Source organism: Podarcis pityusensis (genome assembly GCF_964106645.2).
Source record: "Podarcis pityusensis genome assembly, chromosome: 5".
NCBI classification, from domain to species: domain Eukaryota; kingdom Metazoa; phylum Chordata; class Lepidosauria; order Squamata; family Lacertidae; genus Podarcis; species Podarcis pityusensis.
The window spans coordinates 96,588,075-96,876,432 of NC_138032.1; the positions used below are offsets into that span (position 1 = coordinate 96,588,075).

The 288,358-nt window shown below is 42.9% G+C and overlaps 1 protein-coding gene and 2 long non-coding RNA genes across 14 annotated transcripts; 1 reads left to right on the top strand and 2 right to left on the bottom strand.

Moving 5' to 3' along the window:
• Positions 1-11,140: 11,140 nt before the first annotated feature.
• SHISAL1 (shisa like 1) lies at positions 11,141-192,032 on the bottom strand (the record flags this gene model as incomplete). Of its 11 annotated transcripts, none has more annotated exons than XM_081005756.1 (9): positions 90,562-90,762; positions 86,615-86,783; positions 83,734-83,814; positions 61,605-61,696; positions 54,505-54,607; positions 50,769-50,982; positions 40,515-40,814; positions 33,089-33,118; positions 28,236-29,753 (listed from the first exon to the last, which is right to left on the bottom strand). In XM_081005756.1, exons 5-9 carry the CDS (start codon positions 54,569-54,571, stop codon positions 29,738-29,740), a joined length of 627 nt encoding a protein of 208 aa, XP_080861882.1. In that variant the 5' UTR covers positions 54,572-54,607; positions 61,605-61,696; positions 83,734-83,814; positions 86,615-86,783; positions 90,562-90,762. The 11 variants fall into 11 exon arrangements, with proteins under 11 accessions (XP_080861875.1, XP_080861882.1, XP_080861878.1 ...); XM_081005752.1 differs by having other exon boundaries at positions 54,505-54,604; positions 90,562-90,761; XM_081005753.1 differs by lacking the exons at positions 83,734-83,814; positions 86,615-86,783; positions 90,562-90,762 and adding exons at positions 109,646-109,787; positions 191,420-192,032 and having other exon boundaries at positions 54,505-54,604.
• A 34,975-nt stretch (positions 192,033-227,007) lies between these two features.
• On the bottom strand, positions 227,008-239,248 carry LOC308477312. Its single transcript, XR_013986475.1, has 3 exons — positions 239,174-239,248; positions 228,725-228,872; positions 227,008-227,343 (listed from the first exon to the last, which is right to left on the bottom strand). It is a non-coding gene; the product is annotated as an uncharacterized lncRNA (long non-coding RNA).
• Positions 239,249-239,364: 116 nt separating this feature from the next.
• On the top strand, positions 239,365-254,964 carry LOC308477293. Of its 2 annotated transcripts, none has more exons than XR_013986454.1 (3): positions 239,365-239,420; positions 240,798-240,930; positions 254,790-254,964. It is a non-coding gene; the product is annotated as an uncharacterized lncRNA (long non-coding RNA). The 2 variants fall into 2 exon arrangements; XR_013986455.1 differs by having other exon boundaries at positions 239,380-239,420; positions 240,761-240,930.
• The last annotated feature ends 33,394 nt before the right edge of the window (positions 254,965-288,358 follow it).

Below are 288,358 nucleotides of genomic sequence, written 5' to 3' on the forward strand. Positions count from 1 at the left end.
CCTGGACACGGATTTAACCTGTGCCTCCATGGACAGCTGTGAGTCCAGAATGACTCCCAGGCTGCACACCTGGTCCTTCAGGGGCACAGTTACCCCATTCAGGACCAGGGAATCCTCCACACCTGCCCGCCTCCTGTCTCCCAGAAACAGTACTTCTGTCTTGTCAGGATTCAACCTCAAGTTGTAGTTTCACTGCCTTTATGAGTTATTGAAGGACATGTAAGGTCACTTAATAAACAACATCTTAGTTTTCCTCACCGTTAGATGAAACAGCAAAGAGAGTCTTGAGGCAACGCAAACGCTGGCAGATTTATTGTGGCACACACTTTTGAGGTCTAGATTCTTCTTCATTGAGATGCATGAAGACGTGTCCGGGGTTGTCAGGTACATATCATCAATTGATTTGTATGCTGCCTTTCCACAGCCAAAACTATGCTCAATGAGGCTACAACATGAAAAGATTTACATAATTGCAAATTTAACAAAAGTAGGCATATTGTAAGCAATATGGGCAAAAACGAGCAAAACGCCTGGAAGGCGAGGGCAGATGTGGGCTTGGGATATTTTTAGGCAGGGCTCAAATGTATACCAGGTATGACTATATAATGGGTGATCTGATACGACTTTCTTCACTTTTGCAGTACCAGTAGTGGGAAAGAAATTCATGGCCTTGATTAAGGTAAGAATAGTCAGATTAACTGATAAACTCTAGTTTAAATAAATTCTGATAGATGTTAGGAAATATTTGTTTGCTGCTTTGTTGTTCATACTCTTAGGACAGGAGCACAGGAGCCTCAATAAATATGCAAACATTCCCTTAAAATATTAAAATTTGCATTTGCTAATTATCCCTGAGGCTCCACTTTTATGCACACCTAACAGGGAGCAAGTCCCATTGAAAACTTATTTTTTTAGTAAATGTTGAGTTGTGCTTTGGAGCTTTAGTTGGTCAGACGCAACTGAGATGTGGCATCTTATGAGATACTAGTAATCCGCTTTGAACTGAGTTTTCAGTCACAGTAACATTTATCATGGAGAAAGAACAATTAATTATCAAATGTTGTGATAGTGCTAATTAATGTGCAGGAGTATTTAGCCTTGCCCTTCTGCCTTCCTGAGGCGGCTCTTTCTGTAGATTTCCTTTGATCTGTTGCCTTTCCCCAAAAAAACATTTTTAAAGCCATTTTTGCTTCTTTTTCTGATTACTGATATGCAGAATGCCAGGGTAATAAAGGCCTCTGCAGGGTGATAAAGAGAGAGCTCACCCACTCAGGTCCAGAAAGATACTGGGGAAAACACCCACCATCTGGAAAGATAAATTGGATTTTCTGAATATAGAGTGGAGTTGGAATCAAAGAGCTTTTTCTTATGTGAATTTATATTCCTGGAGAAAACCAACCACTTGCCTGCTTTTCAGTTGATTTGGGTGAACTTTTGCCAAGTATTATCATTCTGGGTCTGTGAAGAAAAACCTTCCAAGCAGTGGGCAGAAAAGAACTGATAAACTTCACCCCACTTTCCCCACTTATGGTCCTGTTTACAATACCAGGGAAGATTCTGGAGCAGATCATTAAGCAAACAGTCTGTGAGCACCTAGAAAGGAATGCTGTGATCACCAATAGTCAGCATGGATTTCTGAAAAATAAGTCATGTCAGACTAACCTGATCTCGTTTTTTGACAGAATTACAAGCCTGGTAGATGAAGGGAACGCAGTGGATGTAGCCTACCTTGATTTCAGCAAGGCATTTGACAAGGTGCCCCATGATATTCTTGTAAAGAAGCTGGTAAAATGCGGTCTTGACTATGCTACCACTCAGTGGATTTGTAACTGGCTGACTGACCAAACCCAAAGGGTGCTCATCAATGGTTCCTCTTCATCCTGGAGAAGAGTGACTAGTGGGGTGCCACAGGGTTCTGTCTTGGGTCCGGTCTTATTCAACATCTTTATCAACGACTTGGATGATGGACTCAAGGGCATCCTGATCAAATTTGCAGATGACACCAAACTGGGAGGGGTGGCTAACACCCCAGAGGACAGGATCACACTTCAAAACGACCTTGACAGATTAGAGAACTGGGCCAAAACAAACAAGATGAATTTTAACAGGGAGAAATGTAAAGTATTGCACTTGGGCAAAAAAAATGAGAGGCACAAATACAAGATGGGTGACACCTGGCTTGAGAGCAGTACATGTGAAAAGGATCTAGGAGTCTTGGTTGACCACAAACTTGACATGAGCCAACAGTGTGACGCGGCAGCTAAAAAAGCCAATGCAATTCTGGGCTGCATCAATAGGAGTATAGCATCTAGATCAAGGGAAGTAATAGTGCCACTGTATTCTGCTCTGGTCAGACCTCACCTGGAGTACTGTGTCCAGTTCTGGGCACCACAGTTCAAGAAGGACACTGACAAACTGGAACGTGTCCAGAGGAGGGCAACCAAAATGGTCAAAGGCCTGGAAACGATGCCTTGTGAGGAACGGCTAAGGGAGCTGGGCATGTTTAGCCTGGAGAAGAGGAGGTTAAGGGGTGATATGATAGCCATGTTCAAATATATAAAAGGATGTCACATAGAGGAGGGAGAAAGGTTGTTTTCTGCTGCTCCAGAGAAGCGGACACGGAGCAATGGATCCAAACTACAAGAAAGAAGATTCCACCTAAACATTAGGAAGAACTTCCTGACAGTAAGAGCTGTTCGACAGTGGAATTTGCTGCCAAGGAGTGTGGTGGAGTCTCCTTCTTTGGAGGTCTTTAAGCAGAGGCTTGACAACCATATGTCAGGAGTGCTCTGATGGTGTTTCCTGCTTGGCAGGGGGTTGGACTCGATGGCCCTTGTGGTCTCTTCCAACTCTAGGATTCTATGATTCTATTCTATGATTCTAGGATCATAAAACCAAACAAGTGAGTAGTCAACAAAGTAGGCTGTTTGGTGTAATATTTATTATTATACTTGGGGGAAGTATATTGTAAGCAGATACGCTTGCAGCTCATTTTCAGTGGCATTTGGGAAATGTTTAACAAAACTTTACACATGAGTATAGCAGGCATGGGGAACCTATGACTCCCTAAATGTTGCTGGACCCCAGTTGTCATCAGTCGCAGCCTCCAGGACCAACGGTCAGGGATGATGGGACCTATAATTCTCAGCATTTGGAGGACCACAGGTTCCCTGGACTATAGACTTTGGGCGCAGTCCTGCTTTTCTTCAACTGAAAAATCTGGGAGAGACTGTGTATTCTGTTGTCAATTTCACAAGCTAAATTGCAGTAGTGGAACATTTGCCAAATTTTGAATTTGTTTCAGATCTTTTAATCACATGGATCTAAAATGTTTCCCTTTTGGCTTGATTGTGACCCCTAGACAGTTAAATCCATATCTCTCTTTCCTTTGCTAAACAACACTGTGTCTTGCGAGCAATCCAGGTTCGTCCCATAAAAAAGATTAGTGAAGTGGACAATAAGTCCCACGCATGGCATGTTGGAACACTGAGCTCAACATTTTGGGTGATCTTTGCCCCTTCTTGAAAGGCAAAGGAATGTGAGCTGGTGTGGTGGTGATGATTTATAGGGGGGAAATGTGAGTCTCTGAAAGCTAAGAGCAACATTAAGAAAGAGATAAAAAGACTTAAATCTGGGACACACATGTCTACTGGGATAAGGGAAATAGTTCTGCTAGCCTTTGCTTTTCATGAAAAGATGTCATGGAGGCTGGTTCAAGCATAGCGATTTGGGTACAGTGGTGCCCCGCAAGACGAATGCCTCGCAAGACGGAAAACCTGCTAGACGAAAGGGTTTTCCGTTTTTCAATGCGCTTCGCAGGACGAATTTCCCTATGGGCTTGCTTCGCAAAACGAAAATGTCTTGCGAGTCTTGAGATTTTTTTTCGCTCCCCCCCCCTTTTTCTAAGCTGCTAAGCCTTTAATAGCCTTTTAGCAGCTAAGCCGCTAAGCCTTTAATAGCCGCTAAACCGCTAATAGCGCTAATCCGCTAAGCCGCTAATAGGGTTGCTTCGCAAGACGAAAAAACCGCTAGACGAAGATACTCGCGGAACGGATTAATTTCGTCTTGCGAGGCACCACTGTATATGCACACGCACCCATGCTCTGTATCTGAGGTAACATGTGGTGCCAGTGCTGTGTATACAAATAGATCTACACATAACTGTACATATTTATGCCAGATTCATATAGTTCTTCCCAGGGCCATCTTAAGCATATCTAGTGCCGTGGTACAAAGATCCCTCCGGCACCCCCCCCCCCGTTTCCCATAGTTGTCGACCTTTCCCCAAGCCTCTGCAGGGATTGCTCTCCTTCCATGGAGGCTTGGGAAGGAAGCTGCACGCCTGCCAGTCATATGGTTGATAGGGCACAGCTGGCGGGCGTTCAGGGAAAGGGGAGGCCACCGGCAAAGCTGCGCAGCTCCCCCACTAGCTGGGGAGCCCCTGAGAGGCCAGAGCCCTGGCGCAACAGGCCAGTAACCCCAATGGGAAAGACGGCTTTGGTTCTTCCATACTAGGAAAGGAGAGGCCAGGTCACACAAATTGGGTGTTTGTACATAGACATAGGGCCATGTACAAGCCACATTTCCACTTTCCTGAGCCTAGAAAGCATGGATCCAAGTGCCTTTCCTCTTGATCTGCACTTTCTAGGCAGGCGTCAGAGCCATTTCCCCCTTGCCCCGCTTGTTTCCCATGGAAAACCCATTCTTTAGTGCTAAATTGGAGCGAATGTCAATCTGGAGAAAACTTGAATGGCAGTTTGCTCCAATTGAGAGCTAAAGTGTGGTTTTCCTTGGGGGGCGGGGAGAGCAGAGGGACAAGAGGAAGGTGTGGATAAGCCCATAGTCACAGGCATCACATACATTGTATATTCTTAACACTTTCTCAACATAATTTCATCAGTAATTTTATGCATAATTTTATTATTTCTTTGTTTAATTCATATCCTGCCCTTCCATGGGAACCCAGGGCAGCAAACAACAAGTGACGAAACAGTAAAAAAACAACAAACCCTAAATAATTTTGTCACTTCCAAACTCTGTCACCTCCCTGCTTATCCTTGACTCTACAGGATTTATGAGTAAGTTAAAAAGTATCAGCTCCACTACAGATCTTTGGTGCACCCTGCTGCTTTCACTGAGAGAAGAACTGTGCATTTATTCCCGCTTGCTGCTCTTTAACCAGCTACCTGCCCTCATATGCCATGACATAAGAGACTTAGGAGCCCCTCTTGAGAGACTTTGCAAAAGCTTTTTGGGAGTCTGCGTATACAATGTCTACTGGATCACTTCTAGCTACGTGTTAGCTGACTCTCTCAAAAACTCCCCCAAATTGGCAAGGCTTTGCAGAAGCCATGCTGATTCTTCCTCAAAGTATGGGTGCTCTGGCTGCTCCCAGAATGGCTTTTTCGTTCAGATCCTGGTGGGCAATATAGTGCCTTCAAGATATTGTTAGACTCCAACTCCCATTACCACATGGGAGGATGATGGGAGTTGTAGTCCCACAAATATCTGGAGGGCAAAGTGGTTAATGCTTAATTAACTGTCTTTAATTATGCTTTCCACTAGTTTTCCTGTAACTATCATTAGGGGGCCCTGTAATTTCCTAGCTTTCCCATGGATTTTTGTTTTTTGTTAGTTTGCATCCTTATCTAAGAATTTTAGCCTCTGGGGGTGAATTGCTGACTTTTGTCAAATTAGGAGCAACAGAATGACATGCAAGTGGGCTCCATAGTGGCTCTAGGCAGTTATAAGTGGAAAATACATCATCAATTGGTTTTTCTTCCCCACTTTCAGGCCTGCCCAGATTGCGGATTGCCCCCTCCCAAACTGAATGCAGTGCACCAGCCATTTATAGCAGCCCAGCAGGGGACTGAAGGGGACTGATAGATTTTCTATTTTTGCATCCTGCTGGGAACCTCAAAAACACAGGCAAAATATGTAGTTGGCGAGCTTTGGTGTGTCACAAGTTGTGCAAGTTTAAACTAGTGACTGATTCAGCATTTCCAGATTTGCTAAAGAAAAGAAACTATGTGTTCATTCTTCTGAATTCATCTGCAGCTTTCTGCATTTGGGAACCTCTCGTGTGTGTGTGTGTGTGTTTTTACTTGTAGCTCATAGTATTTCCAACTGAGACATTGTGAAGGCTGTGTCAAATAATCAGACGCACAAGTGAAATACATATTCCTTCTGCAGTAACTGCCACAGAGGCTGAGGAACTTACTATTGATGGGCTGAAAGTACACTACAGGTTGTAAAAACTACAAGTTAAGGAAATTTCCTCTGATTATTGCTTTCATATATGCCAAAAGTATCAGTTCCATTAATATTATGAACTTTGGGTTTCTCACTGTACTTAGAAATTAATTCATTTACAATGTAGCAGTGAAGAAATTCTTTACACTTATGGATATTACTTTCATAATTAATTTAATGTAATATCTGTAGGTTGGAGATTCAGAGAAGAAGTGCAGACTGAGATAGGGATACTTTGGGTAGAATGTGGATTCTACCACTTCTTGCAGCTCACAAAAGACTTCTCATTCTGTCTATTTAGGAGAACCACTGCATTTTTTTACCTGATTCTCTGACTGACTGAAAAGAAGCATGGGTATAACTTGCTCCCTGCTTCTCTCTCTCTCTCTCTCTCTCTCTCTCTCTCTCTCTCTCTCTCCAGTTTTCTATCCACTGAAAACAAAGCTGGTGTTTTGAGAAGGAGAGAGCGAAACCTTCATGAACCTATTTGGCTGCTGGCTGTCTCTCTCAGGGGATCTGATAATAAGGGGATTCCTGATTGGAAAGGCTTAAGCTGTTTGCCTCTTCTGATGGTTATATAATGGTAAAGAAAATATCTGAAAATGTTGTAAGTCTCCAGAGATCTCTCCTTCTGAAAGACATGATCCCTGAATCAGCACCATCCCTGGAACTTCTCTCTGCTTGGGGAAAAGGCGAGTGTGCAATGTTTCTGCACATCAGCTCTCTTAGATTAAGCAAAATGATGCAGCAATAGTCACTTTTCTCAAAACTATAGCAAGATAGCACAAGAAGCCAAATTTCCTCTTCCCCTTCACATTGTTCTTTGTTAGCATAATTCTCTATTTTGTGATGGTAAAATAAATCCCTCAAGCTCAAGGGAGCAGTTTGTGTCTAGATCACAATACATGTAGCATCTCTCTATACAATCCATCCAAGGTAAAATGGTTCTGTTCAGCAACCCCCTGCTGATATTTTTTATTCCAGAGAAATGGGTTTGTCTTTGTTCAGCTGTGTCTCACTCAGCTTGTCAGAAAAAGAAATCATATCCACTGCATCTTCCATGTGGCTCCCCCCCCCCCATTTCTAAAAAGGTTTTCTCTCTCCTCCTCTTTCTCCTATCCGAAGTTTGAAAATATTTTCCTCTTCAGAGTCTGTTTCTGGCAGCTCCCAGCCTGCTTCCCCAGCATTTGAAATCTGCAGAAGAGCACAAGGCCACCTCCACCTCACCTTTCATCCTGCCTCCTGCAGCTCTTTCTTCTCCCACTGCACATCAACAGGTGCCCTTGTAATTAAAGGACTGAAATCAAAGCAGGGAGCAAAACCACCTTCTTTTCTACTCCTGGACTTTGTAATAGTCCATCTTTGGCATCAGTTTACCACTACAAATTCCATCCACACAACTCCAGGGGTTGGGTTATTGCCCTCTATATGTTGTTGCTCAGAGTACCAACTGCTTTCTCTCTGTGGAATATGGCTGCGTGAGGTTGGGTTTATATGAACTTGGAACATAGGGTGAAATTGTTCCTGGACTGTATTGCAGGTGAGGGATCAGACAGCTGGACGCTTCAGCATAATTTCCTCTACATAGAAAGTTAGGAGATAGAGAAATAATTCTGGTCTAGTCTTCTCCCTGACATGCTAGTTTTCTATTTATATGGATTTTTTTTGGGGGGGGGGTCATATGTGGAGCATTAACACATACAATACCTTACCCGCAGTGTGAAGTGGTACAGTCCATTTACAACATGATGTACTGCTTCTTTAGTAGCTCACTGGCTCCTTAATCTGAAATAGTCATGTCTTCCCACTGGTTCTGGATCTATGACTCCAGGCATGATTATAGCCACACCAAGGGTCAGCAAGAATCATATCTTTGAATAGGCATGTTATTGCATGGATTAGTGAAACTCATTTTCTTGAGGGATTTTGAAGACTAGAAAGACTGTATTGTGTTGAAAATGATGGCATGTATGACAATCTTCCCCATGGATCAATCTGTTTCACAGCTCTCTAGTTACCTTTGATCATTTCAAAAGGTAGAGACACACCCACATTCTTCAAGATCTTTGATTTTGAGCCCTTGGAACACTCTCCTGTGTTGCGCTTAGTTCTTAGGAAAGATTGTCAAGTGGACAAAAGGCCAGAAACTGGTCAAAGTCAAGCCCTGCTCTGATGTCACTGTGTTAGCCCTGTGCTCCACCATATGCAGGGAATATTAAGTTGGGCTGTGATTGATGTTAAACACTGTAGGAAGTAAGGGCATTCTTCAGCCATGTGATTCATTTTTTGCTTGATTTGAGTTCCTGATGCTCTCTTGCAGGAGTTTCACCTACTTCTGTTCAGCTATAGATGCTTTGTCACAAGAGCCATTTCTCCAGTGAGGGTTAATTGTTGCTGATTAAATATCAATACTGTATTCTTAATCTTAATATGTGATGCTAGGTAAAAAATTATTTTTATTTCCCCTGTATTTCTAATGTTTGAAACCCCTAAGTTTGTTATGCTAAATTCTTTAACGATGACTCTTTACCAAAAACTAACATAGTTATTATGGCCATGGTCACCTCATCTGATGCATGATGTCCATACTAAAATTGGCATGTATGTAGAACACCGGTCCTGAAACATATACATTGGCTCCGAGTATGTTTCTGCGCATAATTCAATGTGTTGGTGCTGACCTTTAAAGCCCTAAATGGCTTCCGCCCAGTATATTTGAAGGAGTGTCTCCACCCCCATTGCTCAGTCCAGACACTGAGGTCCTCCTCTGAGGGTCTTCTGGCGGTTCCCTCACTGCAAGAAGTGAGGTTACAGGGAACCAGGCAGAGGGTCTTCTCAGTATTGGCACCCTCCCTGTAGAACAACCTCCTGTCAGATGTCAAGGAGATAAAGAACTATCTGACTTTTACAAGACATCTGAAGGCAGCCCTGTATAGGTAAGTTTTTAATGTTTGGTGTGTTACTGTGTTTAATTTGTTGGAAGCCTCGCAGAGTGGCTGGGGCAACCTGAGTCAGATGGGTGGCAAGCAAGCAAGCAAACATGATACTGATTCTCAGATAATGGTATCGCTCCGAGTAACGCCCCACCCCTCCATCTCCATTCTACATCACTCCTGCACCGGCTGATCTGTGCTTTCTGCCTCTGAGCTTTCTGTTCTATTACTCTTAATGCGCACTGGGTCCTGGGAGAAGGGGATGGTGGTGAGGAATGCTTTCCAAAGACACTGAGTGTCAGCTGTCTCTCCCCTGGTGCTTATTCTTCCTTCTGCTCTCCCAATATTTTCCAGCTTCTCCCCTCTGCAGCCTCTGAACTATGACCTTCTGCAAACCACTGTTCTAAATCTATACTGTTCTCCTCTTCCTGGGAAGGTTCAGAAAGGGGGGAGGCGATCCACACCATTCCTCTTCAGTACAGTCCCTGACACTTGTATGGCTTTGAGAAGTTCATGGAGGATAGGTTTGTTATGCTTTTACTCCCATGGCTATGGACAAAGGCACTGAATGATCTGTGAATGAGTACCAGATGTTTGGGACAAACATCGGAGGACAGTCATCTCCATCAATCGCTGCTTGTGAGCACCTGGATGCATCTGGCCGGTTGCTGTTTGGAACAGAGTGCTGGACTTGGTTGGGTAGGAACATAAAAGGCAGCATAGAAGGTGGGCAGGTGTCTTTCCAACCAAAGCTGGAGATGGCAGGATTAAACCTGGGACCCTCTTCATGCAAAGCAGATGCTGTACCACCGAGCTGTGACCTTTCTGAGGTTTCTTCTGGTCCAACCAAACAGCAAAATCTTAGACCTTTTAAACAAGGATATCTCTATTCAAATCAAGTATCCATTTGATGTCTGCAAGAATCCCCCTGGCGTTTGGTCTCTTCAGAGATTTAAAAAACTTTTATTTCTGAAGACAGAGGTTGCTGTCTCTAGTTGCTATGTTTTGCTCTAGGGATGAAAACCAGGATGATTTTTCCTCCACTCAAGAACTCCTCAGAGACTGCTTGCTGCTGCTTTTCAGTAACACCATGAGATGTTTGCTAGATCTTGGCACTTAGCTGTTGACTCATTGGTTCAAACCAATGCAGTTATTTAAGGCGGCGATGATGCATTTTTTAAAAAATAAATAAAATCTGATTAAGAATAACTTTTGATTTAGAGTTCTCTCCCCCCCTTTAGTTACATTATTTTTAAACTGAAGGGTTTATTTCAAAGCACCTGTGAGGGGCTCACATGGTGGAATTGCTTCCCTGTGGGAAAAAAGCAAACCTCTCTGAACCCAGGAAACTAGCCTATGAAGCAGAAGACAATGTGAAATCTCTTCTCTGCACAGTTTTCTCTGCACAGGAGTTTAAATACTAGATATGGAAAAACAATCCTTCAACATAAGCGCTGGAGCCCAGTTTTACTTCCTCATTTGTTTGTATGACATCTCATGGATGCCAATGGAATATATATCTCCAGCATGTGACCATTAGCACTTAGAAGTGCACCTAAGGCCCCTTTATTCAAAGCACCAGTCCTTAATGGTGTATAGTATTGATATTGATTATGCAAGAGGTTTTTTATTCTCTTGCTTATCATTAAACTTGATCAGATCTTTCTGGCTTTTCTTTTTTTTTTTACATATTAGAGGGAGGGAGGGAGGCAATTAGTTTACAATCTACACTTCAGCTGTTCAGTTTTCAAAACATTTCCCTTGGAATCGGTGAGTTAGAGTCAGTGAATAAATCAACAATTACAGCTTTGAATTTTTAAACATGGAATAACAAGAGGATTCTAACTAACTAGGTATCTCCATGGAGTAGATCTACTGAAATGTGAACCACAAACACGTGCCAGGAAGTGGATCTATTGTAGCTGTCCTCTGAAATTTGGATTTCGAGTCCCATGTTACATTGGAGCTTTTGATATATTTTTTTATTGATGGTTACTCTGAAACATTACAAATAGCAAATGATGTGGGATGATGATCCACTTATGGAACTACAACACTGAATTTAAGGCCAGGTTAACTGTTAGTCTCAGTCAGATCCAACATTCAGCTAAAATAAAGAGCTTTTTTGTTTTATTATCACTGAACATTGGCAAACTGTTCTATTACAATATGGTTTTTATCAACATATGCAAATATTTTAGGCAATATGAAAATCTCAACCAGTTAGTATCTATCAAATATCAATCTATTCCTTATGGAGGGTCAGAAAACACATTTCATTTACAACGTTCACAAACTAGAAGCATAAAACTGCTCATTAGAAACACACAATTCCCAAAGGGAAATAAACCCTTTACAAAATACAGTGAGTCACACAAACCATTATCTAATACAAATTCCTTCAGAAACACAAGCTTTTTACAAAGATCTCTGTGACAATTTCAACATCACAATGAAAGTAGATATTTTTTATAAAAAACAAAACAAAACAAAACTCCATGTACAGTTTAGGATTAGTTTGGAAGAAATCCAGATGAATGAATATGTACAGAAAGAAACTTGGTTCAATGTAATCTGTCAGGTAAATTATATTTGCTGAAAACACTGCTTAAATTGAAATGTAATATTGCCTGGTGAATGAAATCTTAATCTTTTTCTCTCTTTATAGTCTGATTAGGCTTCATTCTTATATCTGTGTGAACTCATACTATAAAAAAAACATTTAAAATATGCACCCAGGCAATTCCAATTCTGTGACCTGCACAAATTATACAATCTCCTGAATACTTTATATCATTTATTCCATTTCACATACTGGGTTATGGTTTTCCTAGACCTGGGATGTGGTAATAACCTTGGCAGAGTCCTGAAGCCCACCACCTCAAACAGTCTTATTCAGCCAATCCTCTGGCTTCTGAGATTTCAGCAGTTATAACCCGTGTGTTGTCAAGCATCTCTTCTCAGCCATAAGTGTCCTCGACCCCGACCACAGTTGCCAACGATGTGCAGTGGGGGCAAGGAAATTCACTACATGAAGTGCCTGATCCACGCAGCACAATATGGCTGGGGAGGTAGGAGGCTTGTGAAATTTGGCACAGGGGGACAATCCCAGTGGAGAATGGTTTTAACCCAGTGTATAGAAGCTTGGAGTGGCATTTTCTGTGTTTTACTCTCTTAGTGGTTCCATTCTAATGCTGATCCAAATGAAAAGTGGTGACTTGGGAGTTTATTGGAGAAAATATGTTGCTTAACAAGGATAGTTCAGAGACCCAGTTTAAGTCAGCAGTACACTTTCACTGTGGTAGCTCATTGCAGCCTTATTAAGAACTGGCTGAACATGTCCTTGGATGTGAGAGAGGATGCACATCTGCATCTAAGGCTACTGTGCTCATGTGGGACCAGTTGCCGGCAACTGCAGCTACACAGCCTGCTAGAGCAAAGTACAGCCAACTACTTTGCTCAGTTTGACGTGTTCCAAGAGAATGAATACAAGAAGACTGCTTTGGAGTGGGCAACACCTAAATCAATTCAAAAAGAGAGTATGTTCTAACTTAAATTAAACCTGAATTCTGAAGAAGCATTAACTGACAAATGGTAACTTTGTGCCCATCAATGCCATCAGAATTTGCATCCCGACAACACTGTACAGTCATACCTCGGGATAAATATGCTTCAGGTTGAACGCTTTCGGGTTGCGCTCCACGGTGACCTGGAAGTAACGGAGCGTGTTACTTCTGGGTTTCGCCTCTCGTGCATGTGCAGACGGTCAAAATGACGTCATGCACGTGCACGGAAGCGGCGAAATGCGACCCGCGCACGTGCGTCTTGCGTTCCGTTCGGGATGCGAATGGGGCTCCGGAACAGATCCCGTTCACATCTCGAGATACCACTGTATTGTATCCCACCAGAGGCTTGATAGACCCTATGTTTTGGTGTCTGGGTCTACAAATGTGGGGTCAAGAGGGAATTATCGATAATACATGACTGAATTTGTCATGGTAGATTGTGTGTAGCTGAGGGCTGCCCTTCTGTATAGCAATGAGATGCTATGCTGTGTTAATACTATGCACGTTGTGACAGATCCATTGAAAGGCTAAGCGGCTGCTGTGGTTCTGAAGACTGCAGAACTGCTCCTTCCCTCAGAATCCGAGGGCAAAGAACAGCAGGGTACCTGACCTTCTAACATAACCTTTGCCAACCTTCTGCCCTCTGGGTGTTTTGGACCACAACTCCCATCACCTGTCACTTCTGCATGACAAAATCCCCTCTTCTACCCATCAGTTAAAGGTATACATGTTTATTCTCCTCTGCACAGGATTATAGAGGGTAGACAGGATTTCTGATGGGATGAGAAGTGGAAGAAGTAGGTTTGCTCCAAAACCAGAGGTATATCATCTTCACAGCAAAGAAGATAAACAGAATATCAAGGCAAACCTGGGCACAGAATTCCCCCCCCCCCAGTAGATTTTGCTCTTGACTACACAATGCTGCATATCCGAATGCTTAAAATATTAATGCCTTTTTGAGAGAGTATTTTCCATTCTTATCCCTTCAGATGTATTGGGGGAAACCCTTTCTACAAAACAGAAAGCTCAGAGGCAGTGGTGATTTGAAGACCTTTGTCAACTCTATCCATCGGAACGCTACATCGATGGCTGTGGAAATAAAACATCCAGTCTGAAAGCCTGTACCAAGGACCTGCAAACTCAGGCCCCCTTAAGAGTTGGCTGACTGTGAAGGGAACATGGCTCATGTCTGAGCTGCTACATGTCTAGGGCAACAGCAGACGTGGTGCCCCTAGGAAAGCTGGAGGAACTGTGCTCTCTTCCTGTATCATATGCTTCCCTAGGAGACGTCCTGTCAAGAGAAAAACAGGAACCAGCTCACTCTTTGATGTTCTTGCTGTATTTGGAAGAGGCCCCCATGGTGCTCGGGTTGGACTAGTTGAGCAATTGACAGCATACACTGCATGTATAAGGTTCTGGGTTCAATCCCTGTACTGCAGTGATTGGCTGAGCTGCCTGAATACTGGGTTGGCAGAAAGGCATTGGAAATGTGGAACAGATGTAATATGGGCCATAGCTATGGGGAAGTGAGACTTCAGGATGGGGCTTGCAGAGGGAGTGGTCTAGGGGAATGGCAGAAGGAGGTGCTTACGAGCAGAAAGAGGCAGAGAGGAACAGTCAACGTGGCTAGGAGCAGCAGAGGTGAGGAATCAGAAATTGACTGGAAATAATCAGCCAAATCTTGGGCTGCTAGCCTCTGGTCTCCAGTTAAAGGCTGTTGGGTAGCTAAGCTGGATATGCTCTTGCATGGAGCTTGATAGGCCTACCAAATAGACCACTATTCTGATGAAGCATAAGGCAGTTTTCTAAATATTGTATCCTGGACTAACCAATATTACAAAGATAATGTTTGTGGACTTTTCCAGTTGTGTGCACAATCGCTGGTTATGCAACCTCCTCCTTCTGTCCACTATATTTCTGCAGGTAAACAACCAATATTTCCCTCCCAAATATAAAAGCACAAAGTGAAATGCTTTCCTTTTGACAAGGCATCTCCAGAGAAGACCTAATAATAATAATTGAGCAAAGAGAGAGTGTTTTCCTGATACTGAATTGTCAACTAGCAACAGTGTGTGCTTTGCTGTACGTTAAGTCATGGTGCCTAATGGAGTTTTGTAAGAATGACCTATAAAACATTGCCATAGCTTCACATTATATCCCCTTCCATTAAACACGCAAGATGCTTCAGAATGCACAATATCTGACCATTGCCACACTCCTTAGCAAGAGCATCTCGGCTGTCCTGGTTTGGAAGGCTGTCATCAAGTTTCTGAGGGGGAGGTAATTCCTAAGGCCAGTTAAAGGGCAAATAGTACCTTAAAAACAAAGGAATTGGACTATGAACCTCATTTATCAGAGGGCAACAACTATTTTATTGCTTTAAATTATTACAAGTGGTGCTATTTGTCTTAGATTCTCTTCCCCCCACTTGGGGTCAAGAAGGAAGAGGTTGTGCCTTCCCCTTAATTCCTCATCTGAACAGGCAATAGAGGCCACTTGGTGTGCTCAGGAACATGACATTGATGCTTGACATCTTGTCATGGAGAAAAATGGTAAGATTACATAATCTAAAACAACTGCTGTCCTTTCTTCTGGCTCCGAAAAAGGGCTCATGTGGGGGGGGGGGATAAGAGAAAATAATTCAAACTGAACTATATCTACCATATTGTGACAACACTCACTAGAGAACTTTGGAAAAAAGCCGCATTCATTATTTTGACGCTTAAGAGTCGGCTCAAATACCAATTTAATGGATGGGGGAGGCAAATAAAGCATATCTACCAAAGGTTCATACTGTAGTCTATGCCTATTCTCAGCTTGGATTTCCACTACAGCAACTTGTTTTTCACTTCAATAAGCATCCCCCGCAATAGCTTTGTCTCTCCCCAATAAGCAAAGTTCTTCACAGGTATTGCTTGCATGCCATTTTCTCACAGCCATTTCTCCTTATCACCCACTTGACACAGTGACGGTTCTCTCCAGGCAAGTAGACTACACGCCATCTCTTGGTTGGGCCATTTTCCTTCATCATTCACTCAGATTTCTTCCCCCTTCCGGGACTGAAGTTGCTGCTCTTCTTGGATATAATCTTACCTCTCCCATCTTGAGGCACATCAAAATATTTTTCTGGAAAATATATACATATATAGCAAACACATCATTGCCAGAATAATTTACATCCAAAATGCTTAAGAGAAAAAACAGAACAAAACCCAAAACTCATATTTTTTTCAAAGCATATTTCAAAATGTATGTTTTCCACATGCCTAGACACACTAACAAAATTGAATTCTGGAACTACAGTTCCCATTACTGAATGAATGTCAGTATACCTATTGTGCTCCTGCCTGTGCAAATTGTAGTTGATATACTGACATGCACTCAGCCATAAAGTTAATTACACCAGAACTCTACTGTTTGTACAGCTGTACAGGCACAGATCACCATGATCTTAATAAACTTATGCTTGCTGCCTGCTGGGAATGCAAAAATGGTGGGTAGCACACGGCTCTTGGATTTTGTTCAGCTTGGTGCCTAACAAGATCTGCAAGTCACAACTATTGTCACCTGAAAGTGACACTTTATGACATTTTGGTAACATTAACAGCTGTTTATATTATCCTCTTGGTGAGGAAACATTTGCTGAATTATTTCAGCACTTCCCAGTGCTGAAAATCTGAGGACAAATAAATGGTGCTACATCCTCTGAAGGTGCAGTTCTATCCATATTTACATGGAAACAAAGCACATTAAACTCAGCAGGTATTACTTCTGCATAAATACACAGAGGATTGGGCTGCAGCAGACAGAGCCTTAGCATGGGGCATTTACCTCCCCTGTTCTACTTGTTCTCGCAACACCCCACCCAAGTAAAATGTTTAAGTAGCAATAAACTCAGCCAGACAAAAGGTACTAGGGATGTAGCAAAACGACAATAACACATTCAGCTTAATTCATATTGCAAAACTAAGTAAATATTTATTGCAAAAAGCAAACACAATAAAACAAATTGAAAATAAAACATAACAGACGGTTCTCCCAAAATTCAGATTTAGTATGAGACAGAACTGAAGCAGCTACCCAGTTTGTGTTCTCATACAGTATGCATTGTAAAGGTAAAGGTAAAGGTAAAGGGACCCCTGACCATTAGGTCTAATCGTGACCGACTCTTGGGTTGTGGTGCTCATCTCGCTTTATTGGCCAAGGGAGCCAGCGTACAGCTTCTGGGTCATGTGGCCAGCAGGACTAAGCCGCTTCTGGCGAACCAGAGCAGCGCACGGAAACACCCACCAGAGCGGTACCTATTTATCTACTTGCACTTTTGACATGCTTTCGAACTGCTAGGTTGGCAGGAGCTGGGACCGAGCAACGGGAGCTCACCCCCGTCGCGGGGATTCGAACCGCCGACCTTCTGATCAGCAAGTCCTAGGTTCTGTGGTTTAACCCACAGCGCCATTGTACTGTACTGTACAGTAATTGATGTTGCTGTGAAATCCCGAGTCCCAGTGGCCAGCTTTCAGCACTATATCGTGGACAGCTCCATGGCTCTTCAGGCCTGTCCAGCTAAAGATGACCTCTGACTAAAGACTGTTAAGGGGGAGGAGAGCCATTGTGTTGTGCCAGTAGGGTTCCAATTGCCACTCGACCATGAATGTCACTGGGTGAGCCTGGGCCAGTCACTATCTCTCAACCTAATCTACCTTGTAGCAAGGATAAAATCAAGGGAATAACTATGTGTCCTGTCTTGTAAACTGCACCCCTTCCAAACAGCTCATGGGCATAAAGGTTGCCAGCTCCTGTTCTAACATAATGACATTTTAGAAGGTGAGATAGGGAGCAAAATAATTGTTTTCTTCACCTGAAATACAAAACCAGAGGACAAACGTCTGCTACAGATTGAAAATATGAAAGTGTAGCAAGATTGAAGGGAAATGAAATGGGAAATGAATACTAGGAGAACTAGTAAATCCAGGAAGCTTATCATTTGTCTGAAGTCATTACAGTTTGGAAATAAGAGCTGCCCCCCCCCCAATTTCTTAGACAGTATAGGCTGGCAATGAGTTTAGCATTCTGTTGACAGGGAAAGTGTTTTGCTGTAGAAATATAAATGATTTTATAGGACCTATCAATCACGTCCCCTCAATGTGGGAAAAATTATTCAGGTCCCATCAAAATGATTGGCTTTTGGGAGTGAGGATCAGGCACGGGCTCAGGCACCCTGAAGAAGCAGGCAGAGTTTACGATGGGGGTGAGCAGACGCCTTGCTTGTCGGATCTACTTGGTTTTTTTACTGGAACCAAAAGACCTACCAAACAGAGCCAGGTGCAAAAGGCAATTGAAAAGCAGGGTGACTCTGACCATAATCTGAACTTCACAGTTTCTTTTCTTAGTACCAGAATGAAGCTGAGCCCACAATGTTCTCACACACTCACTGGCTAATCCAAGATGTCTTCAACTCAGCACCCTAATTTGATGGTGTGTGTGTGTTCTCTTCTGCTACTGCAATTGTTAACCACAGGTGATTTGAAACCCTGGCCAATCTAAGAAGAGCCAGACGGATCAGAGTAATGACCAGCATCCCATTCTCGCAGGTGCCTATGGCAAGCCCCAAAGCAGGACCCAAGCGCAGCTGCACTCTCCTCTTTTAAGGCCTTCCAGGGTGGTGGGCATCACTGCCTCTTGTCGGAGCAGATTACACAGTTTTAACTATGTGATGTGTAAAGAAGTACTTTCTTCTGGATGTCCTAACATTTCAGCTTCGCTGGATGTCCCTGAGTTCTGGCGTTATCTCTATCCACTTTCTCCACACATGCATAGTTTTATACTCATCCAGCATAGCTCCTCTTACCCCTCTGACTCACTACAAGTGCAGCTCTGTGGTGGTGAAAAAAGTCAACAAATGGTTTTCTAGACTGGCCTTCAAAGCATGTTTCCCTGGCCTTGCTAACCATGAAGAATGGGGTCCTGGTCTTGAATATTCACCATATATTCCTGATGTATCATCCTGACAATGGTCGAAACCTAGCTAATGTTAGGCACCAAAGAGTCCTGTGTAAACCAGTGGAACAAATTAGTCACAACCAACGTGGCTCTCATTGGCTTTAATGAGATACATGGTGCAATCCCCAACACGCTTCCTCAAGAGCAAGAACCATTGCATTCTGTAGAGCTTACTAGTGCCTACTAACTATGCTTAGGAATGCAACAATTGTCATGACTAACTTCAGCTGAACTGGAGCCCATATACTTATTCTAAGAGCTTTCTTGAACACTGATTACGCTTGACTCTTCAATAAGACAGATATACACACTGGGAACACAGTGGCCATCATGTTAGCTTGATGAAAGGAACTGGACGTTCTGTGTTGCTTTTCCATATTTCACTCATAATGAATCCCACAGCATGTGCGATGTGGTTTAATGTGCCATGTTTTCCCCATATCACTGGCTGCCAGGGACAGAGAGATGCAAAGCATGGTGACATCACACACTGCTTTACTTGGTGTGCACAGCATGAGGATGAGAGAGCAAAGGGACACTCAATATTTAGTTCCGTCCTCAATGGCAAATTCTACTAGTGGGAAATTTTGCAAGCTTGTTGTTCATAATGCTTTTACAGCAATGAATTTTGGTGCAAATAATGGCTTGAACTATTCTAATGATAGAAATAATGTTGAGTCAGCAAGATGACTGCAGTGACTCCTCCTGTTATCACAACCGCTGGGGGAAGTGCCTCCAGGAAGTTTCTGAGCATTTCACAAATTGCAACATGCTTAAAAGCTGATCAATGTAATCAACCTATCATTTGCATTCATTTTTGACCCTTGGTTCAGCCCGAGAGAAAGCAGAGCTTGTTTTGGGCTCGGCCAGTAAAGCGAGATGAGCGCGCAACCCCAGAGTCGTCCGCAACTGGACCTAACGGTCAGGGGTCCCTTTACCTTTACCAAATTATTATGGGCCCCTGTTGCTTTCTCTGGTGGCCTATGTGCAAATCCAGAAGGCCAAGAGATCACACAACCACAGTTTGAAGTGGGAAAAGGATGCAGTTCTACATAGAGCATCAGCTTTGCATGCAGAAGGAATGAGATTCAATACCGGCATCTTCAGATTGGGCTGGGAATGTGTCCTGCCTGAATCTCTGGAAGGCTGCTGCCAGCGAGTGTGGCCTACCATCAGCTGGATGGCCCAATGGTTTGACTCTGTATAAACCTGTGCCTGGATTGTATCACATCAAATTACAGGTATGCGCTTACTTGACTGTATTAACCCCCACAAACCTTACACGTTGAAAATGAACATGTTAGAGAGGTCTAGACTAGAGCCCTTGACCCCAATGTCTAGCTTTTATAAGGAGAATTTATTATTATTAGTACGGAGGGGCATTCATTGATGCGAACATGCAGTGGAAGGTGGTGCAGCCCAGAAAGATTTCTAATCTAAGTGAGGCATAAGTCTTTGATGTGACAGGATGTCAGCTCTTGATGCAAATAATGTGTTGGCATCGTGTTTAGTAAATAGAGTTTTCTGTCATAGGAGACCTCGGGATGTTATTAAACTAAAACAAATTAAGAACAAATAATTATCCACTGGTCCTGCTTAGCAATGAAGATTATTACAGATTTTCAAAATGTGTTCATCAAAAAGAACCTGTTAAAACAGGTGTTCTTTTAGCATTTTTGGAGTGCTTTTATGCCAGATTTTGAGTTCGCACTGAGAAACCAATTAAACCAGAACAGAGTGTGCTCACAAAATACTAGAGGCTTTAAGAGAGCATGCTGTCAAGCATGGGTGTGCAAAAAAGCCTTCTTTTGGACTCTTACCTGGTATGCTCATTAAGGCAGGCAGGTATCAAAACCAGGCTTAAATGTTAGTCAAGGAAAACTACCGCCAGCTACCCCAGCGGTTTCACTTGACACTGCTTCTCTATCAAACCTACAATTCCTTCAAATGCACTGTGTGAAATTGTATACACCGACGGCAAACTCATTTTCTGAGTGCCTACCCTTATGTAGCCAAACCAGTACCAATCACACACAAGACAGTAGGAGGCGTCTTGGTGGCCTGCCAGTTTGAAGAAGTATAATCCCCCCCCCCCCAAAAAAACAGCCTCTAAACTGCATGCTCAGTGGGCATGGAAAACTGAAGGACTGTTGCGGGGGCAGGGGGGGAGGGATGAAATGGAGGGGCTGGAAAGCTGCAAAGGAGCAAATCCCACTTGTAATAGTCCATCTTCAGTGTTCTTCAACCTTGGGTCCCCAGATGTTCTTGTCCCCATTGTCCCCAGCTAGTTTAGCCAATGATCAGGGATGATGGGAGCTGTGGTCCAATAATATCTGAGGACCCAAAGTTGAAGAATACTGGCATTTTTTTTTATCATAATGTTATTTACAAATGTTAGCTTTTCTAACTCTGAATTTTGGAACAAACTGCCTAGTTGAACAGTTCTCAGATTGGAGAACTGGCCCAAACTGAGGGACTTTGTTTATATAATGGATGCAGCACCTTCATGACTATTGTGGGCTAGTTGTAAATAATCCTGAAAAAAGAGCCAGAGAAATTATAATAAAAATAATAAAATAGTAATCAAAACCCGTAGCCAAACTTATTCCATCAGAATCATGTCCAAAACATCTCTACTTCTATTCCAAGGTACTGTTCCAACCAACACAAGCATGACAGTATGCAAGTATGAGGCCTTCACTGTATATTATTTACAGTGATTTAACCAACTTTTGTTGGCTGTGACTGATAACCACCCATGTGAATAAGGCTGAAGGTAGGAAAAAGCTGAAGCTGGAAAGGAGCAATCATCAATGATATTTACAGCATCATCAATGTACATGATGCTTTGTAAAATAATCTGGGGGGATGGATGGACCCAGACGGGTTTCTGCCTTTAGAATCCAACTTTCAGCACAAATGAAGGGGAAGAAATGAAAACAATATTTTCAAATGCATATATAAAGCCATCAGTGTTCAGGTCTTTTCCAAATCTTAAGGGGAACTCACACACCTGCCAGCATAGCCAAAGGTTAGGGATGATGGGGCCGGCTGGCTGAGGGGAGCAGCGCAACCACACTCTTCAGAAGCAGAGTCTTCACAAGATGAGGAGGCTGCCTGTCTGTTTCACTTGCATTTACAAATTTAAATTGAGCGACCATCAGCTTCTGCTTCACCTTTTCAAATGCAACGTGAAGCTGAAATTAACCAATCTAGTCATCTTTGAAGAGCCTTTTGAGAGCAAAGTACAGAATGACTAATGTTCCCCTTTTGAAATTCTGTTGTTGCAGCCTGCTTTAGAAGATTGCTGGGCTGATTTCCAGATTTGCTATCAAATTAAAACAACCAAACAAAACACAAGGCAACTGCTTTTAAACGGTTGCCAGATTTTTTGTAGCAGAACATCAGATGTTCAGGTGCATCAGAAAATGTGAGGGAGGTGGAGAGACACAGGTCAAATTACACCTGGGGATAAAATGTGTCTTTGAATTCCATGAATTGGATTCCCTTTCTTTCCATTGCTCTCTGCCTCTCTGTGCTTCTGTCTCTGTCTTTCTCGCTCTCATAAACAGAATCTTCCACCCACACCCTGTGGATTTTGACTGGGGCAGATAGGAGGGTTTAACCCTTTCCCCTGTGCTGTTTTTCTGCTGCAAATTGCCTCTCTCCAGTCCCCCCACCCCACTAATAGCAGCTTTAGGAGGGAAAAAACAGCTGCATTGGGTGTTTTCAGTACGAAAACGATACAGAGGAAAAGAATTTCACCATTCCTTCCCCGTGCAGCTGCTTTTAGTTTAAATGAAATGAAGGAGAACAGAGGTGTACTTATGCGCTTTTGCGCCCTTGGCAAGGCACTGTATCGGTGCCTCTGAAGCTGTGAAAAAGTTTGCTTATCATCGCCTTTCACATGCCACCAATGAGTTCCTCCATGACCATCAGGGTTGGGTCTGCTGTGCACTGCCTCTCCACTCCCCCTCCGTTGGGCCATCCATCCTTCCTTTGCTCCCCACTCCCTTTTGCTCCTCCTGCAATTCTTTCCCACTCTCTCAGTCTTTCTTCCCGCCAAGCTTGCTGGATGCCCGGCTCACACTTCTAATAGCACTGTTGGCTATTCAGTGTAGTATACTATCAAAATAATTTTATTTATTTACAAAATATGGATAGATATCTTTTCAAAATGAGAGCAAGAACATCAAATGATACCGAAGACAATCCTAGTTGTGTTTTCCAATGTATTTCTTAGCAATAAAATATTTGGTTTGGTATGAGCAAATTTCTATTCTGCAAATGTGGCCCAGAGGAAAAAAGTTTGAAAACCACTGCATTGGGCAAATTGGGATGACTGCCTGGTGGTGGGGCAGCTTGCTTGCCTTGCTAGCCCATCAAACCCAGCAGCTTTTGTGGGGCTCTCCAAAATGCTCACTCCATCCCCATGCCTTGCTCTGAGGGGGGGGGGAGGGGCGGCTTCCTAAGAGTGAAGCATTCTGGGTGAGGCGCCCTCGGGGTCTGTGCTGCTGTTGTTTTGCCACAGCAGCTAGAAAGTCTTTAAAAATAGTTGAAAAGTTTTAAGTGTATAAAGTAACCTGAAACATTTTATTTAAACGATAATTTCTAGCTGCAGTGGCAAAGGCACTTTTCTGGGCCCTGCCCACACAGTGAGGGGGTGGTGGTGGTTGGGTGGCAACTGCCCTCCCAAGGCCGGTGTGTCTGCTGCTTACCTGAGAGGACGACTTCCTTCCAAATAAAGTTCAGGATCTGATTATTAGCCTTGCATAGTCTGAGTACATGAGCTCTTATAAATGGGAAAAGAGAACCTGTAATTGGCTAACATGCAACTGCCATCGTTTGAGCAATTGAATTTAGGGCTGCAATTGACTGGATTGCATGGGGAAAATAACAGACAGATCATTCTTGTCTACTGACAGGGCTGTGTGGTTGGGTGCCATCATTCCAGAAGAGGACAGAGAAAATACAGAATTTAGTTTTCAGAATGTGTCAGCTTTCAATGAGAAAAAAATGCAAGTTTCAAGCATTTACCTTGTGGTAAAGATATGACTGAAAACGTATGCTCGACAGCTAGAGACTTGGAAAGGGATGGTGGTTGGCAAGGAGGGCTTTCCAAAGACTTATCACTTCCCAAAGACTTAGCAAATTCAGAAAGAAATACTTAAAATAGTAACATTTCCAGTGTCAATTATTCAAAAGAAGAGTCATACAACTGTGTTTCATTTGTGAAATATATTACAAGCTACAGTATTCAGGTTCTCTTGACAAAGAACTTCTGCTTCCACAGAACCCTAAATAGAGGCCATAATTTATATAAGCCCCAGTCTGTGTTTGCAGATGGTTATGCTCAGAGTGGATCTTTCTGATCAGATGTTTTTGTAGGGATGGAAAGGAATCTTTCTGCCCAATGTGGGGCTTGAACCCACAATGCTCCCATGTAAGGGGCTGTTGGTGGGGGGGGGGTGGAGGTGGGGGGGGGATGAGAGTCCCGCTAAATACACCATAAGACCCAGTTCCTTGTGCAAGAAATGCCACACAGCTGATCACAAGCATCACTTTTTTAATTCATGCCCCAAATTTCTAGCCCAGTTTTCTACCAGGTACACAAGATGGCTTACAGTTAAAAACAAAACAATGTACAATACTATATAAAACATCAATTAGAACACAAATCATGGTCAAAGAAGTAAAAACAAAATACAGGCAACTCCTCATTTATGCATGTTCAAAGCATGTGCGCATTGCCACAAACCCAGAAGTGGCATGAAAAGGAGCAAAAATGGCCCTAAAAAGCATGAAAACAGCAAAAATGGTGCAAAAACAATCCCGGGAGCCTACTGAGCCGTTGAGGCCTGTGGAGAGTTTGGAGGGAGCGATTCTGGTGGAGTTGGGTGAATTTTGGGGTTTTTTAAAAGGGCTTTCCAAGGGTTTCCAGTGTTTTAGAGAGTGTTTGCCAGCTTTTTCAATGGTGTTCCCAATATACACAATTTCACTTAAATGCGCAGTGCCTCAGAACGTACTCCCTGAATAAATGGGGAATTGCCTGTAAAAATAAATAAAACAACGGTGGCAGCACAGACTCATATTGAAAGCAATGTTCTTAACAAGCCGCCTTCATAAATGAGTCCTTTGTGAAACAAAATCTCCTCTTTTGCCCCATCCTCCAGCAATGGAGCCAGGTAGGCTTCTCCTGAGAAGAATGATTCCCCCCCCCCCCCAATTGCTATCACTTAGCTAACAGTGCAATCCTATCCATGTCACTCCTCAAGTAAGTCAGCTGAGTCCAGTGAGGCTTACTTCGGGGAAAGTGGTATAGGATTGATAGTCCCTATCAGTTGGACAGAATGCAAGGGGGAGGTTGGGATGCCTTTGGGGAGAGGCAATTTCTTTTGCTGGTGGTATCACTGCAAGAAAGGAACCCTAAAGTACAGGAAGGTGATGTGCCTGTGGCTGCAATATGGTCTGTGGTAACCAGGAGAACTCTTTATGTTGAAAGTGGATTGGATTATTGTCCACTTTCTAGTGCTTTTGGTATCCTAAAGGGCTGCACAATTATATTATCAAGCATGTGAATTATTATTCCAATTTCACAGATGGGGACCTGGGAGCCAAAACAATGGTTTGTCCCAAGTTATCACCAAACAACTCTGGATTGAGTTGAGATTTGAAAATAGATCTTTCATAGGTTCAAGATCAACATTCCATTCAGTAGCCTCACAAGATTAATGTAGAATCATTTCTGGCCTTTCCATTTCATGGTTGCTTCTGTATATGCCCATAGTGCTTTTGAATGAGAACGAAAGCAGAATAAGCAAGCAGTGACGTATTTTTGCACCGATTTTTCTGACACTTGCTATTAGACAGTGATTGCAAAACAGGTTTCTATTCCCATCTCCTTCAATATAACCTGGAAATCTGATCCATATGCCTTTCTTTCTTTCACAAAAATCATTTTTAATTAAGCCATCCAGAGTGCTTTGGGGTAATGTCACCAATGCAAATGAACACAACAGACTGAGAGTAAAAATAAATTAAACTGTCACCTCAGAAGATGGGAACCAATTTGTAATCATAATCAGAGAACTGATTAGCCTCAGGTTAATAATAGGATTTCTGCAAAACTATAAACCTCTGATGTGCTCTTCAGTCTCTGTTGTGAACACCCAAATCCAAGTTGCCAGAATTATGTATGATTGACACAAGCTGAGATCAGGACTGATGACAGCGATAAAAAAAAGTAATAATAATCATGTATCCAGGCAAAGGGGCTACTGGCTTGGAGCTCTACAGCACCATTTACACCCCCTTTCAGGATATTTTGACTGGCTATATATTGCTTATGTATTTAATGGAGACAGTATTGCTTTCTTCCTATGTATCACCTTGCAAAACCTACAATGCTGTCTCCTTTTAAGTCAAATCTTCAGGACGTCTAAGCTCTGTACTTTCAGGTTTGCTGGCCGGCAGCTCACTGAAGCCTCCAGCTTGAAATATATGCTGTTTCCAGACCTGTTACCTGAGATCCTGTTAAACTGAAAATGCCAGGGATTGGACCCGAGATCTTTTGCATGCAAAACATCTTCTCTCCCACTTCAGCAATGGACCCTGCCAGGCAAGACTCGGATTAGGCTGCCTCCTGTGAGAGGAACTGAGGCAGGTGACATGGCCAACTCAGGAAGTCTGCCTGCCAGATTCTCCTTAAGTCCCTCTCCTCAGTCTGTCCTTCTCTCCAAACGGTAAAAGTTTCTTAGAGGCCAGGAAGGGTGAGCTGGTGGTGGGTCCCAGTTGGACTCCCCCCCCCCCATTTCTTCACCCCAAACTGAATAAAATGCTGCTAATGCATCAATACTGCAGTGTCTTCTCCCAACTGGGATCAAGAGTCGTAAACTTCCATACGGTAAATCCCTGGTGGAAAATGACACTGGCATTTTCCCGCTGGGGATGTAGTTGAACCCCCACGGTCCCAGGTGGTGAATGAAATGGTAGCTTAAGAAGAGGAACCGTGTGCTGCTTCCCTGCCAGACACCCAAGGAAAGCTTTTTCCCCTGGGGGAGGAAGGACTGGGCACTCCAAGTATTCTCTGGAACTTCTGCCTTCTGCCTTGAGAGGTTTCAGTGTTTGATTGGGCTACTCAGTGAGGGGTCCCATTCAGTTTTTGAGTAAGCAGCCTTCTGCCTGCCCATCCTTAATTTGGATTCACCTGAGCCTTTGAACATCCACAGACTCCACTGAAAAAACATTTTGTCTCAGCTGATATTCAAAGAGATTGTATTTCTGCTTGAGGTGTTAGGTGGGCTCATTCTGGCACGCAATAAGTTGCGTTTGTGCCTCTTATGGCCACAATGAAGTTCTTACTGCATGGGTCATACTCTGATCACATGCATGGTGGCACTTGTGAATATTGATGACAAAGAACTTAAACCAGGCATAGGCGAACTCGGCCCTCCTGCTGTTTTGGGACTACAACTCCCATCATCCCCAGCTAACTGGTCCAGTGGTCAGGGATGATGGGAATTGTAGTCCCAAAGCAGCTGGAGGGCCAAGTTTGGCCATGCCTGGCTTAAACCAAAACCAAATGAACATTGATAGCATTTTTAAAGAAAAAGAAGAGGAAACAATTCACAGGGGCACAAATGATCAAAAGAACTGATGATATTCATATCATGAATCCCCCCCCCCCCATATGCACATGAAGAGAGACATAGACTGTAGCCCAATTTATGGGTATTCTGGGAACAACAGGTTGAAAGGGGTAAGGTGTCATTTGATAATCTTTTAATGTTTACCTTATCTAACTCAACACTTTTTTAAGATTAATGAGCCATCTTAGCAGAAGGAACTGCTGCTGTTCTTCTCCACGGAGCAAACAAACACAAAGTAACAAAACAAAAAGAACATTTCAAATTTATTTATGTGCAATGTGGGTAAAATGAGCATATGGGTATTACAGAATTCTCTCTATTTTTATCGGTGTGGGGCCAGATTGTTTGCCTCCCCAGCTCCTCCCTAACAAAAAGTAAAATGTGCGAAAGATTTCTTGAAATAGCAGACTTTGTGAACTGGCCAGCTTCCTCCTCCTTCTCCATCTTACCGAAAGCAGAACTCATCAAGAGGAATCTGCCAGTACACACGTATGCTGGGCAGCCTCTAGCCCCCATTTGCAATACCTCATTTGCTCTGTCAGCATTTGCTTTATCCTGAAAGCTCCTGGGGAAAGCAGAGCAGCAAACAAGGCCCTGTAAATAGAAAGTTGTACTCAGGACCCCTCTAGGCATCCTTTTTATGGCACATTCATAATGATTTTGTGCTCATTATGCTCTCCAGGGCAGTCTCACGTGATCCTGGTTTCAATACTTTTGCAATTGCAAAAGTTAAAGGGGTAGTCACTGGGGCTGGCCGATATCTGATTTTCAGCATCACAATATATCACCAGCCAAGTATCACGATATCACATCACGATAGCTAAGGCGGCAGAGGACCTTGCCTCCCCGCGGCACTGGAGGGTCTTAAAATGTAAGGAAGTAGTAGATTTAATAAAAATATTAAATAAACTTCCATATAATACATTTAATATATTTTCAACTAATTTAAGAGTAGTTTAAGTGATTTACTAGTCAAGTTGCTTCTGCTTCCCCACTCAAGAGGTCTAAATGGAATCTGTGCATGCACAAGCCCCACTGTGTTCAACTAAACTTACTTCTACTTTCCTGGGAGTAAGCCTCATTGAATCCAGTAGGGCTTGCTTGTGAGTAGATACGCATTTGCTTGCACTGCTTACCAAAGAACATCCTCCCCATCATTCTCACATAGTACCCAACCTCCCATTTCAGCCATAAGGCAGCCAGCTAAGTCCTCTCTCCTCCATCTCCCCCCCCCAGAAGCCCCCCCCCCCAGCCCTCATCCCACCAAACTCTCCCTTTTTATCAAAGGGAAGGAGGGAGGGCAAGCAAGCAAAAAGGTAGTCTCCTTTAAATATTTTTTTAAAAAACCTTTCTGAAATGGAGGAAAGCTATTTAGGGGGAACCAACAACATAAACACCACCAGAAAATAAAAACAAAAACTCTTTTTTTCACCAGCGGGGTGAGGAAAGAAAGAAGAGCTTAGAAGAGCTTTCCAGTTCTTTACTTCTTCACTTTGCGCTGGATCTTGATTGTCTAGCCATGGGGGGGGGGGGGTGTCCCTCCTGGATTGTTAGGATCTGCATAATTAGATGATGATGAAGCTGAAAGAGTTTCCTGGTTTGTGTGAGGGCTTATCATCATTTCTTATTGGTTAGGAGGGAAAAGGGAGAGAGCAAGCAAAGCTGGAGACACCAGTGCCTGCAAATTACCTGTAAATTATTCTGAGCTACCCCCAGGGAAGCTGTTAAGTCTCCACCTCCTTTTGTTCATGGTGTTATTTCAATACTGGTATTCAACGGTGGTATGGCGATTTATTGCACCTCTCTAGTAGTCACACTGCTTCGTTTTCAGTCCCAAAACTTCCTGCTGAAACTGCACAACTTTTATACCACAAATGTTCTGGTTTAATTTTTGTCCTCTTTTGTTCTACCATAGCCACTCAGGACTGCAATAACATAGTAGCATTGGGGATTCATCACAGAAAAGTATAACAAAATAAATCTACCACCAACGCTCTATTATTGTGTTAAGAAAACGTGGCAGTGAACATCCACAATGAAACACCTGTTGGAGGTGCCTGTAGACTTTTCAGTTAAAATGCTAGCCAATTAGAGTCTCCCAAATGGGTACATTTCTGGCTTAATTCTCTTCAATAAATAATCTCCCCTTAGATTTCAACAGCTGGTAAGGTTTGTTGAGCTCATGATCTTGCCGATCACCCGGGAAACCACCATGGAGCAGAGCAAAAGAGCTGCCTCTTATTCAGTCATGGATCCCACACTGGTGCCAAGTGTGACGGCGTTTTGTGAATATTGTGGATGCATATCTAACAGAATCTCGATTCAGATCACACAACACTCAGATGGTTTCCAGACTAAAGAGAAAGAAATTCTGTAATTAGTGAGTGAATTTACTTACTGCTAGAATCATGGTGCTGCATCAAAGTCAAAGTTATGGTTGCTGAACTTAATTAGCCTTCCCTCTTCTTCCATAAAACTCTGTCTGCTAGAGAGCAGCCAAGAATGTATGACAGATCCCAGACTCCTCTGGCTGTAATAATATTTTGACTATACATAGACATCTTTTCTGCAAACAAATAACTAAAGTGGGCTGCCACAACCAAAAAGCTTCAACAATTTCAAACACCTTTGCTTTTCCATATATTGCTTTAGGAGAGGAAAAGTAAGAGAAGCTTGTCAATGCTTTTAAAGCAACTATTTCATATTTACAGAGGATGGAATGGAAGACTAACCAGGTGTTTCCATAACTGAGACTTAAAGTGCCTCTTGCTTCAATTGAGTTGTAATGTGAATAGAATCCACATCACCAGAGAATCATTCACGTTACAAATGCCTGCCTTCCACATTTACAGCAATCAGATATTAAAATAAATAGGACAAGAGAGGCTCAAAGGTGCTTTCATGTGTGAAAATGCTGTTAGACTTTCAAGGACATGGCCTGACACAAGAAAGAAACGAGGCTGTGCAAATTAAGTCACAACAGCATGCGTGTAGGAAATTATTTTACTAGAATGATTCCAACAGTTTCTGACCTAATCTGACATTTGGGCAACTGGTTACATTCATCAGGGGCATCAGCTAAGCAGAGCCATCATGTAACAAATTGCCCTATTCACCTGACATGAGCTACCAATGAGATGGAGGGCCTGATTAATGGGCTGTTGGCCTGATTAATCTGGTAAGTCCCACATTATGGGGTGTGTATGTGTATGAGTGACTGATGCTCACACACAGGGAAATGTGTAGTCCAGGACATAGGGTGCAATCCTAACCCTGACCGGCAGTGATGGGAATTGATGGAGTGGCACAGCCAACACCACACCCACAGCCTTGCCACATGCTGGCCAGCGTGGAAGGTGGAGGCAGGAAAGAAATGTTCCTACACCACCACCAGCTCCCAAACTGGTGCAGATCAGGCCCAGTGCTGTCACCTGCCCTCTTTGGAGGGCATCCTCTGACTACTGCTGGTGGGGACGACACCAATGGTAGCTTCCACCCACCTGCCCTTTTGGTGGGTACATGGGGTGCTCCTCATCATTGGGCTTCCCTGATGGTGGAGCTACCCTGATGGCAGAGTCTGGTGGAGACTGGCAGTGCTGGGTGGAGGACCTCCTCTGCTCCATCCAACGCCACCCACTCCAGTGGACTGGAGGTTTGGATTGCTCTACCCATTGCTAAAGTTCCACAGGTGGCACACACTCTGAGAAAGGAATGGAAAAGTTCCCCTTTGACTCATTTTCTGTGGATGTGCCAGCCTGGTGGTGGTGGGAAATAGCATGGCCACCTGCTCTTGAAATGGAAATTTAAGCTCTCACATTCTGCTGACAGCATGGGAGCTGCTGCTTGCCATACTTTTGGAATAACCCGGACTGGCCCAAGAGATATTGATGCCTGGGGCAAAGGACATTTGGCACGCCTTCCTATTCCATGCACAAAAGCTGACTGGACCAGCAGCTGACTCTTACTTCAGCACCAGACGGCACCCTTCGTTGCATTTGAGGGCAGCTGGCATCTTGGGAGGTGAAGAGTAGGTCATGTGGTACACACAGCCTGGTCTGCCAACACCCATTTTCTCATGGACTGAATCTGCTGTGGGGAAGAGGCAAACCTCTCACATCGTCTGGGGCTTTCTGTGTCACCCCAGCACTGCAGGGCCCCCTACACGGCAGGCATCTTATAAGAACAGTCTCTTAAGGGGGATCTCAAAAACCTTTTGTGCCATGGCAAGGAAGCCGGCAGCTCAAAGGAAAATAAAATCCCATTACTGTAAAACCCCCATTACGGTACTCATGGAGATTTAGCATGCTTTTACAATTCCAGCAATGATTTCGAGGAAATCTGTAAGTTCTTTTAATCCGAGTATGGAAAGAACTGCTGCGGTGCCATGCCCTGAAAACTGTAGTCAGTGATGAATGAGCTGTTTTTAATATTTGCACAGAGAAGGTTTTATTGCTGTTGAGACTAACCAGAGCAGATCCATAATCAGAGACTATGTAAAGTAGTAAGACTGAAAAAACTAAAAGCACTGACCTTTGAAATGGTTGAGCATGGAGAATGATTTGTTTATACAATAAGTTGGTCATAGGTTTGTGACATGGCATGGTTCAGATTCCCCAGAATATTTTGCAATCAGTGCCTGCCACTAGTTAAGTATGAATTCAGTTCTTCCCCAAATCAGACTACAGTGGCACCTCTAGTTATGAACTTAATTTGTTCGGGAGGTCCATTCTTAACCTGAAACTGTTCTTAACTAGAAGCGTGCTTTCATTAATGGGGCCTCTTGCTGCTGCTGCGCCACCGGCACACGATTTCCGTTCTCATCCTGGGGCAAAGTTCTCAACTCAAGGTAATGCTTCCAGGTTAGTGGAGTTTGTAACCTGAGGCGTTTGTAACTTGAGGTACCACTGTATAAGCTGACAAGTATAATACAGAAGTACTGATTTTTCAACTTAGAAGTAGCATCTCCTCTTGAAATAATTTGTCGCCCAACACACTATACCAGACTTTAGCTTAGCAAGACTGCATGAGCCTATAAGCCTCTGAAGAGGAGCCCACGGCTGCTTTCCTCTTCCCTGGTCCTTTGGTTCAGGAGCAATGCAGGAAATGCCATTATTGTCCTTAACTAGGGTCAAAATCCAGCCCAGCACTTTGCAGTCGTGTTGGTTTCAATGGGAAAATGAACCATGTGTTTAAATATCAGCCACTGAAATAATTATAAGTAAAAAGTGCTTAATCATGGCTCAATCATGCCTTGCGACATGTTCAAGGAAAAAAGAAAACTCTTGCTTCTGTGAGACATTTTTACTCTACTAAAGTCAACGAGAACCTGAGCAATGGCATCAATGGGGTGAACAGAAACTCTGTGCCTGATTTTTTTTATTTTATAAAGGTTACTGAAACTTGCCATGTCTAACAGCACAATTTAAACAGTGTCTTCTCAGAAGGGAGTCCTAATGAATTCAATGGGGCTTAGTTCCTGGTAAGTGGGGTTAGGACTGCAGCGCTACTAGGAGGGGAGAACAAGAGGGTCACATGAAGGCAATGTCAATCCTTTGAACTGCCAGGGATTTTTAGAGGGAAAAGGGAAGAGCTGGGAGAGGAAACATGGGACAAGCCAGGTTTTGGGGGTGGGGTGTTGTCCCACCACAGTTGTGATTACAACTGTTTCAACTGTGTGGGATACACTCACCTGATCCTAACATAGGATCCCCGTTTAATGCTTCAGAAGGCAAATAAGAACAAAAACAGAAAAATGATGGTTAACAATGTAACAGCATGCATTTCTACTTATACAAATGTTCTCTTAAAGACTAATAAGAAAACATCACGCTTGAGACAAAGGTTTGAAAATAACCCCCTCACTCCCTGCCGCTGCCACCCTGCACTCTCAACTACCAAGATGGGAATAACTGAGAGCCTATTTTGCTTTGACTTGGTATGGAGCAAGGGGGGGGGGCTTTTGTGTCTAAGGACTGCAGTCCCTTGTGGGCAACCTTTTGGAGGTTGGGGCAGCGATGAGCAAGGCCAGAGCAAAACCTGGGGTGGTCAAGGGCAAAAGTCACCTCTCTGCCCTGTATTAAGGGGACAAAAACAAACCCCTGTGTTCCAATACAGAATAATCTGCTCCAATACAGCTGCAACACGTGGCTAATAAATTTAGTAAATATAATATTGTTCGTGGTTAGAATTGTCATCCAAACTTTACAAGTCATCAACTTCAAAATATATATCAGTCCATAGCCAAGAAGTAGTCAGCTAGTCAGCGTAATGAATTGCTGGGAGGGAACACCACGTCGCAGGCAGGATGTCCGGATTGAATCTACTGTTTCGAAGGTGAATCTTTGTCAGCTGATGATGAAATTAAACATGTTACATACAATGAATGACAACAATAATTATTTGGTATGTATTCCTCATTTATTATTTATTCATTATTTACATGCAGCTTGCTCAGTATTATTTTTGTTGTCATTCATTGTATGTAACATATTTAATGTCATCATCAGCTGACAAAGATTCACCTTCGAAACAGTTGATTCAGTCTAGACATACAGTTCTGTTTGTTTGCTGGTTGCTACTGAATTCTTTACGCTGGAACACCCACCACCACAATACTTTTGGACATCATCCATTGAAGGGCATTGAATACATTTACTACATTTATTGCCACGTGTTGGGCAGAGAGCCCAAGCACACACCCTGCTTTGGTGCCTCTGCCTGGCAGGAATGTATCCTTGAACATAATGCCCCTTGCTTGCCTGGATGGTGAGATGTGTGTGCGTGGAAACCTCTGGCTTCCGTGTGGCTGCAATACAGCCTTACTATCCAAAAGGTGAGAGTCATATTTATTGCCCCGTCCACTTTGGTCTCTGGCCTTGCCCACCATGGGGACAAGGCAAGTGGAAGGTTCCCCATAAGCAAATGCAGCCCTTGGACTGAAAAGGGGTCCCTACCCCTGCCCTGCCCAGGCCGTAGAGTGGTACCTCGCAAGACGAATGCCTCGCAAGACAAAAAACTCGCTAGACGAAAGGGTTTTTTGAGCTGCTTCGCCAGACGATTTTCCCTATGGGCTTGCTTCGCAAGACGGAAACGTCTTGCAAGTTTGTTTCCTTTTTCTTAACACCGTTAATACAGTTGCGACTTGACTTCGAGGAGCAACTCATAGAACGCGGTGTGGTAGCCTTTTTTGAGGTTTTTAAAGACTTTGGTGATTTTTGAAGCTTTTCCAAAACTTTCCCGACACCGTGCTTCGCAAGACGAAAAAAATCACAAGACGACAAAACTTGCGGAACGAATTAATTTTGTCTTGCGAGGCACCACTGTATCTGAATAGAAACCATTTCAAAAGAAATAACCAGTGCTTTTTTTATGGGGTGACGCTGGGGTATGCATACCCCTAAACATTTTGTGAATCTAAGTCTGGCCTCATTGAGTGGCAGGATTTCAATATGAGTAGGAAAATGAGAGTACCCCTACACACCTTTTTTTAAACAACAAAAAAAAAGCACTGGCAATAACAAACATTTGCCTCGAGTGAAATTGCAACGAAAAAGCAAGCTCTCTCTCTCTCTCTCTCCAGTATTCAAGATGTGGACAGATTGCAGCGTTCTGAACACATGCTTAATTTTTAAACCTTCCAGCATTGACACAAAATAGCTACCGGTAAGTTGCAACGGAAAACTAAAACTATGGTTTGCTCCGGTTCAAACCAAGACAGCAGGCGTTTCTTCCCCATCACAAGTAAGTGAGTGAGTGAGTGTAGGGAGGGCTTGCACATTACAAAGGCTGCTGAGCATCTTTGTGCAGTTCCCTGAAGAATGTCTGCCAGTGAGGGCTAGAGGGAACAGAGTCAGGGCTCCCGCCCCCAGGACGGACGGGCAGCTTTTCAATTTTTCAGGAAAATCACATTTTCTCTGCTGGCCTCTGGTGGTTCCAGGCACCGAGAATCAAACTATTAGTCACACTTAGGCCCCAGTGAAATCGATGTGAAGAGTTAGTTATGTCTAATTAACTCCCATTGATTTCAATTGGGATGAATGCAAGCCAATGCATTTTGTGTTCTCAAAGTAATAAAATAAGTTTAGGTCTACTACAAAACAAAATGTTGCATAGATTTATTCATTTGCTTTAAAATTCATAAGCCAGTTTTTGACCTTCAAGGACATCCAAAAGTGTTGTAAAATCAAATTAAAACAACAACAACAAACAGCATAAAGTGATAGAACATAAAGGAGACTGCATTCTCAATCGGACTGCACCAATGCCTAATAGCTCTTATTTTTGAAATGCTTCTTCATATTTTTGCAAAATCAGCTTCCTTACAACTGACACTCATAGGTTATAGTCCTGTCGCTTGGAACAAAAGGAAACTAGTTTGCTGCATCCTATGCATCACAGTTCTCCAGGTATTTGAAGACCACATTCATGTATCCCCTCACCTCTATTCCAGATTGCATCTCACTTATTTTGCCCCATAAGACTAAAAAAAAACAAGCTGGTCTCTCAATGCACATCCCCAGTTGAAGTTCTGTTTTTTGGCACTATGTGGTGACTTGATGACACACTATTGGCTGATTCACACGTTACAGAGAGGAAGAACTTTAAAAAGTAGCCTGATGGAGTGGAACTCATCCATTTCACCAAACAAAATATCCCAAAGACCCAGCAGCTGCTCCTAGGGTTGAGGGCCCATTACTCAGTGGGAGAGTGCATGATAGGCTCAACACTTTGTCATTAAAGGGATTTCCAGAAGCAGAGCTTAGAAAGAACTTTGCCTGAGGCCACAGAGAGATACTGGCAGTCAAAACAGGCTGTACTGGACTAGAAGAGCCAATGGCATGGCTCAGTATATGGCTGCTTCATGTGTCCATATGCACATGCCCCGCTTTCTGCAGAAGTTATCGTGAGAAGCTCAGTCCTCAAACAGAAAGAGAAGTCAATTAAACCATAAACAAGTACATCGTGCAACACTTCAGAACTTCATGTGAAGCACACAGCCACATCTTGTGGAAACTGTAATGACACATAATGAGGAAAACAGAGGCAGATTTCAGACGTGTGGGCTGAAAAGTTCTTACACAGGTTGGGTCACACTTCATTAATCTAACATTTTTCAGTTCAACAGCAAGATTCAAATTGCCTTCTTTGTTTTCCAGATAGGCAGCTCTAGTCCCTAGATATAGTAAATTGAATTTATTATGGTCCTAGAGCAGACTCACATGTCCCTAGATATAGATTCTGAACATTTGCAAAGTTAGGGCAATTTGGACCTGGAGTTTCCATTTAGGCCACTGTAAGAACAAGAGCTATTGATCTATTTCAGATTGGCTCTGGTTTAGAGCAAACACAACAGAGCATCTCAGAACAAAGGGTTCTATTTAGATTCTCTTCTAATCAAAATGAAAATGAAAATAAGCTTATTGAAATTGCATGAAATTAGAAAGGGGTGATTTCCCCCAGGCATGAACTGGAACAGCTTGGAAAACATGCCAAGCTCCTCTCCCCCAAAGCAGAAATAATGCAATGTATTTTATGATCTGTTCCAACATCTAACATCGCCCATCACTCTTTTGCTTTACCCAGGCCAGAACCATCCAATCCCCTTCTCCCTATAAACTCAACTGACTGGGCCATGCAAGTCTAGCAGGAGTGGGATCAGGGAATTCAGCTTAGAGGAAGCAGGCAGGTTCCTGGAGTGAAGACTGCAGCTGCAGGACTTGGCCATGCTGCTGTCATGCTACGCAGGGCGAAGATATAGTTCGTGTTGTGGTTTGTCTCTCCCAAACACACAACAAGCAGTAGAGCAGGAACAAAGCTGGTTATAGCTCATCATTTGTCTGGCATTGTCTGAGGTGACTTTGATGAGGCAAAGAAAACAAACTACACTTAAACCATAGTTAGGGACTGTCTGGATTCACACGTAACAAGATTCAACCATTGTCAAGATCAGTAAGCCAACAACAAACCATGGCTTGTTTTTTCCAACAAACTATACTTAATAAACCATAGTTGCAGTACTAGGATGGGTTCGCATGTAACACTAAACTGTGGTTTATTAATTAAGGTTTATGCAAATCATGGTTTAATGTTATGTGTCCATCAGAACCAGTGTATTGTGGTCAATAAGCCCCTTAGGTTCTTCATTATTTCTGTGGTAAATCATAGAATCACAAAATTGCAGAGTTGGAAGGGACCACAAGTAGCAACTAGTCCAACCCTCTGACATGCAGGAATCTTTTGCCTATCATGGGGCTCAAAGCCACGAGCCAGAGATTAAGATTCCCATGCTCTACTCCTTGAGGTTTCCCAGCTACACTATCAAGTATCCACTCCCTTACTGTAAGCTTCATGTACAGGTTCCCCAATTTTATTTTGAATAAATATTGGAAAAGCTCCCTCTTTCTCTGTCTTTCACTATTCTCTCGCACCTCCTTCTCCAGAAGCCCATGCATTTCCCTCAATAGTCCATGCAAAGGCTGCACAGAATAATCTTAATTTGCAGTAGCATCTTCCACACCACCATTTCCTGTGAATTCTTTCCTTGTGCTCCAAGTTCAAACTTTGGAGAATTCTTCTGATATCAAGTGGCTCATTTCTGCATATCTCATGGGTGACTGAAGCCACTCGTAAATCCAACGGAAACTTTGTCTATGCAGCCTACGCTTGGAGCAGACTCCCTCTGTTGTCTCCATGACTCATTCCTTTCATTGTTTCGAACACTATAGCAATTCACAGTTCAGATCAACATACGTTTCTGGAAATAACCATATGTCAGGCAGAATTATTCACACGTGCAGCATATGTACCAAGGATTGCTGTGTGTTAGACATACCTATCCATACCAAATACACAGCTTTCACACTGGGAGCAGAAGTAATGCATATCTGCATTTTCTTGTACCCTGTAACTTATACTCTATGGCCATGTTTCCCAAACTTGGGTCTTCAGCTGTTTTTGGACTACAACTCCCACCATCCCTAGCTAGCAGGACCAGCGGTCAGGGATGATGGAAACTGTAGTCCAAAAACAGCTATAGACCCAAGTTTGGGAAACACTGCTCTATAGCATATTTTTATTAGAATAATTGTTGCAATGCTGCAGTTTGCAGGAGAAAGCAGAAAACTATATGTAAAGAAATGGGGGGGGGGGAAGTGAGCTATACTTCACCACTAGGGGTCCCCCTACTCCCTTGTCTAATTTCTGCAGAGAACAAACTTTGCAAGTTTCCCTCTCCACTTTGATAATGAGTAGGATGAGGAATAATGAACTTAGGCTCATTAGCTGGCAAGGAATGAGAACTCTGCCAAACTGTGATAGAATGGGTTGTCTTCATTACAAGATGGTGGGGGTGGGGAAACAGAAAAGAAAAAGCCGGGAAGCAGATTTCTGCATAGCCATCCTGGAAAGCAGCGCCTCATATAATTACAATCCTCATTCCTTCCAACACTTGAAAACCACAAAGCCACTTAAAATATTACTTATTTTCATGGGCTGGTGTATTTAGTAGCTCTCGCTCATGCACTCCTCATTAAAACAGTGCAATCATAAAACTTTTAATTGGGGAAGTCACAAATGTAACCAGACCTCTTTTATAGGAATGACCCATGGCCTCTCTCTAGTGTGGAACATCACATTTCAACTTGTATGACTATGATGTGCTTTAGAAGCTGGAAATCTCTACTCACAAAGTAGAAATGCAGGGCTTAGCAATTGAAAATATACAAAAGCTGGTTCTTCCTTGCTACTCACTACAAAAACCACTTCTATTAACTAATTCTGGTACAATCAGCAAAAGAGGGAACCCCAGACCAAGTGAACAAAGTTTCATAGAAAAATGCATCACATGTGATGCACATCACATCACATTAACACGTACACGTCTCAGACAAAACATATGACAGTGGGGTAACTATCAACATTATTTCAAGCTAGATAATCATTTAAAAGGTATGAAATGAAAGTCATACTATAGGAAGAAGCTCCAGCTACTAGAGACTTTATACTATTTTGGAATATATGGATAGGATTTCCCAAGAGATTTCTCTGAGCCTTTAACACGTCCAAGTCAATTAGACAGAATACCCCAATTATCTTGGATTTTGCAAAGCACTGAAAGAACTATTTTTTTCTTGCCGGCTGAGCCCAGAAGTAGCAGAACTGGGTTGCCATAGCCCTTTGCAGGGCTATTTTTCAGAGGGAACTCACAGGAACTTAGTTCCAGCCCCTCTCAGGTGGGCACCATTGCCATTCTGATAGAACGAGGGAGGTGTTCATGGTGAGTTCCAGCACCTCCTTTTCTAGAAATATATCACTGACCCTTTGATAGAGACACAGAATATTTGACGAATCTTTACCATAGTTGGAATGCAATTCATATGTTAAGATGGCAGTTCATATATTAAAAGTTACTGGGTTTGATAAGCTCATGCAGCAGAGCTCTACCTTGTTGTACAAACATTGCTGGCCAGACCAAGGTTTCAGGATGACAGCCATATCTCCCTTTTATCACCAATAAGGAATACTGCCAGCATGGGTCTCACATGACCCAGTCAGGTTGCTCCATGTTTTTTCACCATGGGATTGATGGCTCAAGTCACAGCCTTGGTGCATCCACGGCCCATAAGGTGAGGTGCAACCTTGAACTCCGTCTCCTGCCATGTGTATGAAAAGGGACCTATGCATGCAGAATAAATGATGGGTATTCCATGACTGCATGTGAGATAACAGCAAACAGATAACGTGGAATGGAATAGGTAGCTATGTGCCTGGCTTTGCCCTCCAGTTTTTACAGATTCTTCATGTATCCGTGTGGACACTTAGAGCTCACAAGCCAGCACAGAATGGGGAATCATTCAATAATAGTATTTCTCATCTGAAATGGTACAGTCACCTCCATCCCAGGACTCTACTGCTTGTTCCTGATGCATCCACAGATCTGGCTTAGTTCAGGCGATGATGGTGGGCTTATATTCTCTATATTGTACAGGCATCGAAAGTATTAACAAAATCACCCTGCTCTCCTTCTCATGAATGATACACTTGATAGCTGCCAACTGAAAACATTACAGTACAAAAAGAGGGTTAAAAAAATAGGCACCATAGCCTTCAAAACTTACCAGGCAGTTGAACTGGGAAAAGACATCAGTGGCGGATTTAAAGCTTCTGCTTTTAATGCATGTGCTGCCTGCAGTGTTTGAGGCGTAGGCTGAGTCGGAGCCTGTACTTGTCTTGGGTCCTGAGCAGGTTTAATCCACCGGCTTGCTTCCGGTTTCATCCATTTCCCCTCGATTCCCCATCTTGCCAGGTACAGTTTGCAAATATCGTAGTTCATTGAGGAGTAATACAAAAGGTCCAGTACCAGCAAAACCACAACAAAAAACCCATAGATCCAGACGCCTAACAATGCACTGTAATTACTGCAAAAAGAGACAAAACAAAGGTTAATAATGAGCCATGACTATTTGCCACTCCAGTCAGCCACTTAATATTTTAAAATGCATACAGGTATTTTCTGTCTACCAGAATGTTATGTTTATACCTCTCTCTCCCTTTAAAAAGCTCAAAGCTGCTTACACGGGGACTCCCAATGTTCACACAGTGCTACCTATTTTCTTTACATAGTCTAAGTACAGTGGTACCTTGGTTTACAACCATAATCCGTTCCGGAGGTCCGTTTGTCAACCAAAACAGACTGTAACCCAAGGTGCGCTTTCGCCAATGGGGCCTCCAAAAAAAATTTCTTCGTAATCTAAAAATAAAAAAAATATGAGTTGTAATCCAAAAAAAGTTTGCAAACCGGGACATGCACTTCCGGGTTTGACGTGTTTGTAATCCAAAACGTATGCAAACCAGACTGTTTGCAAACCAAGGTACCACTGTACCAGATTGTGGCTCAAAGTCACTCCAAGACATGGCTGCTTCTAAAAGCCAAATTATAAACTCAACAGGTTTTTGCTGGACTGTAACCAACTTCAGTCTGCAGGTTGGGAAGTTGTGTGTTGAAATGCTGCCCCCCACTTAAAAACAGCCATTTCCATTGAAGACTACAGAAAACACGGGTGGCAGGGAAAACTTTTTCCTTGACACCTAATTTGCACTGGTTTGTTTTTTAAAATTTTGGTTGATTTTATTATTTTTGAGACATTCAAGCATGCAACTGCTCAGTTCTGTAAGAACCGCAACACATGATTCTGCTGATTGTGTGGTTCAGTTCTAAGAATAACACGGATAGCGCTGAATTACTCCTTCTGGTCTTGCTTTCAAGTTGCAGAGGCCTCCATAAACACTAATTTAAGGGATTGCTTCCAAAACCCAATGTTGAAAGTGTCCCTCAGTGGGTGTTAATGAAAAGGATATAAAGTGTGTTGTGTGTCTGGTTGGGGCTGGAGCCAGTATACTTTTCTGGAAACTAAGTATTTTTATTCCATAGTTCTGTGTTGGTCAAATACCTCCACCCAACTCATTGCATTATGCCATTCTGCTCCCAGCCCGGTTCATTTCTATGCTGCCCAAGATCCTTTGCTGTTCAGGATGTCACACAAATTACATTTGGGTGCCACAAATTACCATTGGAATTAAACAACGAGAGGAAAGCATTTTATATGTAAATTTTATTACTCCAGTAAGTAGGAAAATTAAAGGACAAGAAAAACCTCTTTGAGCAAATTTTCTACTTTAACCAGACCTTTAAATGATTTCATCTCTTTCAAATACAATGGTTCAATTCTCACCTAGCAAGCTGCACAGCACTGGTCCTGTTTCAGAACAGAATGAGGCCATGTCAACATAAAGTAGGTTTTAGCCTGAAGTGGTTTATTATACATGCTTTACACTGCAAAGAATACATTTCAGCTGATATTTGCTTGTCAAAGTCTACTCTTTGATTATATAGAAAAGAGAAAGGAATTGGAGAAACCCCCAGGGTCTGTTGAGCCATAAAATGATGGTTAAGCAGGGCATGTCCAGCTTCACAGCTGATGAGTCAGGAGACAGAAGTACCAGTTAATGCTCTGGGCTCTGCTGTGGGACATGAGTGTTACAGCATTTTAAGCTGCCTGCTGGAGAAATACTTATCTGGATTAGAACAAGGAAGAGGTTAAGACAAAGATTAGGGGGGAAAATGTCTTTGACAAGTTGTGGAAATAAATATTTATCACCATGGTAACTTTATCACTTCTTGTAACAGAAAACTTCCATAAGATGTCACAGAGCTGGCATCAAATCCCACAACATTCAGCAAAGATACATCCAGATGTTAATGGAACATGCTGAAAACGTGGGGAGAAAGTCGCAAATTATGTTTTGGTGGAGGTGTGAAAAGATTATGAGGTTTTCAAAAGTTATTGCAGATATACAAGAAATAATTGGATACTACATTCAAATGAACTCTAGTTCATATCTTAAAGAAGATGTGAAACCAAAATATCCAAATTTAGTTGGAGTTTTGTTAACTGCTACCAAACTATTGATAGAACCTAAATGGTATGCTTCTGTAAGTCCAACAGAATAAGTATGGTTTAATCAAATTTGGGTTTTTGGCACCATGACAAAATTGATGGTGGGGCAGGTAGACAAAAAATAATAATGAAAAAACCTGGAAATTTATGGTTCATTCTTATCAAGCACATGAAAATAGAACATTAATTAGAACTATTTAAGGCTTTTTCACTGCTGTCTTAACCGACTAATTAATTTGCAACATAGAACTTCTAAATACATGATACAGGTTTCTAGCACTGTATTTTATATTTGCACTGCATTACATTAAAGCTACATTTTAGTGGATGATGATATAAACCGTAATTTTAGTGAATATTGGAATATGTGATTTGTCAGCCATAGAATAAGTTTGCTATAAATTATAAAATTTTGAACAAGAAAAAAGCAAGAAGAAGAGGAGGAGGAGGAGTAGTTTGGATTTGATATCCAGCTTTATCACTACCTGAAGGAGTCTCAAAGCGACTAACAATCTCCTTTCCCTTTCCCACAACAAACACTCTGTGAGGTGAGTGGGGCTGAGAGACTTCAAAGAAGTGTGACTGGCCCAAGGTCACCCAGCAGCTGCAGGTGGAGGAGCTCTTAACCACTACACCACACTGGCTCTCAAAAAAAGGGTGTGTGTGGAGCAAACATATCTGGTGGGATTTCAAAGACTAACAGGCTTATTACGGCACAAACATAGCTACCCCTCTAAAGAAGTTAGGCCAGTAGTTCACAGACACTGTGCTAAATGCAACCACCAAAATAATGTTGCTTTTCACTGGGAACAGTTACATGCTTACACTGCTAAAAAGAGCAAAAGAAATTTTAAAAAAGCTATTAGTGATGGAAGAAAAATGACTGAACTGATAGCGATGCTGATGAAATCACTCTTTTTTGGACTCATGAGACATTGTTATTCAGAAAAAACAAGAAAAAACACAGTGCTATCAAGGGGAAGCCACTCACGAAACTTCTGCACAGGGAACCAATGTGGATCCCAAGTGTTTAGGAAGAAGGACAGGCAGGCCCCCTCTCGGACAAGAGGTTTTATTCCTTCCTTACCTTGCTAAAAGTCATGGCACTTGACAGCCTAACAAGAATTCAATGGCACAAATATTAGCACCTCTTTAGATCAGCATCATCTGTTTACCCATACACATACTTTTTAAGGCACTCATTTTTGTTCATTAAAAATCATTTAGTGAAAAATGAATAGTGTTTTAAAATGGCAGCTTATTAAATTGGCCGTATGTGGGATCTCCATCTGTTCCTTTAAAATAACATCTGCTTCCAACAAGCTAAAAATGAAAAGCCAGACATAACCGTGCCCCCCCCCCAAAATGTTTTGTTTAAATCCTAAGGCAAAGTGGATATACTTGTTCCTTATTCCATTAAGCACTGTCTTTTAGTACGATCTGGCAGGTCAAGTAATGGAGTGATCATCAGACACCACTTTATTGTACTATCACAGCACTAAAGTGAAATTCTTCTGAGCACTGGGGCCTGTAAAGTCTGCCCAGGGTGAAAAGGGGTTTGGCGAGTTAGGAAATGGGTCTCTGTGGACTTATTGGGCCCCCTGCGCTAAAGCCTCTTAGTTTTCATCTGTCATAGCTCCCACTGATTTCTGACTGCAATAAAAAGGCTTCCATCCTTGACCTTATCCTGAAGTTCCCAGTGGCTGTGGAGGGACTTGACCTCTGCCTCAACTGCTTCACAAAATGCACGGATAGGGGAAATGTACTCCCTCTCAGTGCTGTTGCAAATTCATTACACACCATGTATAGGGGTACACCTCAGTTCCAGTAATACTGAATATGCTGTTTATTAAAACAAGAAAATAAAAAGTGATGCCTTGTTTCCAATGAGGGAGTAAGACAGGGCTCAGGCAGCTTAATATTTTAAATGGCACAGCTGAGCGAGAGAGAGAAAGTCACAATATGCCAAAGTGCAAAGCTCGCAAGGAATTCAGATGAATAATTCATCAAAGTTTCATAGCATTAATTCATAAAAGATCTTTAAAGCAAAATAAAATGTTAAAAAAAGGCAGGAAGTGGAATGAATTCAATTTGCTGCTAAGGTGCTTTGATGGTCACTACTCACATTAGATTCTAAGAATGTGCATGTAGTAATGAATTTATCACCGCATGAAACTTATGAACTAGGGAAAGGCTTCTTCTCATATTTAAAAGGTAGGAAAGATCTAGTGCAATACAATCAAAGCAGGATGTCAGCCATGATGTTGCAAATCAGCTAAGGGAATTCACCTGCAATAACTTCTCTAGCTAGATTCATGTGACCAAACCACCAGGGTGTGACCATGTCAAAGTTAAAGTGCCTTTAAGCCACACTTAAAAGAGAATTAAGCATTTGTGTCTGTGATAGGGAAGCCCTGCAACACCCAATAAATGGCAGGAGACTTTATACTAGTAGTTAATTGCTCCCTGTTACCAGCACAACTTACTTGGGCTGGCTGCTTTCTACTCAGGAGGCAAATTCAGAACAGCAATTCAGAAAGGCAGTCTTGGTTCCTCCAATGGAAACAAATGCTTATCCTTTCACACACTAAAATAAATCCTTTTGGGATTATATGGCACTGAAGTGTGTCTTAATTAAGCCTTCTCTGGAAAGTGCCACTAATAGAATCATAGAATTGCAGAGCTGGAAGGGACCATGAGGGTTATCTAGTCCAACCCCATGCAATTCAGGAATCTTTTGCCCAACATGGGGCTCGTATCCACAGCCCTGAGATTAAGAGTCACATGCCTCCCTTCTTTTTCCAGCAGTGTTTCCAGCAATGTATGAGGAAATCAGGTGATATCACCATTTCCTTAACCTTTCTTACAATAAAATGGTGCTTATTCCCTAATAAATATCTTTAGCATCGGGACGGCAGAAGAAAACTTGTTTTATTCCTGTAGTCAGGATAGTGCTATGATTTAAGTAAGTTCTTAAACTGCACGTGCTCAGAGCATCTGTTCCTAAAAACACAAAGCCAAGGTTGACAAACAGTTTTTTCTTTGTTCTTAGCTCTAACGTATCAGGGATGCTGAAGCAGTTGCAGTGCGTGGAATGGCAGTGGAAGACACAAATGGGGTCTTCCCATCCAAAGCCACTCCAGGACTGTTAAGTCCAGGGTCTAAAATTACCACTAGCTACACTGCCTGCTTTAAAGCCTTCTCCTCCTGCCTGACGAGAAGGACAAGCCTAGATGCCTAGGGCATAGCAATTACTGTGGATGTTTAGCTGGAACACCTGAGGTATAAATTATGCTTAATGAAGCACAGACAGTTTGATCTAACAGCAAAAGGACCTCTTCCTTCAGTTCAGTTTAGAATGAAGTTAATTACAGTTGGAAAATAAGCTAGCAGTGATAATGCACATCATGTCTGCAATAATTAAAAAAAGTTAGAATGTATTATTGGATTAAGACTGAGCAGCATTTGCAGAGCCAAAACTTTTTGGTGCAGCGGATAACATGTTCTCTGAAACTCTCTCCAAAAACTTTGCATTTTCACACCATTTTGCTCCTGCTTTCCTACCCCACCTCCTTGCAGATTTAGTGCATTTAAAAATGAATTAAAAGATGGGTCCACTGACCGTGTGATACAAACAATGAGGAGTCATGAAGCCAGCTGGGTGATGTCATGGCAGCATGCAGACAATCAGATTTAGCCACAAGACAATACCTTGAAACCAAATTGTCCCTGCCCTCCCTCTGCATAAAAGTACTACTTCTAACAAAAATATACAAATATGCAATGTAGAATTAACACGCACACAGCCTCATTTCAGCTCAGCCCTAGAATATACAACACACAGAGACAGCCTATGCGATGCCCTGCAGATGTTGTGGGCTACAACTCCCATTTGCCCATGAAGATGGGAGTTGGCTCCCTCCAGATGTTTTGAACATGTTGGCTACCTCTGCTTCAGCACTTCACTTTCTCTTGGTCACACGGACAACAAGAGGTTCTGCCAAGGGAAACTTGTGCATTGGTGCCATAAAGGTTTTATGAGAAGAGTTGGGGAATCTCCGGCCTGTGGACTTAATTATGGCCAAGCCACACTCATCTTCCCCACACCTGATGCCCTATGTGATTCCAGGTGTGGAGCAGGTAAAGACTGCAAGCACAGCCAACAAGCTGGTCAGCAGGGCTAGCAGAAAGCACCGTGTCTTTGTCCACAGGTTTAGATTTCAAACTGCATGCATGAAACATTGTGTTGTCAGGTGATTGACCTTTCCCACCTGTCAAATTTGGTATCTAGAGGGTGGTGTAGATAAGGATGTGGCCCTGCCCACCAGGTCTAGATCCTGCTTCCTGTCCAAAGGTAACCTCAGAAGCTCTGTTGTGTGCTCTCTGTAAGACAAATGCCCTACTGGAACAGTTAAATGAGAAGACGGATTTGATGACTAATGCGGTCAGAACTTTTGAACAGGCAGTGGGAAATTATATGGAGCCCACCCAGGAACTAAATCAGGAGTGTGCCCCGACAGAACAGATGAGAGAAGAGGACGTTGCTGAATCTTGGGCCCCAGAGATGGAGGGAGCTGTGGCCCTGCAGGAACATGAGCTTTTGGATTTGACAAATGAACTTGGAAAAAGCCAGATTTGGAAAGATAAAGTTTGGACTGGTTTGGAAATGGGGGGTTGGATTGACCCCCCCATGCAGGGATATTTGGACTTTCCGAGTCTGGCAATGGGCCGTGAGATGTTTGGAGCTGTGGGGGCTCTTAATTTTGGAGGGATTCTGAAACATGTTCTTAAATACCACATGGAGTTTAGTCTGGACTATGGAAAAGGGGCTGATTTGTTGAAAAGGGTCAAAAACATTACCAAGCTGGAGTTCCCACGAGTGAAAGGAAAATATGAAGAAGAGCTGCGGAAGGGACATGGAAGAGACTTAAGGGCCTTGGATATAAGGTTACCAGGTTAATGCGCTAGATCAATGGGATAAAAAGGACTGACAAAACCCGGGACCAGGAGGAAGGGACACTGGATGAAGATTGGATTGTTTTTACTTCTTTTTTTATTATTAGGATTGTTTTATAAAATTGATGAATGTTAGAAAAATGTTGAAATGAAATTATTTGGCTCTAGCTAAAATGTTTAAAGAATTAAGTAAGAATATTATGGTTATGAGAAGTTGGTAAAAATAAGATTTAAGTTTTAAGGTTTTCTATAAGATAAGATGAAAATAGATTAAGGTAATGTAATGACAGAATATTATGAATTATGGAAAGGATTTGCTGCGATAATTATTAACTAGGATACAAAAAAGGGGAGGAGGAGGAGGTCAAAGAAAGAAGGCAATGAAAGTTGAGGATTTGAGAATGATGGATTTATTTTTTCTTTTTCTTTTTCTGCTTTGTCTTTTTTTTGTAATTCTAAAAAATCTTCAATAAATATCATTTAAAAACAAAAAACAAAAAAAAACAAAGGTAACCTCAGCCATTAAACAAAGGGCCCCCTCTTTCCCTCTCAAATTAAGATGGGGGTGACTGAGATCTCACCAGCGCTGCCCTTTGCAGTGCACTCAAGTTCCATATAAGCAAAGTTTTTTTTCAAAAATGGGGAGGGAAAGGGGCATAACCACACCCTTGGTGACAGTCACATTCTCTAGGCAGGCAGGCAAGCAGGCAAGGAAAGCTCTCACCAATATAGACATTATATTTTAAAAGCAGAGTGATGATTCCATCATTTAGAGATGGGGCTTTTGATGCCATTCCCTCCTCCCACCCCCTCTCCTGGGGGGCGAAGCTGCCATTAGGAAAACAACAACGGAGAGGAATTCAGGATTTCAGCATAGTTGTGATTGGGAGACAGTGTATCCACACTGACCTCCCCTCCCCGGAAAAAGGAGGAGTTCATGTTGTTTCTAACTCAGGTCTTGTTTAATGGAAAATGTATTATTATTTTTTAAGCAACAAGTTTTTAAGCATTAAAAATTGACACCCTAATGCAATACATAGTACAGTTATCACATCCGTGCTGCAAATTAGGGAGCTAAATAGGTAAAGGTAAAGGTACCCCTGCCCGTACGGGCCAGTCGTGTCCGACTCTAGGGTTGCATGCTCATCTCGCTCAAGAGGCCGGGAGCCGGCGCTGTCCGAAGACACTTCTGGGTCACGTGGCCAGCATGACGAAGCTGCATATGGTGAGCCAGCACCAGCGCAGCCACGGAAACGCCGTTTACCTTCCCGCTAGAAAGCAGTACCTATTTATCTACTTGCACTTAGGGGTGCTTTCGAACTGCTAGGTGGGCAGGAGCTGGGGCCAAAAGATGGGAGCTCACCCCGCCGCGGGGATTCAAACCGCCGACCTTCTGATCAGCAAGTCCTAGGCGCTGAGGTTTTACCCACAGTGCCACCCGCGTCCCTACCAGGGAGCTAAATACAAATGGCTTAAAGACAACCCTGCAGTGTAGTCCACTGCTGGTATTGTAAACTGGAGATGCAGCTGAGGCTGAAAGGGCGATTGTCAACAAAAGCTTCATGGTGAGAACACCCCCCTTTTTCTACGAAAAAACACTGGCAACACCAACAACTCTGAGTAGTAGCGGCCTTTCCCAGTCTTGCTACCCAAGAAAACCTGAGCTGTGCCTCGTCTTTCTTTTTTTTAAAAAAAAGGCACACCATGTTTCCTCCACTGACACATGCTTTTCTGGGATTTGAACAGAGAACCTCTTGTCATCAAAGTAAGCACCGTGTCTCACTGCACTTGAAATACCATGATCACACGGACACAAGAGGTCAAGCAGATTGAAGCCTTCAGCTGATTCATACAGCCTTCAGACATCTATCACTTGCCAGTTAAGAGGACTTTTCAACTGGTTTTGCCAGACAACTCCTGGTCCAGTTCTAATGCTGGTCCTGCTTTTCAAGTGAGGTGAAATGGAGAGCATTCGGGCTGCTTCCAGTTATTTAGTGGCAAGGGGAAAACAATTTGTACATGCTCAGTGGCACCAGGACCTGAGTTTGAATACAACATGTGTAATGTGAACAAGACTTCGGTCTCAGCGCCTCCTTTCCTTTTCCTCCTCTGGCACAGCCTTCACTTCCACTTTAAACCAACCACACAGATCATCATTTTGCCTGAACTGGGACAAATTCTGCTTTAATTTAACTATGGCTTGTTGAAAGGAGCCAAGTTGAAAATGGAAGTGGATTCTCCCAATCTTTTTCCTTGCAGCTGTGCCAGAGGAAGAAAGGGGAGGGGCAAAATAGTTTGGATGAAATGACAATCTGTGGTTAGTTAAAAATAGAAGCAGACACTTCCAAGCTCCTCATCATCGCTGTGCTGGAGAAGCAGAGGGGAGACAGAGCGAGCCAGCTCTCGTATGCAAAGTGCGATTTCCAGTCCAGGCCACTATTACTACTTCATCTTGCCCTTGGCACTAAAAAGAAGATTTGGGGCGTTCTGGCTCAAATGCAAACTTGCTTTCAAAATTTGTCTAATATTTCCTTTTGATCTTGATACTTCTTCAAAAAGTATTCTTAGAAAGGCATTTTTCAAAAATAAAGAGAGTTATGGGATCGAGGCAATAAAACAGGCCACAGAGTTAAAATTAAGATATAAAAAGGGATTCTGGGGGCAGATTACACTCCACAGACACACAATCAAATGCGCCTTGCTGTTTAAGTGCAAGTGATTGCAAGTAATTAATATGCAAATCATGCACAAATTTAAAATAACAACTAGTCCTGTGAAACATTTGTGCTGTCCAGAAAGGCCATTTCCCTCTCCAGTGTTCTTCTCATCTTTGTCAACTTTTTTTTGAGTTATGGAAACACATTTCTGTTTTCTGCAGATGCAGTACAATTTTGATTACATCAGGATACATTTTGGGGAGAGGGGGAAGAGGGAAAGTACCCCAGCTTATTTACTTACTTGTGCATATATCCATCTGCATTCCCTGTTAGGTTCATCTGCATAACAGTCTGAAACTCCGTCTCATTACAGCAGTATTTAAACACGGTGTTGTTATGGTGACAGCAAAAGATGTACGATTTATTGTCAGAAAGACGTGGACAGTGGAATCCAAAATGGGAGCGGCCTTTGTAGTCTGTATATGGCTCACAGACTCGAAAATGTGTGGACAGAGCTGTAAGGCAAATAGCAATTTTCTTTCTAACTCAAATTGCAAAAGAAAAACAATAGATTCTGCAATATAAAAACTATTCACCGATTCAGCAGATGCTTGATGTATGCTTGTTACAAAGTCACAATTTAGTTAAATGTTAAGGAACGAATAAATTGAAGGCTGAACTTCCGTAGTTAGGATATAATCCAAACAAAGGTTAAACTCTTTGACATGCCATTGATTTTTCATGTGAGAGATATAGCCCTATACTTTCTTTTCCCTTTGAAATCCATGGGACAAAGTGGTTAACTCTGGTGGAATCATACCCTTAAATAACTCCAGTACATTGATTTCCATACGTTTACTTTATGATTTAGTTGGATAGCCCACATTGTGTATGGCTAATGGTCTTACGTAAAAAGCAAAATGTACGTCAGTGATATTCCAGAAATCAAAACAATCCTTAATTTACTTGGAACCCCAGGATTAGTCCCTGCAGTTAGAAATTGCTTTTTAAAATCACAGCATACCAAGGTTGCTCCAGATGACCTGTTTATGGAACATTTATCCTGGTTTCTTTGCACCATGTTTGTGGGGAAGTTGTATGATGTTGCGTCAAACAATTGTCACCCCACACCTTCCAGTGTATTTCTCTACCACTTTCCATTTAACAAAAAGGCCGATTTTTAAGGGTGAAGCAGGTTACTTGTATAAGATAAAACTCCACTATTGAAGGTCCTGGGGACCTGTCTTTTTTTTCACCTGGCCACCTCATTTCAGGTATACATCAAAGACGGAATGCACGTGTTTTGACCTCACAAGACCTAACTATTTATAGATGGAAATTAACTGCTGATTCACAATGTCGTTTTTGACCTTGGGTACAAAAGTCAAGTGATCCTGGCAAAAGATGCACACCACGCAATCAGTTGAGAATGGAACGCTCACACTTGGATGGGAAGGTTTCTCTGCAACATATTCAGAAAATGAAAATTTGGAAAGGACCAGGCTCTGCTCCTCTCTGCGTGGTATGGCAAAGCCCAGCCATGGAAACAGGAATGAACTTTTCAGAGAGGCTGATTCTATACATATTTTGCTATTAAACTCCAGCACTTCTTGTACTCTAGTTTGAAATATAGCTCAAAGTAAGCTCTAAATAGCTTTGCATGTGGTAACAATTAAAAATAAAACAAAGAAAGAAACAGGAAATATGACTACTGCATGCAACAAGAAAAAAGATATATGAAATATGAACAGGATACTGCTAGCAGTGCTTTAAAAACACACAAAGCAATTCAGCCCCCAACCTGACATGCTGGAGGGGATTTGGATGGAGGGAACCTGCCCTTCTTTCCAGCCATGCCTGGCTATAGCAGCTTCTACCGGCAGGGAAGGTCTGCCATCAACAGGAGAGCTCTGACAGTGAGGAGTGCCCCATTGTGCCTGCCCAAACTGTGGGTGAAACTGTACGCCCCTTGCAGTTGTTGTTGTTTAGTCGTCTTAGCCGTGTCCGACTCTCCGTGACCCCATGAACCAGTGCATGCCTTGGAAACTCTCACTTTCAAACAAGGCATCTGAAGGGAGGAAGGGAGATAGGGATGACCCTGCTGCCATCATCTAACAGCAACAGGTTCGATCTGGGTCTCCTCACTGTACCAGCCTAGGAGTTGATGCAATGAAGGGGCATTTCTCCTTTCCCTACTGCCCAGTTTCTGCCCTAGTTGGTGTGAGCACTGGGGTTGTAGATGCTGCACTGGCTATGCCACTCCATCAACTCCTGCTGGTGCTGGCCAGGTGTTAGGACTGCATCCTAAATTAGTAAAAACATTGGGCAACACAACGTACAATTTTACTTTGCTACGAAGAGAACACGAGGGGAGGAGAATGCAGATTTCATTGCAAAAGTAAAGACTAATGGCTAACAGGGGCCAAATATTTGCTGTGCTCATATAACAGATGGCATCATTAGATTCCTATAAAGCAGTTTCCAAACTATTAGAAAAAGGACAGATGCAAAATATCACTATTTTCCAGACCTCAGATAAGATTTGTAAAATAAAAAAAAATATGAACATCCAATGGCATCCCCCCCCCGCCCCCCTTAGCTCAGGCAGATTTCATTTGACAGTTAGTCTTCTTCTGAAAAGAAAGAAGTAGAACATTTTTGGAAAAGTAATTCCAGTCTTTTATATCTCCATCAAAAGAACAATCGTTTTCTACTGCTGTGGTTCTACAGAAAACTGGATTAATATTAAGTGGATGGGAGAGAACACGACTACACAATGGTCAGCACTGCTGCTGTAGATGGTGGAGTAGTCACCACCCCAGATGAGGAGCTGTAGGCCTATGTTGTCCTACTATTTCACTGAGAACGGCTGTAACTGCTCTGAACAGTCTCAGCAGCCCTGGAAGACAGGGCATTAGAAGTGGGCAGCAGTTTCTGAGCGCCAGAGATGGCTTTGCTTGTTGTGCTACTGATACAGGAGAGGGTAGGGTTACATGCTTGTGCAGTTGGTGCCTGTTGTTAGTTGGGTCCAAATTAATTAGTTACTTGGTTAATTTGTAGCTCAGATATTCTAAGAAGTTGGATTTAACATCAGAAGTCCTCATTATAAATATGTATTTTTTAAACTCTTCCAGAAAGGAATATTAGCAGACCTGGGTTTGACCCCTGTCATTCTCAACCTGCTCCAGATTTCCTCAGAACCACTGCTACAACTTCTCATGGAGTGATGGGGTTGGAAAAGAAGTTCTACCCGTCATCTTTATTCTTCCCATGCCCACTCAAGGACCGTACTCTGCAAATGACACCACAGCCAACAGGATAGAGACCATATTTGCTTTAAGTACCATCAGGTTATATAGAACTATGATGTCAAATGGCAAAGGGAAGAACTTAAGGAAGAAAAGATAGGCAGGTGATGAAATTAACCGGCTGACTTACCTAGGTTTCTATGTTGGAAATGCTATAAACAGTTCATTGGTAGAATTGCATAGTTTCACAGACCACTTGACTGCTCACTTTTGGGCTATGTCAAAATACTAAACATAAAATGCATACAAAACAAAACTCTATTTTAGATTGAGGAAGGAAGATCTGCGGGTATATTCTGTGCCAATACACATCTGGACACAAATTAGATTCCCCAGCACATCTGGTGCTTATCTGGATGAGACTAAACTTAATGACACTTTTCCATTCGCATTCATGACCAAGTGAAATAAGTCTGACTATAGTATAGCTTGACTGGTGTACAAAAATAGCAGGCTATATTTAACAAAATCCTACTGAATTTTAGTTCTTCTGAATCCTGCTTAATAAACCACTGAAATTAATGAATGTAAGTAAGTCGTATCCATTAACTTCAGTGGGTCTACTCTGAGTTGAATACCACTGAACACTACCCAATATTTAGCAGATATCCTTATCTCTGCAAAACTCTTGGACTGATTCTTTAAGGTGTTTCTGCTGCAGAAAACTAAATGGAAGCATTCTTCTAGAATTTAAAAAGAAACCCAAGCCAAATAAAATACAAGGCTTACCTGCTGGCAAAAGCAAGGAGAAAACAACCATCAGCGTATTTAAGGATTGTAGACCACAACTTGTCATCGTTTTGTTTTCATCAATCCGTTTGAGAATTACCTGCTTAACAAAATGATATTTCAGAGTTAAGTGGCATCAGTGATTTGCATGTGTGCATTCATTTAACTTAAAAAAATGTTTTTAATGCTTTCTTCAAACTGTAATGCATGATGAGACCCCAAGGCACAATTCTGCAACAACTTTCACACATGTAAGGTTTGCACACTTAAATGCTACTGAACATGCTCAGCTGCTATGTATAAATTTGATAGGGAATCTTTAAAGAGCACATTCAGGAACAGCAAGGTGGAACAGAAGTATATCCATGGCCCAGTATACCTAAAGAGCATCTCCACCCCCATCATTCAGCCTGGACACTGAGGTCAAGCTCCGAGGGTCTTCTGGCAGTTCCCTCACTGCGAGAAGTGAGGTTAAAGCAGAGGGCCTTCTCGGTAGTGGCACCTGCCCTGTGGAACGCCCTCCCATCAGATGTCAAGGAAATAAACAACTATTTGACTTTTAGAAGACATCTGAAGGCAGCCCTGTATTGGGAAGTTTTTAATGTTTGATGTTTTAGTGTGTTTTGATATATGCTTTGAGCCACCCAGAGTGGCTGGGGAAGGTATAAATTGCCAGATTGGCAAGGTATAAATATAATATATATTTGTTATTATCATTATCATCATGCTGTTGGCAATGATCCCAGTTAGAATATATTAGGTCAGACCATAGCCTCCTCTATCTGCACTGTGGTCTGCAGTAGTGTGTTCAGATAATTCCCAATTGTTGGTGCAGACAACTTCATGGTCCCAGTTATCTCATCTTGTTGGGAACCAACCTAGGCATTTCAGGCTACAAGTGGTCAGGTAAAAATGTGTTTCCTTTGATTCCTGGCCAATCGGTGGTGCTAGCTGCCAGGAAGAAGGCACACATCAACTGGGCAATGCAGCAAAGATATCATCTTGATTTGCATACTATGCAAATAAGGCTGCCCAGACTTGGGCAACCGGCTATGTTAATATAGGAAGCTTCCTTATGCAGAGTCAGACCATTGGGTCCTGCTAATTCAGTGTTGTTTACCCTGACTGGCAACAGCTCTTTGGGGTTTCAGACACGAGTTTTCCAAGCTGTACCTGAAGATTCTGGGGACTCAACTTTCTGGGAACTTTCTGCCTGTAGAGCAGATGCTTTACAACTGAGCTACAACCTTCTCCCCATTTCTCTGTTTCATTTGAGCTTCTTCTTTTTCCATTCCATTCTCTTATCTTAGTACTTCCCAGCCTTCTCTTTCCTGCCTTTTCTTTTCCAGATTTTTAATTTTCACAGAACTTCCACCTCCCTCTCTGTCCCTTTCTCTTTCTTCACACCACAGCAAGTCCAAACATTTTGCTCCTCACAGGCTCCAAAAGATGTTGGACTGGCTCCTTGGGATTCAAACTGTTTCCATCCCTCACCATGACATATAATGAAATTAAATGTATACACCAAAACATAAAATTGGACATTTAGTACTCTGAAAATGAAGGGGGTGGGGGAAGCTGCCTTTGTTCTCTTGTTCCTCCCTTAATAACAAAAATTAAACCCCAAACATCCTTTCTATCTCCCTGAACCCAGCACATATTGAAACTTTGGATTATAACCTTAGTGGACCTTTTGTTTTTTGCTCCTGCTGTACAGCAGCCTATCCATTAACAATATTGAATTTATTATTATAATAAAACTAAATATTTATATAATGCATTTCAAGTAAATGGCTGTTAGTTCAGTAATTCCCACAAATGTTTTGCAAGGTATGTAGGTTAGTACATATTGGGGGGTGGGGTGGGGGTGGGTTATAACGGAGAAAATAGCAGCTGGCTCAGTTTGCAGCCAAGGCCAGATTTGAAACTTTGGACCCCCCAGCAGGAGCAGACTTTGGTAATATGGCACCCTGAGTAAGGACAAAATTTGGCACCCCCTCCTAAATATTTCTTATTTTCACAATAATTCCTTTTGGTGCAGTTGCTTTGTTAGGAATCTTCTCAGTAGGTACCTGTAGTATTATCATTAATAATAATAATAATAATAATAATAATAATAATAATAATATGCACCCCCTTGACTCAGCACCCTGTGTGGGGTGAACCACCCACACCACCCAAATTCTGGCACTGCTCCCAGTTCTAACCCCACATTACCCCCAGGAATACCAATGGACTAGGTCAGGGACATCCAACTCCCAAGAGACTGTGATCTACTCACAGAATGAAAAACTGGCAGCGATATACCCCTTTTCAGGGGGGGGGGGTTCAGGTTTGAACTTTTTTACAGGGGAAAACTCGCTCACAGAAAGATCGCTTAAGGAAACAGTCAGCATCACAACAAAACCTCTGTCTTCCGTCCTAGCGTTCATGTGCGAATGGAGGACGAGGCGAGGGGTGGGACTGGATGCTCATTTGCAACCGCAAAGGAAAAGGAGCCAGTGATCAACCGCGATCTACCAAAACCTCTTGGGGATCAACCAGTTGATCCCAATTGACCAGTTGGACATTCTTGGACTCGGTGACCAAGAGGCAGATTAGGAGTGCACACTTGCAGCCAGCCACGAAACTCATGGGCCGACCTTGGACCAGCCACTGACTCTCAGCCTTTCAGGGCAGCTGCCCGAATAAAGCAGGGAAGAGAAAGCCATGTTTGACACTTTAAAGCTCCTTGGAGGAAAAGATGGGGTATACATGTGGCAACATCATCCAAACCCTTCAGAGAATAATGGGAATTTGTTGTGGCAAATAGCTCTGCCTTGTGGCATGCCAGGACAGGTGGGGAGGTGGGGACAGGAGGGAAATGCTGCTCCCTCTGTGGACATTTGGGTGTGAAGAAAAAAGTAGGCATTGCAGATTAGGGGGCAGGCCAAATTTGAACTGAGTTAGAAATAACCTCATCCTGGAGGGAAACAGCTCAGCCTATTTCTGAACTCATTCAAGGTAGTGGGGCTGCGCACTTCTAATTGCTCCAGCTCTCTCAGGTGCTTTCAATAACCCCAAGTCATTCTCTTGCCTATTAAAATGATTTACACCAATCCGACAACCTTTATGAGTAAAATATGAATCTTTGAAGCTATGACTCTAGGCTCCTAGCAGGAACGCCTGTCATTGCCATTATTACTGGAGATTTCATTACAGCCATTAAGAACTTTATATATATATATATATATATATATATATATATATATATATATAGTTGAGGGTTGAGGGTAGGATGTAAATCACTTTAAAATCTGTTTATATGCAGATTGTGTAACTTATAATATTGCCAGAGGGATCATTTGCAAAGGTCGTGAAACTCTCAGATGAATTTGGCCAGATCTCTGGGTACAAAATTCATTTCCAAACATCAGAATGGTTGGGGTATCATATGCAGAAGAATCTTAAGTATGACATTGCCAAAGACATCTAATTCCATGGAAGAAAATCTCAGCTAGATACGTTGGGATTTGGATAACTCAGGAGTTTAATGACTCTAACCTGATGAAAGGAGACAAAGGGTAAAAGAGGATCTGTCCAGTCTGGAAAATTCAACACTTTCTCGGAAAGGAAGAAACTCAGTTATTAAAATAAGCATAGTACAATGTATTTCGTTTCTATTGTTAAAAGTCTCCTTAGACTGAATGACTAATTGATTAATCCAGAATTATATCTAACATACTTCATCAGCAATTAAAAATAGGTGGCTGGGATTCCTGAATATCAAACAATATTATAACACGGCCATGCTTGGGCACCTAAAATATGGGTTAAAAAAATGATCTATCAGCAGATGTTTTCCTGCTACTGGCAAAAGCCTGGGTTTATCACCACTCACTACAATTTACTACAATGCTGAATGTGATAAGAAAGTCTTATTGGGTGACATGAAGCTTTAAGGAGAGACATGGAATGCTCAAATTAGGATAATAATAAAGGAAGGATTGGTAAAGATCTTTTATCAGGTGAAATGGGATCCTGGGTCAAGAGCAGCTGCTCTTTCTTCAATATTTCCAAATGGGCATATTACAAATAGATTACTAAGGCTTCACATTTCATTAAGGAATCACACAAGTTTTGAAATATTAATTTCAACTGCTAACCAACTGCATAGCGCATAACGCCTGATTTATAAAATAATAGCAAATTTAGGACCATCTGGAAACTATTGAGTGAAATAGGAATTTGATATGTATCACTGGATAAATGCACATGGTTTGGGAATCTCAAAGAAACATTTCTACAATATTAGATAGGTGGTATTTGATACCAGCCAGAATAAACAAGATCTGTCCAAGGCTTAGTGGTCAGGGCTGGAGATGCAAGGCACCTGGAACAAATACATTTCATATTATATGGGCTTGTCTATAGATTAAGACATTTTGAGAAACTGCACTGACAGAAATAAAATATTATGGGTCAAGATCTCCCCAGAGCTCCTGTTGCAACGTAGATTTGCCATCTTAAGTGTACAGTATTAAATGATGATTTTGAACTGATAGTTCATGTACAGGTTGAGGCTAAAATGGCAATATACCAAAATTGAGAAAATACTCTTTCGCTTTCTACTGATTTATAGTTGATCAGCAGTTGGGATATGGCTTCTTTGATGAAATTGGTAACTATTACCAGGGTAAGAAGAGGTAGGCAGCAAAATAATACGTTTCTGAAAAATGAATTCTGTTTGTTCTTTATTGGAACAACAAAGTACAAGATTTGATCAATATAAATCCATATTATTTTTTGTGGGAAAGGGTATGAAAGTATATAGCACCACACAGTTGGTTTCCACTTGAATTTTCAGTGTTACACAACTTTGTTTTGTTTCAGTATTATAGAACTTGGCTTGTAGCCTTTAAGCCACGCAGAATGTGATGGCTATTAGAACAAATAGGAACATCAATCAGTCATCGGTTTCGGCTGTTGAGGCTGAAGAACACTGGAATAAAAAATCCCTATTAGCTAGTTTGTGTTAGCTGTCTGTGGAAGCACAGGTACAACTCCAGTTACATAAGTTCGGCCTCCTTGTTAGCTACATCTATGAACAAGCAGCCATGATTAAAAGACAGCATGAATACACCAGGGAACCGAATGAACAAGAGGCAAACTTTTAGTCCAGTTCCTAAAGAACAAAATGGAATGCCATTTATTCATGTTATGGTGAGAAAATGACTAGCGTGTGGGTCAATGCTCACCCCCTTTTTCCTTCCATCATTCATTATAGGCGTATTAGGATCTACGGTATGTACAATCTATACTTGGCTTTCCGACTAAACACCTGTATTGAAGGGGAGGGGGGCATGTGCTTTGCACAGTTAGCTCTGCCTGCATCCCTAGTGTGTTCCTTTGCAGATATTCTAACGTGCTTTGGCACGTATTGAACTCTGTGTTTACTCAGGAACTAGAAACTGCATGGCCAGGAATTTATTGTCACTAAAATCTGATTTGCCCATTTTCTCTGGACTGATTTTTTTGGGTGGAAAACAGCAGGAAGGAAAGGGGTTTAAAGAAACCCCCATTAGTGCACTGGCGGAGGAAAGGGGGGGCAGGGGGAGCGCACCGCCCCGGCACCATTGGGGAGGGGGGTACCATCGCGGCCACTCCCTGACACCCCCCCACCACGCCCCCGCGGGCAGCACACCACACCCCCAGGATGGACACCACACCCCCACAGGTGGCATGCCACGCCCCCAGGGCACACGCCATGCCACGCCCCTGGGATGTGCGCCAGCCACACCCCCTCCTGCTCTCCACCCCCAGTGCTGGAGCATGCAGCTTTGCCACTGCATTAATGTATCCTTCCTAGACGCATCCTGAGGAAAGAATCACAAAAGTCCATGTAAGGGTAGTCTGAGCATAAAAAATAGAAGGGTGTGTGTGCGCCCATGTGCACACATATACACAAATTTATGCACTGAGGTGTACACTTGATGCATCTGGCTAAATGAGTTTTGGGGTATGAAAGCTTCTCTGCATTGAACTTTGTTAAGTGTTTAAGATACCACCATCTTTTTTTCCTTTTTTCTAAACCTGATTGTCAAGATTCATTGGTATATTCCAAGTAGTGGATAGTTTTTCAGATATCTGCTACATTTCAGACATTCATTTAAAAAAGTCATTCATCAGAAAATGATAGGGCAGAAAGTCACCCAAATTTGATGTTTACCAAGCATCTTAAAATTTTTAGGAGGGCACAAGGAACTGCCAGAAGATTCTGATATTTATTAGTAAATCTGAAGCCTGAGTGCTCTTGGTAAATGATTGAATTTCGTCATCATTTATATTGGCTCGTTTGTAAATGTTATTTTTAAAAAGTCTTATGACACCATTTCTCATATTTACTGTTACTTTTCAAAACCATTTTTGTTTTCTTTGAAAACATCAGTCATGTCATGCATTTACAATATCATGTTCCAGGGTACAGGGATTTGTCTTGTAAAATCAACAGCATATATAAAAATCATGTGCAGCATTGTTGAAGAAAACATTTCTGATTATCTACAAACAACATAATTTTGGAATATGACCGAAAAGTATTCATATAAACATGTTCATATACCATGTTCATATCAAGTTACTCTTCAGATAACAAACTTGTCTAAATTGACCAGCAACCATTTAAATTTAAAATCTTCTGACTAGACTTCTAGAAAACTCTGAAACGAACAAAGAAATCTATCCCTTGGTGAATTGTATTAATTACAGAATATAGTGCACATTAGGCCAAACTGAAGACAATCTGTATACACAGACAATCATTTGTTGACCTATTTAATTTTTTTACCAGTCGGACCTATTAAAAAATTTACTGGTGAAATAATAGTAATAATAATAACAATAGTAATAATAATAAAATATTATTTGGGTTGCCCCAGCCACTCTGGGTGGCTTCCAACCTAATAAAAGCACAACGAAAAAACAAACATTAAAAACTTCCTGATATATTATTCTATGAGCATAGTTTGAAATCTAAGCTGAGTAAATGTGTGTCTAGCAGGAAAAGAAGTTAATTCCTACAGAAATGCAGCCTTTTTATAGATGATTTAATTTTAACGTACCAAACTGAGGACTCAGAATTCTTCATATATTCAAAGTCCATCTTGGCATCTTCAGTAAAAATTACATCGCAGATTTTTGGGTCAAAAATGTCCTGAGATGAAATAAAAGGAAAACAATGAATAACTCAACAGCAAATGGTTAATGGCCATCTCATCCTTTGCTTTTTCCTGTAAGACCAATTGCAGTCATCAACAGTCGTCAACAGTTTTACCACACCTATCAGCCAATCACCCACTCCCACCACCTTTCTGAGTAATACCTCTCCCCACCCTCTCACTATATATAAAGGTCTGGTGACTTCTGTTTCAGTGTATCTGAAGAAGTGTGCATGCACACAAAAGCTCATACCAAGAACAAACTTAGTTTGTCTCTTAGATGCTACTGGACAATTTTTGTGTTAGTTGTTGGTCCCTGATTTTAATTTTTGTAGCTATTTTGTAGATAGATAGATAACCACTTTGATATTTCTTACGATATGGTGGTATACAGTGGTACCTCGGGTTACAGACGCTTCAGGTTACAGACTCTGCTAACCCAGAAATAATACTTTGGGTTAAGAACTTTGCTTCAGGATGATAACAGAAGTCGCGTGACGGCGTGGCGGCCCCATTAGCTGAAGTGGTACCTCAGGTTAAGAACAGTTTCAGGTTAAGAACGGACCTCCATAACAAATTTAATTCTTAACTGAGGTACCACTGTATAGAATTTTTTTATATAAATAAACATACATCTGCAGGTCTAAAAAACACAGTTCTGCTAAATATTGCTCTGACATCACAAAGTTGTTCTGCTAGGAAGTTCCAAGTACAGTGGATGCTCGGGTTGCGAACGTGATCCGTGCGGGAAGCATGTTCATAACCCGCTGCATCTGTGCACGCGCGGGTTGCAATTCTGTGCATGTGCAAAGCATGATTTAGTGCTTCTGCACATACGCTGAAACCCGGAACTAACCTGTTCCGGTACTTCCGGGTTTGGTGTGGTGCTCAACCCGAAATCGCACAACCCGAAACATCTGTAACCCGAGGTATGACTGTACAAAGGAGTGGCAAGGGGAATAGCTAAGGCACTGTAGGGAATAGGAGACATTTGGCCAGCTGAGAGTGGGAGCTGGACAAGCAAATGCAATGGGGAGATATGGGGGCAAGGCCATGGTGGGCTTTGAGGTTAAACAGTAAAGTGTGTTGGGATCTGGGAGCAAACAGAAAACCAATGTAGTTGTTTAAGGAAAGGGTGCCACATGATCAAAGTGATAGGAGAGATTCAACATTTTGGGACCTGTGTGCTCAGTATAGGCATGAGGGCCAAAGTAAGGCAACCAAAGACAACCAGAGAGGAGGACGGGAGAGTTTTATTTTTGCCAACTATTACTACGGCATTTATTTCTAAAGCACAACAAATCTATTAGTGTATGGGTTTAATGGGGGACACCCCATGACCAGAGCAACAAGAGAGCTTATTGGCTTTGGCAGCAAAGTTTACTGCAGAGAAAACAAGTAATATGGCTGAAGATTCTCATTAAACTGTTTTCCCCAAAATTAATAAACTTTTTTCTTAAATTTATCATCCAATTGATATTCATCTGTGACATTTTATAATTAGTCAGTTATCTGGCAGCTTTTTTATGGTAACCTTAAACATGAAAATATTCACTCCTTACTGCTGACTGAAAGATTCAGTCTGAAAATGTACACAAGATGGAGTGTGTGACCTTGAGATCATATCTCTTCATCTTTCCTTTCAGATCACAGAATGATCATAAGGTCTATATATTCATAGCCCGTGATATCATTCATTAGTTTAATGAAATGCTTACTAGTACAGTGTATATATAAGTGTTTCAGGCATTGCCACCAGAGACAAACCAGGTGTACTGGGAGGTAATCACCTGGAGTTTTCTTTTTTTAATGTACTTTCAGGTAGGAAATAGAATGTAAGTGATGCTCAAACAGAATATTATTTGCAAATTCATGTACAGTATATCAAGTGTTCTGAACCGTTTGAACTGCTCAACGTGCCTGATAGGGGTCTGCTTGGAAGCCTTGGTTCCTAATGGTGACTGTGTTAAGGCCAATTCATGCCACACTTTTCTAAAACAAAATTGCTCCAAGTGGCACACAATCTGCCAGGTGGGTGACATTATAAAAACAACAGGAAGGAAAACTGATACTGTTTTCTAAAAGAAGATGAAGAAGCAGTTGCATTCAAAGTTAGTAAGCTAAAAGGTCCTAAGCAGATGGCAGAATGCAGACTGACAGGTGGCCCGGTCTATTCTCCATTGACTCATGAAGCGAAATACGTCAAAGTGTAGAAGGGATCCTTTTCAAACTAGGCAGTACTTCTACAGAAGAACGACTGAAGGAGGCTATTCCTCAGAATAGGTACCGTCTAGTTTGGAAATAATCCTCTCCACACACCCTGACATAGTCACTTTATGAGCTGATGGAGAATACACAGCAAAAACATGAGAGGTGCGGGATCAAGTGGAAAAAATCACCAACACAACTAAAACCAGATACTATAGTATTAAATTACATGGAGTAGCATAGAATGGAGCCACAACGAAAAGAGAAAACCACACCATTCCTGTAATGTTAGAATTGAGCCTTAATGAAGATAAATGACTTTGCTCAGGCATAAATCTAAATTGCTGAAGGAATGAGCCTGGGGGAGTCTTGAACTTGCTCGGCCCCCCCCTTCCCAGTCTGCCGCTGCCACAGGCGTGAAGAGTAGACTGGATATTTTTCGCTTCCATTTTCAGCTAACTGTGGTGACTTGTTTTGTCTGAACTGAAAACTCTGGTTAGTGTCAGTGGCGTAGAGTGGGGGGTGCAGGGGGGGCCGGCCGCACCAGGCGCAACATCTGGGGGGGGCGCACTCGCACTCGCAGCTCTCTGCCCCTAGGGCAGAGGGGGCGCAAATTACTTGCCTTGCCCCGGGTGCTGACAACCCACGCTACGCCACTGGTTAGTGTTTCTATTTCACAACCTGAAGTTGGCTCATTTCCTGAAACCAGGGATGGGGAGCCAAATGGAGCCCTCCAACCCTGAGAATTCTCCCTACGCCACACGCTTCCCTGGCCCTGCTCCATGTTCTTGCAGGGCCTGGATGTACCCTCCAAGTGTGATAAGGCCTCTGGATTGACTATGTGGAGGAGAGACAGATGTGGGTGTAGAAAAGTCTGACTTTTACGCAGCTGGAATGTAGCCTCTCTCTGATTGGCTACCTAGACAGACGGGGTGGGCGGAACCAGCCCTTTGGGAAGGAGAATAAAAGGAGCCGTTTCAGAGAGAGGATTCTGATGGGGAGATGGTTTAAGAGAGAGCAGGAGGGAGAGAAAGAGAGTTGGTCCTGGTCTGTGTGTGTAACATCCACCCAGGGAAAAATATCTACAGCTAGAGAAAGGAGTCTCTGAGCTTACATAGGAAGACGGTGTTGAGTGTCTTGGGAGAGCATTCAGACAGGAGTTAACCGGAGGGCTGAGATGGAGCCAGGAGAAGGAGAAGCTGTGAGGAGACGGTCTCCTTGGGTCTCCTTCCAGTCAGGAGGGGAGAGATCTTCCCAGTGGCGTAGCGTGGGGGGTGCAGGGGGGGCCGGCCGCACTGGGCGCAACATCTGGGGGTTAGGGTTAGGGGGCGCAAATCCACGGGTTAGGGGGCACAAATTACTTGCTGACAACCCACGCTACGCCACTGGATCTTCCAGAAAGAAAAGACTCCCAAACCAGGAAAAAAGGGGTGCGTGGGGATCCCCTGAGTCTGTTAGACTGCCAGAGGTATCTCAGGAGTATGGGAAAGGAGTATCTCAAAGGCTGGGAAACGGAAAGAACCAAAGTATTAAGCTGTAACACCTACACAACAACTAAGTTAAGGAACTGAAGTGAAAGAAGTGGAAATAAACTGAGCATTTACCATCTAGTCTAGAAACCTGTAACATCTAACTGAGGAGTAATAACTGAATTAAAGCAGCTGACATTTAAAAGAAGCTGTGCATTTATTACCTTGTTTAAAAGCCAGTATCATCCACAAGATTAAGTATAATTATTAATAAGTTAACAGTTTCCTGAAAGAACATTATCTCCTGACACTTCGTTCTGTAAAATAAAACTTTCTTTATTGGTTCAACTCCTGCCTGAGTCTTCAAGGATATAAGTTTACCCTCACACATGGTGGCTATATTTAGAGCATACGTAGGTGGGATCTGCCACAATTGGTAGCCAGAGCAATGGGATCTGCTACACATGCCAATAAAATCTACTTTGGAGAATATTACAGCTCATCCAGTCAATAGACAATAAGACATACATGAACAACAACCTTGGCTGTAAATCAAGTATGAGTTATGTTCATCACGACATAGCTTGAATTGAAATGTTTCATCTATGAAAACAGACACAGCTGTATTCTCTGCCACATTTGCCAGATCATTTGCAGCTGAGTTTGTTATAGCCCTCGGCCTTTTCTTACGTCATCGTTTTTCAATACTGTCACCACCGGATTAGAATTAATGGCATGATATTAATACTGGCCCATGTAAACAGATCACAGCAGTAGTGAAACAGGCATGTGGCCACAGTACCAGGAGCAATGCAAGGCATCTGTCCATTCCCAATACAGTGGTACCTCAGGTTACAGACTCCGCTAACCCAGACATAGTACCTCGGGTTAAGAACTTTACCTCAGGATGAGAACAGAAATCGTGCTCCAGCGGTGCGGCAGCAGCAGGAGGCTCCATTAGCTGAAGTGGTACCTCAGGTTAAGAACAGTTTCAGGTTAAGAACAGACCTCCGGAATGAATTAAGTTAGTAACCAGAGGTACCACTGTTTTGTGGGGTCCTGCCACAGCTCACATTATATACAAGGCTGTGTTTAAATATTAACTCCCAAATTTGGTATCCCCTCCAAACCGATGTCAAAGTTTTGTGCTAGGTAATACATTAAAATCACCAAAGGTCTCACATATCTTAATGATTATAGAAATGAATATTATTAAATAGCAAAATTATAAAATGCTTCTAGAAAAGGATAACTACATCTAGAAAACTGTGCATGGCTTACATCTAGGCATTAACATGAAATGCGTTGGAAAGCCAAACTGTTACCCAAGCCATCCAAGGTCCAAGGTGCCAGCCTGGATTCAGATGAAGTGGTTGGACCAAGTTAGCAAAAATCTAGCATACTCGTAAGGTCAAATTTCAAGGTGCTATCTTGCCTCCCCAAATCCCTCCACTGCTCCCCTGAACCACCAATCTCTGCCCCTCCCCACCCAGTTTCACCACTTAGCTTTAGATTATGAATATTTGAGAACCCCAAGCTGCCTTCTCCCCAAATGGCACTGCTCACCTTCCAAATATCTTACATGTAGGGAGAGTTCTGCTCTCCAATATCACCAGAGAGCTAGAGGGCGTTTCCAACCCTTTCCAGGAAAAAGCTGGCAAACTGTGCACTCCATTCTAATGCAACCCACTTTGCTCCATATTCCTAAAGACTCCTCAAAATGGAAAAGGAACAGTCTTTGCTGCTGCAAGAAGTAGCAGCTACTGGTGAATCAGCCCTGCCTAAGGGTTTGCTGTTCCTAGCCTTGAAGATGGTTCAAGAATCCATGCAGGCCAAGGAGCGCTCCAGGTGGACACCCCAACCGGCCAGATAACCTCCTTGCTAGGCTTTGTGTGTGGCAACCCTGACTTACATGCATAGCAGGCAAAGTTTTGGCTTCAATTAATAAGCTCCTAGCTTGACTTCAATTTCCCACCTCCGATTCCAGAACAAAAAACTAATTACTGCATGCCACCAGGGGAGCAGACACTACGAATTAAAACCTGCATCCTTTTGTCAAGCAAGACAAGGCAGAAGTTCCATGTAATGACAGATTAGAACTTTCCAACAGAACCTAAAACTATACAAAGGGGAAAGTTGGTGAGGAGGGGAACGGGCTCTCTCAAAGTTGACAGGCAAAAGGGGGAAATGCAGGGAGGGAATAAAGAGAACGCTGGTGACAGAAGGTTGAATGAGCTCGTACAAACCCCTCACATTTTTTGGACTTTAGACTCTTTTGCCTGCCCAAGCAGCAATGTTACCCAGTTCATGCCCAGTTCCCAATGAATTATTAATTCACTGGAATTAAATCATAATTCAATGAATGAATTATGTCACTAATAATGAAGTGTTTATAAACAGTTTGGGTCAAACATATCATCCTGCCTGCACCTTAAGATGTGCTCCACAGGTTCTTCTGATGCGCCCACCCTCTTGGTCAGTTAAGGTGGGTAGTCATGAGTGGGAAGACCCATGGCTATGGAACTCCCATGTTCTCTCTGGTTCTGGAAAAGAATTGGAACCTAGAATGGGAGGCTGGTAGAAGAAAGGAAAGCTCCCTTTCTGTGTGGGACAAGGGTTGAGAACTACCCTTTGAGAGAGACTGTGTTCTCTTTTCCCTTTCCCTTTCCCTTTCTCTCTCTGTTTTGGTTTTTATTCAGATTAGTCTCTTTTATCTTATTGTATTATGAAAAAGCTTTAACAAAATCATATTTTAAAAAAGAGAAAAAATGTAATGTTAAGTTTTTATAACGTTTTAAATTTTGTGCTATTTTGTCTTCTGTTTTGAATATAAGCCATTTTGGATGGAGGAGCCAAAATATTTTAAATAAAATAAATGCAAATAAATAAAGATGAGTCTCACTTGAACAAGGTGTATCAGCTTGAAAGAGGAAAAACAACAGGATTTGGAATGGTTTTTGTAAACTACTAAAGCTCTGACTTTGAAGGAAAATAAATTGACAGAGCTATCATAAGTTAGGAGAGATCTTCAGTTATGAGTGAGGTCCAGCTCCAAGACTCCCAGGATAGCCACAAAGAAGCTGTTATCTGCTAACGGTTTTTATATTACTATTGCTGTTGCCTTTATGAAAAGTGGCAGAATGTCTGCATCAACTTCTCTGTCTTAAAACCTTATTACAAGGGACCACTTCAAATGAAAACTCTTATGAACTGTGCTCCGACAAAGACATAAGGCTGAATGACTTTTGGAGAGCTAATAAACTCCTTTACAAGGAAGTCAAGAAGTAATCCAAACTGGAACATCTGCAATTTTCTTTTTTCCCCTTGCCACATCCTCTTGACAATTATAGAACACAACAATTCTTGCTCCCCAAAGAACAAAACAGCTGAGAACATACAGGCAAGAACTACTGATGCACAAAAAAGATTTCCCTTACTGGATATTTGCTGCTCACTGCATGAATGGAACAGGGTCATTCAGAAATCCAGGCAGTGCTCATTGCTCATGAAAACAGCCAGAGCCTCTAGCTCAAGCAGACTGACTAAGCTCTGAATATGTATTCATCTGTGAATTAGCCAACATGGGATATTATTATTCCTAAAAATAGTCAATATCAACGTGGAAACTCAAGTGGCAGGAAGGTCATGCCAACCAATATGTGAAACATAATTTTAACCTTCCTTTCTTCTTGACTGCCAAATTATGTAGTTTCTAAAATTCAGGGTATATGGCTGAAAGTCAGTGAATATTTCTAATGCAAGGTGATCAAGACAGTGCCTGTAGCAAAGCACATTTATGGAACTACCAACACCATAGGATATTCAGGAGAAAGTGTAACATTTTTAATGTTTTAATAGTATGTTATATCTTGCCAATTTTATGCATTGCACTTATAGCCAGATCATTATAGCAGCTTACATGCAGCTCTCAAGCTATCGCCCACCTGGGCCTTGACCTGCTCAGCTTTAAAAGTCATGAACTCTTGAACCATTCTCTAAGACAAGTTTCTTACTACAGGGCAGAACTTTCCAAGCTTTTCATGTTGGTGACACATTTGTAGACATTCACCATTGAGCCCATTTCCCAACTACATTTGCTGAATTATGCAGAACAGGATGTTTTCTCTTAATATTTCAATACTAAATGAACATCAAGAAGAACTTGCAACCCCCGGCCACTTTCCCCAACAGCCAGTTATACAAGCAAGGTATTCAGAAGGGTCTGCCAAAAGCACTGTTTGGAAGCAGAAAAAGATACAGCCCTGGTTAGTTCCTCCCTGGAAGCTAGAGCTGCCAGTCACAAGACAACCTCCATAGTCTTCCTTTTCCACTGTTGTTGTTTTTTAATGAAGAGCTTGGAGGTGAAATGTTAACTATTTCTAAACAGACAGACTGAAACCAGCTCTCTGAATGTTCGAAGTCTTCTGAAGAGCAGAAACTTTTGGAGCAGCCTGGTTTCAGGGAAGCCCTGCTTTGCATTGGACAGACTCCAAATCATTCTGAAGCAGCCCACATAGATTCTGGATTCGGGCATTGTCTGAAGTGGAGACACGTGCCTATTGGGCCATTTGAATTAAACATTTTGCTCCCAACGTGAAATTAAGTTTCTCATCAGGTACAGAATGTGCAAAATTAAGGGGAATGTATTTCTTGGTACTGCATAGCTTACATTTTGATACTGTTACAGCCAGCAGCATTACATATAGTGGTGCTTCTGAACAAAAACCCTACATATACCGTAATCTGTGATGTGAATTTACCATGCTGCTCTTCAATATCAAACACAATATTGGCTTTCTCTCTTTCATAAACCACACCACAATATAAACATACTGCAAAGCCATCGCAAAAATGTCAGCACACATGTGAAAAGCGCAATAAATTCTAACCTCTAGAGAATGACTTTCTTTACAAAAGAGAATAAGAGAGTTAATGAAAACTTGGGTTGGTTTTTTTTTAAAACACACACACACACACACACACACACGTAGCTCAGCAGCACTACGACAAGAAATGTACCAAGCACAAGACTGCTGATTTGGAGGTCTAAAAGGAGGGACAAGCAAATCCTGGGGCCTCTGCTTTGGGAATATTCTGAAAAGTGGATCAATATGCTAGACGTCTGAAAATGTAATTCGGACTCAATCTCAACTGGGCTCCTATGAATCAGCATATGCTTACTACTTTTAGTGTTTGACGTTTCACTGTGTTTTTTATATTCTGTTGGGAGGCACCCAGAGTGGCTGGGGCAAGCCAGTCAGATGGGTGGGTTATAAGTAATAAATTGGTGTTGTGGTGGTGAGGGAAATTCCTGCCTCAGGGAACAAAAGGGTGGAACTTCCAGGGAACTCCTGAAGAGCTGAGAGTGTCTACTAGCAGTTCCTAATACAGTGGTACCTTGGGTTAAGAACTTAATTTGTTCTGGAGGTCCGTTCTTAACCTGGAAACTGTTCTTAACCTGAGGTACCACTTTAGCTAATGGGGCCTCCCGCTGCCGCTGCACCACTGGCACATGATTTCTATTCTCATCCTGAAGCAAAGTTCTTAACCTGAGGTATTATTTCTGGGTTAGCGGAGTCTGTAACCTGAAGCGACTGTAACCTGAAGCGTCTGTAACCTGAGGTACCACTCTAAGGTTAATTGCTATGCTAGATTGCAAAATCTCAGTCTAGGACACCAAATTGTTTGGTTAACACCACATGGTAGCAGCACAACCTGACTTTAAAAAGGGAGGTGGGGAGCAAGAGATACTACATTCCACCAAGAACAGCAAAGGTACACTATGCAAGAGTGTTAGAAGGCAACAATTAGATCTCTACAGCAGCAGCTCTCATTTCAATTTCTTACACTCAGTGCACACACAAAGTGGCACAAGACCCTGCAATTGCATTCAGACCATGAATGGAAGCCTTCCTGGTTATGGTCACCACCAAGTAATCATGTAAAGATTCCTAAAAATGTTCACCCAGCTATTCAACACGGAGGAAAAGTTATTCCCCACCCTCTTAAAGGTTAGCGCTACAGTGGAGACTGGCTTCAACATCAAAAGCCTGGGTAAATAAAAATGGCTTAGCCTGGCACCTAAAACCTGACAATGGTGGCACAAGGCGTGTTTCACAGACAGGGAGCTACCACTGAAAAGCTCATTCTTATGCAGCCAACCTCCCCCACTCCCCTGGCACACAGAGAAGGTCCTTCGATGAAGACGGCAGGGTCAGGGCTGGTTCATGTCAGAAGTGGTGGTCCTTCAGGTACTGAGATCCTGAGTCACATGTATTATTATTTTTATATAATAAAATATACGTTGAGCCTTGATGAGGTTGTTATACTGCAGGTCCTTGAGACACAAGACCCTGCTGTGCTACTTAGACTGCAAACAGCCTTAACACAGTTATCATATTTCTATACTACATTACAGTCAGCATCAAATACTCCTCATTTACACACATGTGACATAACTGTAGCCCATTTGGCCTTAATATTAGATTAATCAAGTGATTTTTATAATTGTAGGAAGGTTAAATATTGTGGCAAACCACAAAAGAGGGGGGAATGTCATTATTATTTATTAATCATTAAATTTGCATACCACCCTTGATCTGAAGTTCTCATGGTGGTTTGTAGCATAAATAACATCAATTGATTGAAACGCAGAGGTAGAAAGTTAACAAGAAAAGGAACAGAAACAGCCAAGCTGCTGATGAATATGTTTCAGCCATGAAAAGGGAACAAATAATGAAATCAAGTGCAATAAAAGCCTTAATGCAAAACACACACATAGAGGCTTAATTCAAGCCGAATGACTGCATTAGTATAAAGAAAGATTATTTTTCAAATTTAGGCTGCAGGAGAAGGGTTGCAGCTGATTACTTTCAGTCATTCTTCAGCGCTCTTGCATTACTAATGACATGTAAGACAGACTGAAAGAAAGTCATCATTTCTCAGATGACCAGAAGTTTGTTGCAAGAACAGAAATGATACCATAATACATATACCCTTCCTTATATACTGGGTCAGAGCACAGAAAGAACCAAGCAGTTTAGACCTATTTCAACTTGTTTTGTGCAATGGCCTTTCCTTGCTCTGATACATAACAGCACAAAGGATCAACGCGGGGTTCTTTCAAAGGTGGTCTCATACCAGTCTTGGTATTGCTCTCCCTCCCTCCTTCTCAAATTCACAGATAACTAGCAGTAGTCCACTCAATAAACTCCCCGGGCAAACCTTCATCAGTCATGATAAATAACGATTGGGCAGACTGAGGATGAACAATCCCAAGCACATCTGTCTGCCTCGTCTAGTGTCAATAGCTGAAGTTCATCGGATGTAGCAAGATTAAGAGGGTCTGGACCACTGAGGATTTGGTATCCCAATTTAGCACCCCAAATCAGTACGGTTGTAAGGAATTTTACCTACAAAGCACTTCCTAAAATGGCCACAGTATTTTTCCAATTTGGGGGCAGGGGAGTCAAAAACCCAAAACTATGAGGATAAGGCTAAAGCAGTTATTTCACCACTCAGAGAGCTCTGCTGAAGGAAAAGCCTGCATGGCCAAGATGATGATGCAGGGGAATAATCTCTGCCACCACTGACATAGGCCTTCAATCACACTCTGTGTCATGTTTGGTCAAACTCATTACAGGGCTTCTTCCACTTGCCCTCTGGCCCTCGTTCCCAGACCTGCCTTACCAGTCAAGCCTAACATACCGAGAAGGAATTTTCACTCAGCCGCAAAAGGTAGGAGCTTCTGTGTCTACACCCAAATTGTCTTCTGTAGAGACTCAGCCCACTAATCACCCCCAACTGAATATAGCAGACCCACTGCATGGTATGCCAATAAAATGAATTTCTACAATTTACCCCAAGCTATCTTGCGGGGGTCTTGTGTGAGGGAAACTTCAATTCAGGGGTGTCAGGCAGGAGTTGAGCAAACAGGAAAACTTTTATTTACAAAAAGAGGTTGGTGAAACAAAGTTGGGTCAGGAGATGCGTTCTTTCAGTAGAAGTTAACTTATTACTTAAACTAAATATAAAGATGTCAAAGCTTTTTTTAAACTTCACTTGCTAAAAATCAGCCAGTATGCTTCAGGTAGATGTCCAGGTTTCTAGAATAGGTGGTAAAATGCTTAACTTGGTTTCTGTTACTTCACTCTCATTCCTTTACTTAGTTGTGTCAGGTGTGACAGTTAAATACTTTGGACACAGCACAGCTTCCTTCACAGCTTAATACTTTGGTTCATGAGCGAGGGGCACTTTCCATCAGTTACCCACTCTCTTAACAACCCCACTCCTGAGGTATTCGAATCAGTATAACAGACCCAGGGAGTCTGTCTTCCCACAGGTTCTCCCTCTCCTGGCTCAGACTCAGCCCTCCAGGTAACTCTGGTCTGTCCACCTTCCCTAGACACTCAGCCTGGTCTTCCTATCTAAGCTGCAAGGCTTTTTCCTCTTTCTATAGTCTCCTCAGAGCAGATGTTCAATTCAAATCAGAACCAATTCTCCCTCAGACAGACCCTATCCTAATCCCTATCTCTCATCTCAAATCAAGCCCTATCTCCCCAACTAAACCCTATCCTAATCCCTATCTAAAAACTGCCTCAGAAACTGCTACTTTTATTCCACCTCCTGAAACTCCCCCCCCCCAAACAATCCTCTAAGGCCCAGCATGTAGATCAATCAACCTGCAGAGGTAATCCATCCTAATACATCCACTACCCTTGTGGAAATGAGGAGAAACATTTTTTTAAAAAAAGATCTCTTGCACCAAAAGCATTCCAGGTGTTCATCAAAAGATTTCAGGGTGGTGTACAAAACAAACTAATCCGCTTAACATATAAATTGAACTTAAAACCAACCAACAAACACACAAGATACAAATAAAAAGCCCCAAACTGCAGGGGGTGGGGGGACAGAATAGGCATGGCTTCTCACAAAGCTTTTAGAGTTATTTGACAACAAGCATATAGACAGACAACATGAACTTCCAACTTCCAAAAAACTTTTGATAAAATAACTCTGTATTTTAAAAAATCTTAAACTTAGTAGTCATGGGATATGACAAGATGTTAAACTATGAAATTTACTCTTACAGGAAGCATTGATGGGCACCAATTTGGATGGCTTTAGAAGAGGTTTAGGCACATTCATGTTGGCTAATAATGATGATGATGATGATATGATGATAATAATAATCATCATCATCATAATGCTGTCAATGGCTGCTAGCCACAAGGACTATGTTCCACCTGCAGAGTGAGAGGCAGTTTGCCTTAGAATACCATTTGCTGGGAATTAGAAGTGTAAGAGTGCTGCTATACTCAGGTAGGCATCTGGCTGAGCACTGTGAAAGCAGGATACTGGACTACCTGAGTCTTTGGTCTGATGCGGCAGGACAAAGTTTCAAAAAGCAGCGAAAATCCAAAATGCCTTGGTCAATTCCAGACATGCCTCCATGAAGGAGCAAGTTTCAAAAGGTCAGGGCAGCAACACAGAAAAGGCCTGCTATTAAGAGGGTGCTTGGAGCAGGGCTTCTGCAGAAGCTTGGAAGACACAAGACAGGCTGGTATGAGAAGACACACTTCCCTCGGGTATTTGGGCCCCAAGCCATCTAGAGCTTTAATTGTCAAGCACTGGCACCTAAAGCTGTGCTCAGAATCAAACAGGCAGACAAAACAGATCTTTCAAAAGAGGTATAATATCAAGTCAAGCTATATCCATCAAAATTATAGCAGCTGAACTTTCCACCCACTGGAGCAGCCCCACAAAAAACATATTACAGTAATCCAACTGAGAGAGGTTAACCAGAGCATGCATCAATGTCGGAACAGTCACACCTGGCTAAAGGCACTCCAGGCCACTAAGACTATTTGGGTCTCAAATGACATTGCTGGATCAAGGAATTGTTCTGTCCTAGGCAGAATGCAAGGGCTGGGTTCTAACCAAAATGGCAACATGTGCCAACCACAGAATCCAGAAAGGGTCACAAACCACTAATCCTGCTTCAGTATCTTGTAGCAAAGTCAATCAAGCTGAGATCAGGTTTCAGCAGTGTCAGAGCCAGCCATCACAAATGGCGCAGTTTAGCATAAAATAAAGACACAGAGAGCCAGCAATATTTTCAGGATGGTATGAGCAGCTCCTTTTCGAACTTCTCTTCTCTCCCGTAACTTTTATTATCCTTTGTTCTCTCCTCTCACATGGCCGTTTGCCAATGTCTCACATTACCTACATCCGGTCATGGCTTTAACCCACCCACAAACCATATAAGGTTATACTGCCCAGAGGGGGAACATAACTCCATATAAGGCTATGCACTTAATACACTACAAGGCACGGACATGCAGATCACCGAGGTCAGCGAGGCACCAGGTGGCGCTACAAGCCTTTTCCATGACTTAATGGCTCCCACACAGCAGAGTAAGGTCAAACAAGCCAAGGCTGGACTTCAGTGAGTATGGTCAGACAAAGCCAAGATCAGATCCTACTGAGGTCAACCAAGCCAAGCAAAGGTCAAAAGACCCAGACAAGCAGAGTTGGGCAAAACAGTGCCCTGGATAGCTCCAAGTGACCTGCCAGTCGGAGAAACCAGAAGAGTATTACCCACAAGCACTGAGCTGCATGTAGACCTCCAGGTGCGATTTCTCTGAGCCACTAGCCCCATCCCTAACAAGTGGAACCTCTACCGTGAAAGAGACCCAGCCTGTTTTAGGTGCAGCTGACTTTGGCCATGTGGGAGAGACCAGCGTTTAGCTGTGAATTCTGAGAGGGAGTCTGAGAAAGCCAATGTGAACTCTTCAGGCTGGAGAAGCACGGGCATCTATTGCTGGAACTCCAAAGAAGGCAGGGACATCAGAGACTAATCTGCTTTCTGACCAAAGTTATCCTCTCCATGGTCTTTTCCCACATTAATGGAGAGTTGGAAACTGTGTTATGAAAGGAGTACCCTGAAAATGTATAGCTGCTCTTTTGGGAGAACAGAGTAGGAGGAACTTCAATTTCATAGACCCAGAAACCGACTACTTCCACCTTCAAGTATTCAGCTTCAGTTAATAAGCTCTTAGGCAGTCCATTGTTGACTGTAGGCAGTCCATCAGGGAGTCTAGACACTGATTTCAGCATCAGTGGAGTCTCATCTGGCTTAGATGATAGCAAAAAATAGAGTTGAGTGTCATCATTTGGTAACACCTTACTCCAGATTCTTGAATGCAGTAGAGTTGTTTGCAATTTGAGCAGAAGCCCCCACTCCTACAAAAAAGACTCACTGCTGGCTTCATAGGAAAGGTTCAGCAGGTTTTTGTTCAGTACAAAAACCACCTATCCAGTGGCACCTTTGTTGAACTAGACATGCATTCATATGACTGGCAGCAAAATGAGCCAAAAAGCACTGTGGGTGATGATCCAGCTCAGATAACAACCATACAGAGCACCTGCTTGCACACCCAATGCCTGATTGAGGTATGGAGAGGGATGCAGAATTCTGCTTTTACACAGGTATGGCCTTAGCTGGATTGGACTGGATAGCCTAATACGGGGGGGTTGGGGTTGGGGAGGGGGGTGAGCATCTGTAGCTCCTTCCAACACAAATGCTGAACACACTGTGCGGAAGGGAGCAAGGGGCCACAGAATTCTGTGGCTGTATGGTGTCCCTGTTGTTGTTGCCAATAGCGATATCACATTTAGATTAAAAACATCAATAACATTTACACTGTAAAAAGGGATTATAGCAAATCAGATACAACAGATGGCTTTCTTGATTGCATTTGCTTTGTTTCTAATAACCAGGCAATTTAATTTAGGCAGCATCTAACCTGTCTCTGGCTTTCATACAGATTTAAAAACCAACACTGACTCAGTGTTTCCAACACAAGATAGAACTTGTTGGACAGAGTCACAGCAAGGCAATTTGGAAATACTTTCATCTTTAAAATTTAATCAGAAGTGTGTAATCTTCTACGTAAAGATCACAGAAAATTTGTTACACAACATTACAGAGTGAAGTGGTAGCCTCCCATAGCGGTTCTTTATTTTAATAAAAGTTTGTGGGAAATTACATGCAATTGCATGCAATTTGCAATTCAGCACTAGAATTTGTTCTTGATTTTGCCTAAGGCCTCAGCAAATTGCCAGAGGAATTTGAAAGACAAAAGGATGGGGTGGGGTTTTTTTTGTTTTTTAGAAGTGGAAGTTAGCAGAGAAAGATGAGAGGCAGTAGGAAATTCAGATTTAATACCTTCCTGAATATTTTTGGAAAGCACTGGAAATGAAGAGACTAATTGCTGAAAAATGACTAGAAAAACATTTCTACATTGCAGTAATGATGTTACATTTGCCTTAAAGAGCCATCTCACATGTTACACTGGAGTGCAGCCAGGGGACAGTTGCCAATCTAACTTCTAAACTATCCTTTCTCCACCTTGGGTCCCCTGATATTGTTGGCAGGGGCAACAAAGCAGCTGGCAATATTAGATGAGCCATTATTAAAAATTCAATGTCATAAACTCCCATCATCCCTAACTAGCAGGACCAGTGGTCAGGGGTGATGAGAGTTGTAGTCCAACATCTGGAGACCCAAAATTGAGAAAGGCTGCAGTCTCAATAAAGTCACGTACATCATACACATTTCCAAACAGGGTGTTTGCACGCTTGCACATTTTAGGCATACAACGACATTTTAAGGAGCTAACTTATGAAGCAGCCCAAAGCGAATAAGCAAGTGACCTTGCCACACAGGCAAGCAAGGTTTGGACTAATAAAGAATTCTGTTCTCCTAGAACAAGCGGAGCTATTTATTTCTGCTCATCTTCCATCCCCTTTAGCAGCTAATTTTCTCTAGGGGCTGGTAGGGGGAGGAGTAGGGAAAATTAGGTGTTAAAGGAGAGGGAAGATAAGCGGGAATAAACAACTCTGACTGCCTCTGGAAAAGCTTTCAGAATTCTCAGTGGAGTCTGGCTTGCACACGGCTATTTTGGATGAGATGAGAGTAATGTGGAGCCAGACTCTGATACGTTCAGTCAAGACGACCCTATTTATCACTCATCAGAAAAGCAGAAAGACTAAATAATAGCAACTGCTCCATCTCGTAACAGGTTTGTACAATGATGGAGGTGTGCGCAAGAGAGAAAGAGATTTGGAGTTTTTATATTTTTTTATGAAAAGTCTGCAGATGGCAATTCAGCAGACTCCTATACCTCTGTTTTAATGATATATAATAGTTTGGGGCATGACCTACACTCTTGCTGTGTTGATAAGAGCAAGGCCATCTGAAAGAGCCCTGGGATAACCTCAGCTATACCAGGAAACCCAACTCCTCCAGGGTCTGATTATTCACTTCATTTATTGCATTGCTATAGGGACGCGGGTGGCGCTGTGGGTTAAACCACAGAGCCTAGGATTTGCCGATCAGAAGGTTGGCGGTTCGAATCCCCACGACGGGGTGAGCACCCGTTGCTCGGTTCCTGCTCCTGCCCACCTAGCAGTTTGAAAGCACGTCAAAGTGCAAGTAGATAAATAGGTACCGCTCCGACGGGAAGGTAAACGGCATTTCCGTGCGCTGCTCTGGTTCGCCAGAAGCTGCTTAGTCATGCTGGCCACATGACCTGGAAGCTGTACGCCGGCTCCCTCGGCCAATAAAGCGAGATGAGCGCCGCAACCCCAGAGTCGGTCACGACTGGACCTCATGGTCAGGGGTCTCTTTACCTATTGCATTGCTATCCCACCTTTTCTCCAAAGAGCTCAAGGTGGGGAACATGGCTCTCTTCCTCCCCATTTCATCCTCACAGCAACCCTGTGAGGTAGGCTAGGCTGCGAGACGGACAGGGCCCAAGGTCACTCAAGGACTTTCATAGCTCTCACGCTACATCAACCCAACCAGCCCCTGCGATCATCGTTTGATCTTCATGTGCCCCCTCCATGAGAGGTCGGGAGTGTGGCAGCATGAGAACGGGCCTTTTCTGTGCTGGCTCCCCACTTGTGGAAGGCTCCCCCCAGGGAGGCTCACTTGGCACCTTTTCTTCCTGGCCTTGGCTAATTAAACAATCTAGTTCTTAACCCGAGATACTACTTCCGGGTTAGCGGAGTCTGTAACCTGAAGCGTCTGTAACCTGAAGAGTCTGTAACCCGAGGTACCACTGTACTATGGTGTGTACCGTATTTTTCGCTCTATAAGACGCACCAGACCACAAGACGCACCTAGTTTTTGGAGGAGGAAAACAAGAAAAAATATATTCTGAATCTCAGAAGCCAGAACAGCAAGAGGGATCGCTACGCAGTGAAAGCAGCAATTCCTCTTGCTGTTCTGGCTTCTGGGATAGCTGCGCAGCCTGCATTCGCTCCGTAAGACGCACACACATTTCCCCTTACTTTTTAGGAGGGAAAAAGTGAGTCTTATAGAGGAAAAGATACGGTATTTTTCCTTTTCTATATTGCAAACTGTTTTGTGATTCTTGGATGAAGGGTGGTATAGAAATTTAATAAATAATATTTTTAAAAATAGCTGAGCAGCAATATGAGCATCCCAGTCTGAAACTCTAACCACACCCCACACTGGCACAGCTATGACACCCAGGAAGTGGCAGAACCAGAACTTCCAGCAGCATTGGCCATCTTTGCAGGCAAACTTGAGAGCCCTTTCCAGTGAATTCATTAGGACAATTATGAGTGTACGCTCTTATAAATAAACATATTTTGTTTACTCTTTGCACAGTTCTTTTATCAACTGTTAAATTGGAGAATGCTGATGAAAAAGAATTGTTTGAGTGGGCTTTGCTTGTGATAAGGCAGGGGATTTGATGAATAATCAGGATTTTCCCCCTCCCTTTTAAATTATGGTTTATTTCATGCACCCACCACCTTGATTGAAATGTATTGAACCTGTTTAAAATATTTTTTTTATATATAAAAAAGCTTGGAAAGCATTGTTTATTTATATGCCACCCTTCAATAATCAAATATTTCTGAGTGCTTTACAAATAAATCAATAAATTATAGAATAAAATGCACAGCAAGCGTAACTATTTTTTAACATAAAGACACCTAACAGCTAAAAGCAATGTAACATAGCAGAGATAAAATTAAGAGTTAGAAGGCCTGAGAACAGGTCTTCCTTCACGTGGTGAGCCTTCCTGGAGTGCCTTCTGAAGAGACCTCGCGGAGGGTGTACAAGGATGATCTCTGTGAGCAGAAAAAGCTCACCAATCATCACTTGAACATTTGGCTTCCCCTCCCCTATTGCAATTTTTTTTGGGGGGGGGCATTTATTCTTCCTCCAAAAGGGGGTAGAAGGAAAGCAAATGCAGTAAGGCAGGGATACCCAATTGGATACCCTCCAGAGATTGTTGGGCTCCCCCTCTCAAGAGACCCAACCTTCATGCTAAAGGTCAGGGATCCGAGATAGCTGCTCTATACCGCGCCAAGCCATTAGTCCACCTAGCCCGGCACTGACTACATTAACTGGCAGCAGATCTCAAGTATTTCTGGCAAGGGTCCTACCAGCCCTATCTGGCGATGCCAGGGACTAAACCTGGAACCTTCTGCTTAAGAAGCAGATGTTGTACCACTTGCATGTTTCTCCTCTTTCCTGGGCCAGAGAAGGCTGGAGGCAATCGTTTTAGATTTCAAACCAAATTCTGATCCTGTTGACTTCTGGCATTTTTAAACTATGGTTTGAGAACAAGCCAGGATCTGAAGCCACGGTTTGATGCTGGATCGTTCTCACTAGCTTTGGTTGAAACAGGCGATAGGGCTCAGAGTTCAGATGTCATGGTGAACCATGGTGAGTTTTTTAAAGTGGAAGCTTTCAATCTCCTCCTTTGATGTGGGGAGAGTCAGAGTGTTTGAGCCTGAGGTTCTTATATACGGAGGTAAGCCATAGTTTCCTGTTTGAAATGGGCCAATGCAAGATGCTAGCAAAGATCAGCACTTTATTAGAAACTTGCATAATCCTGTACAGATTCATTGCATTTTGGATCTCATTTGAAAGGATGAATGAGCTTTGAGGGAAGATTACAGAATGCCCCCAAGGCATTTTTGAAGTAATACATTATGTTTGTGGTATTGACAGTTCTAGTTCAGTTGGACAAATGGGTCTTTCCTCTTGCAACACCAGCAAAAAAAGAAAGGAAAGGAAAAAGATTTAGTGGGGAGAGAAGGGAGAGGGGCGGGAACTACTCTGCTTCTCAAGAGTGTTGCAGGTGCCAGTGCCAAATACTTGCTGCACAGTGTATGGTCATTTCCCAAAGCTAGTTTATAACACAAGGTTTTTTAAAAAAGAATTACATCACACTGGAAACAGAAATATTTAGATATGCCATCTCCTGCTATAAATGAGAGGCTCACTGCAGATAATCTGAATGGAACACAGTTTGGAAAGTCTGCCTTAGAGACTGTGTTTGCATAAGACTTATACAAAACCAGCAAAAGCTCCTGATGTGACACATAATGAGAAAGGTAAAGGAACCCCTGACAGTTAAGTCCAGTCACAAACAACTCTGGGGTTGCGGTGCTCATCTCGCTTTACTGGCCAAGGGAGACGGCGTTTGTCTGCTCCACAGACAGTTTTTCCGGGTCATGTGGCCAGCACGACTAAGCTGCTTCTGGCGAAACCAGAGCAGCGCATGGAAACGCCGTTTACGTTCCCGCTGGAGAGGTACCTATTTATCTACTTGCACTTTGATGTGCTTTCGAACTGCTAGGTTGGCAGGAGCAGGGACTGAAAAACAGGAGCTCACCCCGTCGCGGGGATTCGAACTGCCGACCTTTTGATTGGCAAGCCGAAGGCTCGGTGGTTTAGACCACAGCGCCACCCGTGTCCCTATAATGGGAAACTATTCACCTAAAAATGTCTATATGCCAAGGGTGCTATTAAGGAAATAATGAAAGAAGCAGCTTCTAAGCCAGGTGCACATGAAAAGTGTGTTTTATTTGGCCCAGCACCTTTTTAGGAAAGAATGGAGCACTATGAAAAATGAAATTCTATATATGCATCTGAATAATTTCAGTGAAAGAACTTTAAAAAACAACAACAACCTACACACCTCAAATCATTGTGATTCTCAACAGCAAGAAACCTATAGAATGGAACAAACTTCAAAGAAAAAAATAGTATTAACAAGAACATTCAAAACATTTACATCCAGAATTTGGTCCTTCTATTTGCAGTAGTGTTTACGCCCCGGTAAATGTGCATACGATTGCAACCTAAGCTAGAATGTACAGGGCAATCCTAAACATGTCTACTCAGAAGGCAGAATTCAATGGCACTTACTCTTGCGTAAGTGGGGTTAGGATTGCAGCCTTTGCTCTGTGTTTGTGTCATTTGTAAACCATTTTTAGATTACATTTGTTACATAATATGGGTTTCTTTCATCCCTAAAATTATTCAAGTGGACATTTGTAAAAGAGTAGTGCTCCTGATGGAGAAGAGTCTTTGGGTCCTAATGAACTCCAGATTCCTAGAGTACTTTGGAGGACAAGACTTTTTGTCAGTTGTGTACATCGTGCCTTCTCTCTTGCAGGCTGCTGCGAAAACACAGAAAGAGCTAGAAAAAGAGATGCTATGCCTAAATTCCCCATCAAATCTTTCCTTAATTAGCATACATTTTCCCAGGAAAAGCCAGCTGAGATGTTCACAGGCTCCAGGTGTTAATTTATTACCCATCCCTCTGGCCCCTGGCCATGCCCAGGGCTTCACTCACTACTTAATTAGCTAATGAAACTTTCCTGCCAGCTGACCAAAGCACACCTGGGGCTTAAGGTGGGGACATCACATAACAGAAAGGTGTGCAAATGAATAAGGTGGCATGGCCAACCAACAACCCCCTCCCCTGCTAAACAACCACAGACACACCACACTAGCAGGATTTAAAGCATTTTTCTTCCAGGCTTTGCAAGAAGGAAGATTTTTTCTTTTGCTCCTACCTGAAAGCCAAATATCTTTTGTAATGTAAATTAACATTTTAATTGCTTTTATATCGGAATGCAATTATGTTCTGAAAAGTAATTCTGTGCAAACAACAAGCCTTTATGCTCACTTGTCTAATGATTTCATTAGCAAATTTGTTCCATTTAGAAATCCAAAAGATATATTTTCTTCAGTGCCATTACTTTAGCTTCACTAAAGCCTGCAACTCTCAAGCCACTCAAGGACAATAAACTTAGACTGTTTTGGAGTGGAAAGAGGTTGACTGCTGGACAAACCACAAACATTTTATATTCATGCAAAGTGGTTGTCTAAGAGCATTTTCACAGATCACTTGCAAATGTATGAATGTTCTATGAACATGCATGACCAAAAGCAGAAGGGAGTACTTTTAAAAACCGATTTTAAATACAAGCCAAGGTAGAGTTTGCATGAGACTCACCTATGTCATGCCATAATCCCTTCCCGCAATAAGGCAATGAAACTTTCATAGTCCAGCTTCACACATGAAACTACAGCATGGCTACGATCAGAAAGACAACAACAAACCATGGCTTATTTTTCCAAGAAAGATGCTGGGCCAGGTCTGCATATACTGCTAAATCATTTATGAATGAAGATTTTCTTAAATAAACGAAAGAAAACCATGGTATAATGTTACATCTGAATCAGGCCATTTACCAGAAGAGAAATGGGTGGGACTGGGGGGAGGGGTCTTCAGAGCCACAATACACCATCAACAACAAAGGTGTGTGGGCAGGCAAGCCATGAAATCTGTTCAGCAGCAAGGAACTTTTTTGAACTTAGATGGATATTTAGTTTAACTTGCATCTGTCCTCCAATTATTGCAACTATAATCACAGACTCAAGGGGTCCAAAAGAGATTTGCACGTGAAAGTGCTAGAAATGAGTTGTCAAGTACACCAATCTCAGTTCACTATGCATCCACTCAGTCCCATTCTGAACTCTCCACTGTGGTTTGGTAAGCCATGCTGCAGAAATTCAAGCCTCACAGTTCACCCCGGGAACTGACATATCCTTCACTGCATGTTTGCATGAACTTGAGTTTACTGGAAGAGTAATTTCCAAACCCAAGGCCTACTGCTCTCATTTATTAATAGGGATGAGGAAGGAATACCGTAACTTTAATGTAGACCCAACTGATCCTATCTGGGCAGATCATGACTAGGATCGGATAGGAGTTCTGAATCCACAGTCAAGTGGATTTCCTTATGATGGAGTATCAGGGCTGCACTTTTGTTTCTAAATTTCCTTTTTAAAACCTTCAGGGAAGTCTTCTAGCTACCCAGGTGGTTTCTTGAAGCCATGTGTTTTGAACAGAGCAGAGGAGCAAGTCACCCCAGAAGCAATGGGACTTGGCGATGTTCTGCAACTGTCAGAGGAAACTGTACAGCAAAAACACAGCTGCCTCCATGTAAACACTGGATCCACATGGAAATGGGATGGAGCAGACTTAGTCCCACCCCCTTGTAGAACCAGACTGGACATGAATGGTTTTTACACTTAAGTACATTGGGTTACTACATTTTCCTCCTCCTCCTCCTCCTCCTCCTCCTCCTCCTCCTCCTCCTCCTCCTCTGTGTTTAACATCAGCGTGATATCAAAATCAAATGTGTAAAGCTTTTCCTGGCAGAGAGATTTGTAGAGGAAACTTACACCCACAGAATGCATGTGCATCAAGCTTCTATGATAAAGCCACAGCAGCAACATCAGGAAAGGAAAAGGCAACCCTAATTTCTACCTCATTATACATTTAGCTGTCAGTGATACCCTAGGTGTTATACAGAACATGGAAGGCAGGATCACTGAAGATAAGCTGCCAGTCATGAAAACTAAACAGAACCCCACCCTGTTCATTTTAAGCCTAAAAGCCAACTGCAGGCAATGGCCATCCCTCTTCATGAGCTGCTGGTGGCCTTCCAGAGGCAGGTGGCTGACCTCTGCTGGAAAGATTAATCTTGGCTGATCCAGCAAGGCTATTCTTAAGCCAGTGTGGCGTAGTGGAAGGATGTCAGACGGACCTGGAAGACCATGGGACCTACTCAGCCACAAAGTTCAATGGGTAATCTTGGGTCAGTCGCCTTCTCTCAGTCTAACCTTCCTCACAGTCTTGGTGCGAGGGTGAAATGGGGAAGCAGGGTGGGAGAGAAACCATGTGAGCCACTTGGGCTGCTTTGGAGGAAAGGGAAATAGAAACAAAACAAATAAATAAGTTTTTCTGCTGAGAATCTAGAGCCTATTCTAACTAGGCCTTCCATGTCAGAATGGACACTGAGAGAAGATGCTTGTCTGAATCCCCACCAGGAATTGAGAGATACAAGCAAATGCGTTCTTTTCCTTGGCTGCAAATCCACCCTGTTCCACACATCCACTCTGTTGCTCAACTCACAAATTCACTCTGTCATTCAACTGCAAAATAAAAAAAAATTCCTTCCAGTAGCACCTTAGAGACCAACTAAGTTTGTTATTGGTATGAGCTTTCGTGTGCATGCACAATTCTTCAGAGACACACTGCAAAGTCGGGCAAAAATCAAAGGTGTCCATTTAAGTGCTTTAATAGCATTCGGGTCTCCCCACGCCCAATTCAGTTAACCTGCATTGCCACCATCTATAAGTGATGTTTTGCCCAATTATCTGATGTCCTCCTCTCCTTTCTGCTAGTGCTGGAGAAGCCCCTTCCCCACCCTGCCTAGCCCAAATAGTGCCCCACAGTGCCCTCCAGGTAGACTCAGGTGCAAATTCATAGGTGTCCTAGTCTACCCCTTCACTTTCACCATCCCTACTCCAAGGTGCACACCAGAGCAAATGGCAAACAGACAAGAAGTTTTTCAATCTCTCTTCTCAACTTTGTGCAAGATCACTAAACAGCCAAACACATCTTCATTTCACCCACACAGATTGAAATGTATGCACAGTGCTGGCAAGCTCACCCTCACCTTTCTTCTCTCTACACAAGTGGAAGGAAAAAAAGATACACAGGAGGTGTGTCAGAGACAGGAAGGGACATTTGCTTTTAAGCAGGATAATAATGGTCCCCCATTCTTCTGTGCAACTATGAATACTGAGCCTAGCCAGAATGATAACCAGAACAATCTTAGGGGTCACATCGTCATGGAAACAAGTTTCCACTAATGAGCTCTCCAAGAAACCAGTGATTAAAAACAGCAAACATTGACTCATAACACAAATGTACAAGGAGCAGTCAAAAAAAATGTTTTAAACATTGCAAACAAGCATGCTAACCTTTCCCCTAGAATAATAATAATAATAATAATAATAATAATAATAATACAGCGACATACCTGGCTCACTTCCTTCTTTTTTAGTTTCTTCAGCTGCATGCTCTCCCCACACCCAAGAATGAGGCAGGTAAGCTGACACCAGAAGTTTCCTAGGACAGCTGAAAAACCGATGTCCAGAAATACAGAACAAATCTTCTCTAGCGCCTTGTTTTCTAGTCAGTGGTTCTTTCTAACAGAAGAAGAGAAAAGAGACACTCCTTGTCTATTTCTGATTGTGGCAATGCTGCCAAAATCTGTTTTAGGACCAAAACAGGCAAAATGTGGCGAAATACATACTCTGTTCTCCTTGACATTTTCTTCCCTGTTTTAAACTTAGGCCACTTCCAGATTGTTGCCAGTTTGCAAGTGGGATGCAATCATATTGAGGTTGTGTAATTAAAGTAGATTTGTTAACTCTTGCACAACAAACCTACTTCTAAAAAGGGACAGGAATTTTTTGCAGTAAGGAAAGCAAAGGGAAATCCTCTGGAAAGTGTGGTATAGCAATTGTTTGATACAACACCGTATAACCTTGCTGCAAACACATCAGAATAAATGCTCAATAGGCAGATCTGGAAGCAATGCCCTGGAGGAAGAAAACAGGTGGAGAAAAACTCTCTTTTATCAGATGTTCAATTCTTCTGCCACACTTTTCAATCATCCCACTGAAGTTACTATTAGCCTCACAGTAGAAAACACGCTGTTTTATGCCGCAGAGTTAACAGGAGCTTGAAGGTAGATTGCGGTCAAGGCATGGAAACAAGGGTTGAACTCTCCGTATCCCTACTCTAATCAAATAGTGTAGCCCTCACAACTCACAAACAAAAACCTCCACCAAATCTAATCAGAGGCAACAACAAAGACAGATCTGGTTCCATAAACACTGAAATAAAAAAAATTTCAAATCCAAGTGGTGGAGAGGTGAAGCCACCAAGAAATTTTACCTCCAACAATGAGCCAGCAAATTTGCTGTCTCAGTTTTGAATGCACTGCAGTCTGCAAGGTTAAGTGAGGTATATTCCACAGAGTCCTCCAGGAGGGAGAGAGAGACTGGTATCTGGTAGCAATATCCCAGTTAAGAAAGCTGGCTAGAGGACCACAGCATGGCAACCATCAGGTAGAGAGAATCCTGGAATTGGAATCTTCAAAAACCCGCTGAGTCGGAAGCATGAACAGAAGTATAATCCTATGCATGTTTAATCTGACTCAAGTCTCACTATGCTCAATGTGGTTTACTTCATGATCATCGTATTTTGGAAGGCAGTCTGGGTAGCCATGATATTTCAGCCTAACCTTCTCCACTGAGAGTGAAGGTTACCCATCTTCCTGTTCTCATATATGACTCACCTCCCTATACAGCTGTGAATCCAATTAGATGTGATGTGGCACCTTAGAAGAATCTTTTTCCTTGGATGGGGGGAGTCCTGTGAGGTCAGGACCATTTGTGTCAGAGCTGCAGTGCATAGGAAAGGGGTACACCCTCCCCTATACAACACTGCCCTGATCCAAGTCGTCCCCCCATCCAAGTCCCCCCACAAAAAACCCTATTAGCCATGGAAGGGAATATTAAGGGATTTATGATGCCAGGGTGCTGAATCTGGATCTCCCCCATCTTGTCTACTTTTTGAACTCCTTTTCCCATCTCTTATATACTGTTTCTCTTCCACCTCTCCACCACCACTTCCCCTGAAAGCCAGAGGTGCTTTCTTAGAGAAAACAAATACATGAAATGATTAAAATACAATGTTCCACGATCTTTCTACTCAACAAACCAGGGGAAATTGTTTGATTGGGATTAAACAACAAACAAAACACCTCAGCCATCTCTCTCAGAAGTGTTGTATTATTTTATAAACAGAGAGAAGCCAGTGCGTATATATAATGGAGAGTTATATTGATGTCAACTAGTGATCAGGAAAACCAAGAGATTGATCTGGCTTCCAAAACATCACAGCACCACCTCACTGTAAAAACATCATTTCCTCCAGCCTTCACCAACCCTGGCATAATTTGGACTACAGCTTCTACCAGTCTCAGCTCCCACATTTGTGAGGTCTGAAACACCTGCAGGGTACCAGGCTGGCAAAGCCCCATCTACCTGATATTACCCTGGCAGAAGGCCACAGTGCCCAAGCTCCCAGGATCCTTCCTAGCCTTTTTACTTCAAAGGAAAGGCAGGCAGGCAGGCAGGCAGGCAGGGCGTTATCCAACTGCCCAGCTAAGAGGTGAACCAATGAGCACAAAGGCAAACCTTGCCATTTGCAGCCATGATCCCCAAATCCTCCTCTCTTCCTCAGTTGCACTGGGGACATTTATTTCCAATCTTTACTTTGAAGCGCATTCAAGATGCACAGATGTTTCGCACAATTCAAATAACTTCAACACCCAATGCCCAGCTTTCCTCCCCCTGTGGCCGCAGCTGGGGCTGATGGGAGTTGTAGGGCAAGCCATCTGGGAGGCCACAGGGGGAGGATGACTGCTGCTTGTGTCTGGGTTCAGGCTGTTGTACCCTGCCCCACAAACCGCCTGCCCAAACAAAATTTCTGACTAAGGACAGGGGTGTCCCAAGATATTTTGGTACCCGAGGTGGAAACCAAAACGGCACCACCCTCCCTGCCAGGAAAGAAGGGGTGACTGAAGATCTACATCAGGAACAAGCATAAAATAAAGATCTACATGGTGATCCTCTGGCCCTGTGGATCCTGCCTCCTGAAGCAGTTGTTCCACCTTACCTAATGGGCAGGCAGGCCCTGCCTTAGGGGCAGCCCAGTTTCCAAAGAGGTTGCCACCCTCGCAATCCCCTTTTCGCCCGCTAGTCCATCTGCGCGCCCTCTCCGTCCTCCGACTTCTGCCCCGCGCCCCGCCACGCAAAACCGAGTGGGCCGCCTTCTGGCCAGCGAAACTTCGCCCTCGCCTCGAACAGCATCGAAGCGAAGCCGCGCAAGCGCTAAGCGGCCCACGGAACCTCCTCGATCCTGGACGGGGGGACCGGAGCCGGCCTGGTCTCAAGGGGGATCCCGCGCTCCTCTCGGGTACAACCTGCTTCGGGTGGAGCCTGGGGCGCTCGCTTCCCGCCTCGGAAACCCGAAGCCCCGTCTCCCCAGCAAGGGTTGGCGCACGCATAGGAACGCACGGGACCTGCGCAGAGGATCTCCCTGCGCCCGGGGCGCGCGCGCTTGGTGTGTTCTTGTTGTTTTTAAAAAAAGACGCGCGAGCGATCCAGAACCGGAGGCCAGAAAGAGGCAAGCCTTCCTTGCGCGGAGTTAAGTTGGATTCAGTTGCTTCCGTTTGCCAACCAAAGCAGCAAACTCACCGGGAACCGGAGCGTGGTCAAGGGACGTAGAGCCACGCAAAACCAGAATCGCGCCGTGGGCGCCCGTTTGGGGAACGTTTGCATTGGATTACCGCGCACCTGAACAGGTGACGCTTGGAAGACCCCCACCGCCCGCCGCGCTGCTGATGGTACAGGAATAACGGACTCGTTTCCAGCCTGATCCTTCCTTGGAAGCGAGTCCCATCGAGGTCAATCCTCGGAGGAGACGGCACCGCTCTGCGCGCTTGCCCCGGAGCGAGTCCATTCGGGTCTCAAGCCAGACTTTACATCCGAGTAAACCCGCCCAAGTGCGCCGAGAAGTAAAAGGTATGTCTACGATCGCTAGCTTCGGAGGAAGAGGGCTCCTGGGGAGAGCTGCGCTCTCGACGGGGCATCGGAGCCCCCGGCGCCCGGAGCAGCTCGGTTACCGCGCGGCTCCCTCTGCGCCCCCCGCCTCCGCGCCCGAGGGTGGGACGGCAGCGCCCGAAGTTGGCCGCGTGGCTGGGCAGCGCCGAGGCTCCGGAGAGCGGAGCCCCCTTTGCAGAAGCGACTCGATCGGCTCCTTTTGCTCGGAAGCGAGCTCCGGAGAGCAGCTTCCCGGGGACGGGGAGGAAGAGAGGAGGGAGCCGGGGTCGCGAAGGGGCGCCTCACTCACCTGCCAGGCGAGCAGCTCCCCGCGGGGAAAGGGCTGGAGGCGAGAGCGCCATCGCCCGGGGCAGCGCCGGGCGCCCTCCTTGCTGGCTTGCCGCTTCCCGGGGCGCGGATCAGGGAGCGCCCCACATCCTGGCCGGGCGAAGGCTGCGCTTCTTGCCCGCTCCTCCGCCGGGCTGGGCTCCGGCTCCGGGGAGGGAGGGAGGGAGGGAGGGAGGGAGGAGGGCGGCGGCGAAGAGCGGGCGGGCGGGCGGGCGGGCTCGCTGGCGCCTGCTCGCAGGTCGACCCCGCCGGCGCGCTTAAGAAGCGGCGGAGGGGGCGCAGCCGCGCCGCGCGCCCTGCGCAGGGCTGGCGAGGCACGAGCAGCTCCTCCCCGGCAGGGTCGGCGGGGCGAGGTCGGAAGGAGCTGAACTCAACGGGGCGCCAAGCAGCCGGCGGCGTCACGGGGGGGGGGGGGAAATCCTCCCGGCGGAACCCCGCGCGATCCGGGGTTGGATCGGGCTGCGCTCCCAGCCTGTTTACTCGCGAGCAAGCCCCACTGCCTTCGATGGGACGCGCCGTCTACTAGCAAGCAATGCTTCTTCTAGATAGTAAGTCCCACCGAACTCATGTTGGGCTTTCCAGTAGCCTCTGGTTTTCTGGGCTATTGCAAAAGCCCTGCAGTCACACACTCATTGCCAAGCAGGTGTGCGTCGAAATTTGCTGTTTCATAGAATCCTCTCCTAGGCAAAAGAGCACTGAAGAGAGAGAGAAAGGCTACAGTCAAAGCACCAAGGGATTCAGTGGCGTAGCGTGGGCTACCTCTGCCCGGGGCGGCACAGAGGGATTCCATTGCATTGGCTGAAGTTCTGGGCATCTTCACTTCAAAATTTGAAAGCAATGGAGCCAGAGCAGATGGTTTGTGTTAAAGAACTTAGTAAAATTCTGAGGGAACCAGTGAATTCCAAAGGCCATTGGGTAGCTTTTGCTTTCCTTGTGTCTCTTAGGCTACATCTGATTACTTTCTTGAAAACAGTTCTCATAAGACATGATGTCACACTTCAGATAGATGGATGGATAGACAGACAGATATACATAAATTATATTGCCTGTTTTATGGCCTGGTTTGCAAAGTTAATTATAATTGTACTTGCCAAAGAAACAATATGGAGGCCAACTGAAACAGGAAGACAGGACGTGAGTTTCCATGTGGGTTTTGAAAAACGGATAAGCTCTTAGTTCACTTAATTACAACAACAATGGTTCCAGACACTTTACAGTGTCATAGCAAGCCTTGACATGGGGTGTCATTCTCTTCCCCCTCCCCCTAATATTACCCTGGTTGTTGTTGTTTTTTTAAAAATGGCTAATGGTAAATATTTCAGATGAAGTCATTCCTTTTAAAAGAATGTTTTTAAAATTTTTACTAAATCACCAGGATAAATCCCATTTTAGAAGCCTTACATTTACAGCATAGAACTCTTGTTTTCAAGACTTGTTTCCCTTGCTGTATATCCCCCCCCCCCATTTCCTCCAAGGAGCTCAAGGCAGCATATATGGGGGGGGGGGAGAACCTGTGACCCTCAAGATGGCTGAACTACAACTCTCTTCCTCTTCCTCTTTGTCCACTGGCCATGCTGGCTGGCGCTGATGGGAGGTGTAGTTCAGCAACACCTGGAGGGCCACCACTGGCATACTCCCATTATATTCTTGCAACAGTCTTCTGAACAAGGTTTGCCTGACAAAGAGTGACTGAGTTTCATGGCTGAGTAGGTACCTGAAGTTGGCACTTCCCTGTCCTTGCACTCTAAGTTTGGCTTTGATTTTGCATATGGATGGCATTGTATTGAGAAGTTGGTAAGGATAAGATTTAAGTTTTAAGTTTCAATGTTTTTTTTATCGAAATATAAGATCAAAATAGTTTAAGGTAATGTAAGATAAGATCAAAATAGTTTAAGGTAATGTAATGACAGAATATTATGAAATATGGAAAGGATTTGCTGTGATAATTAACAACTAGGATACAAAAAAAGGGAGGAGGAGGAGGTCAAAGAAAGAAGGTAATGACAGTTGAGGATTTGAGAATAATGGATTTGTTTTTAAATGTTTTTAAATGTTTGCGGTGTATTTTTGTTTTTTTCTGTTCTTTCTTATTTTGAATTTGTATTTGTATTGTTGGAAGTGGTTTGTTTTTCTCTTTTTCTACTTTGTTTTTTTTGTAACTTTAAAATCCCCCCCCCCAATAAATATCATTTTAAAATATATATATATATTGGCATCCTTATATGGCTTTGTATGTCATGGCCTAGGTGTTCAAATTAAAGAAGGGCAGGGAGAAGCCTACCTCCTTCTCAAATCACAAGCACCCTGTCAGAAGGAGCAGGAGATTCAGGGAGGCATCTGAGGCTGCCCCTACTTTGAGCTTAATTGTTCTCTCTTTACCACCTTCCCTTACCAGGTTACAGGACTATCTTCCGCTTCCCCGTGGCTGGTGTCATTTGTTTTGGTGAATCTATTTGATTCTTTTTTCAAAAAAAATGTTGTCAGCTGCTTAGATGATTCTTGTTGAAAAGTGGGATGGCAATCAAATAAGTTGTAGTAATACTGTAGTTTGCACAGAACTCCTTACAAACTCTGATCCCCCATTAAAAGTTAATGCAGGAAAAGTGGTAGCTTTTTCTTTTGTTTTCTTTTTAGGACCAATGAAATATCACAAAGTAGCCTGGAAGCTTTTTTGTTCGTTAGAAATTTGCTTCAGGCCAGATGTTAAGGCAAAATTTAAAAAAGTGTAAGGGGGATCAGAGCAGAAGATGGTACACTCCAGGAGTGCTTTTCAAACATGCAGTCTTCAGAAAGTCGTGTCATCTGCTGTGGAACCCCCAGGTTCTTACCCTGGGACTCTAGCAAATTCAGATCATGTGGGGCTCAGGGTATCACCATTGTCCTGTATAAAGTGAGAATTTGCCCAGGAAGGAACCCCAAACCCCTGTATCTCCATAAGGCAGAACAGGGAGTGTAAGCGTGCTGAATAATCTGTCTTTCTGAAAAGCTTTCCTAGCATTATCAGTTTTCTCATTTAACCCTTATGCAAGCTTCTGAGGAACCCTTCTGAGGGTTTCCCCTAGAACATAAAAAGCCATGTTTCTAAGGGAAGTAATACCTGTTGCAGGACGAGTCACATTCTTGCCTGTATCAACCTGGCTGAGAGAAAACAAATTGCTAATCAAGGCTACGTTACTATGGTAGAGGAGGAGAGCCCGGATTTTTGTCTGTGGCACCATATGACCAAACAGGCCTCAATTAGTGAAGCGAACCTAGCAAATGTGAAAAGCATTTGTTCTGAGGATACGGCAAAGACGCGTCCTCTGAATAGCATCTCCTAGGAGCAGAATGACGCAGGCAGCAGTTTCTGGTGTCAACGCTGCCCGCCAGCAGCCTTTGCTTAGGGGCAGGTTAATATAAAACGAAGCGAAATTGCAGCAAGCTACGCTGAGTCCATAGGCTAGGGTGGGGTATAAATGTTACCAGATAATTTGTAGTTTTATCCACCTAAGCCCAAACATTGTTACTGCAAACAGAAACACTAGGGCAGATGGGAATAAATATCAGTCCTGTTTAATAAAAGAGGCAGGAGAGCATCATATGAGAGGTAAATGCCACAAGGGCATTTAAGTTGCCAGTTAATCAGAAAAAAAGAACCTGAACTGCTCTGTGCTTAACAGCAGCTTGAAGTATGGAAGTTAATAGGTAAAGCGCTGGTGATAAACATTTTCACCTGCCAATATCTACACAGGTGCAGGGCCCAGTAAAAAAAGTTGGCAACCTTAGGAATATTTAAAGATCTCAGTTTAAATGCCTATTTCATGCAAGACCTGGAAATAGATAATTAGAAAGGACACAGAAAAATAGAAAAGGTTTTTTTTTTTTTGTATAATCAAGATTCTTGTTACCTGATACCTTCCTGTTGCAATGAAACATGAATGAAGACAAAAATGCAGAATGGATCCTGCTCTCTTCCTCACAACTGCTCTCACTATGTGCTAGGATGCTCTGAGAAGCTGTGTCTAATTTTTCACCCTTACATCACAGTTGGCACAAGACAGGATACTACCTGAGGTGACCGGAACCACTGCTCTTCCTCTCCTCTTTCAAGAGTTTTACTGCTGCTAATGCAGCAGAAATTTGGACACGCTATTTGTCTCCCCCTCCTCTCTGCCTTGTTGTGTGAAAGGGGGTCCTTCCTTAGAAAAAGGCGTTTGGGGCACGCTGCCCCAGGAGAGTGTCTGTGCCACTGCTTTTTCATGGTGGCTAGAAATGACCCTTTACATTTAGGGTGTGTGTGTGTGTGTGTGTGTGTGTGTGTGTGTGTACACACACACCTCCCTCTCAGCAGCCTCATTTGCAATACATGGCTAAAAACACTTGCCCACCTTTTATAATAATAATAATAATAATATTTATTACGGCCATAGGCCCATACATTGCCCACCTTTTCATTTTTAGTTACTTATTTTCAGTATTTGTTTTGGCTTTCAGTGGGGTTTCAAGTTGGCTACAGAATAGAATCACAGAATTGTAGAGTTGGACGGGACCACAAGGATCATCTGTGCAGTGCAGGAATCTCTTACCCAGCATGGGAGCAGCGGCTGAGACCCAGGTCAGGGAGGAGGAGGCTGCGGAGGAAGCCGAGCTGGGATTGCTGTGGGCGGAGCAGTGGCGCCTCCAGTTGGCGCTCCTGGCACTGGCTCTGCCAACAGCAGGGGGCCATGGCCGGCAGGCAACAGCGGGGTGTGCAAGGGCAGCCCCCAGCTCTCCCAGCGCGGGTGCCTGCCACCCCTGTTTCTCACCACTGCCACCCATGTACAGCCCAGCCCAGCCGGGGGGGGGGGGGAGTGCCATCACCGCCCACTGAGGAGAGAGGAAGAGGATGGTGGGAAAGCACCGCCGAGGGGGAAATGCCCCCCAGCATGCGCCTCCACCCCAGCTGCTCAGTTCACGGGGGGGGGGGACGACGACGATGCAACACTTGCCCCACCCTGGGTGCCAGCATCCCACACAACACCACTGCATTGGCAGCAGCCAGAAAGGAGGAAGAACAGCCAGGATTTTCTCTCTAGGAACCCACAAGTTTGCTCTTTTTGTGCGAAGCCTTGGCTTGGGGTTACGTGTTTGCTGGGTCAGAAAGTGACCAATAAGCATTTATCGAGAAATGCATGTTCTGTTTATCCTTCTCCAAACATGGGGAATCTCTGTAGGCACTTTGGGAGAACATATGATGATTCATTCTATTACCCTGGTGGGGAATGGTGCTACATCTAAATGAGGCTGGCTCTGCTTAATAATGTAATCTGCTGTATTCAAAAGCATAAAGCCAGCCCTGCAAACCATTAGTTCCCCCTCTGCTTTGCAATGGCCAGCTGCTGAAAGCAGAGCAGAGAATCCAGAAAAGTGTTCTGTGTAACTACTAATTCCCACTGCTTACAGATAGATGACCCACCCATGGGCTTTTACTGCTCAACACTTGTGAACCAATAAAGGAACATAAATTCCAAATGAACTGTTATTCAGTACTACTAATTCACAGCAAATGTCAATTAACAGAAATCCCTCTAAGAAGCTTTTACCAGCCTCCTGCTGGTTTTCAAGCTATTAGCAGGCCGTTTACACATTGTTATCTCTTTCTTTCTCTCATTCAAAAAACCACATGTGCAGCTGTGATCCTAAGCATGTTCACTCAGCAGTAAGTGTCCCTGAAATTAATAACACTTATGCTTTCACAAGGAACGCGGGTGGCGCTGTGGTGTAAGCCACAGAGCCTAGGGCTTGCCATTCGGAAGGTCGGCAGTTCAAATCCCTGCGACGGGGTGAGCTCCCATTGCTCCCAACTCCTGCCAACCTAGCAGTTCAAAAGCACATCAAGTGCAAGTAGATAAATAGGTACTGCTCTGGCGGGAAGGTAAACGGCGTTTCCGTGCGCTGCTCTGGTTTGCCAAAAGCGGCTTAGTCATGCTGGCCACATGACCCAGAAGCTGTCTGAGGACAAACACTGGCTCCCTTGGCTTTTAGAGCGAGATGAGAGCGCAGCCCCAGAGTTGTCTGCAACTGGACCTAACAGTCGGTACCTTTACCTTTTCCTTTTATGCTTTCACAAATGTGTCTAGCATTGCAGCCTCCAAAATTAACAAATCTTAGCTAACATAACGTAAAATGCTGTATGCTCAAGTTATCTTCATATCAGCTAGCCAGCCCTGAAGAGACATATTTTGTAGTATTTTATGACGACTAGATTTTTTCTCTCTCTTGGAAAGTGTAGAAGCACTGAAAAGGCATGACTGTCAGAACTGTAGACATTGTGCTACATTAGAGAATTCAGTGCTAAGAAACACAGAATTGTGGTTTTTTGCAGAATATGAGCAACTCTGTACAAGAATATGAACAACTCTGTAGAATGGATATATAAAATGAATATGTACCATCAACTTTGAACAAGCAGCTCCATCTTTCATTTTTATGAGTTTAAAACACTATGATAGCATGCCTGCACTTCATTGTTTTGTGGTGCAAATAGAGCTAATAGAGCGTTTCCGTGCACTGCTCTGGTTCGCCAGAAGCGGCTTAGTCATTTTGGCCACATGACCCGGAGGCTGTACGCTGGCTGCCTTGGCCAATAAAGTGAGATGAGTGCCGCAACCCCAGAGTCGTCCCTTTACCTTTTACATATTGTCAAAGAAAAAGAGTAAATCCTATTAAAACCTCTTTCCTTCTGAAGGTGTCATCCTCATACAGAATCATAGCATTGTAGAGCTGGAAGGGACCTGGAGATAAGAACTCCATCATCAATTAGCAGGACACTGAGAATGGAAAACAGGAGGAATCTCCTTGCAATTCTAATAGGAAATGAGTGTTCAGTTTATTTTGTCCCCAAATGGGGACAAAGCCATTGAGTTTTAAATGCATTGCTCTTGCCATCCATGGACAAGAGCTTTGCACAGCAAACCTTAGAAACAGTCCATCTGAAGAGTCACTCAAAAGAACTTTAATCCATACCCCAGGCTCATACATTACTATATGTATATAAAAAATATAGTTCCAGGTGATAGCAGATATTCTATAATTTCAATGCCTACTCTTGCCTGTTCCTTTTTGGAAGCCCCTGCTTCCATTCCTGCTTCCCTTCTGCTTGTCCTGTCCTTATCAGGGGTCACAACTGATCTGTCAGTGGAACTCCTGAATTCCAGAATGTTTGTGACAGGTAAATAACCCAGCTAACCAGTGCCAGCCGTTCTTTGAGAGAGGAGGTTCCCACCATGTAAACCACACATAGACAAGGTGTACGAAAGATGCAACGAGTTCAGAAGCACCACTGTCTGCAGTGAATTAAGGGCCAAACTGCTGACTGTGCATGAAGAGAAGCCCAAACTCAGGTGGTTTGGACAGGGCGCCCACCACAGGGCCTTGAAGGAATGCCAGCAAAGGCATTCCAATAATAAAAAAGTCAAGGAAATGACTGAGAGGCCAAGCCTTGTAGCTGAAAGCCAGACTACACATATCAGTTTCAAGGAGAAACAGCAGTTCTCTCTAGGCGGATATCTAAAAGATGGCCACAGCCCAGCACATTTGGCACAGTTCACGGCTGCAGCCTTTGAGGGCAGCTGTGACTTCTGCAAGAGATTATCTGCCCAAGGCAAGTGGTGGGTCTTTGCTGGAGAGGGTGATGACTGAAGTAATTTATGTTTTTGGCATGGTGAAAAATAAGTGGAGAAAAGAGGTAGCGCTTTCTGGATGTGCAAAACAACAACCTGTAATCGGGCTCCATTTCTATAACTGCCTCTTTGCAGGCAACACACATGGTAAAAAGTAAGGATGTCATAATTTGCCAACCACAGTGTGAATTTTACAGCTGGTAGTATACAGTCTGGAGCTTCCATGAAATCTGGGTGTATCTTTACTCCCTTCTCCAACTACAGGTCATTTATTGACAGGGGGAGGAATGCTGCCGAGGGCCCTGTAGCTCTGAGGATCACAGATGGAATGAATCTATAACACATTGGCTGACTTCCAGCTACTGGTTCTTAGCATCTGTCTGTCTCAAGAGACAATGGAGTGCACCTCCAGCAGCACCAAAGTGACCTCCCTGGAGCACAAGCTTGGGCAGGGTGTATGGAGGTCCTGGGCTGCCCAGACAATAAGACCCCCCTTCTCAGCCTGGCTGATGGGGTCCAAAGGAAAACAGAGCAAGACGTTTGGCACCAGCTTGGCTGCAGGCATATAGAAAGCCATCCAGCCACCTTCGGGATTCCACTCCAGATTTGTGAAATGTTTACTCCTTAGTCTTTTCTTCTCCTGAAGATATCACGCAGGGCAACAGAGGTTTGGGATCAGAGTTTTCCATCTCCTAGATTGGCATCCTTCCCAGGTTGATATATACCATGGCTTTATACCACTGTCAGAAGTAGTGCAAAGCAGATGGTGTATGTTTTGGAAATCATAGCTCACCCAAAATTGTATTAGAATAGGTGGAGAGATAGTGAAGTATAGTAAAGACAACCAAGTCAACCGTGAGATAAAGCATAATATTGTGAGTCTGGGGTGGGAAACTGTGTGCCCCCTCTAATCCCTGCATCTAATTTTTGGAATAGCCAGGCTAGCCTGGTAAAGTCATAGCCTGGGTGTTTAACAGGGGAAAAGGAAAGAGGCTCCACCTCAGGCTCAGGTTGCAAATATGCGTAGATAAACCACGTATCCTAAAGACACCACAGTCTCCACTGTGTCTCATTCCAAAAGGAAACACGGAGCCTGAGTAAGTGCCTGGAAACAATGGAATCTCACATCACTCAGAGATTGGGGTGGCGTGCAAAAGTTAAACATCCCTAATTTCTTAGACAAATTAAATTGATAGGGAGCAATTAAACATCTCACTCTCCTGATTGTTCCATCAGCACAAGCATTTCTGCTTGATAGATGGCATGGTGCCCCCCCTCCCCTCACTTTTCTGGGGCATCCTCTGACCTGCCAGGTTGGAATTGGGGGTGCAAGGGAGGGTGAAAACCTCATTGTGCTAGTGGGAGCCCATGAGGTGGCTTTGCCAAGCTGAATTTATTTATACTACAGTTGTACCTTGGTTCTCGAATGTAATCCGTTCCGGAAGTCTGTTCGACTCCCAAAACCGTTCAAAAACCAAGGTGTAGCTTCCAATTGGCTGCAGGAGCTTCTTCCACTCAGTGGAATGTCCGGTGTTCGTCGGACATTCGGCTTCTGAAAAACATTCAAAAACCAGAACACTTACTCCTAGGTTTTTGGCATCCGGGAGCCAAAATCGAACCAAGGGGTTCGAGAACCAAGGTATGACTGTATTTATTTACACACCTGGCTCTTCTTTTCTGTAATATGTGACAGTATTAGTCAGGGCGTCTGCTTGGGCAGTAATTCCTGATGTGAAAATATGGCTATTCTGAACATAAGAGGCTGTTATGGAGGGAAAGGCCACTGATTCATATAGCCTAATATTCTCTCCTCTGATTTCTCAGCTCTGTTACCTGAAATCCTTTAAGATGGGGACCGTGCTACAAACCACATAAAAAACATTCTCCCTGTCTTTATGGGTTTTCTCTGAGTGGGAGTGTCGCAAATAAGAACAAGGGTCCACATTTCATCTGTGAAATGTAGGGTGCAATTTAGTAGCATAAAATGCTTGTGTGCATGTGTGTGTACTACAGAAAATGATCATACCACTTCTCGGGGGAGCGGAACAATCACACACCTGCTGCCTGTGATGCTTCTTGTCTCTCTACTAGGGAGACTGAGAGACATGTCAGTCCACTGATTCAGGATGGGGGTTGAGAGCAAACATGGCATGATGAAGCCTCGTGAAGTCCTTCAGTTGCAGCTGTGTGGAGCTCGTCTCATGCGAAACCAAGAATTTGATTCTTTATTTTCAGGGAAGAGGAATGGACTTTCCGTCTTTAATCAGTGAAGGTTTTATTTTGATGCTGCTATAAATAAACAAGATTTCCCTTAATCTGATGTGTAATTCATTCAAATAATCTCTTGGTTGGGGCTTCACATTAATCCCTTTTATGGAGGAGGGTTGGGGGTATGTAGAAAGAGGCAGGGCAGGAAGAGAGAGGTTACGCAAAGCCAAAATACTAATCCATGCCACGATGTTTTCTTCTGTAGGTGACTGCATGATAATAAAGACTAGTGTTTCTTTCCCCTTCAAAATTTAATTGAAAGGATTCCTTGCAGTTGATTCCTAAATGATAATAAGAGGATAGTGCTTTTTGTAGAAGAAACATGCTGAGTAAGAAAATCTTGTGTCACCAAGGGATTTCTCCACTGTAGAGCAATAAACTTCCCAAAGCTGGGTCAAGCGGTTTTTGAACCCAGAGTTTGAAGCAAGTTCTGCAGTTGCTTATGTTTATTCAGTCTCCATGGATCCCATCAGCACAAAGTAGACCAAAAACAAATGACAAAAAACAACAACCCTGATGTAAACAGATCTCTTTCCCACAATGTTTTTCAGCCGGACAGATTTATTCTTGTGTTAGGGCTTCACGTAAACCAAATCCTTTTAACTGCTTATGGCAGTGACTTATAAAAATCCCTTGTGCATTCATGAGAAATTAAAACTTGGATACAATACTGTGGCTTCCTAATTCACCACTAGGGAAGCATCCTGGGTAGGGGGCAGAATTTCCTTAATGAAGTATTTTTCTTACAGGTTTGAGTATCAGTTACTCAGTTTGAGGGGGGGGGCAGTACAAAACACAGGGTTTGTGGTACAAAACCATGCAAAATTATTGCAAAAGTTTGGCAGCAGTTTGGAGTGAATAAGACAATGTTTGATATTTGGGTGTTAACTACAAACACCAGTTTGATGTATCAATTACTCAGTTTGGGGAGTGGTATAAAACGTGGGGTTTGAGGTACAATGAAATATAATGAATTGGGAAAAAATGCTGAAACCAGGAGCTTTTCTTTTAGGTATTTTAGGTCCAGAGATCCCGAAGGACCAGACGAAATTATTCACATATGCAACCACGGCTGCACGGATGCTGTTAGCTGAGAGATGGAAAGATGGCACAACTCTGACCAAGGAAGAGTGGCCGATAAAACTGATGAACTATGCAGGGATGTCAAAACTTACAGGAAGAATTAGAAACCAGGAAGAGACCGACTTTAATAACGAATGGAGAAAGTTTATAATTTATTTTAAAAATCACTGTAAACACACACATTGGTAGCATTGACATAGAACGTGTAGCAAAAATTTGAACTATGGAGTGATAAAGGATTTATATATTAAAAAAATTAAGCTACAGAAGAAATGCAGAGGGGAAAATCATTAGATGAAGATCCACAAAGGAAGGGGGTGGGGGAGGAAAGTCAAAGGGGATTTTATATTTATTTATTTTTTATTCTGTTTTTATATTGTAAAATTGAAAATGCAAAAATAAAATAAAATAAAATAAAATCATTTAAGAAATCATTTAAAAAACCCCAAAATGTGGGGTTTGAGGTACCAAATGGCACAAAATGAGTGAAAAACTTTGGCATCAGTTCAGAGGGGATCCCAAATTTGGGAGTTCATTGTCAATAAAAGCTCTGAGGTAGTGTGGCTTTGACCACCATTGCTCTCCTGGCTTCCCAAGACAGTGGGTCCCTGGCCAAGAGGGAGAGAGGAGGTGCAAGGAGCTTGCCCTGGTGCAGTGCATGGCGGTGGGAGCTTCAGATTGGAGCAGTGGTCTTCCACCAGTGCCATCTCACTGTTGGGATACTGCCAGGGAGACAAAGTCCATCTCGGCAAAGTCCATCTCCGGAGACGACATGGGGCCGAGATGGACTTTGTCTCCCTGGCAGTATCCCAACAACACGTTTCGGGCCCAGATTCACGGCACTTACAGGAGAGTAAGACTGCGACAGATTGCTGAGGTATGTGTGGAAAAGTCAAGGCTTTTCGTTGCCGCGGCAAAGTCTCTTTGAACTCCGGCTGGCTAATTGGCCTGGGAGTCGAGCCAAGCAGAACTCAAGATTTATGAAACATCCTGTGAACAGGAAAGACGCAGGCTGTGACAAACATCCTGCTCCCTTTTAAGGTGGAACGGAAATATCCTAACACTCACTGGCTGCTAGTGGCTTAGGGAGTCCCTGACCTGCCTTGAGATGCCTCTCTAATGGTGTGGTCCAACTCAGAAAGGTGAGGACCTTCTCAGAATCACCCTGATTCGCCTCATAATTTGTGTACCTACAGAGCTGGTTCACTGGGCTCTCATCCCCTTTGATGCAACAGCACTACCCACAAACACATGTGGTTGCACATAGGTTTCGCTGGTATCAAGCCGAACTTTAAAGATAAAGAATAGCCAAAGAGTGGATATGTATATCTTAAGAAAGCAAAGGCGAGAGAGTTGGTCCAGCTGCCTCCTCATTTTAAAGATCAACTGGCCTGTAAAGATGAGCCAGTGGCTCAATGGTGTTCTAAAAAGAGGCACAAGGGAAGAGCACCTCCACTCCTTTCTTTGAGGAAGGTCTTCTGTTCTCCGTCTGCCTGCTCATTATGGATGCAGCAGATGGAGTGGAAGATGTTCATCCAGAAGCCACCAAACCGGATCGAACCCCAAGTATTCCAGTGTAATTTGTGGGTTGGACTGTAAAGATTTACATCCTTTCAGCATGATTATGTGGGCAATGAAGTCACGGAAATATTCAACTGAATAATAAAAACATACCACATTTGTGAAAAAGATACTTACTGTGTGCCATGTGTTCAGGAAGTCAAGTAACCTTGTTTTTATTAAAAATTATTTTAAATTAAAAAGAATTTTCTGTTTTGATTTATACTGCCTTACCTATCACTTTTGTATCCAAAGAGTACAGGGTGATTTATTTGGATGTTTTGGTTCCATAACCAATCCTGTATGTGTGCAGAATATTTATTTCAGTTAGTCATTTAAAAAATGGATACACTGTTTCTTCAAGGCTTGGCATGGCTTCCAATAAAACTTATTTTTTTAATGACAGTAGCAACAGTTTATCTCTGGGCTCCTCCAAATGTCCTGTTTATTGAGCATTCATCCTGATTTGTTTGCATAAAGCTGAAACAGTGGTTAGCCTATGGCCAGTATTTATTGAACATTTGTTCCATTTTTTTGTGGGGCACTTATACGACAATGAACATTCCTTTTGATTTGCTTGAAGGGTGTTTACACATCTTTCCATTAATCATTCGTTTATCCCACACTTTTCAATGCATTTCCCCTTCACTTTCCAAATCTCAACAATTCTTATTCATGTATTTATTGTGTTTGTCATGCTTGAATTGCACAAACTTAAAATACTGCTAGGAGCATGAATCCCTCAATCAAAGTCTCCACAAGACAGTCTGGAGGCATGTTGTGTCACAGGCAACACCCCAAACCCAGTGAAATATTCAGAAGCAGCATAGATAAGTGGGTGGGGATTGTTTGTTTGTGTAGGAAGTTCAAGGAGAATTCGTTTTGAAGGTTGGATTTTGTGTGTGGAATATGAATTTCTCCTTACCTAAGCAATTTGCAGTGAATAGATTTCCAACTGATATGGATGGCAGGTAATGTGGCTTTTCTAAGTGCTAATAAAATCTAGACCATTTGGCCCAATTGTATAAATTAGGCATGGAGCACCAAAATCAAGAAAAATATTAGACATTTCTGTCTAGTATTTCCCCCTTACCTATCTTGTTTGTTTTGGCCCCCAAATATACTTTTTGGGTGCATCTAAAAATTCAGTGGAACAGAAAAGGGTTTGCTGTTTTTGTGAAAATCTATTGTGTAAGGAAGTCTTAATCCCCCAGTGTAAGTGGATGCAATTTGAAATAAGAGTTTACTGCAAACTGAAGTTTTGTGCTGCCTGATTTGAATACTGGTGGAACCCCTTCCCGAAATGAAACAAACACAGAATTCTGCCTCTCCCCACTGCTTCCTTTCGTTATGGTAGCAGCTGCCCTTGTTTAGGAGGACACTCTACCCAGACAACACAACGCATGAACAGAGCGACAATGGACTCTCTTTGCAGGCCTCATCAGTTACGTGACTCCGCCGAATGTAGGTGCTAGCCAAGCTTCTCCAAGTCCACTCTGCCCCACCACACCACAAGGGCTCTCTGATTTTATTTACTATTAATAAGCAAGAAAAGACTGTTTAATTAGTTGCTGTTTGGGCAGTATTATTCTCTTGGAAGAGTGGTGCTTGCTAGCATCATTTCCACGAGATTCTATTTATGTAAGAGCGTGTGTGATACTTATCTGCAGGCCTACATTTGGAAATGTGGTTGGCTGGTTTTAAGTGCTGCAGCTGAAACTCATAGTTCTTCCTTCTGTGTGCTTCCCTGCCTTTTTGGCAAGCCAAGTTAAGAAAAGAAAAAACCTTAAGAGATACTCAAAAGTGATGCTCTGGGGAGTAGTGTTTATTTGCTAACTTCATCTTCTGCAGAGCAGTAGGGGGTCCTCCTCACAAAGTATTGCTTCCTTGTGTTGCTCCACCATGGCCAAGAGTACAAACAGATTTCAAAAAGCTGCTGCTAAAACACATATTGATTTTCTTGGCAGCAACTATTGTGATTTACGGCAGGCTCTGAAGACTCATAAGTTCAAGCAATGGGCAAGATCTGCTGTGTGGATAACAGACAGGAAATGTCTTTCCAGTCTTGGCTGAATTAGTAGAATGGAAAGCTTGTCCAACATTTCATACACAGATATGTGTTTAGCTTTACTTGAGTTTAAAAAATCATGTAGTCTTTGCTCTAACAGGATGTCAAATTAGGACAGCACTGGTTGGCACTTTCAGCTTCAAATGCTCATTTGTGGAATTACGCCAGTGACTTTTGTCTGAGATGGTACGCCAACAATTTTTGTGCTACCTAGGATTTCATGTGCTGTTATCCATTTTCCTAACTTGGTGCCTCAGTCCTAACACTGTATATGGGAGGCGGGCATCCAGAGGGAACGACTTGGGCAATGCCACCCACCATTGCACTCAATGTGTTTTGAATATATGCAGTTTGGACAATAGGCACGATCCCTGGAATGAATGTAAACCCTGTGTAAGTTGCAGACCTGGGACTCAGCTAGACTGGTAAAGAAAAAGTGATTTATATGCATTGTATGTGCAATATAACATTGTGCCACCAGATAGAGATGTGGAGTCCCATTTTTCTCTACCTGTTTTCCTTGTTTAAATTTACAACACTTTAAACTGAAAACACTTATTTAATGCGTCTAGATCCAGCCTTACTGTAAAGTTATTTATATCCACAGGTACTTCCTGCCTTCTCTGCATTCTGGTAGGCACCCAATTTATGCCCACCAAAACCAAAAGCAAAAATAACAATTTGAAGACAGTCTGTAAAGTGGAAATGTGTCTCATAATGAAAGCAATTGGCAGCACGCACATTAAATGCACATGCTGAAGTACATTGTATTTACAGCTGTGTGGTTTCTGAAAGCAATGCTATCCAAGACAATGAGTCAGAAAAGCAGAAAACAGTATAAAAATAAAGGGACAGGCTTTGTGCATCCCTATTATTTGTTAATTTTGCTGTTGGCTTAGTTCATGTCTGAGCACAGCTGAAAGGCTGGGGTACTTTTACATGTTTCGTTAATTAATGAGCACACTACTGCGGTTTAAAACACTGAGTGCTAAACAAGGACTGCACTTAGAAAATCTTGGACAAAATTCACAGCAATGAGCAAGGAGAAAAAGTCAGGGCTACTGATGAAATAAAGGGAAAGAATCTGTTGCTTGTGACAGATTCAAACCATGTTAGGTATGCTATGCAACAAATTCTAATTAATTTGGCCTGGAAATATTTAAGTGATGTGGCATGATAGAGCATAGAGCAAAGGAGATGCCAACAGCCCTTAATCTGCTGCTAAGTATTGTCTTCTCAGCACAGAATCATAGGATCATAGAATTGTAGAGTTGGAAGGGACCCCAAGGGTCATTTAGTCCAACCCCTGCAATTCAGGACTCTCAGCTAAAGCATTCGTGACAGATGGCCTTCCAACAGCAGGGTATACTGTTCTCCCACTGCACTTGCAGATTGGAACAGGTGCTTTTTGGCATTCAAAACAATGATAGATATTTTCATTAACAGGTAGGAATCGCTTAAATTGCTTTGGAATTGTAGTAGAGACTTTGACTTGAATACTGATGCCTCTTCCTCTGGATTCTCGAATATCTGCCTGTCAAACGGAATATCTAGTCATGAAACATCCTTCAGTTGATTATTGAAATATGATTTATCTAGCCCTTTAGATATTTGAAGGTGGCTATCTTATCTCCTCTCTGTCTCCTCTGTTCCAGGCTAAACATACCCAGCTCCTTCAACCATTCCTCATAAGGCATGGTTTCCAGACCCTTGATCATCTTGGTTGGCTTCCTCTGCACACCTTCCAGCTTGTCAATATGAACTTCACACAATTAATCCTTTACCAATTCCACCCCCTCATATTTACAATAGAATATTTGAATCTCCCCTCACCGTACAATAACTTCTTTATCACCATATCCACATAGTATACAATATAGTGGCATCGTTCCACACCCTGGAATGAGTCACTTGAGACAATTTTGCAAAAAAGTTTGGCTACCACTGGTCTAATCCTTTTTTATTCCTTTTCCTTTTTAATAAATTCTTTAAAATCTAGGCATGAAGCAAGAGCAAAAAAGCAACACAGAAATTTGCTTACAACTGAACAAAAGTCAGCCGAAGTTGTTTCCGAATGGAAAATTGGAAGCAAACACATAACTGTTGCAAAAACTGGCGTTTGTGATTCAATAGGTGTCTGAACTTTCATATCAGAATATGTATTAAAACAATGACTCAGCAGAGTGTAGAAGGGATCCTGTAATAGCTGTTGCTCTGAAAGCATTAAAACAACAGAACAGCACTGGAGTTTCTGTCAAAAAAAAAGACACTTGTCTTACAACCAAAAAACACTATCTACAAGCAGTAGAATGAAGTGGTACAGCTTCTCCTGTCTTTGACATTTGGATTATTCTCCTGAAATCAAAACGCACACCATGTGGATGGAAAACTAGCATCTCAGAGGGAAGGATTCAGCGCACCCCTCTCTTCCAAATGCTATATTTTCTGTGATATATCGTGAATCATGATGTGTGCGTGTGTTCTATGTAAAAACTCGCGATGTGGGAAAAACTGTGAAGCCAGTCATCGTTTCTCTCAGGATTCCTTCTGCTCCGTTGCCCTGAACTATAAAACAACAGTTGTAGCAATATGTGAAGGTAAGTAAAAATGTATACATTTTAGACCCCCTAAGTCACACCAGGACATTGCCCTGTTCACCTCTACATAGTTACATCCTTATTTCAGACATCGTGATATATCAGTATATCACGGTGTTTACCTGGTGATATATCACAATGTTAAAAGCCAGGCATCACTCAGGCCTCACAAACATCATAATTTGTGCTATATTGCCAGGTCAAAAATTATGAAACCAAGACCATGATATGGGCTTCAAACCAGTTTTGGACGATATATCGATATATTGCCCAGCCCTAGTATCCAATTGGTTGGTCCTGGGAAAGTTATCTGTGGTTTAATTCCAGCATTTGGAACTCAGGCACATTCCTTCTCTGAATATGGAGGTCATAGTGAGCTTCTCATGGCTAATAGCCCCATCTCCTCCAGTAATAGGTCATTGGTTTTAAAAGAGAGGGTTGTAAAATAACTCCTGTAAAGAACAAGGGGTTGTTGCTTTGAGTCTCAGCACAAGCCATCAGCTCCAAATGCCCTTTTAGAAAGCAGGAAATGAACAAGTCTATACTTAACCATCTGGCTCAGGAGACATTCACAGATTCCGGCCCAATGGAGCCGAGGAGAATCCTGTGTCTGTATGGAGGGCTTTCCTTGGACCAGAAAGCTCCCGGCAAGACTGGGATTAGATATTTGGATAAGCTACAACAGGGATGTCCAACTCCCTATAGACTGCGATCTACTCACAGTATAAAAAGGCTGGCAGTGATCTACCCATTGTCGTTGGATGGACCAACTTTTTTGGATAGCCTAAGTTTTTGAGCTTTTTTTAGGAAGCTAAAGTTTTTGAGCTTTTTCTTTCTATGAAAGAAGATCACTGAGGGGCCAGAGTTCTACTAGAATCTCCCAGGAACACCCCAAGATCTACCAGTAGATCATGATCTACCTGTTGGACATGTCTGAGCTACAAGGATGTGTAAACTGGGAAAGAACAAAGTTCCATTCATGTAATCAAATCTTAGAGAATGGGCAATCCAGCACCTGGGGAAACAGTACAAGGTTTGTGGACTATCACACCCTAGGATTGACAACCAGTTTTACAATATTTTGAGGAGAAATAGCAATTTTCACTATTTCTATTGATACAGTATAAAACAAGTGATCAAAACCTTCCATTAGTCATCTAATGATACCCTTGAGACAATAATTACATAATACAGAATAATCATAGATTATTATTATTTTTGCTCGTATAAGAATGAACCTTCAGTCTTTTAAAGCTTTCCAAAACAGGGATGGCAGAACAGTGTGTCTTTGCATGAGACACAAGGTAAGGCTTTTAGAAGACATCTGAAGGCAGCCCTGTATCGGGTAGTTTTTAATGTTTGACATTTTAGATATACTGGAAGCCGCCCAGAGTGGCTTGGGAAACCCAGGCAGATATTATTATTATTATTATTATTATTATTATTATTCAAGCTACAATAAAAGAGATTCCAACTAAACATCAGGAAGAACTTTCTGGCGGTAAGAGCTGTTTGACAGTGAACAGTCTCCCTCGGAAGGTGGTGGACTCTCCTTCCTTGGAGGTTTTTAAGCAGAGGTTGGATGGCCATCTGTCACAGATGCTATAGTTGAGATTCCTGCATTGCAGGGGGTTGGAATAGATGACCTTTGGTGTGCCTTCCAACTCTACAATTCTGTGATTCTTTGGTTTTTTAGGCAGAGGTTTGCAGAAGGACATTGATACTTGTTGTTTCCCAAACACGATATACCACATTACATTGCATTTATCTACCTATGTAAAAAAAGCAGTATATGCAAATGAAATGGTACATTATGCAGAGGGCAAATACCTGTCTCTTATGTGCATCATCAAGCCATGTTCAAGATTGTCGTATTGTCCCATTGTCTGCTGAAAATCTAAGCAGTGATTCACGTCAGGTCAAAGGACAGGTGCAAAGTTGCCATTCTTCATTTCCTTTTACACCTGAAAAGCTAAGAAAGAGAATATTAAAGTGAGAACGCGCACCTTTAGAACATTTCTAGCCTCTGATTCTTTTGATGTATTAATTATTACATTCTAAAATGATAGGCATTTATATGTACGTGTGTGAGTGTTTGATGTTTAATTTTTGCATGGCTAGAGCAACTATTGGTTCCAGGTGGTTTTTCTGTATGCCAGTGTTGAGCACTCCTCTGAAATCGTCTGGTAAGATCCGTATAAAAGCCAAATAAATAAATAAATAAATAAATAAACTAGGTGAGTTTGATTGACTATATAGCTTATTGATACCTTCATGTTCACTTCGTGATCCCTGCCTGGCTGAGAAGAGGTCCATTCAATTAAACAACAACCGGGGGTGTGAGGTATGTGGCAAAGGGACATTTACAGATGGGAACAATTGCTGTGTAGAGGAACCAAAAATGGTATGAAAAAATGGGGGATTTCTCCCCTCCATGAGCATCTCCCTCTCTCCATCCCAAATGTTTGCAGAAAAACCTGAACCCTACAAAAAATAGATTCAGCCCTTCACGCGGTAATTCAAGCTGCTCCATGTATCCCTGTGTGAAAAGGAACCTTTTTCAAAAACATTACGCCTTTCCCTGAGGCTTTCAGATAAATGACGTTATGCTCCAAGTTAATGCTGTTTCACCAGAATCAACTTTACTTGTAAAGATCCTTAACCCTGTGAGAGTTTCATGGGAATAAGGCTGTCAGCCATTATTATAACTATAATGTTTCCAGGCTGAAATGGGTATTTATTCCCAAAGGATTCTTGTTCCAGAAGACAGTCTGGATATAAATCTTATGTGCATATATATATATATATATATATATATATATATATATATATATTTTAACTGTTCAATCTGAGTGCAGCATCCAAATATTGTGGAGGGACAAATAATTTTGAATGACTATCAACAGTTTGCTTTGTTAAGTCTTCCATCGAAGTTATTAAGCTTTGGAGCTAAATTGGAGGAGGAAAAGGAATTAATTTTATTAGATGATACTAATTAAAAGCAGTTCAGGTAGATTTTCACAGAACTCCACCCACACAGTTCTTCTGCATAGATATTAAGGTAGCAAAATGACATCAGCGGAACAAATCGCCATTGGCTGGTAAGTGATCCAGAGGGCAGTTCACGGTTGCTTAGCAACATCTGGGAGCTGATTTTTAGTATTAACCCTTCCACAGTCCTCATAGAATGTAACCCTACTCCCTCAAGCAAGACAAAGAAACAGCAATGGATTTGCAAACTTTAATCGCCAGATTAAAACTTTAAGCAATTATTCAGCGTGGACCAATTTTAATCAGTGAGCGCAAACTTTAACCATTGACACACCCACACCCAAATTAAGACTATTTTAAGGTTATTAGATTTTTTTCAATGAATCCGGGCTCTGGCTAGCAGATTCAGAATGAAATGTCTCGAAAACCGTTGTTTTTGATTAGTGACTTTTGACCCCAGGTGCTCAAAATCTGTCAAAATCTGTCAACAATTTCTACTTTTAGTTAGGTATTTTTGTTCATTTGCTTGATTTTGGGGGAGGGTAGCTGCCCCCCTGGCTACGCCCATGACAGCAGTGCCTCCTATTCGCCAAGAGGTTGTTGTAGAGGTGCCAGGGGGTGAGGAACAGATAAGTAGGTGGCAGAACTGGCCTCCAAGCAACACATGGCAGCAGCAGCGGGCAAGGCATTATTTGGAGACCAGATCTGCTGCCCCTGTGGATCCTGCCACTTGACGCAGTTGCCTCACCTTGTTTGAGGGTTGGTCTGACCCTGCCTCTCCTGCCAACCTATCAGTTCGAAAGCACGTCAAAGTGCAAGTAGATAAATAGGTACCGCTCCAGCGGGAAGGTAAACGGCATTTCCGTGCGCTGCTCTGGTTCGCCAGAAGCGGCTTAGTCATGCTGGCCACATGACCTGGAAGCTGTACGCTGGCTCCCTCGGCCAATAAAGCGAGATGAGCGCCGCAACCCCAGAGTCGGCCACGACTGGACCTAATGGTCAGGGGTCCCCTTTACCCTTTACCTGACCCTACCTATGGGGTAATAATGATAACCTACTTTACAGGGTTGTTGCAAGGATTAAGTATTATGTACAGTATGTACGAACTCTTTGAACACTCAAAAGACCTATACTATTGATTAATTGGTCAATCAGTCAATTATTTGTCAACAATGTTATTTAATCATCCTATTTTTTGGATATCATGCATTTGGTTTAAGGTTGTTAAAATTGTGCTATAATTCAGTTGAACGGTACTGTGTTTTGTTGTAGTTTTCTATCATCTTATTATCTACTCTAAGCAAGTAAATGCACACTTAAAAAAAAACATTCCATTGCATAGCTATGGTAGCTGGTCAAAGGGTTGGCATCTCAGTTTTGGCAATAGGCTTGAGTTCCCCCCAGGACTTTTCCACAGCCCTGTGCCACATCACTTGAGAGGCCCCTTCCTCCCTGCTGCACATTTAATGGGCTTGGTGGGACTCCATTGACTTGTGCCGCTAGAACTGCTAGTGCCTGCACTGTTTCCTTCTGAACCCGACATCCTTGTTCCTGTTGAGAAATGCCTGTTGCTACAGCACTTGGAAAGGGCAGAACATGAGTTGCGAAGCAGGTGATGAACACACCAGTAACCTTGACTCTAGCAGGTCTGGGGAACAAGGCAGGCCACTCTAGATACATGGAATTCTGGAATATATGGTGCATTTGTCCATATTGGATGGTGTTCAAAGAAAAGAAGTTCAGTTGATAATAGCTGATAATTGGCAAGCATTTCAATCCAAACTCTACCCAACCCCATAATTATGCATTGCCAAAAAGTAAATTTATTCTGCCAACCACCTGGTAGGATTTACAGAGATATGAATAATGCCATCCTTTGGATCAAACTTGATCACATTTAAATGGCCTGCCTCTGACAGTTCCAAATCTTGTTTGAATTATGGTGCAGCTTCAGAGGGAGCCAAATTAATTTGCAAGGGGAAGTACATTCTGAATCTTTTTTCTGAAGCCAAAACAGGTTCACAAGTTACACATAATTGTTTTCTTGGTTACTATATTAATCTGGTTAAGCTTTAAACACCAAGCTATTATTCACTGGACAACCGACCAAGCATGAGTTTTGCATTATGGATTCCCCCTTCTTTGATAGGTCAAATGCCAACCCTGCTGAAAACCTTTAATCAGAATTCCACATTTGATTCCAGTCTCATTCTAAGTTCACCTTCTAAGTTTCCAGGCTAGCAGTCAGAAAGAAAAACGCAGGTTTGCATTGCTCGTCTCCCTATGGGCTGCCTGCAGTTTTTGACCTACAGGCTTCTTTCTGCGCAGAATGTGTAGGTGGGAGCAATCTTGGAAACGTTGGGCTACATTCTGAGTTCTGATTCGCATTTCTTAAAGTTTTGCGTAAACATGAGCAGCTGAATTATTCATGAAGTTCCTCTCCCTTTTGCTAAGACTGCAGGGTTGTTTGTTTTTAACAAGAAGGGGGAGAAAATGCTTCTATGCTCATTTTATTCACAGCATTTTGCCACACAGCAACCATAAAAGCAAGCAAGAAAGCAGGAGCCCTAAATCTTTGCGTAATATAGCACGATGGGAGAATGTGGATGCAGAGATGCTAATGTCCTTTACTATTTCAAAGGCTTGCAAGATTAAAATGGTAATAACCCTTAAATCGCACACTTGCTTGCTTTCACAAGCCACAGAAAGAACCTTGATTCGTTCTTTACATTTCAGATTAACTGTTTAGCGCAACCCATTCTGATTTTTGAACACCGAATGAAGGCCACAAATATGGTGCAGGTCAGCCAGGATTTGTGAGGCCCCAGTCACAGAAGGGCCCTTCACCACAGATCCTTTGCGCTTCTTCTCATGAAAGGATTTCAGGTATTTGAGCCACTGCTAAGCAGAATGCGCAAGACTGGGCAAGGTGGAGCAAGGCTCTGACTCAGCCTCAAATGCCAGGTCCCTTTCTCAGATGTTCAGCTTTTGTCCAGAAAGATTAAAAAGCACATTTCCCCACCCAATGAAATCAAGCAGGCACCTTCAATGTATTGTTATGAGTTGGTGGGTACAAGGCACCTTAAATTCTGGATCAGGCTTCGTGTTAAGGCTCATGTGTTAAAACGGTGTGTCAGATTCCCATGAGTTAGAATCTAATCAAGATCCGTGTATATTAGGCTGTGTGTCAGACAACCCTTTAATCCTAGGTAATCAAGAAGTGTTAAAAGCTAATTTCCTTTTGAGGTGATGGCCTGGGGATGAACCATTAAGACAACATAATGGATCAAGGGAAATTTTCATTTGCAAATGAGTGGTCTCCCTCCATCTACTGACAGTTAGTTTAAAAGACAATGCCAGTATTTTAGGGTAATTTAGGATTGAAGTTACCGTACTTTTCCATCTATAAGACGCCGCCATGTATAAGATGACCCCTATTTTGGGGGACTCAAATTTAAGAAAACGGGGAGATGGCACAGAGTTGTTGAGCTTTTTTGTGGGGGGGGGGGGAGGATTGCCGAAAATCGCTCCCGCACGTGTTGCTAAATCCGCCTCCTGTCTGTCCCATCGCCGGCCAATCACCCACCCAACTGCCAGAGTGTCAGCCAATCAACACCACCCATTGACACAGCAACCAATAACACGCGCAATAGCCACTGACAGCCTTGGCAGCAACCAATCAAATGTCCATCCTATGTACTACCCATGTATAAGATGACCCCCACTTCTTAGCATGATTTTTAAAGAAAAAAACATAGTCTTATACACAGAAAAGTATGGTGAGCATTATGCAGTGGAGATAGCAAACAGCAGGCTGGAGAGAAGCTCAGAGAACAAAGTTTGAGATCAATGGTTGGAGTCTCGTTAAGTTCAAGGGTGCTGTGGCTATGGAAGAAGTTAGGGGTGTTAATGCCATCCCACTTTCTGATTCCGGAATGTCCTATTTCCCCTTTTTCCTCTCCTTCAGGTCTTGGAGAACAATTAAAAGTAGTGGAGAGATCAGATGCCCCCTGTCCTTTTCGGAAACAGGAGCCTTTGCTGTGTGTGTGTTGTTGTTGTTTAGTTGTTTAGTTGTTTAGTCGTTTAGTCGTTTAGTTGTGTCCGACTCTTCGTGACCCCATGGACCAGAGCACGCCAGGCACTCCTGTCTTCCACTGCCTCCCACAGTTTGGTCAGACTCATGCTGGTAGCTTCGACAACACTATCCAACCATCTCGTCCTCTGTCGTCCCCTTCTCCTTGTGCCCTCCATCTTTCCCAACATCAGGGTCTTTTCCAGGGAGTCTTCTCTTCTCATGAGGTGGCCAAAGCCTCAGCTTCACGATCTGTCCTTCCAGTGGTCGACACAGTCAAAGGCTTTTGCATAGTCAATGAAGCAGAAGTAGATGTCTTTCTCCATAATCCAGCGCATGTTTGCAATTTGGTCTCTGGTTTCTCTGCCCCTTCGAAATCCAGCTTGCACTTCTGGGAGTTCTCGGTCCACATACTGCTGAAGCCTGCCTTGTAGAATTTTAAGCATAACCTTGCTGGCGTGTGAAATGAGTGCAATTGTGCAGTAGTTGGAGCATTCTTTGGCACTGCCCTTCTTTGGGATTGGGATGTAGACTGATCTTCTCCAATCCCTCTGGCCACTGCTGAGTTTTCCAAACTTGCTGGCATATTGAGTGTAGCACCTTAACAGCATCATCTTTTAGATTTTTAAATAGTTCAGCTGGAATACCATCACTTCCACTGGCCTTGTTATTAGCAGTGCTTTCTAAGGCCCATTTGACTTCACTCTCCAGGATGTCTGGCTCAAGGTCAGCAACCACACTACCTGGGGTGTACGAGACATCCATATCTTTCTGGTATAATTCCTCTGTGTATTCTTGCCACCTCTTCTTGATGTCTTCTGCTTCTGTTAGGTCCTTACCACTTTTGTCCTTTATTATGGTAATCTTTGTACGAAGATTTGTGTGTGTGTAGGTAGGTAGGTAGGTACAGAAAATGGTATCCTGTTTATACTGGATATAAAATACCTGCACCAAATGAAGGAAATGGTGAAGCTGGCATACAAGCCTCTTTCCCCAGCTTGGACTGGCAGCAGTCACAGCGTGTAGCCCAAGCTTGACAAGCTTGACAAACCCAGGCATTTCCTTTTAAATGTAAAAATCCTCCTGGATGGGCATGTTGGCCCCCCAGAAGAGAACATGTCCAGTTTTCCCCAGACATATGGAAACCATACCTGAAGCTGTCCACCAACAGTTACCGTCTGGAGATCAGACCCGAGTGCACAGGACACCAAATTCACAGTATTGTATTTCTATTTAAATTATTGTAATGATTTATAATGGGATGCGGGTGGCGCTGTGGTCTAAACCACTGAATCTCTTGGACTTGCTGATCAGAAGGTTGGTGGTTCAAATCTCCGTGACGGGGTGAGCTCCTGTTGCTCGGTCCCAGCTCCTGCCAACCTAGCAGTTCGAAAGCACACCAGTGCAAGTAGATAAATAGGTACCACTCCAGCGGAAAGGTAGACAGCGTTTCCATGTGCTGCTCTGGTTTCGATGTTCCGTTGCACCAGAAGTGGCTTAATCATGCTGGCCACATGACCCAGAAAAACTGTCTGCGGACAAATGCCAGCTCCCTCAGCCTGTAAAGCGAGATGAGCGCCACAACCCCAGAGTTGTCTGTGACTGGACTTAACTGTCAGGGGTCCTTTACCTTTACCTTTTTAATGATTTCTAAGGGCAGGATTCAACTAGGTTGTTGCAAGCATGGAGCAGGGTCCACTTGTGTGACAAGGCTTCCCTCTCCTCCCCCCTGCATGCTCTGAACTTGCTTTGTAAGGTTGGAGTAACCCCCAGAACAGGTTTAGGGGAGCAGAAAGGAGGAAAAAGTCCAGTTGTGCACCTAGTTCTCTGCGTGTATACCTACTTAATTCCACCTATCATTTGCACATATAAACCAGCATGCGCAAATGTTATGCCAACCTCCCTTATCTTCTTTTTGGTGCTGCATTTTCGCTTTTTTGGGTGATGTGTGAGTGACCACCCTACCAGATTTGAGTACCAGATTTGAGTAGGCCCTCAGCAATCTGTCATTGGACCCCCTAGTGCTTCCCTGGTTAGCCCAGAGGGCATAGGGGATGGGCAGCAATGGGCAATAGAGGGAAAGGAACAAACACAGAAACCAGTGCAGCTCCAACGACCTGGCACTTCTCTTTACCGCCTGGACTGAGGAAGTACCAGGTGAGGCAGCTGCCACCATCTTCATTATCCACAATGAAGCACACATTTGGGGTAGGGCCCACAGGTAATGGAAACTGTGAAAGCTACAGCTGCATGGCTCAGCAATTCTTTTCACAGTCTCAGTCTATAAAAAAAGATATGTAAACATTTGTTTTTTAAAGGGCAGCTGTCATCAGCTGTGGTAGGTGGTGCCCTTTGTATCCCACCAAGCTGGATGCTGATGCCAGGCTTGGGGGAGCAGTTGCTGAAGCCGAATAGGTGACCAAGTAAGATTTTCATTGGTTAAAAAGAAGCTGTGGGTTCCTTAGTGTACCACCTATGAGCAGCAGCAGAACAGAAATTGCTGGGGAAAACTATGCAAATTTGCTCAATTTTCATCCTTTTATACAGGTAAAAAAATCCTGCTTTTCCTGGGACAGAATTTGGATTGCCTGGACACAGAATCTCTCTCTAACTCAGAAACTAATTCTGATCTCATATTTCTTCCCCAAATGTACCTGTATCTTTCCACAGCTCCCTTAAGTTGAAGTGTCTTTTTGCGTATGTTGATTCACTTTTATTGGGCTCCAGTAGAATTATTGGTCTATAAACCACATGGGCTTCAGTTTACCTGGGTGTGGATTGGGTTTGCCTGTTCCATTTCCCACAAGTTTTTTTTACATATAAAATATTATTACTCATAAATAAATTGCCCAGGAGCGCACGTATATTGTGTATGTGGGAGTGAGAGTTATTTCCATCTTTCGCTGCCCCTTGGTGAGAAAATGAGTGGGTGGACGATGTGGGAATCTCTCAGACAGCATCACACTCCATATTATGCACTCAGAATACATATTTCTACTTTCTAGTGCAGATGAACAAAAGGGCGAAGGGAAAGAGTTTCAGTTTCCAAACAGTATTTACATTCTAGAATGGTCTGATAAATCTTTGTGGGTTTTATTTCCTGCATAGAAGGGTTTCCTTCATGTAGATTATTATGTGTGCCTTGATGCATTTTTTGTTAAGTTGCTGCTTTGTATCACAAGACCGGTCCAGACAGAATTTCATTTGGAACAATTTCATTTCCTTTGGTATGATGAGGACTGCTTAATATGTAGCATTTGTAACGACATTTGCGAATGTCTGTATCTCTGAATGATGTGATCCTTTCAGCAGCCTTTTAATGCAGACGACGTTTATTATTCCCCATACTGTAGTTATGGCAAGGTCAAGGCGAAAGGGAGATTCCAGTGGAGGACTTACACACCTTTGTCTGCTAGCCATGATACTACATCAGATCCTTACTTCACATATTGTGAATTTCCTTCAAAATAACAGCTCGTAGATCACTACATCTGACGACTTTGCTTACATCTGTTTCGGTTCCTGTTCACAAACAGTGAATGCAGTGCCACTCCATAAATGCATTTTTGGTATCGGAGTTTTGGAGTTTCTCTGTTTGGGGGGAAAGAGTCAGATTTTTCCTGGCTTTAGCTTCAAGTTGAGGCTGTGTTGTAGACATTACAGCAGCTGCAGCGAAGTTGCTTTTTCATGGGTTCATCACATGAGTGCCTGCTATCCAGTTGCTGCACCACTCCTGACACATACAACTGTGTAGCAATGCCCTACCCAAGTGGTGTTGGGTGTAAAAACTTGACAGCAGTGTCATTATAGAATAATAGAGTTGTAGAGTTTAAAAGGACCCCAAAAGTCATCTAGTCCAACTTCCTGCAATGTAGGAATCTTAGCTAAAGCATCCATGACAGATGCCCATCCAACCTCATTGGGTGGATCTATGAAAGGGCACCAGATTTTCTGCATAGTTAGGTGAAACTGACATGGAAGACTTCTGCAGACACTACTTATGGCTCACTTGCTATGTTGCAGTGTCTCTTCTCAGAAGAGGAAGTAATATCAGACTAGACCCTCACCCAGGGAAGTTCTCAGACTATAGCACAACCTGATTCCACATCAAGTGAGCTGTAAGGCAAAATTGTAGAGTCCTGCATAGGCACAGCCAGCACAGAGATGTTCAGGGAAGCAAAAAGACATTCTGGGGTCAAGCTGAACGAGGGAGCGCTGACAAAGGTTAATTGAGGCTGTTCCTGAAGGCGGTGTATGTCTTGCCTCCCTCAGGTAACAGAAGCTCCATGTCTGCCTGAGGCATAAGCCTGAGGCACAAGGCAAATGGCACTTGTCCTGTGGTGTCTTTCTCTGTGAACGGAGCGAGTGACCACCAAGATCCACAGATTCAACAAGAGGAGAGGAACAACAGAATTGAAATGTTTTGCGGATGTTGCCTGTCATGAAGCCTGAGACTCTAAACGAGATCCCATCAAAATCAGGAAAGTGCCACAGGAGGACTTTTCACATCTCCAGTTGCTGTAGAAAACCATCTAATGACAACAACAAATTCAAAAAGTTGAATTTGGAGGGCAAAACAGCAAAAAGAACTTGTGGGTTTTTTAAATTACATGCTCCGCCATTCTGCCCATTCCTAACTTATATTTCCCTGTTGCTTAGTGGCTTACAATCTCCTGAAATTTAATCAAACCTCAGTAGGAGCTCTGTTCACCCCTGCTAATCAGACTAGGCTGTGTGTAATTAAATATCATTCCTTACTATTCTAGGTGACTCAAAGGCAACTTTGTCATTGCGCCTGAAGTCTTCTGAGAGGCAGTCATGTTTGTTTATGCTTTCAGGGAGAAGATGCAGGTTCAGAGATATGAGCCCGATCACACTGTGTGAAAATTAAATCCAAACCTGCCCAATTAGAACACTTGAACCACTGGGAATCACCTATTGTTAGAGCTTCCTATTAACAGTTCTCACCCTACAAACTCCTTCCTGCAAGGAACTGGCTGTCTTGATTTGCACTGAAATACCCTTTGATGAATGTTTCACCTCCAGGAGAACTTCTGTTCTTTCACCTTTTCTCCCTTCAAGCGGCTTGCTGGCAGATTTGCAGGGGAATGCCCTGTATCCTCAGCTGCTGCAGACAAAGGATCAGGGAAGCATCTCAAAGCCCCATGAATCTGGGGGGAAAGGATGACTGCAGATGAAAACACATGCCATGCTATGTTGCCAGAATGGCAAAGGTGGAAGGAGCACTGTATGTATATCTGCATCTATTGTACCTGTTCCCTTCCATTAAGCTGCTTTTGCTGGCTTTGCACATACCTTAAACTGAACTAGGGAAATACAGTACCTCTTTTCAGAAGGCTGAGCCGTCATGAGCAGAAGCTGTTGCAGGTGGCTGTTGGCTAGCATTCATAGGTAAAGGTAAAGGGACCCCTGACCATTAGGTCCAGTCATGACTGACTCTGGGGTTGCAGGGCTCATCTCACTTTATTGGCCAAGGGAGCCGGCATACAGCTTCCAGGTCATGTGGCCAGCATGACTAAGCCGCTTCTGGCGAACCAGAGCAGCGCACGGAAACGCCATTTACCTTCCCGCCGGAGTGGTACCTATTTATCTACTTGCACTTTGACGTGCTTTCAAACTGCTAGGTTGGCAGGAGCTGGGACCGAGCAACGGGAGCTCACCCCGTCGCGGGGATTCGAACCACCTTCTGATCAGCAAGCCCTAGGCTCTGTGGTTTAACCCACAGCGCCACCTGCGTCCCTTACCTAGCATTCATAGAATCATAGAATTGTAGAGTTGGAAGGCACCATGAGGGTCATCTAGTCCAACCCCCTTGAACGCAGGAGCTTGAACCCATGACCCTCATATTGAGAGTCTCATGCTCTACCAACTGAGCTATCCCACGACTGAATACTGAAGCTGCTCCTCATCCCTGAAACACTCCTGCTTTTACAAGTTAAAAGCAAAACAAACATATCCCTGTTTATGAAGGGTGAACGTGTATTCAATTACTATGCTACACATAGGTACGGGGGAGGAAGTCAGTTCTGTTTGCATTTTAATGTTGATCTACCTAATTTGTGCTTCTTGAAACAGTATGCTAACTGAAACACAGCTCTCCTTGGGAATTCACACTTTTCTGAATTCAGTGGTGCAGTTCTCCTAGCAAAAAAATGTGTATACTTTTTGGGTGTGTGTACAAAAATGTATTCTATCAGAGAAAATTGCTTGCAAAAATGTGTATGCTAGGGAAAATGTGCATTAAAATCCTTACAAAATTTCGTGATGACTTTTTAATTTAAAAATGTAGCACACTGAAGATTTGGTGGGGGAAAAAGCAGAAAGGAATGAAAAGTGTCCATCGCTACTTAGAATCCCAGGCTTTCCATCTGCATCGAGACTCTGTTTCTGTGGAATGAGGTCACTGGAGGTTTACTGGTGTTATTGTGCTGTTTGGTTGTATTTACACATATACATTGTGTTGAGAATAAGTGAAGATTTTAAATTTAGTCTTCCATTCACTGCTCCCCATCAGATTTCTAGGGGGCCGGCAGGACAATAGGATTTCTGCAAAGAGCAAGTTTGTGTGTCTCTTCCAGTCTAAGACTAAACTCATCCTAAACACGCTCATGGCTTTTTCTCAAGCAGCTGCATGGCATCATTCCCCACAGAAGCTGGTGGAAGCAAGACATGCTCCTTTCAGAAAGAGACTTTGGCCATTTTATTAGTTATGGGGAGATTGGCCATTGAGCCCCACTGGAGCCAATAAACCTGACCAAAGGACAGTGACCAGGCTAAACTTGCCCACCCAGTTTGACTCTCTCTAGCAGTCTCTTTTTTACATCCAGGTTTGAGAATCCTTGAGAGATCACACAGACCAACCTTTCATCCCATTACAGCTTCCATGCAGCATCGGTGGAGCAGCTTCTGAAGACTTTTCAGAAATGTCAGCTGGTTCAAATCCAACTCAGCCCTCTGCTCAGTCACTGTCTAACCTAACCCACAGGGACATTGTGAAGATACAACGGGGAGGGGGAGGCCAAGGCACGCCACCTGGGAGGAAAGGTGAGATATAAATGAACAGAATAACTGCACTTTCCATTTATTTTTTAAAGAGCATCTATAAGAAACCTCCTTCTGCATAGAAGTTGGTGTCTTGTACTTCACATTGTCATGAAATATTGAAAGCATAATTTTGTGACAAAATCAATAATAGAAAAATCAAATGTTGCATTATTAATACTGTTCTTCCACCCATTTTAGAACTTTTCAGCTCAAAAGACTGCAAAGTGTTTTATGAACTGAAACCCCTGATCTTCCTGTCTATGGTGTTCCAAGGGGGTCTGGGAAGACTCAAATGCTTGGTGTAGTAGCTTTCCTGCCTTTCAGAAGAATCAGATAAAAACTTCTAGTCCATGAGGCATATGGCTCCCTTCTCAAATTCTTCCATCTATCTTCACATTAAATCAGATTAACTATAGGGCATAACTAAGCATCTGCCAATCCCTGCTATTTCCATCACTTTTCCAGAACTCCCCATGGCTCAGTTTGGAATTAGATTCAGCCATCCCAACAATTTCCCCACAGAGCCAGTTCATATGTCACCTGGAGTCATGTGGGCTGTGCCATCTTGCAATTGCTCCCATGCTGCTCTAGGGCGCAGCCAGTAGGGGCCTGCCTGGGTGGTGGGGCAGAGTTGTCCTCCTTCAGGGGTTTCCCCTGTGGCCAAACTAGTTTGGCTCCTAGTTTCTAGAATGTGAACATTTAATTTCGGAGTGCAGTGTTGTATCCATAGGCCCCAAACAATTCAAACATAAGAGAATAATGGGCCTCACACCTCAAGGAACTCTTTGCAGTGTGTGTGTGTGTGTGTGTGTGTGTGAGAGAGAGAGAGAGAGAGAGAGAAAGAGAGAGAGAGAGAATTTTCTACTAATGTGCACCATTAACTGGGGGAATCAACATTCATGGTGTTATGCCTTGGCTTGGTTTTTAGTATATTGCAAACTGCCTTTTCTGCTATAAAAAGTCAAATGATGGTAAAATAACAATATAACTCCTTTCTTATCTCTTTATATGCCTTGTTATTGATTTGGCCTAATAAAGACATGACTTTATCCTCTGTGTTTTACCTCAGAACCCTTGGAAAATCAATGTTTGATCTCGTCTATAATGCATAGAAGTTTTATCTCTTTTTGCATTTTGGACATTTACTAGTTTCCCTTCAAATGTGGGATATAAAAAAAGAAGATGAAAATTTACCTCAGTAGTGACGTTTTCTCCAGTGAATATTTTAAAAATATTATTTTCCTTGTTTGGTTGTTTCCTTCTCCTCCTCCTCCTCCTCCTCCTCCTCCTCCTCCTCCTCCTCTTCTTCTTCTTCTTCTCCCCCTCCTCCCCCCTCCTTCTCTTCACAAAGATACCAACAACAGGAGTGCCATGAAAATTCATTGCCACAGTGCCAGTTTGATGCTGCAGACTATTTCAGAATGCCTCATGAAATTACAATGTGACTCATATTTAATACTCTTTCCTTGGCCTAGTTTTCCTGAGGTAGTGAACCTGCGTCTGATTTGTGCCCCTTCAACTACAAATGGGGGTGCACCTCACCAAAGAAAACTCTATTGCAAAAATAAGTAAAAGCCCCCTCAAAACTACATAGGAAAAAATACAGATCAGGTAGAAGCATCTAGACAATTTCTCTAGGATTTTTCAACTTTAAATTTAGAAGACCATTCTGTCATGTGCCCTCCCCCAATATTCTCTTACGTTGTATATAGCCCAGGCACAGGTCTACCATCTCAGTGAGAAATAGGTATTGGTTACACTCTAGCCAAGTGGTAAAGATGGAAATAAGACCGTCTGGATGTGTGACTGTTCTTTTAATGGCCCCATATCTACCCTTTCACACTGTGGATGATTAAAACAGAAGGAAAAGGGGTGGTTGAGGTTTTCAGAAACTGTTTGCAGAGGAAGAGCCATAGATCACTGTGCATACTTTGCATGCAGAAGGTCTCAAGAGTAATCCTTAGCAAGTTAAGTTGAAGGTTTTTATTTCTGTTTTGTAAGAATGAAGGTAGGAGAAATATCTCTGCCTGAAGCCTTGAAGAACTTCTGCCAGTCATGATAATAATAATAATAATAATAATAATAATAATAATAATAATATTTATTACGGCCATAGGCCCATACAGATAAAAACAAGACATAAATAACAGCTTGTGCACGTGGGTAAAAACAGCCACTAAAACACCACTGTAACAATAAAATACTATGAGATGGAATGACATATCAGTCATGATATAAGAGACCAATGGCTTTATATGTGATGTATGGCCACCACTTTAACACTAAATAATGGGGCACAGGCAGATGTGCCATAACAGCCAGAACTCTCATTGGTGCAAGGGCAGAACATCATTTGCTTTTTTTAAATAAGAAAGTATATAGATCTCTAACATATAATTTTGATTAACACGATTCCTGAACCAATGCATGAACTGAAGCAGGGCTGTTATTCAAAATGTGCACTTCTCTGAATCTTGTGATATTGTTCTCCAATCAATATATGCTCAACACCCAAAAAACCAAAGTGCTGCACCAACAAGTACAAAATAACCCCTCTGCAGTGCCACAAATCCAACTCAATGGTGTAACATTGGAAAATGTTGATCACTTCTCCTACCTAGGCAGTTATCTTTCCACAAGGATCAACACTGATGCCAAAATCCAGCATCAACTGAGCTCTGTGAGTGCGGCTTTCTCCTGATTGAAGTGCAGTGTTTGAGGACCAGGACATTCGCAGGGAAACCAAAATGCTTGTTTACAAAGCTATTGTACTACCAACCTTACTGCATGCTTGTGAAACATGGACCACTTACAAATGCCATCTCCAACTTCTCGAAAGATTCCATCAATGGTGTCTCCGAAAAATCTTACACATCACTTGGGAAGACAGGCAAACTAATATCAGTGTACTGGATGAAGCAAAGATCACCAGTGTTGAAGAAATGATTCTTCAACATCAACTTCGTTGGACTGGTCATGTTGTGTGGATGCCTGATGCTCGTTTTCCAAAGCAACTGCTCTATTCCGAACTTAAAAATGGAAAGCGTAATGCTGGTGGTCAACAAAAGAGGTTTAAAGACTGTCTCAAGGCAAATCTAAAAAAATGTAGTGTAAACACTGACAACTGGGAAACACTGGCCTGCGAGTGCTCCCCTTGGAGAACAGCCTTTACCAAAGGTGTCATGGGCTTTGAAGGCACTCGAACTCAGAACTGTTGTAAACAAAAATCTGCCCTGAACGCAAGGGAGAAACGTGCTAAGAGGAAGGCACGCTTGGCAAATCCACAGTTGTTAAAACTGTGTTTATGGAAGACAATCTTACTCGGCTACGAGTGATCGCCAAAGAAGAAGAAGAAAGAAGATATGCATACTGAGAAACCTATATTAGATGCTAATGATTAGGCAACAGTAGACACAAAAGTATGTATATTAGTGGAAATAATGTTTAAAAGTGCATGATATCAGGGGAAATGCATATATATTAGGAGAAGAACACCTTCAATCTGTGACATGCTCTCTTTAGAGAGAAGCAGCCTGACCTTGTGAAAAGTCTGCCTCTGAAGCCTCCTTCTGCTTGAGCTCTGCAGGAATACAGCTCCTTGAGGGGTCCACACACAGTTCATTAACCAAGGTTTATTTGGTTGGTTTTTTTTCATTGACTGGCTAAATCCATAAGAAAACACCCAGTGGATAAAAAGTCTGACATTTAAGCAGCTGGTGTTCCTGTTGTGTTTGGAATATAAGTTCATTAGCATGCAATTGCTTTGTCTGTTACTAAAATGCCATAGAATAAAATGCCATGGAATTCTTTTTCCGTTTTTTCTCCTTTGACATATATTGTACTACAATTCCTGCTTCATCTGTTGCATTCTACACAACTGGTGGTTTGCACACATACACCCGCCACCCAAAACAAATACAGGTTGTCACAGCAAAGCAGTATTGAGTATCAACTATAAAAAGCTTGCTAAGGATTTCAGGCATTTGTGGAAACATTCCAGTGACTGTAAAACGGCTATGCTAGCTGGTCAAATAGAGTACAGGCAATTTTGCATTGCTCATAAGAAAAGTACAGCAAACTCATGGCAAATAGGTTGCCAGCCCAGCTGGCCATTGCTGACTGATCTGACCACTAAAAACTGTTAAGTAGCAGGTATTAGAGCTTGATATTCCAGAAAACTATGTCTTCTGACAAGGGAAGAACCCATTTGTTTATTTCAGTTTTTCATTTTTTCAAACCATACTGAACATAGCTGTCAACTTACAGATTTGAAAATAAGGGACCAGCAGCCTTGAAAATAAGGGACCAGCAGCCTTGAAAATAAGGGACCTGCGGCCTCACCTGTTCCAGGCACTCCAGTCTTCCTGTCCTCCTGCAGTCTGGTCAAACTCATGCTGGTAGCTTCGAGAACACTGTCCAACCAACTTTGCAACCAGAGGTTCAACTGAATAGAATCTGAATCACATGCACCACAAGGCCTATGCAGCCTCAACTTAAGATGGCTCCCCGGCCTGGCTTTGCACTGCAAAGTTTGCAGCAGCACGTGCAACAAAATGGCGTCCAGCATTCAAAAACCCCCTCAGCTTGCATTAACTAGCCACACACAAGGCATGCAAGCTCCACCCCCCAGTCATTCTTAGACTTCTTATTGGGTGAGCAACACAGCCAAGCAACACAGTTGGAGCCTCCCTCCTCCCTGGCCGGCAGGGAGGGTGGGAGAGGAGCTGCTTCCTTTGAAATTTAAGGGACATCATTTAAGGGACATCCATCAATAAGGGACAGCAGTGGGACATGGCGCTGGAATAAGGGAATGTCCCTTCAAATAAGGGACACTTGACAGCTATGATACTGAAAAACATGCAAAAAAGTGCAATTTCCCTAATAAAATGCAATTTCATAACCTGTTTTCATTGACATCTGCATTTTTAAGCATAGTTTTCCCCAATATACCAATTTTTGTACACATTGTTTTGTTGGAGAACTGCATCACAAAATTTGGACAAATACAAATTTCTAAGGATACCTGTCGAAATATATAAAAAAATAAAAAAATTGTCCAGTAGCACCTTAGAGACCAACTAAGTTTGATCTTGGTATATAAGCTTTCGTGTGCATGCACACTTCTTCAGATATACTGAAACAGAAGTCACCAGACCCTTATATATAGTGGGAGGGTGGGGTGGGGCTTTTCTCAGGAGGGTAGTAGGAGATGGGTGATTGTAAGAGAGTGTTTGCTGCCAAGCTAGTAAAGATAAGGCTCCAGGTGCTCAGCCATTTCTGTCTTACTAAAAGTTCAAAGCAGTTACAAGAGTTCAAACAAACATGTCCATGCTTAACTCAATCAGTTGTCTCTTCTGAATCTTTGTGACGTCTTCTCGTCCAGCATGCCCATTGGTGCAGGGCACGCCTCCTACTTTGTTCTGTGAATAGCTAGTTCCGGGGATTGGTTGTCCCCTCCCTATTCCCCCCTCCGAGTCGGAAGACAGACTGCTAATGAGCTCTTTCAGCTCTCGGTAAGTGCCTGCATCCGCCCTCCTCTCTCTAGCTGTCTCCCTTTCCCTGACAGTGATTGACTCAATGGCTATGGTAAACCTGTTGGGTACCCATTGAGTCAATCACACGATTGAGTCAATCACACAATGCCCACGAAAGCTCATACCAATAACAAACTTAGTTGGTCTCTAAGGTGCTACTGGAAGGAATTTTTTTATTTTGTTTCGACTACGGCAGACCAACACGGCTACCTACCTGTAATAGGCTCTTCCAGTCTTGGCTCCCAACAAGACTTGAATTCCCCTGACCTGCCTTCCTTCTTGCTACACCAACACTATTTTTCTAAATCAAAGGTTCACCACCCTGTTGGTAAAACTATGACTGATCAGGCAAGCTGTAGTTATGTGCATAGAAGGCAGCCCTGTTTAGGGAAGTTTTTAATATTTAATGCTGTATTGTTTTTAACACTTGATTGGAAGCCGCCCAGAGTGGCTGGGGAAACTCAGCCAGATGGGCGGGGTATAAATAAATTATTATTATTATTATTATTATTATTATTGGGTGGATGTGTCTATTTGGGGGGAAGTGTAGAATGATCATTCTTCAGTGGCCAACTTTTTCAACTGGCTTTGATCCCCTTCCTTCTAGAGCAGTCAGGCATATAGATCTCATGAAACTTTCTCCAATTTTACTGCTGCGCCAGAAAAGGTTTCACCTGTTAAATATCTGATGTATAGGCAGAGGAAGAGGAACAGTTTGAAAAATGGGCCATTGCAGATTTATCTACATGGCAGCGAAACTGGGTTTGTTTGCCACTGATTATCAACTTATCAGTATGCGGAATAATGAATTTTCTTTCCACGCTACCCATTTCCTATACCATTAGCCGGAAGCAGTGAGGGGGAACAAACACCTTCAGATGTGGAACAAGAATAGCACAAATCTTGCTGAGCCCTAGACTTTGCCCGCTAGGTATGTAAGCATGGAATACCACACCTCTGCAGATACTCTGTAAAAACTTATGCAAACATTTTAAGAAGCATTAAGTGAAGGCTTGGATCTCAGGAAATACCCGGCTGGCATTGCTTATAAGAATATAAGCCTGTAGCATGCTGGTAACCATTATCTTGCTTGAGCTAGCTTTAACAGCTGAAAAAAGGAGAAGAAATTGCAACAACATCTCAGAGCTGCAATTGATCCAGAAGGACTTTCAAAACACATTCAAACTATTTAATTCTTTGGACTGAGATTCCACCAGACTTCTGGTGGTGACTCACTGTCTCTTGCCCTTTACCAGACCCATAGAGGTATGAGCGAGGAATCTGAGCTGTGTGTTTCAGATGTACTTAAGATATTGTTTTGCTTGCCTGAGGAGAAGCACTTGCCTCTCTATCCCAGAAACTGTCTCATGTCTCACAGCAGCCAATCACAACAGCCCTGCAGGAATGATGGCAGGGCTGCTACAGGAGTGAAACTCTGCAGCTGAGCTCCAGGCCAGGCCAGGTTCTGACAGGGCATCTTTCCAAGGCATTTAGGACATGAAAGCATAAAATGGCTCTTGACACCTAACTTGTGCCAGAGAAGACCAAACAATGGAAGAAGAGCAACAACTGGTTAAAATCTTAGCCGTTTGGAGAAAACAGATATCATCACAGGCACTTCTTAAAGAGTGGGAGAGACTGAATCATGCAAATTTCTAGAGGCAATGAGTTCCAAAGATAAGGTGCTGCCAAAGGAAAGGGACAGTGGTGTGAGGCAACTGATGTGATCTTTGGTCTAACTAACAGATTGGTATCAGAAGAACACAGAGCTCTGGGAGGAGTAATTTAAAAAGAGAAATAAAGTCCATGGATTTAGAAGTAATAAGCAGAATTTTTAAAATCAACATGAAGAGGAAAAGGAACTCTGCACAAAGAGAAAAAGCAAAAACATGACCATGTCTGTGGACAAAAAAAGAGAGATGTTCTCACCACCTCAGCTTCAAAGTTAGATTGTAAACTTCTCAAGGCAAGGACTTCTTCCTTTGCTTACTTGGCAAAATGCCATGTACAGTAATGGCACACTAATAAAGCAACCATAAAGAGGGACTAAAATCTAGTAAACAAAATAAAAGTGGTAAAGCAGAGATGAGGATTGAGGGAAGGCTGACCAGTGTTGCCTAAACTTTACAAGACCACAACCCAATTCTAAATTTACCAGATCTCTTGCATCCCCACCCACACAATAGAAATACACACCATGTCACTGTTGCCAATCAACTATGAACATTTGGAGCTGCCTTATACTAATTGCGGGCGGCGCTGTGGTCTAAACTACTGAGCCTCTTTGGGCTTGCCGATCGGAAGGTTAGCGGTTCGAATCCCCGCTGCGGGGTGAGCTCCCATTGCTCTGTCCCAGCTCCTGCCCACCTAGCAGTTTGAAAGCATGCCAAAAAGTGCAAGGTGATAGATAAATAGGTACCGCTCCGGCGGGAAGGTAAACAGTGTTTCCGTGTGCTGCTCTGGTTTCACCAGAAGCGGCTTAGTCATGCTAACCACATGACCCGGAAAAACTGTCTGTGGACAAACGTCGGCTCCCTCAGCCAGTAAAGTGAGATGAGCGCCGCAATCCCAGAGTCATTCGCGACTGGACTTAACTGCCAGGGGTCCTTTACTTTTACCTTTTATACTAATCCAGTTTCCGTGCATTTAGTGAATAAGTGAATAACATCCATGCATTCATCTGGAAGGACAGCAATGATGTACACATGTTGGTACTGTTCATTCTATGGATGTGTAGAGTGGGATGTGGAACCCGTGCCTCTCCAGGTATGGTTGGTCTAACTCCCATTAGCCCCAAACATCATGCCCAAGGGTCAGGGATAGCAGAAATGGCAGTCCTGCAACCATGGGTAGTCTGTATCCCTGGGCAGTGATTGGGAGCAGGAACAGCTACTTGTTGTCTTGCATTTTGCCCATGTCCTACATTCACTGAGCATGTGGAAAGGTTTACTGGAGAAGCCCATTCTCCTGACTCATCTAGTGTGGGATTATACACCCTGACTGGCAATGGCTTTCTAAGCTGTAATTCTAAGGCACTCAAGATCTTTTGCTTGAATTAAGTTGAAGGAGGATTGCAGAAACGGCTTCTGCACAGCCACAGCAAGCACAAACTGAACGGTGTGGAAAGCACAGTTGATGTCACACAATGGCAACTGATAAACTGGTGGGAGTGGTTATTTAAGGTTGGTGGGCGTGGTTTTTAATATTTGGTTGGGAGCTACCCAGAGCATTTAAACACTTTTGCAAAGAAAATTCTTCCAGCTACAATGCATTTTTATATGTTATTTTCACGAACAAAAGCATTTTAAGGCACACACTGCAAAATTCAGAGGAGTGTGAGTTTGAAAGGACGGCTGTGTTTAAATTTGTGTATTGTTCCAGGAAATGCAGATAGGTAGGTTGGCCTCCATAGACAATCTGCACTGAATTTTTCCATCATCACTACCCAGCTCTGCTCTAAAGTCTCAGGGCCAAACTACAGCCTATGTTCACAGTTTTTATATCCTAGAACTGGGCATTTATTTTTTGGCAAAAAGCAGCTGGAAAGGTTGGGGTCAGGGAGAAGTATTCAGATCAGGACCTGGCACTTCTCCTCAGTGTCTTGGGCCGGGGAAGCTGTACTTGAAGAGTTGTAAGGTATCTGTGGCCTCTTTTGACGTGGAGAGGAACTGCTAGACCCATCTTTTATATGTATAGATTCATTTGTTAGGTTTTTAATTGATTGGGTTTGCTGCAATTGGTTTTACTATTTCTACGGCATTTGCAAGCCACTTGGAGTCATTTTCAGCAGAGTGAGTTATCGTTATCGTCCCAATAACAGCGGGGTGTGTGTGTGTGTGTGTGTGTGTGTGTGTGTGTGTAGGGGTGGTGGTATCGCATTGGTTGCTGGATCATACAGTTTGGCCGCCAGACAGAGGGGAGAGCAAGGCTGTACTTGGGACCTGCTGTGTGATTCTGCCACTGAACGATGCATCAAGTCACGAAAACTTAGCGAAAGATATTCACATGAAACATTTACAGAACTCACGATTGGAAAAACTTTGGCAAACCTATACCCTTTGAGTTATTCAGTACCAAATCTGTCTACTTCTGCACACCCCTGTTTATGCAATAAGGCACGCCACGATGACATGAAGATACCTTTTCTACCAGGCTTGCCACAGGCACTTTGCAAATATAGCTGAATTTCAAAATATGATTTCTTTTTTCTTGCTGTTGTTACTGCTAGATGTTCTTGGAGCAGGTTTTGTGTGTTAAACCCTCTTTGTTTCTTTTTATGCTATTGGTGTTCGACAATTTTTGAGGGATATAGCATCTGTGAGCAGATCAGCAACGCTTGGTTGGTTTTTCAGTCCAAAGCAGCAGGGGAGGGGAGCCCCTGAGAATGCATTAAACACTTCCCCTGGAGTGGTGGCATCAGAAAAAAATAGCACTCGGGGGAGGGGGCAGCACAGAACAGGAAAAGCAATTTTCAATGCAAAGGGCAAGTTTTATCCTGCATGTTAGATTTGTGAAGGAAATAAATGAATTCTCCCCTGAGTTGGGATGAGCTGCTTGTCTAGGTGGAAGCATTCGTCTCCCTTATTACATCTCTGGTGATTCCCATGCCAAGCAGTTCCATTGATCTAAACATTTCCTGGGTTTTTTGTTTGTTTGTTTGCCAATTATTCTTTATATTGCTTTAATAATGTTGTTTGGCAAGTTTTATTTTATTGCCAATATTCATATAACACCCTTTGTGTTGAAGGGTTGATTAATCAAGTTAGTAATATAAAATTGCTAGGGTCTGCCATGCCTGCTCGCCAACCCCGCTTCTCCCTTCACCCCCCCACACTAGACCAACCCCCCCTTTTACATCTGACCCACCTCCTCTCCCATCCCCCACAACTCACCCCAAGCCCCACCCCCTTCACAGTGCCTCTCCCCTCCATTAAACAGCTCAGCTGGGCAGTCTGGCCATTCCTCATGCTGCAGTTTCATTTCCCTATGGAAATCCATTAGTTTCAATGGGTTTACTCTGAGTAAAATTTAGTTGAATACCATCCTTATGTTTAGTGTTCCTATGGGGATTGCACATAGTTTCTTCAGCCACGGGTCCAGAGGTGAATTGCATTAGTTGAAAAACCTAAGATTTGAAATCAGGTTTGTCTTGAGAAATCATTACCCTGATGTTTCCTGTTTCCAATGAAAAGTAGAGAAAGGTTTCTAGATAGGCAGCACACCAAATCAGGTCCCCATTGTCAAATCTCAACAGCAGTGCCGGATTTACATATAAGCTAAACAAGCTGTAGCTTAGGGCCCCACTCTCTTGGGGGCCTCCCAAAAATTTAAAGGAAAAAATATGGATGTACATTTCCAAAATTTAAGATAAAAAACCATTAAAATTGCTTTAGATACCTGTTAGGTCCATAAATTACCATATAGCATATATTCAACACAAAAAACAGCAACAATTTGTTGTTGACAAAGGACAGCTGGACATATAAAGGGCCCCATTACCTTCAGGAGCTTAGGGCCTCATCACACCTAAATCTGGCTCTGCTCAACAGTGATCCACACCAAAAGAGCCAAAATTATGAGAGACAGGAAGCTCTCCTCTGCCTCTTTGTTGCTTGTTTGTTAACACAATACATGGCGTTGCATGACACTGCGCAATGCCCTGCTTTCATATCATTCACTCTGTCACTGGGAGAGGGCAACACACAGCTGTTAAGTATAATTGTTTAATTGACACTGGAATGGAAAAACGCCTGTGTGTATTGCTGAAAGGTTTAACATTGGAAAATTCCACAGGAGTGTATCAAGAAGAGCTCTCTGAGCTGCCTAGATGGGTTGATAATTAACTATTGTTATTGTTTTCCAGTAGCTCTGATGTGGTGGAGCACATGAGAGGTATTGAATTATAAATTTGCCATCTTGGAAGGGTGGTGGCTGAGTCTTCCTTCTCAGGCTCTGTTGAAGTAAAGACATGTAAAAGAGTCTTCTGAAGGGGACAACAGTTCCAGGCAAAATGGAGGCTCTGAGGAGACAGAGACCTCTGCTTCTAGGTCTATTTGGAATTATCTTTTATTTCTAAGATGCTGAGCCTGTGCTGGACAGCATAATATCTTATATGGAATCTGTGAACTTTTTTGTTCTGTTTTGAAGGAAGTTCTGCAAATAAAGCTTTGAACCATCTAACTGGTCTGGACAACGCTTCATTCCGAAAAGAGTCAGTTTTTATGCATCCAGTCACTTCAAACTGCACAATATTAGTATCTGCAACAACAGCATGGAATCATAGAATCATAGAACTGTAGAAGGGATCCTGAGGGTCATCTAGCCCAACTCCTTGCTAAAGCAGCCATGACAGATGGCCATCCAACCCCTGCTTAAAAACCTCCAAGGAAGGAGAGTCCACCACCTCCCAAGGGAAGTCTATTCCACTGTCAACCAGCTCTCACCATCAGAAAGTTCTTCCTGAAGTTCAGTCGGAATCTCCTTTCTTGTAACTTGGATCCATTGGTTCTGGGCCTGCCCTCTGGTGCAGGAGAAAACAAGTTTGCTCCATCTTCCATGTGAAAGCCCTTGAGATATTTGAAGGTGTCTGTCATGATGACTTTATGTCACATGTTATATTACTTGAGACATTAATGGGAAAGTTGCAGAGCAACAGAGGTTCCATGTATCTTGCAACATCAAATTCTGCCTTCACAAGGACTTTATACTACATTTAAATGTGCAAATCAGTCTGTATCTTATTTATCATTGCAATAAAACGTTTTGAAATACTTCAGTGTGCACTCCATTTTGCAGGTGGGAAACTGAGATCAAGAAGCAATGCACTTTTTCAAAGTACAGAAGAAAGTTGGGATTGAGACCAGGTCTTCTAGGACAAAGATTGGCTAATATTCCACACTGGCTTTCCGATGATATTTTGAATATACTTTTGGGGCTAGAGACCCCAGAGGGCCCTCAGTTTGATTCTCATGAGAGACAATGACTCATTTACTGCTAGATATATTTTTAGACATACATTTCCAGTACAGTTCAATGAAATCCACTTAACATTTCCTAAGAAAGATAACTCTTTCTCTCTTACTTAACTTTCATCACTTCCTGCCTGGCTGAGTGTGAATCAGAAGGAACGCATGGGAAATTTATTGCCACATGAATCTCAGCTGGTAAGCATATTTGCTCCTTAAATTATGGGAGCCACTGACAATGCTTGTGAAACAATTGATGAGAAGGAAGCCAGGAAAGTTGTTACCTTCTCTAGTAACAAGAGCTAGATAACTCACAGCCCCAATTCACTCTTAGCAAGTGAATTTGTGTAATAAAATTCACTATCAGCCTAAGAAAGAGCATGTCATTAAATATTATACAGCATACTTGAGCATGTTTTACTAGTAACTGGCAATTTTCGGTATTTTCCATTTCATCATTTATAAATCTGAGCCTATAAAGGGATGTATCCAACTAAGACCTACTCAGAGCAGACTGATTGAAATTAATGCACCTAGGTTAATCATAAGAATATAGGAAGAGCCTGCTGGATCAGGCCAATGGTCCATCTAGTCCAACAGCCTGTTCTCACAGTGGCCAGTCAGATGCCTGTTGGAAACTCACAAGCAGGATCTGTGCTCCTGCGATCTCCAGTAACTGGTATTCAGAAGCATCGCTGTCTCTGACCGTGGAAGCAAAGCAGCGCCATTGTGGCTAGGAGCCATTGAGAGCCCTCTCCTCCATGAACCTGTCTACTCCTCTTTCAAAACCATCCAAGCTGGCAATCATCACTGCCTCCTGTGGGTGTGAGTGCCATAGTTTAATTATGAACTGCATGGAAAAGTAATTTGTTTTATCTGTCCTGAATCTTCCAGCATTCAGCTTTGTTGCATGTACGTGAGTGCTAGTGTTATGAGAGAGGAAGAGAAACCTTTCTCCATGTCATGCAAGGCAATCTGTTTTGAGCCTGCTGTGTGTTGGAGGGAGAAGGGTTGAAAACTTTGTACTGGGCTCTCAACCTGGATCAGGCCTCTGTCATCCTCTACCTGACCTGCCTTCTGCCATGCTTAAGAGAGGACTTAAGAAGTGACTAACGCTCGTTTGGCCCTAAGGTGATGATGATCTCAGTGGATGGGCAGAGTGATGGGGAAGAAGGCAGTCTAGCAGATATTTGGGGTTTCTTGTGGCAATTTTCAAATATAAATAGTAATACTATAGACATCTGTTGTCTTTGTCCATGGAGTTTTCTTGGCGGGGATCCTGGAGTGGCTTGCCGGTTCCTGCTCCAAAGCAGAGACATCACCTTGCCAACAAAGGTCCGTATAGTTAAAGCTATGGTTTTCCCAGTAGGGATGTATGGAAGTGAGAGCTGGACCATAAAGAAGGCTGATCGTCGAAGAATTGAGGCTTTTGAATTATGGTGCTGGAGGAGACTCTTGAGAGTCCCATGGACCGCAAGAAGATCCAACCTCTCCATTCTTAAGGAAATCAGCCCTGAGTGCTCACTGGAAGGACAGATCCTGAAGCTGAGACTCCAATACTTTGGCCACCTCATGAGAAGAGAAGACTCCCTGGAAAAGACCCTGATGTTGGGAAAGATGGAGGGCACAAGGAGAAGGGGACGACAGAGGACGGGATGGTTGGACAGTGTTCTCGAAGCTACCAGCATGAGTTTGACTAAACTGCGGGAGGCAGCGGAAGACAGGAGTGCCTGGCGTGCTCTGGTCCATGGGGTCACGAAGAGTCGGACACGACTAAACGACTAAACAGCAACAACAACAACAACACACACACACAGCAAAGGCTCCTGTTTCCAAAAAGGACTAAACTGCGGGAGGCAGCGGAAGACAGGAGTGCCTGGCATGCTCTGGTCCATGGGGTCATGAAGAGTCAGACACAACTAAACGACTAAACAACAACAACATAGACATCTGTATGCATATAAAACATTGGAGTTGGTAAGATCAGACATGCCGGGACTGGTTGAATCATCTGAGATCTTTGCTGAAATAATTTAGAAACACACCAGGGTAAAATTCCATTATAATGTTGTGTGTGGGATGTTACTCGCTTATTTCTATCCATTACTGAATTGAACTTTCCTCAGCGCTGCCTAGAAACATCCCCTCCTAATAAGCCACATTCATTCACTGAACTATTATAAGAAAACATGAACAAATACTTACAGTTATTGAATCCAGATATCAATGATCTGTTTAGCATAATATGTAGAAAGGAACACATACACTCGTTCATAGTGGAAGGGAAAACAGAACTGTTATCACTTTGGTATAAAGATAGCAGATTATTAAACAGCTACATGACAGGCATGGCTGAATAAATGTCCCCATCTTCATTAAATAGCTTGCAGAATCTCCAAGAAAGTGATTTAAAGGGGCAGTAAGAGCTGAGCTGGCAAATACAGCCACTAATTGTGGGCAAGGAGGACAAGATGAAGTGATTACTCCTAAAGCAGTAGGAGCAGCATAGCTTTATCAGGACATTCCAGAGGCAGACAAAAACATTTTCTTGAAACCTCCCTCTGTGGTGCTATACACTGTTATGATGCCCAGGTCCAGGCCTGGCTGCCAGGATAGAGGCCATGTGCTTTATTGCCATATAAATAAAAGCTTGAGGGAAAGAGAGCCAGCAGGGGGTAGTGGTTAAAATGCTGGACTAAGATCCAGTAGACCAGGGTTCAAATTGCCACTTGCCATGAAGCTCACTGGGTGACCTTGGGCCAGTAACAGCCTCTTAGGCCACCCTACCTCACAGGGTTGATAGATAAAACTTTATTCGCATTAGCCAATGGCTACAGCAACAGTAAAACATTACAGTATACGCAGAAAAGGAAACTGGATATAAGAGCACAATTTAAAGTCCTGAATCAGCCGTCAGTTAGTGGCCCTTATTCTGATTGCCCCTGCTATGAACCTAGCAACCTTTGCTGTTATCTTCTCATTTTGATCTGATAGAAGGAAGGACATTGTGGCAGTGGTTGAGCGCCCTGGGATGGTTAGTATGAGTGGGGTGATGATCTCGTTCCTCAGGTCTTTGCAGAGAGTGCAAGACAGGAGGACGTGTGCTGCTGTTTCGGTGGTACCATCACCACAGGGGCAAAGACATTTCTCAGGCAGGATCTTTTGGAAGAATTTCCTTATAGTGGCCAGGTTGTTCTGATGCTCGATATCTTTTAGACGTTGACCTATTAGACTGTTTGCTTTAGTAGGACCCATAGTGAGTAGATGTTGTGGGGATAGGTCACAAGAGTGGAGTTTTTGATAGACAGTTTTAAGCCAGGCACTTTTATGGGAGTCTTGACGTACTAGGGATAGTAAACTGGGGGGGTTGAGTTTAGATGGAGCCAGAAGTTAAGAGTTCTTTGCCAAGTCCGTACTTCTACTGAAGGGAGATTGGCCTCCAGTCGCAATGATGCATTTGGGATGCATGGCAATACAGAAAAATTCTGCCTTAGAAACTTTGATTGATCAGCTTCCAAAGTGCTAATCTGAGCCCCGTATAGTAGCTGTGCTAGGGGTTTAGCTTGGAAGACTTCTAGGGCTGATGGTATATGTTTGCCACCCTTTGTATGGAAAAAGTGAATCAAAGTCTTGGCACTTTGGGATGCCTTTTCTTTTGCACATTTTTGGTGTGCTCCCTATGACCCTGTGGACTGGAAGATAAGGCCCAAATATTTGAAAGCTTTGACCTGTTCGATTGGTTGATTGTCCATACGCCAACTGTGGGGCCTACATTTTCTTGAGAAAACCATAACTTTGGTTTTCTGATAGTTTGCAACCAGGTGTTCTCTCTGGCAACAAACTGAGAATTCTCTTATCAGTCTTTTTAGGCCTATTTTTGTTTGGGATAAGAGGACCACATACCGTAATCAGCATATAATAGCACAGAGATTCGTTTTGAGGCCAGTTTAGGGGCATGGAACACTGGAGATGTTAGACACTGGACCATGTCGTTTATGTATAGGTTAAAGAGTGCCAGAAAAGAAGAAGAAGAAGAAGAAGAAGAAGAAGAAGAAGAAGAAGAAGAAGAGGAGGAGGAGGAGGAGGAGGAGGAGTTTGGATTTGATATCCCGCTTTATCACTACCTGAAGGAGTCTCAAAGCGACTAACAATCTCCTTTCCCTTCCTCCGCCACAACAAACACTCTGTGAGGTGAGTGGGGCTGAGAGACTTCACAGAAGTGTGACTGGCCCAAGGTCACCCAGCAGCTGCATGTGGAGGAGCGGGGAAGCGAACCTGGTTCACCAGATTACGAGACTACCACTCTTAACCACTACACCACACTGGCTAAAATGCACCCTGTAAGTTGGCAACCTCACAGGGTTGTTGTGAGGATAAAATGGGAAGGGAGAGAACTATGTATACCAGCCTGAACATCCTTAGAGGAAGGGAAGTGGGATACAGAGGTAGTGCATAACTATTGAGTATCCTTTCTTCCTCTCTTATAGCATGGGGGAGGCTTTTCACTCCATGCACCCAATTCTAATCCCCAACCAAAATCCTATAAATTGATATGGCTGAAAGCAGGCCATTCTCCTCTTGTTTACTCCTCCTATTCTCTCCCTCTCTCCCCTCATTCAGGGCTTAAAAGTCATTGATAATACCTTGAATTTGGACTGGAAACTTATTGATGGCCAGCGCAATACCTTGAGAATTGGTGTGATATTGTTCCAGTGAGCCAAAAGTGAAAATCTGGACAGAAAAGTTGTTGAGCTTTCCTTTGAGCTATTTTTAAGGGAAATTGCCAAAAACGACACTGCTGACATAGGGTGCCATACTTCCAGACTTTCTCAGACATTTCAGCAATTTCTGCCCAGACACTGTTTCCGATGGCCAATTGCTGGCTATATCCCAGACGTATGGCAACTTGACGCTGGTGAAAGTTTCTGGATGATGGTAAATCCTTATAGTTTTCTGGTCCGATTGGTTATGCTTCCACCATGGAAAAACAAAACAAAACCAAATGTACCAATAGATGCTATTTTAAAGTAGAATATGGCAATTTCTTTTTAAATAGGCTTTCTATAGTCAAACAAATGGAATTCATAAAGTATTGCTGCAGAAAAAATGAATATTAGTGAGCATGTGCACAATGTTTAGATGGTTATGCATCAAGGGGGGAGCACACTAATCTCTATCCTTGAATGTCATTAAAGTTTTGCTGAATGCAGTAGTAAATTAAATATCAGTATATGGGTCAAGAAATAAGGACATCTGGAACTCTGTTCTGAAACTCTGATAACAAATTCTGAAGTTGCTTATTCATGTCATAAAGATGGATGACTACTTTTGTCACTGGACAAATTGAAACACCTCCCAGGGAGAATAATACCCAAGAGCACATTTCTGAACTAATGGTCTATGGACAGGCATTTTTGAATATCCAGAACACTTAGATAGTTCTGTTATAATGTGAATATCATGGCATACTTCATTCATTTGAGTGGATTTAATCACTTTATGCGACTAAAGTGAACTTCGAATGTAACAAAATACTTGGATATTTTGTGGCTCAAACATTAATAATCAGCTGCCAGTTCATCAGATGTGAGAAGCAGACATAGAATGTGTTAGAAACACACATAGACATGGTGGAGAAGACCTAAGTTAATAAAACAAGAATCAAAATTACAGGAACCCAGCACAAGGGGATTTGCCAGATAACCCTCTCTAGTAGATATTGCCAAACACAGCTGTGCATTCACATACACAGCTTCAATATGTATGAAAGGCCTTTATCAGGCTTCCTCCCCCTTCATGGATCACTGCCTTGCCATGGCGAAGGGGCTTGAATAACTCGGAGAAGCTATGAGCTATGCCGTGCAGGGCCACCCAAAATGGACAGGTCATAGTGGAGAGTTTTGACCAAACGTTATCCACCTGGAGCAGGAACCGGCAAGCCACTCCAGTATCCCTGCCAAGAAAACTCCATGGACAAAGACAAAAGGCATATAAAAGTTATGACGCTGGAAGATGAGCCCCTCAGGTCGGAAGGCGTCCAACATGCTACTGAGGAAGAGCGGAGGACAAGTACAAGTAGATTCAGAGCTGATGAAGCGGCTGGGCCAAAGCCGAAAGGACGCTCAGTTGCGGATATGCCTGGAAGCAAAAGGAAAGTCCAATGCTGTAAAGAAAAATATTGCATAGGAACCTGGAATGTAAGAACCATGAACCTTGGTAAGTTGGATGTGGTCAAAAATGAGATGGCAAGAATAAATATTGACATCCTGGGCATCAGTGAACTAAAATGGATGGGAATGGGCGAATTCAGTTCAGATGACCATCATATCTACTACTGTGGGCAAGAATCCCGTAAAAGAAATGGAGTGGCCCTCATAGTCAACAAAAGAGTGGCGAAAGCTGTACTGGGATGCAATCTCAAAAATGATAGAATGATCTCGATACGAATCCAAGGCAGACCTCTAAACATCACAGTAATCCAAGTTTATGCACCAACCACTGGTGCTGAAGAAACTGAAATTGACCAATTCTATGAAGACTTACAACACCTTATAGAATTGACACCAAAGAAGGATGTTCTTCTCATTATAGGGGATTGGAATGCTAAAGTAGGGAGTCAAGAGATAAAAGGAACAACTGGCAAGTATGGCCTTGGAGTTCAAAACGAAGCAGGGCAAAGGCTAATAGAGTTCTGCCAAGAGAACAAGCTGGTCATCACAAACACTCTTTTCCAACAACACAAGAGACGACTCTACACATGGACATCACCAGATGGGCAGCATCGAAATCAGATTGATTATATTCTCTGCAGCCAAAGATGGAGAAGCTCTATACAGTCAGCAAAAACAAGACCTGGAGCAGACTATGGCTCAGAAACCACTGGGCCAGTAAGATACAATCTAAGTCAAATCCCTTATGAATACACAGTGGAAGTGAGGAACAGGTTTAAGGATTTAGATTTGGTGGACAGAGTGCCTGAAGAACTATGGATGGAGGCTCGCAACATTATACAGGAGGCAGCAACGAAAACCATCCCAATGAAAAGGAAATGCAAGAAAGCAAAGTGGCTGTCCAACAAGGCCTTACAAATAGCGGGGGAGAGAAGGCAAGCAAAATGCGAGGGAGATAGTGAAAGATACAGGAAATTGAATGCAGATTTCCAAAAAATAGCAAGGAGAGACAAGAAGGCCTTCTTAAACGAGCAATGCAAAGAAATAGAGGAAAACAACAGAATGGGAAGAACCAGAGATCTGTTCAAGAAAATTGGAGATATGAAAGGGACATTTTGTACGAAGATTACCATAATAAAGGACAAAAGTGGTAAGGACCTAACAGAAGCAGAAGACATCAAGAAGAGGTGGCAAGAATACACAGAGGAATTATACCAGAAAGATATAGATGGCTTGTACACCCCAGGTAGTGTGGTTGCTGACCTTGAGCCAGACATCCTGGAGAATGAAGTCAAATGGGCCTTAGAAAGCACTGCAAATAACAAGGCCAGTGGAAGTGATGGTATTCCAGCTGAACTACTTAAAATTTTAAAAGATGATGCTGTTAAGGTGCTACACTCAATATGCCAGCAAGTTTGGAAAACTCAGCAGTGGCCAGAGGATTGGAGAAGATCAGTCTACATCCCAATCCCAAAGAAGGGCAGTGCCAAAGAATGCTCCAACTACCGCACAATTGCACTCATTTCACACGCCAGCAAGGTTATGCTTAAAATTCTACAAGGAAGGCTCAAGCAGTATGTGGACCGAGAACTCCCAGAAGTGCAAGCTGGATTTCGAAGAGGCAGAGGAACCAGAGACCAAATTGCAAACATGCGCTGGATTATGGAGAAAGCTAGAGAGTTCCAGAAAGACATCTACTTTTGCTTCATTGACTATGCAAAAGCCTTTGACTGTGTCGACCACAGCAAACTATGGCAAGTTCTTAAAGAAATGGGAGTGCCTGATCACCTCATCGGTCTCCTGAGAAATCTCTATGTGGGACAAGAAGCTACAGTTAGAACTGGATATGGAACAACTGATTGGTTCAAAATTGGGAAAGGAGTACGGCAGGGCTGTATATTGTCTCCCTGCTTATTTAAATTATATGCAGAATTCATCATGCGAAAGGCTGGGCTGGATGAATCCCAAACCGGAATTAAGATCGCCGGAAGAAATCTCAACAACCTCAGATATGCAGATGACACAACCTTGATGGCAGAAAGTGAGGACGAATTAAAGAACCTTTTAATGAGGGTGAGAAAGGAGAGTGCAAAATATGGTCTGAAGCTCAACATCAAAAAAACGAAGATCATGGCCACTGGTCCCATCACCTCCTGGCAAATAGAAGGGGAAGAAATGGAGGTAGTGAGAGATTTTACTTATTTGGGCTCCATGATCACTGCAGATGGTGACGTCAGTCACGAAATTAAAAGACGCCTGCTCCTTGGGAGAAAGGCGATGGCAAACCTAGACAACATCTTAAAAAGCAGAGACATCACCTTGCCAACAAAGGTCCGTATAGTTAAAGCCATGGTTTTCCCAGTAGGGATGTATGGAAGTGAGAGCTGGACCATAAAGAAGGCTGATCGCCTTCCCATGGACGGCAAGAAGATCAAACCTATCCATTCTTAAGGAAATCAGCCCTGAGTGCTCACTGGAAGGACAGATCCTGAAGCTGAGACTCCAATACTTTGGCCACCTCATGAGAAGAGAAGACTCCCTGGAAAAGACCCTGATGTTGGGAAAGATGGAGGGCACAAGAAGAAGGGGACGACAGAGAATGAGATGGTGGGACAGTGTTCTCGAAGCTACAAACATGAGTCTGATCAAACTGCGGGAGACAGTGGAAGACAGAAGTGCCTGGCGTGCTCTGGTCCATGGGGTCACGAAGAGTTGGACACGACTAAACGACTAAACAACAACAACATCAGGCTTCCTCAACCTCAGCCCTCCAGATGTTTTGAAACTACAATTCCCATCATCCCTGACCACTGGTCCTGCTAGCTAGGGATCATGGGAGCTGTAGGCCAAAAACATCTGGAGGGCCGAGGTTGAAGAAGCCTGGCCTATATGAATGTTTTCAAAGGAGTCAGCCTCTTCCAGAGCTACTATAAGTGGTAGGCTGTGGGTTTTGAAATTTCAATGGCACCCTATGTAATGCCAAAATTCGGTGCCCCCCTCCTTTTGCCTTCCGTTGTTTGTCATTGTTGTGGTGCTCCCCGTCTGCTACTATGCCCTTACAGCATTTAATTTATACCAGGGCTCAGCGTCAGGACCCAGCCTTAATCCAAAATAAGAAACAATGAACATATACCTGAGTCATAGAGTCAGAGAATTGTAGAGTTGGAAGAGACCACAAGGGTCATCTAGTCCAGCCCACTGCAATGCAGGAATCTTTTGCCTAATGTGGGCTCCAACCCACAACCCTGAGATTAAAAGTCTCATGCTCAAATGACTGAGCTATAAGGCTGGTCAGTACAGAGTAATTTTCCTCATAATTGCTTAGCTTCTGAGAGTCCCTAGACATCAGGGATTTGTAAAAGGTCTTCTAGATCAGAGGCTGTTGCCAGACAGATTTGGGATTAGACATCTCTTTTTCTAGAAATCAAACCTCCCTAGACCTAGTCATTTTGCCTTCAAAATGCCAGAGCACACAGGATTGACATCCCCTCTAACATTTCTCCAATGAAAATAGGGACGTCCCTCTCCATAATGATAGTTTTACTGTTTATACCCCATACATCTGACTGGGTTGCCCCAGCCACTCTGGGCAGCTTCCAACATACATAAAACATTAAACATTTTTTAAAAAAAATCCTTCCCTATACTGGATTGACTTCAGATAGCTAAGGGGTTGGATAACTCCATACCCCCAACATTTCTCCAATGAAAATAGCGATATCCTAAGGAAAAGCGGGACATTCCAGGATCAAATCAGAAACCAGGGCGGATTCTCTAAATCAGGGACGTCCCTGGAATATAGGAACACTTACAGGGTCTGGATTGAGTTTTTGGCTCAAACCATTTCATGGAGGATATCAATGGCTTTACTACTACCCAAATGAAAATGAAAATATCTCTGAAGACCATTTACTGGGAATAGCAGAATTCTGGCTGTGTTCTTTCATAGGTTTCTGGCTGGCCAATGAGGGAGAAGAGTGTTGAACAGGCCCTTGATCTGATACAGAAGCCCCACATTAGTTGCCATCTTTGACTGCTGAAGGCCAGAATCAATGTATGGTATACATAATACCTGGCAGACACAATATAAATCAAATTAATAATAAAATAATAATACTCTAGAAGTAGATTTTCACCTGTGAACACTACTTACACATTTATTTAAAACATTTATATACCCCCCCTCACCCTGTTTGAGAGGTATGCAATCAGTTGTATCACAGCACAAATACAATGAAACCACAGGGAAGGAAATCCTTTTCCAATTTGATTTCACAATGAATTGAAATGCTGGATTAGTAAGAACATTTTTGTCAGTTCCCCAAAGGATTGTGATGTAGGCACCCCACAGCCACTATCCCTCTGCTGAGAAAGCTCTTTCCTTTGTTGTTAAATGGTGCATCTCTGAGGCACTGTGGAGAGGTATATTTTTGTTTTATTTCTCAGGTAAATCTTTGTTTCAAAGGAGTGTGCAGGGGAATCCACACCGTTCAATGTAAAGGGATTTGTGTATGTAAAATGCTGCTCTTTCTGCTGAGACCTGTGGAGAGGCACGTCATCAGTGGGACAGCTGCAGGTGACTGTCCATTTAATTGCAATTTTACTAAAAGAGCTTTTGTTATAGACAGACGCAGCAGACTGAAAACTGGCAAATTCTAACTGGTCGTCTGAGTACAGCCTGACTTTATCCCCTTGGACCATAGTTGCGGCCTGATGAGAGGGAAGAATTCTACCCAAATTTGACATGATTGGCTGGAGAAAGGTCTTTGAGAGTATCCTGCAGCTAAGAGCCACTGGGTGGCTGAATGCCAGAAGTGGCAGAGGGTGCATAAGAGATCCCAGGGGTCTCCAACCCAGCGCCCGAAGGTGCAGGGACACCCACAAGGTATGCCAAGGCAGGAGCCACAAGTGCAGAACTTCTGATTATGACTCTGAAATTACATATCCTCCAACATGCCACACAGGGAAATCAGCACGCACATTTATGGGGGCCATACTCCAGTGTGAGTGACATGACTCATATGAGAGCAAAGCCCCCTAAAACATGCATTTGGGGGTGTGCTCTTGGGGGAGCCAAAACGATACATCCCGAGATCCAATCAGAAGTCGGGATGGCTTATGTAATTGTGGGATGTCCCGCTCAAATTGGGACAGTTGACGGGTATGAAATTATTATTTTGAGAGTAGGTGGTCGCTAGTTTTAACTGTATTGCTTTCGTTTTGGCATCTTTGCTGCCAGCGACTACTTTGGGGGAAGGCGCAGGATATAAATTTAACACACAATAATTAAGGTGCAGGTGGGTTGATAGAAGAAGAGGTGTTGCCTCAGGTTTTCAGGACCCAACACATCTAGGGTCTCAAAGGTAAATGCCAGTCCCTCAAATAAGGTCCAGAAGCAAAGCCAGACCTTTGGCTGACCTTTGGCATCCTGTGTCCTTTTAAATGTGTTTGTGGTGGTGTGGGAGTAGGAGCGGGGGGGGGGTCATTGGTTTGTTTCTTCTTGTTCTTGTTTTTATTATGTATTTTGTGCTTTTATCTTGTATTTTTATGTGAACCGCCCTGACAGCAATGGGCGAAGGGTGGTATACAAATGTCATTGATGATAATAATAATAATAACAACAATAACTCTTAAATAACTTTTAAAATTGATGTAATATTAAAACAGCTGGCTGTACCAATCAAAATTTTGGCTGTTGCATTCTGCAGCAACTGAAGCTTCTGGGTCACCTTTAAGAGTGGTCCCAGGTATAACAGTAATGAAAATGGGAACTTTTTGCTTGTCAGCCAACATGCTTATGAGAGTATGAAATAGGCATTACATGAATCTGGTCCTCAGCAGCCAGAGATTTTCAACCATTCTGGTGCTAATATCAAGCACATTAGAACAGTGGTTTCATTTCTGGGCCATTTTTGCCTGAATTGATGTGAGATGTCATGACCAATAATTACATTTAAACGAGCTGCAAAAGGAACTTTGGCTATTTAATTAGCAGCACTGTGGATAAATACATGTAGCTGAGCTGGCTGCTAATAATTAATTGTTTTACATTCTGGTTGATATGTTGCAGGTTGCCTAAATGGAGCTTAGCTTGTTACACTGTTAATTAAGGACCTGCATTTAGTAGATTTCCCTTTTCACAAGAGCGTTTTATCAGTCCCTTTTCCTCCCATGAGAAATAATCTAGCACCCTGGGGCTGGGCAAAATTGCCTTGCAGCTCTGGCATCTGGCTCCCTGGCAGACTTCGTAGACAGCTGTGTCTGTTATGTTAAAATTCTGTCTTATTTCTACACATTGTTAGGTTCTCTTGCTGGAGTGTCAGGTCTGTCTGCTACTCAAGCAGCGACTTAACTCTGCTGGCTTGGTCTTGAAGAACATGGGGCTCTGGGATCACTGCTACAAGTAAGAACCCTAAGGCCCCCTATGAACTTCTACACTCCTCAGAATCTGAGATCTTCAGGAATGTTCATGTTCCAAGTACCTGCCATGTCTGAAAATAGGCTGATAGTTGCAAGGAACATGACTTGTTTGGTAGTGGAGCTCTTCTCTGTCTATGGAGGCCTGACAGGTCAATAGGATTGTCTACCACAACAAAACCTATAGCCCATTTTTGCTTTCAGGCTAGTTCCAGAAAACTCAGAAAAGTACTTTAGGCAAATATACATTTTTTTGTAGCATCTCTCCTATGCCTGCCAAAATTATTGGGGTGTGTCTCTACACCCACTTTGAGTTCCACCCCAGCACAGTATATGATATAAGAAATATGTCAAAAGTAGACAACCAAAGAGGCCCAATCCCTCCTGACTTTTAAAAGCCTACATAAACCGTTTCATTCTGGGAGTTCTTTGAGGCACCTGGCGAGATAATGATGTTTGTCACTGTTATTTTGCTAGTTGTTTCATCCTGGCTTTTTATTTGCTTCACAGGGAATTTGAATACACACCCACACGTAAGGACTGTGTGTGGTCTGCTTTGGTCCTGAGAAACAGCTACTTGTGAGAAATTAGAGTAAGATCAGTTACCTTGGCACTCTCAGCTAAGCAGCTACACAGTGTTCTGATAGGGTTACAGGGTCCTCTGCAGAATTCATGCCGAACATGACATATCATGGCAGTAACAAATGAGATCTTTTCTCCCCTTCATCCCCTTGGATTTTCAGATTAAGCAGAAAGCAGAAGGGCCTTCATCTGAGCTAAAAATGAATTTTAAACTAAAGAAACAAATGAACTCTTCGTGCTCATCATTCATTCGTACACTGGGACCAGTTAGGCTGCTTGTAGTTTCTGCCCCAATGTCTTCATAATTAAGAACCAGCAGGAGCATGAGAATCTCCAGAGGGAGAAAGGAGGTGGGCAACTGCCTCTCCCTGCAGATAAATAGGAAATCCCTACTGCTCACCTTCATTTTTAAAAAAGAAAGATTGAATTTTAGCATTTGTACAACCTGGCTTATCGGGCAAAATGTACACACAACCTTCGTCTCATTTTTTGTGAGAAACTAGCCTGCTCCCCACTTTCAGGGTTTTATTTTGCCCACCCATCCAAACAATATCCCCACAGACAGCTGTGCTTTTGTTTTCGTGCTGAGGTCCAGTTTGCGCTGGCTTGGGCTCTTCTATACTGAACACACCTTTAAGCATGCCTGCATTTCAGGACAAACCCCTTCCCTCCCATTCAGGGCACAGACTGTGGGTGCCCAATGTCGGCATGTGCCATGCCATAACGATGTCTCAATGTGATGTCATCACGGCGTGACATGCGTGTTCTGGCGCCACGGCCTCTGCCCCCTGCTTCCACTGCCACGGCTGCCGCCTCTGACTGGACCGGGCCCAAGTGCCAGATGTAAGGTGGAGAGTGGCCCCATGGAGACCTGCCAGCCCTTTCAGAGGGCGCTCCAGGGCTCCTGCTGTGGCTGCGTTGAGCTGCATTGGGCCCTACACTCACTCTGATGGGCTCTGGCTGCAGGCTATGGGTGGCATGCAGAGGTTGGGGGGGCATTGCACAAAGGTGGCCAGGGAGGCAGCAGGCAGCAGCGGTGGGAGTTGTGGAGGCCAAGTACCCACAGGCACCCACAGCAAAAGGCACCCAGGGCCCCGGAGAGTTGGCACCTATGTTCCCATTCTGAACAGAGGAGAACCTCGGATAACAGCTTCTTTATATATTAAACTAACTAAAATTGCTGTAGAGAGCTCCGTTGTCTGTCTGAAGGTTTTCAGAACTAATTGTCCTCTATACTCCTGATTGCTTTCTTCCTGTGCCAGGCTCTAGGAGTAACTACTGTCCCATTTATTACACACAAACAGAAACACCACCTTTCCCCCTGACAGGGATTCAAGGCACCTTACAGATAAAATAGGAACAGCTAAAAACATGAGGGTGCAGGGGTTGGAATCATTAAAAAACAAGCATTAATAGAATTAAGCTATATATAGAATCAAAGAACTGTAGGGTTGGAAGGCATCCCAAGGATCATCTAGTCTAACCCCTTGCCATGCAGGAAGCTCAATACATAGTCCCCCTTCCAATTTAAAACCAAAAGAGAGCATGCAACCCTTCTTTACCTGCTTTTCAGGTGATTACGTGGTGTTTGGGTATAATGCTGTTTTCCTCCGCCTGCCAGCCCATTATAAACTCCCGTTTCACTGCAAGGCGCAGACAGCAGAACAATGGCTTTGATCAAGCTTCGTGAGGATAATCCCAGATCACTCTTACCTCCAGAGCAATTGATATAGCAAGGCTATCTGTCTGGCTATTATCAACCACCATGTAGTTATCTTCTGTCAGCTGGAGCTAACAGGAAGATCCAGGTTGCCATTCCTCTCAAGCTCTCCCATTCAGCTCTATTTCTCTGTAACATCTAAGTTTCCTGCTTGGCAGGGGGTTGGACTCGATGGCCCTTGTGGTCTCTTCCAACTCTATGATTCTATGATTCTAAGTCAGTGTCTGGTTAATGGATGAGGATCAGTAAACTGGGATAGAATCCTGGTAAGTGGTCTTGTGGGTGGGTGGCTCATGGATCTGGGAAAATGTTCATTTGCCTGTTCTGGGCAGGATGACTCTCGCCCAGGTTCATCATCTAATTCAGCTTTGTCACTAGAGACTCAAGTGGTTTCATTGCCAATGGTGGACTTTGGGCTCTCAAATTTCAGCAGCACCCTGTGTAACACTAAAATTCAGTGCCCCAATTCTCATGCTCCATTCTACAGCATTGTTGTGGTGCCCAGTGTGGGCAAACCAGTCAAGCTACGCTAAAACCACCTCTGCCATTGCATAGTTGTGCCTTCTGCCATTTCAGCTGGTATGCCAGCTATGGCTATTCCTGGACAGGGATAATCTGGCCATCAGTAATCTCAGTGCCTGATTACTGCAATGCAATCTATGTGGGGCTGCCTTTGAAGTTGTCCAGAAGCTGCAGTTAATCCATGTTAACATAAAAATGCTGTATAATAATTTCTATATAGGGTTCCTAAACACAAGACCCATTTCTGCTAAAGTAAATACACACACCTGTTAAATCTTTCAGTGCTATTTTTAAGCTCATTCTCAAATACCAAAGGTAATAACACACTCGTGCTTTTACCACACAGTAACTCCATGCTGGTTCTACCCTAAATTATACGGAGATGTGGTGGAATAATAATGGAAATTATGTTTACTTTTGCTATAATCATCTTCAGAATTCATTTTTTTTCTTTTCAAACATGCTCTCTGCAATTATAATCCTTTTCTCATCTTTGTAATCATATATTTTAAGACTCATTGTTCCTCTTTACAATGATTTAAGAAATCTGTTATTACTACCTCCTGTGATACCACCACTAATATATTGTATCTACTATATATGCTTAGTTTTGCTGTGCTTTGTGTTACTTTTTGGTGCTAAAACAGTCTCTCCCGTAGCTACCTTTGGGCATCATGTTCCTATGTATGTTTAGCTGTTAACAGGAGCAGATGAAATTGCCTTCAAGGAGACCATTGGTCTATCCTGCTCCAAGGATGGGGCTCCTTTTCAGCCCAGTGGGCTAGATTGCCAGCTAAATTTGAAATGTGGGTTAGGCAGCCTTTCAGTCAACCACCTGACATCATAATGATCCACTAAGTGAGCAATGAGTCACACAATAAGTTCAGAAGGATGAACTTGGGAGTTACTTTCCCTGAACCAATTATAAACCAAGTACCAAACACCACACAGGTTCAGGCCCAGCCTTTGATGGGCTCAGCTAATAATGCTGTTGAACTCTGTGCAATAGCTAGTACTATTTGATCAGTTGCTGTTGATCATGAAGCTGAATGGAAAAGCCAGCCCAAGGTGGGGGAGGGGAGGGGAAATCAAGTGACTGCAATGTTAGAGATTCAGTTCATGTTTTATGCATGTTCCAGTTTGCCAGGGTCTGGAGCACTTCTGGTCCAGGTTTACACAAAGCTCAGTAGCTGTGGCTGCTACCAGGGTCCTGAGGCAACCGAGGACCCAGATTTATGGTGGGCTTTTCTCATGCCCAGTGTGTGTTTGAGTTTGTTCTAAATAAAGGCTGTGTACACACTACTGTTTACTCTGCATTCAGTACCGCTCCCACTGCTTCTTTGGGAAGCAGTGATAGGATACACATTGTTAGCTGTAATCCAAGTCTACCCTGCTCTTTCTTCTGAAACATTTAATTTAGATGTGTTTTTGCCCCAAACCAGCTTCAATCCAAATTGAGGACTGTTCACCGGACTGTTCTACCTCTTGTGTAGAAAGACAGTGGGTGACTTAGATGCACATTGGACCATGCTGATATGTGCAACAGTGTGGCAATGCAGTTTGAAATGCAGTGAAAATGAGCAAACTTGCTGAATTTTAAGCTGGTAATGTATAAGCAACCCAAGAGAATGGTTCACCATTCTTCATATAAAGAGTGTGACCTACATGCATATGGGAATAGTCTCATAGCCTGGAGTTAGTTGTTCAAAAACTGCTCACACTTATTGGGAAAGGACTGTTGTTTCTGGCATTAGCTTACAGCACTCTGTGATGACTGTGAAACAACTACCCTGTACTGTATGCACTGTGGAGAAAAGAAGTATACATTGATCTGATTGCTGGGTACTCTAACTATTAGCAATGCATTCATCCCTTTGTTAGATGCATTGACACACCGCAAAGCAAATGAATTATAAAGCTGGGATTAGAGTACTTGCTTGCTAGAATTTAATGTGAAAATGAAATAGACATAATGGCTGTGTTTGTCAAATAAAGCCAGTGACTTGTGTCTCCTTTGTAAATGTATTTGAGGCAGTGAGTATTATGAAATGAAGCCCTTTTTCCATGAGTGCATGGTTATTCTCTTAATATTAACTCTGTTCTACTAAGTAGGAACCCCCCCCCCCATATGTCTATATTTTCCATCCTTGGCTCAGTATGCTGAGTAGCATCATCTTCACATTATGTTGTGTTAAAGCAAAAATAGTTTCATTCCTCTAGTCTCATCTCATAAATCATTTTCTCAAGACACATAATTTAAGCTGCCACTGTGTATATAAATAAGGGGCAATGGAACAAAACCTCTCTGGAGATTTCAATATATGATCTGCCTGCACAAAACCAATATAATATTTTTCTTTTCTCTTGAAGTGCCACTGCATTCTGAAAACATCGATTCAATTTCTTATCTGCAAAGCCTTGGAGATTCCTTTGGCAAGTCTGTTCAGCGCATTCCTATGCTGAATCCTCCCTTGTAACGCTTAGACACAACACTTACCTGTGTTGTGAAGTCATCAAAAGGCTACAGGGGAGACATTCCTTTAGATAGCTTAGTCCCAGACCATTTAAGACTCTTAGAGTACTTTAAATTGTACCCCAAAACAAGCAGGCAGTGTGGATCTTTCAAAATTGATGTTCTGTGGTCCTTTTGAGCAGTTCATAGGAGGAACCTTAAAGCTGCATTTTGCACCTGCTCCAGTTTTCAAACAGCTTTAAAAAGTAAACCTACATGCAATGAATTACAGTAGTCCAGACTGAGCTTATGATGCTATATATCATGAAAGCCAGAACCTTATTCTTCAGGAAAAGGATACAACTGCCACAGCAGAATTCATGTCACATCTGAATCTTTCATGATCTCCACCAGGAACTTCATGTAGTTGTTAAAGAGGTAAGATTAATCCCCGAGGATCCCAGGGTGTGTGCAGTAGAAGGATTGTTGTACTGATATTGCTCATCACAAGCACTAATTTAGCCATAGTCTCCCCTTTTCTCTCCCAGTGAAGGTCATCCATTAATATGACCAATGCAATTTATGCCCCATAACTAACTGGGCTTGAGACTGGATTGATAAAGGTCCAAATGTGCCCAGAACTGAACAGTCATTACATGCAGTGCACACAATGGTGAAAAAGTAAGGATGCTTTGCCACCGTCACCACAGAAAAGGCTTTAAAATGAGCTCAACCTTGTGTTTAATCAGATTTGTCACAAGTTTGTCTCCAATTACACTCTAGGTGTCATCCCTCCTGCTTCCTTGAACACATTTTCCAGTTATACTACGGATCAATTCAGACTCTATTCAGTAAGGAAGGATGTCTCGGAGTAACAATTTCCCATGGAGACCAGAGTTTCACAGATGGGCTGGCAGATCTAGCTGAAAAAGCCCCAAGGGCATATGGCTGCTGAGTTCTTCAGCCAGTTCATGCAAACTGCTGGCTCTGCAGATCTCACCAGGCAACAATCTGTTGATGACAAGAGAAGTCTTGATATTGTCTACTCTCAAGCCATTCCTTCCCAACATGAACAAAACATCAAACTGATGGTAGAGTTTGCCTTGTGATGCATGGCTGAGCTGAAGCAACCTGCCCTATAGACAACCGGTTCTATCTGTGGTCATGGTGACCATGCAATCTTGTTTGGGACATACTTGACAGGCTCATCGCCTCTTCCTGTGTGCAAGCAAGATCTGAAATGGCATCCCTCTGGATCACACTATGTATAGGTGCTTAATATATCTAGAATCACTCCACTGTTCCATATGAGATGACAAATGCTAGAGTGAAAACAGATAAATGCCTCTGACTGGTCCAGCCCCTAGTCTGCACGCTCAGTTTCAGCACATCTGCAGTGCATTAACTATAAAACCCAAAGCAAATTGTTTCTAAAATATTACAAGGCAACAACACATAATAAAGTAGCAGTCCTTAAGCACAAGGGAAACATCTGGTTTTAATGTTTTTATGTACTGCCGGTTATGACTATTTACTTGACCTTTTACAGTCTGGTTCACTATGTATTATTAAGAGTTCTTAACTCGATGTCTATAATACTTTACTCAGACCAACCTTTCAAGTGTATAAATAATAACATCCTCAGTGGTAATCGTCACAGCACACTCTCTTGCTCCTCTGTACATTCCTTAGTGATAGATTGAAATGATTACCTTTTTATAAAACTATTTTGCTAAAATTCAAGGTACATTTCCATTACTTCTTGCAAAAGTTATGCCTAAAGAACTACTCTGGAATTACTCATAGCTGTAAAAATGGCTTTGGTTTTCAACTCGAATTGTTCCCTACTGCCTACTAAAGCCCAACAGTATGAAAATCTGGGAGTTATTTGCAACTAGGAAAGTAACGAATCAAATTCAAGTAGCCAAAGATATGGGAAGTCCTGACAATTTGTATTAATTTATTTATTTACAATATGGACTTAGCTTATAAATTGTATAGGTACTCGTGAAACCAATTCCATATTTTATAAATAGATATATTTTAGATATATATAATTATCATACACTTAATATGATATAACCCTAATCCGAGATTATATTTGATTTCTACAGTATATGGTTTCTTCCTTTGCTTGAAGCTGCTTAATATAGTTTACTGATAACATTTGTAACTGATTTTATATTTCATATAAGCTATTTAACAGTGCAGTCTTATGGATCTCTACTCAGTAGTAATCCCTATTGAATTCAATGGTACTTACTCTCAGGTAAGTGTGTGTGTGTGCGCAGGGCTACAGCCTCAATTATTTAATTCTGTTGGAGGATATGGACTTTTTTCGTTTATGCTTTTATGCGCCCTATGTTAACTAACATTTTACCTAACCTTAACTTTCAGTTTCATGGCATGCATTGTATGGCCTCTTTCTATCTTTTTTCTTTTTTCCGAAATAAAATCTTTTTTAAAAAGAACCATACAAGATGCTCCCAAGAGGGTATATTGCTGTTTATATATCTAGCAAAGATATGCACCCAAACATTTTTATATGAGAGCACTAATCTTTGGTTTGTAGTTATAATTTTAGCATAGGTTTTTAATACATATCTGATATTACTTGCATAAAAGTTAAATGAAAGATATTTCCCAAACACAAAATGCCATGAGAAAGAACTTAATACACCCATAAACATACATTCAGGAACAACGGTCCAGTCCCACCCCTCTTTCCAACAGTGGCCAGCTGACCAATTGCCCCAGGGAAGGCTTTACAGTGGGCCCACCGTGAGCTTCCTGTTGGATTTCTGAATGATACCTATGACCCCTGGTTTGAGTAACAATTACTCAGTTTGTGGGGCGCTACAAAATGTGATATTTGTGCTACCAAACCCTGCAAAACGACTACAAAACTTTGGGACCAGATTGGAGTAAATTGGACATTGTTGGATTTCTGGGTATTAACTATGAACCCTGGTGAAATATACTCATAGTCAAGAGTGGATTTCATGCTCTTTATTCAGCTCATAGTGGTGAGGAGGAATGGAAGTCCCCTCAAAGTATCTGCTTTATATACATTATTTACACAATGGGTTGCACGTGATTGGCTAATTCTGTAGGCCAATCAGGTTGTGGATTCACTTCTATCTGGAGCCGGATTGGGTGGTTCCTGCAGACCAATCATACTGCTGCATTCTGAATCCTATCGTTCTAGGACCAATCAGACTGCTGCATTTTGAATCCTATTGTTCTAGGACCAATCAGAGTGCATGCATTTTGGATCCTATTCAACTCAGTACATAACATCTGGTTTTAATATATCAAATACTCTCAGTTTGTGAGGCACTACAAAATGTGAGGTTCACACTACAAAACCCTACAAAATGACTACAAAGCTTTGGCGCAGGTTTGGAGGGGATCCAAAATTTTGTGGTTCCTAGTTAATGAAGCCAGTGTTTGAAACTAGTAAAATGCCGCAATCCACAACAGAGGCAGATGCACGCGAAAGCCAGCTTTTGCATGCTTATCTCCAGCCAGGTGAACAATCACATATTCACATGATTCTCTAACCCAATTTAGTAGACAGGAAGACAGGCTAGAGTGTTTAATTCCCCTTCTCCATCAAGTAGCTGATTTACAGGAGTGCTGGTTAGAGTAATTAACTTCTCTGATGCTGAATTATTTGATACGGTTTCTCCACTGAACACGCTACAGAAATCACACACGCAGCCACAGAACCAAATGCCTGCAATGGGCTGGAGAAGCAGGCCTGCTGTCTTTGGCTGCACTCAGTGTTCCCTCAAACAGAGCAAGAGTGTTGAACTTGGACCTGGCAGGACTTGGTTAAATTTTTGCCTCAGTTTTGAGCTCACCAGGTGGATTCCCACAGCACCCAAGCTTAAAATACACACATGTTGCATGTCTAGACTGGATCTCCCCAGGAGGTCTATTCCAATGACTGCTACCGTACATGGTGTGTGCTATATGTCACATACTCTCCTAACACATTGGTTTGTGGGGATTTATTGAAGATGAAGCATAGAGTGGCAGGAGGAACGTGCTTCCTTGCCGTGTCCTCAAATCCACATGTTCATCTGTTTGTGGGTAGACCTCCAGATGCCTGGAAAGCCCACGCTGTTGGCGTCCCCAATCACATCGAAGTTTATATAGCACACAGCTAAACATGCAGAGACTCTCACTGACAGACTCTCTTTGCTGACCACATGGGTGTCAGGGCCAGGATCAGTGAGGTGTGTAACATCGGCTGCAGATCCTGGAAGCACAATCCTGTCTCTGTCTCTCTCTCTTCTCCCCCCCCCCCACATTAGCCATAACCAGGGGTCAGCAAACTTTTTCAGCAGGGGGGTGGTCCACTGTCCCTCAGACCTTGTGGGGGGCCGGACTAGATGAACGAATTCCTCTGCCCCACAAATAATCCAAAGGTGCATTTTAAATAAAATCACACATTCTACTCATGCAAAAACACGCTAATTCCTGGACCGTCCGTGGGCCGGATTGAGAAGGTGATTGGGCCGTATCCAGCCCCCAGGCCTTAGTTTGCCTATCCATGGCCATAATCATACAGGCAAAATTGTGCTTTCTTTGACATCTTATATTCACCAATCCTCTAGCATTAAAGGTAAAGGTACCGCTGACCATTAGGTCCAGTTGCTGACGACTCTGGGGTTGTGCGCTCATGTCGCTCTATAGGCCAAGGGAGCTGGCGTTTGTCCGCAGACAGACTTCTGGGTCATGCGGCCAACATGACTAAGCCACTTCTGGCGAACCAGAGCAGCGCACGGAAACGCCGTTTACCTTCTCGCCGGAGCGGTACCTATTTATCTACTTGTACTGATGTGCTTTTGAACTGCCAGGTTGGCAGGAGCAGGGACCGAGCAATGGGAGCTCACCCTGTCACGGGGATTCGAACCGCGACCTTCTGATCGGGAAGCCCTAGGCTCTGTGGTTTAGACCACAGCACCACCCGCGTCCCTCCTCAAGAATTAGTCATACACAAATTTAAAGATAAGAGGAACTGATCTGACAGCTTCAACTGTTCCTGGACCAGCAGTTCTGTTGTTGGCCACTTCACAACTTGATTACTACAGCGAGCTCTATGTCGGGCTTCCCTTGTGCTTGGTCTGGAAACTGCAGTTAGCACAGATTTTCTGTAGCTGATAGGAGTGAGACCCTGTTTGCATATGACACCCCTGCTCAGAGCTCTGTACTGGCTGCCGATTTGCTACCAGACCAAATTCAAGGAGGTACTATTAGTACCTTAATAGCTTGCAGTCGGGTTACTTGGAGGATCATTTTACCCCATATAAGCCCACTTGACGGCTTCAATCTGCAGAACTGGAGCTTTGCCAGGTGCCACATAAAATTTGTTCCATACATTCAAGGAATTGATCCTTCACTGTGGCAGCACCCCGACTCTGGAATGCCCTTCCCATTCCTATTAAGCAGGTGCCTTGGTTGTGTTGCATTTGGAACCTCCTGAACCCTTTTTGTTTAGGCAAACCTGTGTGTAAAACTGTAATGTATTTTAATAAGTAATAGCACTTCATTGTTCATAGTTTTAAAACTACTGGTTTTATTTATATTTTGATATTTTTTACGTCAACTTGTTTGTAACATCCAATTTCATTGGTATTTTTAATATATGTTTTCTGTTTTTCTGTTAACTGCTTAGAGACATTGATGCTGAAGAAGCACACTGATAATGCTAAATAAAATAAACAAATAAAATTCTTTCTCCAAAATACAATTGCAGACAACTTCCCAAGTATTATGTTATTTTCACTAATAATTGCGACTGTGGTGTAGTGGTTGGAAGGCTAGACTAGAACCTGGGAGACCAGGGTTCGAATCTCCACCCAGCCATGGAGCTAACTGGGTGACCTTGGGCCAGTCACAGTCTCTCAGCCTAACCTACCTCACAGAGCTGTTGTGAAGATGAAAGGCGGAGAAGGAGAACTATGTACATCAGCTTGAGCTTCTTGGAGTGAAGGTGGGAACTAAGTGCCATAAATAAGTAATATGCATTTTATGCAGAGCTTCCCTTAAGGCGTGCATTATTGTACACATATTTCGGCTGGAGAACTTAATTCCAAATCCAGAGAAGTGCAAATTTCAAAGAATTGTGGTTTGTTCAGTTTATGCATTATTTCAGCACGTGGACATTACATAGGTTCACACCTACATGCAAAGCAACCTCGCCTCCCTTGTTAGCTTCGAAGATTTCATAGAGTAGGAAAAATAGGACAATCCACAACTAAGGGGGGATGGGGTGGAATAAAGGTCAGGGGATATCTGAAGAACCATAAATGGAAAAGTAATTGCACTTACTTCAGATGCCAAGTAATGACAGGAAGGTACACTGCTCATTAGAGAAGCGGCACTTAAAACCTCTTGTTAGAGAAAAACCCCATAATCTCAAAGACTACATCTGAATTAAACTGCCTACTACATGAAAAATATTAGGTTGCCAATATGGATAAACAAACCAATTACAAAGGCTGCAAATGGAGAAGCTCATAAATGCCATTAAGTCTCTCTGCTGAAAGAAAACAAAGCACTTCAATGGGAAGAGTTCTGAGAAAAAGAAGTCACAATTAACTGCAGGGGTCCATCAGACAGTTTTGCAGGCTTGCAAAAGGACTAACACTGACAGCATCTCATAAATAGTGAGAGTTCTGCATTTTTGGAACTGATGAAGGGAGGAAGGAAGGGAGGGAGGAAGGAAGGAAGGAAGGAAGGAAGGAAGGAAGGAAGGAAGGGGGGAAGACTAGAGATTTAATTGACAATAATAGAACTATTCAGTAACATTAACTGTGAACTTTTGTATAGCTCAGGAGCTGAAGATGCTTGCTGGCCTTTCTCCAATTGCACCAGACATGAGAATTTTAGTGAAATATCAGGGAGGACTGAAAGAAGCAATGTGACTACAGTGGTACCTCGGGTTAGGTACTTAATTCGTTCTGGAGGTCCGTTCTTAACCTGAAACTGTTCTTAACCTGAAGCACCACTTTAGCTAATGGGGCCTCCTGCTGCCGCTGCTGCACGATTTCTGTTCTCACCCTGAAGCAGAGTTCTTAACCCGAGGTACTATTTCTGGGTTAGCGGAGGCTGTAACCTGAAGCTTATGTAACCTGAGGTACCACTGTATTTTCATCTGTCCAGGGAAAGAAAAAGAAGCCTGAGTCTTTCAGGAGTCTGTTGAGAAGCAGCCTCGGGCAACTGCAGTGCTGTGTGGCTGCTTTTGTGGCACTGATTATAAAATTGTAGAGTTGGAAAGGGACCAAGAGGGTTATCGAGTCCGAGCCCCTGTAATGCAGGAATACACATCCCTGCCTGCTCCTTCTGTGCTCAACTCTCTGCCCTCACAGGTCTCCACTTCTTTCTCCACACAAGGAAAAGGAACAGGTAAAAGGCTGCCCAAGAACTTTCTAGGACTCAGGGAGCTCTCTCTCTCTGATTTAAATAGTTAACATTGGCCATTGAGATGCAAGGAGCACCATGTGGACATTCATTGCAAAAGTCTTCACACACAAAGTACCTTGCAATTCAGCCACTGATGCTACCAAGAGCTAGAGGCAAAGGCAAAAGCAGAGATAATATTATCAGTTTATCAAAACACAGCAGCTGTGTCATGTTTTAAACAAAGACATCTTCTTTAAAGAAGTACTTTAATTTTGACCTGAATGAACAAATGCATAAAGCAAAAGTAGATTGGTTTTAAATCAGGCATGTCAGAGGCTTCATTAGTGCACTGCTGGAAAATACTAATTTTGGTATTTCTTTCTCCCACAACTTGCATGAACCTTCCAATTAAGAAAGAAAAGTCTTGTTTCAGCAAAAGGCTATTTGGAAAAGCCATTAAAGGGCCTTCTGCTGATCAGTCCTATAATCTGATGAGCTGCAGCTCTCCTAGCAAAGAGATTACTCAGAATATTAGCAGCCTTTGTGTCTGCCAGAGAGTCTTGGAGCAGCATTTTAGCCTCATAGCCATCCTGCAAGGTAGGTTAGCCTGAGAGGAGCTTAGACATCACTTGCAAAGTGTAAAGTTTGGGGGGACTTGCTATATATTCCATTGCAATCTAGTGAGCATGTCACACCCAGACTTCACCCCAACTCCAAAAGCAACAATAGGCCGTGAAGGATCAAGCTGCAATTCAAGAAATGTCAGCTTGTGACTTGATCGTGGACAGCCACTTTTATCACGATATTTCAGTCTGCAACAATGCAGAAAAACAATAGCATGTTTTTAAAGTGCCTCCATTCACTTGGCTACTAACCAGAAACAGAGGTAGGCAACCTTGGGGGATGCACATAGCCCTGCCACACCCAGCACCTCCCACTTCTTCGCTTTGATCTTTACCAATTAGGTAGTTATTAATGGAACACTTTAAACATGTGGAACACCCCCCCCCCCATTTCATCTGAAAACACCAGCACCAGGATATACTACAGTGATTGGACTTCAGTTTAAGTATTCTCTGATCAGTGGCTTCAAGTTACAAGAAAGGAGATTCTGACTTAATATCAGGAAGAACTTCCTGATATTAAGAGCCATTCAACAGTGCAATGGACTCCCTCCGAACGTGGTGGATTCTCCTTTATCAGAGCTTTTTAAGCCAAGGTTAGATGGCCATCTGTCATGGATACTTTAGCTGAGATTGCTCTCTAGGAGAGGGTTAGACTAGATGATCCTTGGAGTTCCTTTCGACTCTACAATTCTGTGATTCTATGATTCTTGTGATATAAGTAGTTCCTGCGGCTTTGACACAACCCTTCTGTAGAATGAAAGCAGTAGGACACTAGATGTTTCTCTTGGCTTGGTGATGGTTGGTTCTAAATCCATCCAACGCTAGACATTTCCATCCAAAGTCTCTGACATTTCCCCCTCTATAAAAATGATTTACTGTTTATGGGATGACAGCATTACATGCCCTGTGTGCAGAATTTCTCTGTGTGGATTAAATTTAGAAGTTGGAGTTTTTGGAATACTGCAGAAACACTTAAAACATTGTGCCCAAATCTGTGTCAGGATCTCCCTTAGCGTTAGCCAAAGTTACATGCGCCAAATGGAAAATAATGTATGGCCTCGTTTCAGCTTCAGTTTTATCAGGCCAACAATTCTAGGACAGGCCAACATTTGCAGGACATACTTAGATTTGACAAGCAAACACCACCTGCACCTCATTATAATGGAAGCATTCATTCATGTTCATTGCATCCCCCACTTTAAACCTTGCAAAATATCAATTTTACAATGTGAAATAAGAACCTATTTAAGCAAATAGGTGGAATCCAACCAGTAGACCTGACCTGGGGTTACTCAAGGTGACAAATGGGTCTTTCCCAAAATTTGCTAGATCACAATCTGACTTCAGAGTCAATGGGATAGGAAATAAATAGAAAAAGCTGACTCACTGAAGCAGCCTGAATAAGGGTCTGCAATTGTGCTGATACCGTTGCTAAGGAGGTGGCTATGTAACTTTTGAGGTTTCAGCAGAAATCAGCTTTTCTATGAGCCGGTAGAATCAGAAAGGTCATAGAAGCATAGAATTGTAGAACTGGAAGGCACCCCCAGGGGTCAGTGAGTCCAACCCACTAAAGCATCCATGACAGATAAAGGCTGTGTGCTGCTTGTTAAAAAAAGACAAAAACAAAACAACACTCGAAGCGGTGTGGTGGACCTTCCGTTCAAATGTAATTGACCATACTGTGTGGTAAGGCTGAGGTGCTTGGGTTGGCAGGGAGGGCAGCAAGGTGCAAGTGTACCAGCAGGAAGGCCACATTTGCTCAGCAGGTGTGTTTGCACCGCATTGACCTTGCCCATCTCACTCTCGGTAAGAAGCCTGTTGGGAGGTCAGGTGAGCATGTCAGCCCCACCATGCCATCACTTACTGCCCATAGTTTATAGGTCAATGTGGTTTTGGGATTCCAGTGAGAACCGGGTGATTCATAAGAGGATTCTGAATTGAGAATATGGGGGCAGGGTTTCTTAAGAAGAAATTCAGAAGAAAGAAGATGCAAGCCTGGAGAGAGTCTGGAGCAGAGAGCAGCCACTGCCTGGCAAAGCAGCAAAGCGCCAGGAGGGAGTTGGGAAGTGGAGGAAAGGGATCCCTTAGGCAGTTCTCTTTTTTGGCAGTACTCAATGGAATGCTGTACCTCCCCCCTCCCATTTTGGCATCTAAACTGAGTGTGTGAGGGGGCACACCTTTTCTCTCCTGCCCAGGTGGCAGCACTTCCTCCCCATCCTTGTTCTGTGGTAGCACAGCTGCAGGAAAGTGCTGGGCCGCCACTGAACTCGCCTGCTGCTACTGCAGTGTCGTGCACCCGGCAGCAGCTAAAGTGTCAGTCACGAAACGTACTTTATGGTGAGTACCAGCACCCTTTTTCTGGGGGGAAAAGGCACTGCTTTTAGGTAGTAAGGAGCCTATGCCCTGAAGCACAAATCACAGAAGGCAGAAACTATAAAGATTTTCAAGGGGTGAGGAAGACTCCAGCAGTAGTCCTTCACAAGAGCTGAAGCCAAAGAGCCAGAAGTTGGCAGTTAACCTGGGCAGCAAAAAGGGTTCCCTCTGACTGGGCAGCAGGAGGAGCAACAGCTGCCAACAGTGGGTTGTGTGTGTGTGTGTGTGTGTGTGTGTGTGTGTTTAACACCATGTTTTCTGAACTGATTTGCTGTACAGTCTAGGCAGCAAGAAACTGGAATTTGCAGCATGAACAACTATTAGAAAGAAAATAAGAAATCTCCATAATGATAACACTGGCCAACAACAAATTTGTTGTCTGCGTTTTTTCAGTTGATTTAGGACGAATCTGATGCGCTGAATCCAAAAATCACATTGGTTTTGCTCAATCAGGTCAAGTTTTTGAGCTATGGCCACATGTCTTTTTTTACGTTTTTGTTCACATGTACGCTTGTGTGGAGCATTTTAGAAGAAGTTGGTGGGGGTAAAATGCCTTGTCAAATAATTGTTTTGATTGGAAATGATTATTTTAATGACAAGAAGTATTCAGGTCCGATAGTTCAGGGTGATTATGTCGAAAAGGGATCAGTTTGAAGTCATAAAACCTCGAAATCTTCCATAAATTGGTGCAGCAAAGCATAAAGTTGGGGGATCAAAACTAAGTTAATGGGGCAGCCGCCCCACGAAGTATCCTAATCTTCAATCAGCACGTCGTCCTGTAGCTCATGGTGATGAAATTCCAGTGCCTATCTTCGGAGAACTTCCTGACATTAGTGACGAAGATGCCTCCAGTGTTGAAGGACATGAAGAAGAAGAAGTGGTTCTTGAAGATGATGCTCCACATCCATTTTCCCAAAAGGAGTTGAATGATTTAGTTCGCGACCTCAGCTTGTCAAAGGACTCTGCCGAACTGTTGGCATCCAGATTGAAGGAAAAAAACCTCCTCTCTGACAGGGCTCGCATCAGCTTCTTCCGCAACAGGCATCAAGAGTACCTCCATTTTTTCTCGGAAGAGAAGGACTTGATGTACTGTGCAGATATTGCGCAGCTTCTGCTCAAGCTTGGAGTGCCACAGTACGAACCCAAAGATTGGAGACTGTTCATTGACAGCAGCAAGTAATCACTGAAATGTGTTCTGCTACACAACGGCAACCAGTTTGCCTCTATACCCCTGGCTCACTCGAGTACACTGAAGGAGAACTATGAAGCGGTGAAGTATGTGCTGGAGAAAATTGGTTATGATCAGCATAAGTGGTTTATTTGTGTTGACCTGAAGATGGTGAACTTTTTGTTGGGACAACAGTCTGGCTTCACCAAGTACCCATGTTTTCTGTGCATGTGGGATAGTAGGGACCGTGCTCAGCATTACACGAAGAAGGACTGGCCTGTGCGGGAGGAATTGGTGCCTTGCAAAGAAAGGAACGTCATCAATGACCCTCTGGTGGACAGAGACAGAATACTCTTCCCACCGCTGCACATCAAGCTCGGCTTAATCAAGCAGTTCACCAAGGCTCTGGACAAGGATGGTGACTGCTTCATTTACTTGTGCCAGGCTTTTCCAGGATTGACCATGGAGAAGTTGAAAGCTGGCATCTTTGACGGTCCTCAGATCCGTCAGCTCATCAGAGATCCAGAGTTCGGAAACTCAATGAACGAAGTGGAACTGGAAGCGTGGAAGGCATTTGTTCTGGTAGTGAAGAACTTTCTTGGCAACAATAAGGCCAGAAACTACGCAGAACTTACTACGCAGAACTTGTCAACAACATGCTGACTGCTTTCAGAAACCTGGGCTGCAACATGAGCGTCAAGATGCACTACCTATTTTCACATATGGACCGGTTTCCTGAGAACCTGGGTTCAATGAGTGACGAGCAGGGGGAGAGATTCCATCAGGACATGAAAGAGATGGAGACCAGGTATCAGGGTCGCTGGGATGCAGTCATGATGGCTGACTACTGTTGGACTCTGAAGAGAGACCTCCGTGCTGCTGAGCATTCCAGGAGTTCCAAGAAACAGAAGTTCAAGCCCTGAAGTTTGAAAAATGGTGAAGCAACATGCAATTTACGTGTACTTACCTTTATCAATGCCCACCATTCAGTTTACAGAAAACCTGACCTGATGGAGAGAAACGGATGCCATTTCCTGATTCAGCAGTGCAAAAATACCCTAAATCAGTTGTAGAAATCTAGACAACATTCAAAAAGTAAAAAATTGTTGCCCAGTGTAATGCCCCTCATCCTGAGGTCCCAGGATGGGTCAGAACAATTTAAAATAAAAGGTTAAAATAATCTAAAACAATTACCAAAAAAATGCTATCACAAAAATAGGATGGGTCTTGAAAATATTTCACAGGTATCTTTTCAGCACTGATTTTTTAAAAAGTATATAATGAACTTGCCAGACACACCTCTGTGGTCGAGGTAGTGTTGAAGAGAGGTTTGGAAGAGAGAGTCCTACTCTTAAATAGCAGAGTTAAGCAAAATGGTGATTGCTCAAAGCATATTAAAACTTTGCATCTGCCCTCATCCACCTTTAAACAAATATTCTCCACAAAAATACTTAGGCTAGAACAAATCACACTTAGCTTTGCCAATGCTTCAACGTTTTACTCACAGAGCTTCCAGAAGTTACAGCAAACAGGTCTCCATCTGCTGGAAACAAGAGAAATGTTCCAAAAACAAATCTCTGCTGGAGACAAGAGAAATGTTCCAAACAATGGAAAGTACTTTGTTTCCTTACAAAAAGGATAATGCAATTCTTGGGTTAGCAAAAACGCAAACTATAAAAATCTCCTTTTAGAGAGATTCTTCATGCACATGCAGTATTTGCTGAGTTGGGAGCCAAGCTACAGGCTCCCTCTTTGCTTGTTCCAAGAAGCACAAAGAGAAAAGAAAAATGGGGGGTGGGGTGGGGGGCAAGGGCTGCTACCCACACCGGTAACTTGAGATCAGGTTAACCTTTTCATGCATGCAAGTGTGAGTCAGAAACTGCACATCATAACAAGGAGTTCCACACCTTAGGAGCTGCCACAGAAAATGCCATCATCCTCCGAGCCTCTGAGGGTGGTGGAACTTTGAACATGAGCACCTTGAACTGGCCCACAAAACAAAGTGGCAGTCAATGGACATGTATAGACACACAGCGTTAATCCTCAACACTTCGTTGTGTCCGGAGTAGTTCAAGCTGTGATTGAGGAACAAAGCCAGAAACAGCAGCTTTATATGACCAGCTGGACCTCAGCCAGCACAATTCTGCTGAGCTGGTAGCTCCAATATCACCTGTTTCCCATCTGCAGTTATGGTGCTGAAGAACAGTAAAGAGCAGGCCAGAAATCTCTCACTTATGTGGCAAGCTATGCAGCTGCTATAGGCAAAAACAGGCCTGGAGACTCTGGATTCAAGTCTAGCAGTACTTTACATATTGAAGTTTGAGTCGACATAGAGGAATACGTTTAGCTATTGCTGAAAGTGAACAGTGACTTATGGACCAAAACTGTAGTTTAGATAGCTAATGGCTTTATGAAAATGAAGCATCTTTCTTTTCTTTTCTTTCTAGTTTTTTTTCTCAGTTATTATACACATTTACATGTCGGCTTTATCAAGTGGAAAAAGCCATTAAAGTTTCTGGAACTTAAAAGAGAACATTGTAATTTCCTCCATCTCATTACGTCCTCGAAACTGTCGACATTGCAGAACATGCTTTGGTTTTCTAGGCTACTAATTCTGAACTCTGATATATGAAGCACCTGGAAAATGTAAACAACAGTTCCTTGTGCTTCAAAGGGCAGGCTTTGTTCACAGTTAAATAGACTCCTCCTTTAAACAAACTTCTGTAATCACAGAATTAAACATAGATTTGTATTCTTTTCAGAACAGGAGGTGGTGTAAGGCAACAGATTAAAGCTATCATTGGCTACAATTTTGAACTGTGCTGTATTTAAATATAATTGATTTCCATTTGTTTTTAAAATATATATATACCTGTACCACCTTCTGGGATCTTCCAACCGCACAGCAGCAGAACCACTCAAGAGCAGTTCAAGACCTGCTTGTTAAACTGTAATTTTCCCGTCAACACTCCACAGCCACCCCTCCAATCCCACCAGCAAAAGAATTACGGAAATGAATGGATGTCGTGCTGGAAGCTTTCTTTCAAGTTTCAGAGTTACAGTGGTGCCCCGCAAGACGAATGCCTCGCAAGACGAAAAACTCGCTAGACGAAAGGGTTTTCCGTTTTTTGAGCTGCTTCGCAAGACGAATTTCCCTATGGGCTTGCTTCGCAAGACGAAAACGTATTGCAAGTTTGTTTCCTTTTTCTTAACACCGTTAATACAATTGCGACTTGACTTCGAGGAGCAACTCATAGAACGCAGTGTACATAGTAGCCTTTTTTGAGGTTTTTGAAGACTTTGGTGATTTTTGAAGCTTTTCCAAAACTTCTTTTGCAGCCATTTGGTAAGTTAAACTTTTAAAACTTTTTTGGGGGTTTTTGGATTTTGGGTTGGGGTGTTTGGAATTCAAGGACTTGGTGTTGGGGAGGGGTTTGCAAGAATCTGGAAGCTTGTGTGGTTTTTTTCTGCATTTTTATGATTTTCTGTGACCATTGGGCCACTCTGCTGTTTTTTAAAAAAATTCTGGATTTGAATTTCTGTGTGGTGGGCGGCTGGGGGAACAGTTGAGGAGGGGTTTGCAAGAATCTGGAAGCTTCTGTGTTTTTTTTTCTGAATTTTTATGATTTTCTGTGACCATTGGGCCACTCTGCTGTTTTTTTTAAAAAAAAATCTGGATTTGAATTTCTGTGTGGTGGGTGGCTGGGGGAACAGTTGAGGAGGGGATTCTTCAGCAAGAAGCAAAGAGTGGAAGAGGAACCTTCTTCGAGTTGTCCCCCAGAGTCTTAGAAAATGTACTGTACACTTTGTTGATTTTTAAATGTTTTTCTGTCATGTTTAGAAACTTAATTTATTGTTCCTTCAATTTTTGAAATGCTCTTTACAGCTTGTGTGGTTTTTTTCTGCATTTTTATGATTTTCTGTGACCATTGGGCCACTCTGCTGTTTTTTTAAAAAAATTCTGGATTTGAATTTCTGTGTGGTGGGTGGCTGGGGGAACAGTTGAGGAGGGGTTTGCAAGAATCTGGAAGCTTGTGTGGTTTTTTTCTGCATTTTTATGATTTTCTGTGACCATTGGGCCACTCTGCTGTTTTTTAAAAAAATTCTGGATTTGAATTTCTGTGTGGTGGGCGGCTGGGGGAACAGTTGAGGAGGGGTTTGCAAGAATCTGGAAGCTTCTGTGTTTTTTTTTCTGAATTTTTATGATTTTCTGTGACCATTGGGCCACTCTGCTGTTTTTTTTAAAAAAAAATCTGGATTTGAATTTCTGTGTGGTGGGTGGCTGGGGGAACAGTTGAGGAGGGGATTCTTCAGCAAGAAGCAAAGAGTGGAAGAGGAACCTTCTTCGAGTTGTCCCCCAGAGTCTTAGAAAATGTACTGTACACTTTGTTGATTTTTAAATGTTTTTCTGTCATGTTTAGAAACTTAATTTATTGTTCCTTCAATTTTTGAAATGCTCTTTACAGTATGTGTGACTTTAAAGAGCACTTAATAAACTCTTGTTGTACCAAATTCGGCTTTGTTTGGACTTTTTTTGACCATAGGAACGCATTAATTGAATTTCAATGCATTCCTATGGGATTTCGTGCTTCGCAAGACGAAAAATTCGCTAGACAAAAAAACTCGCGGAACAAATTAATTTTGTCTTGCGAGGCACCACTGTACAATAATTAGTGGTGGAGTGGTAAATTTTGAAGAATTGCTCAAGATTGACAGTCATGCTCCCAATAAGAGTCCCAAAATGAAGGTGACTCTGTTGAATGCCTTGAATCCCTCACATATATTTTTAATGTGCAGGAGGGCTCATTTGAACCAAATGAGAGGTTTCTCTCTTTCTCAGTTCAGCCACATTAACTTTGGCAACTATCAACCATTAGGGTGTGTTATTCTATGGGGTGGAACTTAATTTTTGCAAATTTCTTCAGTGAGGGGTCTTAAAAACATGTTTTTGAGTGTGAGGCATTCAAATCTGCTATTACTTTAGTGACTTGACAATATTTAGCTTGTTTGCATTTGATGAAGATGCACATAAACTGCTTTTGGAAAACAAAAGAATTTTAATTTTACCATTGGAAAATGTCAGGTAATGCTAAATAATTATCATAATATTAATATATAATATAACTGCAAGTACTTGGCAATCATTGCTAATGATTTCTATGCAATTTTACACATGCTTTACTTATCAAGCAAAAAATATTAAATTAGCCAAAATATATTTCGAATTTCCAAGTCATGTTACAACTTTTTAGCACCACTCATTTCTGGAATTTGAAGGTTGAAAAATTCAACATGTCCTAATCAAACATCTTAATATCAGGCTTTAAAGGTTTTTGGTTTGTTTCTATTGCTTTCTCAACACTTGTCTTATTCCCTCAGTTTCTAGCTTGGTGAAGATTCAGTCTAAATGACAGCAGCAGCAGCAGCAGCAGCAGCAGAAGAAGAAGAAGAAGAAGAAGAAGAAGAAGAACTTATTTCTCTTCACAGTATAAAGCAGTATCATTCAGCTGCATTCCTATAACTGTTGAATATTAGCTCATACAGTACATGGTCCGATCTTCAATCCCAAAAGCTCATATCAACACTGATGGCTTCATTCATTCCTTTAACTGATTGTTTTATAGTCTGTACATGTTATATCAGAGTGAATTTATCTTTGAATTTCATTTTTATTGAACATTATGAAAGCTGCAACTAATACAGGTTCTCATTATCTCAAGTCTCCTCAAAATGCAGCTTTTCCATTCTTTTGGATTAGAGGTTACGAATCTCTTACAGCAATTAAGCTTTTGAGACTGAGTTGCACACAAATCATTCCTGCCCTTCATCTTCTTCCCTGGGCCAAATTTTAAAGTGTAAGCGCCTCCAGGTAGGGGCAATCTTTTGATGGTTACTCTGTGAATTGCCCTGAGGATTGATGGTACTATATACACAATTTCAATGCACAGGTGTGTCTTGGTTTCTTTGCTATTCTAGCAGTGGTTGAATCACAGCTGTAAATCTGTCTTGACTAGCTGGTGAAGCTGAATTTATGGCTCCCCTGAAGCATAAAAAGCTTAATAAAGGAGGTAAAACACACCAATCAATCAAATTTATTCCATTAAATACATCGATGATTAGATCTGACAGTCTGCAAAAATGAAAGCTTGAAAACAAAGTGGTGAAGTAGAAATAAAATAATGCCAACTATATCTATCAAACAATTCTTCTTTTTCTTCTTCATCTTGTGAATGCACAAAACAATGCTTGCATGGTCCCCGTGCTGCTGTAATGCCCCTCAAATCTGTAACCACATAGGAAAGTTTACATATTCCCTTCCTCCACCACTGCTCTCTCTGCATCACAAAAGTTCTTCCATCTCCCTCTTTTTCAGAATTAAATATGGTGCACTGTCACATCTTAAACCTTTTCCTTTTTTAAAAAATTTCCCAGGTGTCTTAAATTTAACCAACATTTGATTGCTGCTAGTTTTATGCATTGTTGTAATAGCATATGGCTTTCCTGCAAACATTTATTATTGTTGTTATTCTTAGAATCTTAGAATTGTAGAGTTGGAAGGTACCCTAAGGATTCAACCCCCTGCAATGCAGGAATCACAGCTGAAGAAGAATCCATGGCAGATGGCCATCCAACCTCTGCTTAAAACCCTTCAAGGAAGGAGAGTCCACCACCTCCCGAGGGAGACCGTCCCACTGCCGAACAGCTCATGGTCTCAGAAAGGTCTTCTTCCAGTTGTGTAGTCTGAATCTCCTTTCTTGTAACTTGATCCCATTGGTTTGGGTCCTACTCTCCGTATCAGGAGAAAACAAGCTTGCTCCATCTTCTTCACACAATGCATAGCTAGTTGATGGCCTGTTGAAGGATGATGCCCATAAACAGACTAACTAATGATGGAATTCACTGCCATGATATATGGTGACGTATGCCAACTCAGATGGTTCTAAAAGGGTTTTAGAGCAATTCATGGAGAATGATCTACTATATGTAATAGGGACGCAGGTGGCACTGTGGCCTAAACCACTGAGCTTGCCGATCAGAAGGTCGGCGGTTCAAATCCCTGCGACGGGGTGAGTTCCCGTTGTTCAGTCCCAGCTCCTGCCCACCTAGCAGTTCGAAATCACGTCAAAGTGCAAGTAGATAAATAGGTACCGCTCCGGTGGGAAGGTAAACGGTGTTTCTGTGTGCTGCTCTGGTTTCTTAGTCATGCTGGCCACATGTCTGTGGACAAACACTGGCTCCCTCGGCCTATAAAGCGAGATGAGCACACAACCCCAGAGTCGTCCATGACTGTACCTAACGGTCAGGGGTACCTTTACCTTTACCTGTATGTAATGGCTATGTTCTGTCTCGTGCTTTCTCAAACTTAGGTCTCCAGATGTTTTTGGACGACAAGTCCCATCATCCCTAGCTAGCAGAACCAGTTTTCAGGGATGATGGGCATTGTAGTCCAAAAACAGTTGAACATATTGAAGTAGCTTCATATGTTTGTATGCCATTTTGTTTGCTATGCACTGCTGTGCTGATGCCAATAAATAATGGACAGTTATAGTGGTGGTGATGGGAGCCAGCGTACAGCTTGTGAGTCTGGCTTCTAATCTCCAATGCACTAAAGGGAGGAATGTGCTTTTTAAAATGAAAGCCAAGGATTTTATAAGTTGTTGCTTTAACTTGGCTACAGTATATGACACAGAGAAGAACTATGGATAGGCAGCAACTGAATAAATGCAAAACTCTTTCTTCAACACAATGATTTGTGCATTTGCAATGCAATCAAATGCATTTTTATTATCTGATTACCACCTTTGGAGTGCCAGCAACAGAAATAACCTCTCTCCATAAAAACCAAACAGGCTCACTCAGACTGAATAGGAAACAGATGGAAAGATGCAAACCAGCTGCTGCTAAATCACCACAAAGGTGTGTGTGTGTGTGTGTGTGTGTGAGAGAGAGAGAGAGAGAGAGAGAGGGAGGGAGGGAATGAGAGAGTAAAGGATGCATTAGCAGGCAGGAGGCATAGGCTTGCCACATTGTGGGGGGGAAGAAGCTGGTTGTAGGAATCAAGGAGTAGGGAGGAGAAAAGATAGAAGGTAGGGAGAAAAGTCATCTGCTAACTAGATTCAAACTCCAAAGGCAACAGTCTGCAGGAAGGTGAGTTGGTGGGCAGGTAAATAAAAGCAGTTAATGAGCCAAACAGACCTACAACCAGACTTTTCCCCAAACATCATGATGCGGCACTTACTGTGAGGTCAGGTTAGGGATCAGTGGACTTTCTGAGGGTGCCGCCATGCTGGGACCTGAAGCACTCTTTCCTTACCCAACAGCTTTAAGTGGCTCACCATAAGGGAGTCAGTAGGCAGACCATAAGATTCCCAGTTCAAATCTTGGCTACCCATGAATGCTGAAAGGGGGAAAAAGTTTACTTTAACTGCCTTATAAAAGAAATAGACACTGTTTCATGTAACAAGACATGCCAGTGGATTCATCCAATAAGTGGTTTCTCAGTCACGAAGAAGGTATTCTATGCCCCAACTTTCAAACCCAGAAGGGCGGGTCGACATGGAACATAACTGTTAAACCTTCCTTTGTGTCTGGCATCCATCAGCTCCTTAGAAATAGAGGAGAAATCTGGCACGATGCTCTCTGTTTTCTTTTCCAGTATATATTCCAGATTCAGATCACACTCATGCTGTGGGCTCCATTTCAACTCAACTTGAGGATGTGTCTGTTGCTGCTGGATGGAAATTCCTTTGGGGTGGGGCTTCTCTCTGACACAGGACAAACCTTAGGTTTTGCATTCAAGTATGTTGACCACTTGGAGCCTCAAGGTGAATCACACAGAAACTGAACAACAAACTTATAGCAGACTATGCTGCCTAATCCAAATAGTTTTAATCCTATGCACACAAGAAACCTAGGTTTTAACTGCTTAACACAAATTCAGACACTTCAGCCTCCAAATATATAACTGAAGCAAAAGTATCATATATAACAAAATCAGCCTATGAAAGAACATTAAAGGTGCTTTATTGGCTTAGATAGACTTTTGGTCTCCTCACCAAACAAGTAGTTTGTGCAGCCCCAAATGCCAGAAAGGAACTGTGCAAAATCCGTCTCAGACAAATGAGATCTAACTCGTTAGACCCTGTGGGAGCAGTGTCTGTTGGTGCAGCCTGAGGATCTGAACAAGACACTTGCAGCCGTGAGGCTGACTATGTGCCCACTCAGTCCCTGCCTCTTAAGGCACGTAAAATCTAGTACAGTGGTGCCTCGCAAGACGAAATTAATCCGTTCCGCGAGTCTCTTCGTCTTGCGTTTTTTTCGTCTTGCGAAGCACGGCTATTAGCGGCTTAGCGGCTTAGCGGCTATTAACAGCTTAGTGGCTTAGCGGCTTAGCGGCTATTAACGGCTTAGCGACTTTAAGAAAAAGGAAACAAACTCGCAAGAACTCGCAAGACGTTTCATCTTGCGAAGCAAGCCCATAGGGAAATTCGTCTTGCGGAACGACTCAAAAAACGGAAAACTCTTTCGTCTAGCGAGTTTCTCGTCTTGCGAGGCATTCATCTTGCAGGGCACCACTGTAGAAGGAGATTTGATAAAACCTGCCTTTCTTACCCTTTTGAATGCCATTGCCACCTTTTTACAGCTACTTTGTTTTTTCACTAATTCGTGGATTCAGCACTATTTTCTTGAATAAGGTATTTTCCCAGAGAAGAATGTAGGTATAATAATAATAATGATAATAATAATAATAATAATGGTATTATTTATGCCATACCCATCTGGCACCCATCACACAGTATCACATAACTGATCAGATTTAACTATGTGACAATATCAGTAACCCAAAGCGAAGGCAACATTTGCTGCACTTACTTGAAATTGGTGAACATTTTTACAGCTCTTCAGGAAACCTGATGAAGCAGCAGGTGTTTTTTACAAGTGGCTAAGCATTTATTTTTATGATTGTTGTTATCAAATCTGCTTCTTCCCCACTTTGCCTAAAGCCTGCTTAAATTCTGCTTTAGGCAAAATCTGGCAAAAACCAAACAAACTCATGTTCCTGTATTTGTTGTGTTTTTTAATGTTTTATTGTGAACCACTTCAATATATGATATATTGTAGGAAATGTTCAATTACTTACAATTAAATGAACAAAAAGCAATTCTCAGAAGAAAAGCTGACTTTTATGTTATCTTTTTTATACCCTATAACACACCAAAACCAAAATATTCACTTTTTGAAACCACTCCCAATTAAAAGGAGCTTCAGTCTATTAAAATTATACCTAGTAGATGAATCATACTTGATTAATTCACTGGTAAAAGCCTGCATATCTATTTTTAACTACCTCCAAGCCAGAAACATTTAGTCTGTCTGGTTTATTTTGTCCCAAAGAATTCAAGGGTGCTGGAGAGTTTGATGGAATGTTGGGATCTGGCTTTTAGTGTTGCCAGGATATTCAAGCTCATTTGACATTTATTTTACATGCATAAATTTACCAGATCTTCAGTTAGGTGAACAGGAAACCAAAAAGACCCCTTCAATCCTTCACATTCCAGTCATATTAAGAAGGGACTATCCCAATGAAAGCTTTGAAGATGAAAATAAAAGCAGCCATCTCACAGTTGACCTAGTAAGTAGAGATCATTACAACAACAACAAAGGCCCTTAATTTGAAGCAGACAAAGTTGTCTCGAATAGGAAGGCGAATAGGACTGAAATAGCAAAAGGAGAAGAAAAATAAGTGGCCAATTAATTTCCGCCCTTTGCAGTCCTAGAGATGGAATGAATGAATGTGCCTTTATGTGGTTTTATGTGTTCACATATCAAATTGGATTATTTGTTTGCTTTGACAAATATCCAAATGAATCTTGCATCCTTAGAAAACTAAGACAGTCCTCCATTGACTCTGCCTAATTAGTGTCCTAATGTTGCCATTTAAAACTATGTGATTTGCATCGTGTTATTTTATCTGTGTTTGTGAAATGCCACTTACTTAGAGGAACAGCAAACTACAGAGACATAAAAAAGATTGCCATGAACTCCTAAAGAGAAAGTAGCTCTTTAGATAGCAGTAGGAACATACAGAAAAACCTTATATAAATGTAGATTACTAAAGACCCAGACCTGACTTTTTCACCTTCATATTAATATAATTCTTCAAATTGTAGTTAGTTAACTTTTAGGAAATAAAATACAAAATATTGAGCAGTGATCCTAAAACAACTACTGGATTATATTGCGTCTAAGAGTATCAATGTTTGATGTCTTAAGTCCTGTAAGGCAGCAAACTAGGATTCATTGCTTCTCATGTGGAATCTGGGATAATTGTCTTGTTACAAAAGTTGGGTGCCTCCCTCTCTCTCTGCCAAGAAGTGGCAAGAGCCCGTGAGGTTCCAGGCACTTACCCGAGGGCTGCGCTCCTTTGGAGAACTGAGACACAGGGGAAACTGTCGTAGCTTTAAGAAATATGGCCCTCTGTCATTTCAAGAGGGGCTTGGAATCCAGAGCAGCTCTGGATTCCAAGGCATCTCTCCCAGCCAGCCTCCAGCAGGCCTGCCCAACATGGACCCCAGCCCTTCCTCCTCCTCCTCCTTCCCAGAACCACTTGCTACCAGACTCCCTTTTCCGGTCACCTCAAACACCCAGTTACCCTGGCAACCTTCCAGATCTGCAGTCACTGTTCACACCTCGGGGCAAGTGGGGAGGACAGTTCTCTTGCATGCCAATGACTCTCAATGGCCCTGTCTTGTTTCTCAATGGCACAGGCTCACCCAGGAATTCCTCTGCAGTTTGTATTTCTCCCTTCGCATCCCAAATCATCAAAATCCTACCATTTGTTCATTTCTAGGGTTTAGGGGAGTCCCCCTCCCAAAATCTATAACAGTATAGACTCGGAAGACTGGGATTGCATTCATGTCATGTTTCAGGCACATTGTGGTTGGTTGCTTATTTGGGTTTTTTAAATTAGCTCTGCATTGACCAGAATAGAACAGTAACCTTACCCAACAAGCAGGTCTGGATCATATAGAACTCTTAGCACTGTTCTCAGCATAAGCGTCTGATGTGCACTTGGCTTAAGGCATTTTTAACATGTTCACTGTACATTTGAAACTGCATCATACCACTTTAAAAAGTCATGGCTTCCACAAGTTAATATTGGGAGCCATAGTTTGTTAAGGGTGCTGAGAGTTGTGTTGAGGATAGTTGATAGGAGATCCCTCTCCCCAGAGAACTGGGAATTGTGTAGATGGGGCCTTGAAAGTCATGTGCATCTCCAACATATGTAATCATATATTGAAATGTTCCAGTGGTTTGTCTCTTTGTGATACACCTCAATGATTAAGAAATTGAATCCAAAGTAGGGGTTTTAATAGGGGGTCTACACTGAGATGTAGTTCTCAGCGATTCTCTCTGAGTTCTATGTGAGAAAATTAGATGCACCAATGATCAAAACACTCCCAACTAATGTGTGGAATGGCCTTTCAATTCAGTTCATCCTTGACAGAAAAACCTGAGTGTGATTCCCTGTTCAGCTTTGAACCTCATTTCCCCCCTCAACTTTTGGTTCTCCACAGGGTTTTGTGAAGATACAATGGGATGGCCCCATGTAGCCTGCCCCAACTTTCTTGGATTAAGGGTAGGGTATACATTTGATAGATTATTTCAGCTAAATGCTGTGCTTGTATTATTTAACATGATACGTTGGGGAAGAACTTAGACTAAGGGACTCTGGGTAAGACACTGACCACATGTGGATGAACACGTCTTTACTTAAAGGCGACTTCACTCCTCCTTTTCACATGAATGGGGAAACAGCTCAGAAGACTGCAGTTAAACATAGCTGCCTGTTATGTGTGAACCAGAAAACCATGGTTAATGGCTTCCAAATAAACCAAGATATTAAGCCATTGTTTGTTTATATGAACAAACATTAATAAATGTATCCATAGCTTTTTAAATGCCCCAAGGCTGTGAGTACCGCTCTTGTCTCTGAGAGTGTGCCTCACCTTGGCAAGAAGCAAACTTGATTCTGTAGTTTGCCTGCTGTAGAAACTGAAAAGCCAAAGACAACAACAGTTTCTTCCATGACAGAGAAGTTGGAGTATAGACCGTGCCTTTGTATTGCACAGCCCTAAAGTTACTGGAATTTGTATTTGCATAGCACATCTCAGAGAGCCCAAGAGAATGCTAACAATGCTGGGGAGCTGGAAATACTGTATAAGAAATGCATAACATGTGATAATATACAATATAGTATAATGAAATATTCATGTATGCTAATCTGCTAAAGATTGGCAGCAACAAGGGCATTCACTCAGATACATTGACAGGAAAAGAAATCAGTTATCTCTAAAAAGTGGGCATAATGAAACTCTAGCACCAGCAGCTTAAAAAATTCCATTCTATTACTGCTCCCCGACACCGGTTCAACATTTTCACAGCCTCACCTGGATCAGCTGAAAAGGAAAAAAATGCATCCCACAGAGTGATTTCCTCATGTGAAAATATAACATGTATAAAAAGTATCTGTGAGTAATACATCTATTAGAAATGTGTTACTTCCAATCCAACATAAGTTCAGTCAGCGGAGCTCAAGACTCTTAATCTCTGGGTCCTCTGTTCAAGCCCCACATTGGGCAGAAGATTCCTGCATTGCTGGGGGTTCAACTCTAAGACCCTTGTGGTGCCGTCCAACTCTGTCATTCGATGAGTCTATGATTCTAATACAATTTCAAAAGAGGACATCCAGATCCAATAGGGAGAGTATAGATGATGGAGGTCTTGAAAGGACACAGCCGTCTAGTACAATGTTGCATACATAACATTCAGGGCCAGATTTAGGTGTGATGAGGCCCGAAGCTACTGAAGGTAATGGGGCCCTTTATATGTCCAGCTGTCCTTTGTCAACAACAAATTGTCGCTGGGACAAAGTTTTCGGGTGGCATGGCTACCTGGGTCACGATAAAATAAAAGCACATAGAGGATTCACTAATCATTTGGTGACAAAGGCCCTATTTGAAGTTTGGGAAAGAAATAAAACAATAGTAACAGCCAAAACTCCCTGGTGGCTATCACCTATAGAGTCATCAGCCTTGCATAGAAGCAATATGAAAGATAGCTGGCTAACATATAGGGAACTCGTAGAAGAGATAAAAGATTGCCCAACAGTAAAGAAATTTGAAGAATTAAAAGAGAGGGGGGTGAATTGGTTAGAATATTTCCAATTAAAAACAATATTTGAGAAGGATAATAAGCTTAAGGGGTTTGATAAAAAAATCTCGGTATGGGAGAAAGAAATTTTATATAACAACCAACAAACTCTCTCAAAAATATATAAACTGTTACAAAATGGGAAAATAGAAAAGGAGGAAAAAGGAGACACTATTAAAAAATGGGAACAAGATCTGGGCCACCCAATTGAATATAATGAATGGGAAAGACTATGGACAAAAAATATAAATTTTACAGCATGTTACCTAATAAGACAGAACTATATGAAAATGCATCACAGGTGGTACCTGGCACCAGAAAGGCTTGCAAAAATGAATAAAACATATAATAATAAGTGCTGGAGATGCAAGATCCAAAAAGGAACCTTCTACCATATGTGGTGGACATGCCCCGAAATTGGGAATTTTGGAGCATGATCCACAAAGAAATAAAGAAAATATTAAGAATATCATATAGTAAAAGGCCAGAGGCATTCCTTTTAGGAATTTTAAATGACGATATTCCAAAAGACAAAACTAAATTTTTCTTATACACAACGTCTGCAGCAAGAATCCTGGTGGCTAAGTACTGGAAAGGGAATCAGTTACCCACTAGGGGACAGTGGCTATGTAAGCTTTCAGGATACTTCGAATTAGCCAAATTGACAGACATAATAAGACAAAAACCAAAAAGTGAAGTAAAAAAAGAATGGGAGTGCCTAAATGAATACCTCAAAAGGCAAGGTTCGAGTGCAGAAATCTGGCTGAGTCTGGAATAACCTTGTGAAGTGAAAGGATATGAAAGAGGGATTTATATCTAGATGTTAGGATAGAGATGATAAAGAAAACAGGAAAACAGGAAGACACAATGAGAGATAAAGGAGGTGCTGTGGGATTGGTGGAAGTCAATGTCTTGTTGTTGTTTTAGTGTTTATAATATTAACTTGTAAGATATGGATTTGTTGTTGTTGTTGCTGCTGCTGTTGCTTTCTTTAGTTTTCGAATGTTGATTTTTGTGTGTTGTGTATTGTTATTTTTAGATATCTTTCGTGTTGTTGTTGTTGTGTGGAAAATACTAATAAAAATTATTTTTTAAAAAATAAAATAAAATAAAAATTGTCGCTGTTTTTTGTGTTGAATATATGCTATATGGTAATTTATGGACCTAACAGGTATCTAAAGCCATTTGTCACTGTTGCTGTATGTAGGTTTTATTTTATTTGTTTTTTATCTTATATTTTGGAAATGTACATCCAGGGTTTTTTCTTTTCTTTAAAAAGCTATAGCTTGTTTAGCTTATATGTAAATCCAGCGCTGATAATGTTACCGTGAGTGGCAAATATGTGTAGATATTTGCTAAACGAAAGTAGAATTCTAGCTCTAGCTTTTTCCTCTCTACTTTCTAGAATGTCACCTAAAAGCTCCCTAGGACTCCTGCTCGGGCTCATGGATAAGCCAAAGTCCTTAAAACTCCTATTCAGGTCACCCATGTTGAATTATTCAACAACTCTACAAATAATTAAATACTTTTACCTCACATTCTCTTCTGGATTTGTGTTCATTTTGGGGGCAGCCACAGCTGCTCATCTGTACGATCTATAGTTTCATAGGAGAATTACAGACTTAGATACCCAATCTATTTTACGACAGGCAGACATTTACAAAGTGCCTATCTTACTTTTTTTGGGTGCTGGTATAGAAATTTCATCTCACCATGTACAGAAACCTGACCTTCAAAGGCTCCTTACGACACTGTGAATCATCCTCAGTGAATTTTGAAGCAGCTCAAGAATGCAGGAATTGGGAATGGGAAATGTCCTTGTCAAAAGGTTCCTCAAAATTAATTCCATTTTAATGTTAATGTGTTCTGATAGGGCCATATTTATTGAAAAGTAAAGGTCATTTTTAAAAAATCATTGCATTTTTAATCAAAAGCCAGAAATATGCAGCTGTCAAGAAGTGCATCAGATAATAAACCAGCAAAAAGAGACAGAATAATGTTAGCTCAGTGATGGAAAGTCATTTGAAATTTGTATTGAAAATATATATATTCTCAAATAATAATAGAGAATCCAGGTTTAAAAGATTCCGCTCTTCATTATCAAAGTATTACAATACTAATAAATACTTAATAATTGCAGTAAATGAAAATCATTAACTTCAGGAATCTATAGGCCATATTTAACTAAAAAGTTGTACTGGTGGGGTGGGAGTCTGTGCAATGAATCCCACCAGCAGACAAAAGCTGTTCCCTCTTCCACTCTTGGGGGGTGGGGGGGGGATGTTCCCAGAACTGCACACTTCACCCTGATTTGAATTCCACCCATTGTCTTTTATACCAATACTTCCAAAATGATTTCTATCTTCTTTTGAAAATATTGATCTTTGCTGTTGATTCCTTGCCCAAATATCGCTTGTTAATTTATGTTTAGTGGCTAAATCCCAAAGTGTTGCCAGCCAGTCTTCGAGTACTGGAAAATCTTTTTGTTTTGTTTTGTTTGCTTCCAATATTTAGATTTAATATTCTAAACAATCACATAAAGTATAATGTTTTCTTTTTTTCTAGCAGCTTTCAGTAAAGTGAAGTAATATATTTTAGAATCAATGAGCAAATTAATTCCCTGTATTTCAGGAATCATTTCTATATCCATTTAGCGAAACGGGTTCAGGGTTACACTAAGAGCCTCTAGTCCACCCTCAATAGAATATGAGCCATGTCAATGTTTTATAGTGGAATGGGGGAACCAGTTACCTGCCAAATTTTATTTGACTACAACACCCATCATCCTTGTCCACTGCTAAGTTGCTGGGGGTGATAAGAAGCAGACAACATCTGGAGGGCTACAGGCTAACCACCCCTACGCAACTTGCATCTGATTCTAGGTCAGTAAAACTCAGCACAACAGAGATCTAGGAAACAGGAATTACTGTATGAATGCATTGCTCACTGAATTGGTGTTTTCTTAGGCAGTGAACCGAAAGTTTATAGGTTCATGGTACCATTTTTATTGTGGGATAATTTTTACACTGTTTGCCTTTTGAGTGTGTGTGTGTGTGTGTGTGTGTGTGTGTGGTGTTGATAGCTGCTCTGGGCTTCCTTTTTGGAGGGAAAGGGAGGCACAATAAATTGAATGAACAAACACAGTAAAAAATAGTAGTTTGCCTTTCCCTCTTCTCTACTGGGAGGACCAGAGAAGGGTCAGTAGGCTGGGTCAGGTTTGGATCAGTTGAAGCATCTCAGGTCAGAGTGTGTATGGAGATTTTATATAATCGCTATCACCCATTTCAGGCCCAATTGCCAGACAGACCTCAAAGGGAGCTGATATTAAAGGAAGCAAACAGACAGCAAATATAATGGGTAGAACTACTTTAAGATAAATGAACAAGGTGTGCATCTGCTGCTCTGTGCCAGAGGGAAGGATTGGACCACACAAGAGAGTAGGAGTATGATTTGGCGGGTGAATGCAGGTAGGTGTTTGTGGGGTCCAGCAGCAGTTATGTGAATTCAGGTGTGTGGCTGAAATGGCCAGAAACCTTGTCCCCAACTTGTATTAAATAAATTATTCTGAAAGTGGGCTGCAGAAACTAAATGCATCTTGTGAGCTTGAAAACCTCCATTGTCACAATCTTGTTTATATTCAGAGGGGTGGGGAGTAAAGCAGTCTCTGTCTTTCCTACCTCTCCAATCAATCAATCTCCATTTAATCCTATTTTATCCATTTTACATTTTGAATGTATTTTAAATGGTTTTACGAATTTATCTCAAAATGGAAACTATTCTCATGTGCCAAATGCTGGCATTTAAATCCCAAAAGGCAGAGTTGGTGTAATCCCTTTACAGAGAAACCCTCATCTAAATTATTCCTGGAGAGTCCCGTGTTGTTCCTTCCTTACAACTTTGAGTATTTGCATTGGTATTCATAAACTTTCCCTTAACATTCTGTAAAAAAAATAAACCCTCCAATCTTTGCCAATTGTTTAATGCCTCTCCCTCTCTCTTTTAAAACAAACTCTTGGTCACTTTCATTCTCTTCAAGCAAACAGAATCTGACTTTGAGATACTGTAGAACATTGTTAAATCTACTGAACAGCCCTGTCCCCTGAGCTGCAGGTGGGGGGAGTGAAAAAAAGTTGCACCTAATGAAGTCTCTTCAGTGACCACAAAGGAGCTGTCCTCCTCCTTCCTGCCAGGCCACCCCTTTTCTTTGCCACACATAGAATGTCTCAATTCTTCTAGCATTTAGCCTACTTGGCAGGTTCCATTTAGCCATTATTCCTCACAGGGGCTTTCACGGAAGAAGCCAGAGTGGGACAAGTGGATGGAGAAAAGCAAATCTGGCAGGGGTATGTGGGTGGGTGGGTGGGTTGGTTGGCAAGGGACTTGAGAATTGCAGCACATCCAGTTTTTGGAGGCCTCAATCTTTCCAGATTTTGTGTGCCTTGGAGATTAAATAAAGAAAATGGTCAGAAACCAGTATGACTCAACAGTGTTTCGAGATGTTTAATTGTAGCCTCTTTTAGTTCACTTTTTATCGTTACTTTAAGCATAGCATTTAGTTCAGCTCAGAGTTTCATTACCTGCAATTATTCACCAGGTCTCTTACCTCTGAATCGGCAAAGAATAGAAGAATTAATTAGAGCAAATCTAATGTCCTTTGATTATACAGCTCAGGTGTCAGGTAGGAAATAGATAGGAAGAGAAAGAGAATAGCCTGTCCGCAAAAGAGCCCACCCACCTCCACCTGCTCCTTTGTAGTGATGGTCAGCATAACTACAACATACAAGAGGAGCAAAATGCTTCTTTTTTTCCTAGTGCCCGCAAATTGCTTTATGCACAGCGCAAGAAGCTAGTGGCATTTGTTTGCTCCATTTGTTTTTGTTTTCATTCCCCCCCCCCCCAACGAGTTTTTATATTCATATGTTTTAACAACACATTAGGGGAAGATGGTAGTCCTTTCTTCTTCGGTGAGTTGAAGTTGGTTTGATAAAGGTGTTGTGTGTACCTATGGTGTGTACACACGTCCTGCTTCCTCCCTAAGCTTTTCTAAGCATTACATTGTTGAAACTACATTTCTAATATTTATTTAGTATACCTAAGAAAGTAATATATGTTTGTCATGAACTTATCACAGAGGTAGAACTGGATACAGCCCTCTGTCAAGAATATTCTGATACAGACACTTAAAATTTTGGGAGGGTGCCCCAGCACCCATTCACACCTGAACATACCTTCTGTCTGTCAAACATTGTATTTAGTTGTGCAAGGTCCACACAAAGGGGGGCATAAATCTGCATATGACACAAAGCCATTAATACACACTTGTGCCCTCTTTTGCAGGTGGGGCAGAGGGCTCAAAGCATTGGGCCCAGGAAATTGTGCTGGCACCCCTGGAACTAGGTACAATCTACAGCAGGCTTCCTCAACCTTGGTCCTCCAGATGTTTTTGACTTACAACTCCCATGATCCCTAGCTAGCAGGACCAGTGGTCAGGGATTATGGGAATTGTAGTCTCAAAACATCTGGAGGGCCGAGGTTGAGGAAGCCTGATCTACAGTAACAACACTGAGTACAAGAAGTCAAACCCCAAAGCTCCTTCATGACAAATCCGCTCTCTTAGTATGAGTTAATACAGAGGTGGGAAAAGGGGGGAAGCAGCCGAATGACTCTCATGCTAAATTAACAAACTGCCAGAGGCAATTGCCTTGTGTGATGTCTGCAGCTTTAGTTTATAACCCAGCCAGGAGCACACTAAGTGACAATGACACACTTATTTCAGATTGCGGATGAGGCCAACAGTCAGGGCAAGGTGAGGCAACTACCTCAGGCGGCAGGGTCCATTGGGCCAGCAGATCCCAAGATCAGTCTTTCTTCCCGCCTCGCTCCTGATGTAGCTCTTCCCTCACCCCTTCTTCCCTGGCATGGAGGAAGGTGCCATTCCAAGTAGGTCTGATCAAGAGTCACTTGGACTCCTCAGGTGGACAAGAGTGAGATGACAATGTCCTTCACCCAACTCCTCTGTTGCCACGACTGTTGTGGGAGCCCGCAGCAATGAATGTGGTTTTATATAGCCTTTTGATTCCCGGGGGCTCAGGGCTGCTGAAGAGTATATATACTTCATATATACTAGGGTTGCCATATATCTGGATTTCCCCGGACATGCCTGGGATTTCAAGGGTGAAATCGCCATCCGGGCAGATTTTTACTCTGTCTTGCTCTTGCCCTGAATCCTGCTTGATTTGCTTGACTGTTTCCTATTTGTTTGCTCTTAGTTTTTCCTCTCATCTGGTATGCTGCCTATGTTCTTCTGTCTGTAAGGCTTTGGGATGGGAGCTATGTTGACAACTTCATGGGGACTAGCCAATGGAGCCTTTTTAAAGAAAAAAAACCCAGTGAAAGTTTTGTCCAAATGAAGATTTAAAAAATCCCACTTTTTTAGCCACAAAGCAGGCAAAGAAAGAATTTCACTTAGTGAAACAGAGCCTTCTATATTTCATTGTCCTGAAGAACAAGAAAAACATCTGAAAGTCATCATAGATGTATAATTTGAAAAGGGCCCCTGCTTCTAGCAACCACACCAGACCAAATTCAGGAAAACCAATTATTGAATGCAAAAATTAAATCAGCACCATTGTCTAGCTATTCATTCTTTACAAGCAAAAAAAGTTGTGGGTTGCCTCCCTGCAGAAGCCAGCTGCCATTATATGGCTGCATGGTCATTAAGTGCTAATTAATTTCTCTTCTACTAGCAAAACCAACAAAGCATATTTTGAAAATTATTTTAAAGGAACGTAGTGAGGGATGTGTGCATGTTTCAGTTTGAAAAGGTTTCAGATGAATAGTTTCAAATGAAGGTTATGTATAGGACGTCCCACAACAAGTTGGAGAATACAAAGTCATGTGAACAGTTGAAATGCACCCTGCTGTGCACAGTGGTACCTCAGGTTAAGAACTTAATTCGTTCCGGAGGTCCGTTCTTAACCTGAAACTGTTCTTAACTTGAAGCACCACTTTAGCTAATGGGGCCTCCCGCTGCCACCGCGCCACCACTGCTCGATTTCTGTTCTCATCCTGAAGCAAAGTTCTTAACTCGAGGTACTATTTCCGGGTTAGTGGAGTCTGTAACCTGAAGCGTCTATAACCCGAGGTACCACTGTACTTCACAAAGCGGCTGTCACATTCCCACCCCCACCCCCCATGATCAACCACATAACACAGGATGCACACACTAGTTGAATGGCAATGCCCATCAACATTGGAGAGGCCTGGACCCCTCAAATATTTTATTGACCTCAGCCCCTAGGAGTTGGCTCCTATGTCTCAAGAGCTGTCACATGGAAGAGGGAACAAGCTTATTTTTTCCTGTTCCAGAAGGGTAGGACATCAATCAGTGGATTCAAACTTAAAAGACAGAAGATTCCAACTAAACATCAGGAAGAACTTTCTGACAGTAAGAGCTGCTTGACAGTGGGCCAGACTCCTTTGGAAGGTGGTGGACTCTCCTTCCTTGGAGGTTTCTAAGCAGAGGTTGGATGGCCATGTCATGGATGCTTTAGCTAAAATTCCTGCATTGCAGGGAGTTGGACTAGATGACCCTTGGGGTCCCTTCCAACTCTATGATTCTGTGAGTACGTTCATTCATTCTTACTTTGCATGCCTGCAGACTGTTTCTTGACATTGAAGATAGATGCTAAGGCTGGACCCTGCTGCAGAAGACCGAATATGTGATGTGACATGTAAGCACAAGTGACTCACAATTCTTGTCCCATGATTCTAAATCTAAAAATAAAATAAAATCTGGAGATGTGCCTGTTCCCCTGGGGGTGATATGCATTGTTCTCATACATCCCAAAGTGTGGGAGAGAGTGTAGAGCTTTCTGGGGAAAATATTCAAGTCTCTACGCTTCATATAAAATGTGGGAGAGTGATCATAGGACATACGAGTGATGCGTACTTCCACTTTGCATCAGTTCCAAGCTCTCAACAAACAAGTAACATGGCTGGCTTGGGCCATTTGCTATTCTCCCGCCACCCCAAGTTCATGTCATGCCACTGGAAGACTCCCTGGCAGTCATTTGGAACTGCTTGATTTCATAATTGGCCCGACAGTGGCTCATCTTCAGTGATGGTCACCTTTGCTCTCCCATCTGTCTAGCTAGCTGTCTAGCTAACCATCTATATAAAAAGAAGTAATTCGATATGTTTGCCATTCAATCCTTGGCAACGGCTGCCGCTTGCCAGTTGTCATCAGAGAATGTAACGAAGCTTAATGATGCAAGGAACTTGTGCCATCAATTTAGAATGCATATCAGGTTTACTTGCAAATATAAAACATCAACAACAAAACACAGTTTCACCACCAGACTTTAAAGAGCAGCTCCATTAGCATAAACATTCCTGATTGATTCATCTCAAAATCAGTGTCTGAAGAATCAGTTTATAACCAAAGGAAATTGGATGGAGTGGTTCAATGCGCCCTAGAAGTTAGAGCTAAGTTACCTCATTTCACGTCATAAATACTGCAAGAAGATCAAACGTATCCATTCTTCAGGAAATCAGCCCTGAGTGCTCACTGGAAGGACAGATCCTGAAGCTGAGACTCCAATACTTTGGCCACCTCATGAGAAGAAAAGACTCCCTGGAAAAGACCCTGATGTTGGGAAAGATGGAGGGCACAAGGAGAAGGGGAGGACAGAGGACGAGATGGTTGGATAGTGTTCTCGAAGCTACCAGCATGAGTTTGACTAAACTGCGGGAGGCAGTGGAAGACAGGAGTGCCTGGCGTGCTCTGGTCCAGGGGGTCACGAAGAGTCAGACACGACTAAACAACAACAAGTGCTTGTGAACACTTTCTATTGTTTCTATACTCTTCTTCGTCTTCTCCTTCTCTGGCCTTCACCTTATTTACCATGCTAGTATCTAAATCTTACTGAATCTCGTGACCTGCATCCTTCTGTATAACTGTAGCAGTGTTAGGTCTAACACTATGATATCACGGTCACTAATGAACAAAGCCAAATAGGGTTTGCCATTGCTAACAGGATTAACTGGCAGGGAGAGCAACTGAGCCTGGTGGCAGTGAGGACAAAGAATAAGAGTGAGGACAAACAACAAGAATACGCAGCACAATGGATATATTTGGAGGGGGGGGCTGCTTTTGAAAAAAATATTACAATTAATTCATGCAGCCATCCCATAATCCATCGATAGAAGGCCCATTGCAAGAGGGGAGAGGGGGGAATACATATTCAGTATTCATATTTCAAGAGCAGAAATAATCCTAGATTCTGTAAGTGCTTTAGTCATCTGATCTCCCCTTTCACAGGGAATTTGGGATCAAAACTAATCCTCTTGCTTAAAAAAAAAAAAATTCCCCTTAAAGGTTAGATTAAGAATCCATTTAGGGAGTAATTAATGCTGAGGGCATTAGAGAAATGCAGGGTCTTTTTAAGTGTATCAGCTAAGACCATTCCTATTAGAATATGGTGATCCATAGTTCATACAAGTTTTTCCCCCCATTCAGCAACATATGATCCCTTTTCAAAACTGGAAAAGGAAATACTATGTATGCTGCAGCCTCAAGAACCTCTCCCAAAATATATGATGAATTGGCAAGCAGGATTTGAACTATGAGCAACAGAAATAATTAGAGATTATTGTATTATGGTTGTAATATAAAAGAGTGAAGATAGACTGCAGCAATGAGATAGAATTAAAAACCTCACAGAAAATGGCCAGGCCACCTCAAATATTTTACTGGGTGGGTGAAGACCCCTCAGCCCCCAGGAGTTGGCTCCTGTGATGGCTGTCTTGTCTGAAAGGTGGGTCTATCAATTGATATTAGCCAAATGATACTCCTATGTACAGAGACTGTATACCTCTGATTGATGAAGATAGTGGAAAATAAATAAATTTGTCTCTTGGAGGCAACAGATGATCATGTTTTGAAGCAGAATGCTGAACAGGGTAGATCTAGGATTGAAAATGAAATTGAAAATGCATTGAGATGCTCCCACCTTCATTTGTTCATTTCCCAGTAATACTTCCCACTGCCCCTGTTATGTACTGAAGTTCTCACCCTGGGCCAGCAGGGGGATACTGTAGATAGTTATGCAGATAAGGGATCAAAAGTGACATTCAGTGATTGGGTAGTTTTAGAAAGTTGTTACAGTAACGTTGTACTGAAGCTCTATATAAGCAGGCTGACTGAACCATTCAGTTCAGTTCTGTTCTGGCCTGTGAATAAACAAGAGCTGTTTGAAGAATTGCTGTGTCGTCTGATATGTTCACCCACAACTTAATAGCCCCAGTTACCGCCAGTGCCAAGTCCCACTTTCCATGTGACATTACATTTGAACTTAAATGCACCATATAAATTGAGCTATACAACCTAGGGCCCACCAAAATGAACACATCCCACCATCAGCCTGCCCCACACAGCCTGTTTTGCAGCCCCAGGTAGGCAGCAATAACAGCAAGTTTATTGAGCCATTTGAGAGCCACAGTTATTCTAACTTGACAACTGGGGGCCTGAGGCTGATAGATAAGGGCTTGTCCAAGTCAACACAATGAGTCCATGAGCAGAAGAACCTATGAATACATCTCCCAGGTATGCGTCTATCCATTAATTCCACTAAGTCATCAGTCCCATGTGCAGCCGCTATTTCAAACAATATGTTCAGTTCAATAGAAGAACTTGCTGTAAGAAAATCAACAGCAGTTACTACTATGTAAACACAGCCTTAGCCATGTGTATTTATACGTGCATGTTACACCAAAGAGGGAGAGCATGATTAAAGAAAATGGTCAGATCCTGAGCTAGCCTTTCATGGAAACCTTATGTGGAAGAAAGAAAGCGGGGCAGAATATCTTGATTTATTAAGACCTCCTTCTTTGGAGGTCTTTAAGCAGAGGCTTGACAACCATATGTCAGGAGTGCTCTGATGGTGTTTCCTGCTTGGCAGGGGGTTGGACTCGATGGCCCTTGTGGTCTCTTCCAACTCTATGATTCTATGATTCTAAGGGAAAACTTTACAAGAAAAAGAAAAGGACAGAACATCTGGCAGTGTTGATTTAGAGCCAAATTAGATGTGATGTTAAAAGGTGTCTTTGCATCTAAAATGTAGATTTTTACTAAAATACATACTGCATCAGGTGACAATTAACAGGATCAAAGCAGGCATTAAGAAGAATGCAACCCTTTACTCTCCTGCAGATTGAAGCTAGTATTTGCATCTGGAGGAAATCCCCTTTGGTGCTAATGAGGAATTTCCCCTAAAAGCTCATACAAACTTCAGAAGAGGTATTTTCTTCAACAGCACTGGAAGGAAGGAAAAAGTTATATTCCCTCCCCTCCCCCTGTCTCCTTGGATCTCATTCCTTGTTACCCCTCCCAGCTGATGCAATTTTGTTCTTACCCCTCCCCATCCCCCACTGCAAACATGCATGTCTAGTTTGACCTTTTTATAAACTTTAAAGGTGTACTTTGGAACAAAGACCTGGAGGAGGTTTTTTTTAAAAAAAGTAGAGGCCTGCTTCGTTCAATGATATTCCAGTTCCTTTCCTTGATTTGCTAGTTTTCTTTTAAAAAAAAAAGGTGTGTGTGTGTGTGTGTGTGTGTGTGTGTGTAATATGTATGTATTCTCCTTTATATATCTCCATATATCCCTAGCCTCTTCATTGACTTAGATCAGGCTTCCTCAACCTCAGCCCTCCAGATGTTTTGAGACTACAGTTCCCATCATCCCTGACCACTGGTCCTGCTAGCTAGGGATCATGGAAGTTGTAGGCCAAAAACATCTGGAGGGCCGAGGTTGAGAAAGCCTGACTTAGAGATATGGAGAGATGTGAAGGCTATATACAATTGTACACTAAAAAGTAAACCTGCTTCTAGCTCATAGCTGTCAAGTGTCCCTTATTTGAAGGGACAGTCCCTTATTCCAGGGCCATGTCCCGCTGCTGTCCCTTATTGATGGATGTCCCTTAAATGTCCCTTAAATGATGTCCCTTAAATTTCAAAGGAAGCAGCTCCTCTCCCTCCCTCCCTGCCAACCAGGGAGGAGGGAGGCTCCAACTGTGTTGCTTGGCTGTGTTGCTCACCCAATAAGAAGTCTAAGAACAACTGGGGGGGTGGAGCTTGCATGCCTTGTGTGTGGCTAGTTAATGCAAGCTGATGGGGTTTTTGAATGCTGGGCACCATTTTGTTGCACGTGCTGCTGCAAACTTTGCAGTGCAAAGCCAGGCCGGGGAGCCATCTTAAGTTGAGGCTGCATAGGCCTTCTGGTGCATGTGATTCAGATTCTATTCTGTTGAACCTCTGGTTGCAAAGTTGGTTGGACAGTGTTCTCGAAGCTACCAGCATGAGTTTGACCAGACTGCAGGAGGACAGGAAGACTGGAGTGCCTGGAACAGGTGAGGCTGCAGGCCCCTTATTTTGGCTGCTGGTCCCTTATTTTCAAATCTGTAAGTTGACAGCTATGTTCTAGCTTGCTCCCAGTATTCTGGTCAATGAACATAAACACAATGGAATGTTGCAATTTTGTTAACATTATTTAACACACTGAAGAGCTCTGAATGCTTAACAATCCACTTTTATTTGGATGTTTGCCATTTCAAATTGATTTATGATGACCTGCTCTGCCACAGGTAGACTTAAGCCTCATTACCAGCCAGCCCCCCTGGGGTACCAATCCATTTAAATGAATACATGCATGCATATATGTAATGCCACAACTTTTTTGGCCCAGACCTGTTTCAGAAACAGATTAAGCATCATTTGTCATTTAGAGTTTTGGAAAAGTACAAATTCCTGACTGGAAACTCCAGGATTTCTTCCTCATTCATCTATAATTATTGTGCTTTGTTAATTCTGCACCAGTTGCGCCCTATCTCTAGCACTGAAGGAAGCATTGCCTCTGGATTTAAGTCAGGGGTCAGCAAACTTTTTCAGCAGGGGGCCGATCCACTGTCCGTCAGACCTTGTGGTGGGCGGATTATATTTTTTTGGTGGGGGGAAATGAACCAATTCCTATGCCCCACAAATAACCAGAGATGCATTTTAAATAAAAGCACACATTCTACTCATGTAAAAACACCAGGCAGGCCCCACAAATAACCCAGAGATGCAATTTAAATAAAAGGACACATTCTACTCAGGTAAAAACACACTGATTCCCAGACCATCCGTGGGCTGGATTGAGAAGGCGAGTGGGCCCCCAGGCCTTAGTTTGCCTACACATGATTTCAGTGGAACATCTCTTTTGAAGAAAATCAGAAAAAATAATGTTTTTGGGTGGCAGGAATGAGTATAAAATACAATACCTGTTAGATGGGTGGTTGTTGCCGCTAATGGGTCTGAGGATACAGGTAATGTCACTCCAGGTGCTTGCCTGCTACTGATCTTCTTCATGTAGGCTGATATGCATGCTCAGAAACTGCAGCTCTGGTTAGTTTCAGGTCCACTGAATGCCAGTTCTTTCATAGCCAGCTCTAGATGAAATATTCTGTAGTTATTTTTCACCTCATCAACCAAACAGTGGAAGGTTGAAAATTATCGAAAGCCACAAAACCTTTTGAGGCAGCTGGGATCCCACCTCTAGATTCAAAAGCAAGTGGGGATTTAGCAGCGCAGGTTTTACCTCATAGCACAGAGCAGTTGTGACAATCTGCTCTCCGTATACCAATCTGCATCTTTTTCTAGTCTACAAGGTCTCTGGCTGCTCCTTTTCTTAGGTTGCTTGAAAGGTTTATATTTAGCACATGGTCTTTTTGAACTCGACAGATACTTAAAGAGCCTTTTTCAATGCATCAAAATTGTTGAATATAAATTCCCCTTCCTTGCGCAGAGCTGAACTGAGCTCTGTTGTGAATTATTTCTGTCCAGTGAGTGCTGAAAGCATTTGGGAATATTTTATTTGTCATGCTCTTCTTCCCCCTCCAGCCTTTCCTCATGAGAAGCACCAGCAAGATGGATGCTAATCCCACACTCTCCTGGTCTTCTGTGTTTTCACAATCAAGGCTAGTAACCCATTTTTGTCAAGTCCTAATAAAGGACTCCTCCAGAGTATATAACGAGTCTTTATTTCCCTTTGCAGTATGGACAGCAGCCAGTTGTTTGGTTTCTTTTATTCTTTGTGGCATTGTCTTTATTTAAATAGAAACTGGGTCGAAGAAGGCATTCAGTTCTGGGATATTTTTATGTCACGTTGTGCTGTGCAACAGGCAATGTTGAAAACAGAGGTTTCCTCAGAGGCTTCAGAATTTCCCCAGAGATTTCAAAAGCAGTTGAGTAAGCACCTGTCTGAGGTACATGCTCAGTCTGTGCAAGTAAAGCATGGCACATTCAGAACACATCAAACTTTTAAAATACAGTATTGCTTCTGTTTAGTACTTCAGCTTTCCTGGCAGAGAGATAACATTTTTTGGTGGGGAAGTGTCATTTGCTCCACTTCTATGTGTCAGGGAGTAGATAAAGACATAATACTGGGGCCAGGGGAAAAACAGTAAACAGAGTTGCCACCAAAACGTTGACTAAGTCAAATGCAAAATGAATATGGTTTTTTTCCCTCAGACAAAAATTTGTATGGTGGAGAAATTTCAGCAATCTTTTCAGAAGTCTTTGACTTCCCTTGTTTCTACATTATGCTCGGTGTTGCTCGGGTTTTACTAATATTTTGCCTAATTCTGTAACTTCTCCAAATTTTTGGCATCAAGTTCCAAGCGTACAGAATCCATTGCTTGTTCGTCTCCTTCGCTGAAAGAACTGCTGAAGATCAAGAGCCACAACAGAACTAATAGGATTGCAAGAATGTGCTGGGGTGGCTGGTGGTGCTATGGATGCCTTTCTTATTCCAGCCAAAACAATCTGGAATGCATTTGCAGGAAGAGATATAATAAGCAGGAGAAATGGCAGGAAAGGAAGACCAACATGTCTTGCTGTAGCTGCTAACATGGTAGGTAACCATGGTGGAATCTACACACATATAAAAAATGTTTTGGGGGAAAAAATATTGAATTTCCCATAGCTCACTGTCACCATCTAGTATCACATTTGTATATTGCACTTTACAACATACTTAAAACATTTTATTTGCAGCTGAGTCCCATGTCCTCCCTCAAAAAATCTGAAAGTGGACATTAAAACTCCAGCAGATTTGCAATCTAGAATTCTGCTCTGAATTTTGATACTGAATATTCTCCAGGTCTTCTCTGACTACTCAATTATTTGGCAAATACCCAACAAATATTTAATATCTGATTTTGACAACACTTGTGTAGTCAGAATGTCATGGTTCTTTCATAATTGACCATAGTAAATAGCTGAAATGCAATGGCAATTAATATCTGTTCACCTTTGATAGCTCAGGGCCTGGTTATCTGAGCAACCCTGCCCAGCTCAGCTGCTATTCTCAGTTGGGGGACCTTTGCTGGAGGTGCACGTGCAGTAGGAGGTCTGCTGGCTGTTATACAGCAATGAGCCTAGCTCCCACTTTATGCAACTCTATCCCTGGCTATATATTGCAAGCATCAAATGTGCATGTTTCAGCACCTGCTAAAAACTTTCTTCTTGACCCAAGCCTTTCCTGATCAAGGCTTAACTGCATTTGTATTTTTACCTCATCACTGCATGTTGTAACTGCATGTTACAACATCTCTGCATGTTGTAACTGGAACCAGTATTTCAACCCATTTTGCATTATATGCATTGATTTTACTTTGCACCATTTAAGTACGTCAGTTTGAAGTGTTATATGAGCAACTGCAGCAGCCATTGGTGTGAATGCGGGGTTTCCTCACAATGCAAATAACAACTTCTGAGGAGAGTTTCCTCAGTTCTGCAGCAGGGGATCGCAATAATCATTGCCTCCCTGCCTTCTGTGATCCCAGTAATGATCGCTCCCCATCCAGTGTATGCATTATTTATTCATTTGTGATATTTATATCCCGCCCTTCACCACGAGGAAGAATATATGTCATGAAAATGAGAGCACATACATCATTAAAATCAATATCAATGACTTTAAAATCAAATAGATGCAGACTAAACTATTGAAACCAATAACAGAACAATCAGCACTAGTAAAGGTAAAGATACCCCTGACCATTAGGTCCAGTTGCGGACGACCCTGGGGTTGCGGCGCTCATCTCGCTCTATAGGCCGAGGGAGCCGGCATTTGTCTGCAGACAGCTTCCGGGTCATGTGGCCAGCATGACTAAGCTGCTCTGGCAAACCAGAGCAGCGCATGGAAACGCTGTTTACCTTCCCACCGGAGTGGTACCTATTTATCTACTTGCACTTTGACATTCTTTCGAACTGCTAGGTGGGCAAGAGAATCAGCACTAATAATCCATTACAGTGGTGCCTCGCAAGACGAAATTAATTCGTTCCGCAAGTTTTTTCATCTAGCGAATTTTTCGTCTTGCGAAGCACGAAATCCCATAGGAATGCATTGAAATCCAATTAATGCGTTCCTATGGTCAAAAAAAGTCCAATCAAAGCCAAATTTGGTACAACAAGAGTTTATTAACTGCTCTTTAAAGTCACACATACTTTAAAGAGCATATCAAAAATTGAAGGAACAATAAATTAAGTTTCTAAACATGACAGGAAAAACATTTAAAAATCAAAAAAGGGTACATTACATTTTCTAAGACTCTGGGGGACCACTCGAAGAAGGTTCCTCTTCCACTCTTTGCTTCTTGCTGAGGAACCTGTCCATGGTCTGCTGCTTCATCCGCCTTTTCAGCAGCTCCCTGAGAGGCGACATGACCGTCGTATCAAAAATGTTCGCTTGGTCATGTGCCACGTGCTTGTCAGGGTGGTGCTGCTCTGCAAAAGCCTGCACCTCATTCCACTTCTGGCAAATGTCCCTCAGTTCTTTGGAGGACAGCCGTTCCTCAGTTGCTTCCTCCTCTTCCAGCGAGGCCTGCTCCTGCGCAACCTCTGACTGCAGTTCAACCAGCTCCTGGGTGGTCAGCTCGTGGTCGTGCTCCTCCACCAGCTCGCAAACGTCCTCCTCTGTGACCTCCAGGCCCATGGTCCTCCCCAAGGCAACAATGTCCTGCACCACTGTCGACTCTGGTGCATCAGAGTCACTTGGTGCCACACAGTCCGGCCACAGGCTGCGCCAAGCGCAATTCAAATTCCTCTGGCTGATCCCCTTCCAGGCCGTGGTGATCATCTTCAAGCAGGTGACGATGTCGAAGTGGTCCTTCCAGAATTCCCGCAGGGTGATGGTGGTGCAATCAGTCACCTCGAAGCATCGCCTGAAAAGCTCCTTGGTGTAGAGTTTCTTGAAATTGGCGATGACCTGCTGATCCATCGGCTGGAGCAGTGGCGTGGTGTTAGGCGGCAGGAACATGATGTTGATGAAGCTGAACTCCTCCAACAAGTCCACCTCAAGGCCTTTAGGATGAGCAGGAGCATTGTCCATCAGAATCAAAGCCTTCAGCGGCAGGTCGTTGTCCAGCAGGTACTGTCTGACAGCAGGGCCAAAGGCAAGATTGACCCAGTCCACAAACAGCACACGTGTGACCCAAGCCTTGCTGTTGGATCGCCACATGACACTCAGCCGCTCCTTGTCGACCTTGTGTTTCTTGAAGGCCCGTGGGTTCTCCGAGTGGTACACCAGCAGGGGCTTGATCTTCAGGTCGCCGCTTGCGTTGGCACAGAAGAGCAGAGTCAGACGGTCCTTCATGGGCTTGTGGCCAGGCAACTTGGCCTCCTCCTGTGTGATGAAAGTCCTTTTGGGCATCCTCTTCCAAAACAGCCCAGTCTCGTCGCAGTTGAAGACCTGCTGTGGAACGTAGCCCTCCGTCTTCACAACCTCCAGGAACTCCAAGGCAAAGTCTTCAGCCGCAGGAACATCAGAACTGGCAGCCTCTCCATGCCTGACCATGCTGTGGATTCCGGATCTTGCCTTGAACCGGTCAAACCAGCCTCTGCTTGCCTTGAAGACTTCTGGCTCGGCCAAGGTTCCTGGCTGTTCCCGGATGAGGTCTGCGTGCAAGGCCTTGGCCTTCTCACAAATCACGGCCTCAGTCACTGTGTCCCCTGCACGCTGCTTCTCTTCTATCCAGATGAGGAGCAACTTCTCGACCTCCTCCAGAACAGCTGGGCGGTTCTTCACGATCCTGGTGACTCCCTTGGCTGCATCAGTCGCAAGGATCTTCTCCCTCATCTTCAGGATGGTGCCGATGGTCGATGGGTTCCTGCCGTACTCCCTGGTGAGGTCCGTCACACGCATTCCACCGTCGTGCTTCCGGATGATCTCCTTCTTCATCTCCAGCGTCACCTTCTCCTTCTTCCTCTCGCCGGCCTCCGCAGCAGCAGCAGTCTTCTTGGGTCCCATGGCAGCACAGCTGTTACCTTTGTAAAACTCAGAAAAAGAAAAAAAAAATCAGCAATTCAAACCCACAACCAAGTCCTTGAATTCCAAACACCCAACCCAAAATCCAAAACCCCCCCAAAAAAGTTTTAAAAGTTTAACTTACGAAATGGCTGCAAATCACCAAAGTCTTCAAAATCCTCAAATGGCTGCAAAAGAAGTTTTGGGAAAGCTTTAAAAATCACCAAAGTCTTCAAAAACCTCAACTGTTCCCCCAGCCCCTCCCCAACTGTTGCAAACCCCTCCCCAACTGTTGCAAACCCCTCCTCAACTGTTCCCCCAGCCACCCAGCACACAGAAATTCAAAACCCAGAAAATTTTTCAAAAAACAACAACATGGCCCAATGGTTACAGAAAACCATAAAAATTCAAAAAAAAAGCACACAAGCTCCCAGATTCCTGCAAACCCCTCCTCAACTGTTCCCCCAGCCACCCAGCACACAGAAATTCAAAACCCAGAAAATTTTTTCAAAAAACAACAACATGGCCCAATGGTTACAGAAAACCATAAAAATTCAAAAAAACCCACACAAGCTCCCAGATTCTTGCAAACACCTCCCCAGCTGTTCCCCCAGCCACCCAGCACACAGAAATTTAAAACCCAGAAATTTTTTTCAAAAAAAAACAACATGGCCCAATGGTCACCAAAAAATCATAAAAATTCAAAAAAAACCACACAAGCTCCCAGATTCTTGCAAACACCTCCCCAGCTGTTCCCCCATCCACCCAGCACACAGAAATTCAAAAATTCAAAGCCAGATTTTTTTTTAAAAAAAAATAAACATGGCCCAATGGTCACAGAAAATCATAAAAATGCAGAAAAAAACCACACAAGCTCCCAGATTCTTGCAAACCTCTCCCCAACACCAAGTCCTTGAATTCTAAACACCCCAACCCAAAATCCAAAAAACCCAAAAAAAGTTTTAAAAGTTTAACTTACCAAACAGCTGCAGAAGAAGTTTTGGAAAAGCTTCAAAAATCCAGCAAACTCTTTCAAAAGCTCAGAAAGGCCACCACACCGCGTGCAATGTGTTGCTCCTCGAGGTCAAGTCGCAACTGCACCTCTTCCAGCAATGCACCCTGGGTTTTAACGGTTTTACGAAAAAGGAAACAAACTTGCAAGACGTTTTCGTCTTGCGAAGCAAGCCCATAGGGACATTCGTCTTGCGAAGCAACTTGAAAACGAAAAAACCTTTCGTCTTGCGAGTTTTTCATCTTGCGAGGCGTTCGTCTTGCGGGGCACCACTGTACAACAGGGAGATGCATGATTTCTGACAGAGTGGCTCATATCAGTAAGCTTCATCCCTTCCCAAGGAGGTGCATCTTCACCTGCCCACAATAAGCTAATGACATGGTACGAGATGCATCTCAGAGAGGAGATTATGCCAGAGGTGGGGGACAACCACAGAGAATGTCCTTTCCCCACTGCTAAAATTCCCTGTAGTGGTGACACCATGAGTAGGACTTCTCCCGCACATACAGGCAGGTCAGGTTGATATGGTAGGAAGCCTTCTATGGCTTATGTTGCACCCAGCTGAGAAAATCCCTGGTCTCTTGTTGTCTGAGACTGGCAGGATACTGAGGAACAGTGGCTGGATATGAATGAGTAGGCCCTGGGAGAAAGGACTGTTGGAGACCGCTTTGGAAGAAGGGATCAGGTATCTTGGGGAGTCTCTAGCAGCCAGGAGATGAATCCAGCACTCAGCTATGGGAGAACCAGGACACTTTTGGGGTGTTAATGCTGTGACCCCCTCCATTCCAGGCTCAGGTTGTATATATGTGTAAATAAACCATATATCAGAAAGACACCACAGTCTCTGTTGTGCCTCATTTCCCAAAGGAAACACAACCCCTTAATTCCCTCCTAAAAGAATAAAGACAAAACAGTCTTATTCATAAGTAACAGAAAGTACTTTTACCCACGATCAGGCAGAGCACAGTGTGATCCCTGAAGGCACGCTTTAGGCTTAATGTTATAAATAAGTACAAATAGGTTTACCCCATATGGGAGATAACTCAGGGACTGCTGGCTGAGAGGAAGAGGAGGTGGCTGCGTGACTTGGCCTTTTACCAGGTCTGGAAAGGTCACACCCACCTACTGGTAATATGCAAAGGAAGGATGCTCCAGCCAGGTGTAACAGGAAGTTTGACTGGCTGGACCAAACATGCCCTTGCATGTCCACTCTAGCGAAACAAGGAATGCTGTACTTGACTGCTCCAGTGGATTACATCCCACATAGGGCAGTGACAACTTGAGGAGGACCCCGGCACTGTGTTTGGCACCGTGTTGCCCCTTGTCTTCTGCCCCCTGCCCCCCCCCCCAGAAATATGCTAGTTACTAAGACTTAGTATATAATATGCACTATGAAGACTGAGTTAGCTAAATAAACAACATGGCCACAGGGTGAGGGACCTTCCATCTTTGAAAAAATTGGGGTTTTTAAAAATTGCTTTCCTGTTAAAAGGAAAAGATGCACATTAACATTCTTGCGCAAAACCTTCATGTCAACTGCACTGCTGTTTATATTGCAGAGGATGTTTACAGTCTTCTCAGCTTCCCTGCGGGTTTTTAATGAAAATGATGGTGGGGTAAGTCTTTTCCTCTTGGGTCAAGAAGAGTTCAGCACTATGGAGGGAAATGCTCTGTTTATGCATAGCACAAGGAATTATGCCTGTCCGCCAACCCTGTCTTCTTTAACAGACAATATTTAATTTCAAAGAACAACAGCTTGAAAGCTCTTCTATCCCCACCACTGAAAGAAAACAGCCCTGCCCCCCCCCCCCCCCGTTTGTTGAGTCTGGACATGGGGGTGGGGGCACTGCAGGATGCCAAGCTGGTCTTTGGTTTCCAACTCAGGTTGCCTTCAGCCAGTGACTGGAGCTGGAGCTATGTGCATGCCAGGGTGAAAGGGAGCAGATCCTGAGGTCAATTAAGCATTTATTGCAAACTGTTAAGGTAGTCTGGCCTTGCAGCCACCACCATCTCCCAAAAGAAGAGGCAAGGCAGCCCATGGGTAAAATAGAAGAAGGCGGCAGGGGGAGAACAAAATCTAAGAAAGAGAAAAGGGGAGAGAAGGGGTGGGGGTGAACACTGCGACTTCTGTGGCTACAGCTACCATTTAGTGAGGTAGCACTGGCCTAGCTACCTCAATAGTGTATACAGTAACTGGAAAAGGCTCTTCAGTCCTACTGAAGATGTCAGGGACTAAACCAGGGATCCTTTGCTTCCAAAGCATGCGCTCTGCTACTGAGCTAAGGCTGTGGATTCGGGGAGGTCTTTGGGCACAGCTCTGGTAGAGAATGAAACTCTTAATCTCAAGATTGTGGGTTCAAGCACGGCAGGGGGTTGGGCTAGATGACCCTCGGGTTCCCTTCCAACTCTACAGTTCTATGTTTCCTCTAGGAATAGGCCCTCCAACCTGGAAGATGCAGGACATGCAAGCCAAGAATTTGCTCATCATCCCATCCCACTGCCCCTGCTGGCACCGATCTCCTTGCATGATTTGTGCAAATCAACAATGTTCACAATCAAACAGCATTTAACTTCATGCAGAATGCAGATACTTGTGAAAAGGCTACCTGACAAGCACCTGATCCAACAATACCAGTGGATGCTGTCAGGCCAATAAACCAGGAAGCTTGGGATAATTTCAAGGAAGCTGGAAGCCCCAGTATACTTACTCTATTGAATCATAGAATCATAGAGTTGGAAGAGACCACAAGGGCCATCGAGTCCAACCCCCTGCCAAGCAGGAAACACCATCAGAGCACTCCTGACATATGGTTGTCAAGCCTCTGCTTAAAGAGCTCCAAAGAAGGAGACTCCACCACACTCCTTGGCAGCAAATTCCACTGTCGAACAGCTCTTACTGTCAGGAAGTTCTTCCTAATGTTTAGGTGGAATCTTCTTTCTTGTAGTTTGGATCCATTGCTCCGTGTCCGCTTCTCTGGAGCAGCAGAAAACAACCTTTCTCCCTCCTCTATGTGACATCCTTTTATATATTTAAACATGGCTATCATATCACCCCTTAACCTCCTCTTCTCCAGGCTAAACATGCCCAGCTCTCTTAGCCGTTCCTCATAAGGCATCGTTTCCAGGCCTTTGACCATTTTGGTTGCCCTCCTCTGGACACGTTCCAGTTTGTCACTGTCCTTCCTGAACTGTGGTGCCCAGAACTGGACACAGTACTCCAGGTGAGGTCTGACCAGAGCAGAATACAGTGGCACTATTACTTCCCTTGATCTAGATGCTATACTCCTATTGATGCAGCCCAGAATTGCACTGGCTTTTTTAGCTGCCGCGTCACACTGTTGGCTCATGTCAGGTTTGTGGTCAACCAAGACTCCTAGATCCTTTTCACATGTACTGCTCTCAAGCCAGGTGTCACCCATCTTGTATTTGTGCCTCTTGATAGCTGTTGTTCAAGGTATTAACAGGGAAAGCCAATTAGCAGCAGGAACTGTTGCCCACATTGAATGGCTCCCACACTTTGCTGTAAGTAGAACCTGTTCTTACATTTATCACAAGCCGGTAGCCTTGAAGTCTGGATGCAGAAGCTACTGACGTCAGACATATCCTATGCTTGCTGGAATCTCAGCTTGCTTACCCTTTCTCATTGTGATGATGTCACTCTAGTTAAATACAGTTCAGAATGGCTTTGTTTGGGATTACAGAGAATTGGGGACTTTCCGTGACCTTTCCTGCGCACAGTGGTGCCCTGCACACCCCCTCTGCGCTCGCTCCCAATTTATGTTTCCCTGCTATCCAATTAGCACCTTGTTCCAGGTGCTTATCTGGAGTGCTCTTTCTTGGGGTCACTGCCCCTTAGTTATTAGCCTCCCCCATTTCAACACCCAACAGCTGCTCTGACATGGAAGCGCAGGAACAGTTTCGCACGTTGTCATGCTGCTTCAGAAACCGAGGGGCCACTGATTCCTCCTCCAAAATGGCAGGATCCTAAGATTTGCATGAGATGACTGCTCAACCTTAATTTGTTCTCTAGGACTATGTGCAACAATATTCTTGCCACAGGCCTCACTATAAGCAAAAAAAAAGCCGTGCCTTTTTAATAGCTTCTCACTCAGATACTTAAAATGACGACTCCAGCAGCCTTTCCCAACCTTGGCTCCCCAGATATTGTTGCACTTCAGTTCCCATCATCCCTAATCACTGCTACTGCTGGCTAGGGATGATGGGAGTTGTAGTCCAGTAACATTACAGGATCCAAGGTTAGGAAAGGCTGTTCTATAGCATCAACGAAGCCTATACTGTGGGAATGCTCACGTTTTTTTGTTTTTTCAGAAATTCCCCCTGGAATTGGTCTTCTTTTGCTGCGTTGTGCTACCTAAACTGTACATCTCGCAATCACAAATAATAGCCAACTGGACTTTCCCCTCCCTGCCCCCAGGATAATCTGCCATCAATCACTTTATGGGAATGATCCTGATGACTTTTTAATATTATTTATTGCATTTTTAGAATTTGTAATTTAATGCTACCTGTAAGTCACGTTGAAAATATGTGTATCTTGAAAGGTGGGATATAAATTATTTTAATAAAATAAATATTTAACAGTAGTAAGTTGTAGTTACAGTTCTGATGTTCTAGTCACACCTGTCCCAAATGTCTTCCCAATGGCATCTCAACACCCTTACAGACTGCAGTGTCACCACAGCAACCTCCATAATGGAAATTAAACGAAGAAAGAGGTGCCACGTTTATATTCTAAGCTAACTGACAAGGCACAGTCTTCTTTTCCTAAGTGATAAAGTAGCAGTGCTTTAGAAGAGAGTTCATCCTCCAGATTATATCTGGACCGACCAGGCTTTATTTGAAGGGCAATTAAGAGGATCTCAGGAAAGAGCTGCAGTATATCCATCATTCTCAGATTTAATCATGAAGGTTAAAAAAAGCCCTCCTTTTCCCAGCTCATTCCTGTTGAAAGTTCAGCTTTTGTGGAAAGGTTAAATTCATCCTTCAAAATCTGCATTTATATTTGGATTAATATCATGAGATTCAGAGGTGCTTCTTAAGAATGTTATGATCGTTCTTGAATATATGGATAAAATGGTGATGGTTGAAAAGGGGTGAGGTTTCTTGTTTTTTCCCCTCCAGATTATGTTTGAAAGTTATTCTGTATTAATGATTTTATACATTTGTTGGAAAAAATGAACGTAGGAAAGTAGACATTTATCTGATTTCTTTGTCCATATGTGCATATGCAGGTACAAATTCTACCAGTGCCCCACAAGTCATGAAGAGTGTCTGTTTCCCCCAAGGCAGCTTCTCTTCTTGTTGGGGCATGTGGGGTTGAAGCAGACCTGGACTAGCACAGCAGAAAGACAGGCGGGCAGAGGAGCTAGCTCAAAGCGAGACTCCGAAGAAGACCAAAAGAGCCTTGGCCAGATGCCCACTCCAATACTCACCACCATTTTTTGTGTGGCATCTGCCCTCCAACATAGACCAACAAGGCCCCAGACGGATGGCCCGGCTGCCGGCACATTTGCTGTCATTGAAGGGGCTGTAGTGGGGGAGGACAGGAACGGGAAACAGGGAAAGAAAGCAATTCTGAAGTAATCTCATCTTCTAAATTTGTATGATGCTTGCTCATGTCTTCTTATTTCTATCTTCTCTTACGTTTGCAGTGTAACATCACTATGGAAAATAAGAAAATCTTTAGTCAAAGAGAGAAGGAGGGAGAGAGGGAATGACTCGGAACATGTTATCAAATTCTCAGCTCCCTCACCATACTGCAAAAGCCAAGGATTTTCGTGTGTGTGTGTGTGTGTGTGTCTGTGTCTGTGTCTGTGTGTGCGCATGCAGGAATGGGTGGAAAGTCAACTGGTATAAAACCACTATAAGTCTATAACGATACAGTGTCTAGAGCATCTACATTAATTGGGAACAATATTTAATTTTGGGTAATTATATGGGACCTAAACAGATTAGTCACATTGGCAAAAGAGAGTAGAGAGTAGCTATACCTTTAGTGAATAATATATATTATAAATAATTGAAATTAAATTCATGAATTGAATCAAAACATCAACAGATTTGAAGCCAAGTAGTCTTGATTCCTGTCCCAATTTATCCCCACCCCCGCACTACCAAAGAAATATTACGTTCCTTTAACCAAGAAGTGGGATCAATTTTAATTTCGTTCAGCTTTGTTAGAGAATAGCCTGCAGGATTTCAGTTATACTTAATGACACATCCATTTCTTCTGCATTAGGGTAAAAACCAATATTTATATTACAATGAATTTACAGTAGAATTAGTTGCAGCGAAATCAAACAAGCCGAAAAGGTTTCTGCAGTGTAAATGGATCACGCTCTTGGGAAAATACACCAAGGTCTGCAGCTATTCCTGGAAACATGCCAATTAAAGTCACCTCATATTTAGGCAGCAGGAAAACAATTCTATTATCCTAATAGGACAAAGACTATGCTATCCATGCCTCTTATTTCAAGGATATTGTTATTCCGTGCTAAAACCAATGAAATAGCTTATAAATGCATTATATGTAAATGTAAATAAGATGGTCCTGAAAGCCTGTTAGCCACACTGCATTTGGACAACAGGGTCCATAAATCCTATTTTTAATTAATTGTCAACATGAGGTGTCAGAGGAAAAGGAGACAGCTTCCAAATATGTGAAGTCCCTGTGGGAAATGTTGCTACTTTTATTGGATTTTTATAATTTTTTAAAATATTTTTTGCTTCCCCTAAAAATTCCTTAAATGTTTGTCTCAGGAGAAACACCCTAGCACCTCTTTTTTTTAGGATGGATCTGGTGACAAGGAAGCAGCCTCAGTTACCTGCTCTGGGCATCTTTTTCTGGCTTTGCCTGACTGCCAAAGCCGGACCTGCTGTTTTGTACTTTATGATGCCATATTACCCCCTTGGATGTTGCTTCCAGTGGTTTATACTGCCAGATTTATTGTGCATTTGAATTTTACTGGACACTACTTAGGGATTAAAAAATAATAATAATTAAGCTGTTTAATAAATAAAAGTTTTGGTGGCAACTTTATACCCCACCCCCCAAAAAAGGAGACCTGAAGACAAGAAAGCAGATGACCAAAAAGTCTTCTGAAATTATTTTTGTGCGCACAGTGGCCCAATGTGTTCCCAGTACAACTGCTATTCCTCATTGTGTAATACATCATTATGTGTTATGTTGCTTGGTCAGTTTCCTAAAATAAAAAAGATGGTGCAGCATTCATCCAACAAATGTATTATTTGTTGATAGGATTTATATGCACCATCTTTTAAGTGCAACTGCCCCTTAGGATAGAAATGATTGCAATGGCTTGTCAAACTGTGGAGCAACAAAAAATTGGCAATGGAGGGAGTTCAGGTAACTCAAACTTTCCCCAGCAATAACTGTGCCTCAGTGAGGATACCTGCTGATCAAAATAACTGGGTAATTAAACGATTATGGGTACAGGCCTGTGGTCTCTGGAATGGTTTCCCAGGGCTCCAGGATGGATCAAATCTACACTTCCAGTACAGTGGTACCTTGGTTTACAACCATAATCTGTTCCGGAGGTCCGTTTGTAAACCAAAACAGGTTGTAACCCAAGGTGCGCTTTTGCCAATGGGGCCTCCCCAAAAAAGTTGTTCATAATCCAAAAAAATGGGTTGTAATCCAAAAAAAGTTTGCAAACCAGGACACGGACTTCCGGGTTTGGCGTGTTTGTAATCCAAAACTTATGCAAACCAAGACATATGCAAACCAAGGTACCACTGTACTGGAGACAGCTCTGATGTCAGAAAGTGAGCTCTGATGTCAGAGCCTCCCTCTTTGGCAGCACCACTTCCTTCAATGCCCTGACCCAAGCAACATCAAACTGCCCGTGTTGGAAAAGTCGTCCCCCCCCCCCCCAATTTCTTGTCACTCCTGCAAATTGGGCGGGAGGTGTTGGATTAGTCATGCCTAGAAACAATGGGGGAGAAAAGCTTTTAAAGTGTTTTTGAAGCTGGGAAATGGTTGGAAGATTGCAGAACATTCTTCTTCTCTCACTTCTACCTTGCTGGTGCTGCTGGACATGGGACAAGGCGGTTTAACCACCTTCAGGTTCCCACCTCCACTACTTAAGGTTGCAGTCTAAAATATAAACCGTATACTTTTTGTCAGTTGCCCATTCATGTAACTTGACTTATGTAGAACCAAATGGAAAATGTTTCCGCCTGGCTTAGTTCATCACAGCTACCATGTTCATCACAAGACCTCTTGCCTTATATCTTATAGCTGGGTATAGTTGAACGTAACGTGTTAAACATAAAAGATGCTGCTATTAAATTTGCCAGTTTAGTAGTAGTTGTTGTTGTTGCTGCTGCTGCTGCTGTTATTTTCATCTCTTAATGCAAAATGCCTCCAGGGCTCATCTGAGCAGCCTTCTTCTATCATATTCAGCATTTAGCAACCAATAGATAGTCCCACAGCTGACAGATGGTGACTATTTCAGCAGGTGGCTGTTTGGAATGTGGCTGGTGTTAATTCCCCAAAGAAATACTTTCACATTTAATTCTTTCTATCCATAGAAGTTGAATGATTTATTTTGTCACATTCCCACCACTGGTCTCAAAGCTCTGGTTCCATTTAAATCCCCTTGGACAAACAAAAGGTATATTTTGTTTGCTTGTTCCTGAAGCTCTCCCATCCCTGGATGCTACTGTTGCCAGCAACTCAATAAATGAATCCAAAATGGATAAAGCTGTTCTGCGGGTGACCTTCTGCTAGTGTGTTACTGACTGCTGAATTTCACACCTCTGACATGGATAACCCAGAGTAGTGACTAAGGATGCATGACACGGATTCAGTGAAGTGGCACTTTTACTCAATGAATTTATAACGAGTACTTTCCCCTCCAGCTGGCTTTATTAAGTAGTTTATTTCAAAGTTATGAGATTAGAAGTAAGGAAGATGGGGGCAAAGCCTCAACCAATTCCCAGAGTCCCACTTCTGACAAATGAACTCCTTCCTGTTGAGGCAGTTCCAGCTTGTCACTCCATGTTTTAAACCCACCTTCTCTTTAGAATCCAGCTTCACATTTAAATCCCACCCTGCTCTAAGAACATAAGAAGACAAGACGGGCCCAAAACATTTTGGTACCTGAGGCAGACCCCCAACCCCCCCTCCCCACCAGGAGAAAAGGGGGCAAGGGGGGAACTACATCAGGAACAAGGGGCAAGGAAAGATCTACATTAGGATTTGCAGCCCCTATGGATCTTTCGACCTCAAATGGAATTCTCCAAGTTTTTTTAAAAAAATCCTGGGGTGTTTGTGAGTTTATGTAGCTGAGCTAATTGATATATTGTAAAAGAAAGGCAGGTAGGATAAAACTAATTGCTTCAGAGACAGCAGCCTGCTGTTTGTTTAGGAACTCTGTTTATTTCATGTTGATTTTCATTAAACCAGGAGTCTTAACATTGATTGCCTGGGTTTCCATGGCTTATGCTTACATGACAAAGGAAGAGTATACATGAGTAGCCAATGGTTGCAGGGAGAAGGTCAGATGGACTAAAGCTCAGAATCAACTCACGCTTGCAAGAAAAGTTAAAAATAATAAAAAGGTTTCTTTGGCTATGTTTGAAGCAAGAGGGAGAACAAGCAAATAGTAGGTTCTCTGTGTGGAGAAGATGGAGAAATGCTATTGGGTGACAGAGGGAAGACAGAACTGCTCAACATCTACTTTGCCTCTGTCTTCACCCCAAAGGAAAGCAGTGCCCAACCTGGTGATAACAGAATAAATGATGCTAGGAGGGAGCTGCGACCCAAGACAAAGAAAGAGGTGCTAAGGGAACTTTATATGAATTCAGATCTCCAGGGCCTGGTGAGCTGCACCCAAGAGTACTAAAACAGCTTGCAGATGTAATCTCAGTGTCTCTGTCTATAATTGTTGAGGATTCTTGATGAGTAGGTGAGGCTCCTGTAGACTGGAGGAAAGCAAACATTATCCCCATCTTCAGAAAGGTAGCTACCAGGAAAGGTCCTAGAACAGATTAAATGGTCAGTCTGTGAGAACTTAGAAAAGGATGCTGTGATTATTAAGTCCTAGCATGGGTTTCTCAAAAATAAGTCAAGCCAGAAAAATCTCCCTTCTTTTTTTGGACAGAGTTACAAGCTTGGTGAATCAGGGGAATGCTATGGATGTAGTGTATCTTGTTTCAGTAAGGCTTTTGACAAAGTCCCCCATGATATTATGGCATAGAAGCAGATAAAATGTGGGCTGGATGAGCTAGATTTGTAGCTGGTTGACTGGCGGAACCCAAAGAGTACTCATTGACGGTTCTTTATCATCCTAGAAAAAAGTGACCAGGGGGTTCTGTCCTGGGCCTGTTGTTGTTCAAAGTCTTTATAAATGACTTGGAAGAAGGTATTGAGGGGATCCTCATCCAATTTGCAGATGACACCAAACTGAAAGCTGTAGCTAATGCTGCAGAAGATAGATTTGGGATTCCAGATGACCTTAACAGATTGGAGAACTGGGCCAAAACTAACAAAATGAATTTCAATAGGGAATTCAAATAACTTCAGCGAGAGTACAGTGGGGGTAAGAATTCTTAAAAGTTCAGGTGCAGGCCGTTCTCTTGCAACTTTTCATGCATTCGTTTGTTGCTACTCAACCTTTTCTTTCAAAACATACACTTCTGATGCCAGAAAAAAAGGCTCTTTAGCTTAATGCTCTTAACAAAGACTTGACTGAAACAGTTCCTGAAATCAAATCATAGTTATGCTGCTAATCACAAAACGTATATAGCCAGACACATGGAAGGAGGATCAGGATGCTACCCACATGCCTCATCACCTTGCGCACTGGAGGTCAGCAGAGAGGTCTAGATACACAGGCTCTTGAGTCTGCAGTTTGTATTGGATAGTTTATTTCAGTCTTTTAAATCTTCTGACAATATTTAATATGTAACACAGTTGACCTTTAATAGTACTTAGCATTTATTTGCAGATTTTACAGTATTTTAACCATTGGCATACAATGGCAATTGGCAGGTACCTATGTAGTAGTATTAGCATTTGACTGTATGGAGTAACCAACAAAGTCAGCTTATGAGAGGTAATATTTGATAACATTCCTTTTCAACAGCTTGCATTTCAAATTTTCATGTAAAATGCCATTCAAAACTAAAGTGCAGATTCAAAACCTGAACGGCAGGTTGGATCCAGTAAAGTCTTAGAATTAAATCAAACCCCCTGAACCCCTGGATTCTGCAAAGGTTGAAAGCCAGGCCAGTTTTCCTCACAAGGTAATCACCTGGGAGATGAACCATTAGGAAAACAAAGGGACGGGCCTCTGTGCCAGACGGCAAGTGGGTGAAGCCCCTCCTCCAGCTCTGGTTTAGTTAGAAGACAAAGGCAGAGTTTGAAATAGAGTCTTTAGAGTTTGCTGGAATAAGACCTGGAGGGGAAAGGTTGCAGTGTGGTAAAGGCGGCAAGCTGGATAGAGGGTCAGGGCACGATGCCTGATTTCTGATTTGAATCCACAGCTGCAGCTGTGGGAGAAGCAAGAGCTTCTTGGGGTGTCAATGCTGTGAACCCCTCCACTGTGGGTTCAGGTTGCATGTGTGTGTAAATAAGCCATATACCACAAAGACAACACAGCCTCCACTGTGCCTCATTTCCTAAACAAACAAAACACAAACTCTGGGTAAAGCTCCTGGAACCCCTGGAACCTCACACCACTCAGAGATTGGGGTGGAGTGCAGCAATGTTTAGCTTCCCAAAGATTTTGACAAGGTGAGGGGTTGGGTCTTTTACTTCTTCTTTTTCTTAGTTTTAAGAGGCTTAAGGAAGTTATTTACTCTTATTTAACTGCTGGTATTATTCTGTTCCAAGCGGCTTTCATAATATGTAGACAGATGGCTGAGGTGGCAGTGGGGAGGGACAATTTGACTCTTGCGCAGATGGCCCAGAGTGCAGTGAAATATTGGGCCCACAGGGAGTGCAGCTTGGCTCCAGAACACAGCCACAATCCCTAGAACAGCCACACACCACCATCCTATGCTTGCTTCCTTGGAACAGCAGTCCCACAGTGTTCATGGGTTAACCTCTTAGTAAGCGATTTAGAACTGCAGCCACACTTCAGGTCTTGGAAGCTAAAAACCCCACATTTCATAAAGGTCACTTTTACATTGCAAATGTTTCAAAGGCGGGTGCTCTGCAATATTTTCAAGTAAAGAAAATAGAGTTGAGCTGCACAGCAGTTGTCCCCAGTTTATTCTGAGACAATGTATAACAGAGGGAATTGTCTCAAAATAAACTAATTAAAGGATACAGCTAGAACTAGGCTTTTTTGGAGGGCTCAGTTGAAGTATCCCCTAGCTGAAGCATTCCAGATGAAACTGCAGATTTGTGAAGCTTGAAATCCCCCTTCCATAATTTACCTTGCCATTAATTTCTTTTGTAATTCCTCTTGTCTGTCCTGAATCTTCCTTCCTTCAGCTTCATCGGATAACCTCAGGTTCTAGTACTACGAACGATGGAGAAAAATGTCTCTCCAGAGACAGATTTAGGGCAGCACAACCGGGTCCGCTGCACTGGGCCCCAAGCCTAGGGGGCGCTGCAGGGCATTGCAGCTGTGAAGTAGTGAACTGAGGAGAATGGAAGGTGAGAGGCGGGGACGCCCTGATTTTTGGGCTCACACAGGGTGCTGCTGAAAATCCAAAGTCCATCTCTCCACATTCTCCACTGAGAATGCGCATCATTTCACAAACTTCTATCATGCCTCCTCTTCTCACCTTTCCTCTAAACCCCAAAGGCCCAAATGTTGTAGCTTCTCTTCCTAGGAGAGTTGCTCTATTCCCTTGATAATTTAGTGGCCCTTTTCTGAACCTATTCAACCTCTACCGTATCCTTCATGAGGTGTGACTGCCAGAACTGTACCTGGTATTCCAACCACTGTCATGACATAGATTTGCATAATGGCATTATTATATTGGTATATTTATTTTGAAACCAATTCCTAATTGCTTTTTTTTTTTAACAACAATTTCTGAATCCCTCCCCATAGGAATACTTTGAAGGGAATTTTCCACTTTGTATTTTATTACAGACAACAGCTGTTTTGTTTTATTGTGCAGTGACAGTCAGAAGACCAAGGAATGTGAGCCCAATTTTCAGGTGGAGGTATCTTTTTGATGACCTAAGGAAATCTTCTCAAATTTTTTTTTTACATGTATCTATGGGGAAAAATCTGATGCATAAAATATCACAAGGAAGTTAGAGTCTGATATGAAATCATTGTTTTGCCTTATAAAAGCTTTTTACCCAATATCAAACAAACAGTTGTAGTCAGAGTCCTGGTTTTTATTTTTGCTCTCCAGCCCTGCCTGTACCTTGTTGCAAGGTCACTCTGTCTTTCATCTCTAGCTTAGCTTAGTTTAGGAAATGTACAAGGCCCTATCTCACGTCAAATCTCAAAGCGAGCACATTCATTTCAAATTAGGGGTAATTTATAGGAGAGCAGCCTCTCAAACTTCAGGTCTCAAGCAATCAAAAAGGCGAGAAGAGCAGCTGACAAAATGGAAAATGCTGTTGTGTTCTCTGAAATGAATAGATGAGGAACAGATGCTGTAACAAGAGTGATGGCTTAACCTGAGATAAATGACGAAAGTACATTGGTAGGGAGCCCAATCAAGGCTGAATCAATGCTCAGATCTTGCAGAGCCTAACAAATCTTTCTTGCTATTTATGGCTGCTTTCCACTTCAACTCGCTCAGATTGCAGACACTGGCAGTTATAGGAGACCTTGTCAACATCTCTCTCTCTCCCCCCCCCCCTTCCTCTCCTTCTCTTTATCACTGTCCAGGCAGTGTATCAAGGTAGTACACATTTGTCATTGGTTGGGGGGAGGAATGAAATCTGCCATCCCAGCTCAGTAAGTTTCAAGTGCTTCCCTGTGCCTGCTCCTTTGTCATGCTCTTTTAGATCTTCATTCTTGCTGTCAGTTTCGTCAAAATGTAATTTGGGGGTCCATGGACCATTGGGGATGCAGTTGCTAAAGTGAGCCAGCAAATTTTCTGCTTTGCCCTTAGTAAATGAACTATTGGTTCCACGCTCTGATTGCCTCTAGAAAGGAGATCAGATCTCAACTCAGTTTTCTTGGTAGGGCCAGAGAGCTATGGATTGACTAATCCACAAATAAAACAAAACCTAAACCTCAGTCACAGCCAATCACATCACAGTCAGAAGTCACCAATGTGAGGTGAGAGGAACACCTGTAGTGATGCATAAGAGAATATTTATGTACTGAACACATTGACAAGGAGTCTGAAACCGGAAGAAGAGGACAGGACAAATAGTATCAAATCACAGGAGACTACCCAGACACAATGGAATGTGCCAGGAAACCAAACAATCCACCTGCTATCTATATGGTCAGTAAGCACTATAATTCAGGGGCGCGGGTGGCACTGTGGTCAAAACAACTGAGTCTAGGGCTTGCCGATTGGAAGGCCGGCGGTTCAAATCCCCGTGATGGGGTGAGCTCCTGTTGCTCGGTTCCTGCTCCTGCCAACCTAGCAGTTTGAAAGCACACCAAAAAGTGCAAGTAGATAAATAGATACCGCTCCGGTGGGAAGGTAAACAGCGTTTCTGTGCGCTGCTCTGGTTTCTCCAGAAGCGGCTTAGTCATGCTGGCCACATGACCTGGAAAAACTGTCTGTGGACAAATGTCGGCCAGTAAAGCGAGATGAGCGCCACAACCGCAGAGTCGTTCGCAACTGGACTTAACTGTCAGGGGTCCTTTACCTTTTAAGCACTATAAAGCCCTTCCTATGGAAGAAGCCAAATGGAGGACATAATGAGTGATCTCCTATGACCGCGTGTCATCTTGGCAAGGCTGGTCAGAAGAAAAAGACTGTGGAATTGGATCCTGGAAAGGTACCACATGCTGAATCGGCTCCACTTCCCAGCACAAAATCAGACTGCAGTGGTTCCATTTTTCTGGCAACCTCTCTGCCACCAAACTGTTGCATTCCAGTGTTTTCTTCCACCACACTCCATCAAATACATTACAACATCACAACTCTATTTATTTCTGACCCCCCCCCCCCAATAGCACAAATAAAAAACAGAATAAGAAATGGATTTCTGTTGCAAAGTGAAAAAGAGTCCGTAAAGGGCCAGTTTCAATAATGCCAACAACGGGAAGGAATGCATTCAGCAATGCCAGCAACAACAAGAAGCAATTGTTGTGTTAAACCACACCATTTTTTCCCTTCAACACCTAACTAATTTCTTTTAATGGGGATGTGGGAAGATCAAGTTGCTTTAGCTGAGATTGTATTCCAAGGCAGATCTTGCTCCTTTATTACATGAAAACTCCACAACTATTTTTCCTTAGGAAGTTTGCCTTGGTAGTGGAGTAACAGGGTATATCATAGCCTAAATGCAGGTATGTGCTGATAGGATAGATCTCGGAAGAAAATATTACTAGGGCAGGAATGCCAGTTAAAGAGGAAGAAAAGGGCTCTGCCTGCTGAACCACTGCATTCCTCTATCCCTGCTTTCAGGTGTCCCTCATGGACAACCCAAGAGCCCTGCCCCACAGAGAGGGTAAGGTAAAGGTAAAGGGACCCCTGACCATTAGGTCCAGTCGTGGCCGACTCTGGGGTTGTGGTGCTCATCTCGTTTTATTGGCCGAAGGAGCCAGTGTACAGCTTCCGGGTCATGTGGCCAGCATGACTAAGCCGCTTCTGGCGAACCAGAGCAGCGCACGGAAACGCCGTTTACCTTCCCTCTGGACCTTCTGATCGGCAAGTCCTAGACTCTGTGGTTTAACCCACAGCGCCACCCGTGTCCCCACAGAGAGGGTAATGAAGAAATGAAGAAGACTCTCTATCCGAAATGGAATAATAGCAGGTGGCAATTAAATAAAATGTTACATTTAAACTAACAGATTTAGTGTGCATGCCCTCTTTAATTTTAGTTTTTATTAAAGCTGAAAGGTTAGGCTTGAATGGCACATTACTGCAGGGTGGCCTTTAAACATCACGATTCTGGTAGGTGAGTAATAGGCACGTATTCATTCTGGAATGGATCAAAATGCAATATAAAGGCTATTTCACACTCCTCTGGCCTTTATTGCCTTGAGGAGCTGCTATGCCATTTCTCGGTAATAAGATGCACCCAGTTTTCAGAAAAATAAGAAAGCTCTGAAAGAATTGCAGGAGACCTAAGCCAAGGCAGTTTAATGTGTGTTGGTCATTTATTTATATCACAGCCAATTCCCAACAGCCTGCCATTTTGTCAACTTCTAGAGTGTTTTCGTGGGTATTTCACAAATCACACCGAGGCTTGCAATAAATGTACACTTGTCCAATAAGGGGCTGCAGGCTACCATGCTCCCTGTGCGATACACGTGTTTGCACTTAAGTGCCTGAGGCATATGCTGGAGGCTGTTATTCTATATCTACTTACCTGGGAGTAAGCACCACTGAAATAAATGGGAATTGTGTCTGACTGGAGATTCATAGGTTTCTGCTCTACAACCCCAAGAAGTGTAAATGTGTGAAGGGGCCCTAAGAAATGGAGAGAGGTACAGATAAGTTCTAGGTCAGGCATCCCCAACCTGCAGCCCTCCAGATGTTTTGGCCTACAACTCTCATGATCCCTAGCTAACAGGACCAGTGGTCAGGGATGGTGGGAATTGTAGTCCAAAACATCTGGAGGGCTGAAGGTTGGGGATGCCTGTTCTAGGTGGTGGCACTTCAGTTAGGGAATTCAGTTCCAAGGGATATGACGCAAGCAACCTCCCTCTGGATTTCTAAATGGGGCTTAAATGCTCATCTTTTTACCAAGTCGTTGGGTCTAATGATGACACTACAGCTAATATTATGCTGGGCCTGATGGAGGTTGTAGCCCCAAACACCTTGAGGCCACCAGCTTGGTGAAGGCTAGTTTTGAATTTGTTGGGCTATGGTTGTAAACACTACCTTTCAGTCACATTTAAAGCACTTTCCCCCTCAAAGAATTCTGGGTAATGTGGTTTCTTAAGGTCACTGGGAGCCATAATTCTATGTGGGGTAAACTAAAGTGCCCAGAATTATTTAAGGTAAAGGATGTGCTTTAAAAGTATGGTGTATATGCAGCCCTAGTATTTTTTTATGCTGATTTTTAATACTGGTCAACATTTTAAATGGATTAAATGTTTTATTTTGTTCTGTATAACTATTTATATAGTTGTGAACCAGCTTAGGAGATCTCTGTTTTTATTAAACAAGTAAACTAAACAGGTGAAAGAAGGGTTAATGTTCTGGAAAGTAGTCTTTTTTATTATTGCACAGCTTTGCTGACTAGTGTGTCCACTAAAGCTACTACAAACATTAAACTGGGTTAACATTTCTATAAGTAGGTAGTTAAGAAGTTATTTTATGGCATGCCAAATAAGAAGAGTCTTTTCTTCTTCTTCTTTGCATGTACTGTAGTTTGTTGCATAGGCGAAGCTCAGATTCCCAACATTTGGATGCTTTTGGATTGGTGATTGGATTAACAGCTGCACTGATTTCTATGCACAGCAATGCAAAGCATTTGGCTCAGGAGGTATTGGTGTTGGCACTTTCTGAAGTGGAACAAAACCCTGAACTCACCTCCTGGCAGATTAGACAAGAGTTAAACAAGTTGAGTTTTATTTCATTTTAATCCCACACAAATTTTGTTGCTGATTAGCAATTTTATATAGGACTCGGAGCTTATTTATTTAGAAAGCATTTTATTGCTGGAGCAAGCCACTTAAAAAAAACCACCTACCCTGGTTTTCTGACAAGGTAGTATTAGATCAAGAGTGCTGGATGTCAGAAATCATCAAAAGCAAATAAGCAGAAATCCCCTTGGTTACAGAACACAAAGGACGATAATTAGTCAGCCTTATCTATTTTCCATTTGTTCAGCCTAGATGTTTTTTCCAGCACCTGCTTGTGATTAACTATCCAAAATTGAAAGCAAACACCTTTACTGTTCTTGAAAGGGAAGCAGGCTTTGGAAAATGCATAGCAAATTGGACATTCTCTTGCTCTCTTGAACATGGGGCTAAGGCAGCATTTGAGACAGGGGCTGGGCTCACGCAAAAAGGCACCTTCACAACCACCCATTTAAAAGACAACTAGGGTGCCGACTAGGGACACAAGGGTCTGTCGCTTCCAGGTCTCTTAGTTTCCCGTTTCCCCAGTATTAAATTTAGTTCTCCACATTCCTGAAGCAGTGAGCAAATTTAGTTTGGAAAAATTGTCATGAAGATTCTTTAGCATTTTACTGTTGCAAATGAGGATCCAGGACAGGAAGCTAGTTTGGATGGTGAACAAATCAATCTGGCTTAGAGCATCTTATCCAGTGTCCATGGAGAAGCAACGAAGATGCGGCCGTAGTGGTTCTGGTCTTGTCATTGGAGGCGGGGGGTGAGGTGGTTTTCTCACTCCTAATGTAATGTTCTCCACTCATCCTGTGGGAACCTTAGCTGTACTTCTCGTCTTGTTAAACTCTGACTAAAGTCTTATGCCTCAGTGCAAATTTGGGACTTTACCCTCATTCAGCCACAGCTGTCATGTGGCAGCTAAAGTGAAAAACTTAGGGAAGTTTAGGTCAGCCAGCAAAGCTGCTTCTGCAACCCTTCAGACCACGGGGGCAGCTTGATTAACTTACTTTTCTCTCTTTTTCACATTTGGCTTTGCAGTTCTTCAGCAGGTGCTGCTTCAAGGCCAAAAGTCAGAAGGCAGAAGTACTGGACAAAAACTTGATTTCTCAGCACTTTCTGCTCCAGCTGGAGAGATTAATTCTATCCCTGCATCCTTCCTTCAAATATCTATCAGGAACACTTTAAATATGTATCGTTAAAACGCTAATATTTTATCTGAATATTTCATTCTTTGCTCTACTGCAACTTTCTGCCTTTATTTGAAACACACTGCAGTGAATTCCACATTCAGACTGCTATTTCCTTTTAAGTCCTTAAAGCCATAGGAGTTCTCTGCCCATTTGTAGCCTCACACCACAGCAAAGAACAGCATCACAGGGAGATGGTGTGGTCCCCATCCCCCCCCTTGATGTCTAAGGATGAAGCCTTAAACAGGTTCAACATAGCATTAAATGAGTTAATATTTCCTTTATATGCAGCATTTGTTCAGTATAAAATAATAGGTTGTCACATGATTGGTAAAGTATGCTAAACAACTGGGAGGATCAAAGGCTGAATCTCGCTGACTGTTTATCTTTCATAGACAACCTGAGAGTTTGGCTCACACTGTTTCATTTAGTTCAAAGCCATGAGCATATTTACAGTAGACCACCATTTCCCTAGGAATGTGTCTACTATATCTTTTGGGAAATTGTCTGTCTGTCCATTTGTTCTCTGTGGGTTCAGCTGCCTCTTGAGATTTCATCACCAAACTTGGTATGACGGTTCCCAGTGGGAGAAGGCAGTGATCTTTCACAGCATTTGGCTGCTAGCTGCCATTGCGAATCAAGATGGAAGCCTGAAACTTCACTTTGGTGAGACTTTGCCCACCTTTTGGCATAGATAAGGCCACATTTTGAGCTGCAGACACCCACACCCCTTCCTGGAACATGTTGCACCTTAACCACCACTCATTACATAAAATAAAAACACATATTAACATATAAAATAAATATAAGCAGCATAAATGGGGGGACGGACGGACTTATTTGATGCTAATACAAGCTAAAATGACTGGGAAAATGAAAAGATATTTGGTGCCAGAATGACATTAAACATGATATTGGGGAGAGAATTCAAAGCCAGGGTGTCAACCTAGCAAAGGCCCATCTATTGCATTTTGCTGGGGGGCAGCTGAAGAACACATTCATTCATTCATGTAAGCAATTCTCTCCTAGTCCTGTTTCTTGAACACTTGAGCAGCCACCCCCAAGCTGGTGCCCTCCGAGGTTTAATACCATCAGCCCCAGTCAGCATCCCAGTGGATGATGGGTATGTAGTACAAAATGTCAGGTGGGCACCACCAGTTTGGGGAAGGCTTCACAAGAATGTGGCAGCGATGGGACCACGCAGCAGACATTTATGTAACTCTCCAAAGAAAAGCACTTTTTCAATCCTGCCTGTCATTATGATGGATAACGAAAATATATTAAAACTTAGTTGAAGAGAGTTAAAATGTGAGACAATTGAAGCAGGGCAAGCACAAAGCACTCCTACCCTCCTTATAGAAGACTTAAATCCATACAGCAAGTGATAGAACACCCTCTTATGGGGATGTGATACTAAGATACAGAGATACCGAAAAGTAGCTAAAAATCTATATAATTCATGCTTCGTGAAGGCAACTCAAAAGGCATTATGCACTTTCATACATTGTATAATCAATATGAAGTTCATAGCAGTAACAGCTAGTAAAATAATTGCCTATGGGATGAGTTGTACACTGCTACATTTTATTGTATTGTACTATAGTCCCGACATAGAGATAAAACAACTATGCTGACAACTAAAAATCAGATCAGCGGTTCCTTGCTTTTGGCTTTTTAAGCGCTAACCTTTTGCCTTAATTATGTATTCTTGGCTTGGTCATTATGTGTAACCTCAGATTGATGTAGACATACTGATTATTGCACTTTCTGAATACCTTTGAAATTCATGGGGTGAAAAAACGGTCTGGAGGAGAAATTTATTCCACATAGATATGTAACAATGCAAATTGCTTCATTGACTAGTCATTTGCACTTATAATACAAATTACATCCAGCAAGGTTTGTATTCTCTCACTTTCCCCCCTCAAGTTAACAGAACAGCTAAGCTACATACAGTGACATATTTTAACTCAAACATGGGTCTTATTATTAATAATATAGTTATTTGCACAAACCACCTTGCAGATAATTTTTGAGGGAAAGGCAACTTATAAATATTTTAAAGAAAATAAAATTGTCATCTACTAGAAGTATTATGTAGCAAAGGTCTTTCCCCAATCATTTAAGGTTTAGTGGATATCCTACTAGCAAACGTCTTGCTCAATGGGGGCTAATGCCCCTTCTTGTTTATTTTTTAATTTTTTAAAATGATTTAATTTGTTGTTTTCAGTGGGTACATATATCCATTAAATTGAGCCTTAGAGGTTCTTCCCCCATCACCTAAGTGCTTGATAGATTGTGCAGGGAAGGAAGAACTTTCTCGTCTTGGTGATATCTTGTTAAGAAGGAGCCAACAATCGCCATATACAGTCAGCTTACAAAAACCTTTTCAAGAGTTTAGCCCTGGAGAGTAAAAGGTTTGTTGGGACTGAATGCAGAGAGAACATTTTATGATCACGCCTGCTGCTTTAATACGTGTTGGCTCCTATAGAACACAACTATCCAAATCTATATAGAATCCGGGATGTACTGAGTAAGGCTTATTATTGCTGGCAAGTGTTATTATGGAAAACAAATCCACAGAAAGTTCAAGAGATTTGTCCAAAGCCATAATCTCAGTTTAAGAAAAAGGCAATTGATTCCACCGTCCTTTCCTTCTAGTCTCACTTCCCCAAACAGGCGCTAATACATACTGAGGCATCCTGCGCTATCTACCAATAGGGAAAGAATGAGGCAGCTTTAGTGCAAATAGTGACCAAAAATATTTCTCTGATGTGAGCATCTGGAAGAAGAGCAATAGCATGTTTTCCTCTGCTTATTGCAAGCTTACTGCCTAGACTAGATGACCTCCTTCAGGAAGTTTAATTCAGATATACTATCGTTTGATAATCTCTTTCCTCCATGTGTGTCCCACTTTCGTATTGGAGGCTTCCAAATTTTCTTCATTGGTTATCTTTACCAAGCAGAGAATGAAGGGAGCCTGGAGAGTGTTGATAAAACAGGACTGTGCTCTACACAGAGATGGAAAGCTGCCACTGCATTCTCCAAAACACACAACTCTGAGTATGTATTTAGCAGTGTGCAGCTGATACATTTCCGGATTCTGTTTAAAAACAGGAGGGAAAGTTTATGTGAACTTGAAGAATTGGGAGTAGAATTGGGAGTAGATAAAGGTTTTAGAGATACTTTAAAAAACAATGTTCCCTCTAGTCTCCTGAAGGCCACCTTTCTCCCCACCGTCCACTCTCTTGACCACAGGATCAACTTATCCTCTTCCACTACCTTCCAACAGCATTTGGACCCCTGCCACTTCCTGGGAGGGTGAGTGGAGAGGCAGAAATGCAGTTGGGCCTGTGAGGGGAGAGCAGCAGGGCCACCAGATTGGCTTAGCACAGTCCCAGTCTAACTGCCTCCTCCCAGTGGGCTATTCTTGCAGCTCTGCCCCACCAGATGAACCACTCCTGCTCTTACTGTTTCCTCCAACTCCTTTCAATGCCCTGCAATCTTGCGAGCGCTTTCTGCACTGTCACAAAATGCCCTGACTCAATTACAAGGGGCTTCTTCGTCTCCACTCTACTCATGCTGTAGTTTACACAATTCTCTTCTCAGCAAGTTCTCTTCCTATCCAACAACCAGCTCATTCAATGTTTCCTCTGGGTAAGAGAAGCTGCTCCCCTGTCTACCTCATCTCTGCTGGGGCTTCTGGAGATGCAATATCTGGTCCTCTTCTAATTCTCTCTCTCTCTCTCTCTCTCTCTCTCTCTCTCTCTGCTTTCTCTTCTGGCTGTCCAACTAGATACTGTATGCTCCTCAGGGCAGAGAGATGTTCTTAATGCTTATGCTGATTTGTGAAGCACTGTTTTAATTGATTACACACACACACGGGGTGTTGTGTTTAATTGAATGTCTTGTAACATAATGTTTTTGAATATATATTTATTCAAACATTTTCACACCACTTTTTAAATCCTTTGTAAACTGGTTTGCAAGGGCCATCTGAAAAGCACCCTAGAAATTAGTGATAGGGCATGTGTGTCTCACTTGAATATCAAAAAGGACACTTGGGCAATGGGAGCTGAGCCCTTCCTTCTTACCTCGCTGTACTCAATGGCTCCACGGTTGTTTCTCACAGTCCAGTTCAGCTCCAAGATCAGAGATGGGCTGGAGCAGGGAAGGTCAGAAGTGGTATCCCTTTTGATATGGATGGACTACATTCCCCTCACCCCTAGGCAGCCCAGGGAATAGTTGGGGGAGACAAGACACACTGACTCCCCCTGCATGACAGAGATGCTTGGTGGGGGAGGGTTTGGCACTCTTTCCCCACCTCCTTTGACTTCCATTATTACACAGACACCCTGCTCCACCTGCCACCAGAGTTTAGACATCCTTGGGGAGACACATGAACAGAGAAGAGGGCCTCTGCTATTGCGTCTGGATTGCTTCCCATGTAGCAAGAGGAGACAAATTTGGCCAAGGAATAGATATAGAATCTGTCAGAAAGCAGCTTTCTGAACAACCCAAACCACATTTTAAATCAGCCAAGCTTCTGCTCTCTGTACTGGGTGAAGTAAAGGATTATGGTCACTGTAAACACCAGAGGTACAGTTTTGCTTTGCTGCTATAAACAATTAAATTGTGTGAAACCTAAGATTTCAAACTTCAAACAGAGAACTCATTAATAGAGCCAGAGAATAAAATTAACCAGTGGGATGTCTATGAGCTTATATGGCCTACTGTGACGCAAATGGCTTCGTTGTTATGTGAAAATGAGATGTAATGTCAAGCAGCTGACTTTTCAAAGGGCAGTCAGTCATAATGCTGTGAGAGAGGGAACTCCGGGCAGCTTAGATGCATTCAGTTTTTCATAATATCATTCGGCAAAGGGAGCACTAGGCACCTTGAAATTGTCCTCTGTCAATTTTCCCCATGCTGGTTAACTGACAAAAGTAAATGTAACAGTAATAATAATAATAATAATAATAATAATAATAATAATAAATTTATTTATTTATTTATACCCGTCCATCTAGCTGGGTTTCCCCAGCCACTCTGGGTGGCTTCCAAAAAAAAATATTAAAATACTGTAATACATCAAACATTAAAAGCGTCCCTAAACAGGGCTGCCTTCAGATGTCTTCTAAAAGTCTGGTAGTTATTTTTCTCTTTGACATCTGATGGGAGGGCGTTCCACAGGGCGGGTGCTACTTCCGAGAAGGCCCTCTGCCTGGTTCCCTGTAACTTGGCTTCTCGCAGTGAGGGAACCACCAGAAGGCCCTCGGTGCTGGACCTCAGTGTCCGGGTAGAACAATGGGGGTGGAGACGCTCCTTCAGATATACTGGACCGGGGCTGTTTAGGGCTTTAAAGGTCAGCACCAACACTTTGAATTGTGCTCGGAAATGTACTGGGAGCCAGTGTAGGTCTTTCAAGACTGGTGTTATGTGGTCTTGGTGGCTGCTCCCAGTCACCAGTCTGGCTGCCGCATTCTGATTAGTTGTAGTTTCTGGGTCACCTTCAAAGGTAGCCCCACATAGAGCGCATTGCAGTAGTATGTATGTATGTATGTGTATGTGTGTGTGTGTAGGAATACGTGCAAAACAAGAAGAGAAGGGGAAATAGCAAGGGGTTTTTTATTACTCAAATTGACAGGATCTTCACTTGCATTTGGACCTGATAATGAAATACTGAGCTGAGTAGTACTTTTTATAAAGAACTCTTCTTTATAAAGAGTTAGATGATGACCAATGTTAAATCCCATATAAGGATTTTGCCTCTTCTAAATGTACTTTATCTTATGGAAAGGTAGCTTTTATATGGAGTGCATGCTTTAATGTCTGTATGTTTTGATTTTTGTATCAAATAACATTTTGAGAGGGAATCTATCATAAGAATAATTGTAGAACAAGTTTTTTTAATTAAAGACAGAGCACTCTCTCACCCAAGTGACTCAAAGTTTTCTAAGCTTCCCAAATTTCCAGGCTGCATTCTTGAAAAAGAAAGGAAAAAAGGAATGAGCTCAGCACTCCCATAAATTATTTTAAATGCCAGCATCTGATTTCTAATCAATCACTTTAACAGAGGCCTTGACAGATGCTCATGTGTGCTTGCACGTGGAACAATTGCAAATGGGTGGAGATTTAAACTCATAAATGATACAGTTCCCACTGGAACTGGCTGCCATACACCAGGGTGGGGGACCTTTTTCAGCCAGATGGGTCAGTTGCAAGGGCCACATAGACAGACATGGAGGGCCACATTTGGCTCCTGAGTCTGAAAGCCCCTACTCTTGCCATACACCCACTAGAAGATAGTCACATGGCCTTTGGGGCCTGAGAGTCATGGGCAGGAAGCTGCCAGCAGAGGCCAGTGGCACCGTGCCACATTCCCTGCTGCCTTGGCGTTCTCCTTCTCCCTGCTGGTGCCACCCAACTGGCTGCTGCTGGAAGCTGCTTGTGTGCAAGAGAATGGAAAGGGTGGCCAATCAAATTGTGTTTTTTTTTCTGTCCCAGAGCAGCAAACAAGATGCCTACAAGCCAGACCCAATGAGCACTGTTGGGTGGAAAGGTAGGGAACAAATTTAAGAAATAAACAAATAGTATTTCCAATCTGCCCGCATCAGACCTGTAAAACAGTGTTCTGACAGGTAAGCTAAAAAACCCCAATAAGCTCCAGAGCATGCTACGCTCCTGAAAATTGCAGCAGGCAAAGGCAATGAGGTGCAATTGTAATTTAATAAATTGCTCCCAATACGTTTGAATACCTTTGTCAGGGGAAATTGTTCTACTGAAATTGAATCACTGATTCTGATGGGCCTTGAGCACAACCCAAGCATGACACAGCTCCACTATAAATGAAGTACAAGTTTGTGTTTATCTAGGTATTGAACAATTTCCCCTGATGAAGATTCTCAAAATGCGTTGGGTACTATTTGTTCAATTGACTTTGCTGGTTAGACTGGCTTTGTGCATCCCTCTTTCTTATTTTTTTAATATTCTAATTACTTACATCTCACCTTTCAGAATACAAATCTTCCAAGATGGCTTATAGTTGAACAAGGTAACAGTTAGGTGGATTTGTAGCCGGTTGACTGACCGAACCCAAAGAGTTCCTTGTCATCCTGGAAAAAAGTGACCAGTGGGGTGCCACAGGGTTCAGTCCTGGGCCTGTTGTTCTTCAACATCTTTATGAATGACTTGGATGAAGGCATTGAGGGGCTGCTCATAAAATTTGCAGATTACACTAAACTGGGAGGGATAGCTAATGCAGAAGATACAATCAGAATTCAAAATGACCTTAACAAATTGGAGAATTGGGCCCCAACTATCAAACTGATTTCAACAGGGACAAATATAAGGTTGTGCACTTAGGCAGCAGAGGTGCTGACTTGGGCCCCAGATTGTGGGTACTCAGTGGCACACACACAACTGTGGACCATGAGTCAACAGGATGATGCAGCAGCAAAAAAAGAGAAAATTCTACTGTAGGCTGCATCAACAAAAGTCTAGAGTCCTGTGGGAAAGATTATTTATTGCAGGGAGGACATTTTCATAGGCATCCCCATAGCAACCAATGAGATGCGGTCTGGCTGTGATTGGCCTAGTATTTCATATCAGAAATACTGGGCTCCTGGGCATGACCATTGCAGAACCAGCCAGGTCAGAAGCAGAGCCTGGTAAACATTGAGGATCCATGGTAGAATCATGCTAGCAGATTATGAGTGGAAGGAGCATAAGAAAGCATGTGATTCCAGGAGAGAGGGAGCAAAGAGAAAAACCACCTTAGAGCATGCCTCAGCAGGGCTTTCCCCCTCCCTCAGGGTCATCTACCTTCAACTGTTCTGTGGGAAGTATAGCAGGAGAGAGGCAAAGGACTCAGCTCTATTACTCAAAAAACAGCATTTTGAAAGCGTTATAAACATACAACACCTAGATGGTGCTGGAGAGCAAAGAAAAATTCTTTGTGATTTTCCATAGCTTTTTAATATTTTGTTATAACTATTTATTTTCTGACTTATTTATAGCGTGTTTTTCCCCCTGTGTGTAGATCCACCCAGAGACTGCCTGAACGCTTGGCCCAGCTTGACTCCACTGTTTCAGAAAACTCTGGGGAAAAATTGGTTCACTTAATGTTAAATGGAAAATTTTGTTGTTAGTTTATGTTGGCGGATGAAGAGAAGCTAAGCGAGGGGAACTGAAAGTGGAGGGAAAGCCCATTGCTTCATTCAACAACATTAAAATAGATTGGCTTGGATTCACATTTGTGCTCAAAACTCTATAACCTATAAGCATGTAGAAAGGAGGGGAGGGCCTGGCTGGAATTCTCCAGCAGTTTGGGATGACCAGAAAATGGAAACCTTAGATTGTTTCTCAGAATATTTTTATGAGAATATTTTTATGAGATAGCGGGGGTGGGGGTGGCCCTGCGTGCAGGCAGGCAAGGGATGACCCCAGTTTGGTAGGGCCTGGCGCTCCTCTCCACAGGTGTTGGGGTGATTCGCCTGCCAAAGGCTGTGTCAGCCAGCCAGGCTCCCCGCAGCGCAGGTGGGCAGGCAGCACTGGTGGCAAGGGCTGAGCTGGTGCAGCGGGCTCCATTCACCCTCCGTTCGCCTGCGCACACCCCCAGCCACAGACAAATGGCACTATGCTGCTGAGCCTTAAAAAACAGGCCCAGCAGAGAGCACTCTCTGTTGCAGCCCCAGACAGGTGAGTCTGGCATCTACATTATGCAGTTTCTGTCATATGCTTTTTGGCACCTGAGACGTGCGTTTTGGGGGCCCACCTGATTCTTGTGTCTGTAGTTTGTTTTCAGTTGTTTTATTATTGTATTTTAAATTGTAAAGGCAAAGGTAAAGGATCCCTGACAGATAAGTCCAGTCGCGAACGACTCTAGGGTTGCGGCGCTCATCTCGCTTTACTGGCCGAGGGAGCCAGCGTTTGTCCGCAGGCAGTTTTTCCGGGCCATGTGGCCAGCATGACTAAGCTGCTTCTGGTGAAACCAGAGCAGCGCACGGAAACGCCGTTTACCTTCCTGCCAGAGTATTTATCTACTCGCACTTTGACGTGCTTTCGAACTGCTAGGTTGGCAGGAGCTGGGACCGAGCAACGGGAGCTCACCCCGTCGCAGGGATTCGAACCGCCGATCTTCTGATCGGCAAGCCCAAGGCTCAGTGCTTTAGACCACAGCGCCACCCACATCCCATTTTAAATTGTACCCCAAGGGTGTAGTCAAGGGTGGGTAATAAATTGGAAAAATAAATTAGTAATATTTCCAGGCTTCTCTCCTCTCCTTCAAATGTCACAACTGAGCAATAGATCACTTGCTCCTCTCAGTTTCTATACAGTCATGAAGTGAATATTGCAGACGGGTAAAAACTTGCATCATGACAGTTTTGTTTGTAATCCTCATGAACACCTCTGTTTCCCACACAACCAGGTCTTCTCCAGATTGGAGAACAATTGAAAGCAGAAATTTAACACGATAAATAATATTTTTAGACAAATCACTGAGGTCTCAGTCCATCATACTTAAGAACCATAGTTGATTGTCTAAAATGCTGCTGTGCTTCTTCTGAAAACTGGAGAAATACGCATCTCCACTAGAGAGATTCACTGTCTCTGCCACAACTGGCAGAGAAGTATGGTGACAGTAAGCATTTTATGAGTCATTCATGCCTCTAGACTAGATCATTTCACATCTGACGCCACCCTCTGTGCAGTAGCGTTCTGTCGCCTCAATTGCATTAAGTATTGCAATATAAAGAAACAATTTATGGAAGAACTACAATGGCATTCTTATTTTTTCACACTATATTAGGAACTGAAAAGGATGCGTGCCTGCAATACATAAAAATAAGGATGAACATAATCTGAAAGAGTGTCAAGAAATGCATACTTTATTTGGATTTCATTCTTAGCTCAGCTACTGTAGGTTGGCTCCCGAATAGTAATTATTTGGAAAAGATTACATGTATTTAAAATAACTAATTTGCATACAAACAAGGTCATCTATCAAACCAATAAGCACGGACTACAAAATACCGGCAAAGTTATGAAATAGAACCTCCAGGGAAATTTCAGCTCTTATCTTAATCTCCAATGGAGGAAACTATGAAACAAATAAGAATTGCAACTTGCATAAATGAGATCACCCATATTCTGTGTTCAGAGTCTTTGATAAATATTTTTGTCCTGAATACTTTTTTGAAAAAAAGTCAAAGTGATGAAATTAATCTTTAGGGACATAATTACCATGACTCTTTCCTGCCAACTTCATGTTGCTCTGTTGTGAAATAGTTTTCATATGAAAAGCTATTTATTTTCACAAAGCAGTCAACATATTCATTTACATTTGCAGTGCTGGGCCACAATACAGTGGTGCCTCGCAAGATGAAATTAATCCATTCCGCGAGTCTCTTCGTCTTGCGGTTTTTCCGTCTTGCGAAGCACGGCTATTAGCGGCTTAGCAGCTATTAGCGGCTTAGCGGCTATTAATGGCTTAGCGGCTTAGCGGCTATTAGCGGCTTAGCGGCTATTAGCGGCTTAGCGGCTTTAAGAAAAAGGAAACAAACTCGCAAGAACTCGCAAGACGTTTCGTCTTGCGAAGCAAGCCCATAGGGAAATTCGTCTTGCGAAGCGACTCAAAAAACGCAAAACCCTTTCATCTAGCGAGTTTTTCGTCTTGCGAGGCACCACTGTAGTTTTTCTCTGAGAGGTTATTAGTTTTTGGAAATCTTCATTGTTCACAAAATATTCTGCATTTGTACAATTGCATAGACAAGGAAAATTACAAGCAGGTCTAAGCCAGTATTGGAACTGAAAATTCGATCAAGTGATTCTAGAGAGAGGCCCAAACAATTTGTGAGGAATAGTTTAGTCAGAAAGACAAGGCAGAAATAGATGTTATGCTTAACATGGAGCTCTCTTGTCTTTTCTTTCTCAAATTCTTATCCCTTTCCCCAAAACTGTTGTGCTGTGACTGTGTCAGACCATACATTTCTCTGTCCTGATTCCATTTCATTGGTAGCTTCTGGTGATGCAGAAAGATGCAGAAAGTGAGACTGAGTTTTACAGGCAGAGGACAAAGCAGTCGTTTGCAGCAGCTGCTGCAAGTCAAGCAAACTGTCCAGTTCTACCCTAATTGGTCCGCCCACGAGCAGAAATCTCTTTTCCCAACCCACAGCAGAAGTTTCCAGCAAAAAATCCATCTGCTTATTCAAATTTCATCCAATCCAGTTTGCAGCAACATTCCTTCAGTGCTGTCAACCGCTCACTTCAATTAACAGTTCCAGATGCTGTCACATATGCATGTTTAAAAACCTGGTTCTGTGAGAACGGGGCTCGATTTTCATAATTAAATGTATTAGAAATAAGCCTTCAAAAAGCTTCCAGCTGGAAAGAAACATAGTTAATGGTCCAATCATATCGCCTTTTGGTGCATGGTAAAGAGAGGAAGGGTTGTGCCGAATATTTTTTTCTGTTTTAATCAGCATTTTATACCTTCTTTAAAGACTGTCTACCTGCTACACCACTGATGCAGCTCTTTAAAATAATAAAAATGCTGATAATCAAAAGACTATCTTTTGAAATTCACACGTCCCCAAAATGTATGGATAGGGGGAATTGCTTTGGGATATGCATCTATTAGGAGAACTCTTCGTGAGAATGCATGCAGTTTTTCACGCCAACTCTTTTTCCCCTTTCTTTTTCTTTGTGATTGGAAAAATGAGAAACCAAGAAAACTGTCAGATTCATCCAACCCTAGTACAAACTTAATCCCCCAAAACATTTAAAGAATGTCTGCATATGGCTTAAGTGATGTGTAAATTTACTAGGCAAACTTCCTCTGGATTAATGTTGATGCTTTGCTAGACCTTTAAAGCAGCCTGGAGCATAAGCAGTTGCCATACATTATATTGGACCATTGGTCCATCTCATTCAGTCTTGTCGACAGCAGCTTTTCTCAGCCTCGGATTCCCAGATATTGTTGGACTACAACTGCTATCATTCCTAGCTAGCAGGACCAGTGGTCAGGGATGATAGGAGTTGTAGTCCAACAATATCTGGGGATCCGTGGCTGAGAAAGGCTGGTCCACACTGATGAGAAGTGGCTCTCTAGGATTTCAGACTGGAGTCTCTTCCAGCCCTGCCCAGAGATGCTGGACCCTTTGCAAGCACAGCAGGTGCTCTCTCCCTGAGCTGCAGTTTCCCCCCTTCAAATTCTATCCTCACTGTCAGAGGCTGCATGCCAGCTGCTGGTTGGCCACTGTGAGAACAGGATACCACCCCCTACATCATGTTTTTTCTCGTGAGAGCAGGGCAGCCATTTTGGGCGCCATGCTCTCTCGTGATCTTGCCCCGAAAAAGCACTTTTCCTGGGACTGTGATCTATTGTGGGTCACGTGACTCACATGGGAATGCAGCCACAGAAGGTGAGGTCCTGGTTTAGGGCCACATCGTGTTGGAGGGTATGGGATGCTGGAGTAGATGGACCATTGGCCTGATTCAGAAGACTCTTCTTATGTTCCTGAACGTTAGGATCCGAAAATCAAGTTCTTCCTGTGAAGGGAAGCAGGAACTTGAAATGTCTAATTATAGTTCTATGAACTTCACACCAGACCATGCGATTCTGTGGAAAGGCTATAGTTAAGCAAAACAAAAAACAAAAACAAAAATGAAATGAAACCCAGAGAACTGCGGGAATCACTGCAGCCAAAAAGAACAACAACATTATGCCTCATGAGCAGATGTCGTTTCTGTTTTGCACCTCCTAATTTCCTCCTTATTTCTTTTGGATTTCACCACCTGCATTTTAAAACACATAGGGAATGAAAAGAGCAACAGACCAAAGAAATGAATATATTTTCCAGTTGGCTGCCTATAGCAGGATATGACTGACGCATAGAATTTTAGTGTCACCCACAGGTTTTTAATGGGTATTTCTGGAAGATGGCAGGGAAGGCAACAAGTCAACTATTGATCAGCACCAGTGTTATGAATGGCACATGCCTAAACAGTGACAGGTGTGAAATGAATGACCTGGTTGCATTAACACAATTCTTTGTAGGGCTGAAATGTTTCAAAGATTAATCTATTTACAGTAATTATTGAAAATATTTCGATTACAAAGGTAATTACAAAAGTTTTGATTATAAATTGAACAGTAGGATTTTTTAAAAAAAGCAATTGTCTTTTTTTTCTCTTTAAGGTACGTATGACAAGGGGGGCAGTCCACGGTTATGGTTAGACTGTTTGGGCTAGGGCTCTGCTCAAATCCCCACTGAACCATGGCACTCACCCTGTGAGTTTGGGCCAGTCACCCTCTCACAACTTGGCCTGCCTCACCAAATTGTTCTGAGGACAAAGTAGTGAGGTGGATAACCGTAATATATTGCCTTCAGCCCCTTGGAGGCCAGTCAGTAAGATAAATAAATAACTAAATTTCTGAACAGACATTCCTCATAGAGGCAGGGATTTCTCTTCCCAGGTGGTACCTGATCTTTAATTTGTGCTGATGAGCAAGGAAGCTTCGCTCCTGCAGCGTTCATGCAGTGTTCAGGGCAACCCCTAGGGAGAATGTTTCTCTCTTTGGAAGAATTCGTTTAGCCATATGGAACTTTGTGTGGATGCAATCAATTAAACCAAATATCGTTTTCAGCTAAGATCATCTCAGTTCTGGTCCTTTGGTTCATGCATTTGAGCCTGTGGTCATAAATTTCAAAGTGATTTTTATCTCAGTGACTGTACTTTTTGGGGGGGGGTGAAAAAGTCACCTCTCCCTGCCAGGACAAAGTGCAGTAACTTTCTCCTGGTATCCGTTATGTGTGTGGGTCCAATAACAAGGCAAAGGAACTAAGCTATGGGGGACATACTCCTCTTCTTTGCAAGAACAGTTGTTGTTTTTTCAAAAGGGGTGTTCTCAGGATATGGAGGCTGTGTGTGCTGTGCTCTGTTGGTGCTGTGGTGGTAGAAATGCTCTGCAGGCGGGGGCCCCCCACAAAAAATGGGGGGTTGAGGAGGGTCATTTGTGCGGGAGTAAGAAATGCCCCTATTTTCATCTGAGAAATGTTGGAAGGTATGCTTTTACTTCCTCCACAAAAAGCCCTTGGCTCAATTTATCTGCCCTTTGGAAGGCGCGATCCACTCCACAGCGGCTCCTGCGTCAGTAAATTTCATTCTACTTTGATCAAATGTGGGGAAGCGGCAGCTGTTTTTAGGTTTCCCATTATAGTGAATTAGTACCAACTTACTTTCCTTTTATACAGAGCAGCCCAGAACCTGAAATGGAGATTGGAGTGAAGAGAGCGCACAGCAACTCAGAAACGGACAGGAATTTTGTAAAATGCAAGGGTAATCTTCAGGCCCATGCATACCCCTAGCAACTACTGTGTTATGAAAGACTTGTGGGATTTGGCAAAATGGTGGCAATGTACAACTCAAATGATCCTAAAGAACAATCTAGAACTTCATCATCTCATGTTTCCACAGTGATTGATCCAAACATGCTCCTCTGATTTTGTGTCTAGAGGAGTTGTTATATAAAGAGGGGTTGTTAAATGCTTCTGGCCAGAGGTCTAATTAAGCCCAGTACAGGTCACAGTTTGGCCTGCCAGGCCATTTCCTACAAATGCCAACTGCTCCCCCCCCCCACCTGATGTGATATATGACATTAGTTGTGGGGCACATGATACATATTAAAGAGGATCAATCACTGAAAGCACATCTTCAAAGGAGCTTGCTGTAACTGCCCATCAACTGCTAAGTGGGTACAGCAACCTTCTTTTAATTTCCATAGGTGTCCATCACCTGGCATCATTATGCCACCTGGTGACTGACAGATGAGTAGTCCTGCCCACCTGCTGAAGTTGGCCCACGGGGGCTGAGTGGTTTTGGAATCTAGCCCACCAGCCAGATCCAGTTCTCTAACAACTCTACCATAATGATATACAAGAATCAGTGTGTGTGTGTGTGTGTGTGTGTGTGTGTGTTTCTGTGGTGGTGTGATTGGGCTTGGTATGGCTGCTTTAAAATATGTTACATGAAGTTGCACTATCCGAAGGACTTTCAGTCTGTTTCTGTTCTGTTAAACTCAGTTTAAAGAATGAAAACCAGAATTTAGGATCTTCAGGTGGTGGCTGTGACCAGGAATGCTTTTGTATAGCTTAGGGTGCTGTTTTTTGATTATTTGATTATTTCTAAAAAATTTAAGTGTTAGATGGCTTGGGCATTTTTTGAAAATAGAAACATGGTTGAGTAGCAGCTACAGAGTCACAGTTTACAATTCACACTGTTTCTGAAACACAAGTCCAAAATGTAGGCAGATTGCTATTAAGTACATCCTTTGCCCAAATGAGCAGCATCAGTTCATCAGATTAGCTGTTCTAGTGAGCTTCATTATGAACCCCAAAATTTGGGATCCCCTCCAAACTGGTGCCAAGGTTTTGCAGCTGTTTTGCAGAGAAAGCCCTTTTTCAGTGCCCCACAAACTGAGCAATTGACATGGGTATCACCCAAAACCCCAAAGTCATCCATTTCACAACTTTGCACTTTGGCCAGATTGATGTATTCCTTGATGTGTTTTCTGCAAAACTATTGTGAAACTTTTGTTGCAAAACACTGCAAAACTTTTGCCAAATTTGGGTGCCGGTTTGGAGTAAATCGGACAATGTTGAATTTGGACGTGTTAAATACAAATCTCAGTTTAATACATCAATTACTCAGTTTGTGGGGTACTGCAGAATGTGGGGTTTTCTCTGCAAAATGCTGCAAAACTTTGGCACCAGTTTGAAGGGGATCCCAAATTTTGGAGTTTGTAGTTAATGAGGATGTTCTAGTAAATGCATTATTTTATGTCTGTTTACCAAATAGCTATGAGTATGAAACAATTTACAGATAGACCCCATATATGCAAATACGAAACAAAAATGTGAACTAAAGAATATATTCACTGCATAATGAAAATGCAAAGGGTAGCAAGGCCCAAGGCATAGCATAAGAGAGGAAATGGAAGAATAATATGCACTTTAACTGCCAAAACATCTGAATTGGATGGTAATTGCTTAAAACCTTGTATTTAATTAGCACCCTGGGTGTTTCTGAGCCAGCTGTATCCATATGTTTGCAAGTTAGTAGCTGAATTACAGTTCTAATTACCATATTCTATACATAAACTGATATTAGGGCCCTGACAGATGACAAACAAGTATAGGGTTGCTTCTCTGTCTCCAAAGCCCTTGGCTTTTCCTCTGAGCTTCACAACCAGACGATTCTGAACAAGGCACGTTTTTGCTTCCGTTAACAGCTGTGCAAAGTTTCCTTGACATCCCAACAACACCAAAGTACATAGTTCACTTTGGCCCGTTGTCAGGTCCTCCCTTCAGCAACTCAGGAAGGCCGTTATAGGAAGATACCTTACAAGGAGAGGAAATGCACTGGTGGCTCTGGGCAGCAGGAAACAATGGAGCGTGCCCTTCTTCACTGCCAGTATTATATAGACATTCGAATTTATCCAGCCCATCTTATATATATATATTTTTAAATGATATTTATTGGAAAAAAAATTTTAAAAGTTACAAAAGAAAACAAAGTAGAAAAAGAGAAAAAGAAAGAACAAAGAAAAAAACAAACCACATCCAACAATACAAATTCAAAAAAAAAAAAAATACACCACAAACATTTAAAAACATTTAAAAACAAATCCATTATTCTCAAATCCTCAACTGTCATTACCTTCTTTCTTTGACCTCCTCCCTTTTTTTGTATCCTAGTTGTTAATTGTCGCAGCAAATCCTTTCCATATTTCATAATATTCTGTCATTACATTACCTTAAACTATTTTAATCTTATCTTACTATAAAAAACCTTGAAACTTAAAACTTAAATCTTATTTTTACCAACTTCTCATAACCATAATATTCTTACATAATTCTTTAAACATTTTTACTAAAGCCAAGTAATTTCATTCCAACATTTTTCTAACATTCATCAATTTTATAAAACAATCCTAGTAGTAAAAAAAGAAATAAAAACAATCCAATCTTCATCCAGCGTCCCTTCCTCCTGGTCCCGGGTTTTGTCAGTCCTTATTATCCCATCGATCTAGCGCATTAACCTGGTAACCTTATATCCCAGGCCCTTAAGTCTCTTCCATGTCCCTTCCGCAGCTCTTCTTCATATTTGTAACTGTATTTTCCCTTGTCTCCTGCTCGTTTCACTCGTGGGAACTCCAGCTTAACAATATTTTTGACCCTTCTCGACAGATCAGCTCCTTTTCCATAATCGACACTAAATTCCATGTGGTATTTAAAAACATGTTTCAAAATCCCTCCAAAATTAGGAGCCCCCACAATCCCAAACATCTCACGGCCCATTGCCAGACTTGAAAAGTCCAAACATCCCTGCATAGGGGGGTCTATCCAGCCCCCCATTTCCAAACCAAACTTTTTCTTTCCAAATCTGGCTTTTTCCAAGTTCATTTGTCAAATCTGAAAGCTCATATTCCTGTTGGGCCTGTTCTGTCAGGGCACACTCCTGATTTAATTCCTGGGTGGGCTCCACATATTTTCCCACTGCCTGTTCAAAATTTCCCACTGCCTGTTCAAAATTTCTAATCGAATCAGCCATCAAATTCGTCTTCTCATGTAGCTGTTCCAGTAGGGCATTTGTTTTATAGAAAGCACACAACAGAGCTTCTGAATACATTGTCCTGCAAGGTCAGATGTCTATTCCCACGATTGTAATCTGTAACAGCTGCCAGCTCCCCGGAGTTGGTTACAGTTTCACAGTCTCCCTCTAGGGGGAAAACTTCTATTTGTTATTTCTTTTAAAGACAAGTCTAGCAACAAAGTTTCCTTTTTCAGATATTTTGTCAATATTTGTTCCTTTAAGAAGTGAAGGGGAACAATGGAGTCAATGTTTCTCTTCTTATAGCTATCTGTCAAAAACGTTGTCTCTGGTCAATGAGCTTCAAAAAACGTCAGTCCTAACACCCTGCTCCAGGATCAGGACGGTGGAAAGTTACTTTACTGTACCCTCACTTCTGCAGGTTTAAACAGTCCGAAAAAATCCCCCCTCTTCTCCTGCTTCCGAAGGGGGTTCAACAATTTTAAATGATGAAAGTTAATCTTTTACAGGCGATTTTCTGAGCTCTAGTTTGCCATGTCTTTGCTTTAATCTATCTACAAAGAAACGGAAGGCTGACTTCCTGTTTAGACCTTCCCGTTTCAGCGCCAAATTAAGGTAAACTTTTAAGTCCAATTTTCCTTTCTGCTCACAAGTCCTTATTTAGAGTCCAATTGTCCGAATTTAGGTACTCACAGGTGATTATTTTAGAAGCCAGATTGTCCCAGGAAAAAGGCAGCGCTCTCCGGCAACGGCTGTGCGGCTTCGCTCCACGGAAGAAGCAGTTGACTCTCAGCACCGCGCCACTTCCCCCTCTTCGCTCCGGAGCCCATTAATGGGTTCTTTTGCGGGTTGGGGGGGCGCTAAGGGTGCCCGCCGAGTCCCATGGTCACAGGCTTCATCCGCCTGTGATTTTTGAATGGGTCCCCGCTTCGCCGTAGCGGAAAAGACCCGATTCCCGTGGAGCTGGTCTCTTCTTTGCAGAAGCTTACAAAAAGCTTGGCCTATCACTTAACAAGCAAAAAACCAAAGCGCTGCACCAACAAGTACAAAATAACCCCTGTGCAGCACCACAAATCCAACTCAATGGTGCAACGTTGGAAAATGTCAATCACTTCTCCTACCTAGGCAGAAATCCAGCATCGCCTGAGCTCTGCGAGTGCGGCTTTCTCCCGATTGAAGTGCAGAGTGTTTGAGGAGTGGGAGATTTGCAGGGAAACCAAACTGCTTGTTTACCAACCTTACTATATGCTTGTGAAACATGGACCACTTATAAACGCCATCTCCAACTCCTCGGAAGTTTCCATCAACGGTGTCTCCGAAAAATTTTACACATCACTTGGGAAGACAGGAAAACTAATATCAGTGTACTGGAAGAAGCAAAGATCACCAGTGTTGAAGCAATGATTCTTCAAAATCAACTTTGTTGGACTGGTCATGTTGTGTGGATGCCTGATGCTCGTCTTCCAAAGCAACTACTCTATTCCGAACTTAAAAATGGAAAGCATAATGCTGGTGGTCAAACAAAAGAGGTTTAAAGACTGTCTCAAGGCAAATCTAAAAAAAATGTAGTATAAACACTGACAACTGGGAAACACTGGCCTGAGAGCGCTCCAGTTGGATAACAGCCTTTACCAAAGGTGTCATGGGCTTTGAAGACACTTGAACTCAGGATACAAGGGAGAAACGTGCTAGGAGGAAGGCACACTTGGAAAATCCACACCATGATCAACTCTCACCAAGAAACCAATGTTCCCACTGTGGAAGGACATGTGAATCCAGAATTGGCCTCCACAATCACTTACGGAGTCATTGTTAAAACCGTGTTTATGGAAGACAATCTTACTCGGCTATGAGTGATTGCCGAAGAAGAAGAAGAAGAAGAAGAAGATAGATAGATAGATAGATAGAAATTTCTATCAAATTTGATAGAAATTTGATAAAATCAATTTTGATAACATCACTGACTCTTGCTGTGGTCATAATGAATCATAAAATCATAGAATTCAAGAGTTGGGAGGGACCCTGAGGATCATCTAGTCCAACCCCCTGAAATGCAGGAATAGGCAGGTCTCCCATATGGAGCTCGAACCTGCAGCCTCGGTATTATCAGCAGCATGCTCTATCCAACTGAGCTGTGAGTCACAGAACAGGTTGCATCTTTCACACCAATGAGTTGAAGGTGACAGAGGAGTTCGCGGTGATGGATTTGCAACCCCCGGCTTGGAAATAAACTGAACTACTTCCCCCAATTTGGTAAGCAGCTCAGGGTTTTTCTGAGCCTGCCTAAAGTTGCCATCTTTACATTTGCCCATCCATTTCAGCTGCTCTCATTTGTCCTCAATGCCATGTTCTTTCAGCAGGGAAAGTGCAGCAGCGGGAGCACTAAATGGGTTGCATCTCTGTGCCTGCAGTGTCCCAGCTGCCCCACTTCCTTCCTGATGGTCATCGCAGAGTCAGTGCTGGTGGCAGGGGCAGGGTCATCAAAGCTGATGACACATGCACAGAAATGTTTCAGGGAAAAGAAAATTAAACTTTGTGTTAAACAGTACTTATGCCAAAAGATTCTGCAGACTTTACCCCCAAAATAGAAAACTCTCCTTTGTTTTGAATGCATGCTTCAAGCAAGACTTGCTCTCTGGAGCCATAACTAAAACAATCTCTGTCAATCCTAGTCCCTTTTTCAGGAAGGTAGAAGGGCGAGAAGGTTATATGTCTGGGAACAGAAGTGCAAACAGAAGGAATCTTTCTCTTATCCTGTGAAGTAAACGTCACATTCTTGACAAAATAAATGATAAATCATTAGCGAATCAGCTTCCATGCATTATGAAACACCAGCAAGGTTGGTCTTTAAAAAGTCAGTCCTTGACATATGACTTGGGCATCATTAGCCTTGTTTTCAAGGGGTGAGGAGAGACAGGCCTGTGGTTATAATGTCAGTCCTAGGGCTCAAGATAGACTGTAATTCATTTTGCCTTATACCAGCAGTTTATACCAGTATAAACACTGTGAAAGTTGCAAGTAGACAGTCAGCTCTGGGGGCTGGGGAGGAAGCAGCACGAGAGTGGACTGGAGGTTGTGGCATCCCAAAATAATGGGATTAGACTTCTGAAGGAAATGTAGTGAAAACATTTACAGGAGGTCTAAGTCTGCAAAGGTGGGGAGACAGATAGACTGGGAATTCGGCTGAGAAGTGCAGTATTTGGTGGTGTTGATGGCCTATCTACAAAGCCAGATAAAGCCAAAATCTTACTGGTGTCCAGGCACAGACAAACCTGAAAGTAAATATAACAAGGACTGTTGCTCAGTAAAGCAAACCAATCACGCAGCATGATATGGTGGCAAACACATTTTTGATAAAAGTGTCCCTTACAAAGACGTTCAGAACTCCTACTAAAGTTGGGACAAGCCATCTGTGGCCCTTGCCCTCTTCCTGCTGCAATTCCTCACCTCCTTCCTAAGTTTCCATGTGGGACACTTAGTGCTCTCTGCTCCAGGGGTCAGCAAATTTTTCAGCAGGGGGCCGGTTCACTGTCCCTCAGACCTTATGGTGGGCCAGACTATATTTTGAAAGAAGAAGGAGGAGGAGGAAGAGGAAGAGGAAGAGGAAGAGGAAGAGGAAGAGGAGGAATTCCTATGCCCCACAAATAACCAGAGATGCGTTTTAAATAAAAGGACACATTCGACTCATGCAAAAACATGCTGATTCCCGGACCATCCGTGGGCTGGATTTAGAAGGCGATTGGGCCGGATCCGGCCACCAGGCCTTAGTTTGCCTACCCATGCTCTGCTCATCATAGCATTTAAGAAAGAGGAGCAGGCGTGCAGAATTCCTTCATTTGTATCTCACCATCAGACTGTCAACAAAGGGGATTGCAGATCCATATAAAGCAACAGAGGTTAACATCCATAGAAATCAGATCCTAGAAAAACCTTATGAAGCATAGACCAAGGGCGGGGAATGGGACCACCCCCACCCCCGCCAGTCTCCTGACATCAGGTGATTCGACACCTACTGTCACCTCCTTTGAGGATGCACTTTCCATGCTAGCCAGGTGAACACACTGGGAACACATCTTCAAAGAGGCTTAGCAGCTCATCGGTAGCTACAGGGAGCCCCTTTGAAGTCTCTGCAGAGGGGGAAAGGCCCCTAACACCGGAGCATTTTGCAGAAAGCAGTTTGTATTAAAAGTGCTTCTTCCAGGGCTTTGAATACAAACTGCTTCCTTTAGAAAGAAAAAAGAAATACTGGAAACTCAACCCAGTTGAGAGATCCATTGTAAGCTAAGCAGAGTCCTCTGCCAGGTTTTAGGAAACAGAGGGACAATCTGAAAGGGTAGCCAAGGCACCTTCTAAGTTACTCTGGCCCTGGACATCTTGCTGAGGATGATTGGCGCTTGCAGGAGGGAAAGGGAGTCTCTTTCCCCCATGCCAAGGGTTGCGTTCTCTCAGGAGAAGTGGCCAGGAGCTGCAGACTAGTGGGCAGGAAGGCAGCTTCAAAAGACCCAGCATCTCTGAAATCAAGATGGGAGGGTGTCACCCATTACTGGTTTTTGTGTGGTTGTTGTGACTGCTGTCTGGACCGATACTTTTTTATTCACTCTAAAATCCCCCATTCACTGCTTGAATTTTGCTACTGTTATCTATAGAATAGGCCAGTTAAAAGGCCTCATCCTGTGTCAGGGCCTGCCATAACATGAGGCAACCTGAAGTGGCTGCATCAAGTGGCGGAGAACAACAGCAGGATGCTGTGAGGACAGAGCCTGCCTTCCCTCAGGTGCAGTGGAAGACAGTGTCCCCTCTTCAGTCTGGAAATGAGAGGGGGTGTCATCTTGACCTCTGCCTCAGGCAGCAAAACACCTTGTGCCAGACCTGCATCCAGGCTGCAGCCCTGCAAAAGCTGAAGAGAGGGAGAAATACCGTATTTTTCGCTCTATAACACGCACCCGACCATAACACGCACGTAGTTTTTAGAGGAGGAAAATCTGTAGGCGTGCCACCCATAGGCATTCCCTCCATAACACGCACAGACATTTCCCCTTACTTTTTAGGAGGAAAAAAGTGAGTGTTATGGTGCAAAAAATACGGTACTTTCCCTTTGAAAAGAAACCTAGTTTGAACGGGATGTTAGAACCATGGCTTCTTTTGTCAAAACCTGTCATTTCATTTCTCCTTTTCTCACATTATGGAAAGTGGGGCTTATTTTCCTATCTCCAAGTGGAAACAAAGATTCTACTTACTGTATTTAGTTTTGTGGCTTCGTGCTTCACCCTTCAAGCTAAATGCAAAAGGGCTGCCTATAATGAGCTCCTCACTTGCCGTTACCTGAAGACCATAATTGCTACTTCCTTAGAACAGGAATGAAAGCTTTTCATTGACCATGGCTCGGTTGCTGTGGCAACGGGCTTTGCTGTTTACCACCTCACAATGTGACATAGAGAAAGAGGGTAAGAAAAAGCCCTCCCTTGCTTCAAGAAGCGATAGCAGGTATGTGCATTTTCTGCTCTCCAATTTGCAGATGGTTTCTAAAAGAGGATCAAAATGTGCTCCCTTTCGTAATGGCCCTCTTAAGGAAGAAGACACACTTGTCAGACGAACAAAGCCTGATTTTTCTCAATGCCACCTCCAGTCATTCTGCTCAAGTAGTTGTTGTCGACCACTCAACCTTTTATTTTTTATTAACCTAGAAATGCAATAGAAAGCGTGATGCCAGGTCAGGCCAAATACAAAAGGTTTATTAACAAATAGGGATCACAGTGTTGTTCCTGAGTGTAACTAAATACTACAGTGACCAGGGCCGGATTTAGGTGTGATGAGGCCCGAAGCTACTGAAGGTAATGGGGCCCTTTATATGTCCAGCTGTCCTTTGTCAACAACAAATTGCCGCTGTTTTTTATGTTGAATATATGCTATATGGAAATGAGCAAACCAGTAATATTTGAGGGAGGAGGCTAGCAGGCGGGGCCCATGACTTGCATCACAGGAGCCTACACAACACAAAACACTGTTGCTGATATGTAGGTTTTATTTTATTTGTTTTTTATCTTATATTTTGGAAATGTACATCCAGGTTTTTTTTCCTTTAATTTTTTTGGGGGGCCCCCAAGAGAGTGGAGCCCTAAACTACTCGGATTGCACACTGCCACACAAAAGCAGGGCTGTCAGAGGGGAGAGACTGCCAGCTGTCGTGCTTTCACTGGCCCCAGGTGGCAATGGCTAGCGGCCATGCTGGGGGGGGCAGGCCAGGGTTGGCAGAGGCCTGTAGGTGGCGCTGTGCCAAAGGCCAACTCAAACCTGGCAATGGGAAAAGCTGCCCCTCTGCCCTGGGCAAGTGCCCACCTCTCTCCCCGTTCCTGTTTCTTGTATGTCATGTTTCACTGGATTGCAAGCTTTCAAGCAAGCAGTGCTTTTAATGGGCTTTTGATTTTGGTACAGTGTCTAGCATAAAATATTTAACCTGCGACACCATCATCATCATGAGCAAAATGCAACAAACACCATGTTAGCACAGCAAAGGAGCACATGCCAGCATGTTTCAGCCAATTGCCGCCAAATGCTTGGGCAAATATCTGGGACTGAATGATAACTAAGTTAATGCCAGATGAACAGTTTGGGCGAAGGAGTCCCAAGAACTCTTCCCGGGAGCCAGCTGTCTTGTCTCAAAAGGCACATTTTATTTTTGAGAGTATGAGTTGTAGGCGTGATGGGAAGTTCCCCCTACAAAATTTAAAAAACTGCATTTTCTATACTTTATAATAGACATCACTACAAAAAAATCACCATGCATTGAAAGAAACTGGAGAGTCAGATTTTTCTTTTCTTTCCAGAGCTTAACATTGCTAAGTTGAGCCTTAAATATTTCAGTGTGGCATTTTGAACTGACAAACATGGAAATGTGAAACCTGGATGGCAAGTAGCTCCTGATTACCCCTTGCTATGTCCTATGTTCAAAAAAGAAGCAGAAAAAAGAAATGAAAACAAGATGCTCCTCTAGAAGGTAATAGAATTACATAATCTTTGCTTTAAAAATTCATGCAAGATATCTCAGCCTGTCACAGGTAGAAGGTGTTTATGGCACATCTAGACAGATGCAAAAGAGTTTGCAGGCAGCAGAGGTTAGGCCTCAGCTCCCACCAGCTTTGCTCTGCTGCCTGCTTCCCAACACAATCACCAGAGAAAAAGTCCAGCAAGGGGATATCAAAAATTATTTTAACAGAAAGCCCAACTGTTTTTTGGGCTAAGCTAACCTTCTTTTGGGTATGTTAAGGGCAGTTTAAAATCACAGGCCTGGTATTTTGAACCATAACTCCCATTACCCCTAGCTAGCATAGCCAGTAGTCAGGAATGATGGGAGTTGTAGTCCAAAACATTTGACCAGCACCTGGCTGGGGGAGGCATAGGCGCTGGGTACCGCCCAATTTCGGGGGGTGGGGGTGGCGCACATGTCATGTGGTGGGAGGAGGTCGCAGCTGTGAGTAGACCCAGTGGGGCTGCAGGTACACTCAAGAGTCCCAGGTACTATAGAAGTCCTAGAAGGGTAGTGGGTGATGTGATGGGGGGAGATCCCCAGGAAAGACTGAAGTGTGGAAAAGCCACCCCTCCAACCCCAAATCCTGCTGGTGAAAGTTGGCCTATGCCCCACCCCCACAGACCTTCTCGCATACAGTGATGATCTCTCCGTTAACTTGCAAAGATGAAGGCATAGATCCATGTGAAAAATTTACACAGTTTTTGATCTTTCTCCCCAAATCACTGTGATTGGAGTGGAGGGGAAATCATTCACTGTGACTGAAAGCTAGATCTCAGCTTCTGGGTTCTTCCCCAACCAAACTGGCCTCTCTCCACGGTTGGGGGATGCATTTTTTCACAGGCAAAGGCACAGAGGCACTCAGAAACTGAAAAAGTCCCTGATCAGCCTTGAGACAACTTTTGAATAACACAATCTGACCTGGAAACATGAGAACCTTCCCTGATTCGACTTCCGGAGGCGGCGCCAGCGATTAATGGCGGATTTCCTCCACCGGAGGAAATCTCACTGCGAATTAAGGGTCGGATCCCGCTTTCGGCGTAGCGGGGGACCCCTAAAAATCACAGGCGGGAGAAGCCTGTGAGCCTGGGACCCAGCGGGCACATTTGGCGCCCCCCCAACCCGGTAGGAAGCCCAGCAACGGGCTTTGAAGCGGAGCGGGGAGAGCGCTGTGCTGTGGGCTGTCTGCTCGTTCGTGGTGTGAAACCGCAAGCTGTTGATTGGAGAGCGCTGCCTTTCTTCCTTAAAATCCGGACTTGAAAATCAACGATCCGTGAGTAGGATACAATTTAAACTGGAACTGTATAAAATTGGAATCTGGCCGAAAACGGAAAGAGGCTTAAAAAGGAAGTCAGCCTCTTTATTTGTAGATAAAATAAAGCATTGAACTTGAAAGCGGAAGCAATTGGAAAGTACGTTTTAGCGGATTCTAATCCAATCATCTAACCTGGACTTTTCCCCTCTCAAATTGAGGGAAAAGGGGGAAAATTGTGGATGTGATTTCTTCATAAAGGGTGGAAAAGGAGGGATTGAACCACCACTCAACTCCCTGGGAAAGGATCTCCAGATCTCAGGAAAGAAAGAGAGGTACTGTCTTGCAATATATTTTGACAGCTAGTCCAGCACAAGAAATAAAAGTTTGGACAATTTATGTGAATATATTTCTCCTGGTCTTAAGTTAAAAATTTTGAATAGACTGCTTCTGTTCTGAAAAAACTAGGGGGGCTTGGGAAAAAAAGGAATTAAAGTATCCAAGAACTTTTATGACTGTTACAGTGTCCCCCTAGTGGAACTTGGAACTGTTACAATTTGTTACAATTGAAACTGTAGCAGACTTGAGGAGTTCTCACACTGCTTGGCTAGGAAATTTCCACTGTTTAACTTCAAATACGTGACTGACCTTGGAGTTATCTAAGGAATGGCAGAGGGGAAAGAGAAGGCGGATGCTTCGACTACAAGATCGGGGAGGCCCCTTCGCACAGAAGAAGGATTACAAAGGAGATCTTCGGCCTCAGGCCCTTCTGGAACCTCAACAATAGCCTCATCGGCACAATCAAAGGTAAAAAGTACGACAAGTGAAGAAGCCTTTGCTCATGTTTTGGCCAAAGTTAATGAATCTCTGAATAAAATAAGTCAACAAGTAGCAGAGGCTTCTGAGAAGATTGACCAAAATACATTAAGTATCAATCAGAATACAGCAAGTATTAACCAGAATACAGCAAGTACTAATCAGAATACAGTAAGTATAAATAATTTGGGCCAAAAAGTAAATACTAACACAGAGACTATCCAGAAATTATTAGAGGAATCGGCCTCAATTTGCCAGATTGCTGAAGAGGCTAAAGAAATTGCTACAACTTCTGCTACGGAAGTTAAAGAGGTTCAAGAGGAATTACCAACACTGCATAAACAATTGGAAGACCACAAACTAACTCTGTCTATGATAGATTTGAAGGAGAAGCAAGTGAATCTTCGGGTCAGATCGGTACCTGAGGCGGAAAAGGACAATCTAGCCGAATTTCTCACGCAGGAATTTTTGGACTTTTGGGATCCAGAATTGGTAAAAGACAGTTTCAGAATAGTAAATGCCTTCAGACTTGGGAGAAGAGGAGAGAAGAAGGTGAGAGACTGTCTGATTACTTTTCGAACAAAAGAAGAGAGAGATAAGATTTTGGGCCTACATTTTAAGAAGGCACTGGAAATCCATCGGACAAGGGTGGAAATATTCAAAGATATTCCGAAATATCTTCTGGATCTCAGATCAAAATATAAAGACTTGGTTATCCTGCTGAGAAGGAACAATATCAATTTCAGGTGGGAACTTCCTCAAGGCCTGTCTTTTAGCTACAAAGGAAAGAAGAGGAAAATAAGATCAGAAGACGACAAAGACAAATTTTGTAGAGACCACGGAGAAGACCTACAAAAAGAACTATCTCCGGAACCAAAAGACCTTTCGAAAGAAGGGATACCACCGACGGATGAGGAACAGGCACTAGGTGCAGTAGGAGGAGAATTAAAACAATAACATCATGGCCCTGCAACTTCTAACATGGAACTGTCGGGGTTTGAATTCCCCTCAGAAGAGGAAGTCAGTATTTCATATATTAAAAAAGGAACAATTGGACCTAATTTGTTTACAAGAAACACACATAACAAGATTACACAGGAAATTGTTGATAAATAAAAGACTTGGTCAGGAATTTATTTCGTCAGATAAAGTTAAAAAGAGAGGGGTTGTGATTTACGCAAAAGACAATTTATCACCAAAATTTGTTTTTAAGGATGACCAAGGAAGATTTGTGGGAATTGAAATTCAAACGCAAGGAGAAAAAATTTTGATTGTAGGAGTTTACGCACCAAATGATGGGAAATCTGATTTTTTTAAGAAGTTGCATGAGACCTTGATGGACCATATGGATTACAACATGATTTTGATGGGAGATATGAATGGAGTGGTATCTACTTATATGGACAAGGCACAAAGACAGGTAGTCACCAAAGATGGTAAACTACCGAAAACTTTTTTTGACATGACAGACAACTTGGACTTAGTGGATATTTGGAGAATTAGAAACCCCTTGGCAAAAGAGGGAACTTTCTTTTCTGAAGCCAAAATGACTTGGACAAGAATTGACCAAATTTGGATAACTAGAGGAATGGCACCAAAGACAAGAAAGGTGGAAATCTGCCCGAAAATTTGCTCCGACCATAATGCTGTTAAGATTGAAATGAGACTAACACCAACTGGCTCCTTTAGATGGAAGATGAATGACACCTTATTCAGAGATGAAGAATTTCTTAAGAAGGCCCAAAAAACTCTAAGAGATTACTTCGAGATAAATCTCAGTTCCAACGTGGAGAAAAGAGTAATCTGGGACGCAAGTAAAGCGGTTATGAGAGGGTTCCTAATACAACAGAATGCGATAAAGAAAAAAACTCAAAATGAAAAGAAGGATAAAATTATGAATAAAATGAATGAATGTGAAAAAAGACTGCGAGTAAATCCCAAATCTCAAGAGATTCTGAGAGAGTTAAAGTTACATCAGGTACAATATATGAAAATAATGAATCAAGAAATAGAATGGAAGATTAAACAAATGAGACAAAAGACTTTTGAATCGGCTAATAAATGTGGTAAATTGTTGGCATGGCAAATGAAAAAGAGACAAAAATTAAATACGATTACGAATCTAGAAGTGGAAGGAAGGAATATACAGAACCCTGTAGAGATTAGAAGTTGTTTCCAGAAGTATTTTAAAAGACTATATACTCAAGGGCCAGTGAAAGAAACAGATTTAGACCAATTTTTGAAAACAAATGGATTACAAAAAATATCTCAAGAAAAGAGACTAATTTTGAACGACAGAATAACTGAACAGGAAATAGAAGGTGCCATTCAAAATATGCAACTGGGTAAATCTCCAGGACCAGACGGCTTGACCTCTAGATACTATAGATCTTTAAAAGAATGGTTAATCCAACCATTGGAAGAGGTCTGTAACGAAATTATGGAGGGGAAGAGGGCACCAGAGTCGTGGAAAGAAGCGTACATTACACTTGTACCAAAAACAGAGACTGAAAAGACACAACTTAAGAACTACCGCCCTATATCATTACTTAATGTGGATTATAAAATTTTTGCAGATATTTTGGCGAAGAGATTTAAGAAAGTGCTGTTGGAAGAGATTCATAAAGACCAAGCGGGCTTTCTCCCAGGAAGACATTTGTCTGATAATTTGAGGAATATAATCGATATCCTGGAAAAACTAGAAGTGAATATTAACACTAAAGCAGTGTTGATATTTGTAGACGCGGAGAAAGCCTTTGACAATATTTCTTGGAATTTTATGAAGAAGAACCTTCAGGGTATGGGGGTAGGCCAAGGTTTTGAGAATGGTATAAGTGCAATTTATTCAGAACAAAAATCTAAACTAATTGTAAATAATGTTGTTACGGAAGAACTTAAAATTGAAAAAGGGACACGACAAGGTTGCCCAATTTCCCCACTTCTTTTTATATCGGTCCTGGAGGTTCTGCTGAATATGATCAGAAGGGACCAGATGGTTAAAGGTATACAGGTCGGAAATAAACAATATAAATTGAGAGCATTTGCAGATGACTTAGTATTGACGTTACAGGAGCCAGAATCTAGTACAAAAAGGGTTTTAGAACTGATTCAAGAATTTGGTCAAGTGGCAGGATTTAAATTGAACAAATCAAAAACTAAGGTTTTAGAGAAAAATTTAACACCGTTTGAAAGAGAGAGGTTTCAGAATGAGACAGGTTTAACAGTGGTCAAGAAAGTTAAATACCTGGGGATTAACATGACAGCAAAAAATGGGAATTTATTTAAGGATAATTATGAAAAATGTTGGTTAGAAGTGAAAAAAGATTTAGAAATTTTGTCAAATTTGAAGCTTTCACTGTTAGGCCGTATTGCTGCGATAAAGATGAATGTATTGCCTAGAATGTTGTTCTTGTTTCAAACTTTGCAGATCGTGGACAAAATGGATTGTTTCAAGAGGTGGCAGAAAGATATCTCTAAATTTGTCTGGCAGGGCAAGAAGCCTAGAATAAAATTTAAAATACTAACAGATGCAAAGGAAAGAGGTGGATTTGCCCTGCCAGACCTTAAACTTTATTATGAATCAGCAGCCTTTTGCTGGTTGAAAGAATGGCTACTTCTTGAAAACACTAACATTTTGGACTTGGAAGGTTTCAATAATGTATTTGGATGGCATGCATATCTATGGTATGATAAGGTCAAAGCACATAAAGCATTTAAAAACCACATTGTCAGGAAAGCGCTATTCAATGTTTGGTTAAGATATAAGGATTTGTTAGAAAACAAAACCCCAAGGTGGCTGTCACCGATGGAAGCGAAAGCCTTGAAAAAGGTCAATATGGAGGTCAAATGGCCGAAATATTGGGAAATCTTGGAACAAGACGGAGATAGACTGAAATTGCAGAGTTTTGAAAAACTAAAAAACAAAGTGCGAGACTGGCTTCATTATTATCAGATAATGGAGGCATTTAAATTGGACAGGAAAATTGGCTTCCAGGTGGAAAGATCCAAACTAGAAACAGAATTGTTAGAACCCAAAACTAAGAATTTGTCAAGAATGTATAACTTGCTGCTGAAATGGAATACTCAAGATGAAACGGTAAAATCGGCTATGATTAAATGGGCACAGGACGTTGGACATGACATTATGTTTGCTGACTGGGAACAGTTATGGACCACAGGTATGAAATTTACGGCATGTAATGCCTTAAGAGAGAATATTATGAAAATGATATACAGGTGGTACATAACCCCAGTCAAGCTTGCGAAAATCTATCACTTGCCCGATAACAAATGTTGGAAATGTAAAGAAACTGAAGGTACATTTTTTCACCTTTGGTGGACGTGCCCAAAGATTAAGGCTTTCTGGGAAAAGATATATAATGAATTAAAAAAGGTATTTAAGTATACCTTTCCTAAGAAACCAGAGGCCTTTCTCCTGGGCATAGTGGGCCAAATGGTGTTAAAAAAGGATAGAACTTTCTTTATGTATGCGACAACAGCAGCAAGAATACTCATCGCAAAGTATTGGAAGACACAAGAACTTCCCACGCTGGAGGAATGGCAGATGAAACTCATGGACTATATGGAATTGGCGGAAATGACTGGCAGAATCCGCAACCAGGGAGAAGAGTTGATGGAGGAAGACTGGAAGAAATTTAAAGACTATCTTCAGAAACACTGCAAAATTAAGGAATGTTAGAGCGATGTTGGATTGAAAATAAGTGGTTTCCAGCTGTACAGGTTAAAGTTAAGGACAGATTAAGACTAAAGATCATGATTAAAGATGTTTAAAGAAATGGAAATTTGATAATAAAAGGGAAAAATTTAAAGGTATATGACATTAAGAATAAGGATTAGGTTTAAAAAAGTTGAAGTTATATATTTTAACATTTTATTAAATTAAAGATTGGGTTTAAAAAGTGGAAAAGAAACTGCTGGACAAATAATGTGGATTGGAATACAAAAGAGGGAGGTATGAGGAAGTCCAGAAAATAAGTAATGTAAAATTGGGAATAGAAAAGAGAGTTTGTTTTTAATTGTTACGTTTTGTGTTTTTATTGTTAAATTTTGTATTGGTTTTTTTTGTGTGTGTTGTTTTTCTTTCTTCTGTGTTCAAAACCTTAATAAAAAATTATTATTTTTTTAAAAAAAGAGAACCTTCCCTGATTCATCCCAATTTGCCTTGTGATTTGGAGTGCCCACAAAATCAGTACCAACCCCTAATATATGTATAAAACCAGGACAGAACAGAAAACAACATGCCACAGCCTATTAACATGCCGGTTATGGAAAATATTCATGACTCAATAGTGCATACAATTGGATTGACTCTAAAGCTACAGAGAGAAAAGCATTTTGAAATTTACATTTGGATTATCTGCACTTAGACAAATTCTCTTTGCAGCAATATTTCTGTCAGAAACAAATGGGGGAGAAGCTGATGCTATTGTCATATTGCCATGAAATCTAAGTAGAGCTTTTGCTAAGTGAAACCTAATGCACATTACTTTCTATGTCACACACACACACACACACACACACACACACACACACACACACAGAGCTGAATGGGAAAGATGACTTGCAAATTTATTTCCAACAAAATAGACCTGGAATGTGTCCCAGAGCTCAGCACATGCAAGATGACTAATGATGTAGCACTCCTAACAGATACTATTAGTTTTGAAAGCCACCTACAGCGCTGGTAGCTTCAAACAGCTTGTGATATACATAACAAGACACACAGACGTGAATTAGATTCACTAAGGCATTCCCTATAAACAGAAACACAGGATGAACCTTTACATATAATTTATCCATTACTTCTGTTACGGAAATTATGGGGGGCGGGGCACATCTTTAAAGTTAAATGTTACGAATATTATGCCTGAATGTATCCTTTCAAAAAATAATATAAAATCAACCCCTTTCCCAGTTTCCTCCATTCCAAAGCTATTTTCCCCTTGAAAAAGGACTCCAGGAAGTTCCCAGAGGTGACAGTCGCTGGGCTCATTGTTAGCCAAAGGAAGCCAAATCTCATTACCTGACTCGCCTCAGGCTCCAGACATGCAAAGGAACTTCTATTGTACTTTTGGGTGGTGGGTACTTAAGACATATTTGTCCATGCTAATCTTATACCTGAGTCTTGCCCTGCCATATCTGCTTATGCTAATCTCGTACCAAGGACTTGTCTGGACATGTTTGCCAAGGTTAAACTAGTGTAACGCCTATCTACCCCTCCCCTTTTGTGACATATCAGTGATGTAGTAATGATGTAGCAATGACGCTGTACGAACTATTCTGGGATACGGTGGGAAAGTTTTAAAAGTCTTTGTCACCCCATCCTCAGCGTTCATAATTCCTCTTTGAACCTGTTGCGTAATAAACTGATCTACAGTATTTGCTCCAGTTGGTGGCTGGACTCCTTCTTTATTCCGCAGGGACCCGCGGGCTCTGCCCAATGATCTGGGTGACTGAGCAGCTTCACACTTAGATTTTTCCGCAACACTTCCCTCACAGGACTCTCAGATTAGATAGCATGAATTTATGGTATTCATTGATGGGTTGGGATGCACAAGATGGGTTGAGGTCTCAAAAGCAGTCACATGCTGCCAGAATAACATAGGAACTGGGCAAGTATCTCCACATAAGGAATTCCTCTAAGCGTTCACCAGCCTGGAGTGGACATCTTATTCCTGAAGGAGAAGGTTGTCCTATACATTTCTATGAGCTTTGTATGATCTAACAGACGGCAGGGCTGCATTGAATATTCAATACTCACTTTGGAAATAGGACATTTAAGCACACAGAAAAATCACCAAAAATTAGCAACAGGAATTCATAGTCCGCCAAATATTTGCAGTTCCAATGCTACTTGACATTAATTTTGTTCCCCTGGCTGTGGCTGCAGTGCGGTGAGGGCAGAGGCACAGAACTGCCCTCCCCCTGCCCCTGGCATCATTGCAGTTTGCCGAGACAGGACTGGAGCAGGGGGTCAGCAGGGGCAGGGGCTAGGTGGGTGCCTTGGTTCCTCATCCTCCTGGGAAGAAAGGGCCACACGGAGTGCTACAGGGCTCTGTCCTGGAACCATTGTTGTTCAATGTCTTTATAAACGACTTGGATGAAGGAATTGAGGGGATGTCCCCACTAAATGCTAGAAATTGGGAAATGGAGTATTGAAGTGAAGACTGGAGACCAGGCTAAGCTTTCTTTCCAAGCCAGGGCTTCACCTTGGATAGAGGCATGAACATAACAAAAAGGTGTTGATGGCCCATCTAAGAGGAATCTTGGGTCTGGGCAGACAGAGGTTGCCAGGGTAACTGGGAGTGAGGGGACAGGAAAAGAGCATCTTTAGCAAGGTGTGCTGGGAAGAAGAAGCAGAAGAACAAAGAATGAGATCCTTCTTGGGCACGCTTGGATTCCAGGGCTGCACTGCTGTGGGGAACAAGCCCCTCTTGAGATGACCATGCTGTAAGATCAGGACTCCCTCCATACAGACTGAAGGTGAAAATTGGTGAATAAATCATATTTTGTAAAGCTACAACAGGGTGATGGCCTGGGACTCAGGCTCGGACTCGGAGCCAGAGGAGTCTCAGTCCACACTGGATCCTTTGCCTCAGGTGGCAGCTAAACCTAGTCTGGGGCCTGATTCTGAAGAGCCCCAGTCTGCACAGGTTCCTCTGCAACAACACCAGCTGGGCTGAGTCAGGGGCCTGAGCCTGTACTGGCTCCAGATGCGGGGATGACCTTGTTGTCTCCAGCTGGGCAATCACTTACAGCTGCTCCAGTACCAGTTGGGTCAGGAGAGGCTGAGGCGGCCTCTGGGTCTAGTAACCCACCGACATCTCCCAAGCTGCAGAGGCTGAGGTCTGAGAGAAGGAGAGACCTGAGTACTCGCAGGAGGAGTGCTCGCCTTCGGGCAAGACAGGGAGGTGAGTCACTGGGGGATCAGGACCGGCCGTTACCCCGGCAGAGAGAAAAGGCTGCTGGACCCTGCCTCTGGTTGCGGGAGCAACATTGCTGTTTGCCAGAACCTGCCTGTGATCCTGTGCCTGACCTTGCCTGGTTTCCTGCCTTGGCCCTGTCGGACTGACTGCTAGCGGAACCCTTAGATTCAGGACCGGACCTGGGGTTACCCCCAGGCCCAGCACAGACAGTCTCCACTGTGTCTTCAATTCTCCAAAGGAGCAAAAACCCTGGATGAGTGCCTGGGAACTCCTGTAATCTTGGTCCCACTCAGCAGAGTGTGGGGGCAGTGCCCAACTTTTGTAACAATATAAATTCTAAAAATCTGGTCTTTGGTGGTGGTGTGGTGTGGGGGAAGTAAAATAATAATAATAATGCACATTTGCATTTGAAAATAAAAGTTCCAAACTTGCAATGTCACTTTTCAGGAAAGTGAAACTAGCAAATATTTCACCCAAGCTGTTTAAGAAGCTCTGTCCTTTATTATTGTTAATGCACCAGCAAAGGTAGCCAACAGTGAAAAGAGGCATCTTTTGAAGGTTGTGCTGACTACATTAGAAGCAAGCATTAATTCTTTGCACTGCTGCATATTACAATAAAGCCAATTGGTTTCAGGTTGTGTTAGAAATGATGCAATATAAATGCAAGTTGTACAAAAGAGATTCAGCTTTATGCCTCATAAAGCAGACAGAATGGAAAATCAATATATCTTTATGCAAGTGATAGAGTTTAGAATTAATCACTGTACTTGGGTAAAGTAGCAGACCATTTTCCTAAGCAGAAAGAAGTCAGAGTAAGAAGGGCAAAGTAATTAACACTGAACAGGTATGGAGTGAGAGCCGAGTGGATGATTTTGCAGTTCATGACAGGTTGCTTTGGTGCCAGAAGTACAGCTGTCAGCAATCAAAAAATTAGTTTTCATAGAAAACTTTGGTTCAGGGGGAAATGGTTTATAATTTGAGCAAAAATGTTCAATTTAAAACTTGGTAGCTGGAGCATAAGAAATTTATTCTAAAGTTATGATTATTTATATTTTTAAAAAAATCCTTCACTGGGATTGTAAGCCAGGTTGCCATCTGTTGCCAACAATGTTATTTCAAGCTTTGTACTCATAGAATCATAGAACTGTAGAATTGGAAGGGACCCTGGGGATCATCTAGTCCAACCCGCTGCAATGCAGGAATACAGTGGTACCTCGGGTTAAGAACTTAATTCGTTCTGGAGGTCTGTTCTTAACCTGAAACTGTTCTTAACCTGAAGCACCACTTTAGCTAATGGGGCCTCCTGCTGCCACTGCGCCGCCGGAGCACGATTTCTGTTCTCATCCTGAAGCAAAGTTCTTAACCCAAGATACTATTTCTGGATTAGCAGAGTCTGTAACCTGAAGCGTATGTAACCCGAGGTACCACTGTATGCAGCTGCCCCAAACGGAGATCTAACCTGCAACCTTTATGTTTCAGCACCAATGCTCTAACCAACTGAGCTATAGACAGTAAGTTCATTCTCTTGTGGCCTTAACTGTATAGTCATTTCCATTGATTGGCTGTATACTACTTATTTATCTTACTAGTAATGCTAAATGAGAGGATTGTGTAGTGAAACTGGCTTTTTCCCAAACTGATGGGTTATTTATTTATTTATTTATTTGCTTCCTTGCTAATCATAAGAAATAATCTTTGGTGCACCCCTAACAATATAACGTGCTAATTGTCCCAAAAAAACATGTGTTTTCAAGTGCCACTCCCTGTTTTGCTGCTGCTACTTTTAAAAATGTTTTGCACTATACTGCCCTGGAATCTTGGGATGAAGGGCGGTATACAAATTTAATAAATAATCAGATAGCTAATACTGCAAATCTGGGAGAGGTTCAGAAAAGGACAACCAAAATGATCGTGCAACTCCTTTGTGGGTATTTGGGGCTTTTCAGAGAAAAGTCGTGTAAGATGGGACCTGACAGAGGTGTTAAATTCTACAAAACTTTGAAGCTCAATGTTAGAAGACTCGGGAGGACAGATGAAAGGAAGTACTTAATCATAGAATCATATAATTCTAGAGTTGAAAGTCTTCTAGTCCAACCCCTGCAATGCAGGAATCTCAGCTAAAACATCCATGACAGATGTCCATCCAACCTCTGCTTAAAACCCTCCAAGGAGAGTCCACCACCTCCCGAGGGAGAATGTCCCACTGTCAAAGAGCTCTTGCTCTCAGAACGGTCTTCTTCCAGTTGTGTAGTCTGAATCTCCTTTCTTGTAACTTGATTCCATTGGTTTGGTCCTACTCCGGATCAGGAGAAGACAAGCTTGCTCCATCTTCTTCACAGCATAGCTAGTTCACGGCCTGTTGAAGGATGATGCCCATCAACAGACTAACTAATGATGGAATTCACTGCCGTGGAAATGGTGACATATGCCAACTCAGATGGCTCTAAATGGGATTAGACCAATTCACAGAGAAGCAGCTTATCAGTGGCCTACTGTATATGATGGCTATGTTCTGTCTCCATTGTCGGAGGCGCCACTTCCTGGAAGTCACAAGCAAGGAGAATGCTGCTGCCCTCAGGTCCTGTTCGGTCACTATGTGACCAGAATTCTGGACCAGATGGGCCTTGGGTCTGAGTCAGCAGGGCTCCCCTCACCTTCTTACGAAAGCACAGCATGCAGAAGCTCACAGCTTCTAAATGAGCTATTCCTCTGTGTTAGCTTTTCCGATAATGAATAGCATTTAGCACCATTTTGACTTAATTACCCAAGCACTTGCAAACATTTATTAATTTAAGCTTTTTATTATTAATTGTGATGCACAATAACAAAAGGACTTATTACAGTAGAAAGGAAACAAACCATTAATGACCCACAATATATAAAGATGTAATTCCAAAATGATTACTGTTTGCTTGCATCCTTTGGGAAGTGTCAGAAGAGATTGGTATATATACTGTAGACTATTTGCTGAAGGTTGTCAGGTGGGAGAGTTTTAACCCTTTCCTAGTCCTCCTGTCTGGCTTCTCTGTTCCTCCTCCCCATTCCCCGATTCACAGGTCATCGAGTGGCAGGGTGACTCTTGGGCCTCAGTGCTTTGCTTCCAAAAGCCAAACACTCTGTGCCCAAAGAGGAGCATGAACTGCACCACCAGCACTACCCCCCAGAAAATGAAAGCTGCATTTGCCTTGGGAAGTGGGGAAAGAAGCAAAGTTCTGCAGTTCCCCCTTTCTTTTTCTCCTTCCCGTAACAGAGCTTCCAGTTTGCAGGTGAAGCGTAGCTATCTTCAGGAAGGGGAGGGGGACGGTAGGACAGACAATATTCTTCCCACATACCATCCTTTGCAGGGCCCAATCTACTCAGTGTCTGGCAGTGGGCAGATTTGTTCCACCTAAAACCTTATAATAATCCACATCACAAATTTAAAGCACATTCAACATACTTGACCTCTCCCAAAGAATACTGGGAACTGTAGTTTGTTAAAGGTACTGGGGATTATAGCTGTGAGAAAGAAACTCCAGCTCCCAGTATTCTTTGGGGAAGCCATGTGCTTTAACTGTGTGTTGGCTGCACATTATGGTATGGCTCTGCCCCTTATCCTTAATGCAACATTGTCCTTTCCCCCATAGAAACAAATAACAGCAGCCAATTATATGGGCAAAAATGCCCCTGGTGATCCCAGTGTTCTGGCCTCCTTTCCACTTCAGTGGCAGCTTTCTTTCTTGGTTTTTGCTCCCCAGAACTTCAGTGGGAGCCACTGAGAAGAGAGTCAACCCCAAAACTTCTTGACTCCATCATAGACATGATTTCTTTCTCAGGCTTCTTCCATCTGATAGGATGCTGGGAGAGTGAGGTGGAACATTGAGAGCTGGCTTTGAGAGAAATGAAGACACCAAGCAATTCTCTAAATCACACAAGCAAAATACCCACTGTATGTTGGCAGTACCTTTGTTTTCGATTACAATCCTATTATAAAGACGGGCATTATTCAGAGAGCTGTTTACCAATCCGATTATTTTCCTCTTCTGAAGTGAACCATGGATTACCTCACATTTAACACTGCAAAAGTAAACAAGGGCTGTAAACAGAAAGACAAAATGACAAGAGATACCTGATGCTTGAGAGCCAACCTAGGCATTACATGGTGGGGAGAGAGAGTTGTAGGGAGGGGTTCGTGTTAAAATAAAAATAACTGTGGGAAGCAGGAATTGGGAGTGGAGGAAAGGAAGCAAAGGAGAGTTGCTTAAAGAGGGGACACCTCTATTTTCAGAGATAGGACAGAGGCACAAAGCTTTTATACAATGGCCTTGCAGTTGCAACTGGGGTGGTTGTAGCTGTGAGAAGGTGTTTATGTAGACTCGGCGCTTAGCAGGCTGAGGTCAGTTGTGCACGTGATGTGATCGTTTCAGTGTCATGATACCTCTGAATTATGGCACCCAGGTATGGCACTCAGTATCAGAGACATGTACAGTGTGAGCAGAGAGGCAGAGGACGTGGGCATAGGTGCATGATGTTCTGTGGGTCTTGACAGCTTCCCCAGGTGATGGCATCCACCTGGGTCCCAGGTCATGACACCCAGGTATCAGGAAGAGGCTCTTGAGGGAAGGTTGAAGCTGACATAACAGCTTGCCTGAGATTATGTAGTTGCTGACAAGGTGAGCTTGGCTTGGGAATTTCTGGGCTCCAGGAAAAGCCTACAAAAGCCCTAGATGTGGGCTTTCTAATAATCCAGTAAGAGGATTTAAGGACAAAACTGGAAATTGGCAAGAAGAGCAGCTAAAACTGCTGAGGAACATCAAATCTCCTGCATGAGCCACATGGATCTTGGAATCACAACTGTACATGTACACACAAATTGTGGAAATAGGCTTATGTGAATTCATATCTAGAAAATATATATATTCTAAGGATCTAAATTGCACTGCAGAATATAATGCAATATAGACTCAGCATGCTTGACATTATTTTATAAAAGCACTGATAATGGAGATTTAATGTACTGATTCTCCATGCTTTAGAGTCATAATAAAATAATTTAATGCACACTGAGAAAACAGTTTCCAGAGTGACTTACAAATATCAACAGCAAGACACTCCCTTTAATCAGATTTAGCATGTAAAGCAACTCCCAATCCCCTCTATTTGTCCCTCGTACCTGGTATTCAGAATATATGTTGCCTATTGATTTATCTATATTTTATTTAAGATTCAGTTTGTATCCCATCATTCATCACTTTCTTGATGCCGGGACCTATGGATAGGGGGGATCTATTCAGCATTCTTGGATAAGACTTCACCAGCAAAAAGGGATATCCAAAGAATATTGCAGTTTACATGAATATAGGCCCACAGCTAAGTGACAGGGGAGCAAGCAGGAGGCCTCAGGTTCATTCCACAACATCTACTTAGTTTAGTGTTTGTTTTTTAGTGGGTTTGGGAAGTCCTTTGCTCGGAAGGTGAGAGGACCATGGCTCACCAGAGGAGACAATGCTGGGCTGGATAGATCAATAAGCTGACAATATAAAGGAACTTATGTTGTGAGCAGCACATCCTCCCAACAAACTTATTTAATTGGAGTCATAAGTCTCTTTGGCATCATCTTGATGAGGAAGAATAAAAAGTTGGGGACGCAGGTTAAGGCCACAGCTGAGCCCAAAATGTTTCCAATTCCAACTGTCGAGCAAAGCCAGAAAAGAGATGGGCTTTAGGTTAAATAGATCCTTTTAAAGAAACTGATTGTTTACCACAGACTTGTATTCAGAAAAAAATATATTTGTGCTTTTCTGAGCCTCTGTCCCCTGCTGCTCTGAGGCAGGTGTTCAGATAGGAAATAATACAGGTTAGCGTTAAGAATACGGAGAGCTCCATTTCACACACTTCCACCTCAGCGGGTGAGACGCATCACTATAATTATTGTTCAAACCACACAGAAATCCCTCTAAATAGCTTCTGAAAGCTTTTCGGTCATGAAAGTCTTCCTCCCACTCCTCTAACACATCACATAAGGAGAAAGAGGATAGATATGAAATATACTATCTATGGAGAACACTGTCCTTCCTCACAAAGCAGTTTCACTTTTCTAGTCCATGCCTTTGTCTGCCAGATCAGTTGATTCTACTACCTCGTCACATGTGGAAACCTCATTTTGTTTAATCCTGCACATACCTTGAAACAAGCCATTACGGACACAGTGGGGCTTAATTCTGAGCAAATATGCATATGACTAGGTTTGCTGGCCAATTTCAATTTCAATTCTATTGAAAACATACCCCAAAGCAAAACACAATGCTAAAATGTCTCACATATTATTTTTTTGAACACTACAATAAGCTCAGTATCATCTCTCCACAAAATACAGATATATCCTCCAACATGAATCACACATACAAAAGCAGGAAAACCGGGACCTGGGCAGGAGTGGAAGAGGCCAGGGCTCCTGTACCTTTAATGCTCGTGAAAAAGAGATTTTCAGCACATACAGCTTGAGGGGGGGCATTGCGGGGGGGGGATTCCTTCTGAGGATTGTACTTGTTGGTGCAAACATACAGAAAGGAGAATTTCTGGGTGCCAAGATCCAAGTTTAGATCAAGTACTCTTGGGTGAGAGAACCCCCCCAGAGATTTAAAGTCACAAAATATGCAGGAAAGTGTGGAAAAACAGGCTGTCAGACCTTTAAAATATGTCCTTCCGGGTGAGTTCCAAAGTTTCTCATTTTTGCTAGCATGGGAAAAGACCACACATTTGGTAAGTTAAAAATGGCATACTTACAGACTCTTCAAAGGTGTGGTGCATGTGCACACGCCTCAGATAGAAATGTTGCACAGGCAGTAAAACTTAACTTAGTTACAAAGTGGTGAAAGTTCCTAGATTATTGGTTCAGCGGGAGGAAAAGAGTGAGAGCCTGGGCGGGAATTTGTGTGGGCAGATTGTGGGTTCATGAGAAGGAGAAATTTATCACAGGATGCAGGCAGAGGGTAGGGTTGGGCTGAGAGAGAGTTTTGGTGTGGGCAGGGGGTGGGTCGTGGAGCGCAAGAGAGGGGGGTTGCATTGCAATGGTCTGCTACGGTGGACTCTCGGGTTTTGTGGGGGGTGTCAGAGAGCGAGACAGGGGTTTTGCAGGGGGCTGGTCTGGTGTGGGAGAAGGAGTTTTGTATGGACAGAGGTGAATTGAATGGGCAGAGGAGGTTCTGGTTCCCTTCTGTCTGGTGGAGAGCTTTGAAGTCATTTGTTGCCACCTAGTCCAGTTACACTGGATGAGTTTCAGTTAGTAAGGCCCAAGGACATGGACAAGGTACCATATTTCTCGCTCTATAAGACGCACCAGACCACAAGACGCACCTAGTTTTTGGAGGAGGAAAACAAGAAAAAAAATATTCTGAATCTCAGAAGCCAGAACAGCAAGAGGGATCACTGCGCAGTGAAAGCAGCAATCCCTCTTGCTGTTCTGGCTTCTGGGATAGCTGCGCAGCCTGCATTCACTCCATAAGACGCACACACATTTCCCCTTACTTTTTAGGAGGGGAAAAAGTGAGTCTTATAGAGCAAAATTACAGTATTTGGTTTGGTCTGGGTGACCAAAGTATGCTTGATCGCATAGTTGATCTGGTTGTACTTAGTATGCGATGAGTGCAACATAAGCAAATCCAGTCCCATTTACAGTGGTGCCTCGCAAGACGAAATGAATTCGTTCCGTGAGTTTTTTCGTCTAGCGAATTTTTCGTCTTGCGAAGCACGGTGTCGGAAAAGTTTTGGAAAAGCTTCAAAAATCGCCAAAAACCTCAAAAAAGGCTACCACACCGCGTTCTATGAGTTGCTCCTCGAAGTCAAGTCGCAACTGTATTAACGGTGTTAAAAAAAAGGAAACAAACTTGCAAAAAACGCAAGACGTTTTCGTCTTGCAAAGCAAGCCCATAGGGAAATTCGTCTTGTGAAGCAGCTCAAAAACCGCAAAACCCTTTCGTCTAGCGAGTTTTTCGTCTCGTGAGGCATTCGTCTTGCGGGGCACCACTGTACTGTAAGATTAGGCAATTATGGATAAGTGCATGTCAAAGAAGCTATCCACCTTCTCTGGGACTCACTGTTTTCTGTGTAGCTTGACTTTGGAGTCTCTCTCTCTCCCCCTGTCCCTCATACTCACACACCAGCAAAGAAGGCAGAGAAAAAACCAACACCCCACTCTCAGCTGTGCAACTGAGCATCCAAGCAGAGTCCCTCAATGCTCAGGGCTCCGATTCTTTCGAGAGGGATCTTTTCTTAGCTGCTAAGCAACCGCCCACCATGGCTGGCCATGTGGACAGCTGATTGCAAAAGCAGATTCCCACTGCTCCAATTTTAGCTTGGTTTTTCCTGAAAACTATGGAGGGTGGAGAAGTGTGGCTTAAGAACAGGTAACACAGAAAGGATTGTTTCTGAGAAAATGGAGAGGCTGAGCCAAGGGGAAGAAGAAAATATAACCCTATATCAGAGAGCAACAATATGAGGCAAAGAACTTTTTGTTTAGCTGGTCATCTCATCCGGCCTCCTAGTGAAGACTGAATGCCCCCCCCCCCACTTAGTCCTAAAAGGACATTTTAAAATGTGAAATGCAAATACAACAAACATATATATTGGATGGGTGCATTGAACAGGAATGCAGGATTTACTGACTTAATGGCATGCTCTGCTTAAAGCATGAGACAGCCTCATTCTCGAGGTCAAGATATGAGAGCTTCCTCATGTCTTACTCCTATTTTCCTACAACTGATAAACTGATCCTGAAGTATTTATGCACCTGCTATGCTCCTCATGACCTTCCAAAGAAAGGGAAAGAAGGCACTGAGAAATTACAGGCTGGTCCATCTGATCTTGTTGACATCCATCTGTTTCAAGAGACAATGGAGTGTGCCTCCAGGGGTGAAGTGAAATCTCTGTGTTACAGCACTGAAGTGCCCTCCCAGGGCCACAAGCCTGGCATTGTGTCTGGAGGTCCTGGACTGCCCTCTTACAGTCTGGCTGAACTGGACCAAAGGAAAGGAGGGCAATATGTTTGGCACCAACTTGGCTGCAGGAGTTGCTGGAGGGAGGCGTACAAGGTGCCATCCAACCATTTTAGGGACTGTACTCTGGATTTGTGTAAGGTTTACTGCTTAACTCCTCCTTCTCCCAAATATATCCCGCAAGGCAGCGGATGTTTAGGACCAGAGTTTTCCTTCTCCTGTCTTCCTAGGTTGATGAGCCCCACCTGCCCCTCACTTCCCTCTACAGCATGTGCAGAAACTGCCTCCTTGACCACTGGCCCTGCCCACTCAATCTGACAGAGCCTGTCTGCATGCAGGGGAAGTCTCTAACTCACCACAGGTTTGAGACCCATCAGATACCCTCACCTGGTTTATCTGGTCAGTCGAAGCTATTTCCTAAGGTGCTGACACCTTCTAGGAGCCACAGGTGAGAGCTGATTGACGGGTGGGGACCAAAGGCAGACAAACTACCCCAAAAGGGGCACAACGTGTCTCCCACCAGATGTACTGCCCACCCTCTGTACCCTATGCACCCCACAGTCTGATCTATACTAGAGAAGATTATAAAGCACCTATTTGTAAGCATATTGATAACAATGTCATGATTACTAGGAGCCATTATGGACTTGTCAAGAGTAAATCTTGCCAGACTAATATTATTTCTCTTTTTGGTTGGGACACTAGGTTAATGGATGTAGTTTTTCTTGATTTCAGCAAAGCAGTTGACAAAGTCTCATACATGCATTAGCAAACTAGTCATGCGAGGGCTACACAGGATCTTAAATTGCGGGGGGGGGGGGTGTTTCAGTAGAACGTTAGAAGATATTTCTCAAAGGTGGTAAGAGTAGTTGAAGGGTTGAGTAGAGTAGTCATGGGCCTCTTCTCCTGGAGGTCTTTGAGCAGAAGTTGCTCTATCTGCTCCATCTCACATTTTCTGTGGTGAGCAGGGGACTGTAGGAGTGACCTGCAAGACCCCTCCATCTCCATGAGTCTTTTCTTCAGCTCAGTTAGAATTATTAAGTTGAAGTTTCTCTAAGCAAGCAGGATTGATCACATTTACTATAAAGATGCTGCATCTGTGACCCAGTTCGGATCCATGGGGGACATTTCCCTATCTGCCAAAAGAGGTCTTGCCATTTGGATTGCTGTTCAAAATGTATTAGAGAAGGATTTAATTAACCTGAATACTCCCTACTTGTTCTACCAGCTGCTCCATCAGTTATGTGGTCCTTTTCTGGGTTTTCATGCCATTTCCAGATGCTGTTTTGCTTCAGCTTGCTGTGAGCCGGATTATTGCTTGATTCATGAGCCTAAGAGAGTGAAGAGACACCAGAACCAGAATTTTTAAAAAATAGTTTTGTAAGCTATGTGTCTTTGCTTTTCTGTTTATATGCATAAAATACCATTTGCATAAAATACCATTTGGTATTTTATGTGACTTGTTATTTTTATTTTTATTTATAGTTTAGAAATTATTTATTGTAATTGTTGAGAATTTCTGTTTAATTATTTTTTGCTGATATTAAATTTTATTGTGTATTATTATATTCTAATGGACTATTGAATATTGCTTTATTTGATGTAAGTTGTTTATTTTAAAGTTATGTTTTTATTATCACATTTTCGTCTTAGTTCAGACTGTTGTAAAGTGTGCAATCTTTGTTGTGTCTTCATCTTGTAAACCACCCTGTGTATAGTAATATAGAAAAGTGGTATGCAAATTAAAAGTGAAATGAAAAAGAAATGAGATGCTGGGAATCCTTGAATTTCCTTATCACTACAATGGCACAAATGTTTCATTTGTGCAGTCACACAGTGAAATATACAGGGAATACACAAAACCTTTAGGAATGATTCATTCTGCCGGCCTCTGGCAGATGCATACTCAAATTCTGGTTGTCCATTAGTGCAGCTATTAATTTTCAGGGACTGGCTGGAGGCAGAGGAGTGGTGGGAGGCACTAGCTGGGGAAGCCCAAGGGACACCCCAGAGGAGGAAGGCTCAGAGCCAGGAGATTGGTGGTGGGACACCAAGGAAAGGTCAGAGGAGAAGAGTGGGGCGAGAAGTTGTTGGATGCTGAAGAGGCAATGGGATTTAGTGAGCAAGGAGAGCCTGTGGCAGGGAGGAGTTCAGACTCATAGGCTGAAGCAGATGGAGGGTGAGGAGAGGCTGCAGAAGAATCCCAGGAGATCTATCTCTCCTTCTGCAACAAGCTCCCTTTGCCCCTTGTCTCCAAGGACACGCAGGATGGTGCGTAAAGCCGAACAGAGAGTACAGGTGCCCAGGCTGCTTTGGAAACATCCATTAGGGGAAGAGCCTTAGCGCTGGCAGAAGGAGGGCACCACCAGTTCTGGTAACTGCTCTATAGTGGCAAGACTTGCTGGAAAGTGATGTTGAGTTGTATGCTGTTAGTTCTTTGACTAAAGAGTTAACTTCTCTGACAAACTCTGCTTCTTTCTTGTGGACCTGCGTCTGACTCCAGCCCTGACACACATATGTACTTCATTCACAAATGCACTTTTGGAAGACTGCTCAGTAGATCTGCTAAAAACAATGTAGATTGTTGTAGACCTGCTCTCCATTTTTATTAGGACCACTATACACTAACAGAACCCCAAATTTAACACAGGGTTCTGCTTTAAGTGTAATCTACCTGCCACAGTATTTTTCGGTAGACTGCACTCCTTATGAAAAGACGTTCAGGCATATGACAGTGAGCCTGTTATTGCAGTTCTGCTCCAACAGCAAAGTCACAAGAAGTCTCCAGGGCAAAAGAAGGGGAAATAGGTGCTTATATGTTTTTCTATAAAATGTCAGAAAGCTGCAACAGAAGCTGTTCATTCCTCATTTAAAAAGCGTGCAAAGAAGTGAAGGAATGGCATAAGCAGAGTCACCTTTCCTCACACCGATGCCTTGAAGAGGTGCGCAACTGAGAGGAAAGATGTGGTCTCTGCCCCCCATAAAAAACCCAAACAGTTTATTATTCTTTGTGCAAGAAAAAGCAAGAGTGAAATGCCCTAAATATTCTCTATCATTCACAAGTTCCGATCCAGCAATGTCTTAGTCATCAATCCTATGCATCCTATTTACTCACTTCAGTGTGACTTACTCCCAAGTAAATGTGCCTAGGACTGCAGCTTTACTAACTTAATGGAGTTCTAAACACAAAATCTGCTTGCAGAAAAATTATCAGGGAGGGATGCGGGCAAGTGGGTTGTTTTCAAAGCCACCAAATTTGTCTAATCTTTTCCTCCAAGCCACTGAATCTAGTGGCCATTGCCACAACTTCTGTCAGGGTGACTCATAACTTAGTGATGCAAGCAGGAAGTTTCTTCTTTCTTGTCTGTCCTGGCAGCTAATACCAATCCATTTCATGTGACACTTACGAAACATGTGTGATTGATTGATTATTGATTATTTCATTTCTAGGCTCAAGGTAGGTGGCCCTTCCTCAGGCTGCCCACAGCTGTGTCCCATTCAGCTGCACTCCCCACACCCAGTTCCAGGCGCGGGAAGTTTGTTGAGTTTCCCTGGGGGTCCAGAGGATGAAAGGGGAAAGGGCCCTTCTCCACTCACAGCTCTTTCTGCACCCTCTGTCCTCTCCTCCTTCTCCAGCTCTCTCTCTCTCTGAATTGTATCTCTACTCATCATTCAGTTACCCACTTTTTCTTTAAAGTGTTCAGTGTGGTGGGTGCCCCTCTTTGGTGCCAATGAGGGGTAACGATCATTTTAAACTTCTCAGAAATTAACAGCCAAGGCCACAATCGAATGAAGCTATACATGCAGAAGAGGAAGGAGCCACAAAATCAAGGAGTGGCTTTTCTGGGAGCTCTGCACAGATACCCTCTTGAAATTCTCCACCCTATTTGTGGGCAAGAGATATGGGGGGGGGGGCATTTGACCATGTTGCTCAAGAGGGAAGAGCAGCACATATCAGCATCCCATTGAGCTCTCGAGTTCCTCATTTAAATTGCTTTGGTTTTTATTAATTGGATTGTTTCATGGTCTAGCTTTGTTATGGATATTTATATTTTAATGTTTTGATAGGATTGTTTAATTGTATACTTTAATTAGAGCAGGTTTTTCTATTCTAATGTTTGTGTCCCTAGTTTTTATTCATTGTTAGACCACTTAGAAGCCTACTTTAGCATCAAGTATTATATATTTCATCAGCACTGCCACTCATATTGCTGAACAGCCAAGATGACTTACAGTTGAAAATGTTTCACTGGATCATTTCAAATGAGCTTGTGGGATTTGGGAAGGGGCGTTACTGGTTTGCTTTGTTCTTGTTCTTATTATGTATTTTGTGTTTTATTTATTTATGTATTTTTATGCTGTGAACCACCCTGAGATCTTTGGGTGAAGGGTGGTATACAAATTTAATAAATAAATAAAACCAATAATAAAATCCTGTCCCAAATTAAAATAAAAGCACTGACAGGATGGTTTTAGGGCCATAAGGTTATGGGAAACTCCTATGGCAGCCTGATGCTCCCTAACTGGGAAAGAGATGAGGCTGCCCTTTGGAAATGTTCTGTAGTCTGGTAAAAAACATTGAACAAAACACCACTAGGACCCAGGGACATTTCAAGAATACTTTAATTTTAATTTAAAACAGAAAAACATGCACCCACTGCCCAAGAGTTAGAATGCAGGCAAGTGGGGAAAACAAGCCACATGAACATTAAGAAACCCAAACAATCATTGGGGAATAAGTATGCAACATTCCAGTAAGGAAAGATAATTATTGCAGAAAAATACACCACTTGCCCCCCAAAGCCAAACGGCCCTTCTATTTTCATTTTAGAGCCAATTGTAATGGAAAGATGGGCTGTGGAGATAGTATTCTATGGTTTTTACCCTAAGTGATGCAGCATTCCAGAAACCTCAATTTAGAAAGACTTTCCATGAAGTAAACATTTTTAGGCTTCAAGAAGCTTTCATCCTGATCCTTCCTGACAAGCTCACGAGTTTACCACTTCCTTTCTCTCTCCTCCCAAGAGGCTGGGAAAAGGCACTGGTGGGATCTGAAGGGTATTAGGATCCCGAATGCCTGGACCAAGTTCCACAGGGCTGCTTCTTAAGGGAAGTTGCAGGAGCCAGTGCTACTGTGCTTGAGGGAGAGGGAAACGGGGAGCCTGGGAGAAGCAACGTCTGGTCTGAAGAAGCAAATTGGCAGCTCTTTCCCTTCTCAGGGAGGAGAGAAGCACGCAAAACAGGAGTGGACTACATATGTATGCTTTGTCTAAAAGTGAAAAATCTTCTCTAGGCAACATGCAAACATTAAACAGAAAGCAGAATTTGAAGCCCAAGAAAAACACAGCAACAAAGATCCAGCAGGAGCCCCATCAGTTCCACCCAGCTGGTGAGCCATAGCAGACCCGAGAACGCAGGAGGGAGGGAGGGAGGGAGTCCGGGCCAAAGGAGTTGCTCCTGACACTGCTTTTTCACCCCAGAAGCTGTTTCCAGACAGTGCATGTCCACACAGTGGGCAGTTTTCAAACATCACAAGCCACACTCTGGAAAAGGCTAATTATGCATAACAACCGTGTTTCGTAAAGCAGGCATTCATTCTCATTGGCCGGGGGGGGGGGGCATTTTAGTGCAAAACCTCTAGAGGCTGGGAAAGTCTATCCTATTCTCTCATTATTGTGCCTTATATACACACACAGCTTTATTGTGGTCCATATACCCAGAATACACAGTACAACATAGTGTATATCAACAGTTTTCAAAAATTTAAAATCTTTATATAGAGACAAATTCTAAAGTGATTTTCACAGTAAAAGAGTACTGGTTTTATGTATACAGGTTATCACACCTAAGAAGGTATGGACATTTATTATTATTCCTATATAGTAAATATACCACAGTGATGGTTTGATACAAGCAGCAATTCACAGGATTCACTCAACTGTTCTTTCTCGTGACAGAAAGCTTAGGCTTATTTTAGTCACTCCATGGACTAAATGTCAGCGCAAGAGGGTAGATTTTCCAATTACTTTTGTCCTGACAGAATCGCACCTCCCTTCTTCATTTAGCAGAATTGTCTGCCACCTGTCTGGGTCATATGTTCCATATGTCTGTGAGAAAGAAGGCACAGCAGGCTACTTCTTCCTGGACCAGTTTGTCATTTGGAAGGAATATCCTAATGGAAAGCTCAGGGGAAAGGGGGAAAAGAGGGTGAATGAAGAGCAGCGAGTGTGGGGAGGTCCTTTCCCCCGACAGGAAGGGCAGCACCAGGAAAGGGGGCGGGAAAAGCCTCTGGCCTCATCCTGGCACCCAGGGACATACACCGCATCTTCTGCGTTAAAAGTCGCTGGGGGATGCGCCCCCAAGAACAGCCCCCATTATCCTATGCAGGATAGCACTGACCATATCGCAGCTGAAATGGGGTCCCATGAAACTGGAGAGAGAAAGGGAAGGGATTAGATGCTGCCTCCTCCAAGTTTCCCTTGCCCCCTTCTTCCTCCTGCCTGCTTTTGCCCATCTGGAGCTACCCCTGGAGTTCTGCCCCCAAGCCCCGCAACCCCGCCCACCCCAAAGACCACACTCACCTCAGCTGAAGGAGGGCTTCCAAGGCCAGGCTCAGGGGGAGATCCCTGAAGCGCTCCAAGTGGCCAAAGATGTGCTGGAAGAGAGCAGAGGAGGAAAGTCAGCTCCTTCCGGGGGTCTCCAGATGGACCTTGGGTTGGATCTGTGCATCTTTTGACTAGCTGCCCCCCCCAGCCCATTCCTGCCTTCCTCTGTCCCAAAAAGGAGGGCCACTTGCTCACCTGATGCAACGGGCTGCTCCGGGCCTTGCAGGGGGGCCAGCCTGTTGCTGTGGCTGATCAGGCATCTGAAGCACCTGAACCTAGAAGAGACAAGCAGAGAAAGCGACTCAGAAGCCGGCATTTGGGGGGGGGTGAGAAGGGGCGTCTGACCCAATTCCATCCATCTATCTGCAGTTCAGTGACCTGAAAGGGCATCACCAGAGCTGGAAAGAGGCAGCCCAGAGCACGAAGGGCTGGCAGAGAGAGAGGCACCAAGTGCTATGGGTTCAAGAGCTCCAGCTCAAAGGAAAGAAAAACATTGCCAACTGTTAAAGAGCTGCTCTGCCTCATCTTCTCAGGACAGCACTGCCCTTCCTGGAGGGGGAGGAGACCCCTAGGAGGGGCCTCCAAGCCTCAAGGTGTCCCAGAAGAGGAGCAGAACATGAGGAAGGTGGTGGAGTCTTCCTTGGAGCCAGAGAGACCCCCAGGAAGGGGGAAAAGGCTGAGGTCATAGGGCAGCTGGAGAGATGCAAAATGGAGCCAGGCAGAGGTGTGGTGGTTGGAGGGCTGGACTAGGACACGGGAGAGCAGGGTTCGAATCCGCACACAGCCATGAAGCTCCCTGGTGGACCTTGGGCCAGGCTAGCCTACTTGGCAGGGCTGCTGTGAAGATAACAATTGGTGGCAGGGAGAACCACGAAGGCCACCTTGAGCTCCTGGGAGGAAAGTGGGCTAGGAATGACCTTTTAAATGTAAATGATGAGAGAGGTGACGCGCAGTGGTAAATTATTCAATGCAGTGTCTTCTTCATAAACAGAATAAAACTTTTACTTGAGGAAACAAAGTTGTTCATGAACAGCATAGTCAAAGAGCATACACAGAGTGCTCATAGCAGCTATCTGACTCTTCACAGAGACATAGTCTCCGATTAACTGGAGTCCTGGAGCCACTCTGCCTGCAACAACACACTCAGGCACCATATTCTACCACTGCAGAGAGAGACTGGCTATAGGGAGAAAAGAGTCATCACCTAAGATGAGTGACTTAGCAGGTTGCTTAACAGCTATCAGGCTTAGGCTTGCCTTACTTCTTCTGCTCTCAAGAACCTTTGTCTCATGACAAGGGGAAGGCAGGGAGAGAGGGTGGAGGAGCTGAGCTCTCTGGAGAAGACTGGCCAGGTGGATTTCCAGAGAGCTAAGGCTGTGCAGGGGACCCCAGGACCCACACCACACCCCCAGGAGAGAAAGGGAAGGAATCCTGCTTACAGTCTGCACATCTTGTTCATGAAAAATTCCCACCCTCCTTTCTAAACCAGTTAACTATCTAAAATGCCCACCCAAGCCTAACTCTCACCCCAACCCTAAGCCTAACCCCCGCCTAACCCCCTACACTTACCCCCTAACTACTACTCTATGCCAAAATAAATATATACAAGATGTGCACAAATGTGCACAAAATGAAAATGTAAAATAAAAAATATGAAAATAAAGATCAAAAAATAAGAAAGTAAAATAAAAGTGGTAAAAAGTAAAATAATAAATCAAATAAAAATAACAATCAAATGAACACCTCTCCTTATCGTCTCCAACCACCACCAACTCCTCTCTCTGCTACTCAACTCGCCTCACTACTCACCCACAATGGCTGCCTGCAAGTGTGTGGCTTTTAAGGGAGAAGCAAGTGATGTCACAAAGGAGGGCAGGTCCTTGTCACCGTGGCAACCCCCCCCACCTGGCCCTGGCCCCTCCTGAGAGGGGATGCTCCTGTCAGAACTTGGAGGCCCCTGCTGTTCCGCCTGCAGCTGGGCTGCATCTTCTCTCCGCAGATTCACATCGGCATTTCACATCCTTCTTCCTGCAGCCCCATTTCCAAAGGGAGACCATCCCCACATCCTTCTTTTTTTTAAAAAAAATAATATTTATTAGAGTTTCAAAGAAGTTACCAAAAAAAAAAAAAAAAGAAAGAAAAGGGAAAAGAAAAAAAAGGGAGCAGAAAATACAAAATACAAGAAAATATAAACAATTAAAAACATTTCCATCTTTTCATATCTTATCTTTCATTTACTTGTTTCCCTGACCTCCTCACACCTCCTTTTTTTGTATTCTAGTTCAATTAAATATTTCAGCAAATCCCTTCCGCTTAGTTTTTATCCTAATAATTTATCTTAGTGTACTATAATTTTACATTCTCGTTTCACCACTTAAAAAATCAATTTTTACCTAATCTTTTATATCTTTTCTGCTAAAACCACATTGCTTCATTCCAACATCCTTCTAGCATTCCTGGATCTTACAATGTTTCTGTAAATAAATTTTAAATTTTTTCCAATCTTCTTCCACCAACTCTTCACCTTGGTCTCGGATTCTGCCAGTCATCTCCGCCAGTTCCATATAGTCCATTACTTTCATCTGCCATTCTTCCCGAGTGGGTAAGTCTTGTGTCTTCCAGTATTTTGCGATGAGTATTCTTGCTGCTGTTGTTGCATACATAAAAAAAGTTCTATCCTTCTTTGGCACCAATTGGCCGACCATGCCCAGGAGAAAGGCCTCTGGTTTCTTCTGGAAGGTATATTTAAGTACCCTTTTCATTTCATTATAGATCATCTCCCAGAAAGCCTTAATCCTTGGGCACGTCCACCAAAGGTAAAAGAATGTACCTTCAGTTTCTTTACATTCATCCCCACATCCTTCAAGGCAGGCTAGGGGTCTCCATAGCGCAGGATTGGACCATCTGCTTTGCATGAAGGTCTTCTGTCCTGGGAGGACAGCTGGAAGGTGAGCAGAGGAGGGCGACCAGGGTGATGGAGGGCCTGGAAACCAAGCCTGATGAGGAACGGTTGAGGCAACTGGGTATGTTTAGCCTGGAGAAGAGGAGAGGGGAGAGCCAAATTCCAATACAGTGGTGCCCCGCAAGACGAATGCCTCGCAAGACGAAAAACTCGCTAGACGAAAGGGTCTTCTGTTTTTGCGTTGCTTCGCTAGACGAATTTCCCTATGGGCTTGCTTCGCAAGACGAAAACGTCTTGCGCTTTTTTTAAAAAGCCGCTTGAAGAGGCGCAGTTGCGACAGACCGTGCTTCGCAAGACGAAAAACATCGCAAGACGAAAAGACTCGCGGAACGAATTCTTTTCGTCTTGCGAGGCACCACTGTATCCGAGGGCTGCAAAAGGGAGTAAGCTTGTTTTCTGCTGCTCCAGAGGGGAGGGCAGGAGAGGATATTTGGACTAAGCATTAGGAAGAACTTTCTGATGGTAAGACTCGTTGGGACAGTGGAGGGCTCTCCTTCCTTGGAGGCTTTTAAGCAGTCGTAAGACGCCAATCTGTGAGGAATTCAGCTGCAGTTTGGGGAGCGCATAGCACTGGCCTACTTTACAGGGTTGTTGTAACCACAATAGGGCTGCTGAGCATCAGAAAGTGCCTGACAAATGTTGAGCCTTTCATTTCATTGTGGGGAACAGCTGCAGCGCATCAGGAGGTGTCCCTCAACTTCCTTTTCTTCTCTCTCCTGCAGCCAAAAGGGCTGGGCTGAATTACCAAATAGGCAGAGTAGACACTGGTCTATGGGCCCCATTCTTTTTAGGGGTCCCACGACAATGGATCAAAATAATATTGATTTGATCTTGAAAGAAAACGACAATCAAGCTTTCTTAGTTCAATGTGATTCCAGCGTGCGCATGAGGCCTGCCCCCTGCCCAGATTTTGGCTGCCAAGGGGCATCCACAGGGTTTAATCCAGCACTGTCCCATGAACGGCCCAGTACACCTGAGGGAGCGTCTCCACCTCCATCGTTCAACTCCACCCCCACCCACTGAGGTCCAGCTCCAAGGGCCTTCTGGCAGTTCCCTCACTGCGAGAAGTGAGGTTACAGGGAATCAGGCAGAGGGCCTTCTCGGTGGTGGCACCCACCCTGTGGAACACCCTCCCATCAGATGTCAAGGGAATAAACAACTATCTGACTTTTAGAAGACATCTGAAGGCAGAGGCGCAGGAAGGGGGGTGCGGTGGGTGTGGATCGTCCCGGGTGTAATCACTGAAGGTGGTGACAAAATGGCAAAAATATGTGTTTTTAAAATAAAATATTCCTCCCCCCCAGGTAAGGGATGCCACGTCACGCCACTCCTGCCTGGGCAGCTGCCTCAGAGTGACTGAGAGAGACGCTGGCAGTGGCGCTGCTGCTATTGCAGCGGGGGGGAGAAGAGGAGGCAGAAAATAACACTTGCAACTGTAAGTATCTTATTTTTCCTTATTTTAATAATTTCAATGGGGTGGGCGACAATAAATTTTTGGCACTGGGTACCACCTGACCTTGCTACCCCACTGCCAGGACCTCCATACACACTGCCCAGGCTTGCGTCCCAGGAAGGTCGCTCTGGCACTGCAAACGCAGCAATCTAAAGAGCCAGTCAATTTCCTTCTAAGCATCTCACATCTGCTGGGACCTAAAGCAGCAAGGGACCTCTTGCCCATCAACACTTAATTTAGAGTGGCATTTAAAAGCATCCTTACTTCAGGATTTCATTTAGGTGTGGGAGCTTACTTTGCCCAGCAAGTAAACAGGCAAGGGAGGTGGCTGAGGAAAGGAAGGAGGGTCTGTGGGAAGGAAGAGGAAGCAGGGAGAAAGGGAAGAGTTGGGGTTGCGCTGGCCTTGAGGAAGAGAGCAGATGAGAGAGCAAACACAGGGAAAGGCGGAAAGAAACAAGGCTGGAGAAGACCTAAACAGAGGGAGTCAAGCGGGGGGGGGGGAGATGCAGCAAGGCCAGCGGGGAAGAGGAAAGGGAAGTTTGGACTAGCACTTGCCTACCCATGCTCATGCACTGGCGGAGGAAAGGGGGACAGGAGGAGCGCACCACCCCCTGCACCATCGGGGAGGGGGGTAGCATCACGACTGCCCCCTCGGTCACACGCCGCGCACCCCCTCACCACGCCGGGTGGCACGCCCCGGGATGCACGCCACACCCCTGGACGCGCACCATGCCCCCAGAACGCATGCCAGCCATGCCCCCACCTGCTCTCCACCCCCAGTGTCATTATCTGCTCATTATCTGCTCAGCATCTCATCACAAATAGCGGACGGGCACAAAAGAAAGCAAGAGTGTAAAACTATTACTTTTTAAACTTTATTTTTCCATTTCTGAAAAAGACTTGCAACAAACACTCTCCATATACCAAACCCCAAAACGTTCCATTTAACAGTGAGGAATTATTAACCCCAGCTTATTGTTAAATGTTTGGTGTTTCTAGAATATAGATATATTCCATTGAGTTAAGTCTCAGTAATTCTCTTGTAAAGTTTTAGCATCTGTTCCCTTAAAAAACTCATTTGGTTTTGCTGTCAGTTACACTCACTGTCAAATTTTGATGGGTCGTGGGCCCTGGAAAGTTTTAATAAACTTGCTTACCATAAAATCTTATCAAGTGACAAAGAAAGCCATTTCCTAGTTATTGCCTGTAGGAAAAAAGAACAGTATTGTTTGTTTCGTACGTGATATTTAATCCACTTCAGAGGAGAAGGAGGCAGACAAGTTTATGAAACATTACCTTTTTGTTGATTTTTCTCATAGTTAAATATGCTCCAAGAACTTCATTTTTCTGGACAACCTAAGTTCTGCCATTTATGACATGCAGACCTGGGCATTTTACACACCTTTTAAAAAAACCCAGCTTGCCTGACCCTGGGGCTGAGGCACCTCTTCCTGTGACTTGTGTAGTTGCCAATTACCAATTAATACAAATGCAGTGGTACCTCGGGTTACATACGCTTCAGGTTACAGACTCCGCTAACCCAGAAATAGTGCTTCAGGTTAAGAACTTTGCTTCAGGATAAGAACAGAAATTGTGCTCCGGCGGCACAGCGCAGCGGGAGGCCCCATTAGCTAAAGTGGTGCTTCAGGTTAAGAACAGTTTCAGGTTAAGAACGGACCTCCGGAACAAATTAAGTACTTAACCCAAGGTACCACTGTAAGTGACAATGCCTTTTGTACTTCCTTGCCTATTATATAGGGATGGATCTGTCTTGTCTTTGATTGTTTTCATCATCATCCAAGGGTGGTCCTGCAGAAAATGTTGTCAATCAAAAAGTGGAATGTGAATCTATTAAATAAACATTCCTGTAGCAGCACATCAGGGAGAGGACTAGAGGAGAATGTCTTCCCAAGAGGCATTTGTGTTTCATCTGTTGAGAGATTTTTATTATTATGGCTACACAGGGAGCATTAAAAATGTTGTCCTTTGTCTGCAGAGTGATGGAAGAATTCTACCATATGATTTCGCTGAATGTATAGTTCCACCATTGCCTCTCTTCCTTAGCTCTTCCCAAGTAGCCTAACTAGTGGATCCAGTCTAAAAAGCCCTCTACTCTTTCCTTTTCTACTTCTTTTTTAAAAATTTGGATGAGGTTATCTGTGCTTTCTCCATAATTGTCCACTTCACAAACAGTACAAGGAACTGGGACCAAGAATGGCCGCAGAATGTGCCACAGAAGATCTGTGCTGCTGCCAAGGATTCCCTTCCAGTTTTATAATCCACCTTCTAAAGGTTAACCTGGTGTGTGTCCAGAGGCAAGAGTTGGTTCTTACACAGAAATCCATTAATCATGGCAGAACCTCCTGCTGCACAAGCAAATGAAGATATATTTCTAAGCACTGTGTGCAGCGTGTGAGAATTAATTATAGTTTTATGTTACTAAAGTTGGCCAAAGCCTCAAGCTTCATACTGTGAAAATTAACAGTAGGTTCTTTTCTTACAGCTGCTTCAAGTGGAATTCTTACAGATGTTTCCAGCAAGAAAAAATCAGAGTAAGTTACAGCTTGTTCTGTGTAATTATCTGAAGCAGTTCCTCTGTCGCTTCAGCTCTGCTATTAGGAACAAGAAACTTTCCTCTCTGGCTATCATTCAGTAGGCACCTATAACATCTTTTTATAAACTGAATTACTTGCTTTTGCTCCACTTGAGTATGTAGAAAGGATTCCTTCCCCCAATAAGTAGACACACACACAAACATTGTTGTTATTAAATGTGGAGAGACTGGGATAAAACTTCTGGAGGGATAGCCCCACCATTTAAGAGAATAAGCTCAATAGGGCAAGTCCCCCACGGAGCAAAAGACTCCCAGGAAAATTGTCTTGGGGAAGCAAACATGACTGCCCTCAGTATTTAACTGACGGCAGTCATCCCCCCGCTGTACAATTCTCCCTGAGAGCAGCAGAGCATCATCAAGTCCTGTCATTCCCAGGGGAATCTACAGTATTGCATGGAAAGTATGTGGTGGCAAGGAGTCTTGCACACAAGCCATTTCAAGCTCTGGGTGACCAGATTAGCCATTGTTATGTCTTTGTAGGACTTGAACCCCTTTTAGAACAACAGAGAGAATGTAAACGAATCCACAGGACATCCATGGATGCACAATCCAATCTGGTTCCTTGACCTAGATCAATTCAGGCAATTCATTTTTGGATTATATTAAGAACTAGATTATAAATTTGACCTGCGTGTGAAAGACCAGGCCAGGACCAAGACAGCTGTGCTGAATTCTAGGGTGTGAAGCTGGTCAACGTGGAGAAGGAGGAGGCTGAAATATTGCAGGCATGGTATACTGCTTTGTTGACCCATGCAACAGTAGGAGGCTCCAGACATTTATCCAGAGGCATCATACCACGTGTCTTTCATTTTCTGCTGAATTGCTCCTATATCTGAAGCTTTCCTTAGACTAGGAATGGCTAACCTGTGCCTCCACCAGATGGTGCAGGACTCCAAGCTTTAGCATCCCAGGCCACTGACTGTTCATGAAAGACCACGGGATCCTTATCCCTGCCTTTGGCAATCCTTTCCATAGTTGCCAGTCCCAGTTTCTGTTTTACAGCAAGAAGCTGGGACAGAGCAATAGGAGCTCACTCCATCACGCAGATTCAAACCACCGACCTTCCAATCGGCAAGCCCAAGAGGCTCAGTGGTTTAGACCACAGCGCCACCTATGTCCCTCCTAAAAAAGTCCAGTAGCATAGGCTATCTCATTGCCACAAAACTTGGGAAGCAGGATGAACTTGTTTTACTTATAATAGTATATCTGATATTAGTTTAAGGGGGCAGATCTCAAGTATATATTTCCAACTCAGATTTGCTTGCAAAATTTGAATTTTATGGAGCTTACTGTATATTCAGTATTCCTGATTGCAGATGGAGGGATTCTTAAGAGGGCAATGTGTCTATATTTATACTGGTTGCCTCGTAATCCATCAAGAGGTTTTTAAAATATCATTCAGTGTCTGTCTCATTCCAAAAGTGAAATCTACAAATGTAGTGAAATTCAAAACATCATGCAAAGTATTCAGGGATTTTCCTACCCAATATGTGCAAGATATCCTTTCAGATTTAGCTACTCCCATTACTCAGAAAAATGAAGATCATCGTTCTCACTGATTTTGTTAATCTACTTTCCTCTCCTACTCTCTTTTTCTCTCTCTCCTATCTTCCTCCATCAATAAGTCATTTTTCATTCTGACAGGATCATAGATCCTCACAAAAATGCAGGCACTCTCAAACTTTTGAGAGATGCTGATGCCGTATGCTGACATCCTGACTCCACACCCTCCATACTGTCTCCCTTATCAAATGTTGACTGATAGAGAGGTCTGTGCTTGCTTCAGTATGAGTCAATGTGAAGTCCTTTATTTTTGCATTTCACTTTATAACACTAGGCTTGACCCCACCCCAGCCCTACCCTCTTTGGGTGACATTCTGTAGGCAGCGCAACATCTCCTTTCTCCCTTTGTAGGCAAGACAAATGGATTTAATGACTGGCCAAAGGCTCAGGGGCTCAAATGTTTTGCAGCAAGCGCAAAATATGGTCTGAAGCTCAACATAAAAAAACCAAATCTAAGATCATGGCCACTGGTCCCATCACCTCCTGGCAAATAGAAGGGGAAGAAATAGAGGCAGTGAGAGATTTTACTTTCTTGGGTTCCATGATCACTGCAGATGGTGACAGCAGTCATTAAATTAAAAGACGCCTGCTTCTTGGGAGAAAAGCAATAACCTAGACTGCATCTTAAAAAGCAGGCACATCACCTTGCCAACAAAGGTCTGTATGGTTCAAGCTATGGTTTTCCCAGTAGTGACTTTTGAAAGTGAGAGCTGGACCATAAAGCAGGCTGATCGCCGAAGAATTGATGCTTTTGAATTATGGTGCTGGAGGAGACTCTTGAGAGTCTCATGGACTGCAAGAAGATCAAGCCTATCCATTCTGAAGGAAATCAGCCCTGAGTGCTCACTGGAAGGACAGGTCCTGAAGCTGAGGCTCCAATACTTTGGCCACCTCATGAGAAGAGAAGACTCCCTGGAAAAGACCCTGATGTTGGGAAAGATGGAGGGCACAAGGAGAAGGGGACGACAGAGGACAAGATAGTTGTACAGTGTTCTCGAAGCTACAAACATGCGTTTGACTAAACTGCGGGAGGCAGTGAAAGACAGGAGCGCCTGGCGTGCTCTGGTCCATGGGGTCACGAAGAATCGGACACGACTAAACAACAACAAAGCTGCCCAGAGTGGCTGGGAAAACCCAGTCAGATGGGCAGGGTATAAATAATAAAATTATTATTGTTAAAAATAATAAAATTATTATTGTTATAAATAATAAAGTTGTTGTTGTTGTTGTTGTTGTTGTTGTTGTTGTTGTTTTATGTACTGAGCTGAATCCTAGAATAATAGGAGCCAGAATGCAGCAGTCTGATTGGTCCACAGGAGCCACCCAATCCAGCTCCAGGTGGAAGTGAATCAGTGATCTGACTGGCCTGCAGGAGCAGCCAATCAGGCTCCTGGATGAAGTGAATCAGCAACCTGATTGGCCTGAAAGCAGCCCGGAATTAGCCAATCACACGGGGCCCATTGTGTAAATAATGTATATATAGCTAGACATTTTGGGGAAAGTTTCATTCATTGCTATTATGAGCTGAATAAAGAGCATGAAATTCACACTCGACTCAGAGTATATTTCTATTATTATTATTATTATTATTATTATTATTATTATTCACACTTTGAAGAAATCCTTCCTTAGCTTTTCTCTCACATAACAAGTGATAGACTGACCAAGCGAACGTGCTTTTTGTTCCACTTTCAAAATACATTATTTCATGCACATCCCTGCATTAAAAAGTGAAATTCATTTCTCCATGAAAGAAGTTCAGGTGCCCCTTTTATTAAATAAGAAAAGTCATTGTGTTTTGTCTGCATTTGCTTTGGCTGTTTGCATATTTGTTTTGCAGCCAATATGTTCTTCAAATCATTGGAAGCTCATGTAGGGCAATTAGTAGAGCCACAATCCTACGCACATCTATTTCAATATATTGAGGAGCACTGAGCACAGTGGGGTTTTATATCTGGGTAAACATAGAATAAGCTCTGATTCACATCTCACCACAACCAAAATAAGCTTAACAAACATCCTCCTGAAAACCATTGTTTCTTTTAACCTCCACCATATGCCCAGACAAATTGTGAACCTTGTAATGCTGTGATCTGCTATATAGTTTGGCAAATGGTTTTTCCATCTGTCTGTTCTCTATACAGATTTGGCATCGCCAAACTGAGCTCAAAGGTTCCCACAGTAGGAGTGGGGGTTGCCATCAATATTTGGATGCCAGCCGTGGTTTTGAAGCAAGATGGCAGACTGAATCATCAGGTTGGCATGATTTTGCCTGGTTTTGGGCAAACGTTCAGCTGTCTCTCTAGATATAGTCACCAAACTTGGCACAAGGGTGCAATGGGGTCGAGGCAGTGGACTTTGTTGCCATTCAGATACCAGGTGCCATTCTGAACCACGATGGGGGAACAAAATGTGACTTTACTCAGTTTTTGGTATGACAGACCAAACTCACAAATGACACTATCCATTTAAAATTCACAATATTTTGGTGGTTTCTACTGATCTCTGGGATACACCAGGCACTCCCTGCTACTGATATACAGCTGCAATCAAAATTATTCAACCCCCCATTGCAAATCAGGTTTCAGTTAAAATTTACAGACTTTCAGCTGTTTGCAATGAGTAAATCAAACAAAAGCAATTGAAATAGCTCAGCCCAATGGATCTTCTTCTCCCAGTCCTTTGGCTAATTAAACAATCTATGACCTTTTAAACTGGTGAGGGGGCGTATATTAGGGCTGCCATATGTCCGGATTTTCCAGGACATTACCAGGATTTCAAAGGTGGGATTGACGTCCGGAGGGAATTCTGAAAGGCAGCTCTTTGTCCTGGATCTTAGGCAAGTCAACTGAAAAATCGTGGTTTTTTGGCATTTTTGTAAAGAAAAACTCAACAACTTTCAGGTTTTCATTAAAAAGCTAAACAATTTTGGGGTGTTCTGCTTTTTACTTTTTGAAATATGACAACCCTAGGCTGTATTGTTTTTCTTTGTTACCATGTTATGTATTATTATTGTGCTTATAGAGTGTAAACGGCCCTGTGATCCTCAGATGCAGGATGGTATAGAAATTGAGTAAATAAAATAAATAATAAATACATTTATCTGAAACAATGACATGCTATCCACAAACTATCCAAGTAAGCAGAGAAATGTACAGTGGTACCTCGAGTTACGAACGCGCCCGGTTACAGACGCTTCAGGTTCCAGACTCCGCTAACCCAGAAATAGTACCTTGGGTTAAGAACTTTGCTTCAGGATGAGAACAGAAATCGTGCTTTGGCGGCGTGGCATCAGTGAGAGGCCCCATTAGCTAAAGTGGTACCTCAGGTTAAGAACAGTTTCAGGTTAAGAATGGACCTCCAGAACGAATTAAGTCCCGAGGTACCACTGTATTTGTTTTAAGCTGGCTTGTAGTTGTATCGCTACCCTAGAATAATGAAAGAAAATGTAAATGAAAGAAAACCTGAAAAATGCAGATAAGAAATACAAGATAATTCAGTCCATTAATCAAACCATTGACTGACATTTGCTTATTGCTTCATGTATTGCCTAAGTCACAGGCTGCTTCACTGCTTTTATGCACTTCTATATATCAATCATGAACAGAGGTTTTATTCCAGCCCTTGGTTTATTCTTAAGGCAAAATTCTACAACCCTGAAATGTTTTGCTGAACTGCATTCCTTACAATGGGAGGCTAAATGGTTTTTTAAAAGACCAGCTTTCCTTCTCAAGGGAAGCGAGCTCACAATCTTTTCTTGGAAGCAACCCCTTCTTGGTGCAAGTGGGATTTATTTCCAGGTCATTATCCAAATTTAGGTTTGCAACCTCAGTTAAGGCAGCAATTGCAAACATACTTGCCCCAAAGAAAACAAGGAGATTTAATTCTGAGTAAACATGCATAGGATTGTGTTATAGGTCCCATTGGTTTCCAGAGATCTTATTTGTAAATGGCTTTAAGTATATTTTTTAGGTGTTCACTATTGGGCTGGGCAGTGGTGGAGGAAGGTTTTTTTTTTTAATGTTTTCAGATGATCTTCTGGATGAACACTTTCACATAATTGTTCTGTATTGCATAAATGTGTTACTATTTTATATTTTATCTTATTTTTTATTTTGTAAATCCCTTCATTATTTCCATCCATTGTGGGAAGAGACTGATAAATTTAATAAATTAAAATAGACTAAACATGTGGTATAAATGACACAAATAGGGCTGCCCCTATCTCTAGGCAAAGGGAGCCAACTGCCTCAGGCAGCTGATTTTGGATCTCATTGCATATTAGTAGATAATTAATTAAACTCATATTTTTACTGGCAAGGACAGGAGATTTTCTGCTTCAGGTATCCATACAACTTGAGCAACCTTGACTTCTCTCTCAGGCAGCGAAATGTTTTGGGTCACCCCAGGACACAAGCCTACAGACATCTGATTCAGCAGTAAGCATCACTGACCTCAAGAGGGATTCCTTTCCGTATACAGGTAGATCGCATCTTATGCTGATTTCACTTGCATGATTGCAGCTGCTTGACACGGATTGCAGAAAAATTTAAAAATTAATAAAAAGGGGTGGGAGAGTGAGGAATCAACCCCAAAAGGGCCATCCAAGATCTTCGTTTATAAAATATTGTAGAGTTTTGCATGGGAGTTTTGCCAAAGTGCTCTTGTTGACATGGTTCCACCTAGCACTTGATGGGTATGGATTAGAGGAAATATTAATTATATTTAATCCCAGAGAGCCATGTGCTAATGAACAATGGGGGGGATGGCAGGTGTTTGTCTTTAAAAAAATTTAAATGTGGGTGTAGCTCACAGAGAACCCCAATAGCAGAGTATTAAATCCCATCAGGCATAGGCTATTACTTTCTTAATTAATTTCCATTCAGCTGCATGAAGCAGCTGACCCCTCCATTTTACCCCTTTTTCAATGAAACAAACCACATACAGTGAAGTAAGTTTAAAATTATTTACTTACAGTTACTGGGTCTCAGACATACATCTTGCCTTATGCAACAGCATTCAAGTAATGCAGGTAAAATATTGAAATACTGCAAAGCAGCCTCAGACACCTGCCTGAGGCTGGGGGCTAAGGTGAAGCATGTGCTCCTCCACTGCCTGCAGGATGAGACGGTGAGGCGGGAGAACAGGAAACAAGCTTTACTTCCTCCCTCTCAGGAGGAAGAGGGGATGTGATCTCACTGAGCCTACTCTAGCAATTAGAACTCTGTTAACCCCTTTCTATACCAACTAGCAAAATATGCATTCTTGGGTTTCACTGCTAAAATCTCCCACAGTTTTTGCCTATATTGAGTAAACAATGAGCTTGGTTATAAATCGAAAGAGTTACGGAGATGGTATGTCGGTTCAAGGTGCTCCTATTTGGATTGACAATGAGCTTTTTCCTCTCTCACATTCAGAGGTAAACAAAGAATATTAGTTCACCTCCTATGCCAGACATCAGCAGGGGAATTAATAATTTAGTTTGGAAATTCCATGCACAGAGAAATGGACGAGAGTGGAAGCTATCAGAAGAGCCATACAGAAAGCATGGCTTCAGAGTATTCAGAAAAGGTTTACAAGGAATCTCTGAATTATTGAGTCAGCCCCTTTTTATATATGGCCCAGGACACTGATGTTTCCATATCACTTGGAGCATTCAAGGTGTTGAAAAAAGGAAACTGCTAAGAAGGAACACAAGCATAACTGCATTCTTCTCTTAAGCAAACTTGGCAATTCACATATGAACAGTCTACATTTTAATGGTGTTTGCTCCAGATTCTACAAATTTAACACCTATTTTCATACAGTCAAAGCTTTCCAGTACAATTCTCTGCCATATTTTAATTGGAAATTTTCTCATCTCTGAGAAGCAGAAGTAGCTTTCCTGCATGCCCGAGAGATCATTTGGCTCATCCAAACTAGTAATTAATGATTTCTGGGGTGTAATAGGATGAACACAGGTTCTCTTTTTGAATACCTCAGCAGCTTCATTTAAACTTTAAGTCTTATGCAGTTGTCTCTCTATATCATTTCTTCAGAGTCAATACCCAAGGCATCTGGAAACTAAGTCTTATGAGGAACAGTTGAGGGAGTTGGGTATGTTTAACTTGATTAAGAGGAGACTGAGAGGAGATATGAGAGCCACCTTCAAATATCTCAAGGGCTGTCACATGGCAGAAGGAGCAAGCTTGTTTTCTCCTGTTCTGGAGCGAAGGACTTGAACCAATAGATTCAAGTTACAAGAAAGGAGATTCCGACTAAACATCAGGAAGAACTTTCTGGCAGTAAGAACTGCTCAACCATGACAGTGGACTCTCTTTCCTTGGAGGTTTTTCAGCAGAGGTTGGGTGGCCCTCTGTCATGGATGCTTGAGTTGATAGTCCTGTACTGCAGGGGGTTGGACTAGATGACCCTCGGGTTTCCTTCCAACTCTATAGTTCTATGATCCTCATTTCTAATAGTAATACTTCTGATCAAAAAAAAAAAAGCTCAAGGGGACTTGCCACCAAGTGTGGCATAGATGGCGGTTCTAGTTAGGACTGCCAGGTCTCCAACATCTCAGAACCTAAAGACCAAGCTAGATGAGATGCAAGCCCTTGCAAAGTTTGTCTGAGGCCCAGAGCAGGAGTCTTGTCCATGAGATGAGCCACCACATGGCTGCTGTCTATTCTGATCTGGCATTACGTGCTAGTATGCAGTTTGGCAGGTCAAGATTTTTCCTCTTGCAAGGCATATAAACAGGTGTGGCCATTTCGCCCGTTCAGTTTCCAGTCGGCTGGGAAGCACGGGGCATCCCTGGCATAACAGCATAAGTCCAGCAGGCGCCTAGCAGAGCCCCCCCCCCCACCTGCTTAGCCCTCAGAGGCCCAGGGTTGCATAGGCCTGAACAGGTGCCATCTGTACAATTAGCAAATGTGTGGATTGCTTTTAAAAAGTAAATGGCAAAAGAGAGAGCGACAGAGAGAGTGTTGATGAACTTTAACCTACTGAAGTCCCAGTCTGGATTGCATGGGGCTGTCATCTGCTCATGGGAGTGGCATGAAGGAGACCGCTTCTATCTAAGGTGAATGGCAGGCACAGAGAACAATGAAAGCCTGTCACCTTCTGATTTTATGCCAGAATTGGATGGAATTTGCAGGCCTAGTCACCCCTTCTCAGGGGGTGAAGCTTAGCAAATGTTGGAATGATAGCTATAATGGTTTCCATGGAAAGGTGGGCTTCACCATTTTAAGGTGTCTGCAGTAGGATTCCTGGGGTGGGGGTGCGTGGGTGGGTGAGAGAGAGAGAAGAAATGGATTCCCCTGAAAGGCTGGGGAAGGAAGTTACACACACCTCAGCAAGAACCTTGTTACTGCTATTGTGGTTATTGGGTGTTTTCCTCCTAATTCAGGGTACCCAAAGTGCACATCCCTAGCATACGTGTGACGAGAATTCACTACTCTTTATTGTTGCACACTTTATGAATGTGTGAAATGAATTCATTAAAATGCTGTGCAGCTGAGAATGTATGCAAATTCTATTCATTCTACAATGGCCTGTTCATGAATGCACATTGCTATCAAATAATGAACAAGACCAAAATGCAGTAATCTGCTGAAGTGAAATCATTTTGTGCACATGCATATGTGAAGAGAACTTGCCCTTAGAAGCTTCTCATTCAACAACTTGCATCTTGATGTGTGAACTAACTCCAAGGGAGTATGTCAGGTGAGAAATCTCCATCTGTGACATTTAATTTTTGACAGCTGTGTCACAGAGGCTCCCCCACTTGCCTGTTCCCCACTTAATGAGTGCAACCTCATGTTCCACTGATGATTTCTAGCTTTGATTAAGCCTTGCCAATTCTTTACCATTTGTGCACTACAACCTCAATTTATTTTAAAAATACCTCTTGAACCAGGGAAGGAAGGGGAAAATCTCAAACCCAAACTGCGTATTGTGCTATACGCTCGTTTCTTTTACAACTCTAATGCCAACTTAGCTGTCAAAAGCGTGCTTTAACAGTGCATTGAAAAGAGTGACACCTGTGGGCACAGATCTTTGAAAGGGGACATTTTTGCACTGCTTGCTTGCTGAGCAGCTGGAACCAGAAATGCCTTTTCGTTTTGTGAGCTGCCTACAATTTGCTCAAGAGCTCCTAAGTGCCAATCTTTGAGACATTGTGTGGGTTCAGGGAGAAACTTGGATGCCAAAATAATTAGCACAAACTGTCACTGCTGATCAATGCCAGTTGGCAGTGCAGGGGAACAATCCAGTTGGCTCACATATTCAGCTGCCCGGTGTTGGAACAGTGGCCAGCTGTTTCCCCCAAGACATTTGTTGTATGTAGTGAGAGAAAGTTTCACCAGGCAGTGGTCTCGCAATGGAATCTTTCAGTATGGGGAATATACATTCCCTCCAAGCACCCAGGTTAGTTATACTAACAAGATTCTCCATGCCATCACCAAGACCATGTCGGGCACTGACTTTGCAAAACAAAGAGTCATGTCTAAAATTAGAGATGCACTGAATATTGTGGGTGAATACCTCAATTAAAAAGGCAAATTATATTCTAGGGATCATTAGGGAAAATATTGAAATGCGTTTATGTAAAACTCTAGTGCAAATGTATTTGGAGTATTTTCTATAGCTGTGATTGCCTTATCTCAAAAGGGATATCATAGCCCTGGAAATGGCCCATGAAAGAGGGCAGAGACAATTGCCAGGGGCTTGGAATACTTTCTCTACAAGGAAAGACTACATTATAAAGTATTGTACCATTATGCACAGTGTGGGGAAACTGGAGAGAAGTTTTTCTCCTATTCTCATGATATTGGGACCAGGGTCATCCCAGGAAATTGATGGGCAGTAGACAGAAGAAAGTACTTTTTCAAACAATGCACAGTTGGTTTGTAAAATTTATGGCCCTTAAATTACGGTTGCCATACATCCTGAATTTCCCAGACATAGCAAGAATACTGCAGTTGGAAGCAGTGTCCGGGCAGAAATTGCAAAAATGTCCGGGAAAATCTGGATGTATGGCAACCCATGTTGGCAGTGTCGTTTGGGGTGATTTTCCTTAAAAACAGCTTTAAAGCTTTTTTTTTTTTTTTTAAGTGATTTAGCCAAAAGAAGCTCAACAACTTTTGTGTCCGGATTTTCACTTTTTGAAATATGGTAGCCCTACCTTAAATGTGTTGATGGCCACTAACAGAGAGGCTGGGGCAAACCAGTCAGATGGGCGGGGTACAAATAGTAACATTATTATAACAGGCTCATGCGCCACTTGTGGGCTTCCCATAGCCATCTGATTGGCCACTCTGGGAGATGATGTGATTCAGCAGGTCTCTTCCTATGTTCTTATTTAAGATCTGGTAATCATTTCTACTATGCTGTTCTGAGATGGCCTAATCAAGATACAGTGTTCACCACCCATGCTTAAAATAATCTTTCCATGAGGCTTGGGCAAACAAAAGCAGCAGATCCCTTTGGTGTCAGTGATGGGCATGTAATCTTGGTCTTTGGCACTTTAGAAAGAAAGCAGAAGAACAAATCACCCTCAATCTGTATGTAAAGCCAGACTGCTCTTTTCTCCTCTCCTTAATGCACAAATCAATTAGATCTGCCTGAACCATATGGTTGAAAATGGGCAGCCAGTAACACTGTTTTATGCCAGCGAATTCCTCCTGCCAGGGGAACAGATTGTAACCAACAGGTGAGGAAAAGTGATCCTTGTTGTCATAATGCATTTGGGTAATTCAATTTTCAGCTGATACATCATTTACTAGTTCAGTGGTTACAAGATCAGCATAGTAAATAGAACAGTTTCTGTCTGAGGTTAATGAAGCAAGCCTCACCCTTTGCGTATGCCAACCAAACTAAGCCAGAGAACCATCAGAGTTATCAGACGACAGGTGAGCTTTGCCTCAGAGGTGCTTTGCGCTTTCTTTAGCATTTGTGTTTGCCACAGGTGCACTAATGTTTCCAGAGGTAAAGCAGGAAGAGTGGCTGCACATCCTTTACTAAGGCTGGGTCTACACCAACAGCTCATCATGTGCTAAAACTCTTCTGAGACCATATTAGTTCACCTCAGGCACAAGGAAGGTGTTCATGGTGAATTCTGGCACCTCTTTCTAACGTTGGGGTTTGACTTTACCCGCAGAGCTGCACTCCATTGTCCCTCGAGACAAATGGATGCTAACAATGAACAAAAGTCACCTGCTGGATCATTATTGGGCTGTTGTTCTTCAAGTATAGAATTGTTCCTCTCTCAAGTAGCTTTGCTTTACCCTGGCTGGAGGTGAAAGTGACTGGTCACAAAATGCTTCCCTGAGGATCTCATATTGTGATATGTTGCCCCGAGGATGCTTTTCCTGCTGGCAGCCTTAAAATAGAAAGCAGAAGGACATAAGTTTTTCATCTTAGCATTCACTGGCTCTGGCATTTTGCAGCTTGGGTCATTTTGTAGCAGCCATTTTTTTGTATTGATTTGTGTTCCCAGGTGAGAAGTTGAATACAATGCTTCATTTCCCGTCTGGCTTACTCATCCAAGATGTCCTGGTGATTTCAACCGACTGTCTCAGGCTATTTATTTTTATTTTTAAGTCTCCCTCTTAAATCCAAACACATCCCAGTGTAATCCCCATCATAAGTCTATTAAGCCCTAGAAACTAGTTCTTTGGGATTCTGGGGTCCCGTGACATTTTACAAAATCCATCTATAGCATTCTCAGTTGAAATGAAATACTTGTGTTTGTGTTTCTTTCTTTTTATATTTGTGTAGTGAAGTTTTATCAGGCTTCAAAGTACATCAGCGAATAGGCTTACAGCTGGTGGTCGACACATTCATTTGTCTTGTGCCTAGAAACCCCCTGGGTCCAAGCAGTTTTTGGCTTGCCCTGCTAGGCACGGGTCTGAGCGGTTTTCCATATGCACTGCAGCTTTCCCCTAGAAAGCACGCTCTTTACTGCTGAATCGGAAGAAACCCAAACTACAGAAAACCCATTGCCATTTGTTCTGATTCAGCGGTAAAGAGCATGTTTTCCTGGGGAAAGCAGTAGGGCAAAGGGAAGTGTGGATGAGCCCTTACTGATATAGAGTCAAAGTTTTTGCCTGTCTGTTATGTTTTAATTAATAGTAATGGCTCCCAACACACAGAAGGGAATAAAAATTCTGGGATTCTGCACATATAAATGAACATAGAGCAATAGGGTTGCTAGGTTGCATTTTAGAGAACTCACCACTTTTTAAACTGCCTTTGACATCCCTAAAAATGGATCCTCAACAGTCCATCTCTCCCCCTTGGTTTAACTGAACAACGAAAAGCCATCTGAACAAATAATAAGATACCTCTGATTAATTTGTCAGCAGGTTCTTTTTAAAAGAAAACAAAAACAAACAGCAAGGGCTTACAAAAATCCCAACCCCTGTTCTCTCACATGAAGAGAATGTGCCGTAGTGGGAGAGGCATTCTGCTGTGTGGACCGGAGAGCAGGGTTCAAATCCCATCCAGCCATGAAACTCAGTGGGTGATGACCTCCCGGTTTGGTCGCTCTCTACAGACAGACTTCACTCTCCCACTGTGGAGGGGGGACGCGTTCGGTAGTGGAGGAATTAAGGAGGAAGCAAGGCTCCGTGTACCCCAAAATTCCAGCAGGGTGTCCTGGAACGAAATGGACATGCTGAGGCGTGAAAGAGAGGTTTCCCAAACCGATTGCAACTATCGAAATGGGAGAGAGGGGACTCAGTGGGTGACATTGGGCCAGTTGCCGTCTCTCAGCCTAGCCACATATGATGCTCTGAGCCACTTGGAGGTTGGGTGCAGTATAAATGTCCTAAATCAGTCAAGAGGTGCCTCTTCTACAGTGATGTCAGCTGTGACACCTGTGGAACATCATTCCATATCAGCCAACACCATGCACCCTCTTCAAACAGGCATTTCTTCTGCTTGGGAGAACATGTATTGCTAGCATTGGATTTAGGGCGGTGCAGGCCGTTCCCCAACACTGAGCCCTGCTCCATAATTGAGGAGCTCCATAACTGAAAAGATTCATTCGGAAATGCCAATTTTGGCCTTGCTCAGGGTACCATATTACCAAAAATTACCAAAGAGGCCCTGCTTAGCAGCAGCGTTGCATCAATCAGTAGGATGGCAGAGCAGAAACACCCGACCCCACCTCGAATCCACACAGCTGATAAAAATGATACATTTCTCCTCACAGCAACCCAGTGGGGTAGGATCACGTGAAAGAGGGTTCCTTGCAGTGAGGTTCACAGCAAGTCCAATATTCTGCTTCAGGGATGAGGAACCTGTGGCGCTTCTGGTGTTGTGGGGCCTCCATCAGGCCTAGGGAGAAGGACCAATGGTCCTGGATCATGGGAGCTGCTGTGGTCTAAAAACATCTACAAGGTGGCAGCTTCCAACCTGCTATACCACAGAGACCCTCCTCAAGGCAGGAGCTAGAGCTAGAGAGGACTATAGCTCCATAATCTCTTACTAGCAGCCATGCTGGCTGGAGCTGATATGAGTTGGAGTCTGACAGCATCTGGAATGCCACAGGCTAGTCACCCCTGCCCTAAATAAAAGCAGCAGCTTCTAACACAAAATATGCTTGATAGTATCACTCAGCCATATTATTTCTACATGCTCTCATTAACCTTGCCAATATAATGTGAAGGTAATAAAACAAGGGTCCAAGTTCTAATTAAATCATGCCGGGCATAAATATGCAGTAACCGAAGCCTGCATTGGGAGATGGCACTATGGATTTCCCCCGAATCAGGACACTAATTGGAGTTCTCATTATGGAGTTTTTAACTAATGAGAAGTACATTGACTGAGTTAATTTATTCCACCTAGAACAGAAGCACATAGAGAACAGAACCAACTCTGCAAAACAACAACATGCATGCGAAAACTAGGTCAGCTGAACAGCTTCAGGTTGAGGGATCCGAACTTATACTGTAGTTTGCATTTCTCTGTTCAACTTGATAAATAGAACCTACATTGCTTTTTAAAATTCCAAGAGCTTCATTGCAAAGACAGCTATCTCACACTCCAAAGCTTTCAGAAGGCAAAACAGATTTGCTTTTGACTTCTGATTGCATGTTTTATTCAAATTGCTTTTCCTGACAACAGATTGTGGTTCATGATGCTTCAGATAAAGTGATGGCAATGTTAATAAACAGACACTAGTCAAGTAACCCTACGTGCGCTGTACGAAAGCCACTGGCTTTG